This window comes from Astatotilapia calliptera, chromosome 12 (genome assembly GCF_964374335.1).
Source record: "Astatotilapia calliptera chromosome 12, fAstCal68.1, whole genome shotgun sequence".
Taxonomy (NCBI): Eukaryota; Metazoa; Chordata; class Actinopteri; order Cichliformes; family Cichlidae; genus Astatotilapia; species Astatotilapia calliptera.
Window position 1 is genome coordinate 30,103,500 of NC_137433.1, and position 288,358 is coordinate 30,391,857.

At 39.0% G+C, this 288,358-nt stretch overlaps 11 protein-coding genes and 1 long non-coding RNA gene across 18 annotated transcripts in view; 8 read left to right on the top strand and 4 right to left on the bottom strand.

Moving 5' to 3' along the window:
* Window positions 1-10,139: 10,139 nt before the first annotated feature.
* LOC113033920 (uncharacterized) lies at window positions 10,140-17,242 on the bottom strand. The gene is made up of 2 exons (XM_026188124.2): window positions 16,986-17,242; window positions 10,140-14,711 (listed from the first exon to the last, which is right to left on the bottom strand). The coding sequence occupies exons 1-2, from the start codon at window positions 17,155-17,157 to the stop codon at window positions 12,235-12,237; spliced, it is 2,649 nt and encodes an 882-aa protein (XP_026043909.2). The 5' UTR covers window positions 17,158-17,242; the 3' UTR covers window positions 10,140-12,234.
* An 876-nt stretch (window positions 17,243-18,118) lies between these two features.
* LOC113033923 (uncharacterized) lies at window positions 18,119-22,241 on the bottom strand. The gene is made up of 2 exons (XM_026188128.2): window positions 22,052-22,241; window positions 18,119-21,305 (listed from the first exon to the last, which is right to left on the bottom strand). The coding sequence occupies exons 1-2, from the start codon at window positions 22,239-22,241 to the stop codon at window positions 20,371-20,373; spliced, it is 1,125 nt and encodes a 374-aa protein (XP_026043913.1). The 3' UTR covers window positions 18,119-20,370.
* Window positions 22,242-22,662: 421 nt separating this feature from the next.
* On the top strand, window positions 22,663-28,609 carry cenatac (centrosomal AT-AC splicing factor). Its single transcript, XM_026188129.2, has 11 exons — window positions 22,663-23,120; window positions 24,379-24,545; window positions 25,191-25,289; window positions 25,383-25,449; window positions 25,767-25,829; window positions 26,130-26,197; window positions 26,307-26,421; window positions 26,534-26,564; window positions 27,063-27,164; window positions 27,395-27,527; window positions 28,245-28,609. The coding sequence occupies exons 1-11, from the start codon at window positions 23,004-23,006 to the stop codon at window positions 28,351-28,353; spliced, it is 1,071 nt and encodes a 356-aa protein (XP_026043914.2). The 5' UTR covers window positions 22,663-23,003; the 3' UTR covers window positions 28,354-28,609.
* Window positions 28,610-30,314: 1,705 nt separating this feature from the next.
* atosb (atos homolog b) lies at window positions 30,315-59,826 on the top strand. 5 transcript variants are annotated; one of them, XM_080309364.1, is made up of 11 exons: window positions 30,315-30,706; window positions 35,554-35,670; window positions 50,500-50,678; window positions 50,926-51,156; window positions 51,586-52,894; window positions 54,099-54,157; window positions 54,858-54,957; window positions 56,639-56,797; window positions 57,547-57,615; window positions 57,858-58,063; window positions 58,320-59,826. In XM_080309364.1, exons 5-11 carry the CDS (start codon window positions 51,740-51,742, stop codon window positions 58,471-58,473), a joined length of 1,902 nt encoding a protein of 633 aa, XP_080165490.1. In that variant the 5' UTR covers window positions 30,315-30,706; window positions 35,554-35,670; window positions 50,500-50,678; window positions 50,926-51,156; window positions 51,586-51,739; the 3' UTR covers window positions 58,474-59,826. The 5 variants fall into 5 exon arrangements, with proteins under 5 accessions (XP_080165490.1, XP_080165488.1, XP_080165492.1 ...); XM_080309365.1 differs by lacking the exons at window positions 30,315-30,706; window positions 35,554-35,670 and adding exons at window positions 43,195-44,236; window positions 47,973-48,115; XM_080309362.1 differs by lacking the exon at window positions 35,554-35,670.
* Window positions 59,827-61,591: 1,765 nt separating this feature from the next.
* On the bottom strand, window positions 61,592-70,692 carry naaladl1 (N-acetylated alpha-linked acidic dipeptidase like 1). Its single transcript, XM_026187562.2, has 19 exons — window positions 70,268-70,692; window positions 69,944-70,116; window positions 69,405-69,526; window positions 67,820-67,939; window positions 67,204-67,396; window positions 66,974-67,067; window positions 66,775-66,879; window positions 66,420-66,505; window positions 66,214-66,333; window positions 66,051-66,136; window positions 65,856-65,919; window positions 65,532-65,599; window positions 65,072-65,160; window positions 64,408-64,501; window positions 64,006-64,087; window positions 63,563-63,736; window positions 63,258-63,345; window positions 63,062-63,154; window positions 61,592-62,427 (listed from the first exon to the last, which is right to left on the bottom strand). The coding sequence occupies exons 1-19, from the start codon at window positions 70,675-70,677 to the stop codon at window positions 62,229-62,231; spliced, it is 2,460 nt and encodes an 819-aa protein (XP_026043347.2). The 5' UTR covers window positions 70,678-70,692; the 3' UTR covers window positions 61,592-62,228.
* Window positions 70,693-73,524: 2,832 nt separating this feature from the next.
* erap1b (endoplasmic reticulum aminopeptidase 1b) lies at window positions 73,525-83,977 on the top strand. Its single transcript, XM_026188195.2, has 19 exons — window positions 73,525-73,886; window positions 74,197-74,707; window positions 75,042-75,180; window positions 75,366-75,500; window positions 75,666-75,786; window positions 76,121-76,275; window positions 76,718-76,831; window positions 77,043-77,174; window positions 77,397-77,528; window positions 77,643-77,726; window positions 77,861-78,018; window positions 78,808-78,887; window positions 79,000-79,183; window positions 79,445-79,601; window positions 81,035-81,219; window positions 81,313-81,474; window positions 81,578-81,718; window positions 82,017-82,098; window positions 82,230-83,977. Exons 1-19 carry the CDS (start codon window positions 73,850-73,852, stop codon window positions 82,398-82,400), a joined length of 2,880 nt encoding a protein of 959 aa, XP_026043980.2. The 5' UTR covers window positions 73,525-73,849; the 3' UTR covers window positions 82,401-83,977.
* A 3,573-nt stretch (window positions 83,978-87,550) lies between these two features.
* Window positions 87,551-91,063, top strand: LOC145432444 (uncharacterized). Its single transcript, XM_080309367.1, has 4 exons — window positions 87,551-87,667; window positions 89,057-89,153; window positions 89,395-89,659; window positions 89,773-91,063. Exons 2-4 carry the CDS (start codon window positions 89,125-89,127, stop codon window positions 89,884-89,886), a joined length of 408 nt encoding a protein of 135 aa, XP_080165493.1. The 5' UTR covers window positions 87,551-87,667; window positions 89,057-89,124; the 3' UTR covers window positions 89,887-91,063.
* An 8,277-nt stretch (window positions 91,064-99,340) lies between these two features.
* Window positions 99,341-112,473, top strand: LOC113034080 (uncharacterized). Of its 2 annotated transcripts, XM_080309369.1 has the most exons (13): window positions 99,343-99,487; window positions 99,582-99,637; window positions 101,999-102,430; window positions 107,718-107,765; window positions 108,781-108,825; window positions 109,021-109,395; window positions 109,640-109,672; window positions 109,824-109,874; window positions 109,997-110,101; window positions 110,947-111,045; window positions 111,157-111,270; window positions 111,432-111,531; window positions 111,631-112,473. In XM_080309369.1, the coding sequence occupies exons 2-12, from the start codon at window positions 99,593-99,595 to the stop codon at window positions 111,492-111,494; spliced, it is 1,410 nt and encodes a 469-aa protein (XP_080165495.1). In that variant the 5' UTR covers window positions 99,343-99,487; window positions 99,582-99,592; the 3' UTR covers window positions 111,495-111,531; window positions 111,631-112,473. The 2 variants fall into 2 exon arrangements, with proteins under 2 accessions (XP_080165496.1, XP_080165495.1); XM_080309370.1 differs by lacking the exon at window positions 109,997-110,101 and having other exon boundaries at window positions 99,341-99,637.
* A 2,291-nt stretch (window positions 112,474-114,764) lies between these two features.
* gak (cyclin G associated kinase) lies at window positions 114,765-139,557 on the bottom strand. 2 transcript variants are annotated; one of them, XM_080309368.1, is made up of 29 exons: window positions 139,208-139,557; window positions 134,835-134,896; window positions 133,939-133,998; window positions 133,416-133,530; window positions 132,852-132,994; window positions 132,513-132,638; window positions 129,413-129,502; window positions 129,111-129,246; window positions 128,546-128,658; window positions 126,705-126,783; window positions 124,629-124,746; window positions 121,680-121,729; window positions 121,392-121,540; window positions 121,038-121,160; window positions 120,795-120,928; window positions 120,495-120,689; window positions 120,266-120,383; window positions 120,096-120,175; window positions 119,728-119,921; window positions 119,381-119,542; window positions 119,092-119,258; window positions 118,688-118,949; window positions 118,397-118,591; window positions 118,141-118,278; window positions 117,939-118,025; window positions 117,572-117,838; window positions 117,032-117,180; window positions 115,683-115,859; window positions 114,765-115,498 (listed from the first exon to the last, which is right to left on the bottom strand). In XM_080309368.1, the coding sequence occupies exons 1-29, from the start codon at window positions 139,347-139,349 to the stop codon at window positions 115,397-115,399; spliced, it is 3,933 nt and encodes a 1,310-aa protein (XP_080165494.1). In that variant the 5' UTR covers window positions 139,350-139,557; the 3' UTR covers window positions 114,765-115,396. The 2 variants fall into 2 exon arrangements, with proteins under 2 accessions (XP_080165494.1, XP_026043207.1); XM_026187422.2 differs by having other exon boundaries at window positions 117,927-118,025.
* A 4,268-nt stretch (window positions 139,558-143,825) lies between these two features.
* Window positions 143,826-184,910, top strand: aacs (acetoacetyl-CoA synthetase). Its single transcript, XM_026187180.2, has 18 exons — window positions 143,826-144,146; window positions 145,163-145,266; window positions 145,948-146,068; window positions 147,030-147,143; window positions 154,654-154,751; window positions 155,340-155,454; window positions 157,268-157,349; window positions 157,430-157,583; window positions 159,972-160,052; window positions 160,785-160,909; window positions 170,633-170,697; window positions 174,264-174,386; window positions 180,296-180,409; window positions 181,374-181,499; window positions 181,768-181,837; window positions 182,034-182,092; window positions 182,405-182,607; window positions 182,725-184,910. The coding sequence occupies exons 1-18, from the start codon at window positions 144,008-144,010 to the stop codon at window positions 182,860-182,862; spliced, it is 2,031 nt and encodes a 676-aa protein (XP_026042965.1). The 5' UTR covers window positions 143,826-144,007; the 3' UTR covers window positions 182,863-184,910.
* A 43,622-nt stretch (window positions 184,911-228,532) lies between these two features.
* On the top strand, window positions 228,533-228,872 carry LOC145432291 (uncharacterized). Its single transcript, XR_013912574.1, has 2 exons — window positions 228,533-228,645; window positions 228,804-228,872. It is a non-coding gene; the product is annotated as an uncharacterized LOC145432291 (long non-coding RNA).
* A 13,172-nt stretch (window positions 228,873-242,044) lies between these two features.
* LOC113033269 (transmembrane protein 132C) overlaps window positions 242,045-288,358 on the top strand; it is a 305,934-nt gene continuing 259,620 nt past the window's right edge. The window contains exon 1 of the mRNA XM_026186903.2: window positions 242,045-243,268. Coding sequence (XP_026042688.2) covers window positions 243,187-243,268 — 82 coding nt within the window. The 5' untranslated portion in view covers window positions 242,045-243,186. The remainder of the gene's footprint in view (window positions 243,269-288,358) is intronic.

The window sequence follows — 288,358 nt, forward strand, 5'->3', positions numbered from 1 at the left end:
CTCTCACAACAAAACACTTGAAACAGCTGGGCAAGCTAAACCTGTATCAGTGAAGGCAAGAAGCTCATTGGAGACAGGGGTTTTCTTTGAAGTTGTGTCGCTCGGTCTGTGTGCCAATCCTTTTGTGGCCTGAAGAAGATTTACAGCTTGTCCTGCTCACCTCTGCTTTCCTACAGCTGCTTCAACACTGTCTGCTGGTGACAGCCACACAGCTCATAAAGGCTCCCATAAACGCCAAAAATATCACCTTGCTAATTTAGTAAGTGGAATGGCTCATCCAATAATGCATACAGTAAAGGTTTGCTTGGTTAGCATAACCTATACATGTGTTATTTTTACTTAGTTTTTTACAGCTGCAACAATTAGATGTCTTTGTTTCTTTTTTTTTCAATACATTAATGTTCCAATACAAGAAGTTGAAATGATAAGAAACCAAGTTTTGTTTTCTGAAAATGTGAGCATGTTGACAAATGCTATGACCACCTTCCCCATAGTAATAGAGGGAAACCTGAGTGTTAGACTAGGGCCTAAAGCACAATTAAGAAGTGAACTGGCACCCCCTGCTGGCCACCTGATCAGAGCCGTACCAGCAAGACACCTGTTTAAAGGTGATAAACAACATTATTATTTTTTCTAATAAAATATTTGATTTACAGATATAAAAGTAACAAAAGCATGTTCCATGTCAAGTTGTTCCTACTCCTTATAAATCTGACCTGGCAGAAATGCTGGGTTCATGGCTGACTGTAAATTATTAGTTAAATGGCATAACTGATTGATTACTGCAGTTATTGTCAGCATCTGGACATTTATTAATATGTAAAGCAAGTACATTTAAATAAATAATACATTGAAACTAACCATAGAAATTTGTGTTATCCATAATTAAATTATTCGTGTAATCTGTATTTAGTTGACAAAGGAAGGAGTGCCCCATTATTTAATACACCAGTAATAAACCATTAATTAAGATATTTTATTACAAAATCTTTTATGTGATACAAATTAAATGTTGTTGAGTTCTGGACTGCTGTTTGGACAAACTATTCAATGTGCAGTTCACCTTGTGGAAAATTGCTATTAACCAGTTCTTTAGAAGTATGACCTTCAGGGCTGCGTATACTTTCTTTTTTCCCAAGGTATTTTCTAAATATAAAATTTTCTAATTTTCTAAAGTTAATATCTTCAAATATGTTGAAAAAATAATTTCACAGCAGAAAAAGAAATGAAAGAAAACTAAAATGAGCGTTCATAGAGGAAATATACCACACTGACATGATGCACATTGACATGGATGGCAACAAATCTATTGCTCATCCTAAACTGTGCTGACAGCAAAACCCCGCTGTACCACACAACCACATATAAATTATTTATTTGCATTATTTAACAGCTGGCTGAATAATTTTCCTCCCCTGCTGCTTTCCTTTCCGCCGCACCCCTGCCTACCCAGATTTTAGGGCAATTTAGAGCCCACATTTATTTCTATTTGGAAAAAAAGATCTCACTGCATCCAGTCTAAATCACTGCAACAACTGAGCAGTAGTTAAAGGCCATTATTTATGTAGATCTCGGGAAGCCCGGTTGAAACTAGAGTACCTGTCACCCACAGCTAAAAGGGAAATATCGAAAGTTTGAGGACCAAAGAATTAATGTCACTATTACACAACTCTAACTACCTTTTCTGGCTCTGCACTAGAAAAATAACTTCCATAGTTCCCTGCTGTGATCAGGCAGTCGCTTCCTTTTAAACACCAAGGAGTCATCTCGTCAAATATTTCCACACCATGTCACCTTGAAACAATCTCTTCCCACTCTGCTTTCTGCTCCAAAGTTTCCATTAAACTCTTGGCTTCCTCCTTTCATTACATTTTATTTATTTTCTGAGCTCTTAAATGATTATACTGAGGTCATGGGAATACTGTAAGAGAAATATTTCCTTGGGTTTTGGTACTGCTTAAACTGTTTTCCTGTAAAAGCACTTCCAGTATGTAACGTAGACTGTAGAATTAGAGTTCAAACTTCTGTCAGCAATTCCCTGAGAGCCGCCACCATAAATTATGCTAGCCACAATCCAGAACAATAGAGCTTCAGCCATCCTTTGATGCTTGTGTAAGATGGGAAATATAACCAACTTGGAGAAAATGCACTCACTGGCTACGTTACTAGATAAACCTTGTTATTAGAAGGTTGGACTCCTTTTTACCTTCAGAACTGCCTGAATTATTCATGACATTGACTCAACTGGGTGCTGAAAACATTCCTCAGAGCTTTTGGTTGATTTGGACATGATAACCTCACCCAGTTGCTGCAGATTTGTCAGCTGCACATCCAGCATATGAATCTGTTCCACAGCATCCCAAAGGTGCTCTATGGGATTGAGCAACAATACTCAGGTAGGTTTTGGTGATTGATGCTCAATTGGTACTAAGAGGCCCAAAGTGTACCAAGGGACTATGCCCCACATCATTACACAACCACCATCAGTCTGAATCATCGATGCAATGCAGGATGGATCCACCATCATTTTGTACATATTGCAACATAAATTGCGACTCATCAAACAAAGCAGCATTTTTACAAATCTCTAAATTCCAATTTTGGTGAGCCTGTGCAAATTTTAACCTCAGTTTCTGGTTCTTAGCTCACTTCAGATGCTGTATCTGCCACAAGGTTTGACACGTTGTGCATTCAGACTATTGTGCATGCATACCTTGCTATAAAGAGTGGTTATTTTGAGTTATTGTTGCTTTCCTATCAGCTTGAAGCAGCCTGGCTATTCTCCTCTGACCTCTGGCATACACAAGGCATTTTTACCCAGAGAACTGCTGCTCACTATTTTCTGTTATTTTGGACCATTCTATGTAAACTCAATTGTTGTGTAGGAAAATCCCAGTAGATCAGCAGTTTCTGAAATACTCTGACCAGCCTGTCTGGCACCAACAACCTATGCCACATTTAAAGTCACTTACAGTCCATAATTTGCTGAAAAAGACAATTTTTATAGTTTTGCCCCTGTACACCACCACAGTGGTATTTAAAATCAATCAATGTTGACTGGAGTACATTCATTCAGCTCAGAGTTTTGCTTTGGGTGTTTGTTTGTTTTTTGTTCTATGTAGCAATTCAAGCCATTTTTATACATAGTCCCACAATTTTATGGAGAGGTGAAATCTCTTCCGTTGTCATTTATGACTAATGAAGTTGATTCAAACTGTTTAACTTCTATATTATAGCTTTCCACTGTAATTTTAACTATAGGGCCTAAAGAGATCTCAGTGCAACGATTTTATTCTTTAAAAGCATGAATGCACAGAACAGAGCTAAAGTGCACGATGATAAAATAATTTCCTTGGTAAATATAAACAACTTTTCAGCATCAAACCACCTTAAACAATATCATCAAGGAGACCGGCTTATCATTGTTAAGGTTTACAATCACGAGATGCCTTCATGAATGAACATACAGAGTGGTTACAACAAGGTGCACAGCACTGGTTACACTCCTGAACAGGAAAACCAGTTTAGACTTCTAGACATCTAAAAGAGCCTGCACAGTCCTGGAAAAATATTATTTGGTCAGATGAAACCAAGATGTGGATAGCATGTCACAGTGCAAATGGATAATGAGCCAAAGTATAATCCAAAAACAAGTGAAGAGTTTCTCATGGCGAAGAAATTGGATATTCTTCGATAGCACTTGATCTCAGTGCAATAGCTCTTCAGTCCTTAAATACAAAACTAAATGCAAAAAAAGAAAAACACAGCAACTGAAAGCGACTGCAACAAGGTCTGGCAGACCATCTCAAGAGAGGAAACACATCATTTTTATGATGTCCATGGATTCTAAACTTCAGGGAGTCATTGACTGCAAATGATTTTTGATAAAGGTATTCAAAACAATCCTTACAATTAAATTATACACTATAAATTATATTTGCCTGTCCAAACATGAGCCACTAAATGTCATGTAAAAATGCAAAATTTTTGTAAAACCCCTTTAATAAAGATGAAACTCTGCCTTTGATTGTGTGATTTAAATCTACTGTGGTGGGTGTTCAGAGGCAAAACTACAAAGATTATGTCTGCCTAACTGTAAATGACCTTTTTCCCCCTATTCTGATGCTCTGTTTGAACTTCAGCAGGTCTTCTCAGCCATGTCTACATGCCTTAATGCAGAGTTGCTACTATGTGAGTGACTGATTATACTTTTTGTATTAACAAACAATGGAACAAGTGTACCTAATAAAGTGACCTTCCGTGTAAATGGATCTGCAACATTACATGAGTTAACATTAACATCGATTACGTGTACGTTCATGTAAACTTGATGGAAGAAAATCTTTTGCTTTGGTACTCTGAATGCAGCACTAATTCCCGCCACAGCCAGTCACTATATGAACAATTGTTTTAGGCCTATGAGTCATCTATCCTTCGTGCCAACATCCATGGCACACCTGTTGCTCCAGTTTTAAAAATCCCACATCCTGTGAAAATTAGACATAACATTTAAAAAAGCATGCATAAATCCTTACACAAAAACGCAAACAAACAAAGCCCAAACAAAACTGGGGTCTCAAAATTGCTATGTTGGTAACCATCAAATTGCAAGGTGACTTAGTTTAGTTTATACAGCTATAAAAACATAATTATGCACTGTGGATTTATGAATACTGTGGTTTTTAAAATTAGGTCCCTAAGAAAAGCTAAAAACCTTTCTGTTAATTTGTTCCCTTTCCCCAAGCCTTTGATTCACCCACTGTGGCGAGATAAACGTTTATAAATCACTGGGTTAGCAACAGAGACACTTCCTAAAAGCACACAAGTGTGTCGGGCCAAAATGAATATGGTTTTGATCTGGAGTACATGCCAACACTCCAGCCAATGCTAATCGCTTGGGAAAGCTTGTGAAAACCATGATGGATTTTGCAGACATGGTTTTTGAGCTTTGGGTTTCATCACAAATCCATTTAAGCTTTTATGTAATTTGGTTAAATATACAGAATCCTTTTTATCTTTTTATGTGTCCATTTTGGACTTTCTAACGTTGGTGGAAAATATGATATTGAGATGGACTTCTTTTATTAAACCTGAACTCTGCAGTGTGTGTGTGTGTGTGTGTGTGTGTGTGTGTGTGTGTGTGTGTGTGTGTGTGTGTGTGTGTGTGTGTGTGTGTGTGTGTGTGTGTGTAAAGCTGACAAAGAAAAAGAGTGAAGCTGAGTGACAGAAGGTAAAAGCCAAACATTGTCTGTTATGTTTTCTTTATGGTGTTCTGCTGGCACCAGTTTGAGAGAAAAGCTCAGCTTCCAGCTGCAACCACTTGTCTGATGCAATTTTCCCCACTGTCAGCAAGTGAGCATGGACAGTGACTAACACAGAGCTGTTAATGAAATCAAGAGTTGAGTTTTCTGTAAGTATGTAAAGAAGGATACCTGTATTATAGCCCAAAATAACAACCAAATGTAATTATTTGATCACGTGAAGCAAAATATCTGACTATTGTTCAAAGACGTCCTTGTGATTGAAGCATTTCCTCTAAGCTCCACATCTGGGGCTCCACATCTGGGGCTCCACATTTGGCGCACAGACCCTTATTTTGAAGTCTTGCTTTGGACTGGTGGAAGACTGAATGATTAAAAGAAAGTTCTCTATAGCCTCTTCAATTCTAAAACAATGACAAGGATCACAGGCTGCCTTTAAGACAGCTGCATCAGATAATTTATCGGCAAGCAATAAAACAGATTAAAAAGTCAATAGACGCACTGAAAAGAAGTAAAATTCTGGATGGCATTTGAAAAACAAGGCTTTGAAAATGTAAAAATAAAAATATCAGATTAGAAGGCTTGGGCTAAAATGAAAGTGGACTAGACTAAAAAAAAAAGAAAACCCAGAAATGGCATCTTTGTGGATATTGCCAAATTAACATACTTAATAAATTATGCCTCGAACTTTAAAGATGTCATTAAATGCTAAACACAATAACCCCTTTCAACTGCCCAGCAAAACAAAACAATTAATTGTCCTCTGGTGACAGCTATACTATCCATTACACCACTGAGTGTTTTTGCATTCTTAAAAATATTAAATCACCAAAATGGTAATGTAACAATTACGCTTGCATGCTTGCCAGAAATTTTCAAAAGTACAACATTAAAAGATTAAAATTACAGTTGTACTCTTTTCTTGGAAAATAGCAACCACTTCATGTTCTTTCAGCTTGGGTGGCTGTTCTTGCTTAGGTTAAAGTCTCTCATGAAGCTGTTGATAGCACCTAGACGACAAATGTGTGGTCCTGTGAAGTGCACATGTTGTGTTGCACATAGATGTCTTGTAATTGTCACAACACATAAGGTTGTTTATTGTGTTCATGTATTAGAGGAACATTAACAAGTATACTTCTTGACATCTTTGTCAGACTGCTCTTATCCTTATGACTGCACTTTGTTCCTGAATTGAATTTAACATGACTCCCTGAATTTGTGAGACTAAGCTGTGTTCTTTTGATTACAATAAGAGGACCCCTTCATCACCCTCAACTTTCATCAGAATATCCTCTTTTGCACGATTTACTTTTAATAGATGACATAGTCGGTTAAAAAAAATAATCAGAAAACAGTGGGTGACAGATACTTTGTCTGATGTAACAGTGCTGCAAACACTTGCAGACAATCTATGAGCGCTGCACCGGGAGCAAGTTACATAATAATCTCTTATCATGAATGTGCATCAGAAAAAGTCAAAAATCAAATTTAAGATCACAATAAATCATGGTTTTGTAACTGGTAATAAAACCCAGTTTGATGCTGTGCAGCACACTACGCAGCAGATTAGAACCAAAGGCAACATCAGCATGAAACAACTGTCTCTGAGCTCTGCAGTTAAGAGGCAATTATGAGATGAAGAACAAGCTAAAGCAAACCAAGAAAAAATTATCCCTGAGTTGAAATCTTTCTGTAAGTGTGATTCTTAGCTAAATATATCATGTGGAAGAAACCTTAAAAGCCACTGCTTCTCAAGCATGTAACAAACAAATGTGAGATTTCAGGATTACATTGAAATAATTAACTCATGCATGCAGAAAGCAGACATGTTGAAATAATATAGAGCCAAATCCCCCCCCCCCCCCCCACACACACACACACACACACCAAAAAAGAAAATAAAAAGCAGCTTAGGAGGAAAAATGTGTTACCAAATCTTTTCTGTTAAAACTATCATTCATACAGTATATTGGCCCAACAACAATGAAGTGGTTAAATTCATGTGGAGCACCCATGAAAACATATCAGTCCCAATGGCAGTAGCAGCAAAGAGCAGAAATTAGCAGCCAGCCAGATGTCAACAAAGAAACCACAAGCAAATTTGCACAGAACATTAAACAGTCCGCATCAGCTGCAGCCTCAGCCTCGGCTTTTAAGACGCCTGTCGCCATGCCACGAGCACAAAAACTGACCGAAGAGAGCCGATGTGACATCACAAACTCACATTTTGCATATTAACATACAATTCTTACCTTGAAGGAGCAGGAGGCCTGCAGCTGGGCGTGAATGTATTTTATGATTAAAACGTTCGGTTTGTTGATAGTTTAACCTTTCTAATGCAATGCAATACATACTGCTAAGAGCATAACATTTGCAAAGGTGCCGTGTAGTAGTATTGGAGTATAATAATCTGCAGAGGAATTTGGAGACCAAATGACACGCCGTGCAAAGGTGAAGAGGTGCGTTCAGTGTCTGGGAGTAATGAAGAGGATTTCCGTTGATGTTTTAGGCTAATGGAGTTGACAGGATCAGCTGCAATGCTACTTCTGATAAAGAGGTTTTAAGGCGTAATGTTTACAATTAAAAGTTCAAGCATGGGTTTATTTTGTCATTTAGGATAATAAAGTATGATAATGGCTTACTAATTAGAGTATGCTTTTTAAAAAAAAGTTCATTGCAAGAATTCTGAGAAAGATTAAGATGTTTGACGCAGAGAAGCATGAAAATGCAAACAGATTATACTAGCCGACACACACAACAAGAAGGCAGTAAAACAAGTATCTAACGGTGTGTGTGGCCTGCTCCTTGGTATGACAGGCAGATTGGGGGAGTGAAACTGTGGCCCCTTCTAGTGCTGCTGGTCTATATCCTGTGGTCAAACTGTTTGAAAGTGAAGATATCGTTGGGATTCTGGGAGTTTCTATTTGTTAACACAACTGTGCTCTAAATGGAGGATTAAAATTATGAGTAAGGTGATTTATCTTGGGGCAATTAAAAAATAGTGCAGTTTGATTGTTTGTTGTTTGTTGTTTTTTGTCTTTTTTCTGTTTGTGCCCTCGGCCGCGCCACAGTAGCGCTCCATCAATCACGTAATGAATTGTTACACGTAACAAGTCATGTTTGAAATTGATATTGTTGTGGTCGGTGTGTGTGTGTGTGCGTGTGTGTGTGTGTGTGTGTGTGTGTGTGTGTGTGTGTGTGTGTGTGTGTGTGTGTGTGTGTGTGTTTGGGGGTTCGGTGCAGCCAGCTGTACAAACAGAGTCTGGATGACTCATGAACCCACCTGTGAGTTACTAATAGTCCGAAATGACAGTGGACCCACTGTGATTCTGTAACTCGGAGTCACTGATAAAGCACTGCAACAAAGCCTGATAAATATACAGTACAAAGAGGCAGGTGGGTGGTCTCTTCTACAGACAGATAGGTAGTCTTGGCCTGCTCTCCATTGTAAGAATCTGTTGTCAATTTCTTATCACTCTGTATATGCAACTATATAAATGCACATCTGACAGCAACTTCGGCACTAAAATAATATTTTTGCACTGACTAAACTTTTGATTATTGTGTAACTATAACAGTGCAGAGAGAAATGTGAGGAGATAAAGCATATAAGGGAAGGAAAAGAAGCAAATCCACAGCTAGACTGTTTTGCGATAAAAAATCTGAAGATGTTTTCCGGATAGTCTGCTTAATTCTTAGCTAAATAGATAAACAATGACCAAAAAAGGGCTTTTAGTTTTACTACAAGAGTTCTAACTTCATACTGTAAAAATATTTTCCCAGGACCTTCGTGTTTTGCCTTTGTTTGTTAATATATTTATTTATTTCAGATTCTGCTCTTTAATTCTGCTGTGATCTTCTTTGAAGTCGTGCCCATACGCTCTGAGAGCTGTTCTGTCATCAGCTGCAGGTGTTTATAGCAGTTAGCTGTGTTCTAGTTGTTTCAAGATATTGTGGGGAAAAAATAGAAAATACTGTACAGGGATTGTTGATAGCAGCATGAAAGCAGCAGTTCAATTTGCAGATTTTTAAAAATCGATTATTAAATCACATTTTCTCATGATGCAGCCAAAAATATAATGGACCACATGATGGCAGAATGGGACTGAGTAAACAAGTAATCAATTTTTTTGTGTCCACTCACTGTTACGTGACCATGTGATGTATCTCAAATTACCACATTTTTGTTAGCCTCCAAATTACATTTTAACTCTTTCACCCAACAAATATGTACTTTTGTGAAGAACAATAAAAATAGTAGTTTACTTTGTAACATTTTTAAAACTTATTTTAACATTTTTTTAATTATTTGGAAACCATAAAACTAAAAATAAAAACATAATAGGTCTTTAATATCTTTAGATAGACCTGACATTATACATGTGAACACACATTTGCCAGCCACTATATTAGGTACATTATTTCAACTACTACTTAACACAAACATCTAAGCCAATCACTTAATGGATTTAGATATAACAACATACTCAAGACGACCTGCTAAATTTCAAAATGTGCATCATAATAGCAAAAAAATATTTATTGATTTGATTTAAATGATTTTGAATGAGACTTGGTTGTTGGTCTGAGTATTTCAGTTACTGCAGATCTACTGGGAATTTCAAACACAACCATCTCTAGGCTGTGCAGGGAATGGTTTGAAAAAGGGAATATTCACTGATCAACAGTTCTGTGTGAAAAAGGTCCTACCAAAGGATACCTTAGAAAAGTGTTCAACAAGCGTACGCAAATATTAAATATTAACCTACATATACACCTGACCTTTGTAACTTTACTTCAGGCTTCAAAAGCAACTTAAGCAGTCTTGTTAAAAACTACTAATATGCTCTAAATAATGAATCATCATCAGAACACATGTTTAATAAGAGCAGAATTTATTGCACTGTAACTTTTTTCTCCTTCACTTACACAAAAACGAATCTCTTAATTCTTCTTGTCTCAATACATCACAAATAATTTAACGAAAATCAACGTGGATCCTACAGATTCAGAAAGAGCACACATTACTTATTGACAATTACAAAAGGCATGGTGGTTTATTGTAAACCCATTAATAAGACATTCACTGACTGTTTTACAAGTCTATGCTCTGATGACAAAAATGGGAAAAAACACTGAAAAAAAAAATCAAATAAAATCATTACCAACAAGACAAAAAAAAAAAAAAACAAACAAACATTGTGTTCCTTTTGCTTGCTGTTCTAGTACAACACTTATTAACACATTGAGGCAATGAAGGCATTCTTGTGGCAAGAAGCACTTCTGTGTACTGTATTTAAACAACTGTAAAGCTCGTCAAAAGTCACAACCACTGGCTTTTGACTCGTCTGACTTTGTTGTCCATGATCTGTCTGATGGAATTCCCAGATTTCTTTAACAAGAATATTTACAGATGTAAAAAACAATCCAAAAACCAAAGCATTTGCTTAAGCAAGAGCAAACGGTACAGAATTATAAATATGTAAAAGTTCACTATCATACAAAACCTTTAAAAAAAATGCAACAGCTTTTTATAGGAAATACCAAGAGGCGTCAGCTTTCCCTGCAGAGTTGGATCTGATATAATATTTACATTGCATTTAGTAATTAATAGTCATGATTATCAAATAATTTAACATTTGCTATAAAAATAAAACTGACTGACTATGGCTTTTGTCCTGAAATATATCGTTTCCCGTTTTTAAATCAGTCACAGGATGTAATGTACCGAATTTCCCAGAGGAACCCACCCGAGGGATTAATAAAGTTTTATCTTATCTCTTATCTCTCTTATCTAATGTGCTTTTACTCCCAGAAGGTGGTGGTAATGCAGTTTGCAGCCACCATTGCACATAAATGGAAACTACCAACAACCCGAAAAGATGGAAAAGTCCAGCCATCAAAACTCTCTGTGAGTAATAAACGACAATGATGTCCAGCGCAAAATGGTCCAGGTAAAGCCAGCATTTGACATCTACAGGAAGTGGTGTTTGAAAAGGGCTGGGGAAATCATCAAAGACCCCAGTCACCCATCACATGGACTCTTCACCCTCCTGCCCTCTGGGAGGCACCACAGGAGCCTCCAGACTAAGACCACCAGGTACCGGAACAGCTTCTTCCCCACAGCTGTCAGACTCCTGAACTCTGCCTCCTGACAGCTGACCCACGTTAACACATGGACTGAACATACACACACCCACAACCACCTACACACACACACACACACACACACAATGGACAACTGTATATTCACATTCATAACAGCTTCTGTTCATTCATAACATACTTCATACCGTGTACATATTACATACCACAATAGACCCATTTCTGTAATATACTTACATATCTATATCATTGCTAATATATATTGTAATATATCTATATCATGGCTAAAGCACTTCTGGATGGATGCAAACTGCATTTCGTTGCCCTGTACCTGTGACATGTGCAATGACAAAGTTGAATTCTATTCTATTCTATTCATTTTAGGGGTTAACTGTTCTGATACAGAATTTTCTTTTTGAGTTGCCATAATAAGACTGGCCTTGTTAAGGCCGTATTTAGAATGACATAGTGCAAAAGTGCAACCTTCTCTGAGAAATGCAGACAAAAATAACACAGAATGGAAAGAAAAAAAAGCTCTCACGTCGACTTGTAACAGAAAAGTGTAAGCCAAGAAGGAAAGGGAAAACATACAATCTTTTTGTCACAAATAACAAACTGTCATCAGTGTGAGAGTGTAAAGCTTTCTGTAGTATTTCCAGTATTTGCTTGTAAGCCTTGAAAAGCATAGCTCTTTGCAGATCTTTTACCTTCCTGAATTGATTTTTAACTTCTCACTAGTACCAGAAAAATACACAATAAAGAACCCTGTTTGACCTCAACACCTGGAATGTCCAAAAAATTCAAAACTATGAAGTAAATCACAAGAAAACGAAAAGCAAAAACAAGTTAATTCATTTGGTACGACCAGTTATTTGGAGGGTTTTTCTGATTCGCTTGCATGTGCACGCTCTTTATGCTTATGAAGTTTTAACCAGGTGGAGAACTGTTCCCCACAACTAGTGCATTTGTAGGGCTTCTCGCCAGTGTGCATCCTCATGTGTCCTTTCAGGTCGGTTTTGTGACTGAACGCCTTATCACACACGGTGCATTTATACGGTCTTTCACCTGTATGTGTTCTGGTGTGCCTTTTCAAAGTCGTGTTGGTAGCAAATTTTTTCTTGCAGTAGGTACACTTGAAGGGCTTTTCCCCCGTGTGCACTCGCAAATGATTCTTGAAAGCAGAAGAATCCGCAAACTCTTTACCGCACTCGTTGCAAGTGTAAGGCTTCTCACCGGTGTGGATTCGCATGTGCTTCTTCATGTTCACACAGGCGCTGAAGCTTTTCCCGCAGGTGCTACATTTGTAAGGCTTTTCCCCAGTGTGAACCCTGGCGTGCAGGTCGAGATTATAACGTCGGTTGAACCCGTTTCCACAGACGTCGCACTTGAAGGGTTTCTCGGCTGAATGAATCACTAAATGTTTATTTAAATCCCAACTTTCCCGGAACATCTTGCCACAAGTCTCACATTTGAACGTCTTCTCAACTGTGTGGCTCTTCATATGAAATTTGTAGTTTTTGAAGTTGGACATCACTTTGCCACACCGGTCACACTTGTAAGGATTTTCCTCATCTTTGGCATTACCACCATCATTCTGGCTTGATGCTTTTAAGCGGTTTTCACTTTCCCTATGTCTCTTCTTTTGTGTTGGATCAGTACTTCCACTTGATTTTTTGCTCCCATTGTTGTTTCTCTTACTGTGTCTTGCCTCTGTAGTTTGGGTGGATTCCCCACTCTGATCCTTATGTCTTTTCCGTTGTGTTGGGTCGGTGCTTCCTCCTGATGTTGCGCTCCCATCATTTTGTCTTTTCAGCAGTGCTGCTTCCTTACTACTTGAAGACTTTGCGTCTCTATGTCTATGCTTCTTTTGTTTTGTTAAATCCCTGCTTCTGGTTGGTAATGTTCTCTGATGTGTAAGTTTCCTACTTGAGGTTGACGTAGTACTTGTAGTCTCATCACCAGGCATCTTATTTGGCGATGTTTCTGTACTTTCGGCCAATGTAGCTTCGTCACTGTTAGAATTCTTACTTTGTGCCATTTCAGTGTTTGAAGGAGAAGCTAGTTTTCCTTCACTCTGCTTCTTTTGTGCTAGGTCAGGACTTGAAATTGAGGATGTGTTCCCCTCAGTGGGTTCTGCCTGAACTGGACTTTCATTTGATGCTACCTGTTCATGGTCACTAGTCTTATTTTGAATTGGCTCAGTACTTTCCATTGATATGTCGTGACATGTAAAGTCTGGTGAAGGCTCAGTGACATCATTTGCGTCCCAGTCTTTATGCTTCTCATTTGGCATTAACTGAGGAGTTGTATTTGATGACATTTTTCCATCTTTGAGTTTCCTACTTGCAGCTAAATCAGTACTTCTGCTTGTTTTTTTCTTGCTGTGTTTCTTTCTAGATGCATACTCATCACTTGTAGCTGATGTTTTCTTACCACTGCTTTTTTCATATAGGCTGACAGATGAGCTTGATTCCCCATCGTGACTTGACTTATTTGCCGCTGGCTCACCATTCCCTTTTAACGGGGGGCTCGCTTGATCGTGTTTCTCATGTGGCGTTACATCGGGGCATCTAGTTTCTGTTGGGCTCTTTGTTAGTGTTTGTTCAGTGCTTTTTGTAGATGTTGTGTAGTCACCACTTTGTTTTGTGTTAGTCGTTAGGCCAGCAGTTGCAGTTGACGTTTCATTCTCATCTATATGTTTCTTGTTCGGTGTTGGCTCAGTACTCATAGCTGATGTGGTCTCACTATTACATCTTACAGTAGGTGTTAACTCAGAATTACTGGTTGATGATGTGTTTTCAATGTTACAACTTCTATCTGATGCTGGCTCATTGCTCTCATTGGTACACACCTGTCCTTCCTCTGTACCACTGTTTGCTGTGCTGCCCACATCATTGTTTTCCTTATCTAACGGCTGCGCTGCTGTAATAGCTGATGATGTGTCCGTATCGCCTCTTGTTGGTGTTTCACTTCCATAGTTACAAGTTATGTCAGCTTGACTCTCCCCTTCATCTGAGTTGTGACAGAAGAAGTGGTTGTCATCATCTGGAGGTGGTACTGGAGAACTCTCTCTGTCACGTTCCTCTTCATTAGGGACACTGGGTTTGGGATCATTACTTGCAGCAGGATTCGTTTGGTCAGGACCTGAAGGCTGAGACTGATCACTGTGGACACTTTGATCAGTTGAAGCTGGAGTCACCTTAGGAGCAGCAGGCGCCTGCTGCTGTTTGAGCTGCTGTCGTTCCTGACTGATGCACATTTCCTCATGCTCATCTTTAATCCGTGTAATATCAGGCTGAACAGTGGAGTCACTCTGCTGCTGACTCAAAGAAGTATTTGCAAGATCTAGAGGGAGGAAGGAAAGAATGGGACAGTGTTTAAAATACTATTTTTTGGCTTATAGCCATTAGCTAAAAATGACACTTTCTGTATGTACATTGTTTATTAGTGATAGAATTTAAAAGCCATGCATCACCTTGAATGTGACAGCATTCATCTCTGTGGTAACTTATAAGGATTAAACTGCTGATAAAAACCGTAACATGCTTTTAAACCGTCCCTTAGTCGTGCTGCAATAGGCTTAGACTGCTGGAGAACTTCCCGTGATGCACTGAGCATTTCTGTTTCACTCACCTATCTTCACTCTGAGTGTTTATGTATCACAATTGCATTCAGTCATTAGTAATTATTTAATTTTGGCTGGACATCTAAATGTTGAGGTTTGCATTCTAATACTGTAGGCTCTTTCCCTACAATGTAAAGCGAATTGAGGTGACTTGGTTGTGAATTGGTGCTGCATAAATAAAATCGAATTCAATTTTATATTGAATTGTATGAATGTATTGGTTTCTGAAAAAGGAGCAAAAAAAGTTTCATTCTGTAAAAAGCATTTCCAAATAGCATTTCCAGTAGTGCTATAGTCACAAAGACAGAGACCTGTAGGTGGGTGTTTAGAGCTAAAATCTATCTACGGAACTGATAACAAAACAAAACAATAATTGTAGTATTCGACTGACCTCAACCTCAATAATGAACCGACTTTCATTTTCAGGATCTAAATTTAAAATTATAGGACTGCCTCTTTAAAATCTACAAAGCACCCAAGTGGGAAACCAGACTCACCACCAAGCACACTAAAAACTATTCTCTGTGAGTTTAAAGGTATAGGCCAAAAATGTAGACGGCAACCCCGATGCAACCTCACCTAAAGGCATTATTTGGCACATCAAAAGTTATTTATCTCCTCATCTGATCCTGTGGACTTGTGCAAATCATTCATCTGTGAACTAAGAAGCAGAACAGGACAAGCCCCGTGCAGTCCAGGGAGAGACCGTGCAAATTACAGCTCTAATAATTAATGAGGATGTGTCCTCATCATCATTAACGACAACTGAGACACATACTAGTAAGACACTGGATACATTTTGTTCTAGCTGTTAAAATGAAACCTGCTGGGAAGTTTGAATGCAAAAATGTATTGATGTGATATGTCACCAACATTTTGATCAAAAATAGTATCTCGGTATTGTATCTAATAACTCCGCTTAGTTGTTCATTTCCATTGCTTGCTGAGACACAGATGTGTTAATGATTGCCTTGTCCATAACTCATTACCCGCTCGACCTTACACGTGACATGAGACGACTTCCCCAAGACATGCATCATCTATATAAAGCTGGGCATACACTGTGCGATTTTTGGCACGAGTCGTGCGACCGTTTTGGCGATCGGTCCGATTTTGACCTTCATCGTGCGTCGTGCATCGTGTAGTATACGTGGGTTAACGAGAAGCGATTAACACCTCACGACCAGCTCCCGATCATCAATCGCTTGGTCGTGAGGGTGTCACCGCAGCTTCTCACACTGCGCACGCGCAAACACAAATGTCAGCGAAGAAGACGGCGCGGCACGGCAGTGCAGCGTGAGATCCGGACACAAGCGATGGAGGCACAACTTGTAGAACTATGGCAAGCTCATCCGAGCCTTTTCGATGAGGCCTCACAAAATTATCACAACAACCGTGAAAATAGTTGGGTTTACACTGCTGCTCAATCACAGCTGCAATGCTAATGTTTTTCATTAGCAATTTAGCAAAGTTGATGGTGGTGGTGTGCGTGTCTGTGTGAGTGAAAGACAGAAAGGGAGAGCGAGCGAGCGACAGAATTTCTGTTATAACCTTCATTTTATGGACGCACAGTGTGAGCACTCAGGTCGCATCAGAGCATCGGGCCGTATAGTGTGAGACCCTGCATCGTGACCTACGAACATCTAACCCCTGCGAGTCAATCGTACAGTTTGAGCAGGAGCTGAATGGCGCGACTGAAAAAACCACACAGTGTAAGCCCAGCATTACAAGGATCTTTGGTTCAGCTGAGGATTTGAGGACTTTGTGTCAGCTTTTGTTACATTACCGAGGTACAACATCCAGCTATTAAAAATAAAATAAATTGTGTAATTCAGTGGAAACCAAATGGTACATTATACCTGTCAAACTGGTCTGATCACACAGTGATCCTGGCACAATTAAGAAATGAATATCTAAGGACTGATTCATTTTAACCAGTCATCGTTTCAAACATAACAGGACTCTTTACTGAGGAGCAAGGTAATCTGACCGACCTTTATCCTGCAACTTTATCTCCGGTGTGAACACCGTATCCAGCAGCCTGCGTTGACGTGCGATTTCTGACTCGTACTCTTCTACTCTCTTTTCAAACGCTCCCAGTATTTCTTGGGCAGCTGCTGTTAGTCGATCACAGACAAACTTACGCATGCTTTGAACGGGATACATTGTTACAACTAAAATGTAGACGCTTTGACTTCGAAGCTGCCTAAACTTGCGCACTTTTCTTTTAACTTCCGCAAGTGATACTGGGCGATACACACATCCTGTACCCGCTCACTATCACCACCTACTGTCCGGCGTGCAAAAGGCATGCATACATGCATATGTCACACTTACATGTTTCAAATAGTCAAAGAATTTTTAATATTAAGAAAAATCATTTATAAAAAATAACTCGAGTAAATACAAAATGCAGTTTTTCAATGATGATTTCATTTTGTAAGGGAAAAAAGCTCTACAAACTTGCTCTCTACAAACTCTACAAACCTGGCCCTATGTGAAAAACAAATTGCCCACACTGCTGACCACAAAAAACACACAGAGTGATCTCATATTTCCTCCCAAAAACCCCTGAACACTGTTTTATGTACTTGTGAAATTCTTTCTATGGAACTGTAAAGAGCACTATGATCAATATTTACATATATAAAGCGATACAGTGGTTGCTTTAATTAAATAGTTTGAAAGAAAGATAAGAATTAAATGCATGAGTTTCTCTTTCCAGTATTACATGATATGATATGCTATTATATTATATGATATACTACAGTATTGTTTGGACTGGCCACGTTGATGGCTGTGGAATTAAAACACGATGCTTTGATGTTTTTTAAGTGCATAAAGGGAGGCATAGGTTAAGTTGTTATAGGTGCACAGATGCTAAAAACAGGTCATTTTGTGGGCCATAAGAACCTTGAAGGACCTAAGATATATCTGCAGGTCAAGTTTGGTTGATCACATCCTGAGCTTGTAGGACAAATTGGCAGACAGAGAAAGAAATACTAATACAAAGATGTTGTATATTATAGCTCCTCAAACCAATTCATGTTGCTGTGAGGAACAATTTGATGTTATGGAAAGATAACAGTGCTGTGAGTGAAATAAAAATGCAAAACACACACAGGGATATAGTCAAACTGAGCATTTAGTGTAACATTACATAGATATACAATAATTTCAGGGCAACAAATACTGCAAAGAACAAAATAAACACAAAATGCCAAAGACTTTCAGACTGCATAGATGGCTCTTAGGATTCTTTTTGGTATCTAAATATCTGTAAATGGAGATGAATACAGTAAAACAAGTTATATAGCCTAAAATACTGACTGGGCAATGCTACCTTTATTGTCTATTGTTACTTCAATAAATCAATCCCCTTAACTAATTTTAAACAGCCACTATTAACTTCCTTCATTAGTTAAACAACACGCAAGTTTGATAAAGACATAAACATGTTTTACATTTAGATCCAGCATCATGTATCTTAACTGTTTTTCTCTACAGTACACGTTACAAGAGGTTAGCTAAAATCAGCCCTTGCTATGTGCTATATATATATGTAATAGTGTATACTGGCGTGCAAATTTACTAAGTGAAAAGAAGAGAAGAGAAAAGCTAAAAAAAATAAATAAGCAAACAATACTGTAACTTCTGTAAGTATTTCAGTTTTGTTTTTTCTACCATTTGTTAACAGGGAAACTGTAACGCTGACAAGTAAAAGGCTTTCTTCACTGTGTTACCATAAAGTAGAAACATTCACATGTAACCTAATGAATGCTAGGCTGGCCTCAGGTATGTAGAGCAGCCTCAGAATAAAAACAATAAAGGCAGATATAAATATGTTATAATTAACAAATTCATGTTGAGGGTTTCAGTGCTTTCAAAAGTTCCACAAAGCATCTCATTCACAATTACAGCAGAAATACACTGAGAGACAGCCTGCTGTGCATTTCCTTTTAAATGATATAATGGATCAATAATCAGGAGCAATAAGCTAAACAGTGACTTTTTGTAATGAGAAACACCAAACATAGTCTGGCTCTAACTGCTAAACTTGTAACTGGGAACATTTCAATCCAATCACCTTGTGTCACACTGAACTGTGCACATTTTTGCTCCTCGCTAAACAAAATAAAATATCTCCAAACATCAGCTGGAGTTGTATGAAATTGTGATGGGTATTTCGCAACACTGTTACTAGATACTTTTACTTTTGGACTTTAACAAACAACACCAACACAAAAAAGCAATGAAGTTACAAAACAAATATTCATGAGCTCTCGAAAAGAAGACGTACAGTTGCATACGAACATTCAGGCACACAGAGGAAAATGGCGTATACTGTTACAATTAGAGATATTTTATTTAATACAGACACTGTGGCGTGTGCATGTCTTCTTCTAAAGGCAGGAACTCTAGGCCTTCGAAGCCAGCCGAAGCAGCAAGTGGTATTAGTTTGCCAGCTGAAATTTGACCAGCTGACAAATACTGTGAACAGACTTGTAAAAAGAATTTATACGATGCAAGAGATGGATATAAAGACATGAAGGCACTTCAAGCATGAAAATCTACTATTCCAAACCCTTATGTGTTTGAAAAGGAGCTGCAGGAAGGTTTTGCTGACACGTGAGTGAATGAGCATCATGCATCACTGAGACCTAATATGCCAACATGGTCCTGACGTACACCCTCATAACAAAAGTCAACATCTACAGAAGTCATGGTGACTGGGTCAAGAAATCAAAACTGGGTTTTTGCAGCTACAGTCACCAAAGACGTGTTTGGAGACAAGGAGGAGCAGCTTTTCATATATCAGACCCCCACAACCAATCTGCAAGGCAGAGCGGGGGGAAAACAAATCATAAATCCCTTTTACATTCCCCTCTAAAAATCCGCTGTGGCTACGCCTTGTGTCAATGTAGTTTTCTATAAGTGGGACTTTTCCATCTGTGCTCAACGAATGAGTGTGCCATGACCCATTTGTGCCCACAGCTGATGGTTCTGCCTTATTTGTGTATCCCCTAAACAGGTTAATGCTTTTTAAAAAGTCCTAACACTTATTATCAAATGTAAGCATTGAAGTAGAAGACTGAGGTGTAATTAAATATTAGTGGTTTGTTTTAGTCTTGAAGTGAAAAACTGAAACTCTATATTGTATCTATATTTGCATATACAAACACTTACCGTAGTCGAACGAATGCAGCCTTAGATACCGTATCAAGCTTGATGCATAAAAGAATCATTTCACATAATTGCTGCACACAAAATTATAAAATTATTGCCTTTGCAGATTTTTCGTGTGCTGTTTCTGTTACATATAGTCTGGCAAACGTCTGGCTTCACACATGGACTTACAAGATAGCTGCATTTGAAATGTCACATATTTTGCAAGAATACGGTTGCTCGCCCGTGTGTTTTTTTCATGTGAACCAACAGAGTAGAACGACTCCTGAGACATTTCCCGCATGTTTTGCAAGAAAAGGGCTTCTCGCCTGTGTGGATTCTGACATGAGCATCCAGTATTGACTTCTGATTAAATCTTTTACCACAGATGTTACAAGAAAATGGCTTCTCGCCCGTGTGAGTTCTTTTATGGACGTTCAGTATTGACGTCTGGTTAAATCTCTTTCCGCAAATGTTGCAAGAATACGGCCTCTCGCCTGTGTGGATTCGTTTATGAACGTTCAGTATGGATGTCTGATTGAATCTTTTACCACAGATGTTGCAAGAATATGGCCTCACGCCCGTGTGGATTCGCAGGTGTCTGATTAATTTGGAATTAAATGGAAATGTTTTTCCACAAGTGTCACATTTGAAAGACTTTTTGCTTGCGTGTGTTTTACAGTAATTCATCAACATTGCAGGATTATGTATATGATTGCCTTTGTGACTTATCTTCTGTGGTTTTGTCTCTGCATTTCCAATTGACATACAATCCTCAGGCTCGTCTTCTTTGTCAGGGCTTTTAGATAAATAGGAACTGTGAGAAAAGAGCTGGTGGTTGGTATTTAGCTCTGCTTCCTCTGAGGTTTTAATAGATATTTTGACTAAGGAATGTTTTTCTGTTGCACTTACTAATTCACTCGGAATCAATCTCAAAGTCTGATCTTCAGCGTTGTCACCTTTCTCATAAGTAAGAGGCACAATGCAAGTATCAGTCTCCTGCTTCAGTACAAGATGCTCTCTGTCCTGACTAGCGCAGAGTTCCTCTTTAACCTCTTGATCCAACCTGGGGTTCCTCTCCTGGAAAATGGGCTGCTGGTCAGAGGCAAGAACCTCCTCCTCTTTACAGGCAAGCTGATGTGGGAGCTCTGGAGGGATAAGTGAAACAAACAAACAAACAAACAAACAAACAAACAAAAAGTTACACACTGACAGAAACTACAGATTTTGCTACCCACCTAAAAGTTCATAAATATTCCATATACTGGTGTGTGCAATCCAATGTCAGTAACAGAAAAAAAGTAAAATAAAGAAAACTACCCAATAAAACACGTTTGAGGTGGAAGGGATTTGAAACAAATAAATAGCATTGTAGTTGCCGCTCAATTTCATGTTGCCAAATCTGATATTTTAAACAATGTTGTAGAATAAATTTCAGGTTTTCTTCCGTTTTGATTGATCAAAAAACGAAAACATTTAAGAATATGCAAAATTAATTTACCCTTTTTAATTTTGCATATTTATTTCCTATCTTATTCATAGCCTTTCCTTTTTTTGTTTTCTTTAGGTCACGAGTAGTTGTCCAAGCATTTCACTACATATCGTACTGTGTATGACTGTGTACGTGACAAATAAAATTTGAATTTGAATAGAAAAAATGCTTAGCAAACACCGACTCCCAGTTTTTCTCTCACACTGACAAAGATTATAGACTGAGGTCGATTCGACACGTGCTGTGGTAATAGAGGCACGTTCATATTCCCATCCTCACAACCCTGTTGGGATAAAGAAAACAAACTAATAGGACTTTAAACGAACAGGATCTAATATAAGTCTAAAGCCTCCATTATTTAACTGCAAATTATATCAAACGTGTAATTAAGGTGTTGCGGACCTATCCTGGGTAACTTCACCGCAGGTTTGCAGACGATGTCCAGCAGCCTGCGCTGACGGCTGATCTCTTCTTCGTACTCGAGGATAGTTTTTTCAAAAGCGCTGAATATTTCTTCAGCAGCAGCAGCTAGTCGCTCGTTGAAAAACTGTCTAAAATGCTGAACTGAAGGCATTATTGCCTTGTTACACATATATTGTTCCCACGCACAAGTCGATGTTTACGCCACCAGCCCAGTTTCTGTTTACTTCCGCTCGGTGTCACACTAGAAGATCCGGCTTTGGAAGCGAGTTCACCCTTTCATTCCTCTCCCTCCTAGTAGTTGATCTATTCCAGTCGCTTTCACGGGGACTTTTAGTTATTTTTTTCTGCGCTGCTGTAATTATACTACGTATCTTTAAGACACTTGGCATGAGGTAGTTTCGTTAAAATGTAACGGTGGACATGCCTGAGCATCCACTCAAAGCAAATGTCTCATCAGTAGTTCTCTTTCTGAGCATGAATACTGCTGCCGTCTTTGATCTTCTCACTCTCCACGTTACTTCCACTGGCTCGTACAGTGTTCCGACACTGAAAGTCAGGCAGCTCTTCGTTCCGCCTTTACTTGTTGCCTTTTCATTTAGCAAGAAGGCTGTGCCTCTACTATCTATGATCTTACTCCGCTTTTGGTATATAGTCTACTTTAAATATGATCAATATTCATAGTACTAAAAGTCTTTTCAAAGACTTTTGAAAGTCTTAACACAAAGCCCGTTCCTCTGCTTCAAGGGGGAAGTATTTCTGGACGGAACTACGTCCTGCAGCAAAGGCTAACTTACACTAAGCTATGAGGGGTAGCTGCTGTGGTGAAGGGGGATACGAGATAAACAAAGACAAAACTGTTACGTTTGGTTTTAGATCGGATCTGGTTTCATCTCGGTTTCGGTATATGTTTGGTAACTTCCACAGAATCTAAATGGGTGCACACTACTGTGCCATTTGTAGACAAACAACATTCAACGGGAAGGGACACATTTTCGGAAAAACTCATCAAAGTAGACTCAGAGTGGTTCTCCTTAAATTCACAGAAAAGGTATGCAGATTGTAGATTTTTTTTTTTAACTGATATTTGATATTGAGAGTAGTCTGTGTTTTGTGCAGCATGATCTGACCCTGGTAGAAGTGATGGAGGCAAACTGTTGTTAAAATCCTAGATTGAACTCTTTTCCTTCTGAGTAACATTAAAAAGTATGATTCCCAAGTTGTGTAGCGAAATATTGTGAGTCCATTATCTTCTTTATTATATGTATATGATTTTAAGTCTACAGAACGGCCACCATGAGGTGCGTCAGTATTCATAATAATCATAACTCTGATACCACCAGCACGTCACGCGTAATGTGCCCTGCTTCTGATTAAGTAGCTTGAGATCATCCTTTCTCATATCTAATGCACGATACAACTTAAATAACTTTAAAGCATCATAATTATTATTATTAATATTACTATTATATTTTTCTGATTGTGTATTATATATTTTAACAATTTGTTTTTACTCGATATACAACATCTGTATATATCATTATGATATTACCGTTATATTTCTTTGAAATCGGACAGTAATATAGTCTGATTTACTATCATGTATATTACATATATTTTTCTTTATCAGTAAGGATTCAGACTCGTTCCCTAAAACAATTTATTTGAACAAATATTTAAACAGTTCATTTATATATGTCCTCAAATACTGTAATGTACATACTTGCATAGTATGTCTTTGCATGTCAATAAATTTGGTATATTTTTTTTGTATGTACACAGTAGTTGGAGATTTGCACATGTTAGTAGCAGTTTGGGGATTTTCTTGTTATTTATTCCTGTCCTTTTTTACCAGTGAAATAAATACATCCTCATTATAAAGTTGTTTTCAAGTCTTTGAGAGTTTTATCACATTATCTTGTATTTAGCCAATGCAGCCTTGATCTGAAACAACACAAAATCGACAATAAACACTGACATACTGCCATTAGTAAATGTCATCTTATTTAGAGATGGGAGTCAACAAGGCCAATCTGAGAACTACTGTTAGCCTTTCCTGAATCAGCTCTTTTAGTTCTTTTGTTTTGTAAGCATATATATAAATATATAACCCTATATAATTCAACAGCACCACAAACTACACTCTCCAAACTGATTATATATATTTTTTTAAATTTGTATTTTTTAATTTGAATAATAATAAAAAGTAATATTTAAATGCAACAGTAGAATTGTGTGAAACTGTTTTAGCTCCAATCAGAGTCTAACTTTGTCAGTTTTCTATGTCTGCTTCATCCACTGTCTCCCAGGTGAAGGAAGCTCGCCGAACACTTAAGAAACCCCAAGTAGAAAAGTTTGATTGCACCCAGCACAAGCAGACATTCTGGTGCTACTGCTGTGGGTGTGAAATTGAGAAAAACGTTACAGATGGCAACATGACTGTCCTTTATGGAGGCCTGTTAGAACACATGGCCACGTGAGTCTTACTTATAAGGTTTTATTCACTGTATTTTGTTTTGTCTGGAACCATTTTGATTGCCTTTGATTGCTCAGATTTCTTCAATTTCCTTTGCTGTTTTAAAGCAATCCATGTCTGGAAAAGTGTTTTAACACATTTTCAAAAAACTGTTTTGTTTTTTTTTCATATAAACTGCATTTAAATGCGTATTACTTAACTGGCTGTGTATACACATGCTGTTGTAAAGAAGAAGGATAGGGTTAATTGCTTACGTGTGATGAAACAGGAAAGATCCTTAAGTGACTGATAAGACACAATCAGGAAGAAAACGCTGACGCCTGAATTACTGTTTCCATTTCTTCCTGTTTATGTGCCAACTTGCAAGTTGAGTTTTTAAAATATTTTTAAGATGTTTTGTAGACAAAGACTACTTTGACTACGATGACCTGGATGACTGAGAACCTTCACAGACTTTAAGATGTTTCCCAAACCTACACATGCAACAAAAATATGTAATATGTCCAGAGGTCACCAAGACCCATTTGACCACAAAACATACATTTCTCAAACATTTGCTGAATGAATATAGTACACCTACTTTATTTTTTCATATGAATTTATATGAGAGTGTATTTAAAGTTTTTCAACTATATTTTATTTCAGCCCAGAACACAGGAAGAATACACACAAGTTCTGGTGGGACAATAAAGCTGACCCGAAGTTTAGAGACAAAGTCATCGTCACAGAAGAGGAAACGGAAAGGTAGACCTACTGAGCCATAAGTATTCAGACATTATTAAAGTTTGTTTGTAAAATTAAATGTATCTGCATTGACTGTTCTGTATTTTTCTTTAGGTTTAAAGTTGAGGTGGCAAAGGCATTGGAATCATTTGTGGAGAATGAGGATGAATACATTAAACAGGTATTGCAACCTTGTTTTTAAATGAACTACATATAGCATTCTGTTTTTGGAGTAGTGAAGCACAGTATTGATAAATGCTAATATAGTTACATATATAGAGGTGTTTTAAATGTTCAGTTCAATTTATTGCTGAATTATCCAGCATCTCAACATCTGAAAGTCAGCTCTGAAATGCAGATGTAGTTACTTAGAGACTGTTTTCATCCTTAGAGTCATTTTTCAGTATAATTAGTGTCTTAAGGAAGGGTACATTATCCAGGTTTGAAACCTTTTGTTGGTAATTATTTTTTGTTTTCTCTCTTTTTTTGTGACTGCAGCATGCTGAGCATATACGAGCCCAGGAAAAGCATCGCCAGGAGGTCTTACAGTCACTTTTAGAGGTTTGTTTTCCAACGATGCTGTGGCAGTATCCATTACTGTGGCATTAACTGGTGTTTGTTTGCACGTAAGATTGCAAATTCCACCATTCTTCAGCTAAATAATTGTAGGCTCCTGTTTAACTCTTGAAGAATAGTGTGGCTGGTTAACCTTTTGGTGTAAGAAGAAGGGCACGAGGTTTATATTAACATTTTGGGTAATGTTGTGTGTAAGGATTGTGATGATAAAAGCTGAAATGAAACATGATTAGATGTCAGACTTCCTCTGTGAACCACTGTTGGCTTTTCCTGAATCAATATCAGCGTGATGCAGAGCCTGAGTTGTTAAACGGACCCAACGGCACAGACTCATCTGTAGAGAACTCTGTCAGGTAAACCATTGTCACATCTGCAACACTGTAGCTATTCTACACTCTCATCAGTCTCACTTCAAATGACTTGTGTTTTTGTTTGGGGATCACCTTGTCCTTTGGGCAACAGCTCACAGTTTATGTGTCAAGGATCAGACCAGCAGGCGGGGAGCAGCTTTGTGGACTCGATGGGTGAAATGCCGTGGACTCCAGCAGGACACGGCCTGACATTCATAGGTTATCAGGTAGACTGGCAGCTTTTATTCAAAAAGTATTCACTCATCTATACATATATATATGCAATGTTATCATACAAATGCAATGACCTCACATGAACGCTTTTTTTCTCTCATACAGGATTCATCGAACAGTGGAAACGTTCATACAGGTACTGTGATGTATGACTTGAGGTGGCGGTGAAAAAAATATATATATGTGGTTGTGCAAAACAACTGCTTTTGAGAGTTACGCAGAACTTTTACTGTTCCTGCTATTTATAACATTAATACATATAAATTCAGTATATATACTCACTGGGAACATTATTAGATTCTCCTTGCTAGTACCTTAATTCCTGGTAGCATAGATTCAACAAGGTGCTGGAAAGATTACTCAGACATTTTGGTCAATATTGAGATGATATCTTGTGATCTTGTCCCCAAACTTGTACATCAGACATCTGCTTAGTCATATTGCATGATGAATTAAAAATAAGTGCTTAATGATGTTGACCTAACTGCATTGTGTATCAGTGGACAAACTTTGGTTTCTGTTAAGCTAATACATTGTTTACTGGTTTCCTGTTGTGTTTTTCAACCTTTCTGAAGCTTCTGCATGAAACTATTTTGTCTGCTTGATGAAGCATTTTAACCTGTGTGTGCTGTAGGTGCTGTCCCTCCTTGGCTCCAAGATGATCCTGTAGAAGGGACCTCCAGAACTGCTGCAGAGCCAGAGATTGGCCCATCACTCCACGAGTTCCTCAAACATAGTAAGGACGATGATTGCTATCATCAAATGACATGTAGCAGTGTCAAGCATTTGTTGCATCACTGTCATTTATAAGTAGCATTTTCGTAAACACTAGAGCTACAATCATGAAGCTGCTGTTGCTGGAGTTAGTGTGAGGAATTAAAAATAACATATCCACATAGACTTGTATAAAACCAGTTAAAAAAATCTGCCTGTAATGGGAGTATAATGACATCTCGCTTTTGCCAGAGGAGCAAGAGAAGCTGAGGAAGCTTCCTCCGAACAGAGTGGGGGCCAACTTCGATCACAGCTCACATACAGACGCCAACTGGCTACCTTCCTTTGGTAGAGTGTGGAACAGCGGTCGACGCTGGCAGTCCAGGTTAGTTGACAAAGCTCTTCATTGCACCTGGTTTCCATATATGGTGTTTTGGGACATGTTTGGGCAGAGGAATGACTACAGAGACAGGAGAAAATATCATTCAGATATTTTCAGTGTTTTATGTTTGTCTGCACTGTTAGCCAATAGGCCACATGATCCTCAATGTGTCTAAAATCTATGGTGTTTATATTTGTGTTAAATTTGCTTTCATGGGGATGAAATCATGCTATCACTTTTTAAATGTTAAAGATCTCATCAACACAAGGGAAATATAGCCCACCTGTTTAGATTCATACAGAAGATCAAAATATTGTTTAATATCCACCAGATTCTTGTCTGCAAGATGCTGATGCATTAAACGTTTTAAAGTATGACAGTCACACGTCAAAATGACCAGTGATGTAGGAAAAGCTAACCTTCAGTGGACTTCATTTTATCATTGTTGTACTGTAGAAGATGACTTGAATACTAACGCCATTTACTGCAAGTCAGACAATACTAAGTTTTGTTTCTGCATTTTTTATTTAGTGTGTAATTTTGTATTTTATCACCTGGAAACTCAGGAAAGCTGCAAAAAAAGCCTGAAACAGTTTAGCACTTTACTGCTGAGCCAAATTTGTCCATATAGGTTTTTTTTCTGTTGTTTGAGATTCAACTCAAGTAAATTAGCTTCTCTTGTCAATGCATGTGAATATGTTTTTGTTTTTCCCACAACAGGCACCAATTCAGGCAAGAGGAAGGGCAGAAGCACAGACAGAAGAGGAGGAGGGAATATGACACAGAAGGGTCAAAGAAGATAAAAACAACTGATCAGCTGAACACTTAATATTTAGCATGGCGTGTGAGAATAGAGAAGTGATAGTGATGTATATAGTGTGTGACTTGTTACTTATGGTTATAATGAGTGTTTAAGGAGCTGGACTGGAAATGTTTAGGTTGATAAGACACCTGTACATGCATGGCAGTACATGTAATTGTATTCAAACATCTTTTCAAAAACCCAAATTTCAAGTATTGCTATAAAGACATTCATTTTGTATTATAAGTATTGGCTATTCTTTATTAAAGAAAAGTAAGCTCTGTTTTTTGTTTTATTCTTTAATAAAAAAAAAATTAACTGCATGTTGCACTTATAGTATAAGTGAGGACATTCACTTATTTAATCAACTGTAAAGACTTTTATCAAGTCCTGGATTCTGATCAGCAGTTTGCTTATGCTTAGATCTGAGGGCAATACGACTGTTACAGCAAGTAAACAGAAGGGGGCGCAAGGAGCTAAACTAAAAAGCACCTTTGTGTGCCAAGATGAAGCTAACACAGGCATGGTGCAGTTTGTCATTTTTAATGATAAGGTTCTTTTCTGTCTTTATGTGACAGGAAAATGTATGTGATTGAATACTACTGTGCTTGTTGAAGCAATGCAACCGTGAAAAATAATACACATAATAATAACAGCTGTTTTTACCAAATAATAAGGTTTCATTTCCTTTTTCAGAGAATGAATTACTGGAAAATGTTTGCAGACACCGCATGCAAATTTTGTCGCTTTTGGATAAATGTCTTTAAAAAAAATCTGTCATGACCCCACCTTTGTGGTCCCACGGCCAAAACTAAAAATAATCATACACCAAAGATATTCTGTTAATGGGAAATTTCAAAAAGAAGTTGAACAAATGATTGATACAGCAGCACTTCCTCTTGCAGTGCATTATAAATACACCAATGTTAAATATCACCTTTATTAACGCAGAACAGAGAGCACTGTGACGGTATCATAACATTAGTTGTTATGTGGTTACCACCATAATACCCATCAAGTGTACGCTGGATCTGAGAGTAATATATGAACAATAACACATCTCTATTGTGTGCCTGTGCATAAAGTTCAGATAACTTTTAAAGAACATAGGAACGCTGATATGATACTCGGAAAAGGACATTTTCTCTTTGCCATGCACAAAGGGGAGTAATCCACTTTTCCTCAACACGTGTGATTATGTGGTACACGCTTTTTAAACTCGTGCATTAATTATTTTTTGACAGATTAGAATTGTGTGGTAATTAAAATAAGAATAAATGACTCATTGACTGATTTAGTAATTTTGAGTTTATTCAGTAACAGACACTGGGTTTATTACTAAGAGATAAAGTACTGAGAAGTAACAGCCAAGAGCATCAAACTCAGTATCCCATAGTCCAGGCGCAGAGCTCAAACGCAGTCTTTTTTTATCTTTTCAGGCTGCATCGTCGTCACAGAACAGTATAATCAGGCCCCAGTGTACTCTGGGTAGATGGGCGTGGAGTTCAGTGCAGCTGCAAGGGGATACATGTTGCTGAGCTATTCTTAGCTCTGTGACAACATGCTGATTTAGAGCAAATGGAAGGAAAAGAAGGGGGTTACCTACAGTACTGTGAATTTAACCAGTGCATAAATACAAAAATAACTAAATGAATTACCACGCATCCGTGACAGTAATTATTAAAGTCTTATTTTTTAACTTTAATTTCGTGTCATGTATTATTTTAAACACTAATGGATAAAACAACTGTCGGAGCTCCAGCACAAAAAGCTATCCTTGGCACTGAAGACTAGGAGGGAAGAAAATGCACGTGTACTGGGCGGCTCTTGGGGTAATCCTTAGGCCAATCAGAGAACAGTATGTTTGAATAAATCTGCATAGTTTAAAAAACTACAAGTGATGATTGGTTAAGGGAAATCCAAGCGGCGAATCGCTTAAATGACAGGCGCTCAGCTGGTGAATAAGCCCCGCCTTTGGTATTTTTACACGCAAACCCCGGAAATCCTGTTACTTAAAGGGACAGAGGAGGAATTTAAGGCAAAGGCTGAAACAACGAAAACAGCTGGGAGTGCACGAAAAAGACTGGCACAGAGAGGAAGGGAGTTAGCTTTGTTAGCTAACAAACTATTTGGACTATAGAGTGAGAGGACGAGTTCAAGACTGTCCGAATATTTTACCTATTTGATATACGGTTAATGTTGCTAACGTCTTTTAGCTTCGAAGTCGATTTTCGGCCCATAACATCAGCTACCTAGAAACCGACAACGCAGCAGTCAACACGGCAGACAGACAGTAGAAAGGCCAAACTCCCAGACTGCACGGACGTCACTTCAGACTGCCTGGCTGTGTTTGATAATCTGAGTCTATATTTTTCGTGAGGTGAGTAGACTTCGAAATCTTGAAATGTGGCTGGTTGCCTTCCCTTTAATCTTCTGCATTGTGTGTACTTTAAAGGTAGGGGTGTGTTGAAATGGGTTAAGTTATATCCTTTGCATTGTGATCATGCATAGAGATTCCTTATCATAATTGGGAGTCTAGCAGAAGAATGAGCGAAATCCAGCCTGATCCAGCTGATGACCTGACAGTAGCTTGCATGATGTAGGGGGCGTTCCCCTGCTTTGTCTGCCTTCCTCACACTTTCTTTATGTGTGCACAGTCTGCATTGGTTGGGGACAAAGTGCTAGAATTTCCCAGTGAAATCCCAATGCATAAATCAAAATTAATAGTGTGCGTGGCATTAAAATGATTATGAGATAAAACGGTTTTTATTTTTTTTTAATTATTGTAACTGCGCACTGTGCTCCTGGGATTGTGCATATATGGGCCAGGCAAGAAGGATCAACCAGCAGCGGTATATCTGTGAGATTGTGACTGTAGCTCAGCGGGTGGAGTGATGATGAACATTGTACAGCTAATAGAAGAGGGCATATAACTGATTGCAGTCGGTGTATTGTTCCCTTGGATTGCACTTGGGAGTTGCATTGCATCATGCATTGAAGAGTATTGATGATGGCACAGAACCTTTGTCACATGCATATGCAAATAAATAAATAAATATATAAATGTAACAAATCAATGAGTCCTATATTGCACTGTTAATATGCTAGCTGCAGTGCACCATCTCTCATTGTCCTGACAAGCAGAGCATGAAGGCAATGACATACACATTAGGCATGTGTGTGCAGTCTCACACTGCATCATCTATAAAGAACACGTGCATATGGGAAAACAGCAGCTGTCTTACATGTATGGAAACTACAGATTTTTGCACACACTGCAGCACCAAATACAGCTGCGGCTCATTATTCTTCTTCTCTTGCTTGTCCATGCATTGCTCTGACAGCCACCCCCCACTATTCTGTCTGGGAGAAAGCAGTGGGCTTTTGTCCTCAGCTGAGTGTGACGTCATGTAGATCTTTGCTGTATCCAGCCCCGAAGGCAAGATGCATGTTGTTCAGCAGGCCTGGGTCTGGGCTTGTCCCATGCTCAAACACCTTTTACTTAAGTTCCCTCATGCTTAGGTACACAAGGACAATTTAAAAAAAAAAAAAAAAAACACAAAATGAATTCAGTCTATTCAGGTGAGATAGAGAAACTTGGATAATCCTCTCACATTCAAAGAAAAGGAAGAGAGGGAGTGATCAAATACAAGAATGGATAAGTGTATCAACCTCCATGCATGAAAAGAAAATAGCCAGAGGAAAGCCCCCGTTGTGTTGTTGGGGTTTTTTTCTGCTTCAAAAAATTTAGCAACCAACACATTCAGCCAAATTAAATGAAATCAAATTGCATGCTTCTGTGCATACTAAGCAGGCAAGAACGTTGAGTTAAGCAAGAGTAGGATCATGAGTAACAGTCTGTTTTTCAATGGTAGTTTGGAGGGCCACCAGTATCTATTTAGGCTAAGGGAATGAATGATTCTGCCGGAAGAGAATAAAATAAAGTCCACAAAAACAACATTACATACTTTTGCATACACTCTATCTTTGAGCAAATCAAAAATAACTTTTGTATCATTTGTCTTATGGTGGTTTTCGTCTTTGATCACGATTGTTCTTTAGCATTTCTACCTGGCAGCAATTTGATTGTCTGTGTAAAAAGTGGGGGTGGCTATTAAATGCGTTGAGCAGATGAAGGCTTGTTGATGAAGGCTTGTTGTCAGCTCTCCAGTGTATCTCAGCAGGATTTGATGCCAGAGATTACAGATGATTGTGTGGGTTAGATCGAGTACTCAGCACTGCTCTGGGGCTATATTGATCTCTAGTGTGTATGTGTGACTGAGTGTGCCCAAGCACGACTGTGCTCTATCCTTATGGGAGCTAAATTATGTTTATTGAATAACAATAAACAAAAAAATACTAGGCATAAATTATTAGCTTTAAGAAAAGAGGAATGCAACAAATAAATTTAGATAATAAGTATGCACAAGAATTTGATGTGACTTTTGGTACTAAACCACAGAAAGCAGTGACCAGCTGACAGGAATAGTGTTTCTCATTTTAAAATGCAGGGAGACTACCACTGTTGGGTCTTCTGAATAGAGTTTTCTTTTCTTCAGTGTCACTTTGGGATTCTACTTGATAATTAAAAAAAATCTATATGCAATGGACAAGATCAAACACAAGGATGAAATCTCTGTGATCTCAGGTCGTCAGGTAGCACTGCACTGGTGGCGCATATGACTCTGGAAATGACTGCATAGGCTTGGGAATACTTCTGACAACCACTATCAGTATAACTAAACATGATTCATCCCCATATGGAAAAGATATATATAAATCTTATAACGTTTGTATCTGTCTTGTGTGAAACTTGTATGAAAAGCATACAACACTGAAAACAGATATAAGATCCCTTGAAAAATTATATTAATGAAACTTGTATGTTTTGGGTACTTACTAAAACAATATATGAAAGTAATGAGAAAGCGGCCACTTTCATGAGTAAATCATACAAGTTTTTACTATTTCTTTTCCATATGTGTCAGTACATCTGAAGTCAAAATTCTACAACGCAAAAGAAAACAATAATAATAATACATTTTATTTAAAAGCATCTTTTAAGACACCCAAGAACACTTAACAATAGAATAAAACACAGGACAATGTCAAGACAAAGAACAATAAAAAAAATGTGAAAAAAGAAAATAAATAAGATCGTCTCTGGGACTGACTTCATTTATAAAGAACGGACCAAAGTTTAAAACTATCCTGTGATTTTAATAACCAAAGTATTCTTTTTTTTTTTTTTTTTTTAATCTGTCATTATTTTTCCCAAGGCTAAATAGGAGAGGCCACAGTTCAAAAGCCAGATTCTGTAACAGCGTATGAATCAATTAGTGCATATAGCCTGGGTAAGTTGCACATCTATGACGGTACCATTAATGCCATCCATATATCTCTTTCAGGGAAGGCCTTCAGTATTGCATAAAGATGATGTACAACCTCACTCAGAATGAGGAAACATTTTTGTTTTTAAATGTACAGCAGCTGGGCTCCTCATTTCCCAAACACTTACAAAGTGTTGTAAAAAGAAGAATTAATGCAACAGAGTAGAGAAACATGCCTTTGCCCCAGCTTTGGAAATATCCTTACCTGACTTTGTCCAGAGAGCATGTGTAAAAAGGGCTTGGTACACACATTAATCAAACTTAGCTTCAATCTTACCATTAAAGGTCACACAGTCCTCCTAACAGTCTACCAGTAAGAGGAAGTGGTTAGTTCTCTTGCAATCATACAGTGTCCCTGTGTTTCTATTACTGTAGTTTTCAGAAGAATCAATGTGGAGGTTATTGAAGAAAATGCCAAAGAATTCTGTGATCCTTGTTGGCAATGTTACAGTGGTGGTCACGGATAGTCAGAACTGTGACAGCTTTGCAATTATGAAGACTCAGGAATTATAAACAGGTCAAGTGTATATTAAATGTTGCTCAAGTTGCTCAAACAGCCTAAAAGTGTTCACATGTTCCAGTTTGCCTTCTTGTCAATCTAAGATTTTACTTTTGATTGCTCTTGTAAAGGGAAGATACTGCGTATTATGCTGGAGTGGCTTGAATGACACATCTAAGGTTTCATCTAGCGTGGAAGCAGTTTGCAGTGACACGGTAGAGCAAAGTGAATTACATTCCACAACTTCAAGTAACTACAGGTGAAATAACTGCTGGTGATCAGTATTTTAAAAAATAAATAAATGATCTCAAATACATGTATTTTTGTTATACCAAGCTGCTTTGGTGTCTGCTCTAAGTTAAGTATGTAACATCTTTTATAAATGACAGACATGTCTCCAATTCTGTGTATACGTGTGTTATATGGGCATTCTAAATAACTATGCAAATAGACAAACCAAAAATTATTGTTGCAGTATGTACAGCTCTAGAAGAAACATAATGATGCATTTTAAAACTACCTTAAATAGTTACCAATTAACTTCACAAAAAGTGTGTTAAGCAATAATAGGAATTGAAGATACTCAGTAGGTTTTTCGACACATGTTGGAGAATTACACAGTTGCGTTTCTTGGCTTAGGGTAAACTCAAACGAACTCCATGATGTTGAGATCAGTGCTTAGGCCTTACCCATCTGTTACAGAACACTTTGTTTTTCTTGCCACCGAACATAGTTTTTATGACACTGAGTGCAGATTGAATTTGGATAAAGTCACAAGCTTCCATGATGGTATTGCATCATCTAAAGTACTTGAAGCATTTGTAAATTACTCTAAGCTGTTCGTCCCACATTGCTGCTTGCTTGCTTTACATCTTAGAGGCTCAACCAAGACAAGTTCAAACTTTTGTTCCTTCTGAGAAAATATCTCCTAACCTAGACCTTTTCAAGACCATTGACAACACAGTTGTGTTGCCAAGTTTGATAAATGACCTAGGAATGACCGTGGTATTGATAGATTGTTAAGCTCTGCAAATATTGGTGTGGCAGGCCACTCCTGTTGATGTATTTGCCTCCCTCCTTGCAATGGAGGTTGCTTAAGTGTCATCATGCTTTCATAACTAATCTAGTAAACTGTTGCCTTTTTGCTGTTAAACCTCCCAAGTTTCTCCATAGCACTTCTTTGTTCTTTACAAAGGCATTCTGTTTCTGCCTATATCTAGTTTAAAACTAATGTTAACTTAAAGGGAAGCAAGGAAAACTGCTCCTTGTTACCACAAAGCTTATGTTGTAGTAGAGAGTTTTACCCTCTTCTTCACCCTCTTCTATTCTTGGTCCAAGGTGGTGGAATGAGCTATTGGAAACAGATTAATCATCTAAAGCAGTCTGGCTGAGCTGGTCCTGTGCGGTATCGTTTTGAGCTGGTGGCTCCATCCCCAGTATCCCCTGAAACAGGAGGTGAGGCAATACAAAAGAACTGATTGAATCAGGATGGGATACTATCCTGTCATCTGCAGCCACTGCTGAGCCTCATGAGGGTCTGAAGGAGAACAATGGATTTTGTTGCTGCTGCAGCTCACCTGCTCCAAGGTTTGATCTGTTGTGCATTTAGCGATACTCTTCTGTGTATACTGATTGCTATTTGAGTTATTGTTGCCCTATTACCTTGAAGCAATCTGGCCATTCTCCTCTGACCTCTGACATGAACAACAAATTTGTACCCACTGCTAGTCACTAGATATTCTCTCTTTTTCATCATTCTTTGTAAACCGTAGATGTGACTGTGCTTGAAAATCTGAAATACCAGAACAGCCTGTCTGGCACAAGCATCCATCCATCCATCCATCTTCATCCGCTTTGTCCGGGGCCGGGTCGCGGGGGCAGCAGCCTAAGCAAAGAGGCCCAGACCTCCCTCTCCCCAGCCACCTCCTCCAGCTTATCCGGGGGAATACCAAGGCGTTCCCAGGCCAGCCGAGAGATATAATCTCTCCAGCGTGTCCTGGGTCTGCCCCGGGGCCTCCTCCCGGTGGGACATGCCTGGAACACCTCACCCAGGAGGCGCCCAGGGGGCATCCTTGTCAGATGCCCGAACCACCTCAGCTGGCTCCTTTCGATGTGGAGCAGCAGCTGCTCTACTCTGAGCCCCTCCCAGATGGCCGAACTTCTCACCCTATCTCTAAGGGAGAGGCCAGCCACCCTTCAGAGGAAGCTCATTTCTGCCGCTTGTATCCGCGATCTCGTTCTTTCGGTCACTACCCACAGCTCGTGGCCATAGGTGAGGGTAGGGACGTAGATCGACCGGTAAATTGAGAGCTTCGCTTTTACACTCAGCTCCCTCTTCACCACGACGGACCGGTGCAGCGTCCGCATTACTGCAGCTGCAGCCCCAATCCGTCTGTCGATCTCCGGCTTCCTTCTCCCATCACTCGCGAACAAGACCCCGAGATACTTGAACTCCTCCACTTGTGGCAGGAACTCATCCCCGACCCGGAGTGGGCACTCCACCCTTTTCCGGCTGAGAACCATGGCCTCAGATTTGGAGGTGCTGATCCTCATTCCCGCTGCTTCACACTCGGCTGCGAACCGTTCCAGTGCGAGCTGGAGGCCTTCACCCGATGAAGCCCAACAGAACCACATCATCTGCAAAAATCAGAGATGAGATTCTGAGGCCACCAAAGCGAAAGCCCTCCGCCACTTGGCTGCGCCTAGAAATCCTGTCCATAAAAATTATGAACAGAACCGGAGACAAAGGGCAGCCCTGGCGAAGCCCATCACCCACCGGGAACGAGTCCGACTTATTGCCGGCAATGCGAACCAAGCTCTTGCAACGGTTGTATAGGGATCGAATGGCCCGTAGCAATGGGCCAGACACCCCATATTCCCGCAACACCTCCCACAGGACACCCCGAGGGACACGGTCGAATGCCTTCTCCAAGTCCACAAAACACATGTAGACTGGTTGGGCAAACTCCCATGCACCCTCAAGTATCCTGGAGAGGATAAAGAGCTGGTCCAGTGTTCCGCGACCAGGACGAAAACCGCATTGTTCCTCCTGTATCCGAGGTTCGACTAACGGACGAACTCTCCTTTCCAGCACCCTGGCATAGACTTTCCCAGGGAGGCTGAGCACAAGCAGCATCACCATATTACGAGTCACTTAAGTCACCTTCCTTTCCCTTTCTGTTGCTCTGTTTCAACTTCAACAGGTCATCTTGACCAGGTCTTCATGCCTAACTGCCATAAAATATGGTTATAAGATCTTTACATTTACAAGTAGCTGAACAGATATATCTAAAGAAGTGGCCAAAGAGTTATCATTTAGCATTTATAAATAAGTCTCCTTGAACAAAACATATAAACGCATTGTATTAATGTAGTCTTGTGAGTTAGTCTTGGAAAGAAGACGTGTAATCCTGTGCATTACATTGGTCACTTATGAGCTTTCCATTTTGTTCTTATTGTGTTGCCATTACTCAGGGGAACAAGTGTAGCATCAAAGCCCTCCATGTGTGCATAGTACATATTCCCATCTGTCTTGTGGATTCTGGGTATGTAGGACACGCCTGACTTGCATGAAATTTTACACTAAATTAAAAAAAATGACTCCAAGGCAGCGACGCAGAGCTGATGTTTGCAGTATACCTGTATAGTGTAATTGGAAGTATGTAGGGTTTAATTTAAACAGTTTATTGTACATCACCTACCAAGTCTTAGGTCTGCCAACATTAAACAAATATCCACAACAGTGTATTTCCTACAGCCTTGAGAGCATTGTAGCACTTTGTGTTGTTTGTATTTCTAAAATAGGCCTATAAGTGATTATCTCTGACTTTGCGTACTAATGGTTTGGTTGTGTTGGTATGCCATGAAACAAATGTTCTGTCTGTATGTGTGTATTACTGGCTCACCTTGCATGTCTCACCAGAGCAAGGGAAAAAGCTTTTTTGTTTTCTCCATACTGCATTGATAGTTCTGAGCAGGATCCCTTCTGTGTATAGCCTGATTCAACATGCAGGACAAGCAGCCACCAATTAGGCTGAAGTGGACACAGGAATTATAGCAAAGGAGAGAGCAGAGGAATGACGTGCAGTAAACGTGAGCCAGGAGTCACACCGACGCAGCTTGTGACTTACTCAGCCATCAGGGTGGCTGTCCTGTATGTTTGGTCAGTTTTCTATAGACACTCCACTCCCACTGCCTGGTTGTCTTTGGCAATGGATAATGGTCCTGATACAACTCTAATATGTCCCCATATTTTTACTTTGTGGCATAATATTCACAATATTATTTCCACTCCCCTGACTGCTTTATAATTTGAGTTGGAGTTTGTTTATTGGCCTGATGGGGGAAAAAAAAATTGCTCTTAGTTCTCCTCATTTCTGCTCTACCTACACATTGTGTTTTTACAAAAAAGAAATTTGCTGCTTGCTATTTATAACACCACAGACCCGATGTACGCAAATAGTGAATGTAAAATGGATTTACAAGTGTGTCAGTGTAGAGAGATTATTTTTGATCTCTCTAGACTGACTTTATTATGCTAAAATACATTTTTGGAACCAGATCATGTTTATTTTTAATGAAAGTATCTTAAAGTGGGTGTAGCCTAAAACAGAGAGCTGCAGTTATATTGCCAAAGCTTCTCATTATTAAGTTCTGCTTAATAACCGCAAATGCGTGTGTGGATGTGTGTTAAATTGATCTCAGGATTAACCCTAGTCAGACGTCACTCTCTACTTTACACTGAAACATCACCGACATTTAAGTTGATGAGACGTCCTATGAATGTGTGTCTACCAACATGCTGTTATGCGACTGAATTCAACATTTTTCTCTAAGTCTGTGTGCTTTGCTGCTTGTGTTTTCCTTTCATTCTGCTGTTGATTGCACACTTCCTGGAAAAGGTGGGTGTCAATGACCTCTAAGTGCCATCCTAATCTTCTCAGCCATCCGCTTTGGTTAGTAACCAGTTATCTGTTGGATTAAATGGTTAAATAGTGACAGTATGATTGTTGGATGAACTACGTGGTATTTGTCCCCCCCCCCCCCCCCCCCCTTCACTGCCAAGATGGTACTACATTCAGCCTCTACCAGTCAGAATGGTGCAACACCACCATGCTATGTGAATTTCCTAAGCATGAAAGGCAAAAAAGAATTGGTTCATACTGAAAGAAGATGGACAGGAAAAAAGTACCCGAAGGCTAGGAGGAGGAGGAGACTGAAACACACAGTCACACACACATTTCCTGTCCTGTGTGAATAGGCAACATATTTCTCTGGAACATTCCATCCTCTGAGCTGGCCTAGCCTGTCACCAAGACTCAGGGTGCCACACTCCTCCCCATCATATTTTCCCCATCCACTTGATTTCTTTCCTTTCATACGTTTTACATTATCTCACAGTGATATAATCAGAGTTCTGAAATGCGGTACGATTGATACACAGGAAATTAGTTTTAAAATGCCAAACAAACCAACAAAGGGAACTAATGTTATTTCAGGAATGATGTATAAGAGTTCAGAATGGGTTAAAATGAAATAAATAAATAAATAAATAAATAAATAAATAATCTTTTTTTTTTAATTTATAGTTTATTTATTTAATTTGGGAAACTTACATTTTTTTTCTACATGCTCTGCATTTCAGTTCAGTTATTTTGAATGTAAAAAGTGCACACCTTGTAGAAGTGCCCAGTCTCATTAGTCCACTGATGTGTAGAAAGATCATTTAATAAGAATGATCAACATACAGTATAGCTGTGTTTAATGTCAATGTTTTAAAACTACTTGGGCAGATAAACGTGTGTATTTTGTGAAATATCCTAAAGCGTTAATAAGCTTCTCAAGTTTTGACCCACTGGCATTAAAAGACATGTTGCATCTTCCCTGCATTCATCAATGAGCTCTTACTCATTGTGGGTTCTCTACTCTCTACTACTCTGGCCTGACTTTTACATGACATTACGTGACTTGAGTAAACAGACTGCCCCTGTACACATCTGCGGTTTTTGTTTTGTTTTTTAATCCTGTTACTTCCGTCCTCCTTTATTGTCATGTTTACTTTTTGACCATAACAATTGTTTGACATCATATCTGTAATTCTGTTGATCCAGCTATTATAAGGTTACACTATGGAGCTGTATAATCGAACCATTGTGTTTAATTGGTCATATAGATCTAGCTTATTTGCTAGCTTATTTGCTAGATTATTATTTGCTTATTTGCTAGATTTGTTTGCTTATTTGCTTATTTGCTAGATCTATTTGCATAAAGTCAATTGATTACCCTACAAACAGAGAAAGCACCTGTACCTGAACTTTCTATCTGTGGTAAAGTCTGCTGTGGAATTATAGCACTCAATCAGGCAGGTAAAGACCTGCTTCAAAAGTGCTGGTTGAAATAAGAGCCGAAATGTTTGAAAATAAGAAACCTCTTATTGTCACTATGTATTTATAAACCTCTCTGCATTTAATCATCCTGTCTTCCTACCCTTACTCCAACTGGTGACGGCAGATGGCCGCCCCTCCCTAAACCTGGCTTTACTGGAGGTTTCTTCCTGTTAAAAGTGAAGGGTTTTTCCTTCACACTGACGCCAAAGCGCTTGCTCATAGGAGGTCATATGATTGCTAGGGTTTTCTCTGTTGTGTCATCGTAGGGTCTACTTCATAATATGAAAGCAGAACTAAATTCATCTACATACCAATTAGGTCATTAGTTTTGCTTTTAAAGAATTACATTTTACAGCTGAAGTTTTGCAGCACTAAAAAAAGGAGGTTGTATTAAAAAAAAAAAAAAGAAGTTTGAAATTGCTTTAAATGTACCTTCACATTTCACCAGAGGGCAAAAAGTGTGATAGTAATTATCAGCCACCCTACAATATATGTACCTTAGTCTACCCTTTTACTGGCAGACATTCATGTAATTGTTACAGTCAAGTCAGAGGCATTGCATCATAAAGTTTGAGTGTATTTAAAGAAGCGAGTCATCAACATGCACCGGTGTTTGTAATACCCTTGCAAATATTATTTGTAAATATTTTTTTTAGCTTTATGCTTCTTAACGGCTTTACTTCCACACGCAGACGTGGACATCAAAACAGGAAGGAGTCTGTGCGTCTTTAAACAGGCACCATGCTCTTCTCTTCACACATGCACACTTCTTGTTCCTCCACCTCCCCTCATTAATCCTTCCTTTTATTCACTCCCAGTTTGAGTGAGAGAGTTAAGGAGCTTGTTTTAGATACTTTGGTTTAGAAACACAGATTATTTATTTTTATGCGTTGTTTGTTTGTTTGTTTGTTTTTTAATGCAGCTGATATGCATTGTAAATGTTGTTCCCGAGACTATATTACAAGTCATGTAACCCATAGAAACCCATTTAATCCAGAAAATGGAATAAACACAGCTCACTTTGAGGGGCCTACAAAAACAAGACATGTGTCAAGCAGCATTTCTCTTATCAAGGCTGAAAGTCCAGCCCCCTATGCTGCCATGTAGACATCAAAACAAACACTGCCATGCGCTCAAGTCAAAATTGCATCAGTGTGAGTTTTTGTTGGAATGTGAGTGTGTGTGTTTTCAATGCATCGTTTTCTTTTGCTCCACTCAATGCCATTGAATGGGGGAAGGTGTTCAGAGGGAAGACACACCCCTTTATCGCCAAATATGGAAAGCAACGTTCACTCTTAAAGGGACAGCAGGGTGTAGTTGTCTTCGTTTGTTTGCGTTGAAACGGAGAATCTTAAACAGTAGGAACATAAAATCCCATTACTAGATTTCTTTACCAGCTTTTCTGTGAAAAGCAGCGGACGAATCACATGAATCTCATTTCAATCTTCAGTTGTCAGTTTGTCTTGATCTGTTTCTTTTGCTTCCTCCTCCCCTGTCTACCCCCCTCCGCTCCTCCGCTCTCACCCCTATCCCCACATCTCTATATTTGGAGCTATGTGGCTGAAGACGTGTCTTGTTTTTCAAGCCACCTCTCTGCTAACTTTTACTGTTCACACACTCAAAAAGCCAAAAACAAACAAACCAAAAAACAAGTGCAACCATACTATCACTCAGCCAAGGAACCACCTATGAATAAGTACATGTCAGTACATGGTCTATGAGAGTGGTAGAGATTAATTTTGTATGCAGGTTTATGCACATATTTATTCTGGTGGCAGGTAGGATCAAATTATGTGTGTGACAGATTTTTATTTTGTACAAGGATTTATTTATTTTTTTAAAGCATGAATCATTTGTTAAGGAGCCATAACCTTAGAGTAATTTGTTAAAAGAGACACCACAAAGCTTATGCCCAGTCCACCCTCTTGTAAAACAGAGACAATACAGAAACTCTGCAGTAACTTGGCAGGAATAAATATTCCATCTTGTTTTGGAAACAGATAAAGGGTGTTACAGATGGAAACTGAGTTGGAGGTAGAATTCCTGTAGATCAGGAGTCCTAGAGGGAGAGAATGACAGAAAGTGAATGAAATTTAAAGTGACGAGTAGCTGTCAGTATGTTGGTCTTGCATGTCTCAACCAGTGTACATCTGATAAAAAGTCAACCCAGTGTTCCAAAATAAAAAAAAATAAAGCATAGACAGGGAGGTGTGAGTGTGCATCTCCAGGAGCACTGGACAAAGAAGTGTTCTAAATATGTGTTGAATAAGCACTCACTCGACAGCCTCGAAGATATATGTTGTGGTCAACTTTCTGTGCAGTTTCCACCCACTGTATGCGTGCTTGTGTCAGTAGTGCACTGTGCTGTGTGGACTTCAACAACACCAAACTGAAGTAGTTCTCGGGTAATCGACATCCTGCTCCTTATTAGCTCACAGATGCTGCAATAGTCACACACACACACTCATAAGCACACAGCTGAGCGCTGCTCCTGGTCCTCTACTGATAAACTTTTTCACATGCACTTATTGCTCTATCAGTCCCACCACAGATAAGCCTTCTGCTTCATGCCTGCTTTTAATGTTCCACAGAGGAGCAAGAAATAGGGAAGCAGAGAAAGGGGGAGGGAGTGATTGCATAGTTATTAGCAGGTTTATTTTCTAAGACATTAACTTCTTTTATTAACTGTTATTCTTTAACCAATTCAAGCACACATGCACAACTTTACATGTGGTTGACTGTACAAAGAAAACTCGTCATGCTTGGAGATGAGTTGTGTGTTTTAATACACACTTTACGCAAAGTGTTCTTAAAGCCTGCACTCTACTTTTGCAGAACATTCAAAGCTTCAGCAGGTGGGAGGGCTTATGGATACTCACACCTCCTCCCCCTTTGCAATCCTTTCCTCCAGCCAATCAGGGCTTCAGCCACTACAGCTGACCCCCCTTCTGGTGAGCCAATCAGTTGGAAGCATCCCCCCCCCCCCCTCCTCTCCCCTGTATGCCTTCACTGCTGAGTGAGCAAAGCATGCCTCACTCTATCAGCTGAGAGGAAACCAACAGAAAGAAAAGCGCACACACACACAACAGAGAGGATAGGATGGCTAGAAAGCTTAAAAGGAGGGGCCTGAAAGTACATAGAGGAAGAGGAGAAGTGGGAGGTGAGAAGGGTCTGTAGCATGCCAGATCGCTTTTGTATTCAAGATACTTTGGAGGTGTGCGAATGAGAGGAAAAAAACGGGAAAAGGGAGGACTCCGAAGAGAAAAGGCAAGGGAGGGAACCAGTGAGAAAACAGGGCTGCAAGTTTGTTGATGGGTTTTTCATTTGTGTATGTGTGACTGAGAGTGGAGAGAGGTAGACGGAAAGAAAACAGGATACATAGGCAGAGGGATAATTAGTGCATGCAGAAAAACTACTTGTCTTTCTTGCGACATTACCTATTTAGACGGAAGGAAGCAAAGACCAATGAGAAGCCAGGGAGTTAAGACCAATAAGGCACCCTAATCTAGTAGAAACAGAAATACACAAGAGGACACAGAGAAGAGACAACAGAGTCACCCCTCAAGAACACCTGATGAAATAGAGGAAGGAAGGGGAAAGACCGAGTGAGACAGCAAGATAATCTTTCTGCAAGGGTGAGTGAGACAAGTTCTCTTGGTGTGAAGTCAAGTGTACTAAAGCTGTTCCTGTTGATTGCTGTCATATTGTCAGCTGGGCTCGAATGACTCAATGTCTCCTAAAATGGCCACATGAAAGGCAGGCAGACAGATAGGCAGAGGGAGGGAGAAACAGAAACAGACCCTGTGTCAAAAAGGCATTCTCAGCAACTATGTCACTGAGCCAGCTTAGTTCAGACTGCAATTACTCTCCAGTCAGAATGCTGTGTGTGTCAACTCTAACGCTTTCTCGCTCTCGTTTATCAGTTTCACTGAACTTTACCTCTCTGTTCTGTCTTTCTTTGCCACTTCCTGTCTTCTGCCTTTTGTTTAACATAAACACATTCACAGACTTAGTGAGCTGTCATTCCAGTCCCTTGTGAACTGAGACTATAGTAATCTAATCAACAGCTGGTTGTTTGTAGAAACACCCAGTAACTTTTTCTTGTGGTGCTTTTTTTTTCTCTCTCTTCTTTTTTCCCTTCTCTCTGTGTTTGTTTATCAGCCTTCAGGCAGAGTACAGGCATGGGAGTAGTTTGGGTGGGGATCTGCTAAAACTTGGTGAGACAATCAGGACATTTGGGAGGTTACTGACTTCATGCTGATGCTATCATGCCTCTAGATTGACCGAGGACATAAAGAGGTCAGAGTGCATTTGACCACCTAGAGATAGGGTTTCACAAAAGCCAAAAATATTGTGTTACTGACTGAAAACAAACTATTTTACCTCTTTAGAAGGGTGGGCAATTAACCCTATCCCATGGTCTTTTTTTTAATCTTGCAAGCTGGGAAAAAAAATCATCGATTTTACACAGTTGGCATAATGCCACTGTGAAGTCTTTGTCTGCCTCTGGAAGAAGAGAGACTAGAAATTTACCATTAGCTATCCCAGTTTGATTTTTTTGCTTCACACTTTTCTCTGATTCCAAATGAATGAATGAAATGAGGGAGAAGGACAGCAGTGCAGTGGTTAGTACTGTTGCCTCACAGCAAAAAGGTCCTGGGTTTGAATCGAAGAGTGTGGTTTCTGTGTGGAATTTGCGTCTTCTCCCTGTGCCTGTGTGGGTTCTCTCGGAGTACTCCAGCTTCTTTCCAGTCTAAACACATGCAGTTTAGGTTAACTGGTGATTCAAAATTGGACGTAGGTGTAAATTCAAGTGTGACTGGCTGTCTGTCTCTCTATGTTAACACTGAAACCTGTCCATGGTGTATGATGCTTCTCACTCTATGATAGCTGGAATAGAAAAATGTTATGGATAGCTAAAAAACTAAAACGTGTGCGTTTCCTGTGTTACCTGCAAAAATTCCCAGTTAGCAAAATGTTTGTATTCTAATAAAAGCATTTCTATACTAAAAGAAGTGAATCTTCACAGCCGTAAGAAGGTCAGCTGTTTTTATCTGAGGACTCCACCTATGAGAAATTGTAACTGTCGAAGAGCATGCAGTAAAAATATCTAAAGTATACAGTAGCTTTGTTGTTCTTCAAATCAGTTGAGGGTTGAAAACAAACCCAAGCCGTTGCAGGATTAAATTGCTAGGTTTTGAGTCTGATCTTTGACATCTCCATAGATTTTACTGGGAACTGCTTTTAGGTTGCATGATCACTTGCCTCTTAATGACATCTTTCTGCATTCATTTCTTTATGTATAGCCCAGTGGTTTGACATCCCCCTTGTTATGCCAAACACAGTTCATGCCCCTCACCACACAAAAAATCAAGCCACAAATCCCACAATTTTATCAGTTTCTAAGAATAAAAAAATATGAATATCCATATTCAGCTGCATCAGGAAACTATTATTGGTTTGTTTTCTCTAAAATAGTTTATTCACCTTAGTTTCAATTCATGTTTTTCTCTTCTATGGGTTGTCTTGACCTTACCAGGAGTGGCTCCACGTCCCAACATTAATGCCCACCCCACCTTTTGAACATGACTGTTATAGCTTAAGTGTGTTTTCAAGGATGTAGTCCATCCATGTGCAGCTTTGTTTGCTAGAAACCACAGGGTGTTAAGTGTGCTTTTGCCTGTTTTGCAGATGTTTGGTAGTTGCCACCCACATTACTGATGGGTGTCTAGTCTCATAAGCTCTGATTAGTCTTTCAAGTGGAACTAAGAGTGTATGTGTAAGCCATATGCCTTATTGTTAGCAATTACCACATCCCTAACACCACCTCCCATAATGATCGAGTCAAACTCTTCTGGGCCTCTTGATGGGCTATAAGTCATCTGACCCAACACTGTTGGCATTCAACCTCATGACCACAATCTTCTTTGCCCTGGAGGATGCTCATAGACTGACACAGTGGTTGCCTATGTGTTGAGTGTTGTGCATTCCAATGAACACATACTTGTACATATTTCAACACACATAACCGAAATGTCTCAAAGAAAAGTAACTTAATACAAACGCTAAATAACAATATATGATAATGTGACTATTGCTTAGGTTGAAAAGTTGGAAAATGGTAATTTTTCCAGGAGGTTTCACTCTGGATCCCAGTTGTTTATCAAAATGAATAGGATACTCACTGATCCTATCTCACTGTCCTTTTGTTGTATTGGAAAATTATTTCCTGATTTAATAATAGGCAGATTTCCTTTTAATGTTTTTCCATGCATGACTCAGTCTGCTGTTGCTTTGATCCAGATCTAGGGCCGAGTCAGACAAACTAAGCTTTTTGTTCAGCAATTTTAATTTATTTTTGTCATCCTCTTTAACATTTTACTACTGTGTTTCTTAAAACTATACTCCTACTATTTTAAGTTCATTTTAACATGGATTTGAAGCAAACTGAGTAAAATAATATTAACTTCAGTTAATTCATGACTCATTAGTTGTTTGGGTTTATTTATTATAAGTTTTTTTTTTTTTTTTATTACTTCATATCTTTCTTTTCTTTTCTTTTTTTTTTTTTAGCTTATTTTAAAGATATTAAATTTATTTTATTCTAGTTTTTATTTCATTTTTGCAATATTTATGTTGGAAGATTTTTCTGCATTCAACCATTTTCAAGGAGTGTGTTGTTAGAATTAAAAAATTATATTTGAATATTATTTTTTTTAACATTGTTTTTCCATTTTATATGCTCTGAACCAACTGGCCTCATAACTGCTCGTTAATATGTAGCCATGAACATGCCAGGTTGCCCCTGACACTTGGGGGTGGGGCTCTATTTATACCATCCTCAAGGTCTTTGGTTTGGGTTGGCCTCTCTCGGTTCCCCTCATCCTTTATCTCTTTGCTTTCTCTGACCGCTGGTTGCTGTCAGGTGTTTTTAAGTCTTTTATCTTTCATCTTGGCCTTTTTAATCTCTTTTGTCTGTTTCTGAATGCAGATAGATTTATAGGCAGTGCTGCAGAGGTTATGTTGTTTGCAACTGGCTCACCAGTGATAGGCAACATCTTTATTACTTTTAGCAATGCATTCTTAGTGAAATGTAAGAAATTCTTTAAAAAACAAAGTTTTAATTAAAAAAAAATCTAACAATTCTTGTGTGGTGATAAAAACTCATTTTATTTGCTTATATTTTGGATAAGAGTTAATTTGGACATTTTATAATAAATTGCATATACTTTACGTGGGCTTTTACAGTCACTATAAGTACAGATTTTTGCAATCCGAACTGTGTGAGAAGCACACAGTTCAGATTGCATAGGTCATATGAATTTGAAGCAGATCAGATTTAACCTGTAGATGTGAATATGGTTTTCATAGGTTCTCTGACCTGAACTGCCACCATATCCAGAAACCTGAGACATTTTTGGGGTGAAGCCAGACCTTTCCCTCCCGTTGGTTACTGGATTAAGCCTGAGAAGGGCTGGGCAGCATCTGCCAGACTCCTGCTCCTTCAAAATAAGGTCAAAAATCAAGTGGGATCCTGCATAGAGCCAACTGGGCTATGCAGTAGGCTATGACTATAAATACTGTTGCTGACTCTTCTCTCATCCCCCCTGATTGCTGTGTGTGTATTTGTGTGTCTGTGGGTATAGTTATGTGTGATATAATTACTCGCAGTGAACTTTTATGATGTCTCTTTATCTGACTTGGTAAAAACACCAGGTCTGGTTTGGCACTCCCTACTCAAATATCAACAAAAAATTGAATGACCTTGGCTAGCAGGATTTATATTGGAAATGTCCTGTCATGTCCTCTTGCTCATATTTTCCTGTTTATAGTAAAGAAATCTCACACCAGTATGGGTAGTTTGGCTTGTAAAGAATCAGACTGATCTACTTTGTTATGTGTACATCTGTGTTTACAAACACTTTCCGCTTATGTCGTTTCTTACTGACATGCTTATTAGCAGCATATTGGCTGTTTATTAATCATCTGTTACATTTTTTGTTTTAACATTTTTAGTGCCATTAAGAGGGAGTTATTATTCTTGTGGTGGTGTCACCTAGATTTGTGTTTTATGCTTCGTTTTTGAACTTAGGCAACATTACAGCTTTTACATAAGCGGCCAATAAAGTTACAACCATTCATACTTGTGTATAGTGTGCCAGCATTGTTCTGCACGGTCACTACCAAAACACTAGTTGGCGATATAATTTCTGTCTTTGAGCTGATCCATTTTTTTCCGATTGATTTAAATGATGTCGGCAGAAGTAAGTTATAGTGTAGGGTTTCAGTAGGGTTTGCAGTTATGATGTGCCTTTGGCATAGATTTAACACACAATAAATTCCACTTAAGATCCATAGTGGGCAAATTATATTAAGACTGTGATTTATGTGGAGCAGTTTTCGTAATAAAAGAAAATAACTAGGAAGTAACCGGGGAATACTCTTGATGGTCTTATAGTTGAGCTAATACATATACAGGCTGAAAAGCAACTACATTAGAATGTTTACTTAGTGTCACCAGATGTTTTGATGTAAAAATAAGATAAGCACTCCTCTTTATATGAAGCTTGTGCATCCTGGGGTTTATTTTTTTCAAAATAAAGTAATCCATTCTAACTACAAAGGTTTCACTCCTGACCATGTGATTTGTTGTATGAAGTCATGTATGCCATTAGATTAGATGTTTTGTATATATATATAAACATCTTGTAATGTAACACAGCATGAAGGTTTAGTGAATGTAAAATTTGTTTTTTAGAGCAATAAGAAATATAATACAGTACATGCTCATAAATGTTATTGTTCAGTAATTCAAACACCTGCTGAAGGTCAAGAAGAGTGCAGCCAGTCATATCATTAGATAGTATAGCCTTTGGGGGGATTTTATTCAGCATCCAGTTCCAGCATTGGAAACATTACACCCGTATTTCCCTGTACTGGAAAATATGCATGAATACTCCAGTTCTTTTTTGTTGCTTGATCTTTAGGATTGTGTCATCACTTCTTTTCACGTTACAGATTTCTGCCTGCGTCACCGCAGTTTCATCATAATGTTTTAAATGCAAAAAAAGCTGAAGTACCTGGTTTCTGTAATGTAGGTCTCAGTGGGAACCAACTATACTTCTCTTTTTATATGAGTGCCAGGGGAAGAAAGTCAGATTAATGTTCTTCATTTTCAAGCTTTGAATAAAATATCCAAGCATTTAATTGAACTATTTTTGATAGCTTGATACAACATAGGCCTGTGTCACAGTGGCCTGAAATTTTTAGTTGGCTGGAGAGATTTAATGGAACACTGCTATTTTGTAATGTTTCCCAATTTTTTTTAGATATATATATATATATATTTTTTTTTTTGACGAGCATCTTTAGTCCCCCCCGCCACCCCCTACACCCTTGCACCCCCTTACCCCCCCCTGCACCCCCTACCATCCACCCTGTCTCCTTCACTCTCTCTAGCTCAGTGTGTCTTTTTCCCTCTTTGTGGCCAAGCACAAAGGAGTCGTTATCCTTGGACTACTGGTTGCCACGGTGACGGCTCACTGTGCCCCCGCTCCCCCACATTCCCAAATTGTAGTCCAAGTAGGTTTGGAAAGAGCTTCCCCTGGCCTAGCATGATTTAGTGTCAAGTTAGCTCTCCGAATGACTCCTCCTCATTTCATCCTCAAATGGGATATTTTTTTTTATACAGATAAGAGAGTGATTAGACAATTTTTAATCTGTTGACTTTTTGGTAACATAAAATTAATAGTAAAATATATTAAATGGCCTGCTTTTTAATTGCTTTATGCTTAAATATCGACATTCTAACTTACCCGCTTCTCACTCTAACTCACTCGCTCTCTCTCCTTCTCGCTCCTAAATCTGTAATTTAATTTGGTGTCCTGCCTCTTCACAGATACTGGGTGGAATGACCCTGTCATGATGCCTCAGCCATGCCACATCTCACGCCTAGGTGACCAAGGAGGGTGTGTCTGGCTTTCAGCCAATCACAGAGGGAAGCCCATTAGAATTAGTAACAACTTTGAGATATTTCTCCTCAAGAGCCTGCTACATCACTGACACTCTCCACCACTGGTAAATTTCAACCTTTGCTGCTCAAATCCAAATCTTATGTCTTTTGCATACAAAGAAGCATTAAGTGGTCCATTGTATATTTACTAACATGGTTTCCCAAGCTAGGCTGTAGTACTGAAAAGGAAAAAAAGCCTTTTTATCCTCATAAATTTGAATCAGCAACTTTGACTATTAAATATATATACCTGTAATGGTGCTGATTTCTTCTGTCACTGACAAGAACACTGACCTTTGTATTTTCTCTCAGGTCTTGGCTCCTGTGCCTACCTCCTTCACTCCGGTTTGTTCTTGACTCCTTGGTGTTTCCTGTTCACATGTTCTGGGATACTGGCTTCATTTTTTTGAGAGCTGCCATGGAGTTAGATGGGTTCCTTTAGTATGCTGTTAGATACAGCTTTCCGATGTTGTGCCAGATACAGCTTGTCCACACAGGGAGAATTGGACAAGGACGGGCACAGAGATGAGCTGTTGTTCTCAGGTACTGGCTTGAATATAAGTCCCCTGGCTTGGTGGCAGGGCAGCCAACCTTAGCTGACTAAAACTAAGATAGTAATCACATTCTTTTAAAAGATTTTAAGCCATTGTGTCTGAACTATTTGAGGCATGCCTTTTCTATGTAGCCAGGATGGGATTTTTAGCATCCCTGCTTAACTGTTTTTCTTTTAAAACTTGAGTCTTTTAATAATTTCTTTTTAAAAATGAGTTTTATTGCAAGTTTTAAGTCGTGTGTGTGTGTGTGTGTGTGTGTGTGTGTGTGTGTGTGCGTGTGTGTGTGTGTATCAATCACAAAAAGTTGGTTAAACTTACTTTTTAAATGTCAAAGAGCCTAACTTACAAATATTACAAAATAATCTCTGCTTTATTAAACGTTTTCCTGAATTGTAAAATTGTCTGTTGTTTCTCTCAGGAGCTTTGTGGCCAAGTGTCCTGTGTTTGACATCACTGCAAGAAGTGTAGGACTTACCCCTCCTGTGGATCATCTTGCTCTTGCACTTGTGAGGATCTACTTGACCTTGTTGCACAAAACTTAGTTTAGACTCTTATCCTTCAGCCGTCAAAAGATGCGGCACATTCACGTTGAGTTAGCCCACAAAAAGGCTCCACTAGAACTTCCGGCACAGGAGGGGGACCTGCCTCCCTCTTCACAGGGCTTAGACCCTGGTGTCAGACCAGGGGCACCCAGGCACCTTGACCAGGAGGAGTTGAGACTCCAAAAGGTCTACCAGCTCTCTATTTTCTCTCAGTTGGGAGGATTTACCACCGCCACAGAATCCCACACTGATGCCCAGCAGAGGCCTATTCGATCAGGTGTGAAAAGGGGGTTAGAGGAGCCTCAGTTAACTCATAAGCGCCCCCACCTGGGGGACTCTCCAGACAGGGAGGGGCTTGAAGGAGGGATGCTGTGTGGGCCAGTCACAGCTCAAGGTGCAGGAATGGGGTTAGCTGGTGGGCCTAGTGGATCTGGTTCTCTGTACTCTTGCATGCAGATGGAGCACAAAGACCCAGAGGAAGGATTGTTACCCAGGTCTCCACCCCTTTCCCCTACCCACAATCCTTCCCGACGCCCAGCTCAGTACAATCAAGATAGGCCATTTCCTGACGTATTTGCTCCACTCTCACCTAAATCAGCCCCAATGTGTGACCAGGGTCATTCCCTTGGAAGCTCAACTAGGACAGAGATACCTAATGGGAGCCGCACACCGACCCACTCACTAGGTAGCCCTGGAAATGACAGCTGTAGTAATGGGTCATCTGGAGGCCAGCCCAGCCCCCACATGTATGAAATGTCCACATATGAAACTCCTAACCCAGCCAGCCCAACCAGTCCCCCAGGTCCTTTTTCCCCACCACACCATACAGAGATGCAGGAACCAGGGGAGGCAACAGAATGGGAAGTTGGACTTGAATCCTCCCCACCTGAGCGAAGTGCCACCCAGGCTGCCACCTCCTCTAACGGCCTGGCTTCCTGTGAGAAAACTCCTAGCACTAATGGCCACCGTCTCTTTTCTGGAGGCCACTGGCCTGCCAAAAAGAGGTTGCTGTCTCCAAGTGATACAGGGGAGTCGTGTTCAGAAGATGAGGGACCCTCCACATCTAAGAGAAGCAGGCTGTCATTGCTCGCTCCAGGACTGGGGCCCGCTTCATGTCGTAGCACTGATGCTAAAGCTGCCCCTTACTGGAACCACCTGCTGCCCTCTGTTTGGGACCGGCCTAAGGTTAGCACACATCATCTTTATCATATGTCTCGTGGTCATTTTAATGCAGCACACATTAATGAACAGCAGTGGCACATTTCCATGATACCGTCATCGTTTTAAACCAGAACCCTGTAGAACTTGTATGCAGAGCCATCAGAGATTTTGAATTGTGATTAATGAAATGCATTTGAATAAGTATAGGTAAGAAATCTGCTATTCCCGACAGTCCTGTATAAGGGCTTGAGGTATTAAAAACACAAAAGCTGAGAGAACAACTAAAGGTAAAAAGAATGAGGTGATGGCTGGCTCATTATCATGCCACGCTGGAACAGGGAGAGCAGCTCCAGAATAAAGCCCTTTCAGGGAGGGCCCATTGTTCCCCCACATGAGTATGCTGTGTCTCTCATGCTCATATGTATTGATACATCCTGCTTAAAAATGGTTCTGGAATTGAATTTTTTAACACTGGGAGGCCAGAAAGTGCTTTGAGTTTGTGGTATGGCGAGTATGCTAATGGTTGCAATAGGGTTCACTAGTTTCACTGGTTTCATGCAGTAGTGGGATCATTGTGACTGCAAGTGATTAGTGTGTTTGTGTAGCAGGGAGAAACAGATAGACTTAAGAAAACACAAAACAAAACAGGAAAGGGAATCAGTGACAGATGAGGCAGAGTTAAAGAAAAGCAGCTAGGATAGACTGTCACAGGCAATATTTCAGTAAACAAAGGCTGGAAATAAGATATTTTAGGTCATACGGAACGGTGGGACAAGATAATTTTCAAAATGCCGTCTTTGGATTTAACCAAATGTGAGTACGAGCTGACAAGCTGACAAAGAACTTCTAGCTCTGAAGGGAGCAACTATAACCAAGGATTAGCTAGTAACGATAAGTTAATGATGAGTGAGAGATTTTCTGTGAGAAAATGGCTAGCAGGCAGCATGGGTTTGGCCAGTGGCGAGTCACCTGAGAATAGGGTGGCCTTTATGGTCATCGGAAGCCTGGAAATGGGGAATGTATGCATGCGTGACACAACAACCACTAGTCAGTGCACAGTAAGTAGGACACCTGAAATATGTAATTACACTTAACAATTTAGCTTACAGCACCATAGAAAAACAAGCACTCCTTTATGATTATGAGTAGCTTAATGATAAGTCAGGATGTTAACAGAGGGGAAAAAACAAATCATACTCTTTCCTCTATTTGTCTTCACTTTTTTTAGACCTCCACAGACTGCACAAGATCAGGAAGACGACTAAAGAATGGACTGCGGTTAAAAAGGTGAGTAATCCACTCCATTTGTAGTCAAATATTAATATTAAAGAGACAGCATATACTAAAAATGAATTTGGGCTGTGTTCAGACTGAACGTGAAATAAAATATTTTTGTAAATCCACAAATGTTTGTGCGTAAGAGTCCTGCAGTTTGGCTCACTTTGCTCCAAGGCCTCTCCTCACCGTCCCAAAGTAGAATCATACAGCTGCAGTTGCCCAAAAACTGTAATAAGGTTTAGGCCTATTTCTGATTGCCAGGAGAATCCACAGTCTATGGCTAAAACTGAGCAGAAAGTCTTTCACAGTATTTGGAACTTGCACTGATGGATATTTCCCTCTATTCAAAATGTCTGATGCAAATTTGTGTCAGTCGGCATCTCTGAATAGACTTTGTAAATGCACAGCGCTATTCACATTTGGTCTGAAGACTCTATTAACTGTTTTCACCCACCTACACACATGCGCACACTTATCTATAAAAACTCTCAGCCAATGTCATACTGACTTCACCAAAATCAACATTGGGAAAGGAAGTGGGAGTTAGAGCAGGTCTTCTGTTGTTTTTTAAATTAAAGGGTTTGTGCCTGTACTCGAATATTCAGGCACACTCAGAGGCATGTGACATATTGGTTAAGACTAAATTAGTGTAATCTTAACCACTAACCACCGGTCTCTTTTGTGTGTGTGTGTTTATGGTCATATTCAGTCGGCAGCTGCGCAGCAGCAGTCACACAGACACCGGCCGTTCCACACGTTCCAGTGGGCCTACATCGTCCATCAGCAGATCCCTGCTCGGCAACTTTGAGGTGCGAATTCTATTTTATTACTTGCAGCAAAAGCAAAACATTAACAAGGACCAGTTATGATTGTTATAATAGGTCCCCATTATCTTATCTTCATGCATCCTGTCAGCTCATTCTCTATCTGACAGCAACAGTTTTAGCTCTTCTCACTTAGAAAGTGTCCTCCATTTAAACCATTTATTCTTACTGCTTGCCTTTCACAAACAGAAGACTTGAGCTTCTTATGGGAGGAGGCTGCTGTGCCTAAGATGACCATATTAAAGATATTTGCACTTATTGACATACTACACAGCCAAGAGTAGAAAACTTTTTTTCTGAAAATGAGCATAAAGAACACTCAGAACATTTGTCTTAAAGGAATTCCTTGAGCGTACACTTTAGCCATGTTTATTATCCACCAGTGTAGTAGTATGTATGACAAAAACCAAGCTGAAACATATTAGGTCTCCTTTAACTAGTAATGTAATGTAATGTGTCCCACATGGAGATGGGGATAATCTTGGTTCTTCTTTGGCAGCATACACTTGGAGAAACCTTTAAGGTACATTTTTGCATTGTAATGTAATTCAGTACAAATTGTAACCTGTAATTCCAACTCAAAGCCATTTGGAAAAACAAAACAAGAATTTTAGTGATTTTTTTTTTTTCTTCTCCCCATTCATCTACACAACTTGGGGGAAAGTGTTTGTACCACAGGGTTTTTTTTTTTGGTTTTGTTTTTTAAAAAACACGTGTAGTTTTAAGGAGCATTTTGGAGGACAAGTCCACATGCTGTAGCCTCTGCAGGGCATGGCCATTTTAAAAGTGTGGCTCTCTGCCAAAACAGTTTTTCCTGAATCCCCCTTAGACTGGAGCCAAGTTTCTCAGCCTTGACAGGCTAAAGCTTTCAAAAATGCAAAATCCACATAATATAAACCCGACAACCTGCAGTCACAGCCCGAAGGTCATGTTTGACAACTTTGGTGGAAGGAAAATGTGATCTTTAAAAAAAAATACATATAATAATTTGTTCTTTAATTAAATCCAACATGAGCTGGAATTAATAATAAACCAGAAGAAAGTAGTTTTACCACGACTGCAATGACAGATTTATTTTAATTATGCTCTGACAGTGGATTTTTTCGTACTGATGCACCTAATACGGTGATCATTTGCATTTTGTAATCTGTATAGGGTTCTGTTTAGACAGTTGTGATTTATTATTGACACATTTTTTTTTTTTAACTGTTTGATTGTCTGCATGTAAGAGGACTTGGCCAATTAGGCAGTTGAAACAAGGATAGAAGCTGGTTTACGATGACAGGTGTTCTCATGAGAGCACTGTCAAGATGTTACTTTTGTTTTTCACTACAGCCTCTACATTTAATTGTCAATGATGAGAAATGGATTCTCAATCTTAAGAGTTTCATTTGTTAATTAAACAGACAAATAAATAAATAAATATTGCTATTTCACAGTTTTATGCTCACAGTGTTGCTGGTAAACAGATGCATATTTTAACACTGTCCAACTGAGCTTTGGTTTCAATTAAAATAAACAAAAGAAATGTGGATCTTTATGGATTTCACAGTCATGGGTTTATCTGATTCACCACCCAGTTTGACTCGTGAGTCAAATTGACATTTACAGTTTTAATAGACTCTCTAAGTCTACAACCCATTTCACCTTCTGTTGTGCTTCCCAGGAGTCCATACTGAAGGGGCGATTCTCCCCCTCAGGCCGAATTGAAGGCTTCACAGCAGAGATCGGTGCCAGCGGCTCCTACTGCCCACAGCACGTCACCCTGCCTGTGCAGGTTACATACTATGACATCTCGGAGCACAGCGCACCCTCACCCTTCCTGGTCAGTGTGTTTGTGTGTGTGTTGTGCTATGTTTTTATGTTGTTGTGTATATCCTTAGTCAGGAAAGAAAAAAAGATAAACGAAATGTTTGCTGTGGTTTGTTGGTTGGGGAAAAAAATAAACCCAATTTAGAGATCAGAACTACCAAAACAATGCACGTGTCTGATTGATGTTGATTTGCCTCTTCACAAGCAGATGTGGAAAATGTCTTTCTGTGCATATGCTACGATGCTGTTCTTCAGTTCATCGGGAAATAATGTACATTTATTGCATATGCCAAGAAAGCATTTTAGCAGTGTTATGAGGAAGCCCTGATGTGCTTTAATCCTGCTGGAAAAATGGAAAAGCAGCTGTTTCACTTTTAGATTAATTCCTCATTTCTACTTTGATCTGCGGTGTATAGTGAAGGTCAGGCCTCCTTTGATTCACTTCTTTGAACTCTTAATTTGACTTTCCATGCAGCTGCCTTTACAACTGCACTCTGCTGCAGTAGTTTTAGAGTTCATCAACTTCATTTCTGAATTTCCTTTTTTTTGGTTTTACATGTGTTGTCAATACAGATATGCAGATTTCATCTGTGTTTTGGAACAGAAATGGAAAACTACTGCTGTCATACTGCTGCGCTGCCACCTACATTTTATTTCATGGCGCATAGTCTTCGTGTAGGTTTTAAGTATTAAAATGTTACAGATTATTTCATCATTGCAGTGACTGAGGATATGTATTCTGTGTCTCTTTTTTTCTCACAGGGGGTAATATCCCTCGAACCCCTTGGAAAGAAAGGATACAGCATACCCAAAGCAGGGACCATCCAAGTGGTAATTTTATGTCATTCTTAATAAAAAAATAAAAATAAAAATATATATATATATGTGTGTGTATATGTGTGTGTGTGTATATGTGTGTGTGTGTATATGTGTGTGTGTGTGTGTGTGTATATATATGTGTGTGTATATGTCATGTTTATACTTTTAAGGGTCACATATCTGTAATTATTATAGCTAAGCCATTGAATTTAAATCATGCTGAGCTATCTCATCTATTCCTGTTGTGTCCTCAGACCTTATTTAATCCCAACAAAACTGTGGTGAAGATGTTCCTGGTGACCTACAACTTTAATGACATGCCTGTTAATCATATGACGTTCCTGCGACACCGCATCTTCTTGGTGCCAGTAGAGGAGGGAGCTGAGGGAAAAGGCGAGGCGTCTCCAGGAAGTGGAATGCTAGATAGGAAGAAGATTCTCTGCTACCTTATACATCTCAGGTTTTATGTGTTTTGCTTTGTTTTTTTTTTTTTACTTTTTATGCCAGAAAAGGCTAAAATGCTCCATTATCACGTGACTTTAAAAGCTTAGTTGAAACGTCTATATACTAAAACATTAATAAAACTTTGTGTTATATAAATTTTTCATTGAATATTTAAAAGTTTTGCAACCTTTTTTGTGCTTTTAGTCATATTCTTGGCTCAAGTGGAATGTATTTGTTTTGCCAACCTCTGTTTTTGGTCTGATTTTTCTTAGATTCCAGAGCTCCAAATCTGGAAAGATATACTTGCACAACGATATCCGGCTGCTATTCTCCCGCAAATCCATCGAAGTGGACACGGGGATCCCATATGAGCTGAAATCTTTCACCGAGGTGCCAAGAAACCCCAAATACTCCCCCCGTGTGTGATCCCACCTTGACCTTTTGACGTTCCGTAATGCCAACGCAGTCCCTCGTGTGCTTCCTAAAGAGGAGAGGGGAAAGTGACTTCTAGAATATTGGATATAAAATTTTGAAAAGACTCATGAGAAATACCAGAAGCACAGAAGACACATGTGCACATATGTCACAGTGTTGGTATTTGGAAAAGACCTGCTTTTTATGCATTTATTCTCCACTGAGAGCCCACATGCAGATCGAAAATGTCACAGGAACAAGCATGGGTTTCTTTGCACCTTCAGTTGCTGAAAAGATGAAATCTTGGTGTCAGGGTAGTCTAGCATGGATGGTATTAAAAGCAGGACTTTTCCAGGACCTTAATCTGTTTAAAAGAAAAAAGTAAAAAAAAAAATGCACAAACACTGACGCAGACACACAAACACACACCAAAACAGACTGACAAGACTCATGCCCGGGACATGATACAAGCATAACAGCAGAAACACTTCTGGTGGTGACTCTGAGTTCAGTGTTAACATGCATGCCTTGTGACTTAAACACCTGAATTTTCCTCTAGTGCCGTATCACACTGTCCTTCACTCTGCCTGCAGCTCCAACTGCCTCATTGGACCAATAATTGTAACAGCAATTTAAAAAAAGGAAGAAAAAAAAGCCGTAAACAACAGTCCCATCCCCTGATCGTGAGGGTTATTTACCTTCTGAGGAGCAGAGAGGAGATGAACAGAGACACAAACACTAGTGAAAGCAAGGGCTGAAATTGAATCGGCCACTTTGTTTGGATGTCTCATGTACAACACGACATGACAACAACACGGCGACATGATCTGACCAAACTCAGGACATTTGTTGAAGAAAGGAATTCTCTTTTTTTTGTTTTGTTTTTGTCTATCTGTCACGGTACAGACCACTGTGTATACATGCGAGTTTAAAAAAAAACAAACAAAAAAAACCAATGAAAAAACTAAAACTTGGGAATCCACTTCATTGTATGTAGCCAGACTGAGGGACACTGTGCTGTTTTCTTTTCTTTTCTTTTTTTTTTATTTCCTCCTGTTTAGATACTGTTCTCTGCAGTCAGATGTTGGAGCAGAAATTGGGGGGGGAAGACAAGCTGTAGTTTTGTTTTTTTGTTTTTTTTAATTTATGTTTTCGCAAATGTCTTAATAAGCAATATGCTGCACAAAGTAGAGTGTGTTTTTCAGCCAGACAAGCTTTCTCTCTGGAGGCAGAACAAAGAAAGCAGAGAAATGAGGGTGAGGGAGGGGAGGAATAATGAGGGAGGACGGGTTGTGGGGTATTTAATATGAGAACGGGATAGTCTATGTATATTTAAAATAATAAACTCTGCGACTGGCAAGTAAAGCCCCAGCGTCGTCTCCTTGTTTGAATGGCATTGCGAAGACACTTCGTTTTTATAACATTATGGCTGATGTTCACACTCATACTGACTTTGCCATGTGAAATGGTTAAAGGTCGGGATGTAACTATAGTCTATATCAAAAGTATCTGTGAAGGTTCTCAGTCATCCAGGTCATCGTAGTCTGAGCTTGGAAAGAAAAGCGTCTGGACTTCTTTAGGTTGCTTGAAGACGTTTCACCTCTCATCCGAGAAGCTTCTTCAGTTCTAGGGTTCAAAGGGACTAAATAAGTCCAGACGCTTTTCTTTCCAAGCTCCTTAGACTATATCAAAAGTAGTTTTCCTCATCAGTCACAATGCAAATGGGATGTTTAAATAAGGGGTTGCACTCATAGATAATACTGTCGGATTTATCACTGCATGTCAGGTGTTCAATATTTACTCTCAACTGGCATTGCAGAAAGTATTCAACCTTCCGGCAGATCCCTCTCTAGGGTTTATGAAGAGCGGTCTGAAAAAGAGCATTTCTCTGAGCAAAAAAAATGTCCGGGAATGCCCGTATACTATATAGTATACGGGGAAACAGCTGAGTAGAGGTTGCAAAACAAAGCCTGAGCATAGTTATTTCATCCATCTGAATCCAACGCTTGCAAAGTGTTTACTATCCTGCATGAGAGAATTCTTCAAGCTGTAATGTGCTGAGTGGCTAAAAACAGACTGCCTTTGCTGTTCTGGGCAACTCTGCAAATATGAATGTCAAACTCTGTGAATGCTATTCACACAGCACTACTGAAGGAAAAAAAAAAAAATCCATGGCTTGTAAGTATTCCCCTGGTAAAAATACTGAAGAACCTCTATATATATCACACCAACAATACAAGCAATCATTCCTGAAATACACTGGTTATAGTGTGGGAAGATTTTGGAGAGGAGAAAAAAGTATGCAGTGATCCTACACCTTATTCAGGAAAACACTGAGTGTCTGCACCTAAAGAGTTTATTTGTGCTACTGCTACTGCCTATTACCTCTCCCAAGGTATGGGCTGCCAAAGGTAGATCTCCAGAGATTTTAATCCTTCCTTACGGTGTCAATAAATACATTAAAATTAATGTGGGGCATTCAAAGGCAGCTTGCCTCTTTTCCACATCGGTTTGAATGCATCTTTAAACATCACAAAGCAGACAAATTAGATTTACCTCCGTGTAACTTACAACAAAGCATATTGGATGGATTAAATGAGGGTGAATAACACTGTTTAAATTTTAACCAGATTTTATAATTTGGCTAAACTCTTTTTGATTTTCTTTCTTGTTTAATACATTTGCAGTTTCAGTTTTGCATTGTGAATGAATTCCTGGAAGAATCCATGAAGGAGAACGTGTGAAAGTACCTCTTCAGCCTGTTTCACTGGGTTTGCAACACTTGTGTCAAAGTATTTTTGACCCCTGCTGGTAGGGGTCAGTACTGCAGCTCCACCATAGGCACTGGCAGGAGGCCTATGAAGTGCTCAGGTTTTCATTGACTTGTAGCTTGTCAGTACGATTCAAACTAAACCACGTATAGATAACTTCAGAATTTCTTTTCCAGCTGTACCTTGCATACAAATGATGTAACCTCTTTAAAACTCAGATCATCATCTTTTATTTTATGCCGATTGCCATAAAATCCTTTATAATTCTTATGTTGCTGATAAGATAAGATAAGATAAGATAACCTTTATTAGTCCCACACGTGGGATAGGGACTCATCACACAAACCTTTGCACCAGTATTTCCGAGTAAAATTTTATTGCTCCATGTGCCATTACACCATCCAATAGCATCAATGGAAGTTTTTTAACCATTCCTTTATGGGCCTTAAATCCAGTTTACAATACAGCATTCTGTATGTTTGTTTTTCCTAATTATGAGACAGTTGAGAAGTTCAGGGGTACAACTTTGTGGGGCGCTTAACAAATAATAAAGTCTTGGCACATTCTCATTACATATGTTCAGCTGTTACTGTTGTGAAAATATTACTGACAAATGTGTGGGAGGAAAGTGGCACCATATGCTCAAGACTCAAAGCTTTCTTTTGAAAAATAAAGACAATATTTATATCATACATTTATAGGATACAAAACCTAGTTTTCTACCAAAGAAACCAAAACCATCTTTGCATTTGTAACCAAAAGAGAAAAATTAAAACTGTGGTCTAATCTCCTTTGATAAGATGTTCCTGCCTCATGGTGACTAGTGCCCCAAACACATTTGCCTTTCAAGTTTTCTTTCCTCCATTTTTATTCATTCATTTCTGAAAGACTGCATAAAGTAATCAAAAACAAAACCAACCTCTATTAACAACAGCTGGTATACTTAATCTTGCTTAAAGCCATTGGCATTTTGATTAAATTCCTGAGTTAGTGCAGTTACTTCCTCCAAGTTTGAGTCTGCATGTCATCAGTCAGTGTGCTGGCGGCACCCAGTATGGCTTGGCTTAATACTGACAGGTGGTAGTGAACTTTGTCCCAGTCGCTGGCCTGCCCTGATGACTCAGCATTAGCATAGGCATCAGCTAGACCTGGGAAGGTTTGTTTGCCAGCACTGCTTGAGGCCCAGATAACATGCCTGTGTAACACACAACAAAATAAAGATTAGCTCAACAGTGTTATCAAATGTGTTTCTGAGTTACAAAGAAACAAACAATTCACTACACTTGGTATCTCTTGTCAAAAGACTACTAAATGTAACAATCAACAGAGCGTAACAGCAGCCGGCCAAGATTTAACCTACTGGCACTGCCATATTCAAATCACTAGTACTGTTAAAACACATTGTCTTAATTCCATGTGTTTACCTTCTGCATATTGTTCACTAGCTTCTCCCAATGGCTCCTTGCCCCAGAAATGCCGTACTACTGCATTCCATGTTTGTGTATCACTGTTACTTCTTTCACTATAGGTATTAACAACTATGCCAGCTCCAGTGGCTCCATAGACTTTTGCTGTTTGTGGGGGTTAAAAAGTTACTTAAGGCCTGAGGCCTTATCCTGGTCCTATTTAAGATAGTAGGCATAACCATTGTAATCATGTCTTGATTAACATGTTATATTAACAGTGGGACTTCACTAACCCCCACAATCCTTCTTCTCTCATTGTGTACTGTGTCCTGCATGACACAGAAGACTCCACTAGGCACTATAATTTTATTATTTTCCAAAGCCACAGAAATCTCTGCGCAATCCACTGGGCCACATTCTTACCTAAATCCATATTTATCTGGGAAAGCCAGAGGGTCCAAGAAAGCTCGATCCAGAAGCATGAGTTGGTCATTGATCCATCTAACCTTAAGCGGCCTGAGGAAAAAGACATGGTAAAGCAAAGGGGGCTGGTATTCATTTCTGTTTGAATGGATGTGGATATGACTGTGCACATACTGTATGTAATGTGTGCACCTACGTTTCATTTGCCAGGTCTGGACTTTGAATCACCTTCTCCAAATTAGAAACTGCAGCACGAAAGCTGGTCACTGCATGTTTAAGGGGTTCTGAAACGAGATACAGATGATTGCTGTCACCCAGTGATGATTGTATTCTTTTATTCTCTCTAATTACACTTGATTATTGGGGTAGAACATAGATATACAAGACAAAACATAGATGCACAAGACACTTTCAGAGGGTATCATTAAAGTATAAGATGTGTTACCTAGCTCCAAAAAGATCCCCTCCCCCCACATCTCTCAAAAGATCTCCTGTACTTACCCATTGAAATGTTCATAGTTTTAAGTTTCTGCTCATATAGGTTCAAAGCAGTGCTGAGGTATTCCTCCAGACTTTCAGCATAGTCAGCGCAGTTTAATGGCAGGATCAAGCTATCAGCCAGTCGGATCAGGACATTTCCTGCAGTCCTGGCTACAGCTTGATGACCGACAAAGCCTACAAGAGAAGGTATGAGCTAATGTTATAAAGGAATAATTTGATTCTTTTCAGCTAATTATTTATTTTCAGTGATCAAATCTGAAAACAGAAAAACCACAACTCAGAAAATATTTTCTTGAGAAATGCAACGCTTTTTCTTTTTCTTCCATTGCTGGCAAAATATTTTCCTGTCATAGCACTATGACAGGAAAGGGGTTAGACAAGGATTCATTTATTCTACTTACTGTGCAAGAAGTAGACTACTAGGGGGAAAAAAAAATTCTCACCAGGATCAATGTACTTTGAAGCATAGTCAAAAGTGTCATATGCTGTGTGATATGCAGGATAAATCCGAGCATTTGTTTTAGTCTGTGTGAAGACAAATATATATACAATAATAGTTACAATATTATCTTAATGAGCTCAGTTAACACCTGCCTTCTCCTAATATATGTGAATGCCAAAATAAAACACTTTTTGCAGCTTATTTTGGTTTAAAATGTACAATGAACAACTGGCTTCAATGACCAGAGCATTTAACTGTATCTATCATTCTTATTTTTAATACACAATCAGTACACGCTAGTTAAAGCACATTTACTGCGACTGCACAAAAAGGCTCTAAAAGCAAAACTGTGCAGTATTATTCTGTCTATGTGTCAAATCGTGCAATCGTACATCTTTAGTACCTTGTCATATGTGTATGACATGTCCATGGAGGTGATTCCTAGATAATGGCTGAAGGGAGCATAATCACTTCCTGCTCCTGTCAGATATCCCATCCTGTTGAAAGAAGACAGACAACATCACATTCTGAGGTATTTCAGCAGGGAGACATAGGATAGAATTAAATATGAATAAAGAACACTGCAAAATTCTGTGAAAGTACATATCACAAAGAAAGTAGGACTTGGCCAACCAAACCAACTGTCTGTTAGATCATTTAAATGATTATGAAGACATAGAACCAATAAAACTAAACAAAAAATCGAATTCTGTGTCTCATACATTATTGTGAATACACAACATATGCAAATTGCATATCTTAATTGCTTCTGATTAGGCTTTTTTGTTTGAGGAGCATTTTAAGCTCAGATTGTGTTTTACAAGTCTTTTACATTCTAACAATGAACCAGCTAACACTACTGTGGCCACTGGTAATTTATTAAAAAACTAATATGTTTATATCTGAAACATGCGGAATAACATCTATGATGTCAATATAATATCTAGTTGTTGTTGGGTTTTTTTTTAAACTTTCAAATAGAGAAAAGTGATTTTGAATAGAATCCCAGACAACTGTTCTTCCAAGATTCAATGCAAGATTAACAAGATATGGCTGCAGTTTATTACCTGGGAATTAATCCATGGGTGGGGCTGGTTTTGTTTGTGTACTGTAACCAGTTGTCATACACAGATTTTTCGTGGCCAGGTGCTTTAACCTAGAAAACAAAGGTCAGTAATTCATATGATAAATAATCCATCTTGATTGACAGACTATTGCAATGTAAAGTCGGAAAGATACTCTAGAATAGTCTAGGACGGGTAGAGATTTTTGTAAAAATGGATAAGTGCCTGTAAATAGGACCAATACCTACAAGTACGAAGACCTATCAGATGCTTATTGGGTTCAAGTTTCACTAAAATCTAACCAAAACGAGGAAACTGTAACGATTCTTGTGAATAACGGTATTGGCGCCTCACTATCACATAAGCTCATTGATTCTTAATTGATCCAGATTAGCTAAAAACCACACTTCTGAGCAGTAAAAGTCTTGGTTTTGTCTAGATAGTAGTTAGTCAAAGGGCTCACCTGTTTTGAAGCTTTAAAGATGACATTCTGCATTGATGGCATGCCTGAAGCTCCGAGAGTAGCATTAGCTGAATAATGCAAGACAACAATTGTTTTGCAAGAGCATCACTATTAAACCTATAAATTCATCTTAGGTGTGTTAACACAGCGTTTCATTTCATGCTGACTATGTGCAAAAGAATCAGATTTAGATTTATATTTTTAACATTTCTTAAGAAACTCCAGGAGCATTTTTTTTTCCTGTTAGCTGTTTGTGTCGTACTGGCTGATTGGAATACATTTAAATTTACTTCTGATGTACAGGTGCAGTGTGGAGCTTCTTACCAAATACTGCAATGTCCACGTTTATGTAAGCAACACTTCGTTCACTGAGTGCTGCAAAGTATTGCTGGAGCAGAAACAAGAACGAGGTCAAGTGTAGAAGAATGTGCACTTTATATCTTTATATCTTTAACACAGATGGCCATTTTACACATTGCTTGGAGTTGTGGGTAGTCTTGTGGATAAATTGCAAATCACCTCTGTGTATTCTGCAGACCCAATAAGGCCAAACTCCTCAGCTCCCCAGCTTCCAAAAATAATGGACCTGCGAGGCCTCCAGGTGCCTACAATAGAGAGCCACAGAGGTCAGCCTTTATCGAGAACTCTATACAAACAGTCATTCATTCCAGCTCCTCCTCACCCTGTTTGACCATCTTGCCCAGCACCCTGGTAATTTCCAGCATGACTGATGTGCCGCTGCTTGGATCTATCGCACCATGAACCCAACTGTCCCTGTGGTTGCCGTATATCACATACCTGTCTGTGGATATAAACACAGCACTTACACAAAATAATCACAACATCAAAACAGCTGATCTTAAATTGCCGATCCAACCTTGGTCTCACCTGGCTCCACACTTCCTCTGATAAAACCCATTACATTAGAGGAGGGTTTCACCTCTTCATAGTTGTAGATGTCCAGTTTTACATCACTGACATGAAAGGCAACACAGAAAAGGGACAAAGAGGCTTTAACTGCTGCTCCAAAAACATGTATTTGTATAAATGGAATTGGTTATTCAAGTGTAAATCATCTGACATGAAATTGTATAGTGAATAAAAATGATCAAGTTGGCTGGCAATTAAATGTTTACTACACTGATTCTAAATTATCTAATTGAATTATTCAAAAATAGTTAAGTTGAAAAGGTCTGTAAGGTTTTTTACTTTTTTAAAACTTTTTACTTATACTGTTGGTTACCTGTTGGTGAAATTGGATGTAGGTTTGAACCCTGGACCACCAAAATTGTAGGTACAGTTGAATCCTCCTTGCCATGCATCTGGAGCTGGTTCTCCTCCCAACTCACTGAAATGACCAATGGAAAAAATATATTATTAAAGTAATCATCACCTTTGTTAGGCTGTATCAGTTACACATGCAGATCTATCTTGTCACAAACCAGATCAAGCGATAGGCGTCCTCAAATCCGATTGGTTGAGTTGGAATAGGAGGAATGCCTGTAATGTCTGTGGCATTGATTCTGTATGTTTCCTCTGTAAAATAAATGATTACATTTAAGAATTGAAATAATAAAAAAGGAATTAAACATGATTTAAATTTCCATAGTGTATGTGTTTGAAGCTATATAGCGTGTATCTTTTTGGCGTGTGGAGAAGTGCAATGGTTAACCTTTGGCAGCCAAGTGAGGTGTCAGCAAGTCTCCAAAGTCAATGTTGTAGGAACCTCTTTCCACGCCACTGGGTGGCATGTACCAGGAGTGAGGATACGTCTCATTGGCGTCTGACATGAGACCATCGTTCATGTCCAAAGGATCTGTATAGACAAGCACTCCAACGACGCCATATGGTGCTGCATTGATGGCCTGGATGAGACACATAATGCATTTTGTAAACAGTAATTTGTTGGTTTACACTTTTATTCTTTTATAATTTACATTTCAGTTGTCATCAAACCTGTCCACTCTAGAGGAATTTGAGCTGCAAAAGTGCTATATTAATAAAGTTAGAATTTACTAGAAGTGTGTGGCGGTAATCTTCTTTTTTTTTTTTTTAGCTCACGTGATGTCAGCGTATCTTAATATAAAAGTTTGTGACTACAGAATAGTGTTTATGTAGATTAGATAAAACAATTATGCCACTTGTTAAAGTAGGAGTTTGAACTAACATGTAACTAGTGGCAATAAGAATTAATCCTGTTGCTTAGTTGATGGTTTTTGCTTATAACCAAACAAAATTGGGCTTAAAATGTACAAATCGGTGATTTAATGATGCATTCTGAAACTCACTTTAGCCGATCTTCCTGCGCCACCATATTTGGTGATAGCAATAGTTCCTCTGAGGTCCACTGTCTTGTTCAGTTCGCTGTAGTCACTTGGCTTCCCCTGATTGGCATAAACCAATTTCCCCTAAAACCATGAGAAATAGAAACGCTCTGTGAGCAACAGAAACTCAAAAAAGTGAACTGATATGAAGAAAAGGTGATTTAAATCTTTCTGTAACCAAATTTTAAAACATTTAATGTTTATGTAATGGTCTGTTAATGCTCCTCTTTTATTTGCCACTTACATTTTGTATCTTTGCTAGTTTGCTTCCTGTCTTTGTCTTTTTTACCCCTTAGTCATTCTCTGCCTTTCCCTCATTGGCTCATAGTCCAGAACACTGTTATCATCAATATCAATCTGGTATCAATCTGGTTGTTAGTAATCAGTTTGTGTACTTCACAGAATCACTGTATGTCCCTGTTTGAACCTTTATGTAGCTCTTGGCATTCAAGTGTTTTACTATTATCTTAACTTTGCTTCAGTTTCCCCTGACTTTACTTTTGCTTTGCATTTTGCTGCCACCTTCAGTTGGAGTTCGTTTGCCTGCATGTATTTTGTATTGTCTCTGGGGAAAGGTTTTTATTATTATTATTATTGTGTGTTCTGCATTCATAAAGTGAGTCGGGCTAGAACAGTCTATTTTCCTAATCAGGGTATCATTTTTTTTACTGCCATGAGAAAGCTTGACAGTGATACAAATCTTTACAGACTGGCTCTTGACGTTTTGCTAACGCAGTCTACATCATAACTCGTGAAATTATCAGTACTTGGCAAGTCTATGAAAGACATTTTAGCCTTGAAGTTGATGTTGAGAAGTTTATGGCACCAATAAACAAGCGCTATTGCCTAATTTACTGAAAAGTGTGACACTAAAATAATCTGTGATTGTAGCATATTCATTCATTTATTTATTTTTCCATTCAATGTTAAATTTTCCCATAATATTTGTCAGAAGTAAATCCCATCTCTTTTACACCTGGAAATATTTGTGTCACATACTCATTCCCTGTTTGTTTTTAAGGTTTTCACATAAACACTCTATGTGAACTAAACCCAACACTGTTAGCTTTTGTTGCACGGCAACTTAATCCTTGTTCAGAGCAGAGGTTTTTAAACATCTTTCTTGAATATTCAGTCATGTAGCTGCAACAGTTAAAAGTATACTGACTGTATTTCAGTAAGCATACAACGTGCAGCCTCAAAGGTTACAACAAGTAAGCTAATTATGACTATCATGTGATTTTATTATTTTATCATTCTTTCAGTAATTTAATGGTCAGAAATGGTGTAGGAGTTCCATAGACACAGAATATTTCAGTGTTTGTGCACAAACACACAATAAAACACCGGAGGTTTCTTTGAGGACTGTTTTGCCAGATTGTCCCATTTCAGAAACAGGATGAAAGCTGTTGGTCAACTCTGTTTGGTTAATGAGAATAAAGCAGATATTTTAAATGTAATATAATTGATGTGTCTTCAGTTTTATTTTGAGTGATTTGCATTTATAAGTTAAATTTAGTGCTTGATGCGTAAGGCTGTAGCTTTTTACCTTTACATGTCCTGCAGGGGAGTATGCTGCGTACGGCTGAACCACCTCAGGATCGCTTTGGTCCGGAGTGTAAGGCTTTTCTTTTTCTCTTATTGTGTGCAGCACCGTATTGGTTGGGCTCACTGAAATTAACAAGTCATGGTGAAAGGTCTGTTTGTGAGACATCAGGGCGCTTGCAGATTGAAGAGCTTCTCAGTGTTAGAAAGAGTGTTAAATACAGAGAGTGGATAGTTTTCGCTTAATACCAGTTTTCTTGGTATGTTGGATTGAGTATGGAATGGAACTTTCTTAAAAGACAAAATACGTATGTATGGAAAAAAAATATACAATATAACCAAAACGTAACAATGTAAAAGTACTTAAAGGATTTTGTCTTCCATGGAATAATCCTATGAATGCTGATGGAGCAGCTTTCACTGTAGTTAATCATACCGCACAAGCTAACTAAACCATTCCTTCTTATACTGTAATGTTTACTTTGACCAAGATAATGTAACCATTCCCTCTGTCATCATGCTTTTCACAAGCATTTCACTCACCTACAGTGACTGTATTAGGGTTATTTTTGTCAGGGAAGGACAGGTAGACCCAGTACTCCTCTCTCCAGGCCTTGTCTAGTCCAGTTTCAGGGTCTTGCCATCTCTTAAGCATTATCTGTACAGTCTCCTCATCTCCAGCTGTGGTAGCCATATGGGGCACTTTTGTCAGGCTCCTGTGAAGGAAGATGAAAGATAAAACTTCAATGGCAATTTAGCCTTTGAAATACTTGAATGAATGGTAATGGTATTAAATTATACTCTTTGGATTTTAAATGAGGTGCTGGTGAGATTTTATAACATTGTTTAAAAAATAAGGAAACTGACCTGAGATTTTCCTGAATCTGAATGTTGTCCACCTCCGACATGAACTTCTCAATGAGGCTCTCATCCACATCCTTCGCCACATCTTTCAGCCACGATGGTGCAGAGGTGCCGCTCTTGGCAATACCAAAGTGACCAATTAGGATGCCTACGGTCAGTACGGCAGCACCACACACAACCCCAATTATCACCTGTTTTATCATACTCTTCCCTGAGATGAGATCCTCCTGTGAAAAAGTCTCTTTGGACCTGAACCCTGACAGTGAGTCTTCCCCAAAGATCTTTTTTTTGACCTGTAAGCTTTTTATGAATCCCGTCTTATGTAAGACAGCATTGTTAATTCCTGAATGTAATGACAGTGCAGCCCCTGCAGTCTCCTCCCATAAGACATGGTCATTGTAAAGTTTACTCATTAATGTTTGCAGATGCGATGGACTTTATCCCTTCATGTGTAAATGTGTGAGGGGACTGAAAATCATTTATTTTCAATGTTTGCACACCTAAATCCTTTTCTTCTTTTCTTTATAAACATGTCATTCTCAACCCAATTCTCAATTTCTTAACTTAATTTCAAGTCAATTTATGTATGTATATTTATATTTAAAGAATTCTTAAAGTAAAAAATATATAAGAGTTAGAATGTTGTTAAAATGTAATTTAAAAACTATATTAACAATATAAAGATTACAAGACAAACAAAAAATATCACCAATAAAGGAAAATCCACTGAAATCATTAAATCCACGTAGGGTTTAATGCCGAAGTTGTACCAAAATGGGAATGTCCAAATATTCCTAATACACAAGAGATGAGAGACTGTTGCCTGTGTCTATAAATAATGAATGGATGGATCTTGTGAGACTACGGTGAGTTATTTGGTATCAGTACTAAATAAACACAATCTTTGTTGGGACTAATGACTTTCATGCATGACTTCCTGTTACTTAACTGCATCATGATAGCACGCCAAAAAAGGAACCTGAAAGATTCGAATTTTATGTGGAGAACAAAAAAAAGTACACAGTAACGTGGACCGGTTAAGAAAATTGGTCACATGGAACTAGAATAAACTTGAACCTTTTGCATGCTTTGTTTCATTTTAAAATGTACTGTTTGAATTCAGAGGTAAGGAAAGAAATAAATGTGTGTCAAAGATATGCAGAAATCCTTCAGCCCTTAATGTTGTCGTACAACACATTAACTAAACATGCTTTGCATGCAGGCTGTTTTCGACACTACTTTGTAAAAGTCTTGAACAATTCCTCATTTCTTTATATTTTGCAGGGAAGATGTGAATAAGTGCAGTGATCTATTGAAACAGGTAAACATAACTGGAAAAACAGTTTATAAGGCAAAAACAGAGTTTATGCTGACAAGCTTGAAAGTCTTTTTGTACAACCACCTTTATTTTTCAATATCCCAAATATCACTGGCTGAAATGCCAAATGAAATGCCAAAATGTGCAACTTTGTAACAAGAAGCTAGTAACAAAGTGCCTAAAGATGCAGTGGGTTCTTTATTAAGCTGTCTGTTATGTGCATAAGTCAGAGTTTAGTGGCATATGTGGAGGTAGATTTCTATTCTCATGTATTAATCACATATTTAATCATATCACATTAGTTATAGTAATATCACTTTCTCACTTTACTATAGTAAGAGCACTCCTGTCACTAGTTTGCATGCATGTGGAATGTTAACACAGTGAGGCCATTGTAATGGGAGACATTATATAGATAGTGAGACTACTTCTGCTTATCAGGGATGTAAATCCTTAGGTGACGGCTAAGCAGAAAACAAGGTCATAATTCTCTCTGTGAGGGAGAAGGTATAGCCCCCCCCCCCCCCCCCCCCCCCCCCCCCCCGTGAGAGAGGCCAACATGTAAGAGTTTGTGGAATGTTCTGTTCTGTCTCTGTATATAAGATGTAAAGGCAGTGGCCACAATTCAGAGATAGTCCTAGTGTTTCACTGGGATGCTCTCTCCACATTGCAATGTGTTTATTAAACCCACTTCAAATCAAGCTCACTGGGTGTGTTGCAGGTTATTGTTTTTTGGGGTTGTTTTTTTTGCCTGTCCCATTTGGTTCTTTAGCTGTCAGAATTGTTGTCTGAAGACCAACAAGAATACCCAATGAATTTACTTTACCAAGTGGATCATCGCGGCCTTGCCGTATTGGTCCATTTGATCGACCTTTGTTGTTATTATTTATTTTATTTTATTTTCAGTTGTTACAGATGGGACAGACATGACTAGGGGATAGGAAAGGGAGAAAGAAAGATGAAGGAAAAGAAAAACAGAAGGGAAGAGGGACAGTGAGAAAGGGTGCTTAAAAAGAGAAAGAGAGAGAAAAAAAGAAAAAAAAACCTCCTGGATCACCTGTTGAGAGGAAAAGAAGAGAAAACAAGCAAATAAACAGAGCAACATAATAAACACAACACCACCGCATTAATCTAGCTAAGTGTAAACAGCAGTAAATACTAAATATTGAATGTTGTGGTGCAGCACCCAGGACCGACAGCGCACAATGTGCTTTGAGGTAGCAGCCAAGAAAGGTGTAGTTTATGTCTATGGACAGTGAACATCTGTGTGCACACCTGTGTGAATCAGCGCGCTTGTATTCAAAAGGTTTCCCCATTGCAGGTTATTGTTAAATTTTCCACAACACTTGCAAATCTATCAGTCACACACATTTATACTCAGATGAATGCATCAGAGAGCAACTTGGGGTTAGTATCTTGCCAAAGGATATTTAACATACAGCCTGGAGCAGCCAGGGAACAAACTGTCTGATCAGTAGATGACCTGCTCTACCTCCTTAGTTACAGCCACTCCATGAGCTTGAGCTCAATTAATTTTAGTATTCATGACTCATTTACTTTACTTGTCATGTTCAACCAGAAAAATGCTAACAATAATGAAAGATTTATCACTCAGTGACATACACTGACACCCAAAGGGTACATGTGGTCCATAACTGTAGACCTGTAGGTGACCATAGCGTACACTACTATTTTCTGTCTGGAACTGATCCTCACTGAGGATGGATCAGTGTTCCTCAAAATAAATAAACTTTAACACGTTATTTAATCTCGGATTCTTGCAAAATGTTCGACGAGGACCAACTGAAAACCAAAATACAAGAGAGTTGAGACAGTAAGCGCACGGAAATAACCGTTAATCGAAGCAACGTTGCCCTCTAGTGGTTAAATATATTTACTGCGGGGGCTGTAAACACGGAAGTTCCTGTTTCCGTCCATTTCCTATACAAATTGCTCGTGCGTTTTGTCCCCTTTTATTGTGATGGTGGTGTAACACAGTCAGTAGTTTAAAAATGTGCACCAGAAGTGTTTGATAAAGAAAAAAATAGGCGGTATGTTTTCATAACTCACAGCTGGAATATAAGCATGAGCTGCAGACATGACAGGATACCCTGAATTTTAAGCGTCTTTATCAGGTCTTAGACTCAGAGTTACAGCCACAGCTGTAAGTGAAATGACCTAAACTGACACCTCAGCTTAGTGAACCTTTCCTTCGTTTTCTCCCAGCATGCAATTCCCCCCTTTCTGTGTTTCACTTTCATTTTTCAATGATTTCTGCTGAAGCTGCGTGCAGGAGACGAAGCTGTAAGTTAGCAATTTTTTACATATAGCTCACATAATTTATAAAATAATGAGAATATAAGATAAGATGCTTTATGGCTTCTGAAAATCTGAGTCATTTTGACTGCATTGTAATGCATGATTATACAACGAATCCATTTGTGTGAAATCGAAAGTAATGCTTTTCCCGGTCCTTTGTCATGTGTCATAAAGTACCATGAGAAGCAGTAGTTTGTTTGACAGTCCAGCTATCCTGAGATGTTCGGTGTTTGCTGTGTGACACTACAAGTAAGCGGAGAAATATTGCATTTAGTTTTCTGTGTTTGTATTTCAGGTCCCGCCTCTGTTGTCACCATGTTAGTGGCTCCTCTCCTGCTGGTGCTGTTCGTTCCCTTTTCTCCCTCATCTGGAGCACAGTTACCAAATCAAGCCAAGGCCAAAGACCTCCCTATTGCCACCAATGGTCAGCCCTTCCCCTGGGACCGCATGAGACTTCCCACAACCGTCACTCCACTCCACTATGACCTGGCCATACACCCCAATCTGACCACCCTGGACTTCACTGGCGTTGTTCGTATTGAGCTTGATGTGCATGAAGACACCAACACTGTCATTCTCCATGCCAAGCAAATGCAGATATCCGATGTGTTCCTCTTGGCACCTGAAGGCATTAAGCGCCTTAAGGTGTTGGAGTATCCTCGCTTCCATCAGCTAGCCTTGCTGTCAGACTCGGTGCTCATCAAAGGTAGGAAGTATGAAGTTCATCTGGCATTTGCTGCCAACCTGTCTGACAGTTTCCATGGTTTCTACAAGGGAAGCTACCGCACCAGCAGCGGGGAGGTCAGGTAAGGCCACGAGGCATTTTGAATGTTCTCTGTGTTTATTTTACTAATAATACTAAATTTCTCTTTTGACAAATAACTAAAATAACTGAAGAACGTCAGAGAAAAAAATGAATGGCATCCTTGTTCACCTCCATTTTATTGGCTGAAGTAAAATCTTCCTTTTTGCAACAGAGAACAAAGAGTTTATTGTAAATGTAGTGCAACTTTGGAATTGGCTATAAAATCAGTGCAAGTAAAAGCTTAAAGTTCACCAAAAAAAGATTATTTAGTGCTGAAAGCTCCTAATCACACCAGCTTTAATCCACTTTCACTTTGTGCTTAATTACATTTTCAGAGTCCTGGCGTCCACGCAGTTTGAAGCGACTTTTGCTCGTGGAGCCTTCCCCTGTTTTGACGAACCCGCCTTCAAAGCCAACTTCACCATACGAATTATTCGAGAGCCACGCCACATAGCCATATCCAACATGCCAATGGTAAATGTAGACTGACCAGTCCCAGTTTACTTTAAGCATAAATGAGTAATTACCAGAAATATGGATTTATTAAAAAGAACAAAATAGCAACATGCTTATATACATATGACTATATATGCACATCTGCAATATTATGGACCTCTCCTTTCTTTTCTTAATTATTAAAACACACCTGTGTTTCTCAGGTTAAAACTGTGGAGTTGCCAGGTGGTTTGCTTGAGGATCACTTTGACACCACTGTGAAAATGAGCACTTACCTGGTTGCCTACATTGTGTCGGACTTCAAGTCTGTGAGCAAGACGACCCAGCATGGTGTCAAGGTGAGATGCACACCAGATGCTTCTTATTAAAAAGACTTTTTTTAGTCAGCAGTTTGACTGTATACATCTCCACGGTGTGAAGCATATCAGACGTGTCATCTAATGACTGTTGTACTAACTGAGAAAACTTGCTTGTTCTTTGTTCTTTACTGTGATTCCCTTCAGATTTCAATCTATGCTGTCCCTGAGAAGATCGACCAGACAGCCTTTGCACTGGATGCTGCTGTCAAGCTGCTGGACTTCTATGATGACTATTTTGACATTCCTTACCCACTTCCCAAACAGGGTCAGTGGAAATCACATTGTGTTTCCATGTTAAGAGACAGACACTGGTGTAGCAGTTGTTATTTTGTAACATATTACAACAGCAAGAAAAGACTTGATGAGTCATAAGTCTCTGTCTGCTTCTGATCCTTTACTCGCCTGTGTGGAAACTGTGCTTTGTGCACACATTCAGGATCACATGATACCTCATATCTCAACGCTTTGACAGGACAAATATGTAAATTTAGGTGTAGACTGCTCTGTAGATGTATCAGAGGAGAACGTAAGCCATACCTAGTCGAACCGTGAGGTGACATGACTGTACCACATTATTTGTGACTGTGTTCCCTCTGCAGACCTGGCAGCTATTCCTGACTTCCAGTCAGGTGCGATGGAGAACTGGGGACTGACCACCTACAGAGAGACCGGCCTCCTCTTTGACCCTGAAAAGTCATCAGCTTCAGACAAGCTGGGCATCACCAAGGTCATCGCCCATGAACTTGCGCACCAGGTAGCTGCACTGATTCTGTTTGTTTTAAGTTAAAAGTAAAGCATTAGGGGATGGCTAGGCTGTGCAGACAACCCATGTGCTATAAGGCTAATCCAGAGGTCTGGGTTTGAATCAGTGCCGAGGCCATTTACTGCATGTCTTCACCTGGTCTTTCTCCCAGCTTTGTCTTTTCTCTTCAATGTTCTGTCACAATAAAGGCTTAAAATCTAAAAAATAAATAAAAATAAACTCATTCGTGTCAAAGTTCATCAGTCTGTACCAAGTTTTCCAAGTCAGAGCTTTACAAAGAAAATTTGCTTAAATTTATTGTCAGTATGATTGAGCGTAGCATGTGCAGTAGATACAGGTTTGTTTGACTTTTCAGTCGTTAGTACAGTATAACAACACTAAAGGTGAAAGAGCATGTTTAATGCTGTTCTTGCATGTTTTCCTACCTGTCCAGTGGTTTGGAAACCTGGTGACGATGGAGTGGTGGAATGACTTGTGGCTCAATGAAGGTTTCGCCAAGTTCATGGAGTTTGTTTCTCTCGACATCACGTACCCAGAACTTCATGTGGTGAGACTTTGAAACTTTATTTAAAACTGACTGATCCCAGGTCCTATTGGAACATACAGATCAGTTAAAATGATTTACTAAAAACCAGAAGGACATTAAAGTCACAGTCTCATAGTTTTAGTAGTGTACATTAGCTGAACAACTCCTATGTTTTGCTGGATAAGGCTACAAAGATGTGCATAAACATGATTCCATCCTCTCATTCTTCCAGGATGATTTCTTCCTTGCAAAATGTTTTGAGGCTATGGAAGTAGACTCCCTCAGCTCTTCCCACCCAGTCTCCACCCCTGTGGAAAATCCCACACAGATCCAGGAGATGTTCGACGATGTGTCATATGACAAGGTTAACCTCGGCTGTTACATTCTGTTTCATGTTTCTGTACTTGTGTAGGATATTGAAACTAACAATCGTCTCAGTATTTCATCATCATGTAAAATCTGTTAATATTTGACATAAATTCCCAAAGCTGAACCCACACTGTGCAGTTGAATCAAAACACTGAAGGACTTATCTACGTTTCATATTGTTCCTTTTTTTAGAAGCATGTATGTATTTTGTTTTCAGGGTGCATGCATTCTGAATATGTTGCGGGACTTCCTCACTCCTGAGGCTTTTGAGATTGGCATCGTCCGATACCTGAAGCGCTACAGCTACCAAAACACTGTGAACAGCCACCTGTGGGAGAGCCTGACCAATGTGAGTGATGTGTGAGCGGTCTCTCTTTTAGAGGACTGATTTTTCATCAGTCATTTTTCTTCTTATGTAACTGTGAATGCTGAATGTGGCTCATCTCTGTTAAATGTGCTTCAGATCTGCAGCTCACATGATCTGGATGAAGGTCGCCTGAAACACACAGAATTCTGCTCTAAACGCAAAACTCAGTCCGGAGCCTCGGTAAGTTGTCGTTTGATGCTTGGTAGCAAACTTGTTCAACAAAGCTCTCTGATTGTGAGCATATTTTAGCAATTACAATAAACTCCTGTGACGTTGTTGTATTTATACAACATTATGTTTGTCTGTATATACAGAAGTGGTACTCTGGTGATGAGCTAGACGTCAGGGCCATCATGGACACCTGGACTCTGCAGGAAGGCTTCCCACTGGTCACGGTGGAGGTCAGAGGTCGGGAGGTTAGGCTCAGTCAGGAGCGTTACTTGAAGACAGACGACCCCTCCCCGAGTGAAGGGTATGCTGTCAGGAGCGTTTTCTGTTACAATGCAAGTTTACAGCATCAAGCTGTCTTCAGCCTGGAGCGTGCAGGAAGCAGGGTGCAATATTTAAACTGTAGTTTACTGAACAGTTCCTGTAACTGTGTAGCTGTCTTTGAAGCTTACAGTGAAAAATCATCACTTTCATTTCTCCAGCCAATAATAGTCTTATGTTTTTACCCCTCAGCTGTAAAAGGTTGATGGGGCGGTGTGGACAACTAAGTTTGTGAATGTGATAAATCGAGAATGAGGAGACGTTGGAGCTTTCAATTGATAACATAAGTGTATCTACTAAGAATATTGGACAACTTAATATCTCAGTGACCTCAACTTAAAGGTCAAAGGTCAGAGATCCAATTTTCCCAAAGTATTGTGAATGTGATAACTGAAGAATACAGTAGTGTAGGATTTTAAAATTGATACCATAGTTGCATCTACTAAAAATCTCGGATGAGTTCTATTCTCAGTGACCTTGATTTCAAGGTCAGTGACCTCTGACCTTGAACTCACGGTCAAGACTTGAACTTGACCTAAAAATGAAAGGTCAGAGGTCAGGTTTTCTGAAACTCTTGTGAGTGCAATAACTTGGCAATGTAGGATTTTGAAATTGATACCATAGGGGTGTCTGCTATGAGGCAGAGGGATCACCCTGGCGGTCTCCAGTATTTTTATTGTCATAATAAACAGTTTGACAGTTGCTTATCTCGATTTAATCATGATTAAACAAAGACATTACCTTTTAATTAATCATTATTTTGTGTGTCTAGATTCCTGTGGCAGATCCCGCTGACGTACAAGACCAGTGCCTCCAACACCGTCCACCGCTTTCTGCTTAAGACAAAGACTGGTGAGTACTTGATGACATTGAGCCTTGGTTTTCTTTTAAACGGCAATATTCATTTAAATTTCACAAGTCTTCATCACTTGAAAGCTTCTCTTTACTCTTCTGTCTTGTTCAGATTTCCTGTTCCTGCCAGAAGAGGTAGACTGGGTGAAGTTCAACGTGGACATGAGTGGTTACTACATGGTTCATTATGCAGGCGAGGGGTGGAACTCTATTATCAAGCTGTTGCAACACAGTCACACAGCCCTGAGCGGTAATGACCGTGCCAACCTCATCCACAATGTCTTCCAGCTTGTCAGGTCTGTTTAAACATTGCATATTAACACCAAAATTAGCTGTCTATCCTTTGGTATCTAGTTTAAGTGAAGCAGTCTGATATATTGAGCTTTGCAGGAAAACAAAGTATTATACATTCCACATACATTGCTTTTTCCCTACTCTTTGTTCTAAAGCCAAGAATTTTGAAATATATCAGCTAAAATTATGTTTAGATCCAAGCACACAGTATGCTAGAAAGGAGAAAAGGGGAGCAGGATGTTTACCTGACATCTGTCTTGCAGTATAGAGAAGGTGAGGCTCGACACGGCTTTGGAGCTGTCGCTTTACCTGTCCAGAGAGACCAAGATCATGGCTGTGACTCAGGGCTTTGGAGAGCTTGTGCCGCTTTACAAACTGATGGAAAAGAGAGACATGAAGGTGCTGGAGAACCAGATGAAGGTTAGTTTGCTGGCACATTACTTGGCACATTATACCAACATATGTGACTCAGTGACATAGTGCGACCAAGCTCAACAAAGCACAGGCCCAATTAGGGAAAAAAAGAATAACCTTTGCCTTTACAGTAGTTTAAGGTAAAACTATACATTCACCCATCTGAATTATTGACTTCAGGTGTTCCACGCATATCAACCACTGGACTGAAAAAGAATAAAAAGGCTTTGACTTTGCACATGTTTTATAAGCCGAGTGCCCCAGAGTGCAATATGATATGAAATATTATGATAAAATTTATTGTCCAGTCTGGGAAATTTGTCATGGACTCAGGTACTCAAGATAAGTTATCTTGAGTACCTGAGTCACGAAACAAAAGTACTGTCCCAAAATCAGTGTAATGAAAGATTCATTTTGTATATAATTTAGTTTATAATGTGAAATGTCTAAGAAGCAGGGTTCACACTATATATAATTTCAGTTTGTTAGAATTTTACAATGGATGTGAAAAGAGAAGGTTTACAAGATGGTAGTGATGTTGGGAGACAGTGATACTTATTAAAGAGACAGGAGGCGGAGATGAAGAATGGACCGTTTTAGAAATTTCACTTCTTAACTCAAGCAGTTTGGACACAAGGATAGAAAGGTAAGGCTGAGGTGGTTTGGACACGAGCAGAGACGGTATAGTGGATATGTTGGAGAGAAGATGCTGAAGCTGCCCTGCAGAAAGAAAGAGGAAGACCACAGAGAAGATTCATGGATATAGTTAAGCAGGACATGCAGAGGGTTGGTGTGACAGAGGAGGATGCTAGGGAACGCACGAGATGGAGGCAGATGGTGTGCTGTGCTAAACCTTAAAGAAAGCAGCTGATTTCTGTCTAGTCTTGTCTAATCTATACTCATAAATACAGAAATGTGAAAAAGTGAGCAAAAACAAAGTCATGCTTTTGATTTATTAGTGACAAAATATCATATTTAATATCTGTTAAGAGCTATTTCGCTTCTTAATTCTTTTTATTTATGTCTCCACATTATTAAGATGAATTTGTAGTGATAATTTTCTATTTCAGAAATGACTAAAATAATTAATATTCTGTTAAAAAATTGAAGGTAAGGTAAGGACCAGGAAAACCCTGATACAAAGGTATCACTTTGCTAGTATACCCCTGAAGTCATTCGCTAGTCTTACTGCATACACTAAAAGCAGTGAATCTATGGTACCTTAAATGCATTTTCCTGTTATTTTCAACCATGTCCATTGTGATTATGCAATAAAACTCCAATTTAGAAAAACTGGTTAATTTTTTTTTTTTTTTTTTGGTTCAAACATCGTTCGAGGGGTGCCTGACGTTCCTCTTTGCAGGAAAACAAACATACAGTATGTGGATTGTAACTGTATACTCTCTAAGGAGGATTTAATGTCTCTTTTTGTTTTTTAGAGCTATATTGTAGATTTGTTCCAGGATTTGATTGACCAGCAGGAATGGAATGACTCCGGCTCCGTGTCTCAGCGAGTGTTGAGAAGTTACCTGCTGCTGTTTTCCTGTGTCAGGAACTATGCTCCCTGTGTGACCAAAGCCACCCAGCTCTTTAACCAGTGGAAGGACTCTGATGGCACCATGAGGTTTGGAGTCATAGTCAACAATAGCACAAGAAAATCTGATTTTACTATGTATATACATCTGAACTGAAAGCTTCCTTGTTTTTGTTTTTTTAGCCTTCCTGTTGATATCACCATGGCTGTGTTTGTGATTGGAGCTCGAACACCAGAGGGCTGGGATTTCCTCTTTGAGAAGTACCGCCATTCGCTGCAAATGTCGGTCAAGAGCCGCATGAAGACTGCCATGGCTGTTAGCCCACTGCAGGACAAGCTCAAGTGGTGTGTAGATTATGGGAACTGGGACACATCAGTATTTCTTAGCTAAAGCTAAGGGGATATAATTACCCCTGCTCTCCCTTTACTGTTCCCTTTGTGTCTGCAGGATGATGGAGCAGAGCCTCATCGGTGAGATAATGAAGACTCAGGACCTCCCAGACGTAGTCGTCTCTGTCAGCAAGAACCCCCATGGCTACCAGCTGGCCTGGGACTTCCTCAGAGCCAACTGGCACACTATGATCAAGAAGTCAGTCAGCCCATCACACACATGTTTTATCATCCACAATACACCATCAGCCTTAAATCCTCAGTCTTGTCAGTTTTGCACATATTGATACTTTTGTTTAGCCAGGAGAGAGCACCGCCTTTGCCAAGAGTATTAAAATTGGTAGAATAGCCTATAGTATAAACTTTATTTGTATACAGAAAATGTTGTTTGTTTTTTATTTATATATTGATATGAAGTTATTCCCTAACAAAATAGGGAATTCTATCACTGGTTAAAAAAATTTGAACTTTGGTGTTTGTTTGCTTTGATGTCACAGGTTTGACCTCGGCTCCAGCACTATATCATACTTGGTAACTGGGGTAACTAACCAGTACTCTACTAGAGAGATGCTAGATGAGGTAAGTATGGCTGCATTTCGATCAGAAGGCATGTCCGTATTTCGGATAACAAGAATATTGCCTGGATCTAAATATTAAGGACGCTGCATCTAGAATGTCGATCAAAGTCTTCCTCCTTTACACCGACTCAGGTACGAAGCTTCTTCGGCTCCCTGACAGAGGAGACGGGCTCAGAGATGAGGTGCATCCAGCAGGCCTACGAGACCATTGAGGATAACATCCGCTGGATGGACAAAAATCTTCCTCTTCTGCAGGCTTGGCTGGACAAGCGCAACCGACGAGTGTCTCATGAGGATTTATAGCTTCAGGAAGGTTAAAATAATGAATAGTGAATAATTACAAACAGAAACAAATCTGTGTAAACTCAAACCACAAAATAGATGAAGTTGATCACAATGACGGTTGTTTTTCAGCTCAAGTTTGTCTATAATAGCAGTAAGTCCTGACTTAAATTGGATTTTTTTTGTGTCAAAATCACTTTAAATCTCTACCCAGTCCCACAAGTTTACAAAAAAATGAGCTTGCTTTGGGAAAGATTGTGGGTCATTATAAGTATTATTTAATACCCTGAAACTGACTGACCACACTAGTGAGTTTTTTAATTACACTTGTTTAAACTACAGCCTAAAAAAATGTTAAACAGGTGCATTTCAGATCCAAACAAAACTAATGAACCATTCTAAGAACGTCCTAAAAGTCAGCTCGCTCTCCAGTCCAGCTGCATTTAACCCTCTGTGACCAGGTTTGCTTCAGTTTGCTTCAGCATCTCTCCCTCTCTCTCTCTCTCCCTCCCTCCTTCTCCCTCAATCTGCTGATGTGTGTTTGTGTTTTCCTCTCAGTTTCCAGCACACCTGCTTTCCAAAAAGTTTCACAATGAAGTTGATTTTACAGTTTATATGGGCTAATGGGAGACTTTTTTTTGCATGGAAACCAATCATACAGGAGTCCAACTAAATCACATGTGAGATCTGTGGCCTAACTCTTAAAGTGAGCACAGACAGTATGTGTAACCATTCATTCAACAGTGTAAGTGTGCCAGGGAATGTTACACAATGATCAAACCGGTCAAACCGTGCACAGGCATGGTGCAAAACAACATGTGAGCACACTAACATAACAGTCCTCAGTAAGGGGAAAAGCAGCCTTAGCATATAACATAATTATTAAATGAACCTATTTGTTGTTTGTAATAGTCTCCTTTTTTCTGAAGAAAAGAGCTTGTTTTTTTCCACAGAGATGTTTGTGTGTGCTGAGTATGTCTTTGTGCAAGTGTGTATGTTTAACTGTGAAGTTTAAATTCTGTTTTGGCTGGATGAAGTCACAGTTGTTGCTTTTTAACAGTAAATGTTGAATTCTGCTTCAGTGCGAAGCAGCATAAAGATTATACGATGTGATATAAATAGTGCAAAAGAAATGCACTGAATGTCTGACTTAAGTTTTTTTGATGAAAAAAAAAATAAAAATGTGGGCATGTCTGCGAGTGAATGCTGCAAAACCAATGAAACAGACAATGTAGTGCGCTGCGCTTAATATATTTTTACAGTTTATTGGTTGTCGTTAAAAGATTAGATTACACTTCTGTACGTTTATATTTTTCCACAGTTTGGGTAAATTTTAATACTGAGGAGCTAAACATGGATTCCAGCGGCGCTGGTGTGTGTTTTGGTACAGTTTATTTAAATGAGTAAGCTCGGCAAGACAAAAAGCACTGTAAGAAAAAATGTTTTATGTGTGTGTGTGTGTTTTGTTTTCTTTTTGGTTTATTGAACAGAGTAGCATATTTCCATTTTTATGCTCCTGTTACTAAAACCGTTGTTGAAAATGTAAAGATGTGTGTTGGTTTGATTAAACGTTGGACAAATAAAGTTTTTCTTTTGAACTATAATGCATTTTTTCTAACAGCATAGTGTTCTAATTATATTAGTAGTTTGATAAGGGTTATATGTTCGGTCCCTGTGAGTTTTATGGATATAACCTTTGTATCTCCTCATCCCTCTGATCAGCAGGTGTTCTTCCAGTTTGGGAGTGTTTCCTGTTGAATTTTGGGCTTTCTTCTCAGACACACAACAAAAAGATTTTATAAATTAGGATCAGCGGTGTATTAATCCTGCCTATAATAACAGCTAATATTGCTGTTCTGAAAGACTCACACAACAGTGAGTCTTTATAGAAGTGTAAAATAATTGGAATAAACCTTTTAACAAGACTCGTCATGACACAACACCTGAATGCATAGTGAAGGAAAAATCTGATGTTATTAAGCTAAGTGTGTCCAGATTAATTACAAATTGTTACATATTTTAATATACCTTAAAATGACGACTAATGAATCATCAGATTTAACTTCTCTTGCCCAGAGGTGACAGGAAACACGATACTATTATAAAAATGTTTTATTCCACTACTTTCCTTACTTTCATTTTTTCTTAGGCAGTAAATTTCAGCTAAGAACTTGTAGATAAACGTGTCTCTTTCTCTTTTAAACTTCTAATGCTGCCATAAATTCTTTGGAGGGACCTTTAGAACATACTAATAAAAGACACTGATCAACTGACAAAACAGAAATTCATAGAAGTCTGCTTATAACGGGTAGGCAACCTTTCTGATGACGAGTGCCATTTAAAATTTCCTCAGAAGTCAGTGTGCCATATGATTGCATTAGCAATAAATCTAATAACGCTCTATATTAGGAGTCGGCAACCCTGGGCACGCGTGCCACAGTTGGCACGCGAAGGGTTAAGTGATGGCACGACCATAGCTGGACTGGCCATCGGGCATACCTGGCATTTGGTCGGTGGCCGATGATTTTTTTTTTTTTTGTAACGGTATATAATGAAAGTGGTGGATTGGCCAGATGCTGGTCGGTGTGTAAAAAACGAACTCAGTTGTTTGGTGGTGGCTATGGCGAAGCTTCCACAGATTCATTAACATTAATAAGTGGTGGATGCCAGCAGGTGGATGAGAGAAAGGGGAGGCAAGAGGAGAGACCCGAGGCAGCCGCCGGTCCGAGTGTCAGGTGAACTGAACTTCAGGTAAGAAGTTATGACCTGCAGTCTACCTGGGTCAGATATAAACCAACTTTAGGTGCAGTTTATTTTCGTTGTGCAGTTACAATAACTGTACTGCTAGCATGACGGAGAGTCTATACAGCTGGGTGGGTGCTATGATGTTACTGATAGTGAACTTTATTTTATTCACAAGCAGGGCCGTTGCTAGCCATTTGGGTGCCCTAAGCACAAATGCTTTATGGTGCCCCCCCCCCCCCCCCCCCCCGCCACTGAAAAAAAAAACAGTGGAATTTGTTTAATTAAATAACAACAACAACAAACATGACAGTTAAACAAATAATATTATAATAGAGTTGCCAACCATCCCGTAAAAAGACGGAATCGTCCCGGACTTCAGCTACAATGAAAAAGACATAAAGCTGGAGCTGCACAGCTGCCTCTTCTTCTCTCATTCTCTCCCCTCTCTCTCTCCTGTTTCTACTTCAATCATGAAACTGATCAATGATCAGCTGATCGGCTTTTCTCTCTTGTTTGTTTATCGCCCACTTTGTGCCAGAAAGAGGAAACCGCCGGATGTCGCGCTAAACTACAGCAGAATGTTTAAGCTTGATCAGCTGTTGTTAGAGTTTATTTAATATTTCTTTCTAGTAGCTGATGTTTGCTGGAGCCACAGCTGTAAAACCTGCTGGTCATGATGTCGGTCTGGATATGTGGTGAGAGGGAAACATGCAGATGAAACCAGGAGATGTCCTTACTGAATCATCAGAGCTGAACAGGTGATGGAGAAACAGGTTTACCTTTTAGGTGACATGAATGAGTTGAAGGGTTGGGTTGAATATTAACAAACATGCCATATTAGCCCAGTTTATTTCTCTTATCAGTGGTTCTATATATTGTGTAACTGTTCATATAGAGCGTTATTAGATTTATTGCTAATGCAATCATATGGCACACTGACCTCTGAGGAAATTTTAAATGGCACTCGTCATCAGAAAGGTTGCCTACCCCTGCTCTATATGAACAGTTACACAATATATAGAACCACTTTATAGAATTATATTTGTTCGCAGATGTTGGCAGCTATCAGCGAATAGTTATCAGCTGTTTTGAAACAAAAAACAGACACTTTTTATCCATAACAAGAACTCCACAACAGCAAATGAACTGTACAACAGAAAATACAAATCCTATTTATGGTCTCCTCACAACAATGATAAGAGAAATAAACTGGGCCAATATGGCATGTTTGTTAATATTCAACCCAGCCCTTCAACTCATTCATGTCACCTAAAACCTGTTCAGCTCTGATGATTCAGTAAGGACATCTCCTGGTTTCATCTGCATGTTTCCCTCTCACCAGATAACCAAACCGACATCATGACCAGCAGGTTTTACAGCTGTGGCTCCAGCAAACATCAGCTACTAGAAAGAAATATTAAATAAATTTTAACAACAGCTGATCAAGCTTAAACGTGCTGCTGTTGTTTAGCACGACATCCGGCGGTTTCCTCTTTCTGGCCAAAGTGGGCGATAAACAAACAAGAGAGAAAAGCCAATCAGCTGATCATTGATCAGTTTCATGATTGAAGTAGCAACAGGAGAGAGAGGGGAGAGAATGAGAGAAGAGGCAGCTGTGCAGCTCCAGCTTTATGTCTTTTTCATTGTAGCTGAAGTCCGGGACGATTCCGTCTTTTTACAGGACGGTTGGCAACTCTACTAAGTAACCTTATGAATAAAATAAAGTTCACTATCAGTAACTTCATAGCACCCACCCAGCTGTATAGACTCTCTGTCATGCTAGCTAGCACACAGTACAGTTATTGTAACTGACTGTAAAAAGTCAGCACAACGAAAATAAACTGCACCTAAAGTTGGTTTATATCTGACCCAGGTAGACTGCAGGTCATAACTTCTTACCTGAAGTTCAGTTCACCTGACACTCGGACCGGCGGCTGCCTCGGGTCTCTCCTCTTGCCTCCCCTTTCTCTCATCCGCCTGCTGGCATCCACCACTTATTAATGTTAACGAATCTGTGGAAGCTTCGCCATAGCCACCACCAAACAACTGAGTTCGTTTTTTACACACCGACCAGCATCTGGCCAATCCACCACTTTCATTATATACCATTACAAAAAGAAAAAAAAAAATCATCGGCCACCGACCAAATGCCAGGTATGCCCGATGGCCAGTCCAGCTATGGTCGTGCCATCACTTAACCCTTCGCGTGACGACTGTGGCACGCGTGCCCAGGGTTGCCGACCCCTGGCTTTTATTAACAGATATTAGTTTTTGTTGTGTGTGTGTGTGTGTGTGTGTGTGTGTGTGTGTGTGTGTGTGTGTAAGATGTGCAGAGGTGGAAAAACCCTGGTAACAATTAAGAATACTACAATTCTCAGTGTATTTCAGGTGCTATTAAACGTGCCTTCTTTGCACTCGCCCCCATGCTTGAACACACTGTACACACCGCCTCTTATCAGGACACTCATAATAAAACTGCACTCTGCTCCAGTGAGTTTTCCCTCCCAGTCTCATACGTGAGAGAACTTGTGGCTGGATCGAAGGTAAGAGCACAGAGCTGGATTTTTTTTCTTCTGATTCCTTGTTTTGACTATTCTGCTCAGTTACAGGAAGCTGATAAAACTGAATCTAATAACAAAAATCTGAAAATACTAGAAGCTGTTTGTTTTAGAAGCGCAGACTAGGCCACTTTCCCGCTGTGCTTACCGATCATGTGCTCACCTCGCCTACTTCTCATGTGATTGTTTTAGGTTCTCTTGTTCGCTTTTGTTTAATAATTTATTTAAAAAAAAAAACTTTTAATGCTAAATCACCTTAGTACGGGCAGAGTTTTTGTGGCTTTACTATCACAGTTTCATTATGTTGAAAATCTTGTAATCTGTTGCCCTCCCAGCATTTTACATTTAAGAAAATAAAAATATAATTTTGGGAAAACCCTAACTTTGGCAACTGAGCCAGCCTTAAAAGGCATGTTTAACACAGTGACCTACTTTTCTCAATTCAAGGCTGCGAATCAGTTAAACAGACCTTTCTTATTGTGGACACCTTGATTTGATTTGTGGCTTGGTGCAGCAGCTGTATTAGTATCTTGTGTTTTTAAGCCTTTGATAATATATTTGTCTTTCCATTCCATCTGATAGTGAATGCTTAATTATTTGATAAACAGGTCTAATATTATGATTTACTCACGAAAAAGGAACTGTCACAAATTGAATTCAAGGTTTATTTGTCAGACACTTCATTCTTATAATCGTGTTGTATAAAAACCATGTTTTCTGAGTAAGTCATGGTTTATTTACTTCATTTAACATGACTCCACAAGTCAGAATTTGGTAACTTGTGGAATCACTCATCCATCTCACCTCTCTGATTCACAGTTTTGAAATCCACGCTCACTAATATGTCAACAGCCTAAAATAAGCTAAGATTTGATTTGCTATTAGGCTATGAAATTGATACCTATTTGTAATCAATTTAATATTTCAAGTCGTCACCTGATTGCTTTATGGGCATCATGGAACAAGTGCAGTCATCCCGTCTTTGCGAAATATCACTGACAGCAATAGTTAAACTAAATGACTGCAAATTATATGAGGCTACTGTAGTACAAAGTGCTGCTTTGTAAGAAATCTTCTTCCAGAACCTACCTATCCTATCTTATCTATCCTAGTACAATCAAGACAGGCAATAAAAGCTCCTTGGAGATTTCATTTTTTCTATGACAAAACATTGGGTTTAAAGTTCAAAGTGTACACATTTTCCAACTGATACGAAAAGATCTAAAAATGGAACATTTTCATTGAAAGGGTGACGACATAAGCTCGTGAAAGCAAGATCTTTACATTTTAACTGCACTGTTTTTAGATCACTGATGACAAAAAAAAATAAAAAATCTATTTATTTTCTTTTTGTTTTACATGTTTGCCTTTCAGGTTCATTCAGTGGTTTGTTACTCCACTGTCATTTTGGCCCATTAAGAATTCATCCACCAGATTTAAGGATGTTTTCGGACTACAGTGTCTTTCTACAGTAAGACCCATTTCTTTTCATTGATACTTTTCTATGATAATTACTTTCCTGTGCTGTGTGTACTATGTATTATTGGCTGAAAAAGAATCCTTTTTTTCAGTTTCTTTTATTCTATTAAAACAGCAAACTAATAAACTGGTAACATCTTCCACCACCAGGGAAGGCTGAGAGTTTTCAAACTGTGCCAGAGTTGTTAGATAACCTGTTCTCTGCTTTCTCCACATCTTCGTCTTTCTCCAAGGATCTTCCTGGGCATCCTGGGTTTTGGTCTCGCCATGATGTTCTGCACCACTATATGCAGACTATGCCATCGCCAAAGGGATGACCCTATATCACGGAGGTCTATAAGACATAGTGACCAGGGCAGGCTCCCGCAGTCCATATATTTCATTCCCTTCCCCAGGAGCATACCACAGCAGGACAGCGAAGATCAAGGTGGTGATGCCATGAGACCACCACGATACAGCACAACAGTCTACTCAGGACCCCCACCTGCCTATAATGAGGTGATTATGATTTTCTCTGCATCTCTTTCTCTTGCGCTAACAAAATAATGCACCCATATATCAGTACATTTAGGCTATTGCTAAATTATAGCTCTTTTTTTCTCTATCTTCAGCTGGAATTTAAGCCTGATGAGCTCCCACCTGCTTACAATGAACAAAGCATTTCTATGTATCCCATAACACCCCCACCGCCTCGCCCAGACATGGTTCAACCACAGGCACAGTAACAACCATAAGGAAAAATCATTATTGTGTCGAGGTTACGGACACTCACGATATTGCACTGCCTTGTGGACATAAGTAACGAGAAGTTCTAATCTTTTAAGGGTTGGTTTTATTGTTAGACTTGTTTTCTTTATTGTTTTAAGGGAGTTGATGCTGGCACGAAGAGAATCAAAGTTGCGGAAATGGAAAAGGTTTAAAGTTACAACACTGTAAACGTGTTTCTGTATCAGCTTGTTCTCTCTGTGTTTATTAGCAGGATATCAAAGAAGTGTATCAGGTATCAGGTATTTATTACGTTTAGCGCAGAGCTAAACTGAAATACACGTTGTTTTGGTTTGCACTCAACATCTTGAGGACGAGATGCATTTTTTTTCACCACTTTTACAGACTTCATTTCAACAGACAGTAAAGGGATGGCACTCATGGCATTTACAATAACACTGTGAGAAACTGAAATGGTTGCATTTTGCTTGTTCACAATCTGTATATTTACTAAAATGGTTTAGATATTCGCTATTCATTCTTTCATCAAAATATTAGCTTTGGGTGACTATTTTGGAAAGCATGTATTCTCTGGTTGCTTTTTAAGTGATGTTCTAAACAAGCACATACAGTGAAGTACATGATATTGAAGTGTGCCTGACAAGCATGTATTTTCATATATGTATGCTGATTAACTTATGCGACTGTAATAGCACGGTTGCAGTGATGTTGTATTCATATTGTGCTAGAAGAGGCCTTTTTCACTCATGACAGGGACTGCATAGGTGTAACTCATTGTTCAGCCGTTGGTTATGGCCGAACAATCAGTTAGTGCTATTTATTACAGCTGTTCACGTACCATTCAATTACTGTTGTGATTTCTGAGAACTTGCTTTAAGACTTTAATGAAACAGTCACTTTACTTGAAATGAAATGTGTAAATAGACAAAATTCGCAAATTAATTGTTCAAATTGTTCTCAGGAAAAAAAAAGTGAATGATATTTATAGTAGCTGGTCTACTTAAAGTTCTCTGTACAGACTGAACGCTCCAACAAAGTCTGTAATATGAACCTGGAAACAGAGGTTAGAAAAAGATTTCAATGTTTAGGAAATTTTTCATGTAAATGTATGTTCATAATAATGATTGTATCACATGTACATATTGTGGATACGTTTAAATAAAGAAAAACACTAAATCAAGCTTGTCATAAATTTTAACAAAGTTGGAATAAAAGTTGAAATGTTTTACAAAGATTCACTTCGGTGCAACTTAAAACATTGAAGAATTTCCAGTTTCTTTGGCTTAAGAAACTCTTGAGGTGCTTTTGCAGCAGGTTTTTAGTCATTATCCTCTGAAGTGCCATTAAGGGTTATCCAATTAGTTTGGCAACATTTGGCTGAATCTGAGCAGTCATACAAGCCCACACCATAACATTGCCTCCATCATGTTTGACAGATGATCAGGCTCTAGACATCCAGATGGGGTCTCTGGATGTCTAGAGCCTGGATCTCCTCCATACCTGCTTCATGCCCTGGGGGGCGGGGCTATGGCTCCCCACACCCTCTAGCAGATCGTTACATGAAGGAACCTTTTGGATTCTCATGCTCACAGGTGTACACACGGGTGCTCACAGACACAAACTACACCTCTTTTGGCTGCTACCTCAAAGCACACTGTGTGCTGTCGATCTTACGTGCTGCACAATAATATTCAGTATTTAGTATTTACTGTTATATACACATAGATTCTCGCGATGATGTTTTTTATTATATTGCGCTCTTTTTTTTTGTTTGTTTTCTCTTTTCTTTCTTCTCAACAGGTGATCCAGGTGATTGATGTATATGTATTTTTGTCCCCCCCTTTTGGTGTGGCCTTTATCACTGTTCCTCTTCCCCTCTGTTTTTCTTTCCCTCCCTCTCTTTCTTTCTCCCTTTCCTTTCCCCCATTCATGTCTGTCCCGTATGTAACAACTGAAAATAAAAAAAATATAAACAATAAAAACAAAGGTCAATCAAATGGACCAATACGGCAAGGCTGGGATGGTCCACTTGGTATAGTAAATCCGTTGGACATCTTTCTTGGCCTTCAGACAATAATTCTGATGGCAAAAGAACCAAACGGGACAGGCGGGAAAATAAATAAATAAATAAACTGAATCTGAGCAGTCATACAAGCCCAGACCATAACATTGCCTCCATCGTGTTTGACAGATGATATGGTATGCTTTGAACAAAGAGCTGGTCCTTTACAACTTTTCTTGAGTGTAGCCATTAGTTTTTTGTTTTTTTGTCGTTGTAAACTTTTCAATTCAATCTTTTCATTTTCCCAACAACAACCGCCTCAAGTCACTTTATATAATAAGATAAAGATGCTACAATAACAAAGAGAAATCCCAACAATCAGATGACCTCCTATGAGCAAGCACTTGGCACAGTGGGAAGGAAAACCTTTTAACAGGAGAAAACCTCCGACAAGCTCAGGGAGCGGCTGTCAGGGGTCACGTGTGGACGCGAGGAAGAGATGACCCAAACGCAGGACTCACGGTGCAGGATCAAGGGTGTTTAGTGTAGTGAGTGGATGAACAGAACAGTAACGAACGCTGACTGGCTGGATGACTGAATGGCTGGCTGAACTGAAAACACACATGGGAACGACGGCAGTGACGACATCAATGACAAGACAATGAGCGAGTGGAAACTGAGGACTTAGATACACAGACTGATGAGAGACCGGTGAGTACACAGCTGAACTTAATCAAACTAACGACACACAGGAAAGGAACTGGCACAGCAAGACAGGAATTGTGAACGAGTGAGAAATAAACTGAACATGAACGAACTGAAAACACTGGGTCAACGACCCAAGAACCCTGACAGCGGCAGCCGTCTGCATGACCAGATGGGGGTAAGAGGAAGAAGACGGGGCAAAAGGCACAGCTTGTAAACCCACTGCATTTCTATTCATGAAGTCATCTCTTGAGAGTCTCACTCACCTCCTTGAGAACGTTTCTTGATTTTGCTAGATGTTGTGAATGTTTTTTTTTCTAACCAAAGAAAGAATTATTCTTTATCCCACTCCTACAGTTTTTGTTAGCTCTCTGACAGGTTTATTTATTTTCAGCCTAATGATGGCTTCCTGTCACTTGCACTGACATGTCTTTGGATCTCAGTTGCAGTCAAAAACTACCACATTTAACACATTTCCAGGTTCTTTCATCTGCCTCATTTTTCACAGAATAACAGGAATGCCTCTGAAAATGGGGTTCTATGTGTAAAAATGGTTGCAATTCCTAAACAGTTATTTTTGATGAGCCCCTTGAATTACAGTTGAAAGTCTTCACATCTTGATTGTTTGATCTAAAATCCATTTGTGTGGTGTACATAGACAATGTGCCATTGTCCATATACTTATGTATCTAACTTTGCCTGACAATTGTAGTTTTGTTCACTTTTGTCAATGAATCCTTTAATACGTTACACTTATGCTTATTTTATATATAAAACTACATATCAACCACAGTCATGGTGTCTTTATGTCAGCTTTTAAAACTTCACAGCAACAACCCACTAACCTGCTGCACGAACTATTCTCTGTCAGCTTCCTGATAGCAAAATGACTAATCACAGGTGAAGCCAAAGTCCTTCTTTTATGACAGTATAATATCACATAGGGAGTGTCTCGTCAAACGATCCAATCTAACAGTGACCAAACTTAACACCAGGGGGCACTCCAAGCGTGTAGACACTCATGCTTTTTTGTTGTTGTCATCTTGTAGTTTCCAGGTCTTTCTTTACTTTGCTAAACGTACATTTATCTGTTTTGTTATAATTATATAATTTTGTTAAAAACATGGTCACAGATCTGTTAAAGGTTTATATTACTCTAATCTGGTTATTTTTACTTCCTGCACAACCACATTACATTTTGTGAATAAGTATCATACTAGAAGTATTAAATAAGCCTCTTACTATTAAAGACTTTGAAGGAAGCAGTCTCAGATTAACACCTGGAATGTGTATTGTCAAGCTCTTACAAGGTCCCCAAAAGGCAAAACTGCTGTTGACCCTTGTGTGGACACATCTACTTGAGTCCTGCATGGGTGAGAGTGGATTTGCCCTGCTCACACAGCCCCACAGTTCACCCATGGTTAGGTCTGCTAAGGCGTGTTTGCTGGGATAATGCTAGACTATATGGACTGTTAAAATAAAACCCTGTACGTTCACTTACTGACACATCTCTTTAAAGGAGTGATAAACATGATTGCACAAGGAGAAATAAACTAAAGGAGGAGATTTTGACATTTCTTTTGACAGCCTTGATAGGAGTCAGAACAATAACCTCCACAAATGGAAAAAGTTCTGCTTCTCTTCCTGCTGTTACACCGTGTACGTAATCCCACCTTTTCTCTTTTTCTCTGTCTCTGTTATTGCCTTTATTACTTTATACTTACAATACCATGTTTTACTATTTTCTTTTTTCAAAAAGCAATAATGTGCAGATCCAATCATTGTTTAAATACATAAGAGCAAAGTTGTTTGGGATTTTTTTCCGTGTTGCAATATATTTACACGATTATCTCTCTGTCTTATTTGTGAAATATATATTAAAAGGATAAATGACTTGTCTGCTGAATACTAACTCTGCCTAAGGGGGTAAACAAAACAAAGAAACTTGAATCCAAGCACTCTCTATGCTCCTCTGATAGAAAAATTATTAAAGTTATGCAACACTCTCTGAAATTAAAGTTACAACACTCTTTTCAGTAAACTGAAGTAAGCTCTAATCTGTCCTTTTCTCAGGCCTTGCTGTGGCTCTTCTGCTAACTGTTCTCCAAAGCACACCTAGAATCATGGGCGGATCTACTGCAGTGGCATAGGGTGGCATTTGCCACCTTAAAATATTCTCTTGCCACCCCTAGTGCCACCCTAGTTTTATATCTTGTACCACCTTCTACCTGCTGAATTTGACATAGTTTTAGCCATATATAGTGCATATTACAGAATGTAACACCTGTATGTGTGTAAAGAAATGGCTTTGATTATGCCACCCCTGGTTAGAATCAGGTCTAGTACATCATGTAGCTAACTGTTTCTCTGTAAGAGTGTCACACACTTATCTGTTCCCAGTATAACACTGGAAGAAGTGTATAAATGAAACTTGCGGGAATTCACCCCTGCGGTAGACTGAAGCTTCACAAGGCTGACTTCCTATGGGGTTTGATAATATAATGTGCCCTTCAGCTTTCATTTAATTTATTTGAAAGACAATGAGAAATGCAGTATTTTTTCTTCCCTTGTTTAGTAAACAATTTTGAAATACAATTTAAGGAACTCAGCTGCTGGTTTAAGTAATTCTTAGCCTCCCTACATGCTACATGCCTACCTTGAGGTGACTTCTACTGTGATTTGGTGCTATATAAATAAAACTGAACTGAAAGAATTTGATTAAATTGACATGTGGGCAGTTCTGGAGGTTGGTCCTTCAGCCAAACTGCAAAGAAATCCGCTAAAACTGTTTCAGTCCACTTGTGTTACGTCTTCACCCTGTTTGTTCTGAAAGAGAAATGTGGGATGGATTTCGAGAAAGAAACTCCCTTGAGGCTGCACAGACAGAGAGGAGCATGCAGATAATATAAAAAGGAATGCATGGGGATAGATATGTGAATGTGACAGCGACGGAACAGAAGTTTAGAGCAAGAGAACTGCTAAGAAATGAAAGAAAATATTCTGTGATGACTGACAGTCGTGTACAGTATCCCTCTCCCCCTGCTTCATTCTCTTTGTCTGCTGCTTCTCAAACATGCACTGGAGAGTCCCTGGCATTGCTCTGTCAGGTCTTTCCTTGTGCTGCTATCTTTGTCTGGCCTCTGTCATCAGGGGACTGTAACTCTTAATGAACACTCCCTGCACTATCTGTGAACTCGTTTGCTAATCACAGTAACTGACATTCGCACTGACACATGCCACCTCCGATCCAGGATACTGAGTTGCAGGAGATCATTGTCCTTTTCAAGCTTCTTTCTTTTTTCATCTTTTTAAATTCAGCTGCCAAACTTCTGGTTGTGTTTGTATTCTTCTTCATGTGAGATTAACCCGTGTTTGTAAGGTGGACTTAGCAAATTTACCAACAAACTCTGAGTTTGTATTGCTATGCTACATCACTGAACAAATAGATGACAAAAATGACTTCACTGTCCAACTAAGTTAGAAAAAAAATCCAAAAGAATAAAACAAGCTTCACAAAGGGAAAACCAGCTAATATGGAATTCCTCCAGTAGTCTTGTGAATGTATGATTAATTCATGATTAACAAGATGATAAAACTGCCCTTGTTCACAGCAACAATACTAAAATACCAGATTCAGGCAAACACTCATTACTGGATCTGCTTCAGAACTCCAGAGTGCTACTTGTTGTACCAATCGCTGATATGTAACCAAACCTAACCTGCATTTGAAGTCAAATTAACAATCAGTTCAGTTCAGTTTAGTTCAATTTTATTTATATAGCAACAAATTACAACAACAGTTGTCTCAAGGCGCTTTATACTGTAAGGTAAAGACCCTAAAATAATAGACGTGAAATCCATGACAGTTACAAAAATAATATTTATACGTATAACAACCCAACACAGAATTTTTTATATACAACATGTCTGTCATGAACTTTCAGTTTTCAGTTTCACTTCTATAAAACTCTGAAATTCCCTTGCAGTTGCTGACAATTGAAAAGGAAACGTTATGAGTTATGTTATTGACGTGCTACTTATTTACTATCTTCATTGTTAAAATGAATCTTCTCTGTTCTACATCAAATACAACATTAAAGAATCATAATTACGAACAAATTATGGCAATCCTTGTTGGATCCCATTTAAATTGAAATGAATTTGTATGTTATATGAATGCTTCAATTAAGTATCTGTACATAACTCTGCATTATTGTATCTAACTGGTAACCAAAAATATCTCTTGGGGCGTGGGTGAAACTCCCAAACCTAAAAATAGCATTGGGCTGTTTTTCTCTGATGTGTCTGCATGTGAGTATGCGTTAGTTTCATTAATAGTACAGGACTGGTAACCATGGAGCCAAGCTTCGGAGGGGTGTTGTTGATGCACAACATTCAAGCATGTGCTGACATGATAACCCAGTTTATCCCAGGTAAACACTGTGAATCTATTTAAAGATGGTGATTCACTTCTGACCAGCTGATAGCTAAAGTGTGTCAGCCCTTGTTGAGGGGCTCCATCTGCCTTAACGGAGAGTTACCATCCCATTTTCCTGCAGTCATAGTATGCCAATGGATGACACTGCAAGGTTTTGGAACTCCAATCAGCTCACTTAAATTAAGGGCATCTTCTAAGGCTGAAGACTTCAGCCATTGGAGAAGTACCGAAAAACTGCAGACTACTTTAATAAAACTATAGACAAAGAACAGCATGTCCAAAAAGTCTGTCCTATGGCTTTAATGAGTATTTTATGTGTATGTTACTTTATAACATACACAGTTAATTTAAATAATAATTTAAATAAATTAAATAAAGGTTAAATAATAAAATTTAAATTGTATTACATAGTGGATTAAAGTCGGTGGCAAGGAGGGAGTTCACACAAGAAATTCACTTAAATATAAAATAACTTGTTAAAGATAACCTAACCAAGACACAAAGCTGATGTAAGGTGGAGTGAAAGAGAGAGACTAAGCAGGTTATCTGGGCCAGCTTGTATAGTCTGTAAGACACAGGTGACACAAATTAGCTGATCCTATCATGCCAGCCAATCAACAGCAGACCATGGTTTTAATGAGTGTGGGAGGGTCGTAACAGTAAGCCTGTCATCCAAATATGGTCATGAAATGCAGAGTCTTCAAAATGTCACCATGTCTTTGTTAATCTGTTAGAGCCTGGAAAGGTGGAGGTGTGCTAAATAGAAAAAAGGAACGAAGCAAGACAGAATGCATGCGTGCAAATGAGATGAAGGCAGGTGGAAAGGTGATGATGCAAGTATTAGAGAAAGTGAAGCTGGACGTTCAAATACCTGTGATCAACCATGCAAATACCATGCAGGTAGATCAGAACAACAGCTCAGGTCGAGAGGTTTGGAAACAAAGTTATAAAGACAAAGCTGACGTTATTTGGACATGAGAGAGGATATATTGGACAAGGGATGCTGAATTTGGAGCAGGTGGAAGAGACCACAGAGGAGGTTCATGGATGCAGTGATGGAGGAGATGTAGAAGACTGGTGTGACAGAAGTGGATGCCAGGGATAGGGTGAGCTGGAGGCAGCTGATCCACAATATCTTCATGAACTCTCTCCCTTGAGAAACATTTGGTTGTCTAAGGGGTGAGAGAGAAAATGTCTGTATGCTGTCTGGAAATACTCGGCCTACTTCATCACTTTCTTGTCGAGACTGAACAACAATTGACCAGTGGTAATGGGACCGTAACCTAAAATCTACTGATATTTGACTGCATGTCTGCCTTACAAATTAGCTAAGAAACCTAAAATAAAACATACAAGAAAAGCACAGTATATTTATTATTCCCTTGGGCTTTTTAAAAATATATATATATAATTTAGTCAATGTAATAAACTTTCACCTACACTTAATAATCTCAGATTATTGTAAGATTTGCTGTTTGGTTGGTGGTTCCTGTTCAAAGGTCGAGAAAATCCACCTTACTGACTGAGGTTTTCCAGAGCTACAGCAACTTGAATGGAAATATTAGCATAGGCATGCTTCTGGTAATAAAATAATTTTTTGCCTGTTGCACTCTTCTGCACACTCTTGAGGAGTAACTCAAGCAGCAAGGCTTCAGCAAAAACTGCCACAGTGTATGCTGTCAAATTACTTTATCAGTTTATTAGCATCGGCCAAACACTAAAATCGTTCTCAGATAAGAAAACTGAACGCAAACATCCATATCAGTGTAAAACATACGGGAAGTATAAAATATGTTTATGGAACTTATGCATTTAATTAAATTGGACAATAACTGGCACAACGCTACACAAGGAACTGGAAACAATGGGTTCTCACAACTGATGCAGGGACCAGGGGGGTGGTGGGCATAGACACATGTACAAGCTTTGTTTCTCTTTATTCTCTGCATGAAAAACGAGCACAATGAACACTATTATTTGGCTTCATGATTTTAATGTATTCAAAAAAGACTGACAGAGGCTGTTTTCACTGTTTTCTGCACAAGCCTGACTGTATTTTCCTCTTGTGGTTGTTCTGTCAACAAATATGGCTTTTAGGTTATAATGATTGTTGATGTTTTTTGTTCTTTTTATGTTTATGTTCTGTTCCAGAAGCGACACATTAAAAGTCTCACAGGACAGAAAACTATAGATCAAGTGCGTCGGTGTTCCCATTTGCGTCAAAGTATTTCTAACAAATCGAGAGGAGGGGGTGTGGCACCGCACAACCTCGCACCTCTCTCTCTCTCTGCTTTGATGGAGTGGTTACATAACAGAACTCGACATCCAGCTAGGCAGACCAACTCCAATACAAACAACTGACTGAGCTCTCGTGCGCGCGCGCTCTCTCTCTTTCCTCTCTCTTTCTCCACGCCCCTATCTTTCATCCAAGTCCTCCTATAGGTTCGGTACAGAGGTAACAGAAAGACAGTCGGCTTTATAAACATCCACTTTGTTCACTCTGCCTCTCTGCTTGTTCCATTTCTTTGGTTTATCCTCGTTCTCCTCAGCACGCACCAAGATGCCCAGCAAGAGAAAGAAGAACAAGCGTCGTATGAGAAGGGTGGTAAGTGGTGGCATGCGCACGTCAGGCGTTTATTCTTAAATTAAGTATAGAGTATTATGGGATTTCTTTGTTCAATTCACTGTAAAATAATGGTCTGCAAAAACATGGATTTAAATGTAAAATACGCCTTTTTGCCTCTGTGAAAAAATGAATGAAGCGAGTGCTTAAATTGTAAAACAAATTTCGTTTACATTTTCTTTCCTTTTTTGCACATTATTTTATTTTTGTTATACTTAAGTCAGTTTGGTGATTGTTTGGCAGATTTCCACTTTGTCGTTGCTTCTCTCAGACGCTCCGTAACCCGTGCGTAAAATCTGGCAACGACAAAAGACCGTACCAAAAAGGTACCAAAACTGGACCTAAATAAATAACATATAAATTTCACACATATTTTTAATTTTGACGAGCATGCTTCTGGTTTCTATATTAGAAGAAAGAGACAGAGAAATTGTTGATTTTGTGCTCAGCTCCTGTGCGCAATGGATGTTCTCGGTGCGCTCTGTTAAGGTTACGGATAGAGATTAAACGTTTATGCACATCTTGAATTTCTTATCATAAAATGCGATAAGTTCCATTTTCTAGTATTTTTTAAATATACTACGAAATGACCACTTGCCTGTTTTTCATGTTCTGGACCAAAAATACAGTAAGCCACACAATGCAGTGCAGTACACAGTGTACTTCAATACAGTGCTGCTCTTTGTAATTCAGTATGATGAATTCGCTTTGCCAGTTGTACGCTAATTCAGCCGAATGACTGGAGACATGTAACTCTTCAACATTCAGTGCCCAGAGGAAAAGGGGTGTGACAGAAAAGGTGTGTGTGTGTGTGTGTGTGTGTGTGTGTGTGTGTGTGTGTGTGTGTGTGTGTGTGTGTGTGTGTGTGTGTGTGTGTGTGTGTGTGTGTGTGTTGGAGGGGTGGGTGTGGAGGGAGATCAATGACGCCATACTCCATAACCCAATACTGTTCTTTAGCATATGTTTAATCATTAACAATGTATATTAATAAAAAAAAACAACAACTAAAAAATAAAAGCATGCACTGATACACTGTTGAAGCCCAGTCATCCAGCTCTGGTAAGCCTTTTCAGTGCAGACTTCTTCTGGCATCCTTCCTCATTGCCTCTGCCCCTAACCCCCACCAAACTTAAGCTTCTGGCTGGCTGACCAGTGCATGACTCTGAACACCACACATCTGTATTTGGTAATGTGTTGACTGAAGGAATGTCTTGCCCCACTTTAGCCAGAGTGGACTCTGTCTCTCTCATTCTTCCACAGTCTGGCAGTGACAGATGAAAATGACCCTTAAAGTCATTCACAATTCAATTTTATCATTGCTTTACCTCAGAGGTATCAGAGCACAGGAAGCGAACGTGTTTTTGGAACTTTCAGACATATAGCTGAATGATACTCAGGTCACATATGCCTTTGTATGTGTGCATATGTGTGTCAGTTTCACAAAGACTGAGAAATATGGTTAAAACTTTTTATCATTGGAAACAATGTATTACTTTGTCATAGGGATGTTTACAGGTGATTTATGGGCAAAAATCAGAAGTTGTTTTGATTGTGTCTAGCTAGATACTCAGAGATATATGCGCTTTCATACACATGAGCTTTTGGCTTACAGCATGGGTGCAGCACTGCGAATACCTTACTGGCCTTCAGCCTAACAAAAGCATTTTCAGGGAGTGATTGTAACCTGATTATAACCTGATTATGATGTGATTAGCCCCACTGTCTGGCCCGCGGGGCACCCATCAGTGCTGCTGACTCGCACGGTTTCCGTTCCCGCTTCACCAAACCTGTCAGGACCGGTCTGATTCAACTAATTAGCTCCCATTATCTAACTAGCTTTGCTGTGTCTACTCCCAGTTTCCCCCTCCCTCTAGTGGTCTGTACTACTAAAACCTCCATCAAAGCCTGAGGGGGTTTTGTCCAAAGCTAAAAAATATGTTGGACATGGCTGGTATGGCATGCCTGGTATTCCTGGGTGCTAAAGTGACAATAACATCAGTATCTGAACACGATAAAGCCTCAAGAACATCTATACCTCATACACTGTCATTTGCCTTTCTTTGTATTTCACTTTTATCTTTTATTATCTTGTTTTACATACTGAACATGTCTTTGAAGCCATTATAAATGAAGTGTCACGTTTGTTTTGCTTGGAAAGGCAAATGTTCGCAAACTTTGTATTTTCCAAATATCACTTTTTTGAGAGAAAATATCAGTTCATGTTATCATGAGCCAACTACATGTCAGGGTTAAGATAACTGTATGCCCAAAAACTTAAATAATGCCTCTCATACTACTATCAGAACGGTAATCAGATGTTATTGTGTCTTTCCTGCCCTGCAGCAAGCCCAGAGAAGAGCACTTGAAGAACAACATGCTGCCAATCCGCCGGTGAAAGCCAGCCGGGGGATTGCAGTGAGTGCACCCCCTGCAGGAACCACAAAAAAAGCGGCTAAAGCTCCACCTCCAGCTCCTGCTCCTGCTCCAGAAAAGATCTCACGGTCCATTCCTGCTGCTGTTCCTACTGTAGAAACTCCCAAACTAGAACCAAAAGCAGAACCTGTTGCAAAGCCCATTCCAGATGAAGTACAGGCACCAGAGTCTGAGGTTGTGTTGTTGGAGCAGACTCCAGTGACAGCTGAGATTGAAATCCCAACACCTGTCACTGTAGAAGCACGAGCTGTTGAGACTCCATCAGTGAAGCCCTCTACAGTTGAAGCTAATGTAGTGCAAGAGCCTGAACCCAAGATTCCTGAAACAGAACCAATAACTGAGGTAAGAAACAGATATCGCAGCCATAAGTCTCCCATGTGCCTCTGTATGCAGAAATCTAAACTTAAATCATGTCTACAAATATTTCCAACATTTCGCATGCCAGAGTCAACAGTTCTAATGTTTCACCCGGCATGGGGATCACTGCCTCCGCTACTGCAGCTATCCCACCTTAGGGAAAGATTGATCGTTTGTCTTTTCTGGTTTTAACGTCCGACATTATACATTAAGCTTCAGTCACAAAGCCCTCGAGACCCTCTGGCAACTTTGGGTGAAATTTGTGTTTAACGACCTGGAAAGTGATTTCTGGAGGTTGCTAATTCTAAAACTTTTACTATAAAGGTGAATGGGTTGTGTTGTACTTTTTAGTTTCACTACTGCTTGGTGAGTAGTTTACAAACAAGTGATCGTTTTCCATGCACACTGCTAGTAGCTTTGACAATCTGCTAGGGACTAAAACAATCTTGGTCGAGCACCATATACCTCTTTGCCATTGCCAGCAACCATTTGCCAACTGGTTGCAGAACACACAGATTTCCCTACAGGCCAGCAGTTGTCTGGGAGCTGCTGACCAATCTCTAGGTCTGAGTGAATGGGGCTTTAGCAATCAGCAACTGTCAACATCTTCTACAAGCCTGGTAAGTTGCAGTAAGAATCAAATTTACCAGTGTGCACGTTTCATCAGAAATATAGTTCTATGGACATATGAGTGAATGAGGTCCACTCATAGGTGAATGAATGCTTCCTTTAAATGAATGTCACTGGGATCAAAATTACATATTGTTTGTATGAGATTATATGGAACCAGGCTGTTTTTGTAGATGGTTTCTCTCTATTTCTCTGATGTTGCCAGGTCAAATAGTATTTGCTGTGTTTGGGGCCTTATGGGAAAAGGGAGCTGGAATTGTTGGAGGTAGTGAAGCGAAGGGAACAACATGTTCTATTTAGCAAAAAGGTGGAAAGTAGGAGAGAGACTGAAACACTGGGAACAACTTTTTAAATGACCATTATCACCTACACTAAAACAAAATAGTGACTCTGAGCATGCATGTTTTTTGTTGTTGTTGCTTTTTGAACAGGCTTATTTGTTATCACAGATATTGAGTTTGTTATCAGTTACTTGTTTTTGGTTACTATCGTGTTGTGAGAAAATCTTTAAAACGTTACATCGTGTGCATTCGTTTTATCTTTGCCATCACATAATGTGGTTTTGAATCAGAGAAGATTGTGGATACAATTAAAAAGCTTACAGTATATGGATGGCTGTTGTCAGTTAATTTTAAATAGTTGCAATTTTTTCTGCAGTTTTCCTCTATGCAGTAATGTTTTCTCAACATTGTTTCTAGCTCATCTATAATTTACTATTTGCAGTTTTAAATTGTAAGTTGAGCTTTGTGCCTTGTAGCCATCTTGCACATATTTTGTGAACAGGATGTTCTGTTTTAGTCAGTAAATTGCACATGCATGCAAATCTGTGCGGCTTCTCTTCCAGCAACTGAGCAAAAACCTTTTCCCCAGTATTAACTGGGCTAGATTTCAGCCCTACTCTACCCTAGTTAGATAAGCAGTTTTAAAAAAATGTCTGGATAGATAACAACCAATGGTGTACATGTATATGCTCACATGTGTGCCTAGCCTAAAATAAGAGGAGAGAGGCAGTGCTACAGTATTTATAGCATGGCCTTTTGTTAAGACTTCACTCAGAGTTACACTGTTTCCCAGTTTTCCAGTGGGTCCATCTTATTCACTTCACTTGTGCCATTCAGTTAGGAGTTCTATTTGTAAACCCTCTATGGGTTATGCCCACTGAACCTTACAGGCAGCATACAGACATCTCTACAGAATGACTGCCTGCCATTGTGTAGTTATACTGTAGTGCTGTGGTCATTTCCACTGTCTCAGGACTTTGCTTCCATTCACCATGCCAGATTCAGGTCAGATAACAAAAACTGGACATTTATGCAAAATTTTAAATGTATCATCATTGACTGTCATTCTAATAATGTAATATTTAATGTCTATATTATGAACTTTTTTACATTTTGAGACAATTTGCAAGTTATTCTGTTGAGATTTATCAACGTTTGTTCGCAGACAACCTTTTCACTTGCACTGTTAAAACTATGACTTTTATCTGTAACATCACAAGTCCACAGATGGTGACAGTTGGTCAGCTGACTGACCAAGAGGTTTAATGGGGCTTTAACTCAGGTGCCCCTTGGGCCCAAGAGGGGCCCCACCACCTCTGGATGTGGCTGCAGAAAGTATAAACTCACAGCGGATTCTACAGACTGACTGAGTGCATTTACATTTTTGTGGCCTGAAGCAACAGTCAGTGCAACTCACCCTCTGTGTAGGCTGAACATTTTGTACCTGCTTCCTCTCCTATGTTCTTCCACTCCTCTCCTGTCCAATCTGCTACCCCTCTTTTCCTCATAAATCTGCTCTGCCTCTACACTTTCTAGCCTCTCACCACTTTCTTTATGACTATTTCTCATTCTCTTCTGCCTTTTCTCTTCTCCTTCTCATTTTCTTTCCTTTCCTTTCTGCATGCTGCTTCTCCTCACTTCTGTTAGTATTCTGTGTCAGCTTGATCCCTTATGAACTCGTGTGATTTGAACCTTTACATGTTCCATGTCTAATTGATTCTTTGCTGGGTGGGCTGAGAGCTGGAGAATACTGAATATTTAATTCAATGCTGGGAGGAAATTTGTCTGTTTGAAGTGTGTCTGTATATGTGTGTAGTTTGACCTTTAAAATGAAGAAAATATTGTACATACAAATATCCCATCCCCTGTAAATGGACCTATTATGCTCAATTCTAACTTCATGTTTTCGTTCCATCACTAGTGATGTTTTGCATAGTTCACAGTTCCAAAAAATAAAAATAATCTGTTATGAATCATTTCTAATTGATTTAGAAAGACTGTTGAATTTGATCTTTGTGCAAATCCATTTAGTACTTGCTGTTTTGTTGCTGGAAGAAATTGTTCGGCATGTATAGACACTGTGCAACCACTGCTTTCTTTCCTCAGAGGCTAGGTTGATAATCTATCAGAGTTAAATAAAAAATTGTTAAAGTTACTGTGTTCAAAACCTCCCAAGATGTCAGTAAAATGGAGACTGAAGTCATCTGAATTCTGTTTTCTTACCTCTCCCAGTTCAAATGCATAATCCTAGCTATGGTAGCCACTGTAGGACAAACAACTCTGGCAGTAGATCATCTGTAGTGAGCATAGGCTGTCAGTTCCCTGTTTACCTCTGCTGGTGCCTATGTCTGTTTACTGTGGAGGAGGCAGTAAAAGGAGTCCGATATGACTTGAAGCTCACTCCTCTCTGATGATAATTATTCTGAGGTGAGTTAGCATGAACATGAACTTCTCTGTTCGTTAGCATTGCTGTATTTGCCACTGTTAGTGGAATTTTGTTTGAAGTGGATCTATGATTGTTGGACTTGTTGTTGGACATTACTTGGATAATATTGGTCTACAACCAGCTGCTGTTGTTGTTTACCTGGCTTATTGACAGACAGTAGGGTCACACATCTAATCTGCTGACAATAAGTAATTATAATATCTGCACACATAAAAATGCACATTTTTGAGCGTTTGAGTGCTGGCCAGTTCAGGAGATGAGGCTTGAGATGAGAAAGAAGTCTGACATTTTATGCAGGTCATCTTGTCGCTTCTTTGGTGGAGGGGACCCCTTCTAAAGAGGTAAAAGATAGGTACGATTCTTCATATCTTGAGTCTGAAGATAGAAATATGAATTAAAATTTGCCTTGAAGGTGCACAAACCAATACGAGTTCTTTTTCTCCTCTGTCGTTAGCGTACGACATATGTGGCCAGTCTCTAGCCACATATATAAATTAGAAGGAAACACGATGTCCATTTCGGGCGGGGCAACATGGCGACCTCCAAAAACCGGTGCCAGTTCCCTTGTATTTTCAATAGATACATTCAGAATTCATGAGCATGCATCTGTTTCTTTAAGGACATAATTATACACTTAGCAATGTATAATGTACAAAATTATTTTTTAATGAAATAAAAAAAATTTTAAAGTTAAAGAAATGACAGTACCTGGAGGATGGAGAAAAACGTGGAGGTAGTAAGATATCTTTGAATGTTATCAGGTTGTCGTGTGTCACTCAATGTCCAAATAGATCAGTTTGAGTGATTCTGGACAAAAAAAACACTCATATTGCTGATTAGCAGCCTGCAGTAGACTTTGCCCTATATTGAAGAAGAACTGGCACAAGACAGACTAAATAATTGAGTCAGACTATGAAGATTTAAAATATTTATACGCCGCTCTCTGTGATTGTCACTATAGCTCAACACACTTGGTTGCACAGTTGGTGTGCCACTGGCCATTGGCAGCATGGCTGCAAGATGGAAAAATATGGATGAATTCTATCACTATGTGAGCTGTTTGGTGAATAATTGTCTGGAAAATAACCGCGCCTATGAGTAATATAACAATATTGTGATGTGAATAATAAATGGTTGCAAATCAGTGTAAACTGCAAGACATTTATTGTATTCTGGTAAACATGTAATCATTCAAACACATTTCAGTATTAAAAATATCTGATTGTTTTTCCAGTGGCAACATGTTCACAGTATGTAGTTTATAATAAAAAGATGGAACCAAACATTTTTAATATTTAAAATTTTAGTAGTTTTGTATTGAAAGGATTTGAGGGAGAACACAGATTTCATGATGTGAATGTGTTTTCTGTTGCAGGATTATACAGAGGGAAGCAAAAAGAGGGAATAACTGTTTTTCATGGCATTGGGTTGTAATACCCCTGTAATTGCCCAGCTACAGCTATGCTCACACAAAGTGTAAGGGGAGTGCGTATGTTTGTGTTTGTGTTTGTTTAGAAAGCCAGTCCAAATTCCACTTCTAATTTTGGTAAATATTTCCATTTTTGGGTACAGAAAAGACTCGAGCTGCAGTTTATCCTCAGGCCCATCACAGCTACAGATCTGCCACATGAACCGTTTTATAGAAGATTATTTGGCTCTGGGCACATTTTTAGTACTGCTGCATATGGGTGTGTGCCCCTCCCAAAGCTCAACCTTTAAAAAGTCAATACTGGCTCCAGTGCAACAAGAGGCACATATTTTTAACTGCCTGATATACTTGTTAACGTATCCCAGAGTGCCTTTTTTCAGGTTATGTTCTTTTTTTCCATCTACACTCTGTTTTGTTGGATGAAGCATGTGTATTTTCATGTTTTGCTAACTTGTGAATAAACTCTTTAACCTCTTGTGCTCATAGGTCACACCCTCATCTGAAGCTTCAGTGGTTGCTGCCTCTGAAACTGAGGTAAATCAAATGTGTATTTTTATTCACATACACCCTCTTTTGTCTCCATTTAAACCAAACACTAGTGTGTTAATAATAATAATAATAATAATAATAATAATAATAATATATCTTTAGGCTAAGCCAGAAGCAGACTAATCATGTAACAGTTGAACAAAAGCTGAACTTGATGATTTACAAGTGAGCTAGACTTTGATTTTTGAGCTGCTTATGTAGATACTATAGAACATTTTTCTTCAGTGGGAGCTAAAAGAATTGGCACATCATGGAAATGGAATTCTTAGGTTAAAGGTCCCCCTGGAGGCATTTTTCACACAAACATGCTCTGTCAACTTTTAATAGACAAATAAAGCAACCTGGTTTTGTTAATTAGTTGCAAAAATTTATAGTTTAAAAAGTAAAATGCATAGATTAAATACAAAGTTTACATTTTACAGACACATAGATCTGTGTATGTGCTGGTTTTGCTGACTCCTAAACAGTTGCAGAAATGATGGCATGCATAAAAACAGTCTGACGCACAGTTTCCACTCATATTTTACAAGTTCATAGCAGCAGTCACTGAACAAGAAACAATTCTTTCAACAGAAAGGTGTTGAAAACTCCTGTGACTTAAGCCTCACATCGAATAAATAGCAGCTACGCTTTTTCCTTCAGGACAATTTCCTCTTATGCAAGCACTCAGATCACAATCTGGCTCAAGAACAAAAGTTTTCAGAGAAAAGAATCATATTTTTCTTTACAGTTTCATTGATCTGCAAACAGCTTAATATACGAACGATATAAATGAACTGAGAAATGAGAAAATGGGAATCAAAACAACCCAAGATTACAGTTATTCGGGCTTTTTATATATCATACACACTGCAGTTGTAACTATTCATTTGAACTGCAGGAGTAAACATTATGATAAATGTGATAGATTTAACCTTTAACCGTGTTCTGATTAATTCAGTTGTCAGTCATTCATAATGAAAGTTGGCTGTTAAGTTTCCTTTTCTTGGTTCCTTTCCAGATTCACACAGTTGATTCTGCGATCATAAAAACTGAGACGCAGGAGGTAAAACATGTCTTGACATTAAAATTGCATCATCATAACGACAAAAATGATGGTATATTTTAAGTAAATGTACTTTTGTTCTGTATGAACTGTACTCTTTAAACTGACAAAAAAAAAACAAGAGTCACTGTTTCTTCTCTCCGGTGTCGTGTTTTATGTTTTTTAATGTGCTCTGTGTTGATTTTGCACATGGAGACAGAGGATAAATGTGAGAGACCGGAAGAAGCTGAGGCCCTGGCAGAGAAAGGTGCTGTGACTGAGGTCGAAGTGGAGGCGGCTGCCACAGAAGATATTGCCGTACCAGAGCCTGTGACACGAGCCTCTGAAAAAACAGTGGGAGATGCAGTTAGCGGTGGCCAAGTTTCTGCTGAAGGAGAGCCTCCTCTGGGCAAGGTGGTTACAGAGACTGTTGCTGAATCAGTGGTGGAGGTTGTCACAGATGTACCTGAGAGCGAACGAGTGACTGAAGCGGCTGTCAGTCCTACAACCCCAGCTGCTGAAGATGGTAAAGAGGTGTTGGCGGAGGAGAATGCACCCGAAGTCCCTTCTGAGACTGCTATAAAAACAGAGGTGACACCTGATGAAAATACTTTCTTCTTCTCTTTTTGTGTTTTTAGTCTTTACAAGAATACATTGACTTTTTCACATTTTGCAGCCATCTTCTGTTTGTATAGCATGTGTCCTATATATTAATGAAAGGTTTGTCATAAGCAGAACAAACGATCACAAGGGTAAGGTTTTTTTTTTCCAAAATTTAATAGCAAAGACTAAAGATACACTCTGTCCTGTTTGTTTTTTTGTTTGTTTACATCAGCACACTCCTGTTGATTCTGTGGAGGCGGCTGCAGTGAGTATTTTTCCCTCTCTGTCGATAAAAAAGTAAAGTAGAAATTCCCTTATTACTTGTGTTTTAGATTATTTGGCAGCTTTTGCATGGAAAAAAAAGTACAATCTCCATATATGACATAGCAATGACATCAGCACCTGTGTTTCACAAGGTACCTGACACCAGCCCTGAGGCTACAGCACAAGAGGCTAAACCCAAAGAGGTAAAAAGATTTTAAATGTAATCCTCAATACAGAAATGTACTGCTCATATGCTAAAAACCATTATTTTAATTATTTTACAAGAACAGTTTTCTCTCTTATCTTGTTCTCCTTTGACATTCAGGATGCTGTGGCAATGCTGATTGATGCCACAGCAGTTGATGAGTTTGTTGTGACAGAATCCGTCTCGGCAGTAGAAGTTGCCACTGAGTCTGCTGCTGTCCAGCAGGTGACAGCTAAGCAAACAGGAATTTACCAGTGTACATATGAACCGTTCAGAAAATCACTGAAGGCTGATCAGGTCAAATAAATTAACTGAAATTAAAGGAGGCTTACAAGTGACTGACACAAGAAGGAAAGGCAAACATTTATAGACTAATCCTGGGTGTTATTTATGGTAAAGAAGGTGGGGATATGTTTCTCCATCATATGAAGCAATCTCATTGCTGGAGTGCAGTTTAAATGTATCTTGTAGTAAATATTTAAATGCTTATGTACTGTAGTAGTATTATTATAGCGTGATGCTAAATTAAGTGTAGTTCCAGGTAATGAAATTAGATTTTCAGACTGTGGACATTTAGGGTCCGATTTAAGTCTTTCTTGAAATCGTATCTACACACTTGAGACTACAGAATTAAACAAATAAGGAATAAGAACATAAAAATATATGGTTAAAATGATACATTAAATTATAATACAAGGATTTTTTTTTTTTAAAAACGTTAAAATTATTCTGGGTTTTTTTGTTAATTATTATGAGCAGTTGCTCAAAAACCTGCAGTATAATGTTCATGATAAAGACAGAAAAACTGCCGTTGTTCCTGTTGTTACATTTGAACACCATGTCACAAGGATGCTTTCTTCCTTTATTTAAAATTGTGCCCAGTTGGAGTGTATTGAACTTGAGTTTTAAATTATTTGGGTAGCTGGTTCCATCCTGATGCATTATTTTCATTGTAAGTAATTTTTCTCTTTTAGTCTGTTCAATGGAATGGGCAGGAGGATTTTACTGTGTTTCATTCAGAAGCTCAATTTGTTTAGCCATCTAACATACCCTTCTTCTGTGGCATTTAGGAAATCTTACCCGTGAATGACACTTTGAGTGCCCAAACAGACTCCGTGGATGTGACAACTTCTGAGTTTGAACCTGCTGCTGCACCTGCAGAACACACGGTAATTATACTTTCTTAACATTCACATACTGTAGCTTTGTATGGAACGCTGTCTTCTTAAGCATATATTTTGGGAACTTCCCTTAGTTTTTCTCTCTCTCTTCCTTTACAGGATGCCGCAGAGTCAAAATGTCTGGACAGGCAGTCAGAAGCGTCAAAGTCAGAAATCCGTGATGTGGAATGTCAGATGGAAATCTCTGTGGAGTCTGTGCAGCTCAGTTCAGTGGTAATACTTTTTTTTTTTAAGGAGCATTGTAAATTTACTGAGTAGAATTAAAGTTAAAAATGAGACATTTCCAGTATGGCTTTTCTAAGGTATTCAGAGATGAGCGATAGCTTAATGTTATTAGTTGTTAGTTGACATTGTCTTGTCAATACTATCAACAGGAGATGCCAGTGGAGACGGCGCTGAATGCACACATTGTTCCAGAGGTCTCTATCGAGGGCTAGAGCCACATCACAGAGATCAGAAGATCTATTTTTATTTGTAAGTCTCTCAAAGTACATCATTAACCTGGACTCTTATTATTTCTTTTTATTTTATTTTTTACTTTCTGATCTTCAAATGACTCAGTGTCTCTTTCAGAGTCCCCATTTTTTCTTTTGGAGGACTCGAAGCTTGCAGGGAGACAACCAGCTGACCTTTTCATTTTTTAAGGCTTAAGACCGGACTGCCAGGAAATCGAAGAGACATCCACACTTTGAAGTGCCTTTTCCTGCCCTGGTTTCTGTTATAACATCAAACCAGATGTCAACATGCAAAAAATGTCTGCATTCAAGGGAGCAGAAGAATAAAACATATTGTGGCTCCTTTTATACAGCATTTACCCCCAAAACCACGTACAATGATTTTGTTTTAGCAGTGGAAGCAGAAGTGCCGCAGCGGTGATAATTCTCTCAAATCATACTGGACAGGCTCTGATATTTGTCAGCACGTCTCCATCTCTGTAGAACATCTGCTTCCACACATGCATGTAAATACTGTAGCATTTAAGAATGCACCTCCAGTTTTTCCTTAGGCCCATTTTCAAAACGTGTTGTTTTTTGTTACTTGTTTCAAAATCACTGACTTACTGCTTAGTAGTATTTTTCCACCATATGTGATATATACATACAGCTTTTTCTCTGTCCTTGAACTGTCTCTGTCTCAAGTAAGGGCCAGCACTAAGGTTAGTGTGATGCTAAAACTACATCCTGAAGTTTTAGGTTTACTGGCCACTGGCAGATTTTGAGTGGATGAGGTCAGTTTCTGAGTCTTTCTTTTTTTTCTTTTCACCTTTTCCTATTTGCAATTCATCGTATTTAGACAACATGATGTGCTACAGTTTCATGTTGAAGTCTGTGTTCTGGAGGGGAAATGTAATTGGGTTGCTGTTGGGCTGCTGATGGGCATACCTAAACTTTGAAATAAAGCTGTACCTGATTGGGATGTCTGCATTTTACTTTATTATCAGAGAATCAGTCAGTGCTGGACTGACAAGAACTTCAATTTTAAAATCTTCCAAAAACGAAACGTCTGTATAGGGTTTTATTTTGTGACTGTTAAAGAACTTTATGCCTGTTTTCTCCAGAAAATTATTAGTAAAACTCTTTTTTTTTTTTTTTTTTTTCTTTATCTCTTGAGAGTGCAGCTGAAAAAGACAAATAATAGAGGGACTAAAGCTTCAGAAATTGCATTTGGGCCAGAAGATGTGAAAGAATATTTGCAATAAATAGCATGAAGTCTGCAAGCTACTTCAACCTGAGCTGCACGTCTTTGAACATGGCAACAGTAACTCAACAGTAACTCAAATAAGAACAGGAAACAGGTTACAGTCACCAAAACTGGATAGCAGAAGATTGGAAAAAACACTTCCTGGTTTGCTGAATCTCAATTTCTGCTGCAACATGTAAAATCTGGCATAAACAATGGATCCATCGTGTCTGGATCCCTTCTTCTATCTTCTGTTGTTGGCTTCTTCCAACCGGATAAAATCCTGGCTTCAGTTAAATATCTTTCACTTGTGTTTCCTGGAGCTCCATCCTGGATCCATGCCCAGGCCTAATTAAAGTTACTTATGAGCTTTTCCTAATTTAGAAGACTATTTGGTTCTGAATGTGAAGGCTCCGCTTACCCCACCAAAAAAGAAAGAAAACAACCAAATATTTGCCTCAGGTCAAAATGATTTTAATTTTTTTGTTTTTGCAATGAAATCTACATTCATATTAGTAGGATGTAATTTGGTACAGCACACTGCCGATGCGATGTGTAGTTTTGTTTTTGTTTTTTTGCCATCAACACTCTTTATACTGTTATGTCATATTGTGGATGAGAGACTCAAGTAAACTTCAAGCATCAAAATAACTTTTACCTCTTTTCCTTTTGCTGGCCCCCTTGTTTGAATGGTAACAAAATTTCAAAATGGAAAACAGAAGCAAAAATTTGAAAAGTTGTTTTAAGAGAAAAAAAAAAAAAAGGCAAATGAATGGACAACTGATAAGCACATAACAATTGAGAGGATATATATATTTGTAAAAGCACATTCGTATTGATATTTGATACTTTGGAATGACAGTAACAAAGAGGCTCACTGTGATCAAATAACCACTTTCCCCATTTCAACTCATCACATTCCACTTATATATATATTAGGTCAATTTGTGCCATTAATATGCACGAATACATGTTACCAACCCCTCCTCCCTCCCTCTCCCCCCCAAAAAATAGTAATAAATAAGAAAACAGGTGATTTGATTGGTCCATGAGGTAAAATGTGAAATACAAAGAAAGAAAAAAAAAAAAAAAAAAAAAAAAGGAAAACAAGGTAAAATGAGTTGGAAAGAGTCGTGAACCAACAATAATAACAAAGTGCGGGACAGGCTGAGAATTAAATTAAGAAGAAAAATGTGGTTGCAGACAAGAAAGCATTTTATCCAACAAGGTTTCTTTATGTTCCACACACCCACACACAACCATTCACACAAACAGCCATGAAGCTAAAAAAAAGTGATGATTAATCAGCAAACAGACACAGACACAGAATGGACCCCCCCAAAAAAACCAAGAAAACACAGAGCAACTAGGTTAAATCACCATTTTCTCTTTTTCGATCCTTTAGTTACTCCTCTTGCAAAAAACAAAACTAAATGCTGGAGGTGGGCGAAGTTTAAAGAGACAGAGAGGGCTTAATGACAGTTACGATGGAGATCCCTTCTCCATTTCTGCTACAAGAAAAAGAGCACTTCATCCAAAAAAAAAGAAAAAGAAGAAAAGCTGCTGCCCATGTGGACTACCCTGGTTTAAAAAAAAAAAAAAATCAAACATACTACCTCAAGTTGTTTAGAGGTCTGGTGTAGGAGAGCATGCAGTTAGCTACATGGTGTAGCTTGAGTGGGAGGGATTAAAAGAGCACTTCAAAAACAACAGACTGCCCACTTGAGTTTATAGCATGATTTAACATCAATCTCAGGAGTGTGTGCAGCAAAATAAATTAGAATGGTACAAGCAGCACTAGTAGTGTTCAGCAGGCAATTGTCTGGAGAACAAACTCCAAAGAAGCCTTCACCCCTGAAGGTGCAGCAGTACAGGTAATACAGGTCATTTTCAATAGATCTTATGTTTAAAAATCCTGGGGAGATTTAAATCCTACTTCTGCATTACTGCAGGATCTTTATAAAAAAAATCCAATCCCTGCTACAGCAAGTATGATTCAGCAGCAGCATTGGCTCTTTTGAGGCAACTAAACATAAAAACTTATTTTTCAGGACAACATTTTGCAAACGTTCATGTTGGCTGACATGCTAGCTATTTTACAGCCACACTCAGTTCAGGTTTGCCACTCAGCTAAGGACCGGTTGTTTGCACAAGTGTCGAGCACAAATGAATTAACTATTCAGCTACAGCTAATGTATTAGTGTTGGGGTGTTTTATCTGAATATCACTATCATGATAGTCGTCTTGATAATTTTAGTCCTTGTATTATCTGATTTTGTTCCCACTTTGTCTTCTCAGTGATTGTTGTTTAATCCTTCCTCCTGATGTTTGCAGCACCACTCAGGCAGTCATGCAGGTAGGCAGTGAGTTTAAGACCAATCACAATGTTTATTTAACTGGCTGTTTATAGACCAGCAAGGAAACTTTCATTACAGCCAGACATGAGGCAAAAGGTCTTTTTTTTTGATCGAAGAAACAGAAGAAAGTAAAGGAGGGGGGAGGGAATGGAAGAGAGGACACCTCTCAGAGGCTTTTTGCCCCTAAGGCCCAATGTGGGCTCAGTCCTGTCCAATCTGGCCCAGTCTCCTGTTTTGTTAGGCCAAATCCAGTCCGGCCTGGTCCGGTCTGGTCTGGTCTAGCTGGAATCCAGGCCAGGATTTTAGAAGAGTGCTTTGGATCCCTGGTTCTCAAACTCTGACCAGGCGTCGTTCAGTTCCATAAAGATCATCTTCGCATACTGTTCGTAAGGCTGGCCCGTTGCCTGAAGAGAATTCAAAGGTTTGGAGTTTAATACTGAATTAAAAACAGAAAAACAAGAGCATTCATACTGAAAGAAGACCGTAAACTCATACTCGAGATTCATCTCATTTCCTGTTGTTTCACAAACAGAGGAGCTGCACCTTTTTTTAAGTTTTAAAGCACTTTCACAGTATTTGATACTGTACCTTATCAGGATGGACAACCAGCACAGCCTTCCTGTAGTATTTCTTCACCTGGTCAGCTGACACCAGGTCTGCCATGCCCACAGGCTTCCAGCGCGTTTCACCCTCCCACAACACTGTGTGTAGAGTTGACAGCAGTGCTCGGATGTTTCGCTCCTTCCCTTCGATCCAGTCCAAGATCTACAGCATGATAACAAAACAAATCTTTACTACTTGGAGGCTACTGTATGAGTGAGCTGATGAAAGCAGAGTTTAACCTGCCAAAAGGCATCCTAGCTGTACCCAATCTTATTGTTGTTTAGTAAAATCACCTGCTACATGTGTGACGCAGTATGCAAAAACGTGGCCAAGCCCAAAATGTTCATTAACTCAGAGATGTCCAATTCTGACCATTCTTTGAATCACTCTTTTTTAATAACAATGCAAACAGATTTTGTAATAAAAAAAACAAAAGACAACTCTACCATGTTTCCAAGAAATCAGTTGATTGCTCACAGTACACACCGCATTATTAGCACAGGCTAAAGATGGAAAAGTCACCAGTAAGGGGACAATTTTCACTGGGTGCCCAGGCATGTTGAATGATGATTTGGAGAAAAGTAGTGCACTGCTGTTTGCAGTTCATAAACAGATATTGCATATAGATGGGATGACATTGCAAACACTGGAAAATCTGGTTGTTTTTGACATTATCATTGCTTGACTCTTTTTTTCTATGAAACCGAGATTCTTGGTCGTCATCCTTGGCTGGCTTTTTGTGTCAGTGGACAATGGTGACTCTTTTCACAAGGATTAGATTTTTCTCCAGGGCCACACACTGTGTGTTTGTAAGTGTCCAACATGCCCTTCACATATTCTGCCACAAGTCTCTTAGCTCATCCTCCCATCATCTCCTGTTAGCCCACCACTACTGCCTAAAAAGTGACTTTCATTGTTGTCTGCAGACATGAAACAGATGAAACATAATAAATCATATTTAACAGCTGAAAATTTCAAGCCATTTCTAAAGATCTGCCAATTTTTTGCTGCCTTTAGACAAGTCTCTATCATTTTTGTTGATGTTATAAAAGCTTAATTAGTTGGTTACTGTTTCCAATTTTATGCATTCATTTATTTTTTAATAATTAAATTCTATTATATTTGAATGTTTTTGTAAATGCATTTATTCACTTCTAATTTTTGCTTTCCTTTTTACTGTAACCATGTTTTTAGCACATTTACCTTTTAACTCTTATGGTTGCAGTCATGGTTATGTGAGTTTTAGATTTTATTTATATCTTAATGCACTTCTGTTTTTAAATGTGGCATATAAATAAAAGTGACTTCACATATGTGTTCAGTTTGCTACCTACCTGTAATTTGAGAGGATCCATGTCTTTTGTGATCTCCTGTCTCCTCATTTCAGCAATGGTCCTTGGTCCCTTCTTGTCAGGTTTAGAAGCAAAACCCTGAGTTGAGAGCAGATCCCCGAAATCATCCTCCTTTACCTTTGGCTTGGGCCCTGAGTGTCAGCAGCACAGATAAAACGAAATTATTTATGATATGGAAATTTTATGGGCATTTATTAGGGTTAGTCATAAAATGAGAAGCCTTTTATGAGAAGACCAGGGAAATATAAAATAATAACTGAAAATCAGCAAAGTAATGAACATAAATATTCCAAATTCCATCTTTTTAGTTTCCAACCTCTGTTTTAAGCTGCTGATGGTCTCCCCTGCTTACTGCTAATTACATACAGTGCAAGGCAAAATTCTGGACAAACTAACTGAATCAATCGGTTTTCTACTCATTTTTAATTTTCTAAATTATAAAAACTTAATTTAACTTTGTAATATCACCGCTATTGTTTTGTTCAAAATAGATAACTAGTATTGTAATCATGTCTCTCTTACCAAATCCAGGCCCACGAACTCCTCTCTCTTCTCTCCCACCGATCACACTGGAGAAGTTAAGGTTGTAGTTGGGTTTAGAGGACTGGGTTCCTGCAGGCTGAGAAGCTGAAGACCCTTTGGGGCCAGATCCAGATATCCAAGGTTTGTTCTGGGCTGAGGTGGGTCTTGCAGACTGCCATGGCTGAGCTTGAGGCTTAGCAGAGGAAGAAGAGGAAGAAGGACCCTTTGTGCTGAAGGATGGCCCAGAAAGATTACTGCTGGAGGAACCTATAGGAAAAAGATGGAGATGAGATAAATGTAAAGGCTTATAAGATTGACAGTCTTCCTCTTTTATGGAAATAACTCCTCAGCTTACCTGAGCTCCTACCTGGCAAGTTGGAGCTCAGGTTTCCTAGGTCAGCAAAAGGATCAAAGGTCTGAGACTTGGCCTTTGACATGGATGGCATACCAGAAGCTAAAATGATCAAAATATACAAGTCAACACTTTTATCTGGTTTCAATTTTGATTTTGGCTTTAAATCTCAAAATTTTTCAGTCACCAAAAGATCTGTAAGAAAGGTTTCTCCTACCTGTGTTGGTATAACTTGGTTTACTGGCAGTGGTGCTCATGCCAGCAGTGGTTCCTTTTGCCCAGCTGTCCCACCCACCCAGCAGGTCTGGTTGGCTGGCTGATGATGTCATTTTAGGGGTATCATTTACAAGCTTATCTGTAATAACACAAACATCCTAAGTGTCAACAATGGACTCTTTCCAGTGTAAATACAAAATGTTACCAGAAGAAAGAATATGAAATCCAGCTGGACGTCAAGGAACTGATGTACTTACTGAGGTTGAAGAGGCTGGTGTTGGAAGCAGGAGTGGCGTTGCTGTGAGCTGAACCAAATCCACTGGTTGCTGAACTATCAGAACCCAACAAGTCTCCAAACAGGTCTGGTCCAGAGGCTTGTCGAGATGAACCAACGCTGGAGCCAACACCAGAACCCGACCCCATCCCAAACGGATCAAAAAGATCCCCCATGGCTGCAACACAGGCAAAGTGACAGGAAATATTTATTAAGTGCAACCCCAAAAATCTCAGAATAATGCAGTAAGCATGTGTGAAGCCTCAGCTTTTACGTTTTTGGTCTGGTGTGGCTCCACTGGCTGGCCCACTGAAGAACAAGTCTTCCTGCACTGCTCCAGTCTGACCAGCAGGAGGTGCAAATAAGTCATTGAGGAGGTCGCTGTTGCTAGAAGCAGCTTTCATTCCTCCCTGATCTCCGTGTTGTGGAGCAGAGGACGAAGTTGAGGACATGGTTGGAGGTTGAGGGTCACAGTTCAACCCCAAGAGGTCAGCTGTGTCTTCAGGAGGAGCCTCCTGTGTTGCAGGAGAAGCCGTCTGAGAGGAGACAAGGAAACCAAGAAAATAAAGAAATGCATGGATGCAAGAAATAAAGAATTTTGGTAGTAATTAACAGTGTGATAAACGGGGTAATAGTTTATTGATAAAATAATACAAGCCAGCCAAAGATTTTCTGCACCTGAAAGTCAGAATCAAACAGCGGCTCGCTGTGGTCACGTGACATTGGCTCTCCACTGGTGGCAGAGTAAGAATAGGACTCTCCTTCTGACTGATCACTCAGATCCTCCTGGTCATTCATATATCCTCCTTCTTGACTGTCTGAGGCATCCTGAGCGCTACGTACATCTATAATCACAGGAAGCTAGTCAGTGAGATTTTCCAGAGAGAAAGGTTTGTAAGAAAATGCTACACGGATTAATAGAATTACACATTACAGATTAACAGAACAGAATATGACAGTACATTACCTTCCCAGTCTAGGGTCTGGAAAAAGTTGCTGGAATTAGTATCATTGCTCATCGGAGACTCTGGTTCTGTTGCACTGGAGCTGTCTGGGGTTTGAGCTGGCTGGGCCGACTCTGAGTCATAAAACGCTGAAGAACCTGGCTGACGAGGCAACTCGGGCTTACCTGCAGTGATAAAGGATCCAAGTTTATTTCATCTGTAGAAGCAAACTTAGAAGAACTTAAAAGCACCTTAAAGCCACGTAAGAAGTAAAACATCTAATATACAAATAAAATAAACAGATGACAACACTTTTTACCAATGCTTCTCCACTACTAAACTAACATTCAGGCCAAGTAAAGCCATGTACCAAATTTGCTGAGGATCTCTTGCTGCTCATCACGAGAGGAGAAAAGGATCTTGGGGTTGAGGCCTTTGGTTTGAAAGCCCTCCCATGGAGGAGTCTTGGTGCTGGGCCTGTCCCTGGGTTCAACCTCAATGTCCAAGTTGACCTGGAACAAGTCTGGGTACTTCTCCTGGATGTCACAGGCATCCAAATCATACCTGAAAAACAACAAGCAGATAAAAAAGAAATAATGAAGAAAGTATAGTTTAAATTACTTGTTACAAGCAGTGCAGCTGTAAAAGTTTAACAATGAAGACCACATTCAGCTGTTAATAAATAATAAGAAAATATAACCTGCAGCAGTATGTTATGGATCAAGACAACATACGTACTTGGCAAACTTGACAGTCGTTGCATTTCTTGGTACAAAGCCTGTGTGGAACTGGATCTGGAACATTTTCATGGACGCCATCTGAAAGACAATTATAAATGCTCTGAAAAGTGCATTTCTTCATATTCATTGCCACCTCGAGGCTTTAAGCAAGGGTGTCTGTATTTATACCTTTGCCTGCAGACGTCCTCCCAGCGTAGATCTTGCATGATAGATCACCACCAGCACGTCTCCTTGAACGGTAACATTGAGAGGAATCTCCGCTTTCCCATCTTCCATCTTAAAATCCCTGAAACATGAGATTGTGAGAGGAAAAGAGTAATATACATGTTAGATTGTTAAAATAAAGGGAAACTTGTCAGGCCATCCTTGTACAAACCAAAAAAAAAAACAAACTTACTGCATCCTGTCATACTCCTGTGATGTGGTGAGCACCCTCTCGTCCCCAACGTAGACTTCGCAGAATGGCCGGCACCCATTACGCTGCTTGTTGAACAGCGGCACTGGTGTCATGATGATGGAGCGAATAACTACAGGCTTGCTGTGAGGGATGATGGGCTCCTCTGCCATCATGTCACACATATACTCTATATACCTGCAAAATTGAGATCATGTAGTATTTGATACATGACCTACTAAGGATGACCAACACACACCAGTCCTCTTTTCTACACATTTTAACTTGAATATTTTTCAATACCTCTTGTGTGAAGGTGCTATGCCTGGTGGACAGCGTTTCATTGAGAACATGTAGACTGCTGCCTCAGCAGTGGTGAAAAGGCGGCAAAAACACAGGAAGGAGCAAACTGCCACTGCTGATGCTGCTCTGCCATCCTGCACACAGAAAGGGTACACATTAAATTTATGACAGGTGACACTCCATTCAATTTGACACCATGTACTCCTCTCTACAAGCGCAGGCTCAAAGGACTGACTTACTTACCAGACAGTGTACCACACAGATGTTCCTCTGGTCCTGTTTGAGCCATAGATGCATGTTCTTACATACGCTGTAGAGACTGCGGAGGTTAGGGGCACGACGCAGCTGCCAATTACACTCTGAAACCTGGGCGCGCACAAATAATACAAATTACTGAAATAGTGACGTAACAAGGACACATGCTTCAACAATAGCTACTGTTGTGGCAATAATAAGCTTATGCATGACAAAAGCACAGAGAAACACTACTATACCTGTGATCATTGAGAGTAAACAAAGTATAACACAAAGCTATAATTTAGCCTTGGTTTAAGTTATTTCCCACACCAACACAACCTTGTATCACAAAGTGCATACCCTGTTGTGGAATCGAGAAGGCCTGTATGATCGTTTGGAGAGGTTGTACACAGCGTAGTGGCCAGCATGACGTGAATCGAGGAACAGACGGACATCCTCAATGTTGTTCTTTATCGCAGACTCCACCCCTTCTGCTGGGAAAGACATGACTGCACGCGCACACACACGTTCATTACAGGCATGTATGAATCGGGTAACCAGTGATGCTATGCTTGTTCTGTAATATTAAATTACTTGACAATCAAATAATAGTCACTGAATGCTAAAGTGTTCGGGCACTTTACCTACCTGCAATTCTGGAGGTGATGTAAGAAATATCCAGGTCCCCTTTGGCATAGCTGTAACAGAAATGACAAGTGCCGTTATAAAAGCAGTATGTAAACAAAGTTAGAAGCATAAATGATACATTTAAGAAAATAGAGGAAATTAAACTGGTGATTAATGTCTGGGAGACTGGAAAAAAAAAATCCAACGGATGCAAGCTGGACAAAAACTTTTCAACTCTGGTTTTGAATCTCAGATGTTGAAATATTATTAACTGAAAATATTAATCTCTGCCAGAGCAGCCATTCAGTACAAAGTTTTAAACAGTTTTGATGAATATTGCCTCAATAATTATGCAAAATCGATTAAGACAGTCCCCAGTTTATCCTTCCGCTGAGTCTTTATTATAGCACAAGCATTTGGCAGATGCTTGTTGTCAGCATTCATTACGGCAACTTTCATTACTACAAATAGTGAGTATTAAGTAATACTGGCAGTAAAAACTTATGTAGTTAGGTTTCATTGGATCTTACTGCACATGCAATCATACTGGAACAATGACAACAGGTAAAAGAACACAGCCTGATTTCTACTGCACAGTTTAGGACAGACAAACAAACCATAGCTCAGTTTCTTTGCTTAGCCCATCTATGATGATTAAATTCATCTGTATTAATCAGTATTAGGATAAATAGATGATGCAAATTAAGACATATAAGTGAAAATGATATTAGGTAAGTAGTGGAACCATAATAAAACTTCCAACATTCAGTCAAACAGTCACTCATACTTGTATACCACAGCCTACATATAAAGTTGCGATTGCAATTATACATTTGCAACCCATGCCGAAGCTACTTTAATTAAAACAATATGGACATTCTGAGTTAAGGTAAACCCTAAAAGGAAAAAGACAGCCAAAAAACAAAAGCAATAGCAAAACATGCAACTGAATGACAACTTAATTAAATGTGATGATTCAGATAGCAGATAAAACGGGTTTGAAAAGAGAAATGTAATAAAAAGGTGAAACAGATGAAAACAGTCAAATGTAAATTAAATAGCCTTTTTGATTTTTGAGCTGAAGTTAAATTAAAAGTAATACTGGATATCATGGGATTCTCCATGTAGATCATAAAAGCACAGCTGAGTCAAGCTACACCAAAACTCCAGTGTCAAAACGACAGCTTCCTGCAGTCATGTGACTTTGCATTTGTTCTCCAGCAAATATGCAGTTGTATTGGATGGTTTTCTTTACCTTCCTTGTAACTGTCATTTCTTCATTACATTTCAGTAAATGGAATATTTCAAGCTGGATGCTTCTTTTGGCCTACTTTTGTATGGATTCATTATCTTCAGTTCCAGACATAGTTACTCAGCAAGTCCATAGTTAAGTGTTGTCACATGGTTTGAAGAATCAGAGACGAAGGCTCAGGCTTAACAAGTCATTTAAGCTCTATATTGTTTGTTTAATTACTGCTTAATGTTAAGTCCATGACATCAGTTTTATACAGATATGTAAAAATTTAATTATTTTTAACATGTGAATTTTTTTATGGATATGTTAGTGGAGTTATAAGATAAAAGTTATCTAAAAGTAAGAAATCAATTGAACTAAATGAGCTATCACACTTGATTTGACAAAAACAACAAGCAAAAATCAAAAGGTTGTTGTTGTTTCCCTCAGACAGAAAAGAAAAATGCATATTTTTTAAACTTTATAGCAAGAAATATGATTGCTATATTAAGGGCCATTTAATTGAAGTTAATGAGTACTTTACCCTTTTAATCGAAGGCCATCACTGCTATGCTACCAATTCTAGTTATCTTTAAACAAAGTTCTCATAAAATGAGTTTACATTTGCAGAAAATAGTTTCCTGGAAAACTCACGGACAGTGAGTCTGCCCTACTGTGTCATTCGCTGATATAATTTTCCAGTTATTTCACCAATATATATGGGAATTTGTCCATTCACATCATGCTCTGCATTCACTCAGTTGAATTACTGAATGTGTGATGTTAGGATCAGAAAGCTAGGATGGTGGGCACTGAGCAACAGAAGATGTGCAACATTTCTTTCCTACTAAATCAAGCACACACTACAGAACACAGAGTAACGCATGGACTGACGCATTCCGCTGACCCATATTTACCTTGGGTTGCTAGGAGATGGACACATAGTGGGACCATGAGGGTTTGAGACAGAGAGGAAGAAAAAACAAACAAAAACAAAACAAAAAAACAAAACAAAATCATCAAAAAAAGTCAATGGCAAAACCAAATGAGACGGCAAATCTTTAAAGATGCGGATAATGGGACTATGAAAGGAACACTTTGCTGTTTAATCTTTCTATACCTTCAGCAATCATTACCATTTTCACTGGCCAGTGCAGCCAAGTGTAGCAGCCCAGAAAATCCAGTGACTTGCTTGTATAGCAATGGTCAATAAAGGGAGGACAGATGAACTGTGTGTCATTTCCTGGGACCTTACACATGAAATCTGAGTGTAGAACCACATTTTTGACCAGCAGACAACAAAATGTTCCTTTTAAAGGTAAATCTGGGATCAGGGTATGAGTGAGAATGAGACATACGCAGACAACTGCTTTCACATTAGGCCTTTGCAACTATGATGAAACATGATAACAGATGATGACATGACTGAGAAACAGTATTGCTTAAAAATGGTTGCCATTTGCTGGATGTCTGAATTAAAAATTTGTTATAGGACCAAAAGTGCATCCTTTCATTACGGGAAATTCAAATTTGTCAGTGCCAAAGTAAATACCGTAGTGGAACTATTTTAAGTTATAATAACCAATGTCAAATGTGAAAAGTTTAACTGAAATGTATGTTAACTCCCAAAATAAAAAATACATACATAATGATGAAGATTAACTGAAAGACATATGACAAAAGTGCAAAATAAATAAATGTAGCAATAATACTCCCGATAACGAGAGGCTTCTTACCTAGCTACTGACTGGATGACCTTGGAGGAAGTATCCTTTATGTTTGTCAAAAAGCGTTCTGTTCCTCCCTTTAAGATATCAAACAGGCCACTGCCAGACTGATCGGGGTCATATACACCTATAAGAAATGGTGAGGAAAAGAAGAATATGGTAAATATAATGACTTTAGAGCGATGCCTGAGATTAAGCACTTACAATCGGTTTGGCTGGTGAAAGCACACCCAGCACCTATTAGCTGCAAGAGGAATGACACTTGTGACAAATGATCATGCACATATAAATACTTAATTACATTCTGGGCTTCATCAAAAGGGCTCAAAAGGAAGCGTTTTACCAATTAATATTTCAGATAAAATCAGTTTATTTTAGCTGCAATGCAGCTGCCTGATGCCGAGGTGCAACAACAGGCAGTTGGAGCCACTCCTCACAGGAAAGAGCAAACATATTCTGCCTTTCGACAGATGGTTGACAGGCAGTGCAGAAATCCTCTTAGTGAGTGGACAGGAGACAGCTTGCAGGTCTGTGTGTGTGTCTGTGTGCGTACAAGTCTGTGTGGATATTTATGTGAAAAATAAGCCTATTATGCTCACTGAGATAAACAGACAGACACAAATATAATTTTCCCAACGAGCACTTAGAGCTTATGCTATAAATAATCTAAATCTTCTTCCAAAAACAACAACACGTAAATTAGTTATTTTTATATCCTTCATGATTTACTTCATTTAAATGAGACGTTATTGTATGGTGGGACAGTCACACTGTTGCATACTAATGCATGGTCTCTATATGTAATGTTTAATTTTTTCCTAAGGTGCATTTGAATCAAATTATCTTTTGCAACAGATTCACATACAAAAAAAACAAAAAAACAACTTGAAATCTGAGCACACCACTATCAGCCGTGATATAAACATTGCTAATTATACTACACAAGAGGCTCTTAGCAGGTTAAGGCTAATGATACATCAAAATTAGTGTGTTACAGATTGAAAAAAATATTGTTGAGAAACATTTATAGTGACTGTCTGACTCATTATGCCAGGAACCTGAACAGATATTGTAACAAGTAAGAGGATTTGTTCTACCATTAAAAATAGCTGGTTTCCTGACAGTACATCATACTGGGCCCTCGTTCAGACAAAGAGGAACCCTTTACTGGTCTCACAGGACTTTGTATATGCAAGACCTGGCATGTGTATGAAATGTGTCAACAGCTGGATGGTGACTAACATACCAGCTTACCGTGTTTATTGCGTGACTTTCAGGGATACGGTTGAGAAATTAAATGTCATGTTCAATCACAGCTCAATGATAAACTTTATAGGAAAGATGTGGATTTAGCAGTTTCTAATGGTACCTGCCCACAGGGGCATTTTTCAACAAAAGGAGTCACGCATTTTCTCACCAATAGACATTTGACTGGTGTTCTACCAAACAGCGACTGACAGGTGCTCTCTCTTTCTCTCAGCCTTCTACAATCAGGCCTGAGACCTGAGTACATTTGTGCTAGGGCTGTTTGTGCAGGGATTTTAAACAGAAACCAATAAGCCTGTGAACGTCTATCCGAAAAACAAACCAGCCAGAGTTGTTTTTTAAACTAATTTTTTAAAAAAGGACTTATAGAAACCCCGCAGGTGCTCAATCTGTGTTTGTTTTAAAATCAGCAACAGGTAGTTTAGAGGATTGCCTAGATGTTGACGTATGTAGGTCATTACTGATTTGCATTATGTGGTACAGAACTCAACTTTAAGTAAATGAGCAGTAGGCAGTTTCTCGAAACATAATGCAACTCTACTAAAATGCACTGCACAGCTGGTTATACAGATCATGAATATGAAATGTGCAAATAAAGATGTTGTGACATTTCCATTTAGGAAAGAATGAAATATCAATAATATAAAAATATCGATAATAGTGTTTTCAAGAACTTCAGTATTAGTCTCCTATACTTTAGTGTTAACACCTGAAACAAATAAACACAATAAAAACACAAACTAACAAACACTGACCCAAAACCCTGTCATACAACAACAACAACAACAACAAGAAAAATAAATGTAAAAAACAATTTACCTGCATTGTTATGGCTGTTGTGGATCTGCATTGATGGCTGTGCTCCATTGTTGCCAAAACCTCCGTTCTGCTCCAGCAGCTGCAGACATTCATATCCATCATACACTGGACGCCAACAGTAATACGTACTTAACATTGCAACGAGCAGGTCAACAATATTTTAAAAAGTTATGATGAAAGAAAGATGTTCTGTGACCTGGACTGTCTGTGTTTAAAAAAAAAAAAAATACCCACAATGGCTAAACCACCCCGGGAAAGAAAAACATCATCGAAAATATCCAAAAAAAGAAAAAAAAAAAAATCCAAAAATATACAATTTTTAAATATATAAAATAAAAATGGAACTTGATAGAAAATGAACAGTCAGAGCGCCTTAAACAAAGGAGGAGGAAAAAAAATGTGTTAAGCACACGTCAGGTCCCTGAATGAAAAAAAAACAAAACAATAAAATACAAATCTGTAACTCCAAAAAGTCGATAAATTACAACAAATTAAAAACAGGCTGTGCCAGATGATCGCTGTCGATCTGGGGTTTGTGTTCAACAGCCAAATAGCCTCTGCGTAACTGTCTTGTTTATTTCCCTCTCAGTGTCTCACTTCCCTCACAAGTTTTCTCCTTTCCCTCCTCTCAGCCTCTCCATATGTCTGTGCTGAACTGCAGCAGGGAGAGGAGGAAGAGGAGGAGTAGAAGTCCGAGGATTATAATCTCCTTACATCCAGCAGGGAAACCCCTTCTTAACCCTAATCAGATCAGCAATCGCCAAATCTGCCTTCACTCTGCACACACTTACCAGCCTTATCAGGATTCAGTTTAGAGAGAAATTTGTAGAAATGTAAAAAAAAGTCTATCTGCCTTGATTTGCTAATTTCCTAATGATTAAACGGTACTTTAATATAAATTTAGTTCAGGATACTGACACTGACCAACTCAGCACAAAACAAGGAAAATGCAATGAAATCAGTGTAAACCTGGCAAATGTTGAAACTGAAAGCAGCTTTATGTCAATCACAACAATGACCGAGGATTTAGTGATAAGTACCTGGATTTTTAAGGATTTGCGGTAAGAATCATAATGAGTTGGGGCTGATAGGTTGAATATGGTCAGCCATCATGCAGCGTAAAACGATTTCTATTCCAAAACCCTGATTAAATCTTAAATCTGATTGTGCTCAATTAGCTACTGTGGTGCAGGTGACAAAAAGCAACACCGACCATGCCAATGAAAACACAGTGTTACCACTGAACTGTTGGTATCACTTCATGTTTGCTTTAAATTTCAGTTCTCTCAGTCTTCACCTCTGTGTGTCTCTCTCCCTCTTTTTTGGCCCATTAAGACCTTACCAGCTGGCAAGAGAGGCCGCTGGGAAAGAGAATACAGACTCCTTTGTGCTTGTGTGTTTGTGCGTCTGTGTGTGGTGTATGTGAGGCTTAGCAAATGTAACCGCATCAGCAATTTGAGAGTGTTCAAGTTGTGTGTGTACATGTGCACATTTACACAAACACACACAGAGGAAGAAGCCGTGTGGTTGGCCTGTCAATAGCCTCTTCACAGGCTGGCACACACTGAGGATGAGACTCAGTGCCCTTAACCAATCATGTTGTTTACTCTAAAATACTTGTGAAAGCTGTCAACAATTCAAAACCGATACCTGGAGCAGAAACGTTTTAACTGCTACCAACTCGTCTGATGAACTCAAGATGAAGATTCAAGAGCTACTTTACACGTATTAAAGGATTAGACATGCAAGCCTTACCATAACTACTGTAAATGTGCAGTGTTTTTTTCCGTATTATCACATCTTACATCAATGACGAGGGTACTTTTAGAACACGCATTTACCTCAGTAATGGGGGACTTGGGGTTGACGTTGCGTGCTGCTGCTATCTCCTGGAGCTGGTTGACCAACTCTGTAATAGACAGACGCTCCTCTGGGTTCACCTTCAACATGGAACCTGAAGAGGAGGAGAATGGGTAGAATGTGGGTTGAAGTTAGTATGATTATAAAAAAGATACAAATAAAAATTTATGATAGCATAACTGATGTTTGTGGACAACACAATTGTAAAAATATTAATAAAAATGGCAGAAAGCTGATTAAAATTAATTAATAACCGATTGGTCATCAATCACATACACAGAAATTAAGGTGAACAAAGAAAAAGAATCCGACTTTTACTTTAAACTGTATACTGTTTAACCAAACTAACATTGTTAAAAGTTTTTAAATCACTAATGCATTTTTGTACTGCATTGAATTGCATGACATTTCTACATGAATGCTATTGTGCTAAACATCTGGCAGTCTGGTAAAGGTATAATGTGGCTTAAGGCATCAGATTTATCTTGTAGGCATTTAGCTGGTATCGATTAATAAATGGACTGGTGCCTGACGGGCAGTACATACGTATGAGGTCATGATACACAGTGTATTTCATGTCGTTCTGAGGCATGGAGTACTTTCCGTTGACAATTTGTAGCTTGGCTCCATCCTCAAATGGATGCTGCTTAAAACACAACAGGTAGAGGATGCATCCCAGAGCCTGCATGTGAGACGACACATGATCAGTACAATAATCAAACTCCTTTGTTTACAGCAAAAACACAAAAACATGCATCAAAAGACAATCAAAACAAAGGCAGAAGAAGAGAAAGTCAGTTGTGTCTAAATTATAAATGGAGGTACACTAATGTCTGAAAATGACTGACCCAGATGTCTTGCTTCTCATTGATGGGAAAGTTGGAGTAGAGATCGATCATCTCTGGCGTTCGGTACGCAGGAGTGGTGTTCCTTGTTATCTACAGAAAAACATTTTTTAAAATGAATTGACATGAAAGCAAATATCAAGCTTAAGTCATATGTTTGTAAATCTTTGTAAAATTCTTTCTCCCGATTAGACAGAACTGAAAAAGCCATGTGCGCTGTACAAGAAGTGCACAAGATGAGTACATTACTCACATCTCCATAATTTCATTGTAGATGTACAACGACAATAAAGGGCTATTCTATTCTATTCTATTATGTGCAACATGTGCCTGGTAAACAAGAAGTCTATTAGATTTACAAGCCAAGACCTCTGGTGTTCTGCATTCGAAATTCATCTGTGGCAAAGCTCCAGTGTGTAAGTGGGCAGCTGTGTGGTTATGGTACAAATATAATTTACATGATTGTTTAGGGCTTCCTGGACCTCTGGCTATTAATCCAATTAAAGGTTTCTGGTTTATGCTCAACACCATATCAATACTGCCACTGACCCACTCTGTCTTTGTACGTGTATTTTTGTCTTCTCAATTAATCATCCTACTTTTTACAAAGCAACTAAAGGAAACAAAATGAAATCAAAGTGGCTGCGGTTTTCCTTTTATGTTTTCTTTAAAAAATTAAAACCATATAAAATGTCTACCTGTGAAGCAGATTTCAACCTTTAATCTCTAATCACATATTCAAGGGTATCAACACAATCTTGTGATCAGTGATGAAATTACTATTTACCGTTTTCATTCGCTGCTTATCTCTTGCTTTTAGTTCACTCTGAGGATCTTTAATAGCATTTTTCTTTGTCTGTCATGTTTTTTTTTTTAATTTTAAACTTTATGGATACTTTTGATTCCTTTCCTTATTTACAGTACTGTGCAAATATTTTGAGCTTCCCTCATTTCTTTGCATTGCTAAGAAAATGGGAAATGCACGTTTGAATAGCAATTTATTGAAACGTGCATTTCCCATTATGACCACCTTTATTTATGCTATCAAGTTTTCTTGCAATTTCATTAGGAAATCTTCAAGATTGGAATCTCCTTCATGAAACCTGGAAAACCAAAGTTCTTTAGATGTTTGCTGCCTTTTGTTCTGTTCTCTGTCAAAAAGATCCCACACTGCCTCAATAATGTTAAGGTTCGGGCTCTGGGGAGGCAAAGCTATGACTGATAGTGTTCCAGTTATAGTGCATGTTTTTTTAAGATGGTATTACATGGTGAATCTAAATCTGACCATACTTTTATTCCTTCATAATTCCATCAATTTATAAAAGACCCCTACAGTCTGCACTGTTTTACACACGACTGTAGACACTCATTGCTGTACCTTTCTTCTGGCCTTTTCATTCCATAACTGATTTTCAATCTAGCTCTTGTTTAATTTGCCATTTTCTCCTGGTTTTCTTAAGAATGGCTTCTTGACAGACACCCTTCCACTGAGACCGAACAGTAGAGAGATCAACTGAGGAGACAGATGCATCTCTCAGGTTCTGTGCAAGGGCTTTTCTTATTTCTCAAGGACACAACTTTGAGATACTGTTCATCTCCTGAAGATAGCTTTTTGGTTTTTTCTTACTTTTTTTTGTCAACTAAAGAAATGAGAACAAATGATGTGCTATTGAGACAGGCTGCTGGTAACAAATTGCCTAAGTTGATTCTTTGCTAAGTTGTCAGTTATGTTATATTTAAGTAATTTTTTTAAGCATGAATGACTTGTAGATCAGTGTTAAGTGGCTTAAAAATATATTTCCGATTGAAAGGAGCCAATGCCCAAAGACAGACCTTCAGAAAGCCTGGAAAACTATTGTAGAGAACTATTGCTAAAGATCACTTAAAAAAATTAAAAGAAAGTCTGGCACCATGGAAACAAAATTTCAGGAAATGAGAGGTGACTCCTCCTCCTGTTGTTTTAAATCTGCTTTATAATAAGTGACTTAAATCAAATAACTTTAGAATTCATATATTAATCCATCTATATGTTCAAAATCTTAGATAAGACTTCAATATTAATGAAACTCAGAAAATATCATCTCATATAATACCCAATACAGCTTAACAGCGCATGTACTGTATAAGCAGTATTGGGGAGTAACGGAATACATGTATCACCGTTACGTATTTAAAACACAAAATATGAGTAACTGTATTCCGTTACAGTTACAGTTTAAAAAGGTGGTATTTAGAATACAGTTACTTTGTTGAAATAAATGGATTACACTGCGGTGGTGGGTCAGGATTGTTTGGGTTTGTTTGACAGCTACGTTCTGTTGTTCCAGGCGGCAGCGTTACGGTTGCCATGGTTACAGGACGAGGCTCTCTCTCTGCGACTATGTGCCTCCTGGGTGAGAGAGCGCCTTTTTGTTGTTGTTGTTGTTGTGCTAAGCTAATAGGCAGAATGCTACGGGCATAGCTCTAAAGAACGTAGCCTCATGGGCAGTGTAGTCCGTGCTACAGGGAGAATGGACCGCCATACACATTATGTGTCTGTGAGCAAGAGGAGGGAAAAAAAAAAGGATAGTGGAAAAGTACGAGCTGTCACCGAGCAAAAACGGGAGCTGGAAGCATGTAAATATAATAATAACCACTGCACCTATTAAGACTCGACTGTACACTGTGTTTGTGTTTTCCTCCGAAAACAATAAGTTCCGCTGGAGCAGTCTTTCAACGCCTCTCTCTGTCTCTCGCAAGCAAAGTTGACCCACACAACAAAGTAAAGCTATTTTTCGGCTACAAGCCCGACATGGAACCTGCCGTATTAGTCAGAGGTCCCTTTACTGCGGTTCGGAGCCGCGGACCTTCGGTAATAGTAATAAATCACACAGCAATAGTACATTCACGTAGTTGTAAAAAGCATGATAATATATTAAGTAATCCAAAGTATTTAGAATACGTTACTGTCATTGGGTAACGTAACGGAATACGTTACAGAATACATTTTGGGGCATGTATTCTGTAATCTGTAGTGGAATACATTTTAAAAGTAACCTTCCCGACACTGTGTATAAGCAGGTCACTGTTAAGATCACCAAGAACTGTCTGCATGCTTAGGTACCTCATCCTCCACCATTGACCTCTTCTGTGCGGACCAGCTGTAGTCTGGATAATGTGACACTGTGGTCGCGCTGCCAAAGTCACACAGCTTGATGGTGCCCTGGTTACTAATCAAGAGGTTCTCAATCTGCAACACATCAACCAAGCAGTGAGTTAGCATTTCATTTAATTGCCATAAGTAAGACTTCTGAGACAGAACAAGGGCAGCAGCACATGATATGATGAAAACGTGGTCATAAGTAAAAGCACCAACTAAACAACTGCACTGTATATTGTGCATTTTTCTTTATTCTCCTCTCTGACACATCAGTCATCCTTTAAATACCAGAGGCAGACAAACCTTAAGGTCTCTGTGTATCACGGGAGGCTTCTGTTTGTGCATATGCTGAACAGCGCGGCACGCCTGATAGAAGATTTTTAGCACAGTGTCACATGATAGAGGAGCCTTCTGCTCTACCCTCTTAATAAAGTCCACCAGCTGACCTGAGGTGAAAGAGGTACAAAAACACAAAAGAATGTGAAACTGTAGATAAAAGTCTTGTACTTAGTAATAAAATTACAAAATTAAAGAAAAAGTGCTTTGCACACATCCTACAAGTGATTTATTTCTGTTAACATACTTATTGTGGTAAGCAGTAAGGTATTTGCTCAGAAAGCTGAAAAACTGCTGAATGAAAAAAACCTTGTCTGCTGTAACTACACAAAAAGGAAGCAGAGCAGGAAACGAAGGCTACAGACAGGAAACTTTCATCATGAATGCCTTTCAGTGGGAGTTACTCAGAAACAGTTCCAGCACCCCTGAATTACTGCATGTGCATTTCATGAATGAGTAAGAACTGATTCAGCACTAAAGAAACAAAACTGGGAAAAGTGCGTTTCTGTGTGTAGCAGTGTGTGTTTTTACCTTTACACAGCTCAGTGAGGATCAGAAACTCAGCCTGCCCGGTGTCTGACTCCTCTTTACTGATGGAGGCTGCAGAGCAGAACTGAACCGTATTTGGATGACCGGACAGCTTTTTCTATAGAGCCAGCAGGTGAAGGAACATACAGAATAAACACTGCTGCTGTGACAAGCCTCGCCTTAAATTTGCCATTTCATAAATCACAATCATAACCAGTTTCTAGTGGCAGAAGCTGCTGGTTTTCACCTGTCGCATGTCAGCCTACTTTGTTTAAGCTATCCGCAGTTTTAGATTACAGCAGGTGTCCAAAAAGCAAACTACTCAAAAGCTGAAAAAAATTAACCAGATGCATTTTAAGAGAGATGTGATGACGAAGGAAATCCTGAATAGAGAGATATGGCAGATGATCTATGGGTGTTTAGTGTCAGCTATATATTAACATTAGGTGTGAAGTTAAAAAAAAAAAAAAAAACAACTTTTTACAGAAACACTTTTGTGCTTTACTCATTAATAATTAAAGGATACCATGAAGCAGACTTCTTGTATGATTTCTTTGTTCTTCTCTTCTTCATTAGACAGCAGTCTCTGGAAAAAAATGCATACAGACCATTGCTTTGTTCTGTGATCAACATAATACATGCCTAACAGGACTGAACTAGCATACTGCAATAGACGGCCTATAAAGCATTAGCTTCAAACAAAATAAATATTAATAATAGTAAAATTACAATTACTTTAAAGATAATTTATGTGGTTATCTGATAAATACACTCAAAGGAAAATTTAATTGTTCAGCATTTGAGGTTTTTATACTTAAATGAGAAGCTAATAAATAAATAAATATAAATATATATATATATATATATATATATATATATATATATATATATATATGATACAGCATGAACAGAATTGAGTAAGTAGGAAACGGTGCAAACATAATTGTTTGGAGCTTCATCATTCTGTACAAAATGACTTGCAATAATTGCATATTGCATATGAACAACAAACTACCTGGTAAGCGGCCGTCCACATTGCTAAGCCTACATTTTTTTAAGTTACTGTCTCATTAGTACAGCTGTATAGATAAAAAGGGAAAATCTTTCTGTTAAGGGACGCGTCCAATGGCATGTTTTGATTCAGCAGTGTAATGCAGACAATAATGCATTACACAAGCTGACAAGTGCATGTACTAATAACCTGCAGTACTTTGTCTGTTTTGCATATTAAAAGCAGGTGCTGAAGAATGTAAAAATCAATGTAAGGAGAGCTAATGTGCCTGATTTGATGCATTGGGTAATACAGTGCACACAATGACACGCACATTAACAAATACATGCTCAGTGATGAGCAACACAGCCAAAACGTAACAGTGGAACATTTTTAACAATGAGGGTATGGGTCAGTACACCTCATCTTACCTTGAGGGCGTAGTCTTTACCACTGCTCATGTCCTGGGCTTCATATACAAAAGCAAATCCACCTTAAAAAGAAAAAAAAAAAAAAAAAAAAAGAAGAAGATGAGGATTTAATTTACAGTTTTTTATGATTTAGTGTTGGGTTGACGATTCTCAAATGTTCAGGATACTGAAAGAGTTTTGTGATACTGACCAGGATATATTCTAACACTGTCTAGTTGATGTCCTGGATTATTATCAAACGTCTATGTTTAAATTATTCTGAAATTAAAATGACAAAATCACTTAATAATTAATTAATAAACCACGTGGGAAGACATGTTTAATATTTAAATTCATTATTAGTTTTTGTATTAATGCTGTGTTCAAGTGCTTGTTTTCCTTTTTAACTTGGGAATGGAACCATTACAACATGCACCACTTGATTTCATGCAATACTGACTGACTGTAAGCCCTACTGGGTATCCTGTTCATTGAAGATGCAGCTAAAACCTGGACTGCTTATAATGTCGTCAAATCCATTTTTCTATAATAATCGCTCTCCATATATACACAGTAGAGGGCTGTTTTATAAATTACAATTAATAAAACACTAACAGCTATGAGTTTTCTGTGTTACAAAAAGTGGCACAGGTTACATTCAGAGTTTTGGTCTAAAGTTTTTACTTATTCTTTTATTTACAGCAAGTTTTAACTGTAATATAGATTTTCTCCTATGGGAATATGTGTCATTTCTGCAGCTTGTTAAGCTGCAACTTAGTAAGATCACAAATGAAGCCCAGCTGTAAAGTTAAAGCAATGCAAACTGGACACCTGCATTCTCACTGGAACATGTATTCATTTGGTGATGCAGGAAATGTTTAAACCTTGTTATCCTTGATTCTAATCTGTTGCTAACTCTCTTTTACACTGCTAGAATTGCAGCAATTATAAAACAGAGAACACACCAAGAATACGTATTCAATCAAGAAAATGTATTTTAATCTGATGTGCTGACAAATTGATTTTGTCAAATAACCTAATTTAATGTTTAAAAGTATCGAATTTAAACTATCAGAGCTCTAAAGAGCACCTTTCATGTTAGAAACAATCGGCAAAGTCACCAGATTAATGATTTTCAGTAGCAATACTTTGTCTTATTTTCAAGAGTGTTGCAATTTAAAGTTTCCCCATGTGTGGGACTTAATAAAGGTTTATCTTATTTTATCTTATCCTATCAATTTACTGTTCGCCTATTGCTGTTCTTTTTAGATTATCATTTTATCTGATAGGATCTCTGCCTGTGTGGAGGAGTTGTGACCTATGAAAACACTCCTTTTTATGTGAGCACACACAGAGCCTGAAATGGAAAGCATGCTTAAAAGAGAAAGTTGATAACCACTGTTGTGAGACCCGTTATCTCCAGCTATGGCTTAAGGTTTTGTTGAGCCAGCTAATGCTAAGAAAGCCTGACTGTGTTGAACTTCCTTCGTAGTATACCGCTCTGTAGACACTACTGTCATAGGGAACAACACCATTCTCATCATAATATATTTTACAAAAAACTTCTGTGCTGCTTAAAGCCAGTCACTTAAACTGACATAACATTATCAATCTGGGATTAATAAAAGCTAACTGTCTAAACAGCAGATGCACTTGTGGAACAATGTTTTTGGGGGGGGGCGATTTTTGCATTATTTTGATTTTCTTTTCCCCGAGTCACTGTGACTAGTAAAGGAGAAACTTCAGTCTGGGTGTGTGTGTCTCAAATACTTCTACTTACCAAGCCTCAGCCAAACAAGGAAATGCCAAGATTACCACAGACATGAGTAAATCAACTACCAGCCTTCTAATCTTTAACAGGTTGCTTTGCATAGGTCCATGCGCGTATGGTGGTCACTTCCCCAGTTCTCATAAAACCTCTTTTTCTGGGACTCTCACCAGGGACCTCGTGCCTGCCTACATTTATTTATTTATTTGCCTGTGCTTCAACTCTCAACTCACACAAAATACCGCAACAAAGCGTGTTGTTCCTTACAGGTTATGTTGTGTTATGCAACTCATTTTGATAACCTCCCTGCGGAGATTAAATGTCTTACACAATTTTGTAAAACAGAAGGTAAGAGACTGAAAGCTGAAAAGCTCCATTTTCTCTGCTCCAATTTCCAAACGAGTCTAAGAAAAAAATACAGAAAGGTATTTAAAAATACCTTAAATCCTTCTTTATCAAACACTAATTTATTCAATCTCACTCTGAAACAATATGTGCGCCTGGGTTATACAATTGTAGGACTATAACTGGTGTAGTAGACAAAAACAAAAAAACAGAACCATCTGGTTACAGCAATCCATTGTTTTTGTCTCAGCAAAAGGTCCCAACAAAGACACCTTTGAAATTGCATGACGGGAGTTTGAAACAGGCAGCGCTTTAGTGTAAAATGATCTCCACTCCATTTGCTTTCATTTGGAAGGTCTTGTGCGTTTCCTTTAACCTGTTTGAATCGAACTATTGTGGACCAGGAAGTGAAATCACAATACTAATTATACTAATAAAGAGAGAAAGTTGATAGTATATCTGAAGAACAGTAGTACAGTGGTTAGCAATGATGCCTCACAGCCAGAGGACTCCTGGTTGTGTGAATTTTGCATGTTCTCTATTAAAAAACAAGACAAACTACGACTTAACTAAAGTCTTTTATCACACTAGCTTTGCATATTCAGTCAACTTTAAATCGATGTGACAAAACACGTAGAAATCAGCCGTAGACAATAGTAAATGCCATCTTATTTGCCAACATAGTCATGTTTGCTGGTGCACACCATACAGGAGGCAAGACAAAAAAAGAAAAAGATAATTAAAGGAAAAGTGGAGCATGTTTATTTGAAGCCCACCCTTAACCCTCAGAGTGAACTGCTTTCCACAGTTTCTAAATTTATAGCAGCTTTCAGGGGGCATCATACAAAATAAAATAATATACCATGACCACTCTACTAGAGTAGGTCAAAGAGTAGGTTTTTAAAACAGATATATAGAGATGTGTTCCAAGACACTTTTAAGAATATAAAAGTGTATTCAATATAAATAAAAAGATGCCCTATGTAGATTTAAGGGTTTTTGGATGTCTGGGAAATTGCTATGGAAGAAATGATATGCTGGCTTTCCAACTGGAGGTTATAGTTATACAGTTGGGAGATTGAAGCTATAATCAGCCAAAATTTTAAGCACTTTTCTGCAAGTCACCAGGTGGAGATCACATCAGTAATCATGGATCTAAATATATTATTTGATTGTTTGTGTGAAATGTTGGAGTAGATCATGTTGTGTAACCTGACAGGGTATGCCATGTTCTCTTCTCACCTGCTCTCAAGAAGCAGAATATACCACTTCCAGACACAGCAAAAACAAATAATCAGTGATACCTCTAAAAATCAGGAACACCAGATCAGCGTTTTCCTTTTTGCCTCGGAAGACAATTTCTATTTAGTTTGTGAAATAAAAAACCAAACTAATCGACTAATCAGATCACACTAAACTGTTGACAATTACCAAATTAAGTGCTTTGTAATGCTAAACTATCAGTCCAAACTGGTACATAATTGGTCTACTCTGATATATTTATTACACGCTCAAAAAGCAGTAATCCAGGCAGCAAGACCCTTCCTTGCTGTCACAAACCTACCAGTAGGTTTCTCCTTATGGCATCTGTGATATTCACTTGTTTCTACTGCAGCCCTAACCACAAACGTGGGACGATATTTTTATACTTAACAAAAAAAAAATTCAATAAGCAGGCACCAGTGCTGGCACAGGAATGCCGCTCTTGTTGACGTCAGAAGAAACAATCCAGCAGAATTTTTCAAGTGCTCTGTTTCGACTGAAACTTGTAAAGAGTTTCCAGCCTGCCCTGTTACAGATAATCAATTGGTTTGGTAATCAACAACACCGTCATCACTCATATCTTCGGGCCCGGCAGGCCTGACTCACACTTTTATCAAGTCTTTCTCATGAAGCAAAAAGTGCCGTGTTTCCAAGAAAGACAGACGGTAAAGGTGGACACGTAAAGCGCAGCTCTGCCTGCACACACACAGCATTCAGTGAGGTGTAAAGCGGTAACACAAAGCAGACACGTCAAGTTTAACTTTGAAATGTCTATTCCGTCTCCTTGAAGTACCTAATTCTGGAAATTGATTTAGCGCTTGTTAGATACAGTCCAAACCAAATTATCACCTGGCGTTTGCTCGGTGGCTCACAGTCCTGCACTTGCTAACTATATTATCACTTACTCCACTAGAGGTATTTCACAAATGCTAACATGTTAGCAAATTCAGCTAACTAGCATTAACTAGCCGCTGAAGACGTGACCAAAATTTATTGTTGTGATGCGCACGTATCTCACCTTCCGCGATCACCCTCCTGATTCTCAGCTTCATGTCACCGAGTTCAACGACTTGTCCGACGAAATCATTTTGGTCCCGACTGGCCGCTCCGGAGGAGCCGGGCCCGGCTAAGAAATCTAGTGCCGACTGGAATAGAGACATGTTTTCGGGCCGCCTCCGGGAGAGGGAGTGAGCTGTCTAAATCTTCACCGGGTCCGCAGAAAGACTCTACAGCAGTTCACTACGTTACAAAGATGTATAAGCAGGTGATATTATTCTTTCAATGGAAGCAAACATCCTCTTCCTGCTGCTACATAAACGGGGACACCATCATCACCGCACCGACTTCCGTGAAGGGTGATGACGTCGTGACACGATTCAGTCATATGACGTAGAAGGAAAATAAAGGTAGGTTTGACTTTTAAGGGTCGTAAGAAACCTTTAAGAACTGGTAAAATTAACATTTGTTTAATTTTTAATGGAAAAAATATTTATATTATCTTGTTTTGAGATCCCCATATAAATCAGTTTTTTAAAAAAACTGTCCCTAAACGTTCTGCATGAATGGAATTACAATTTTGAGTAGGCTAAATGAAGCGGCCGTATAAAAAGACGTAGCTTTCTCCAAAATGAGGGGGGGAACTGTAAAAGTTAAACAAAAAATTATTACAAACAAAACTATTAGTAATCTTATTTACGCTCGTTGTAAGCAAACCATTTAGAATGTTTCTTCTTGTATGCACAACAGGCCTTTGTTAAGTTCATTTATTTTCGGGGGAAAATGTATAAATAAATGAATATGAAGGAATATATAAATATTATTCACACAAACAATAATAGGATTATCACTGGATACAACTTCATGATATTAGTCTGCCATCTACTGGAGCAATGTCTTTTAAGATAATAAAGTATTTTGTATTCGTTCACAGTTTATGGGAAATCAACCTTACGTGAAACAGGCTTATTAAAAGGCTTTTTTTATTTTTTATTTTTTACTGCCCATTGGTTTCTGTATGTAATTTGGACAATTGTTGTTTTGTCATCGTGTTATTTCTGGCCAATAGGTGGCACTTCTTTGCATTTATATTCCATTTTAGAATAAGGTGGGAGAATTTGATGCTTCCAGTTAGAGGGGCACTTTCTTGAACGTGCAATTTGCATTGTGCAGATATTTCTTTACCTTTGTAATAGCTAAAGAATGAAAATTTGGACATTTCTCTCTTTCATATGACTCTCACTGATATGATGCACTCCTATAGCTCTTATCTCTGACTACAAGTCTCAAACATTTGTTCTAATCCTTATAAAATGATTTCAAATTGAACTTTAAATCAATGTAACAAACCTCAAACTGCCCTTTGGCAGCATACTAAATGCTGCTCAGTTTGTCCAAGGTCTTGTAATCCAAGTGGACTTTGGAACGTGATATTCATTAAAAGGAGGCTTATAAACTCAAATTTAAGACCTAACAGTTTGAAATCCAAAAGCTAAATGCTCAAGGTGTTTTATCATAATATATTCACTTGACATGCATAATGCAACTCAAACCAGCCAAATCACATGGCTAAACCTGAAGATTACACATGAAAAAAGCAAACAATTTTTTTGTACTTCACTCTAAGAAAATTCATTGTAAAAGCTCTACATACACTATGTCATCCTATGTCAGTCTAAGCTGGTTAACTTGACAAAAAATATTTTCAAAATTAGGGTTGGTTATGCTGTAGTTAACTATAACTATATGGAATGTGTTACTTGTAAATTTTATGTTGCACAATCCAAAGACCAGTCATTGTGAAATAATTAAAAATAAAATTACAGATGTGGTCATAGCTTGTTACAAAATATGGCTGGACCACGTTAGACATACAGAGCCAAAATGTGATTACGTAGATAAAGGAAACACTGACTGTGGCGTGATGACAGGAGTCCATTTCGGGTCAAATTCAGTGACAGAAGGTTTGTCTGACTAACAATGAAGCAAGCTACCTAAAGGTCAACTCTTTCAAGTCTTTAAGGCAATCTCATATCTTGGCACAATATTTTACAACTGGACAAAATCCTTTTCAAAGCCAAAATCCACTTGATCGTGGATTTTGACCTTTAAAACAAGCAATTTAAACAAAAACAAACAAAAAAATAGAAAAGAAGAAAAGAAAAACTACATAGAAGTTGGGAGACTTTTCTTAAGTCTGAATGAAAATGTTCGTCATTGGTCATGATTTGATATCATTTATTTAAAAAAATGAATGAGGGATATTACAGATTTTATGGAACATATATGTTTCATATGGGTTTTTAGACATCAGTTTTTCAATCTATTAGGAAAATATTGAAAAAGTTACATCTAAATACAACCGTCTCCAAATGCAGTGACATTTATGCATTTAATTCTACTACAGTCAAGCTCCCAAACCAGTAATATGTTCAACTGAATAGCAACCCCTGATCACAGAATGTTTGTATAAGTTATGCTGTTGCTTTGATTCATGTACTTTCCCCATGTGAATAAAGCACTTTGTAGGTTTACGAATACATTTCTATACAACCACAATGCAAGCTGAATCTAAGTCTTATACAGTTCTGTGAAAAGTTTCCCTCCTTCCTGATTTTTAAAAGAATTTTTCTTTTGGTTTTTTGTTTTGCATATTTGTCACACTTACATGTTTCAGATCAATAAACAAATTTCAATATTAGACAAAGACAACCCAAGTAAATACAAGATGCAGTTTTAAAGCGCACATCTATCCAAACCTAACCAGGCCTGCATGGATAAAGTATGTGAAAATTTCCATTTGCTAATTGTAAACTGCCATGGAAAAAATGAATATCCATGCTTCTCAAAATGTGTAAATTCAGCAACACGTCCTTTAACCAGACTTATAAACACATATGTATTCACACACACACAAGGACACATTCGTTGTCCTTCCCTATTTGTTTTTGCCTTTTATCAAGGTATACTCAAGGCATGTTGCTAAGAGACTGAGATATAAATGCAACAAATCAAAAGACACTGGGGCTATTCAGAGCTCCTCAAGTATTTTATTGTCTTTGTTGGCTCCAGGTAGAATGGCCATGAGGCCTTTGGTATTATAATCTGGACTCCAAAGCTAGGAAACTAGAGATTTTGACTTCATGCTTACTATCATGTGTACATGGATATTTTAAGGCTATAGATTGACATCAGTGGATTACAATTCATTTTGGGCTTGGGGATTAATATCAATATACAAATTAGTATTAATATAGTAACAGAAAAAAAACTATTGGTATATTATGTAATCTAGACTAGAACAGTCAGGACATGATACAACTATATAGTAGCTTTTCCATCACTTAATGAAAACAAGGTTGGATGACACCACCACGCAATAAGGAGTGTCGTTATTTCTCGATTCTAATTGGGCACACCCCTCAAACCGGACCCCAACATTCTTGCTCTTTGACTGGTTCAAATGCTTTTGAAACCACATCGTGAACCTAAAAGACAGCCTTCCCTTGACGCCTAGAAGCCAGTCCGTTGACAGCTATGCGCCTCCCACATAGAGCGATCTGTCGGCTGATGTGGAGCCAGTGCCCTGAGGACCAATCGAAAGCCTTCGCTTTGCGTGCGGGAGATGTTCAAGATTTCTGCAACTGCAGCTTTTGTGCGCGGGTTAAAGAATGATAACTTTTAATGAAAAGAGGCATAAAGGGCCAGTGGTGGTGGTCAGCTTTACCTCTCCAACTCCAAACTGCTCAACCCGAGCTGTCCCTCTAACATACTCAATTCTCTCAGTCTTGCACACAGCCAACAAAATTTTAACATCTTCATCTCTGCCACCTCCAGCTCTACCTCCTGTCGTTTTGTTAGCGACACTTTCTCCAAACAATACACCATAGCAGGTCTCAGTACTGTCTTGTTAACTTTCCATTTCACCCTTGGTGCTATCCTTCTATCACAAATCCCCCTTGACACTCATCTTCCACCCTGCCCATTGTCTCTTCAGTATCCCTCTTCAGCGCTGTCTATTGCTTTGAATGGTGGAATTAATGGCTTTAAGATAATTTTTCTACCAATTTTAATCCTTGGATCTTTGACTGGCTGTCTAAAGGTGACTTAAATTCCTCTCCTCTCCAGTGCATACCTCCACCTCTCATGGTTTTCTTCGGCCTCCTTGATCATCACATTAAGTATCAACATTTTGTCTGCAAACATCATTAAAAAATATCAACACAATAATGTAAATGATTAAGCATGAACAACAGCAGAAGGACCGTGGCAATCTGATAAATACAGTCAGTCGATGATGTGTTACAGGTGATCACCAATATATTGCTCAGAATTTGCTTGTTACTGTTGCATATTTGCATCATATCAACATTTTATTTAACATGTATTGATGAAAAATATAATATTTTGGTCAGGTGTAAGGCCTCCTTCTTCAGAATCATCGTTATTTATTTAAGATAGGATTAAAAGTGTGCATATATGCCTATTGTGACATCTGAAAGAAACGAATTAGGAACTGTTGCTTGCATTCTTCGTAACACTATCAAACACTTGTCAACCAAAGTCGATCTTGAACCGAACTTGCCCTGCTACGTGACGACGCCGGGGCGTGGCCTCTCAGTTTTCCTAGGCAGCCCCACGCTCTCCGCTGACAGTGAGCGTAGCTACTGTCACGCACTGGAGTGTGGTGCCATTCAATCTGAGAGGTTAGCCTGTGATCTAATTTACCCAGAGCAGTCACCTCAGGAGCACTTAGCTTTTATACGACGCTCGGGACTAGTTTTAACTCGTTGTTAACAGGCGACAAAGGGACTTGACAAAGATGTCCAAAGACACGGAAGGAAAGAGTGAGAAAATTATGGATATGGAGAGCAAGGTTCTGTGGTACCCGGATTCTAAGAGGAACACACAGATGGATAAGTTTAGGATACAGGTCAACCAGGACTACGGGCTTAATCTGGGTGAGTGGGGTCAGAGGGAGGGAGCCAGACAGGCTCCAGAGTAGGTGTGCTGGAGAGAATACAAGTCGGATTATTGAGCCTACGAAGCTGCATAACTCAGCCAGATAGAAAAACAGAAACGAGCAGCATCTCTCCCTTTTGCTATGTGTCAGTTCATGTTTTAAAGGCAGTACGTTACCTCACAATCGGCACAGTGTAGTGATGGCTTGCGTGGAGCATTTCAAGCTAGCTTATTGCCATTTGAACACATGTAAAGAACATGTATAGGCGGTGAATCAGCATAAACAAATCTACGAATTTATTGTCTTAGAAGAGTTTTATTAAGGATGACCTACAACCACTCTGACACTCCCTGTTCAGTAATTATTAGCCGTTTACAAGCCTGTGGTGTTTGAATTACTTCCAGCTCGGAACTGAAAGACTGCGCCTGCAGAGCTGCCAGGATGGAAGAGAGCGGCCTGTTTCAATGGTCTTTCTAGTACCGTGACATTTTAAAGAAACAGGATTAAAGGAATGCTGAAAAACATGGTCAGCCGGCTAATGAATAAGTAGAGAGGAGACGAGGATAGGATTGATACATCAGTGTAGATAGCCGGAAGGAATGTGTAATTGAAACAATAAAAATAGTATCATCCTATTTTCAACGTGCTGATATCCAGATTTCTATTTTCCTTAATCTGGTGTTCCTAATTTCACCAGGTGTTCTGATCCTTACAGTATTCCTACAGTGATTAAGTAGATCTCATGGACAGCAAAACCTTTCCTGTAAATAAAAAGATCTAGTTTTCAGGAATAAGGACCACTTCTCTCTGCTGAAGGTTTTCCCAGATAAATTGCAATTTTATTTTGAGTAAGGATTTAGGAAAGAAGAGATACCAAAATGTTTCATATCAACATGTTTCAGTTGGTCTAAGCCTAAGGGGTGCTTACACTAACGTTTCCTCTTATCTCTACAATAATACAATAAAAATTGGAAACTTTTGTTCTCAAATAATGACGAATCTTTTGTCTTCTAGCCAACTACAGTGACCTGTACCAGTGGTCAGTGGACTCCTACCCAGAGTTCTGGGGAGAGGTTTGGCGCTTTTGTGGAGTCGTGAGCTCAAAGCCATATGAAGAGGTGAGTCCAACCTTCATGTATGTCATAACCTAAAAATGGGAATAGAAACATGTGTGTATTTCTTATCCCAGTTTTAAAGCCAAAGACTACATTTCTAAACAGTTTAGGTCACTAAAACATATAATATTTGATATTTTACTGTACATCAATATAATGGTCATGCTAAACTGAAAACCCAACTAGAATTGAAGTAAGGTTCAGTGATTTTAAATTATGATAATTATATAATTTCCTGTTTCATCGTCTTAATGCTGCTTAGTTCCAGGATATACCCTCTGACGTGGGTGTGTGAGGTAATAAATAGTGTCTCACACCGTAGTGTGTAGTTCACACGCCCCTTCTGTACACATGGTTAATGTTTCCTCTTCACTCTTTTGTCTAAGCAGACAATAAATAGAGGACAGGCAAGCAATTAGCCAGTCAATCAAACGTTTTGTTACAGTCTTGCACTGTGGGCTGCACTGTTATATCCCAGTGTTGCCTTGGAGTTTTCTAGGAAATTGTTTATCTTACTTTTTAAATTTTGTCCGCAATTCTTAAATTTTGTTGCAAATACAGTAAAAAAACAGAAAAGGAGAGCATAGCAGTTGTGAAACATTATTGTCTGGACAATTTCACGAGAAAGATAGAAAGCATCAGAGCTTCTCTGATGTGTCGCTCCCCTCCGTGTGTTTTTATCAGGTGGTGGATGTATCCAAACGCATCTCAGATGTTCCCGAGTGGTTTAAAGGAGCTCGGCTCAACTACGCTGAGAACCTGCTCAAACATGCAGACCATGACAAAGTGGCTCTCTACGCTGCAAGTATGTATATACTTAAGAGTATATTATGCTGATGAAGGTATAAGAAATTAAAAAGGACAGTTCTGATTTATGATGCTTTAATGGGGGATAACTTCCCTAATCCTGGCGCCAACTCCACACATGTTAATGGGAATTTTTAAAATGACACCACAAGGCACCGTATCACACAGATTGTAATTACTTAGTGATTTATTTGATTTTCGTGTGTGTTTGAGCTTTTTTTGTGGAGAGTTGGGAGGGTAGTTGGGCACAGGATTGATGCGTTGTTGTGCATGAAGCTTCATACGTCACTTTGTTATTAGATTAACGGTTCTCTGTCAGGTACTAATGGATAGGTCTGCTTTTATTGCTATGTGTGCATATATATATGAGGCGAAGTGGGCCCTTGCTCCTGTGTGCAAGCTCCCTCAGGAGCTGTAACACAATTATAAGAAGCCCCATTGGTCACAATGCTGTGCAGCCTCTAAATGTCAGTAAACTATTACTTAGAGAGATAAGAGGACTCTTCCTGTCTGTGGTACTGGATGATGTTGCTCTTTCTTTCTTTCTTAAAAATCTTATCTTACCCATATAACTCAATTTTCTGGAATGTGCGAGATGCCAGGTTATGACATCAGATACACTGGGCAGTCACTACCAACTTTTTTTTGAATGAGAAGGATAACAGGTGCAAAGGGGCATGTGATCTTCTTGTTCTACCCTAACCAAGCAGTTGTAAGAGGCTAAACCTAACCAAATAGTTTTAGTGCTTAAACGCAACCAGTGGTAGAAAAAGGCTTTTGAAGCTGATAAACCTGCAATATGTGCACCACTCCTCTTGCAACTTTATTGCAACAATATCAAAAATCAAGTGATTAAATTCCTGTTTACTGATTTGCATATTAACCTTTTGGATGTTACAAAAATGTATTTTTGTTTCTGTGTAGGTGTCTTAAATTTACTTTGTGTTTTTGTCTATCAGAGGAGGCAAATGAGGAAATTGTGAAGGTGACTTTTGGAGAACTGAGGCGTGATGTGGCGTTGTTTGCTGCAGCCATGAGGAAGATGGGAGTCCAGACTGGAGACAGGGTCGTAGGTGAGTCTCGTGTTTAAAGCCTGGTAGCCACACACTGGTTGATAGCTCATAAATTAGTTCACTGTGATGTATTAGTTTGTTTCCATTTAACTCCTGTCCTTTACAACCTCTTCACTTCATCCCTTACTTCTCTGTCAGTGTGTTCCATGTACTCACTGGGAAGGTTGGCTGGCTGTTTTGGCTCAGGTTGCAGCCTCTTTCTGAATGGCACCATTTATTTTTTCAAAGTTCATATTTGTATAGGGAGGTGCTTGGTTTTTTTCAGCCACCACCATTAAGTTTGTTCATATAGAGTTAAGAGTTCAACCTTCCAGTGAACAGTAATCTTAAAAGTTGTAATGCAGTTGTTTACATCTCTCAAGTCATTTTTTTAAATTAAGTATTTTATTTTTTACAATCTGGGTTTCTTTTGCAAGTTTGTCTGTATCACTGCTGCTGGCTGCGGAAACATACACTGGGCTATCTGGCGAATAGATACGTTGGAGTTTTCAAGCACAGACTGTGGACTTGGTGTGTGGCGAACTTATTATCAGCATCATTCCAGTCTGATTATAGCTGTTGTAGTACTTATGATTAATTAAAAAAATTACATTTACAAGATCCAGATGAGTATCATTAAATAATGAGACTACCTTTTGTTTTGTTTTGGGTTTTTTTTGCCACCATAAAGTTTTTGAATTGTTCGTCATTTCTTCACCTGCAGTGGGTTCATACTTTAAAGGTGAAGCATGGTTCACTACACTGAGCCTTATCAGTCACTGTCTGTGTTTCATTATGTGGTATGTAACAAAAATCCAACAATGACACGGCACTTGCCATTTTCTTAGGTACATCTGTTCAACTGCTTATTAAACCAAATATCTAATCAATCTCCCAATCACACTGGAGCAACTCCGTGCTTTTCAGCACGTAGGCATGGCCAGGGCAGCCTGCTGAAGTTCAAACTGAGCATCAGATATGGGAAGAAAGTTGTTTTAAGTGACTTTGAACATGGCGTGGTTGCTAGTGCCAAAAGGTATTCCTGAGAATGTCTGAGTATTTCAGAACCTGCTGATCTCCTGGGATTCACCCACACAACCATCTCAAAGAGAATGGTCTTCATAGAAAAGGGGGGGAAAAGGGAACATCCAGTGAGCGTCACTTCTGTGGGTGAAAATACTTTGTTCATGAGAGAGGTCAGAGGAGACTGGTCAGATTGCTTCAAGCTGATGGCAAAGCAAGTCAAATAATCACTCATTTCAACAAAGATATGCAGAAGAGCATCTGTAAAAACGTGGAACCTTGAAGCAGCTTGGCTACAGCAAGAGAAGACCACAGTAGGTCCCACTCCTGTCTAAGAAGGAAGCTAAGAATAAGAAACTGAGGCTACAGTGCGCATGGGCTCAGAAAAATTGGACAATAGAAGATTGTTTAAATGTCAGAACATATCTGAGTATTGTTGCTGACTGTGTCCATCCCTTTATGGCCACAGCGTACCCATTATATGATGGTTGCTTCCAGAAGGATAATGTACCATATTACAAAGCTCAAAAATCTAAGACTGTCTGAACATAACAGTAAATTCACTCTATTCACCATCAGATCAGATCTCAGTCCAATAGAGCACCTTTGGGATGTTTGGAATGTGGCAGACTGGTAGATGTCATGGAAATGAGTGTCTATTAACATGTCTATACTGTGGTATTATCAGGGAGTTCAGTTATGCTAGGATTTTTCAGATCTTAGTATGTGTAACAAAATATTCTGACCATCATCAGTAGGGTGCTAGAATCCAAAGTCATAAAATAAATCAAGGAGGGGTTTCTGCTTTTGTTACAAGGCAACAATGTGGTAAATCTCTAAGACTGTTTATGAGCTTATTGTTTGGTTTCTGAGCTGGTCCTGTTGAGGAACGGTCAGGGTGTATATGAAAGGTTCTGGCTATGTGTGTTCAGAAGGAAGACGAATATTGTGGTAGGGAGATCCATTAGCTAAATGACCTGTTCTCTATGGGAATCTCATTAGAAAGACGAGAAGGATGGAGAAAGGCAGAGAAACAGGGAAAAGGAGAGGGACCAGCTACATCATTCCTTTTTTCTCCTTTATCCCAATTACTTTCCTCGCATGTCTAAACAAGAGTGTGTGTGTGTGTTCAAAGTGTTTAAGACAGAAATGTCCTTGTCCCCCAAGTTGTGACTGAAATGTCTTGTCAGTGTCTGTAATCCAGGAGATATATAAGCACTTAGCTGATGAAGCCTGGCATGCTTTATAGTGGACCCTGGGCCAAACGCACACACGCACACACGCACACACACACACACACACACACACACACACACACACACACACACACACACACACACACACACACACACACACACACACACACACACACACACACACACACATGTATTCTCCCTTTCATGTGCTTTTCATTGCTCTCCTTGGTCGCTTTAACTTCAGCATAATCCTACACTCTGTTAAGAAGCCCCTGTCTTGCATGACCACCATTCAGCCGCTACTTCTTTTGATTTTTGTGTTATTTAAACACATACTAAAACTAAACTAAGTATACGGAGAATAAGTGTGTTTCAGTTCTAGCAATTGCAGTGTAGTTGCATTTATGTATTAAGCTAAAACAAACAGAAGGTTTAAAAAAAATTGCTATTGGCTACCCTGTTAGACTTCCTTGTCCAAGAATAGTTTGGTTTTAATTTGGTTGGTTTTAATACTAATATTAATATTAAAAAAACAAAAGGTTCTTATGTTACCTTACTACGACTGAGAAGTATTAGATCACATCTCTAAAATAAAATTTGTTTTATTTATTTTTATTTTATTATTGTTAATTGTAGTAACGTCTCTGGTTTTACAGATCAATTTTGACTCGTGCGTATTTACTTTAAGAAAAGGGTTTTTAAAAAAAGTGTTTCTATTTTTTTTTAAAAATGTTTTGTTTTGGACAATATTAAACACCAGTGTTGGTGTCTATAAAAACACATGTTGAAGAAAGTGGAGTGGTGTCCTTTACCTGCAAAATTTCAGGGGGCAGCTCAGATTAAAATCTATTTGCTTGGTTGTGTTTTTATTTTGCTCACCATGGTACGTTTCCTCCTGAGAAGTTCTTGTCCAACATCATAGATGGCAAACAAATTGTTACATGTGATATTGTGACCCCTGCAGTCCAGTAGTCATATCAAGGACTAGACGTTTTCCTTTCATATTCTCAAGGAATGCCACTCGCAGGTTTGCCTTTTCCAAAACTTCCAGTCCTCTTCAATTCCATGCATAGCTGGTTTTTGATTGCATCACATTATGTCATATTCTCCTGACTTGCTGAGCATTTATTGCCAGAAGGAGCATTTTCCATGGAAAGGGGCAAAATATTCATCTACTGTCACCTCTGGCCTTGGGTTGAACATCAGTGAAAGGAGCTGGATCCATCTCTTCCGTATATCCCTAATGTGAGCAAGCTTGTCAGATGTTGCTGTTGTTGTAAAATCTGAGGACGCTTGATATTATTCTAAAGGTCTGAAGTGATATTGTTGCCTGGAAAATTTGGTCTTTAAGTGATGATGTATGAACACTGCTTCTGGGTCCAAACTACTCTGTTTATTAAGGCTGTTGTGTTTTTAACATGTTTTAATGCTCTGTATCTTGTTCTATTTAATCTGAACAAGCCCCTAAAAAAAGGCAGTAATCATTGTTGGCCTCTCTCGGTTTTTATTACCACTATTCATTTTAAAGCTCAGTTTTTAAAACCTTACCATGTAACTACAGCCCAGCCCATGCAGCAGTAAATGAATGACTAACCTCGTCTTGTGGATGGATTATCTCAGTTGTTCTCCCGACTAAATTTTAGTCCGTTTACAGCATCTTTTTCCTGCCATGCAATTACATTTGTCCCTAACCATCGGGAACCCTCACGTTAACTTTTACTGAATGGAAAAAAGTTAGTGTTCATCCTCATGCTTCACTGTGTTTATATGAATGCTTACCATAGCTGTGTAGCTATCCACCATGTAGCACATCATTATAGACCAGCTACCTCAACTTTGGTAGCCCTACAGAACGTCACCGTTGTTTAGTTTTTTATCTTCATTTATGCTGGAAACAATATCAGAGCTGTACGTTTTAAATTTTTAAGAAATCCCTCAGTCAGATCATTGTATGTTATGTTTGGGTGAAAACTAGCGATCCAACTCCCTGCTAACGTCTAACTCCGTTAAATTTCATAAATTCTGTTTTCGAGGATGCCTGGATGTTAAACTTGATCGTTACACCTGGTGGAGCAGCCTCACTGATCATTTTTATTAAAGGTGAAAAACAGTTTTTAACTCTCAGTGATGCTGCAGTGTTTGTTTGACTTTGGGACCTGAAGCGGAGTTTGGATCCGGAAACAGCTCATGAACTCAAACTTAAAGACCAGATAGTTCTGCCTGTTGATGTTTCCCAGTGATTATCAGTGGTGTCGTTGCTGGATCTGTACATTCCATCAAAAGGAACACCAGTATAGGGCTTCAGGTAGGGCTGTTCGATACAACGATATATATCGGATGATGTCTATCGTTTCCTAGCACGCTATCGTTAGTTTCGTGTTGTTGCAAATAAACTGTTTACAGCAATATCTTTTCATCGTTTTGATCGTAACTGTAGTGGCTATATTCATTTCTTAAAGTTCTTTCTTTCTTATATTTAATATAACCACACTACAGACGGACAAGCACCTGTTTTTACGTGTTGTCGTTAGCAACAATGATGGTAAAACCATCGCGTGGCTCCGCCGTCCGCTTGTTTGTTTTCCACGTAAACCTTTCACTATAAAGCTCAAGATCCTGTTGAGACTTTTCAAAATAAACTGAATCCGGTGAATGAGTATGCAGAGAATTTACGGATGAGAAGCAAAAAAGAGCCGTCAAGTGCTAAAAAAATAGACTCAAACGTTAGAACAGGCCTTTCGCCACAGTACACCGTGTAATAAATACTCACAAAGAAAACGGCGGCCGTTACAACCTATGTCTAAAAATGTGTAGTTTCATCATGCATCAGTTAAAACACTCGACTCCAGCTACATGACGCCCATCTGGAAACACTTCATGCAAGTCGAGCTGCCCGAGATTCACAGAATTTACAGAAAATGTTAAATTTTTGTGATTTATATCGTTGTCAGGACGATAAATGTCTCATATCGGGATATGAGATTTTGGTCATATCGCACAGCCCTTTTATTCATCATCACTGTCATTCTAAATGTCGCCATTGACTTTTTTTCCTTCAAGGTCTGTGATAGCAGTGGTGACTTTCTTTGGTGACAATAGCATAAACCGATCAAAACATGTCTTGGTGTCACTTATTCTTGTCACAGCAAACTGGGTAATGCCAGGGGTCATTTGTACCCCTGGCATTACCCAGGGGTACATGTACCTCCTGGCTTACATGTTGCCCTGCCATGTAAGCCAGGAGGTACTGGATCCAAAAGATATAACCACTTGGATTTGTATGTTTCAGCAGAAGCAGGAGCAGCTTCAGCACCTGTTACCTCCTTATCAGATGTATCTATATTTATCTAAATCGTCGTCCTGCTCAGAAAGAGGGTCATCCATATTGCTGTTGATGCAGAAGATATGATCCAGAGCTTGATTTGTTGTAAATCTTCTTATTTTTGTATGCTACAGCCTGGAGATTTGTACTCTGCAAGTCACCAACTAAACTGAGTTGGTCCGTACATTACATATCTGTACATTTCCATCTGGAGAGTTTCAGTGAGGCAGTGGGGATAAAGGGGGCTGTTTGTTCAGGGAAGGAGACAAACAGGTAAATAGAGAAGCCCCTAACTTCTCTCTGACAGTGTTGGTGAGCTCAGAGTGTGTTCATGATTTCAGTTTTAGCACTTTGATTTTTTTTTTATAGTGTTATATTATAACTGGTTCAAAACCGACAACACAAATATCCTAATTTTCACCAGAGGATTTTATAATTTAATGAAATTGTTCTTTTCTTTTTTTGTTTTGTTTAAATAAAGTTTAATTTGAGACTCCTGACAAAGTCAAAAAGCCTTGATGCAATAAAATGAATTTAAAAAGCACTTATCTACAAAACTTAAAAACGGGAATCACTTCACTCAGCAATTCCCAGCTTATTTAAAACCTTGCAGGCTGTATTCAGTATATAGTTTTCAGTTTTACCCAGGTATTTACTTAAATAATTCTTTTGTTTTAGAAAAGAAAGCATCATCGAATCCTAGTATCCAGTGTGGTTAAACAACTGCATCACACTAAAGTGCTTATTGTCAACATGAGGAGAAATTTGTCTCTAATTCATTGCCAACATGCACGTATACTTGACAGCTTAGCATGCATGAATAAACAGGTAGGGCAGTGTGTTACACTGATGCGTAAGCAATACTCTCACAGTGTAACAAAGTAGTCTTTCATAATAACAGCCACAGAGGTCGTCAAACAGGATTTTGTAGTAAGAATATGATCCGTGACGTAATTTGCTCCCGGCTAAGGTAAGGAGATATTAGTCTAGGAGCCAACATAGCAGGGTGGTGATCTGTCAGCCCAAGATGTTATCAGGCAGTATCAGCATCCTTTTTGCAGCAAGAGTATGCATAACAACCATAAAAATCAATTTATACATGGAGATTATCAATATAGTTGCTATTTGTCTTTGACCAGTCAGCTTGTCTAGCAGGAACTACCAGTTGTTTTATGTTTTATTAGTTTAGATAAGACACATTATGAACAGCTCTATGTTTAAAGGTAGCATGGTAGCTCCAGTCATGTGTTTATTGCTACTTTGTCATGCATGTCATAATGATCTAGCTTTTTTCCTGCTCAAATGAAACATTGATCACCAAAAATCAAATGCAGTAGATTTGGTAATTTTCTGAACTTTTATGATGACTGGAGGCTGGAGGGAAGTTAATTTGAACAGTTTACAGTGGGATTGTCCCAAAAACACAAAATTAATTATTTCTTCTTTAATTATTCTCTGTGGGCTTGACTTAGTCACCATTTCACTTATTGATCTGGGAATATGTCACTGCAAGACAGTAGTTATGGTCTCAGTTCAACTTGTTCAGAATGAAATATGCCAGAGTATTTCCTCGCTCTTCTTTGTATCCAGATTGTTTTATTTCACTGTCTCTCTCTCTACACGTGTTTCTTCTTCATTTCTTTGATGTTTTCCAATATTCTGTCATTTAAGTGTGTCATTTATGTGAACTGACTGTGAAGTTTTTCAGTATGACTACAGATAAGACTACAAAAGACCAGCTGTTTTATTGTACTAATTTTGGATAGCATATGACTACAGAGCTTGACAAACAAAGCTAATTTTTGCTGCTTTGAAATCAGATTAATCTATGTGCATTCTGTCTCTGAAGTGTTCACTGTGTACTTTTACTACTTTTCTATATCTTTATATTTTTAAAAGTCATCATATTGATTCCAATCTTTTAATAAGGAAACCTTCATTTAAAATTCTGCACTGAACTGTATTATCATCCTCTCTCTTCCCGTGTTAGGCTACCTACCCAATGGTATCCACGCAGTGGAGGCAATGTTAGCAGCAGCCAGCATCGGAGCTATTTGGAGCTCAACATCTGTTGACTTTGGAGTCAATGTAAGGACTTTCCTTTATTTCTTAATTTATATATATTTGAGTCAGACTTTTATTCCCCTCTGCTGTATTAAAGCTGTAATAAACCAGCTGTATTTAATCTGACATCTTAGATGTAGTTTATATATTTGTGGATGTAAGTTAGGTAGTAGTATACCTGTAGCAGTATTAGGGTTGTTGTATTATATTTCCTCTTGGTCTTTCATCTGCTCTTATTGGAGGATCGGGAAGTAAACCTTGCCTTTGAGATTTCTTTCCCAAAAGTCTTTTTTTGCCTTTGGTCTCGGTATTTTTTGAGCGTCTACTCCCCCTACTGGCAGATCCGAGAATTACCATTGCAACCATGAAACAAACCTGTGGATTTGGATTCTGCTCTACTCTTGTTTCCTTTTTGTTTTAAAATGTTTTTATTTTATTATGTATGTTATTATTCTATTTTATTATTGTATTCCATTATTATTCTAGGGGGGTTGTTTGTTTGTTTATATGTTTGTTTTTTCTCTGGAAGGTGTGTGTTTTTCTCAGAAATAAGGGTTTTATGTATATTTGTTAAATTCCTAAATTTGAACTCTGTCCTTCTCTTTTTTTCAGGGTGTCCTTGACAGGTTTTCTCAAATTCAGCCTAAACTGATCTTCTCTGTTGCTGCTGTAGTGTACAATGGGAAAACACACGACCACATGGAAAAGCTAATTAGTGTTGTGAAAGGTTGGTTTTCATATTGGAGAAAGACATTTACCAGCAAATTATGTATATATATACACACATGTATGTACAGTGGGGCAAAAAAGTATTTAGTCAGCCACCGATTGTGCAAGTTCCCCCACCTAAAATGATGACAGAGGTCAGTAATTTGCACCAGAGGTACACTTCAACTGTGAGAGACAGAATGTGAAAAAAAAATCCATGAATCCACATGGTAGGATTTGTAAAGAATTTATTCGTAAATCAGGGTGGAAAATAAGTATTTGGTCAATAACAAAAATACAACTCAATACTTTGTAACATAACCTTTGTTGGCAATAACAGAGCTCAAACGTTTACTATAGGTCTTTACCAGGTTTGCACACACAGTAGCTGGTATTTTGGCCCATTCCTCCATGCAGATCTTCTCGAGAGCAGTGATGTTTTGGGGCTGTCGCCGAGCAACACTGACTTTCAACTCCCGCCACAGATTTTCTATGGGGTTGAGGTCTGGAGACTGGCTAGGCCACTCCAGGACTTTCAAATGCTTCTTACGGAGCCACTCCTTTGTTGCCCGGGCGGTGTGTTTGGGATCATTGTCATGTTGGAAGACCCAGCCTCGTTTCATCTTCAAAGTTCTCACTGATGGAAGGAGGTTTTGGCTCAAAATCTCACGATACATGGCCCCATTCATTCTGTCCTTAACACGGATCAGTCGTCCTGTCCCCTTGGCAGAAAAACAGCCCCATAGCATGATGTTTCCACCCCCATGCTTCACAGTAGGTATGGTGTTCTTGGGATGCAACTCAGTATTCTTCGTCCTCCAAACACGACGAGTTGAGTTTATACCAAAAAGTTCAACTTTGGTTTCATCTGACCACATGACATTCTCCCAATCCTCTGCTGTATCATCCATGTGCTCTCTGGCAAACTTCAGACGGGCCTGGACATGCACTGGCTTCAGCAGCGGAACACGTCTGGCACTGCGGGATTTGATTCCCTGCCGTTGTAGTGTGTTACTGATGGTGACCTTTGTTACTTTGGTCCCAGCTTTCTGCAGGTCATTCACCAGGTCCCCCCGTGTGGTTCTGGGATCTTTGCTCACCGTTCTCATGATCATTTTGACCCCACGGGATGAGATCTTGCGTGGAGCCCCAGATCGAGGGAGATTATCAGTGGTCTTGTATGTCTTCCATTTTCTGATGATTGCTCCCACAGTTGATTTTTTCACACCAAGCTGCTTGCCTATTGTAGATTCACTCTTCCCAGTCTGGTGCAGGTCTACAATACTTTTCCTGGTGTCCTTCGAAAGCTCTTTGGTCTTGGCCATGGCGGAGTTTGGAGTCTGACTGTTTGAGGCTGTGGACAGGTGTCTTTTATACAGATGATGAGTTCAAACAGGTGCCATTCATACAGGTAACGAGTGGGGGACAGAAAAGCTTCTTACAGAAGACGTTACAGGTCTGTGAGAGCCAGAGATTTTCCTTGTTTGAGGTGACCAAATACTTATTTTCCACCCTGATTTACGAATAAATTCTTTACAAATCCTACCATGTGGATTCATGGATTTTTTTTTCACATTCTGTCTCTCACAGTTGAAGTGTACCTCTGGTGCAAATTACTGACCTCTGTCATCATTTTAAGTGGGGGAACTTGCACAATCGGTGGCTGACTAAATACTTTTTTGCCCCACTGTATGTATGTATGTATGTATGTATGTATGTATGTTTACTGACAGTAGTTACAAATCAGAATTTCTGCGCAACTTGCTGGCTTTAACTATGTTTGAGGATTAAAGAGAATATAAAACATTAGCCTTTTTCGCTCTTTCTTCTAGGTTTGCCAGACTTGCAGAAAGTCATTGTGATTCCTTACGCTCGCACCAAACATGAAACTGACCTTTCCAAAATCCCCAACAGGTGTGTGTCTGTAAATATAATTACACTGTTTTTAAACTGAGAAACAAAAAGAGACATGCTCGACGTCTATTTTTTCACAGTGTATTTATGGATGACTTTTTGGCATCTGGGCGTGGCGAGGGTGACCAGTTCCCTCAGTTGGAATTTGAGCAGCTTCCCTTCAATCATCCTCTTTTTATCATGTATTCCTCTGGAACCACAGGAGCTCCTAAATGTATGGTCCACTCTGCTGGGGTAAGAAACACAATGGCTTGCACTTGCTCTGAATTAAAAGTCTTTAGTTTAAATACACAAATACACAGTATTTTTCACATACATAAACACAAGCACACTGCTGATAACTATATAATAAAAAAAATCACAATGCTATCACTGATTAAAGCCCATGGGTTGCTGTGTATGCTTGTTTGTCCTTGTATAACATAAAACATAATTGCTGTTTTTGTAGCTCATGCTTTGTTAATGCTCCACAAGGGGTAGAGGCAGAGGCAGCTGTCTCACTTACTTAGAAAAAACCCACTCTGGTCACATCTGTTTGCAAAGCTCTCCTGGGCTGACCCATGTGTAAAGAGTCTGATCCTCTCTAAAAGACTAGATTAATGTTTTCAAGAAGACAAATAGGGAAAATCTTAAGGAAGCATTTGTTCAGTAAAACATCACATCATCATTAGTCAAACATCAGCACATCAGTCAGCAGATTGCAGATTGATGCCCAGTTGTCATGAGATTATGGATTGCTGGATTTCCATCTTGTCAACATTGAAAGCATTTCTCATTTATGCTGTTAAACTTTAAAACAGAATAAAAAAAAATCATTTAGTTGCTGGATGATTTGTGATGTGTGCTATAGAAATAAAATGTCCGCGATTACACACATCCTGCTTAATATGAGAAAAAACTGTTTTTATGACTTGGCAAAATATGAAGGCTTATTAATGTTATGATATTCATTGTGTGAGTGCAGATTACTTCATAGTCTTATATGTATTGTTCTTTTTTGAAAGGGCATTAATCCAATTTATTATTTTTTAATGCTGTTGAACATCTTACTGAGATCACTTTTAGCATCCTAACAAAGCAGCTCCAGTAAGACATCTGCTGAAGTGGTCTGTCGTTTCATTCCGCTTCCCAACACAAGGTGGCAGCAGACCTCCATCAGCAGATCCTAAAAAAGGTTACTTGCTCTCCAGAGAGTGCATGAATGACATTTCCCTGCAACATACCACATCAGAGGTAGGGCTAGTGTGAGAAGAATATTTGATTTCAAAAAGACCACTGGACTTGGAAAGCTGGAGCACTCACCATTTCAAAAGGTTTAACCCACTCAAACAAATGCATTCATGCATTTTCACTAAACAGTTGGTCTTGCACTCTGTCTGTCTGAGGGAAGTCTCCCCCCAAAAACAGAATTTTTTTAGGACTTTTTCCGTTATCTTGTAATAAAATAATTGCGACATAAGAATACAACAGTGAGTTAGGCTCAGCATATGAACCAGAAGAAATGGAAAGCATACTCTGAGAGAATGTGAAAGGTTTCTTACCGAGGGCTCAGGTACACTACAAGCCACATTCCAACAGCACTTTATTCTTTAAAGGCTTTTACCTGTCATGCACACACTCACATCCTGATGGGTGCATCAAGAGCAATTTAGGGTTTGGTATTTTGCCCAAGGCCAACTTGACAGCCGGGGATCAAACCACTGACCTTCCGATTAGTAGATGACCCGCTCTACCACCTGAGACACAGCTGTGCGGTTCTTAAAAAAGAAAAAAATTCAATTACATTTTTAATGGGCTCATACTTTGCCTCTCTGCACCCAGTTTTTTTCCTTTCGTCCTTTTGCTGCTTCCAACTTGGCTTTTAGTCTCTCACCTTCCTTTCACATTGGTTTTATGCTCTAAACTTGCATTCCTTTTTCTTAGTTCTTCTTTTAAGATCCTCATCAGGTTAGTTTCCCTCTGCTTTCCCTTCTCTCTCCTACAGTATAGCTTCCTTTTCTTTCTTTCCCTTATTGTCTCTCGCTCTGTCCCCTTCTCTTTCCTTTGCCCCCACCCCCCCTTTCTCCCCTTGCAGCCGATAATTGGACAGTAATGCGTTGGTGAAAACATTTCGTACTGTGACGCTGGCAGTCCTCTCTGGCTCAGCCAATTAGCCTGGGTACTGTTGTGCTTTCTGCTTTGTTACGGCTCTGTTAACATGCTGTCAGTAACAAGATGGCACGCACCAAAGGATGGGTATGGCAGCTGAGTCCAGCTAAAGACTATATGCACACACAAACACACGAATACTTGGAGCACCTGTATCTATGTAAGGATGGGCTCAAAACCGAAATACACGGTCAGATACTTGCGTACCCTTCACCAGCAATAATAATGTACCCAGCTGTGATGTGCTGGAGACTGTAACACTTAACCACAAACTTCCCTTTTAGTCTAAAAATAAAGTGTCATGTGTCGAGGCCTTGTCAGAACTGTTGCATAGAATTTTTTAAATATGAGTGACACGTGTCAAATTTGTGTCAGCTCAAATGAACTAAACTTTACTCACAGATAATAATGAGATAAATCGACCATTAGATCATTAGATTACTCGTTAGTCTCTAATACTTGTTGTCTTTTTAGGGCTCTCTCATCCAGCACCTGAAAGAACACATTCTCCATGGCAATATGACCAGCTGTGATGTCATCATTTACTACACTACGGTAAGCTCACAACCTGTTCAAAGTGACACACTCATGGTTTGAATATTTTCAAATACCAGCTGGTGTGTAATGTTTAAAAGTTTAACTTTTCATGTGCAAGTCGGGTTGAAAAGTCTGAGATTACTTTCTTTTACTCATGTTTTTTTTTTAAAGTATTCATTGGATTATGTGAAAATCTGACAGTTTTTTTTTTTTTGATGTGGTGTCCAAGCGTGCACCAACTTAAATTTCAGTGAAGTTCCAGCTATTGGATTCAAGTAATCTGTTGAAATATATACATAACAATCTTTAGTCGATGTATCTAAATAGCGTATTTTATTCCTAAAAAGCAGTCAGAAGGACAAATGATAATTATTTAGAGCAAGTCAGAAGATAAACATCATGAAAAGCAACAACTCATCAAATGTTTGGCAATACCGGCGTAGAATAAATTAAACTTCTTGAGACATTTTCTTTAAGCTGATTAATTTACTGAGTTTCAGCAGTTTCAGCGGTTTTGTAAAAGTCTCTTCACTGACAGTTTTTGTGCAGCAGAACCAAAATTCACTTTATTCGCATGTGAAGACAGGTGCCAAAGCAGTATCTCAGCATGCAGTAAAATGAGAAAAATAATCAGGTGAATCACAGTCTGCTGCAGATGTCCATTTTGCTACACTCTGCTTTATCCGTGTTAAGACGAAAGGTGTTTTATACCAGATAAACTGACCACTGTGTTTGCATGTGTGGTCTTAGACTGGCTGGATGATGTGGAACTGGCTGGTATCTGCACTGGCAGTGGGAGCCTCTGTTGTTTTGTATGATGGTTCACCACTAATGCCGACTCCCAATGTACTGTGGAACCTGACAGACCAGTTGGGGTGAGTTAGCCGCGCACGCACGCACGCACGCATGCATGCATGCATGCACGCATGGGGAGGATAAAAAAGGAAATGACAGTGGCTAACTGTGCTGAAAGAGGATATGCTCTTTGTACTTATTATATAAGTTGTTTTTAACATTTTTGTTTATATTTCTTAGCGTTTTCAATGTTTTGACCTGCTGAGACTGTACTTTAGTAAGTGAAGCTTTAGGTTTTGGCACCAGGGCTGAAATGATAAACCATTGTGCCTTAATTGTCTAAAAAATGGACACTCCAAATTCTTAATAGATCGTACTGACATCTATTGTAGCTTTACTGGACCTGAAGTCTGGGAAACACAGCATTCTTAATAAGGGATAAGAACAAGTGAGTTTTCCTTTAACTGTATAGTGCTGAGAAAATAGATCTTAAGAATACAGAGAAAATCATACAGTTTTGTTTTTTGGGACCCTTGTAAATGTTCACACAATATTTAACATCAGCATTAATATTTAACAATTAATATAACTTATTACTTATGAAATTAGAAGAGATAAAGGAAAATCATCTCAAAACGAAGGATTGTTTGTAAAGGAGGAAATGGAAGAAATGAAGGGAACATATAGTGGTAATTGAGATAACTGTTATATTTTTGGAATATTTTAAACAAATTTATATGAATAAAAAAATATGTTTGAAAAACAAAAAACAAACAGGTTTTTAATATTTCCCAAAACTTGTCATGTCACAAGCCACCAGGCAGCAGCTATGTGACAGTTTTACCATGTGATGTATCGGTATTTGGACCAAACATAATTATAGTTTCACATATCTCAAAAAGAAACCAGCTCAAACTTACAAAAGACACCCCGAACTCCATTATTGATCGTCACAAATGAGCTGCCTTGCTGTCATTTTGAAAGTGCACAGTGAAGTGTTGCGCTCAGCTGAACAGACTGTTCCAAGTCAGCAGGGTCAGCAGTCCTTTAAGCTTTTTGATGTGGAGATTGATGGTGATGTTCATTTGGATGAACCTAAAAACCCATGCAAGACAAACGCAGATACCGAAACCTGGATCTGGGTATTCAATTCAGAGGACGTTCACCTCAAAGGATGCACAATGTGGATCATATTAAGACAGGAATTTCATTTCATTTTTGAATGTCATGCCCACATTGGAAACATGGTTTAGAAGCTCGTCAAGATTTATCAAATTCAGAGATTCAATGTTTTTTTTTTTTCCCACTGTAAATTTGCTTCATCGAGATAAATTGATAATGTAAAACAAGATTTAAAGGTGAGTTTGCTACTGGGATTCGAGAGTTTGACGTTGTTAAAACTGTCTAGTCTACAATGTCAATATTTCCAGCAAATCCTCTATCTTGGTAAATGTCCTAAACACACCTCCCACCACCACTATTAGAATCAAAAATACTAAATGTTAAACTGGGTATTGATCCTCTGTAGAACTGGATGATCTGCTTCGTAGTTCAGTTCTTCTGTCGTTGCCCTGTGACATCAGCGATAACCAATAGGATCGGCGTCAGAGAGGTTAACATACACTCATTAGGGTAACACCTTTAGCCTTTTTATGCACGCTCTTTACTTTTCCCTTAGATCTAATTGACTACATTGTCAACTTATTTTTTTCTGTGTAAAATATCTCATCTGTCTGTCCTCCACTCTGCATTGTACTCTGATGCTGAAGCAGAGTTTGTTTTGTTTTTTTTTATGAAAAAAAAAAATGGTGCGGGGCTAAGAAATGATAAACAAATGTATCTGCAAATCTACACACATTACACTCCAATTTAAAAATTAAACGAGCAGTCAGAAATATCCTTCTGTTTCTCTCTCATTTGATGATTATAATGATGATGGTGATGTTTATTGATCGGTGTTGTTGCTCCACTCTAAAACTTAATTTGAAGGCATGCAGAAGTCTGGGCATGAAGTTGAGAAGGTGTGTGCGAGTGTCTGTGCACACAGAGATACATCTGTGTTGCACGTGTCAGTTATTTGTAGATATGCAACATGAAACTACAGCAAGGCAGAGGAAATTTATTATGGATCTTATAATATTTGTATTAATTTAATGCATAAATTGGCAAGCAGTTGCCAATCGCTTTGACCCGTGTTACTCCCTGACATCATCATCCACCAGCACAACCTTAAACCCCTGTTATCATTTGACTGCAGAAGGGATAAAGACCAAGGATTCAAGTGTATGCATGCAGAGAAGCAATTAATTGATTCAAATATGATAGAGAAGATGGTCAGCACATATTTTTCCTCATTGTTTGCTATGTAGATCTTCTCAAAAGCTATGCAAGTGCTCTGCTCCAGTAGATATACTCATAGCATTTCCAATTAAAATGCTAGTTTTAGGACATGGCATAATGGTCTGTGAGAAAGTGGAAAATAGCAGGGGATAATTGCCTGCAAAATACAATATACAAGTTTCCAGCAGTAGTATGATATGCTATTTTGACCAGCAGTATATTTGATCATCCACTGGAAACAAAACTGATATTGAGTATTTTTGATAGATTCTGAATACAGTAATTTATTCATTAAAAATAATATATGATAATGGTCTCTCTGTAATAACCTACTGCCACAATTTTAAAGAATTGAGATTATAGTTAGAAAGTGTTCAAAAAGTGAAAGATAGAGATGATAAAGATGATAGAGTAAACTGTATTATGTAACTTGCCCCAAAGAAATGCCCAGTAACACTTAATGGTTTATTATTACACCAGAAATATTTGCTTTTCTTATACTTAGTAGCAGTCCATCTACATGGATTGTGAATTGCATTTAATTAAAAAACAATGTCGCTTATATTTACTAGCCTGTATTTAGCATTTTTGAGCAATTGCACAATTTCGAGCAACAGTCATATATTTTGTTATGTGGGGTTCCTGACTGTAACTGTGCGTTATTTTATATGCTCAGCCAGGCTGTAGTTGAAAAAGAAATGTACTGTGGTCAGCAAAAGCAAAACCCTTTAAGGTAGCAGACCCATCTTCAGAGATGGCATATTGCCTTCAGCAAGAATTGGAATAATGGGGAGAACATTTTGACACATGGGGAGTAGCTCAAGTGCCAAGAAAAAGTACTCCTGCAGAAACTATTAACAGGATCAGTATGTAGGTCCTGACACCAAATTTCATTGTTAGTAGTCATTTCAATGATTGGATATATTAGGATCTATAATCTTTAAGTTAAACATTCAAGATGTCAGATTTTCAGTTTTAATTCAGGAGCTTTAACAAATGTATTGCATTAGCTGTTTAGAAATTGCAGCCATATTTGTTCATAGTTGTAACTGGACAATTGACACACAAGCAGCTTCATTGCCAGATGAGGCCTGTGCCCTCATTATTCCATCACAAATTAAACCGATAAAAGATCTGGAGTTGACTCAAAAGTGCAGAATTTGTAGCATACTGGAAATTAGGTTTAAAGAGATTGATGCAATTAAAGAAGGCTCTTATTACTGTAGGTTAAAACCTAAAATAAATAAATCAGAGAGATAGAAAAATTTTAACGGCAAAAGGCCCGAAAGACTACAGAAACACAACTAAAGCAGATAATCGCAGAATTATTTCCTTTATTAAGAAAACCGAAATCAAGAATACTGGTACTCTGAAGCGTATCATTGTCAGAGTCTACAATCAAGAGATGTCTTAATGGCTATAAATAGAGTGCAAACCACTGGTTACAGTCAAGAACAAGAAGAGCAGATTATAATTTGCCAGAAAACATCTAAAAGTGTCCGCACAGTTCTGGGGAAAAAAGAAGCAAAATGACAAAAAAGTAGAATTGTCCAGATGCTTATGGCCCTGTATGTCATGGAACGATTCAATGAGCAAGGTAAGAGTGCGGTTAGCAAAAATACCCACGTAATTTAATGAAAGACTACCACCATGACAGAAAGATGGATAGAACCTTTTAAACTGTGTGAAGATCAGCTAAGAGCTGATGTCAGCGCTATTAGCAAGTTTCTAGTGCTATGTTTAAAACAAAAATCCTCTGGGAAAGACTGACATGAATTTTTTCACAGATTGATCTTCTCAATTCAAGGTGGACATTTTAATTGGGACTAAATCTGCTAGAGCCCCAGGAAGTGTGGAACATACACTGAAGCATCCCCATTTTGCCTTGAGTTTTATTGGTTAGTGTTTCATGATAATGATTTAACAGCTGAATTTATGCTGAATAAAATAATTTTAAATTATAGGAAAAGATTAGCAGTTGGAGCACATTTGCTGTGTTTATGATGTGGAAAGAAAAAAAAAAAAGGTGAGGGGAGGCTGAGGTTTGTGGAGCATCTCTGTAGAGATGTTTATTTTAATTGGTTGCACATATTGATTTTGAGATGATCCGTAACAAATGTTGGGCATTTTACTAGTTCTTTGTGTACAAGTAAATTGTTATGGTTATGAGGCAGAAAAAAATCTACCACCAATACTTCGAGACCACATTGTTGCAATCCAGTCCACAAAATGCCACATATAAATCACATAAAAATATCTGTCATTAATTCGCTTCAATTTTGATCTCAGTCTCCTATTTTAAATGTCATGAAATTGTTTCTGGGCCTCTAAATTTCTGTTTGTGTTGCTAGGCAACATCCAGATAAACTGGAAAGGGTTGACAAGGCTGGAAGACTAGTTCTGAATTCCACCGCACAATATTATTAAAAGAGTATTATGTTTTCATGTCTCCTCTTTTCTTCCCTGCAGCTGTCCCTCAGAAACATCCTGTAAGCTTCATTAGAGATAATAGTATTTTTAGAAGTCTTCTCTTTCTGCTTCTGAGTTAATTTCAGTGTTGGGATTCAGGCAAATATCAGAGACATTTAAATTCTTATTAAAAAGCTATTCATGTTATCTTTTAGTTGTGGCAGTGACACACACACACACACACACACACACACACACACACACACACACACACACACAAATAGCTCTAAGATCTTTTGCCAAGTATAGATCTTCATAGCCTAGTATCACATTTGCTATCTTAATCCAAAGGTAATACTCTGATTGCAATCAAACTTTCTAGGTGTGCAGTTATGCAGCTGGGTTACTAACCGATCAGAATATCAATGGTCATGAAATGAAATAAAATTCAAGAATTTTTAGAGCTTGGAAGGGAAAATTACCACTAGTAATGGGTCACAATGGGGCTTTGATGAAAAGCAGAAAGCTGTATTTACTTAGGCAGTGGTAAAAACTGCCAAAAGCCATGAAGGGATCTGAATACCTAAAAGGACCCAGTGATGGAAAATGTTCATTTGGATGTCATCTCTAAAGTAAAACATTCAGACAAGCAAGAAATACAAACATTTAATTGAATGGAAGGCATTCCAAGTCTTTCAAGGAAGAAAGTCAGTCACTAAATGTATTACAGTAAGGTGTCATACTTTAGTTGATTTACCAGCCAGAGTGAAAACTGAATTAGCATTATTTCTGAGGAGAGCCAAAAAAAAATTCTATTCAATGGGTTCTATGTATGAAGTGGCCACAAGATTTATTCAAGGGTTTTCCCTTCAATCTTTTGTTCATTATGTTTTGAACTACTATGTCCAGGAAAACTCCTCCTCCACGCTTGTGCCAGCGACTGCCGTGTGGAAGTCTTATCTTTAATTACTGCCAGATGAAATTCTCAGTTATTTATTAATTTTATTCTTTGGAAGAGATTCAGTACAGTACAGACAGTTTAACAGATTGCATCTTGCCAGCTCAGCTACAGTTTTAGACATGTGGGCTTAACAATTAAAATATCCACTTCTTCAAGCTGGATCCATCTATCTATCGTACATGGTAAATAGTTCGTACACAGAGCTTTCTACTGTATTTGAGCACTCAAAGCTTATCTGTAATGGGATTTTCTGGTATCTTCAAATCTTTAACATAATTAATTAACATAATTAACAATTCTTTTACATCCAAAATGCAATATTTACCTTATAAAGAATGTCACGACTTTAATTTTGAAATCCAGGTTACCAGGTTATGTTGATTTAGCAGCTTTAGAGTGTAAACTATAGCAATTACACTAAAGTTTCACATTTGAATAAACAAATGTACTGTCAAACAGGAGTTACTCATTGTTCTTTCTAGTCTAACGCACATGTGAAGAGGACAATGCTTCATATCTCTAACATATTCAAACAACTTACTGTGATGGAGAACAAGTGTGAGAATAATTTGTAAACTCCACTGACAAGTGGAGCTTCAATTGCTACATCACGACACGCGTAGGGACACATTACCATGATAATTGCTCAGAGGTGCTCTTGTGTCTGATTGCTCCTGAGTGTCTTTTATTGACTTAGTAGCGTCCAGTAACATGTCTTCCCTGAAACAGACACGGGTATATTTGCACATGCTGTCACACACTCTGACAAACAGAGACTCACAGCTTCTCCTCCACCCTCCATCCTAAGCACCCAATTAGCAGCTACACCTGGCCACCTGCCTCCAATCAGAATAGAGAGACTGTTTCCATGGTAGCCAGAAACCAAAAATTTCATATGCGGATCAGAGATGATAGGTAGGATGGATAATGACTGTCTGTATGTAGGTTTAGAGAACAAAAAAGGGTCTGCATGCAAAATGCAGAAAAAACGTCCATTAGTCTATCGATATGTCTAAATTGCTTGGTGTGTGATCTTCTTCTTTTTTCCTTTACACTAAAACAAGCACACTATATTTAATATTTAAAGGATTTGATACATTTGCAGTGTATTTCACTGGAAATTATTTTGTAAATTCATTTGATGAAGTACAGATTCTATGAATTTAAAAAATCGATTTTTAAAAGAACTTAATTAAATACTGACAAAATAATACATAAGTATTATAAAGTATGTTGTTTTCTAATATTTTCTTCTGTTTGAATCTTCTTAGATTTCTAATATCATGAAATATATTATTACCTTATTATGAACCACACTGTAAGTGAATGAGAAGTACAGCTTGAAAGCACACGTCTAAGGCGTAGGCACTTTAGACACTATAGTTCTACTTTTGTACTTTCTATACTTTACGTTCCTCTGTTGTCTTCCCAAAGTCTTGTAAGTTTCCATCTTAAATCAAATGCTGGTGGAGAAGGACCTTTTGAAAATTTAGCATTCATTTTGGTTTTCCATCATGTACAGTTGGTGCCCTTGAGGTATTATAGCTGTGCCAAATGGGTGGTCCACAAAACACTGAACACTGGCATGCTTTCAGGACGACAAGAGTGAAACACAGTTTTTGTATGAATGTCATAAACCATTGTTACTGGTCCCAGTTCTTCTTTCCCGGATTTGCAGAAAATGGCCATCCAAGTCTGGTTAGGTCTGATCACGTCAGATAGGTTTAACATTTAATGTTACACATAGTGTGATATAACATTAGACTCACAAGGTAAAACAAGATAAAACACTTGATTCAGTGTGAGTTGGCAGTAAGAGCACTGACAACAGTTGCGTAATCATACTTCATGTTGCATCTTGAGACCGTTATCAAATCCTCACTCTCTTCATTTACCCCTATCACCACTAATCAAAACGAGCCACCGAGAGCAAAGGAGATCTTGCACTGCAAAACAATTCCTGATTATTGTTCATCAAGCTGTTGTTTTGTTTGTTCTTATAGAGACAGCCCTTTTTATGATTGACATAAATGGTTACCATAGCGATGGATGAAATTTGATTGATTTAATGTCAACAAAAATAACTTAAAAAGACAGCAAGACATAGACTGAGACACAAATAAACCCATTTACAGACAGGCTTGAAAAGGCCCTTTGTTTTAAAATTAAAACTGCAGGGGAACACAAAAGTGACGTTTTGTCGCTTCTTACCATCCACGTTTCCCAACTGTTGTCAGCTGTCAGGGTGACATCAATTCACGCAGACAAAACTTTCTAAAATTATTTTTCCCAGAATTGTTGTGAGCAACCGTTGTGTTGTTACATTCTCATCTGAACAATTTTCTTGCGAAACATCTAAAAAAGAAGCAATTTGTCTTTTTTTTTTCAGCTCTCTTTTGTATTTACCCAGTTGAAAGTTGTCCATGCCAGTTTTTTTTCCCCCTTTCTTTCCTTTTTAAAATGTTATCTGTCTAGAAGGATGAGCACACAAGCTGTTTTAACATCACCTTCCTTTACATTTACACAGTGGCACACACTCCCCCGCTGGGAGCTTCCTTGTCCAACCAGACTACTGAGCAGCTCCACTGGAGCACATGGGATTAAGGGCAAAGGTCTGCTGAATAACTGTTGCCCTTTTTATGTTTTTGCATTCAGAGCAGATACAATGAAATTATGCCTTGTCTGCATAGATTCAGGGCAACAAGTGAAGCCATGTTACAGTTCAGTCTCAGCACCAAAGTCTTAAGCAGACTGGCAGGTCTTTCAAGTATCACAAATATTGTATTCAGAAGTTACTTGACCGTTGCCTTAAAAGTAATGTACAGTGATGTTAATACAGATATATAAGGGCTTTATTGCACTCATGCATGTGTTTCTTGGCAATGGATTTCATGGGACAACTGAAAAATGTTTTGAAACCCATAAAGAGTAGAGTACTTGCAAACAATCTGGCAAATGTTACGAAGAAGATAAGCTTAACCTTTTTTTTTTTTAAACCAAGAAATGTTGGTTTAAAACGATGTACAATGTTTTTGTATCTAAATAATCTTCATACTATTTAATATCTAAAGTGTCACATTTTTAGAATTCAGAGACCCCCAAAAATTGATTCTCTTCATCTGGATGCAGCATTTTCAGTGTGAGAAACATTTCGTCACTCATCCAAGTGACTTCTTCATTTTCATTGCAGGTTTTCCCAACCTTTTAAACATTACATTTACATAATGACTGAAACTAGCACCACTGACTAACAATGGGCCATGAGGTCCGTTTCATGATCAATAATCTGAAAATTGTCATGGCCACTGGTCAATGACCATTGATCAATTGCCATGAGTACCATTCATAGAGAGTTGGTGAATTACTGCAATAACAGCATTGTAAGGTGGTGAAAGATGTACCCTTACGCCCCCTCCTCGATTCAGAGATGGTCTTTCCCTTTTCACATAAATGTCCTCCTTGACTCCTTGCTCAAATCAGCGTTCCTCCCTGTCCAGGATGTATATATCCTCATCATTGACAGTGACTACTGGCCTGTTGGTGTAACGGGTGTCACAGATTTGTGAGGGTTTTATATACAAAACTCCTTGAGAATTTAAAAATGCTTCTCTTAATATTTGCAGTTGTTCACCGCGTCTCTTGTTTAAAGATATTAATCAAAAGCATCCAAGAACTAAAACAGGATATGTTTAATTGTGTTTGACACACTCAGGAATATCCCAGTGATGGTAAAGATTGTGATGTCACAAGGATCATTGGCAGCTTTGTGAATCTATCACTTATTCATCCATCACTTTGTCCAGCAGCATCTTTCCAAAATAGCCAGCCAGATTGCAGTGAAACTTGGCAACAATATTTATGCCACCCCCACTCATAAAGTCTGCTAGCTTGGTTCTGTTGTTTGGAGTTCCTGCTGTCACAATGCAGAATATAGTACATGTATGTAGGAGGCCTTTTGCAATGACTGTCAGTGTTGGCAACACTGACGCAAATTCTTTCTTCTTTTTTTTCCTTTTTCTTCTCAAAGTATATGAGAACACTCGCTACTTCTGGCAAACTGAATAATGTTTATCTTTTTTTTTTTCTTCATCAGCATCACTATCTTTGGTACCGGGGCCAAGTGGCTGTCTGTGCTGCAGGAGAGGAACCTGACACCCTGTAAGTTGTGTTCATGGATAGAAGAGAGTAAAATAAATATGTGAGCATGGTCACAGACATATAGACATACACACCTACTTTATGAGAATGGAATTTGTAGCAATAAGAGCAGATGGACACAGTAATGATTATAATAGTAATGTTGTTTGACTCTGAATGTCCTTTATTCCATTAACTGGATGAAATAACAGTTTGCCCTATGTTCTGGAGTATGACACTGAATTAAAAGGATAAAAAGGCTGTTATGATTTTTCATATGAGTCATGGATAGGTCCACCTAATTGCTTTTAGTGACACAACTTTCTAGAGAAAGAAAAAGATCTGGACAGATAACCAGAGCTGTGCTGGTGCTTTTTTTTTTTTTTTTTTGACTTGCTGCTAGCTTTCATGTAGTGGTTACTCTTTGGAACTTGTGCAGCAACAAATTAGATACTGTATTGTGTTAGAACAAAACACTATCACAGCACAGTTGTTAGTCTTTGCTATAGAGTAACTTCCATCAGGTTTTCCTTATTTGTAAGAATTCTAGATTTTATACCTGTTTCGCATTATTGTAGGTGTTCATTTCACTGGAAAGCAACAGGAATTCTAGTTAAATTAGTTAAGCTATATTTCAGTTTCACACAGCCATATTTTAGACAGCAAAACTATAGTTTGAGAGACAGTTATTTCCATCTGCAGTAATTTATATCTGATACCTCTATTCTGGGACTGTACACCTCCCAGCCTTTCCACATCCATAGATGTTAGCACAAAATAGAACAAGCATCAATGAAAGCAGATATTACATTGATTAAGTGAAACACAGCATAAAAGAAGGAGCTGTGGTGGAGGTGGTTTTTAAAGATACCTGCAGATATGCATTCACTCCAGGCAGTCTGACGCAGATTAACTATATTGATATAAATATATTAGATTTTCCAATTAGCCATCGATCGATGTGGGCTGGCATTAAGATCTGATCAGATTGCAGTTGAGCTTGATATTGTAGTCCACCTCCTTACTACTACAATAGATATGTCAATAGGGCGGTGCAATATGGCCAAAAATATTTAGCACAATATCTATTTGAAAATTTGCGATAACGATATAACTGACGATATAATTGGCACAAGACAAAATACTTTGTCTCCTCCACAACTTTATTAGTGCAAAAAAAACCCCATCTATGTATTTTCACTTAAACAAGCAGCCGTTTTTTATGTGCATTAAAGCTATATAAAAATTTAACAGTGCAAATGCAAATTCCTTGCTGACAGTTTAACCAAAAGGCATTTCCAGTGGAAATTGGCCGACATATCCTTAGCATAAAAATGTATAATATCCATAAAACCTAAAAAGAGGTTATACACACACAATGCAGTAATATTATGTTGAAGCACAGTACGTATTACTCATTGAGGCTCCCGACTACAGTAGCCGTAATGCTCCGACAATCCATCAAGCGGTCCGGCTTCGTAGCCTAGCAACATGCGCTATCGCGGTAGAGTGGTATGGTCAAAATCTCTACTGCTGGCCAAATTCATATCGTTTCTACCATATACTGTTTATACCGCCCACCCCTAACTTGGGATTACGTATCTTGGGCAAAGATACTTGGGTATACAGACCAGGGAACCACCAACCTTTCAGTAAGTGGATGAACTGCTCTACCGAAACTATAGTCACTTGTGTTTTTGGGAGCGATTTTTAGCTACTTCTAAAGTAACACAGTGGTTAGCACTGTTTCCTCACAGGTCCTGGGTTCGAATCCACAGGCTGTCTGTATTCCACCCATGTCTGCGTGGGTTCTCTCTCCAGCTTCCTTCCACAGCCTGAAGACATTCTTATTGGCCATAGGTGTGAATGTGAGCAGAAATAGCTGTTTGTCTCTCTGTGTTAACTCTCTTTAGATTGGCATTGTGTCCAGGGTGTACCCAACCTCTTTTCCTATGGCAGCTGGGATAGGCTGTAGCCCAACTGTTATCCTAATTTGTGGAAGAAAATTGATGGGTTTAAACATCCGCTGCCAGCTGGAAAAATTAAAACAAACATGAAGAAATCACAGTGAAGTCCAGGATTTATTAAGCCTATATGGCATATAAGAAACATTACATGATTTTCATCAAATCAAAATATAATGGTTTTAATGTGAGTTTAGTCTAAATTTACTTTGTTGTCCATCTACACTCAGGAGTACAATGTACAGGAAATAGTGGGACACTGAAATAGGATTCCAAGAAAGTAAAGTACCAAACCAGCTGTGTGTGTTAAGAGCTCTGTGTGTGTCATCCATACACATTGCAGTAATAACATTTGTAGTGTATGGCTAAATTGCAGCCACCAGGCTTAACAATTTTTCTGTCAGAAGTGCAAACAGAAAAAACTTGCATATACCAAGTGTCACCATGTAGCACAGTGCATTCTGATAATCGCCACAAATCTGCATTTGTTGCCCTTGTTTGTGCGTCTCTCTTTAACTTTAAATGAGCTGAACCCATTCCTAATTCTAATACTAAACAGAAAGGCATAAAAAAAATAAAACATTGCTGTGTCTCTGTGCTTGTCTCGCTCTCTTGTTCCCGCTCGCTGCCCCACCCCTATTAGTCAGCCAGCCACTTGATCCAGTTGGCATTGTGTGTGTGCATTTGGATGCTTATTAGAGAAAGAGAGCGTGGCAAAGGGAGATGTTGGTGTGTGTGTGTGTGTGTGTGCGTGCGTGCGTGCGTACATGCATGCCTCCACTGGCCCGAGGAGGATAGTGGGAGCTTCTTCACTGGCTGCCCCAGCGGAGAGGCCCTTTTCCCTAGGATGACATTTGGACTGGACACCTGGAGGCATGGTGGGGGGTAGCAAAAGTCCAACTGTGTGTGTGTGCGCAGAGCAAGGGGCAGTTGCTGGAACCTTATTAGTTCCCAGAGTGTTATTGGCTTGTGGTTTGGGCATATGTGTGTGACAGAGAACATGGACATGGATCTTGAGGATGGCTAAAGCGATGTGTGCGGTACGTTGCATGCTCTGTCACATCAGGGTGGCAAACTACAATAACACAACAAGTTGGGGTGCAACAAGCCACAGCTGTTCAAATGTGAATACCCATTTTATGTGTTTGGTTTACTAAATTGGTTCAAATGATTGGTGACTCCAACTTGGTTAGGTTTGGGTTGTTTTTTTGGGGGGGTAACCACTGTGATAACTGATCCCAGACCAGTAATTCTAAAATATGTGCAGCCTCACTATAAAAGTGTGACTATTGTTGTCTCAATACAAGCAGGTAAACTGCATATTGAGTCTGATCAAAAACCAATGTTTTTGCTCATTTGCTCTCTTGAAGCAAATGAGAATCCCAAATAATCTTTTCAGATTTTCCAATTTGCCCACATTATTTTTGACCAGTTAATGAATCCAAATTTATTGTACTTCCGGAACTCACTGAATTTTTAACACTCAACATTTTAGGAACATTTTAGGTTGTATTCAAAAAGTGACTTCAAACACAGTTATGTATTACTAATAACTAAACTACGGAGTTTATTGTTCATCTTCTTTCGCTATTTATTTTTACCTTTTGTGTTTTCCTTCTCTAGCGGAAACACACAATCTCCAGTCCCTCCACACTATCCTGTCTACTGGATCTCCTCTCAAACCTCAGATCTACGACTATGTCTACCGCTGCATAAAGAGCACCGTGCTGCTGGGCTCCATTTCAGGTGACTCAATAACACATAACCTGCTAGGACACATATTATTTTTCTAATACTTAAGAATTTAAGAATAACATAATGTTTATTTAGAATTATGACACAAAATCATTTAATCATTAAAAAGAACTGTAGATAAATATTTGTCTTAGACATTAATATTACAGTTTTAATTAATTTAAAAATGTCAAGCTTTTACTCAATAAGAACAATTTATAGTATACTTTTTTAATGAATGAAATATTCAACAGGTGCATATTAGTGCATTTTCTGCTAATCAGGTTGTGGTTTGACAAAAAAACTATTGTCTATAATATATTCTTTATAAAAATTTGACAGACAATCTGTGGCGCTTCAAATTAATAGCTACTTAACTAGGAACATAATGCATGAAATGCCTGCACAATAAGTAAAGATTAATCGTGCCAGCTGTTGTTGTTTTTTCTCCAGTTATTGCTAAAGACCTGTTGTCTGTTTTGTTCACTAACAAATGAAACCAAGTTCTGTTTATTTTTAATTTGATTCAGCCGTCGAGTATCCTTTATACTCCATTTCATCTTTCTCCTGTTTTTGATTAAGAATAATAGCTGCATTGTAGCTACATTGAGGACAACTTGTGATATGCTAGCTTTTATCAGTGAGTGACCATACTTGAATTTACTGATAAACTGATACCCAAGAAACTACTCAATACTTGATAAAATACTATCGGAGATTACTATTTCCAAGTTACTTAAAAAAATTGTGGTTCTGTGCATCTGGTGACTAAGCTCCACATTTTAATTACCAATCAAATACAGTTAGTCAGGTAGGCTGTTATCTTGTGTCTAGACTTTCCTCAGTTTCAGTCTGGTACTTTCAGAGAAACTTGGCATTTTTTAGACTTAAGTAATTGTTTTATTCTGTAAAATTAACACCATCCATTACAACTCTGCAGACAGGACTGATGGTGTTTGTTGCCTGGCTCTCACATTAATGTTATCATTTTAATATTAGCCATAGCTGCTAACCACTATCTTAATGATAACAGATGGCTAAGGTGGCTATTGGATAAAGGTAACTTCAGCTGCTCTGTTTTTTCTCCAGTGGTTTCCACAGCAGCTGGATCCACATATTTGATTTGGCAAAAATCTTATGCCAGATGCTCTTCCAGGCACAACCCTCCCAATTACCTGGGCTTGGGACCAACACTGGCACTAGCTTGTGACACCCTAAGGCAAGATTTTTGGTAAACGGGTAATTGCTAATAGCTAACAGCTAACATGAACGTGAACTGGCCAGTTTAACATTTATCATAACTGTACAATACTTCACTGTTGTTGAAACATGAGCTTTTCTGACCTTTTGAAATTCCCCCTAAAGTGCTTTTCACAAAACTGAAGAAGAGCACATTAGAACACACACTAGCAAAACTAGCAAGCCTGTTGATCCCAAATACAAATGCAATGTCTAGCCTTGTCCATTAGATTGTGTTTATTTTTAGATGTGTTCTGAGTGTTTTCTTTAATTTAGACTGGTTGACCACTTTGATTTTTTTTTCTCTCGTGTTTAAACAACTAATAAGTTAGTTGTAAGGAACATCCCTGACAAAAATGAAAGAAAAGAAGGATTATGTAAATGTAAGATTACTTATATTTAACCTAATGTTATTTTATATATATATTGACAAATCAAGATATTTATATCCAAGATGATTCTGGTGCATAATGTGATGTCTGAGCAACAAATTGTTTGGTTCCCGATGTCTTTATGACAGAAACCGGATACTTAAACTAAAAAAAAAATGTATTTTAAAACATTTAAAATATATACTGTATTTGTATTTTGAAATTTTAAAGCTAAAACAGAAAAGCATCTCTGACACAAGCACAAAAGGACTGATGCATAATAATAAAACAATAAATTGTATAGAAGGCTACATATTCCTCACCACCCACAACTGTCGCACATGCACACACACACGCACGGGTCTAACGCACACAGTGCTTCTCAGCCCATTGTGATGTTGTCAGGCCAGTAGAATGCTATCTGTCTCTTTCTGTGAGTCCTGAAACGTTTAACATTTAGCAGAGCTTGGGTGACTGACGTATTAAACACACACACACACAAACACACACACACACACACACACACACACGCACACTGAGAAGCAGCTTGGAATGTCACGCTTGCATACACATACACGCAGCCATTGTGAATGACAGCCCAAATGGGTACAGCATATAGCCTCAAATACACAAGCAAACATATGCAAAGTTGCACATGCTCACAATGACATGTAAGTCGAAATGCTGGACACAAGCGTCAGCTGAAATGTCAATCACAGGCAGAAATCTGGTGAGAGATGGAAAATAAACAGAAGAAATCTGCAAGCAGATTTTCTTAGGTTATTTTTGTCGTAAATATCTGTGTCTCTGCAGAGTCTGTAAGATAAGTGAAGAAAGAAATCTGTTTAGTGAGGAAGGTGGTCTGTGCAAAATTTGCTGTAGGCTTAAGAATCTACTGAAAACTTCAAAAATAGTTGGTTATGGCAATTACACATTTTCGTTTGTTTGCATTATAGGTTGTTACTCAACAACTCATACGATTTTGTGACACACATCAACAACTTTTATGAGACAAACACATAGAACGAATCAAGGAAAAACAAGTTTTTGCTTATTAGCTCAATACAAAGCTGTAGTCATCCCCTTTTTAATTGCGTTAGTAAGTCAATAAAACAAGTTCAGTATTAAATGGTATCACATAACAGAGGCACTGAGAAACCATGTTAGCTAAACAGATAAAACTGTTTTCTTCTTCCACTTTAAAGATCCTTTATAGTTACTTTGTAAAGATTTTTTAATGAGTCAAATGGCTTATGGAAACAGTAGGTATTGTAACTATTGTAGCTTTTGGCATTAGAAAAATGAGTTTAATCCCAACAGTGCCGTTGAGGTGCATCAGTTCAGCCATTGTGCCAAATTACATTATATTTTACCATAAGGTTTTGGGACTGCCATACTCCAGCAGCAGAAGTATGAGGGGAAAAAGTAGAAGATTTCAGATGCCTGTATACCTTACTGCTTGGCCATCAAACATGTTTTATTTAGAATGTGCAAACCATCTCAGCTTTGCCTCTCTGACTTTGTCTCCAAAGAGCTCAACCTGTTCCTGTGCTGTTCCTCTGACAGTATAGTGTTATAATATTTGAACAAAATGATAGCTAAAGTGGTAAATTGTGAAGAAGACCCAATTTGTTATTCATCTGGACTCGTCCTTTTGGAATTATAGCGCTGGCTCTTTGTGAATGTGTGACTCGAAACAGCAGGTCCTGCCCCAGTCACTTTCCATCTTGCTGCCAAGGGCAACAGAGGGCTGCAACCCTTTTGGCTGCCAACCGACCTAACCTTGACCCATGAGGTCAATGCTGTGTGTGTGTGTTCTGAATGCTCATATATGTGGGTCCCTTGCTGATTTTACCCCGTGTCACTGTGTGTGTATAAACATGTGCTTCAGTTAAAGTCTACTTGGGGTTGTGAAAACTTTTAACGGAGATTGTCGTGTATATCAGGAGAGTGTTTGTGTGTTTTCTGTTCAGCAGGGACCTCAGACCCCTGTTGCTCTTCAGTGGGTGATTTTAACACTTTCACTGCTGGATTTACTCAATCCTAATATACCTCCATCTGACTCTCCATATGTCAGCTCTCCACACCCATTTTGCCTCTTCTCTTCTCTTCTCTTCTCTTCTCTTCTCTTCTCTTCTCTTCTCTTCTCTTCTCTTCTCTTCTCTTCTCTTCTCTTCTCTTCTCTTCTCTTCTCTTCTCTTCTCTGTGTTAATTTTGAAGTATTTACCAAGTCATCTTTTCAATTTTCCTTTAGTTTTTGGTTTCAATTCAGTTCATTTTTGGATAAATGAATTCATGTGTAGGTTAGCTGTGTAGGTTGCTTGGTTTGTCTCAGTTGGTGGCTTTGTTTGACCTCAAACTGTGCAGGTAGTTTTTCAAAGCAGTAACACCTCCACAAATGAAAGAAGATGTGCGTGCACGCACTCACATGTGCAAAAATCTATGAAAACTAACTGGGGAGTTCAAAAAACCTTTTTCTTCACTTCAAAATAGTCACTGCTGTTAGGAGCATCAGATCAGTGTGACACGTTGCACTCTTGTGTATATACACCTTACTCACACATGCACACTACATGTCAGATGATGGAAGGCATCCCAAGAAAACCACATTGACTTTTGGCTTAAATGTGCTTCTGTTTGTGTGTGTATGTATGTATTTTTGTGTGTTTGTACTCACCTATTAAGGTAAATGTAATATTAATCTAATTGCGTATCGTCCCACTATAAGTGTGTGTGTTTAATCAGAAGACAAAGTTTCTACTTCCTCCTGGGAGCCAATTAGAGCTCAATAAAGAACCTGCCAGAAAGAGAGACGGAGAAAACGAGTGTAAAGAACAAAGAAATGCAAGAAAGGAGGAAGGAGCAGTAGAAGGGCATAGAGCAACTGAGAGAAAGCAAACGAGATGGATGGATGGTATCTGTCACGCAGAGTGGAACGAAATAGGGAGGTAGAGAACAAACAATAAGAAGGGAGATGAATAGAACGTGTCAGAAATGGTATATGATTGGAAGGTAGAAAGAGATGAATAGATGTGTGCGTCTTCATGACAGTTTTAGGAAAGTGCTGCAAAGGGAAGGAACTCCTATATAGGTCAATGAAGGTGGAGCAGCGAGCTAATGCTGCCTGTGTGTGGAGCAAAAAAATACAAGACACTGGTATTAAGTGTGATAATGTCTCTTGGTCAGTGTTTGCTGATATTTTACATAGTTACGTGATATGGGTGTGGCTCTGTACATTCCAAGTATTCCAAACTAAATGAAATAAGGTAAAAACGTACACATTGCCTCCCTCCAACCAGTTTCACCATTTGAGGTCTAAGTCATCATATGTGCTAACCCTAACCCTAGTCCTACCACACTAAATGTGATTCATTATCTTTATCACATCATAAAATATCTAAGAGACTTCTGACTATTTACAGTAAAATGTGTCTAAAACAGAAGCATACCCGATATTGTTGGCTTCAATCTATTTTTGTCTGCACTTTCAATATAATTTAAAAGGAAACTGCGTCTTGCTGCTAGGTCATCTTAAACTGGCACATCCAATGACTCTAAAGGATTAAAGAATGGTCTACGCCTTCCTGGAAAGTTTTTGAAATTAAAATTTGTAGAGAAAATTATTGGTACCCCTCAGAAATGGTGATAAATAAGTGGAATATGGAAACTAAAGATTGTCTTTATCATAGGCGTTAAAAGTATATGCCAAACATGGTCAAAGTTAAGACTTGAAGAATCACCAAAGCAACTTCCTGTTCCTGTTACCACAGCTCTTACTATTATTTATAAAGTTTAAGATCCAGAGGTCAGGGGCAATAGTAATGTTTGGCCAAGGTTCTTTGTGGCAAGAGCTGAGGAGATTCCACTTTTAAAACAGAAATAAAAAAGCCAGCATAAAGTTTGCTAAAATACATGTAGACGAGCAACAGTGCTTGTAGGAGAAATCACAATTAGAATCGCTCATCAGCTCCATGTTCACTGAGGAATAAGAAAAAAAGAAGAAGAAAAGAACACCTCTTTGAAACACAGATGGTACTCTGTTATAATGGGAAAACCTTGCTATAACTGTTATAGGGTTCACTGACTTTATTCAGGGTACAATGAAAACCACAGCAATGAATTTATTAAGACGCTACAGAGTTAACAGACTTCCCATTGCTCTGTCTTTTTTGTAGGTCAAGGTTCCTCCAACAGCGTTAATGACAAAAACTTAAGACACAAGCTGGTCAATTTTAACTTCTTAGAAAAATTATATGTCTGTTGCAGAAATATAATGGAAAACTTCCCGGTTTCTCTCAACTCTTTTCCCAGGTGGCACTGACATAGTGTCGTGTTTCATGGGCCAGAACCCAACAGTTCCAGTGTATCGAGGTGAGATTCAATCAAGAAATCTCGGCATGGCTGTGGAAGCCTGGAGCCCTGACGGTAAGACTCTGGGTGAATCTCTTCAGAATTTAATAATCCCTCCTACCACTTTCTGTTTCATTCAACCTCAATAGCAATTAAGAGATTTACTGTATGGGGACAATAGAGCAACAGAGTCAAGGGGATTGAGGTCAGCTTTTAAATAAGCTTCAGGTTCAGGCTGCATTTTAAAAAATAAAAAAATAAAAAAATGTGTATATATATATACATATATATATATATATATATATATATATATATATATATATATATATATATATATATATATATATATATATATATATATATATATATATATGGACGTGTTCATTGTGTTATGATTTTAACCACCTCTATTTGAACTTTACCTGACAAAAAAGATAACTTTATATATATATATATATATATGGTGGAGCTTATATGTATATATTTGCCAGGCCAAAAAGTAACTGAAGGAATGTGTGAACTTTCCCTGGAACAATATACTGACCAACTTTAGCGAAACACATTTTTTTAAATTATTAATTTCAAATAAAAAGGGTGTTGTTCTTTATTTATTTATTTATTTTTTATCATGGTGGAAGTCTTCAAAGCCCTCTAGGTTTCTGTCATTGATTTCAGTCCCTCTTTCCCCAGCTCCCTGCTGCAGGCTGTACTGGCATTTCTCCACCACCTCAAAGGAGAGTGGATTGAAGGATAATTTAAAGGCAGTTTTGTAGAAAGAGTTTGGGATTATTTTAGTCAGTCTTTAAGCCTATAACACCGTCCTGAGGGAGGCTGTTAGGGTTGTGTGAAACCACACACTAAAGGTATCAGGTTCTCTGAGAGCGACACACATTCTTTTTGTTTTTATCAGAGAAGGATTTATACTGTGTCTCTTATACGCTTATGTGTTTGTGCATATGGACGTGTGCCCAGGTTTATATGGGTTGCAGGGAAACACACACCGCAACTTTCTGTTCCTGTGAAATATGTGTTTTAACAGGTAAGCCTGTGTGGGGAGAGAGTGGGGAGCTTGTCTGCTTGAAGCCAATCCCCTGCCAGCCAACACACTTCTGGAATGACGAGAATCAGAGCAAATATCATAAAGCATACTTTTCTACATATCCCGGTAACCACACAAATGTTGTGTAAAAATAGAAACATATTTACAGTTTACATGTACATAAAGAGACACCTGTAATACCCCTGCTGTACAGCTACCCTTTAAGCAATATCGCCCAGTTTAAATTTATCTGTGCTTACATTATGTAACTGTTTTTATTTGCATTTATTGCTCCTTCATTTTTTAATGTTTGTTTTCAGTATGTGTTCTTCAAGTATGCACAAAAAAAAAAAATCAAAGTTTCAGACAAATTTTTCCTTTTCTCATTCTGTAGGGGTGTGGGCCCACGGAGACTACTGTAAAATCAATCCAAAGACAGGGGGCATTGTCATGCTGGGCAGAAGGTCAGCCATTAACTGCAATCAATACGTTTTATTGATTCATCAGGACAGGCTTAAATGTACTTCATACCCTTTTGTGTGATATTTTGTCACAACTCTAGGCAGTAGAGTCATTTTTTTCCTGTGGAAATTTGTGGCAAAATGGCTCGCAATTACAGGAACGCCAGCTCTGAATTTAGAAAATCTGTTTTTTCTGTAGTGACGGCACGCTGAACCCCAACGGAGTCCGATTCGGCAGCTCAGAGATCTACAACATTGGTGAGTCTTTATCTGCAGATGGAGTAGGGTGTGGGTGTAAGATGATAAAAGAAAATGGTTCTGAGTCATGGTTCTTTTTATGTTCCTGGAAAAATAAGACTTTGCCATCCCATTGTCCACTTTTTAAAGTTTACTCACTTGCCATTCTCCGTACGTACTCACGCTGCTTAGTTTGACACTTTTTGTCTTTTCTGTTCTTTTAATCTTTACTCTCATTTTCTTTTCACCTCTCACATCTTTTTCTCTCTGTGTCTCATCTTTTTTGGTTTGCCTTTTTGCCCTCTGCCCTCTCCTTTCCTCTCCTCTCTGCAGTGGAGGCGTTTGAGGAAGTGTCAGACAGTCTTTGTGTTCCACAGTACAACGCTGACGGAGAAGAGAGAGTTATTTTGTTCTTAAAGATGGCACCTGGTAAGCCCTTCAGTCCAGAGTTGGTGGCAAAGATTAAAGGAGCCATTAGAAAAGCTCTGTCTGCTCGACACGTACCCGCCCTGCTGCTGGAGACCAGAGACATTCCTGTAAGAAAAAAAAGAAATCTATCAGTTAGTTATGAAAAAACTTTATATTATTCTGTCAGGCTGCAAATAGAAAAATCCTTTTTGTTGAATGACAGCCTTTATTTCATTCCTCTACAGTATACCATCAGCGGTAAGAAGGTGGAGGTAGCTGTAAAACAAGTGATTGCTGGTCGGGAGGTGACACAAAGAGGAGCATTCTCCAATCCTGACTCACTGGACCTCTACAAAAACATTCCTGAACTGCAAAACTATTAGAGATGTGGCTTCACAGAGCTGAAGAGAGGGTCTGCAAAGACACGTAGCCTGAAAAGATTTTAGCTTTGATTTTAGACTAACTTTATGTAAATTTACAGGTACAGGGTGATATGCAAAGTTCATTGCATGGGTTCCTCAAACAGGCACCCTGCGCTGCATACAGGGCAAAAAGGTGATGATGTGTGTCAAAATAATATATAACAATACCAAACAAGATGTATTATAATAATAAATTAATTATATCAGGCAGACAGAGAGACATAGTGTTCCACAAGTCATCAAGCAGCTGCTCATAGTCTACCGTACTGCACAATTAAGTGTTGGAAGTGGAACACTGAAAGAGGCTTTGGATATAATATCGTGTGTTTAGCAGTGCTTGTGAATAAGCTCATGCTTTGAAGCCCTTGAAGAAATGAAACGCAGTATAAAGTGCTTTGCTTCGGCTTCACACTTTGATTGTTATCAGCTACTGAAGAACCATATCACCTTGAGTGGGTCCCTGAATAAAATCCATGGAGGTGTGTAGATAAATACACCCACGCATCTTGGAGTTACGCCTCAGCTTTTGCTCATATCACCATATCATGTTTATGTGGTGTGGATTGCTATCTTAATGTGGATATTTGTATATCGGTATAAATTTTGGAACTGTGAAACTGTGTTGACTTTACAGTTATGCCTTTAACGATAGCCACCCAAACGTGTTAACCAAAGTCATGGAAGTTGTATTATGTTTGTGTAACAGTTCTAGTTTACTTAATTCTTGAATAAGGAAGCCTAGAAAACTAAACTAATATCATATAATTTAATATAGCTTACTAATAACTAATATAGCTTTTTTTTTCTGCCTAAAAAGCTATATCACATTTCATACTTGATTCTGAACCTTTGTTTTCGAAATCCTCTATTCAATGTTGTCCCCCCATCCAAAACCAGAATAGGTCGTTATCTATCAATCTATCAAAGCAAGGATTCAGTCAAGATGCACATTTCTCATTTCACCACAGAAGCCTGTTGTATACATTTGTATCTATGTTCCATGATTGTTACAACGCTAAGAAAAGCATGTGTTGTACTTTGTACATAGAAAAAATGAGTTATTTATTTAAAATTTCCTAATTATAATAACAAATTCTGTAGCCTAGTTGATGCTATTAACTGTAGTGGTTTTGGTCACTAGTAAATCTGTAATAAAACACAATTCCTGTGGGTTTGATTTCCATTTTCCATGAGAAGCAAATACCTGACCAGAGTGTCAATTGTGCAAAGGAACAGACGTCAGAGAGCCATTTGATCTATGGATAAGAATGAAACTGAAAGAAAAAAAAAATAGGGACCATTTTCTCATTTGGCTTATTGTGTGTGTGGTTTCCTGTATAAGTTGGTGCGTTAAGCTTCTTTTCTTTATGATTATTTTAAATATTTGGTATAACTGTAAACCATTTAACTGGATACATGTGCGTTTAATGTTTGAGTTCACAATCATGCCTATATCAAACAAAAGCTCCAGGAACAAAGTTTTGATTGGAATACTGCTATTTTGTATGTAGACAATTAAATTAAATTAATTAATTTAATTATTTTGTCTCATAAAGATGCACAAGTCCTTTTACTCCTATAGGAGACAAGAATCATAAATAACTGGATGGTTTGCACTTGAGTGAAATCAGGTGGAACATTGGAGATCTGCATTGTTTTTAGTAAATATATGTTCTTTAGGCATCAAATATTTCTTATGATAAAGCATTTTTACTGTGTGTATTTAGTTTGAGAATGCAAGAATCAAACATGACAGATGTTTTGGACGATATTCTAGGTTGTATGTTCTTTTTGATAACGGGATAACGTTGGTCACTGTAGGTCTGGTTTCGAGCTGTGTGATTGTGAACGCTATTTGCACACCTTGTCTTTGTTGAGTTTTCCGAGGGAATATCTGTGTAAGAAACAACTTTAAAGCTGTTTAACACAGGGATTTTGTTGTATGCATTTTCTGGCTGGAAACTGTCAGCTAACCAATAAAGTGAGGCCAGTCTGAGAGCAAACAAAAAGTTTTGTGTTCCAAAATGTAAGCCTTTTATGCTTATTGTAAATTTACAGTACGCATCCACATTGCTTTCCTAAGATAAACTGGGAAGCTCTTCATCCAAGGCTTTCTAGGCACAGCACACATGTATGAAGTAAACAGGAGTGTGAATCAACATTTATGTTTAACAGCTTAACTAAAATATTTACCTCTGAGCTCTGACACAAAACTACCAGCAACTAATAAGTAGTTGCCGAAAGTTTATAGACCTAAATATTCTGAGCTGAGGTATACAGCTTATTTGAGTTTTATCTTCATCCACAGCCAATATCCATCCATCCATCCATCCATTCGCTTCCGCTTATCCTTTTCAGGGTTGCGGGGGGCGCTGGAGCCTATCCCAGCTGTCATAGGGCGAGAAGCGGGGTACACCCTGGACAGGTCGCCAGTCTGTCGCAGGGCCAACAGCCAATATGATATTATTAAGTTAGCACTGGTGCTATAGCTTTCGATGTGAGATGAACAACTCGGCATACGAACTGTGGAAAAAAACGCCATAAAACAAACTGACACACTCATTGAATAACAAAAAATGTGTGTGCACGTGTGTGTTTGAGTAACTGTGTCTCAGCTTGTGTGTTTTGATCTGTGTAAAGCCAGTCATTTTGACAGACAGCTCCTTTAGAAATAAACTTGGCAGTTTAAAAGCTCCCTATAACCTTTATAAGTGTGAATGCTCAGCCCTGCCAGTCACCCAAACTTCAAAATGTAGCAGTGAGAAAAATAGAAACAGGGAGGCTTGGTTAGAGTCCAGTTCCTCAGTGTAGAAAGGCTAACAAACATCAGTGCTGAGTACCAAACAGTTCCCCAAGGGGCTCTGAGTTGTTTGATTTATCCCAACAGTCTCATAAGAGAGCACATCACAAACCAGGAAATGACTGTTTACCACCTGATGTTGCACTTTACATAGGTTGACTGTTAATTACCATCCACGAACCTTGTGTCTGTGTATCAGCTTGTTTGTGCTTCAAATAATGTGGTTGTGGCGACGTCTCCTGTAGTGGGAACTAACACAAAGGTAGTTCTGAGTACGTTGGCTGGCGTTTACTGCTGGTTTGTGAGCAATTTTTGACAAAATTATAACATCTTGATCATGTAAGGACATATTCACAAAACGTTGCATGTTTGAGATCAAAATTAAGGTCACCCTCATACAGTGTTGGGGAGTAACGGAATACATGTACCTCCGTTACGTATTTGAAATACAAAATATGAGTAACTGTATTCCGTTACAGTTACCGTTTAAAAAGGTGGTATTCAGAATAGTTACTTTGTTGAAATAAAGGGATTACACAGCGGTCTTTTCCTGTTTTATATGTTAGGCTATGCCCTCTCTATTTTTGGTAATTCCACACCGGTGGAAACCAAACAAAATACGCATTAAGAGGCTCAAATGCCTGTGTCTCAATCTCGCGTCTCATAATGACTCTGTCGCTGGTGAAATATGGATGGTATTGTTCAGCACCACAGGCCCAGGTGTACTGCCATACATACCCGTTATGTGTCGGTGAGCACGAGGGAGGGAGAAAAAGAGTGGAAAAGTACGAGTTGTCACTGACCAGAAACGGGAGCTGTAAGCATGTAAATATTATAATAACCACTGCAGCCAAAAAGAGTGCCTGACGAGCCCAGTTGTAAGTAAGCTATTAAGACTCGACTGTACACTGTGTTCGTGTTTTCCTCCGAAACAATAAGTTCCGTTGGAGCAGCCTTTCAACGTCTCTCTCCGTCTCTCCTTAGCAAAGCTGACCCAGACAACAAAGTAAAGCTAGTTTTCAGCTACGAGCCCGACACGGAACACGACGGACGTCCCTTTACGGCTCGGAGCCGCAAACCTGTTTTATATACACGCGGAATAGTTTTCTATACAAGATCGCTGCAAAACGTGCAGTCTTACCTAATGTCCACCCTACTGTAACTCATTTTATATTAAGATTTTAAAATCTAGTTGCTATTGGTATGGTGAATAACCTTCAGTAATAGTAATAAACCACACAGCAATGGTACATTCATGCAGTTGTAAAAAGCTAAATGATATATTAAGTAATCCAAAGTATTCAGAATATGTTACTCTCGCTGAGTAACGTAACAGAATACGTTACTATATACATTTTGGGGCATGTATTCTGTAATACAACACTGCCCTCATAGATGGGCCAGGTATAGTTGTGGCAGTAAAACATGTGTTTAAAGTCACACTACATGCTTGACACTCCTATGAAGGTTGCCCGCAGTATGTTATGGTTCTGAAGTTTACACAACAGATTCTAAGCTCTTTATTTTATTTTTGTATCAAGCTTAAACGTTTCATGCAACCTCTCATAGGTTTGCCGATATCATTGGGTTTGACGAACATGAACTTTAGTGGTGATCATAAGCTGATATTGTTAACTTAGAGCAGGGGTGTCGAACTCCAGGCCTCGAGGGCCGGTGTCCTGCAGCTTTTAGATAACATCCTGGGTCAACACACCTGAATTAAATGATTAGTTCATTACCAGGCCTCTGGAGAACTGCAAGACACGTTGAGGAGGTAAGTTAGCCATTTAAATCAGCTGTGTTGGATCAAGGATACATCTAAAACCTGCAGGACACCGGCCCTCGAGGCCTGGAGTTCGACACCTGTGACTTAGAGAATAGTTTCTTGTCATTATGCTAAAGAGAGCTAACCACTGGGTCAAGTAACATATTTACTTTTTACAGTCAGGTCCATAAGTATTTGGACAATAAAGAGGAAATGATACTAATATTGACCCGGAGGAAGTCCTGGTCTGTTTTTGCAGTATGCTTTCGGTTATTATCCATTTGCACTGTGAAGTGCTATCCAACCAGCTTTCCATCATTTAGCTGGATCTGAGCAGTGTGCAATTCTCTGTATTTTTTATTATCTGTACAATTCACAATTCATCCTGCTACTTACAACAAGAGTCACACGATCAGTAAATATTAATGACTCAGTTCACTTTGGAGCCATGCATACCCATGCCACAACATTACCTCGACCATGTTTGACAGATGATGTGGTATACTTCAGATCACAAGCTATTCCCTTCCTTCTCCATACTTTTCTCTACCCAATTTTCTGCAGCAGGTTAACTGTCATCCCCCAAATTTTATTGTTATCATTATCTTCAGAAGTGTTCAGGCTCTTAACTTTTCTGACAAAACCTAATCAGGTCTTCTGGTTCTTTAGTGTAACATCATGATTTGTACCTTATAAACCTTGGCGTGATTGCCTTCCTCCTTGTCATCCACTGTCGTTATTTCAGCGGACTTTCAAGCCTTTTGATATTGCTGAGCTGGCCAGTGCATTTATTCTTTTTAAGAATGAGAGAATTTTAAGAAATCAACTGCATTGTTGATTTGGTCACTCCTAAAGCTGATAGCTGATAGCTTTATTTTGGTTTTTCAGCCTAATGACTTCATCACATCAGCATCTCTACTTTCCAGTTGAACAGTGTTTCAGTGAACAGCTAGCAAATACGACTGGAACACCTGGGATGAACTGCAGATATTTTACCCGCTAAATTTGTCATGAAATAATGAGGGAATAGGACTCGCCTGTACACAAACTGCCTGTCAGTTAATTGTCCAATTATTTTTGAGCCTCAGAAAATGGGTGAATATGTACAAAATGGCTGTAATTCCTAAACAATGAATGCAATACTTTTGTTAAACCTCTTGAATTAAAGCTTAAAGTCTGCTCTTCAGTCACACATTATTTGTTCAGTTTAGGGTTAAACTGAATGTGGTGGGTTAGGGTTAGGGTTAGGTTTTAAATGTGGTGATGTACGGAGGTAAAATTGTGTCATTGTGTAAATACTAATGGGGACTAACTGTATGACACTGAAATTAACTTTCAGCCGTAAGAAATCAACTAAGGTTGTTTTCCGGTCACAATACTGATTTATTTAAATGACAATGTTTAAATTTAATACTGATACATTATTTATGGTGTTAGAAGAAGATCCAATATTCTGTGGGGCTTAGCTGCAGTATGTGTGTAGTTGATGTTTATGTGGTTACAGATTTACAGACAACATACATTATGAAAACACAAAGATATTTTTGTTTGCAAACATTTACCTTGGTTTATTACATTTCTGAGGTCACATGACAGATATCACACAAAATGTTAGATCAATCACGCTATACGAAAGAAGAGCATACATTACAAAAGTGGAGTTACTTGGGAGCTCCACGTTTACTTTGTCATCCCATCTCACTTAATTTGTCTAGTCTATTCCATTGTCTGCGTTCCCAATTATCCTCAGGTGACTTTGTTCATCCCTTGCTTCTCCCCCCCACTGGAGACTTGTTAAATCTAAACTGCTCCAAAGGGACTTTCTCCTGAAAGGCTGATCACAACATCAATGAATATTCCACATGCTTGCACACGCGTACTTCTGAGAAGACTTTGTGGTGACAGAAATGTAGCAGAGACATGTTTGTTCTTGAAGTGAAAATGAAGCACCTCACCCAGTTTCTGTCATATTCATATATAAGGAATGGGAAGGAGCCTCCGTTTTAGGCTGATCAAAGGACACAGGATCACCACAGGGAGTTGAGGAGAAAGGGAGAGTTTTATTTATTCTAAGTGTCTACTGTAATTCAGAAGAAATCTGGTAAGCAGGGATTCTGCAGGAAATGAATATTTCTTCATGTCCTGTCATCAAAACGACTCCATAGGTTGTTTTTTCAAGCTTGATGGGGAGCAAGTGAGGTGACATAGTTACAGAGTCACAAAGTCTTCGTAGAATAATAATAATAATATGATAATAATACCTATATTTTTCTGTGCCTTAAACCAAACCATATTGTCGCCCAGGTTGAAAAGTTGCTGTAAATCTGAGGTAGTTCTAAGCAGGGGGTGGATGAGGCTTCCTGTTTTCAGTTAATAATGTCAAAATATGACTAAATCACTGCTCAGCTAAACAAATGAATGAAACAAAATAAGTGAAACACAGCTAGCCTTGAACTTGCAAACTTTTGATTTATCTTTAGACGCACGAGGAATATAGTTCTGGGAATGACAATGTGGGTCAGGTGGTGGTAAATCCACCAGTCTGGTCCAGAGTGAAATATTGCAACAGCTATTTAATAGATTGCAATAAGATGCTATAGAAGATGAAGCTTTTAAACTGCGGAGATCTGCTTTTTTCCTTTCTAACAGCAGAAATTGGATGGCTTTGATATTTATTTGTTTTGATGTTTCAGTGACATAACATTGAAGATGGGGGCCATTAGTAGAGAGTAATTTTGTAAAAGCTACTGCATATTTGGTCAACATGTTGGCAGGGTTAGGAGCTGGGGAAATCTCATTATAAGCAGGTCTTTATACAGCCTCTAATGTGTTTGATGTTTGGGTATATACATTATAAATGCATTTAGATATCTTATAAGTGGAGCACAAAACCAGCAGGAGGCAGAAAGTATAATTGACTGGAAATCAGAACATGAACATTGATGATTTACAAAAAAGGATGTGAATAAATCATGTTCAACACCTAAAACCACAACATTGATTGTGTATGCCATAGCATATCTAATTCATACACAACAAAAAACCCCAAAGTATGGTTATAACCATATAATGAAAAGGAGAATTCATAATAGCCATCCATTAGTTACACAGTAAAACTGACTTTGGCAATTAGTCTGCTTTCTTCCTGCTTCCTTTCCTGTTTGATCTTTAGATTTGTTTTCTCGCAGGAACACACTGAGCATGACTTTTATTTCATATTCACAGTCAATAATTTGTTCGAGAGGAGTCCCTCTTCCCTTCACTCTGTTATCTCCAAAAGTAATTCTTTCATGTACCCCTGCAAGCAATTGAATTTCAATTTGTTTTATATGGTCAATCAATTGAGTTTGACACAGGAAGCAGCTAAAATGTAAAGGAGTCGCGGCTGTGTAGAGTGGCTCAGATTGAGATGAGCAGTTTTGCAAATTGCTCTCATATATTTTCTGATTTCAGATTGTCACATAGAAATTTTTTTTCTTATGTTCCCTAAAATAGTAATTTCTTTTAAAATGTTTAAAGGATATTTAATTAAATGTTACAGTCTCCATGGAACCTGGGACCTGTGAATGGCAATTTCCTTGTTCTCCAACTGTTCAAAAGCCGACTAGACGCAATTTATTTTGTGCTAGAAAGGCCACAGGCATGAGTGTATATGACAGAGTGGGTAGGGGATTGTGGATGAAACAAAGTCCCAAATCAAACAACAGTAGAGGGGAAATGTACAATTTAGTTCAACCTATTTTAACCCGAAAGCTTATATTTCACTGTAACTGTCACCTTCATTTATTCTGAATAATCAATAAAAAGGTTAAAGGACAATACGGTAGAATTATGCACATGCAAAGCATGACAGACGCAAAATGCCAAATGTTGATGTATTGATACATGTTCTGTCTGCCCATCATGATGGATCGGTGCAATGTGGGGAACATCCGTGCGACATACAATGAATTCATAAATTTCACCTTTGTACATGACAAAAGGACTAAGCATAGAGGACATTTGGTGGCAACAGGTCTAAGTAATGTTCATAATTTGTCACTTTCATTCCAAATGTTCATTTGAAACAACTGCGGTGCAGAAAGGGCTTTTTTTGTAATAATTAAGCTGATCAGGTCAAGGTAACCAAGACAGGCTGATATTGTTTTTGTGACAATGAATTCTATGTTTAGGATTCTGTATAACAAAACTATTTTTAAAAATCTATACAAAGGTATATGGTGTATTGTTATTTTACTGAAAAACAGATGAAACATGTACATGTATCCTTAAACCTGATAACCTTGGCAAGATACTAACCCATGTTTGCCTACTGGTGGTGGTCAGAGGGCCCGGTGGCGCCTGTGTCCGGCAGCCTCGCCTCTGTCAGTGCGCCCCAGGGCAGCTGTGGCTACAATGTAGCTTGCTATCGCCAGTGTGTGAATGTGTGTGTGAATGGGTGAATGACTGAATGTAGTGTAAAGCGCTTTGGGGTCCTATGGACTAGAAAAGTGCTATACAAATGCAGGCCATATACAAATGCAGGCAGGCCAACCTTTAGAGTTATTGATTTTTTTCCTCCCATGTCGAATCACATCTGCAAATCCAGAGAGAGAATACTGACCTCTAAATGTGCTAAGGAGCTGAGTATGTTATTATAAAAATGTGACATAATTTTTCAAGTTGTTTACTGTTAAAACATTGAACAAAGTAAAGCTTTTTGTCGGCTAACTGAATCCTCTTGTCCAAGAACTCTGGTTTGCACTTGCCTTCAGCTTTTTTTGCCTTCACTGGCACTCAGCATTGACCTCTACCTCTACACCTGCTATCGTTTTCTTCATCAGCTCCTAAATTTGCATCGTGTTCCTTTCCATGAGTCACCTGACAAATTTTCTTTTGCACTACAGCTCTTGTAAGGATTTACAGAGCCTGGCAGTAGCCACAGAGGCACAAAGATATTTTGAGGCAACTATAGCAAGTGAAAAAAATGCTGCTGTGTGCATATGATATAATTAGTTCCCAAGTTTTAATTAACTGATGAGCATGTTTTATACAGGCACGGTTTCTAATATAATGACAATGTGCTGTAAAGATTCCTATTTTATTTACCCTTTCTCGCTTATCCATGCTTCCTTCTCTTCCTCCTCCAGCTCCTGTATGTCAATTCTTGTCCTCATTTTCTTATCACCGACTGGCTCCTGTGTTACTTTGTCAATTAATGGAAATCACCTGGCACAAATGATTAAAGGACTGCATTCCCTTCCACTCTCTTCATGTGGAGCGGTTTAGTTGAGCTTAGTAGTCCATGTAGTTAAAAGTGCCTTTATCTAAAAATAAAATGAGCGCTGGAGCAACACTGGTGACTGTAGTCTTTACATTCTGATCAGACTGCCATGGTGATAATAACAATCACTTATTCTGAACTTCCTATTTAACACTGTATTTCCCATACGGTGCACAGTCTCATCATACATCATCATACAGTGCATCATACTATTAATGAACTGACCCTCAATTCACTCCTCTCAACTCTTCATACATCCTTGATCCTCCTGAAAGATAAATGGCAGCAGTATTCATCTAAATTTATTAAACACAGCGTGAAAACAATCACTAAAAATCATAAATAATGCAAAAAGAAAACCCACCTGTTTGCAATAAGCAAACCTCTGATGTTCTTTATATCTCTCATTATTTCTTTTCTGTCCATGTCTTTATATTATCAATTTACTGTCAATAAAAATAATTTTTAAAAATTGTTAAAAATCTGGTTCACACTTATTTTGTATGCACAGTGTAGTAAAATGTCTTTCCCTTTTATTTAATGTTACTCATATGGTCCATTAAGACCTTTCTCAAGTCATGCTTTTGAAAATCATCATCAGTCAAATTGCTTTTACCTTACTATCAGCCTCTTAAGTGTTCATTCAAGTCCTCTAGTTATTTATCTGAGTTATTACATTTGATAGTTTTTGCCTTTTGTTGTCTTTTCAAAACACTGACTGAGAAATTGTGCAAATGCATTCTTAACTTTTGCCGAGCAGTGTCCTTTTAAAGAGACTGCAGCAGTTACTTTAGGTTACCTGAGGAGTAACTTTTTCTTACTGTCGCCTGACAAGTGCCTGACAGATAAAAGTATTCAATTTAAGTAGAAAACATCAAGGTATCCCCATAAGCTCTCTCAAGCGAACGCTGTCTGAGGAATCAGGCTTCCCGATGTTTCACTGCTGTTTTCAAGAGTTTCTGTTTTGCTCCCCTGCATCACTTTTAGTAATTTGAGTTGCCTGTGGAGCAGTGTTATTATTCTGGAGTCTTTGCACTTGTCTGCTGCAACTGCAAAGACTCTTGGTACCACCCACACCCTCACTTGGTGTTGTGTTAAGTACAATTTGCTAATACATAGTGCATTCATTTAAGCGCCACATTTCAGTTTGCTTACTAAAATGAAAACCTCAGAATAAAGTGAAAGGGGCAAAAAGAAAAGTAATTAAGAAAGACGTCAGTGTAACCGTATTCCAAAATTAAATCAAATTAGAGAAATATTGAAATGTCTTTCATTCACTTATTGTTAATTTTATTAGGTAATGGTCACTGAATAGCATGAAAATAATTCAGTGACTGCACTTTCTGCTCATGTATCCAAAGAGAACTTGTTTCTCTCTAAGGTGTAGCACTTGAGCTCAAATTAATTTAAATGGGATTTGAGATTCCTTTGGGCTATTTGGGTTGACTATCACAGGGTTGACACAGAGAGACACATATAGCCAATAATCAGTTAAACTAAAATGCAAATCTTTGGACTGTTGGAGGAAAGTGGAGCTAATCCATCTTGATGCAAAATGATGGTGTAAAGAAACACAAATATAAACCAAACATGGGAAGACAGTAAAGGAAAAAAGGGGAAGAAATGAAAGAGAAAAAGATGAATCATATATGAAGTCATAAATATAAGTCAGGCAGGCTGAACGCCGTGAACATTTTGATTTTTTTCCAATTCTACCCGTCAATCTTTCCGTCTTTTTGTGTGGGATTGTTCATCTGTAGGTGTCTTCCTGCTTTGTGAAAGTAACCAGTACTCACTCTCTTCCTCTCACAGCATGATTTTTTTTTATTTGAGTGCAGTTTGTGAGTGTGTATTTGTACCAAGTTTCCACTCCTGGAGACATCATTGACTTTCTAAGTGCATCAGTTTAACTGCCTGAAAAATCTTGGCTCTCCCCTATGCCACAACAAAATCTGAGAGACTGATTGTTGGAGAAGATACAGCTCTGTTCTCTTTTGTGTATTGGAATTAGTTTGGTGAAAAATGGATAATGAGTCAGATGCATTTTAAATAGTTTTACTAAACATTGGAAAACACTGTCAGTCTGTTTTTATTTGTGTGTGTTTACACTCATCGTACAATAATGCAAGATGGATGCATGCTTGAGGAATTATGATTCTCTTGTTTTGGGTAGGTTCACGGATGCTCAAAGCTAATTGAACATTCAGCTTCAAAGGAGCAAAGTGAGATTAGTTTACGTGCCCATATTTGGTAAATGAAAAAGCAACCCCACACCATAACCTCCCCTCCACCAAACTTTACACTTAGCACAATGCAGTCATACAAGTACCATTCTCCTGGAAACCATCAAATCCAGATTTGCCCATTGCGTTGCCAGATCAACAAGTGGGATTTGTCACTCCAGAGAACACCAGACTCTGCTCTAGAGTCCAGTGGCAGTGTGTTTTCCACTACTGCATCTGACAGTTTGCACTGAAATAAGGCCTGGGTGCAGTTGCTAAACCATGGAAACCTATTTTGTGAAGCTCATTAAGGACTGTTCTTGCACTAATCTGAAGGCCACATGAAGTTTGGAGGTCCATAGCAATTGATCCTGCAGAAAGTTGGTGACCTCTGGACATTATGGGCCTCAGCATCCATTGACCACGCTCTATAATTCTATGTAGCCTATCACTTTGTAGCTGAGCTGCTGTTATTCCTGATTGCCTTCACTTTGTTATTAAACCATTAACAGTTGACCGTGGACTATTTCGTAAGAAATTTTCATGACTGATTTATTGCATAGGTAGCACCCTATCATGGTACCACACTGGAAATCACTGTGCTTCTGAAAGTGACCCATTCTTTCACAGTGTCTCACTAGCTGTTTTGAGTTAATACACCTGGAATCTCAGAAAAAATGGAAATATGGCGGTTTTGAGTTTTGCCAAAAACTGAATCACTGACTTCTGAGATTTCACATTTGACTGACAGACAGATCTATTCAAGGGAGACAGCAGGAAACATGAATGAATTAAAAAATGAATGGCATTGGAGATGACAAAATGCAAATGATAGAAAGGCAGTGCTGAAGGAGCTTTCTGAGCTGCAAGTTACTTTACATTGGAAGAAATTCAGCCAGAGTGAAGAAATGGATCACTGCAGAAAAATAATATATTTTTTATTATTAATCCTTTATTTATCCAGGTAAAAAATCTCATTGAGATTAAAAATCTCATTTCCAAGAGAGACCTGGCATCATAGCAACAAAAGTATATATATACAAAATTGATGAAGAAAGTAGGCCATTATGTTTTTTTTTAAATGTACCCTTTTTATTTTGTTATGTAATACAAATTAGACTGTTACAAAAGTACCATATAAGCCTTGATATAATTGTATACATTACGGTTTGATAGTAGGTGTCAACAAAAACCCTGAAAATAACATTTTATGGTTTGTCGTTAGGCAAACTTTAATATGTCAGTAAAATTTAAGCACACCCACTCCACTTCTTGATAAGGTTTCTATTTGTGTGCAGATTAGTGTAAATTACAATCAGATTATTATCATATTATTTGCCTCTTGTAACAAACTCCCTGGTCACTCCACATTTTCAGGACCTAGGGTAGATATACGCAGCTTTCTCATAGTTAAGTTATGATCTATCCAACTAGATTTTTGTGGAAAAATACTAGTTTTTATTTTGATTTCAGATGGAGTAACCAGAAATGCCTTAATTATTAGTCCAAATTGGAAACATCAATAAATAAAATATATAACACAGGAGACACTAATCTGCTGAAGATCGAGGAACCAGGCAGGAGGAAAAGCAGATGATCTCAGAGGAGGTTCATAAGTGTAGTGAAGGAGGATATGCAGAGGGGTGTTGTGCCTAAAGATGATACCAGGGATAGGGTAAGCGGCAGATGAACCCCTGTGGCAACGCCTAAAGGGAGCAACTGAAAGAAGATGAAGACAAAAGAATACATAATGTTTATCATAGTCATGTAGACGATTTAAAAAACAGACAAACTAGAGCTACAAACAAGACAAAAGACAATTGTTGTCTTTATTTGAAGAGTTTCAGTCAGGATTCAGAATCCCTAAAGTTTAGAAACAGCACAAATGAAGGTGATGAATGGTCCTCTTATGACCTCTGACTGTGGACTCGTCTCGTCTCAGGTTGGCTAGCTGTGGTAAATGTTTCTTTAGTAAACTGTGCACTGTGTTGGACTGGTGCTCAGTGCAAACATTAATTTGCATACAAGCTGATTATTCTTCAAATTATTAACTAAACCTTTGTACCAGCTTTACACTGTCTAGTATAAAGGTAGTATATGTGTGGGGGATGGAAATCAGCCAAGTTAGCATATAGGTTGCTGAATTCACTTGTGTTAATCCACAGAGACCAGGTCAACTGATCACAGCCTTTACTGGAGCTCACATTAGAGATTATTTATTTTTTTCTCCACATTTAGCCACAACAACAGATCTTAGGGTTCCCCCAACTGCCAAATCTCATGGCAGTTGGGGGAACCATTGATTGTATTCATTTTTTGTTTTATGTGTGGAGGCAAAGTCAACCTCTACAATACAGATATAAGAAAATAGTTATTTTTAAAAAACAAACAAACTTGTCTTTTACTTGCTTGTGCCATACAGAACAGATTGGAGGTGAGATTTTGAATTTAGATAGGATTAACGTTTGCATTCCCATGTACTAACATATTATTATATTATATTATATTATATTATATTATATTATATTATATTATATTATATTATATTATATTATATTATATTATATTATATTATATATTAGGTTCAGTTACCTTTTCACAAAAATAGATGGTAGAATTGTCTAATTGTTTTTCAAGGACCTACTTTTTATTTACTCTTCTGTGGAACCTCTTTGGATTCAGGAGACAGACCCTGTCTACTTGTAAGATTTGGATTCTTTTTGATAAAGGTTATAATTAAGGTTTGATCAGATGACCTTCCACCCCCACCACACACATTCAGCCACCCCCACGCCCACCCCTTGATTATGCTGCAACAGGCCTGAGTTGCTGGGGCTTCCTATGATAAATTCAATATTTCTTCTTCACACCATTTTGAATTTAATCATTACTCATTAATAAACTGTGACTCTCTTCCACAGTGGGACTTTTGTCCTGTTTCCTATGCATAAACACCAACTAGTTACAGCACGTGACTGCCCCTCCCTGAAGCTGGTTCTTCTGGAGGTTTCTTCCCATTAAAAGTGAGATTTTTCTATAGAGAGTCCTCTGATTGTTGAGGGTTTGTCTCAATTTCTCTCTATTATTGCTTTACCTTGCAGGGTCTTTATCTTACAATATGATGTAACTGGTATTATGACTTGTTGTTATATTAGTAAAACTGATTGGAATGTAATGAATCTATAAACACATTTGTTTCAGACATGGACTATATGTTAAAACCTTTTAGGATTGGTGTACCATAGAAAAGGACAAACATGACTCATATCAAGACAATCAAGATGACCTTCAGTGCTCAGGAACCAGCAGAAGTCTCTGAATGTCATGTATTGGCTTAAAGCAGACTCAGAGAACAGACTCAAACAACAGTTGGCAGTTTTAAAAGGATTATTGAATGAAAGATAAGTGTTTGCAAAAAAACAACAACTGGTGAATGGCTGGTTGAGGTTGTATATTTTGCAGGGCAGAGACTGGAAACCCTGCCAGAGAGGAGAGAGGATGTTAGCAACTGCCAAAGTGAGTACAATAGAATATTGCTTAGAATTAAGTGTGTTTTCACTGGCTCACTTGTTTGTTTCCTCAATAGGCCTCTAGAGACGTACACAAATGGCAGGTGGGAATCCTTGAGAATGCAGGTGGAGAGTGGGCAGGCAGGTGGAGCACAGGTAAGTCCTTTCTTTGGCTGGGAATGGGAGAAACAGAATGAAGTGGGTAGATTTGGCTTGAGGTTCTTGTAAGACTCCTCAGTTTAGTGGAGAACCAGATGGACAGGTTTCAGGTTGGGTTCCAAGTGGAAAAGAAGATGGATACATGACGTTACAGACCAAAAGCTACAACCATTAGTAGTACAACCATATTCATGAAGACAGTCTGGTGGAGACTGAGTACACCATCCAGCCTTTAAATACCAGAAACTTGATTACACAATATGGAAATAGTGTGGAAGGGATGGCTCAAACAGATGCACCTGCAAGACAGAGCCAGCCCAATAACCACCTAGAAAGGGTTAGAGAAGGAGAGAGAGAGAAAGAAGCAGGAAAAAAAGAAGACCCAAACTGTACTCTCTAAGGACCATATGAATGTCTACCTGATATTAGTCTGGATAAAATGAGTCATGTTGATTTTTCCCACGGTCCATTAGTGCAAATGCTCATTAGTCTGTGTCCTTGATTATGAGATCACACTCCCAAGGAGATATAATTGAAAAAGAAAAACTGAGAAAGGATTTCATCATACAAACAAACCTATTTGAAGTATCACTTTCATGATCATCAAGTTCAGTGGATTACACAGGGATAAAACGTGCATCCTCAACACGTGTGTGTGTGTGTGTGTGTGTGTGTGTGTGTGTGTGTGTGTGTGTGTATACACACCTTCAGAAACATACACACAGAAAAAAAAGCTTTATCGGGGTAGCTGGATTACACAGGGATAAGGCTTGACTCTTGATATTGACCCAAAGACTAAACACACACTGCATTTGCTCACCTTGTGTACACACAGCAAATACACACCCAGATATAGAAATAGGTGTGTATTCTTGTATACATTACGCAGTTCATCCAGATGCAGGTTATGTTGTATTCGATTATTCCATTGTCTCATCTGTCTGTCCTTGTCTTTTACTTTTTAGAACTAAAACTTTCTGCACTTTTGCTACATCAGTTGTGTGCCACAGCATGCATCATAAAATAATGATTTTTTGAGTTATTTGCAGTATTCACATGTTATTAGCAAGAAGCGGGACCCACAAATACAAAAAAACTAAGGTGTAAGGGAAGCCAGATGGACAGCAAATATAAAACAGGCTACTCAATCAGTGAACATCTCAAGTCAACGCTTGCTCCCCTTATTTAAATACTCTGATGTTTTAACTTCATAAAATGTCCTGGATGAACCCTAATTTTTTAATCTGGCCCATAATAAACAACATGAAATGGAAACTGACATGAGCATTTGGAAAAATTCACGGCCTTTATGTCATGAATTTCAGAATTTAGGACTTGAACACAAGACTCTGATGTGGTCTGTTAGGGTTAAGCACAGGCTAGGGTTCGTTCTCTGTTTTCTGTTTTTTTTTCCATCTCTTGATCTTGCCCTAGCGCTCTCTTTCACCCTTTCTTTTTCAATCTAAGGTGGAGAGGTGGGTGGAGCATCTTTTTTCCCAAGCTTGTTTCTTTACACCTGCAGCTCATATCCCTCATCTGTATGTGCTACTTTAGGATCAGTTGTGGCAACTGTTCTCTCACAGATTGCTGGTCTCCACTTTAGTGTTACTCCAGCCAACCTCTTGTGACTAAGACTTCTGTAACATTCTCAGAGTAATTCCTGGTTCTCAAAGTAATTCTTTGCTTCCTGGTAATTCCTTGAAGTTTCTGACTCACTCTGTGAGAAAGAGTTAAATGCAACAACTGGACCAGCAATGCCACAGCATATATGTTTGAGGTGAACAGAGTCTAGTTCCAGGGGGAAATAAACCAACAGATACACAGACTAACCACAAACATACACAGTCTCACAACACTAAGGGAGGTCTGGGAATAAACCAAGGCACATGGAATGAGATATAAACAATCCAAAGAGAGAATAGATCAAACCCTAATTATTATTATAAAAAATAAAGAAAATCCTAAACTGAATGATATAAATTGAGAACTTAAAATCCTGGGTCCAAACCCAAGGATGATTATACTTTTAAAAAAATATATATGAAATTTTCTAAGTAATATATTGCAGACAACTGCCTCACCTCAGCAGGAAGAGCATGATGTGGTGCAGCAGAAAAGGCATGCTTTTACCTCCAGCTTGTGTGCTGCTGGTGTAAGACCAAACAGGGGCTGCATAGGTGTGCAATAATGATAAAACACTGTGTAAAAAAATTCATGCGACTTGTGAGTTATAATTCTGGAAATAAAGTCAAACAATTGAGATGTAACTGGACAAGCAAGACAGGCAATGCTTGTCCAATGAAATCTAAAATTAGCTGTGAGTAAAAATTAAAGCAATTTCTCTCCTTGTATTTCTTTTTTTTTTTTTTTTTTTTTTTTTCTTGCCTGTCCCGTTTGGCTCTTTTGCCATCAGAATTGTTGTCTAAAGGCAAAGAAAGATGCCCAACGGATTTACTTTACCAAACTGACCATCCCAGCCTTGCCATAATGGTCCATTTGATTCGCCTTTTATTGTTTATTTTATTTTCACTTACTGAATATGGGACAGACTTGACTGGGGGAAAGAAGGGGAGAAAGAAAGAGGGAAAGAGAAACAGCTGAGAAGAGGGACGGGGGAGAAGGGCAAAAACCAAAAACCAACAGAATGGGCAGAAAAAAAAAAGAAAAAGAAAATGCATATATCAATCACCTGGGTCACCTGCTGAGAAAGAAAAAAGAAAACAAGCAGAAGAGAACAAGAGTAATAGAATAAACAACATCACAATGATATATGGGAATATGACAGTAAATACTAAATATTAAACATTATTGTGCAGCACATAAGATCAACAGAACACAGTGTGCTTTGAGGTAGGAGCCAAAAAAGGGTGTAGTTTGTGGGTGTGATCACCCGTGTGTACACCTGTGAGCATGGACGCGCTTGTTTTTTGTTTTTTAAAAGGTTCCTTCATGTAATGATCTGCTAGAGGGTGTGGGGGGGCCACAGCCCCATCCTCCAGGGCATGAAGCAGGTATGGAGGAGATCAAAACTCCAGACATCCAGAGGCCCCCAGAACACAAGAGACCAAGGAAGACCAACAGAGGGGCAGCTGCGCCACTGTCCCAGAAAGAGCTGAGGAGAGTCCCAGATGAGGGCTCACTCAGCAGCCGCGGAGCAGAAGCCAGGGGGAGTTGCAGTGACGCGCCCGTGAGCTCCGCCGGCAGCCAGCCGTGCCTGAGTGACCGAGCCCCAGGCCGAGAGGCCGGGGGCACCCCACCTCCGAAGTGGCCCGAGCAAGCCCCAGGCTCCAGGCCCCGATAAGCGGCCGCCAAGGAGTGAGCCGGTGTGTACCTGGACGCCCATCCCCGGACACAAAGAACCACCAACGCACCGATGTCTGAGGGAGTCCGCCACTGGCAGGGGAAGTGGTGGTAGGGGGAGATAGGCCCTCCAAGGTATGGAGGCCTAAGATGTCCCCAGAGAGGTGACGCCTGACACCCAACCTGACATATAGACACAGAAATACAGGCACACACATATACAAACATCCATTCCCACCCTCATGCTCTCATATGCACTTACTCCACACTCAACCAACGTGGAGACAGACATAAAGAGACGCTGTACACACGATCACACTCCCCAAGCGTACTCTAAGCCCCGGGTCTAGGTACCCTTGCCCCTGGAGGGGGGGAACTGCACCCAGACCCAGGTGGTGTTACCCTTTTCCCTGCGGTGGGGGGAGGCAGACCGCCCCGACTCCGCAGCAGCAGGGAGGCCCCACACTCCAGACCGCAGTCGGACGGCCAACTCCTCCTCCTAGCCCCCCCGCTCCAGCAGGTCGCAGAGAATGGGGGTGAGAGAAGACTCCAAACCTCCCTCAACCCGCTCATTGTAGTGTTGATGCATGTGTGTTCTAAGGTGCATTTAAAACTAGAGATGGACCGATCCGATATTACGTATCGGTATCGGTCCGATACTGACCTAAATTACTGGATCGGATATCGGAGAAAAATAAAAAAATGTAATCCGATCCATTAAATATCACGAAAGCACCTCACAAAACTTGCAACACGCCGTAACTCACCTCAGAACGTTAGCACGTCGGAGCAGTATGCATCACGTGATAGAGTGGCTGTGGCATGCGGGACCTGTCGGTGGTCTGGATAGCATTTGGAGCTTCGCTAGCAACCCGGCATTTCATCTCCGACAAAGTTATCCCCGAGAGAAGTAAAGCAAGTGTGTAAGTCCATCTCTGAATGTTTGTAAAGCATTCCTGCGTTAAGCTTAACAAGCGACTGCCTCTCCTGCTGCTACTTCAATCATGAAACTGCTTAACGATCAGCTGATCGGCTTTTCTGTCGCGAGTGAGGAAACCAGCGGCTGAACAACAGCAGCACGTTTAAGCTTGATCAGCTGTTGTTAGAATGTATTTAATATTACTTTCTACTCGAGGATCTTTTTCTACGTAGCTGACGCTGGTAACTGTGCAGGGGCGGATCTAGCAAAGTTTAGCCAGGGGGGCCGATAGGGCATTAACAGGGAAAAGGGGGCACAAAGACATACTTTTCTTTCTTATTCTCATTTAAAATGTCTAGCTTTTAATAAATAATTATCTGACACCCAAAGTTTTAATTTGATGTAAAATGAATAGAAGTCAATTACTGTATATAGTAACTATTAAGTCTAATATATATACCCTAGTAAGCTATAGTACTTTTTCCTTTGGGAAGGTACCATCTGTGCAGTCTGCAATTTTGTTGAAGAAAGATGTTGAATCTATTTAATATTTCTTGAAAAATAATTGATTTCTGTGCATTTTTTTTCACACTGCATCAAATTAAGGTTGATTACGTCGATTAAGCATCATGAGGTGGAGCGTGAGGGGTGGTTCCCTATTTTTTATTTATTTATTTTTGTTGTTGCTGGGAGTTGGAACCCTATTAGTTAGGTTGCTTAATATTTATGCTAAGTACTCTTTAAAATACCAGAATAGGGAGGATGGTGTAGGTTTAAGTTTATTAGATTGATCAGTATTGCTGAACTATGAAATATTTTTTTTTTGCATACAGGTATAACAGAATAGCTTTAGTGTAGTTGTTGTTTTAAACTTGAGTATGAACTTATACAAAATGCAGCAAGATATTTAAAAAACAGTTTTGTTGATTAAGAAACACTATATCGGATTCATATCGGTATCGGCAGATATCCAAATTTATGATATCGGTATCGGTATCGGACATAAAAAAGTGGTATCGTGCCATCTCTATTTAAAACCCAGGAGGGCATGGAGCTACCTGCCAGAGAGCAGCAGGTAAGCGCATGGTCCCTCCTGCTAGCCCTCAATGTCTACGTGTATTTAACATTGAGAGGTGGGCAACGACGCCAGGGGTGGGGTGTACACCCTGATGGTACTTTGGATTCTGTGTATCGTGCCCACCCCCAAGATCCTATATGTATGTGTAATGAGAGTGTGAGTAATGTGAATGTCTAAGTTGTGGGATAAAATTGAGGCAGAGGCAGCCAGAAGGGCATTCTGTCGTAAAGCAGGCATCCTTTGCATCCTTTAAATTATTGCCAATTTGCGGTTAGTGTTTCTAGAAGCATGATAAACTCTTTACTGCTTTACTCCAATTTCACTGAAATCTGTAGCGCTTGTAATTTTGAGAGGCAAGTCCACGTTCCGATAGCAAAAGCAGCTCTTTTTGATTGTTTACACATGCATGTGGACCAGCTCCTTGATGGTGATGGGAATCTTCATTGCTCCGGGACCAGTTTGAGAGTCGTTACCAAGCAAACATCTCCGTCCATGTCCAGTTTAATAAAACAGGTTAATATAAAAATATATTCATGAATATGTTTATACATTTATAAATATAGAGAATATGATGCATTACTGGTGATTAAACTGAATATAAAATATTTAAAATCAGCTCAGCCATAAAAATCTACACCAGTGATATAGATTCATATAACACTAACAGTTATATAACTTCACTGTGTGGTATTGCTACGTTAGCTAATGGTAAGTATTTTACAGTTCTTCAGCCAGGAAGGAGTGGAGAAAAGTAAAGACATCCATACAAAGAACGTGGCAAGATGCATGAAGCTGTCGGTATATATAAAAATGGATAGGGAGCACATAATTATAAAGAGGTGTGTTTTTCTCTGGTCCAAATTCTTGTTAAGCAATGAAGGAAACTGTGGTCTACACATTTAAAGTTGACAAACCTGGCCTACTTTAAGCAAGAGCTTAGTAATACTGTATCACTGGATACTAGTTTTTGCTCTGCCAACAAATGAAAAAAAAGAAAAAAAAAATCAATCTTGTCATCAAACTCCTTTTAAAAAATGTATGTTTCTAAAGATGTCAAACTCCTCATCAAACCATGTTAGCTTTGGCTAAATTAGCACACTTTTACTGTCATTTTATACTTTCTCTAGTAGTAAATAGGCAGGTGGAGACAGACCCTTCATGGGTCAGAGTAATAGTGCATCTCCACTGCCATTTTTTTTTCTTTTTGCATTTTTGTCCTTTTATGTTTTCCATTTGTTTGCCTGTGAGCATATGTAAGTTTGCAGTACGGGGATTACATCCACATTTGGTCTCTGAGCTGAGCAGGATGTGCATATTTGCATGAAATTGAAGGGAAGCATCAATGAGAAACATGATTTTTCACAGGTCTGCTTCTGCTTTAACCAGCATGTAAAATGCAGATATGGCAAAAAACATGCTACTCACTGAGGCATAGAAGTCTTATTAGCTTGCAAAATTGTGTTTTTAATGAAAATTTATGTGCAGTGAATATACTTTAAACTTGCCTTTTCACCCTTTTCTGTGGTTATTACTCAGGTTTTCACATCAGTAACCCAGTTTTTATATAAATATTTATAAATAAAGAAATATTGTGCAGCAGAAAATAGGAAATGCAGTACAGAAACTTCAGCAATGAATAAAAAACAAACATTTCTTTTAATTTTAAATAATAAACAAACACTGGTTTTATTGTTTTGGCTTAAGACAGTCTGTCTTTCTTCCTTATCAACTACATACACTTTCATCAGACATGCAAACTTTATTTTATTAGTGTTCAGATGCATTCAGTGCAGCATTTACAATCTTGTAAATTAAGTTGAGGAATAATTATTGGAGGTCTAAATATGGCAGCGATATTAATCTGCTTTATATAACACATCGTGAGTTCACTGTGGGAAGATCCTCACCTCAGCACTCCGAATGGGATTGTGGATCGATTTCATCTCCATCTAAGATATTAAAGAGGGCTAAAGAACCCTCACCTGGGAGTGTTTTCTCATCCTAATCAGTGTCTCTAGGGAGCATGGATATCTTTATGAATATCTAATATCTTGGCTGATGCTAATATGTCCAATGATGACAGAAACTAATTAAAGGCCAGAAAGATAGTTGAATAGTTGAAGGGTAACAGGGCATGTTGTTGTGCAATAGCACCATTGTAACACAAAGCGACATTTTTTGGTCTTTTGATTGTCTTTGAGTTTTCCAAACAGACCTCACTGATGACGTCTCATAACAGTCTCAGTGACTCCCATCGAGTAAACTGAAATATGCTCCCCCTCACAAACCCACATTAGTAGCAAACTCAATAAAAACTACAACAACTAAATAATATAATATTAATACTAGTGGCCACAATAATTCACTTTACATGTTTTATAGTCTACAGTTCTCACATAAATCTGTGATATTTCCAGACTGGCTTTAGGTACAGTATGTTTCAGTCGTAATGTTTAGGCTATGCTGATTCTACACTTTTTAAGAATCTAAAGAGTTGAGATTTTGTGGAAAAGCTTTCTTTTCTTTTCTTTCGGTCTGTCTCTTCCTGCCTCACTCAGAGACTACCACACAGTTCTTGTGTCATTTTCCTCAGTGACCTGCCACAAATGTATCCTTCTGCCCCCTCTCTAGGATTATCCTGAAGGCCATCCACTCCATTTTACCATTCACAGACTGGGTAAAGGAACATGTTTAATTGCCTCAGAAATAACAAAGTAGACTAGGTCGGTTCTAAAGGGGCAAAGTTAGGAAGAGAAGCACCAGGAGGAGCCCAAGGAGAGGGTTTAAGGTTTTTATGGGATTTTACTGTTTAACACTCCTGTTCCCATGCCTGTTAGAGAATGTGGACTTTTTCTGTCTTTCTTTTTTCCTCTGCAAATGTGAATTATGTGTATTATTAGTATTTGGGATATAGATATACACTACATAGTGTTAAGATATGTAATAAATCATGTCAAACACAAGTGTTAGTGTTACTGCTGTCATCTGAACATTGTGTAAAGTATTAGAAACTTACTTTTAAGCACACTCATTTGAATGGAAAATTTGAAATTAAAATTAAATTATGCACTAATTCCAATTTTTTTAGTATGAGGACTAGAGCGATACTGAATGACAGCAAGAGCAGGAAGAAAGAACACGAGAAGCTTGAGAAGTACCAAGGGCTCAGAGAAGAGGTGGAGAGGATGTGGAGGGTGAAGGTAACAGTGGTCCCAGTATTAATCGGAGCACTAGGTGCAGTGAGCAAGCTAGGCAAGTGGCTCTGGCAGATCCCAGGAAGATGAGAGATCTCTGTCCAGAAGAGTGCAGTCCTAGGAACAGCTAAGATACTGCACAGGACCCTCAAGCTCACAGACATCTGGTAGAGGACCCGAGCTTGAAGGATAGACCGCCCGCAGGGGTGAGAGGGGAATTTTTTTTATTAATTTTTTTATAGTAGTTGTACAGCTTTATGAATTATCCCACAAATTCCTGATCATTTCCCCTGCAGTTTGAGAAGACTCACCTTCTGCAGTGGCTGCTAATCAACATTCATTGCAACTGCTAGATCTCAGTTACACCTCTTTAAATGTCAGCTGCCCAGGTTGATTGAAATATTCTGAAGGAAGTGCAGGACTTTTGAATACTATGTACCCCATGCTAAGATCAAGATCAGGAAACAATAGCTACATTACATCTAGTTTAACCATATATAAACACCATAAATTCAGCCAAAAATACAAAGTCAAGAAGTAATTATATCCACAGCCATAGCTTTAACCCTTTACTGTTCTGTGCTCCCAGAAGGTGGATGCATACTGTGGGCAACCTTTTGAAAATGGTAATGAGTAATGCTTCATGAATACTGTCACATCAATTATCCTTTATGTGGTATTTACAGTTTCCTTAAACTAGTGAAATATGAATTTGAATAAATAGCACCAGTTCAAGTGTTTTAATCATATAATCATACGATGATCTTAAGCATTTTATCTTCCTCACATCCACAGCCAGTTTAGAATCACTAAGTTACCCTAACATGCAGACCTTTGGAGTTTGAGAGCAAGCCAGGAAGAAACCCATCCAGGCAAACTTCGTATTGTGAAGACCAAAACACAACCATGCCACCCAAAGTAGACCAGGCCTACATGTTTGTTTGGATAAGGAGAATGAAAGTTTATGTATGCCTATGTAAAATGTAATGCAGGGTAAATTTTGCAAGGGCAAAATGATGTTCTTCTATGACAATTCAAATCATTCCATTACAAAATCCATCCATCCATCCATCCATCCCCTACTTGCTTATTTAGGGTCGCCAGTGGGCTGGAGGCTATCCCAGCTGTCACACCCTGTACAGGTTGCCAGTCTGTTGTAGGGCAAGAAAATTATATCATGAGCAGTATTTCTGTAGGAACTGCAACAGTTGAAGAGTACTTTGTGTATCTGTTTATAAACAAAAGGAGCTCAAAGGGTTAGTCATTCATGTTTCAGTAAAGAGGACAAAAAGTCAGAAGTCTGACATATGAGTAAATAAGTAAAATACTGAACTTGTGTACATTTTTCTCTTCATATCTGAAGTCAAATTTGAAAAGAAAAAATGCATAATTTCAAAATACAAAACCTAACAGCTTAAATGACTAAGCTAAGCACTAAACCATTCAAAGAAGCTAATAGCAGAGCAATAATAGTTCTTTACTTTGTATTATAAGTGCACACCAGCAGAGAACTTCCTCCTTCCTCTACCCTGAGAAGTCAAGACTTGTTGAATTGCTATGTGCTGCAAACTATATTTTAATTTCCCAACTATCTAAAAGGGTGATAGTGGTGATAGTGGAGGTAGACGGGGTGATGAGAGATAAAACCTCTTTGAGGAATAAACTAATTACAGTATGATTGGTTGGTTGATTAACCAACTGCTGTTTAACTGATTAATTAACCTGATATTGGATTCACTGACTGAATAACAGATGGAATAACTAGCTGATAAAATGATCCTGCTGTCAATTTATCCAATCACATCTCATCAGCACATTAATCATCCAATTTGTTTTCTGCACCAAACAAGCTATGAAACTAGATGCATCTAATTCGACACACAAATGCTACCTGAAGTATCTTAATAAAGACTGATGAACATCTCATCTCCTAATGCATGCATAAAGTCTGACTGAATGTCTGTTATTAACACTAGACAGAATCATAACATCAGTGTTTGCTGAGCAATAGCATAGTATAATATATATATATATATATATATATATATATATATATTTAAATATATATATATATATATATATATATATATTTAAATATATATATATATAATACATATGTACTGCTTCTACTCCAGGTATATTGTCATTAGATACGACACTTTCTTTTCAACTTAAACTTAGCCATATGTTAGCCATAATTGGAAAGACAACATGATTCACAGGTATTTTTTTTGACTATTCATATGTAAAGAGCAGTAGATTATAGAAGTAGTCCCCTACATGTGCAGATTCCTAAAACATAGTAGAATATGATCTTATATTTACATTTTCTTTTTGTTTTGTTTATGCATGTGCTTGGAGAGCCATCTAGTTCATGCTCTAGGTGTTTAATTGTTCCCAATGTAAAAGCTGGCCTGTAGCAAAGCACGCAAGCCATAATTACATATAAAATGACACACAATGCAGAATTGTACACGACAGTTTAAATAAAAAATGAGCGCAGCCGAGAGCTAAAGATGTGTTTGCATGTGTCTGTGTTCTGTTTAGCCTAACCTTTTGTATTTCGCTGTGCTGATTTCCTACTTAACTCAGAAACACAAGTACCCCCATGTCCCTAAAGCACTTCACTGTGAGAGCTAACACAGAGACGCACATAGACACACAGCACACAAAATGTCCTGTCCCAGGAGTGTAGGTTTCCTGTTGAGAGGGATTATACAAGGCGGTAACCATACTTCCATATTAATCTCTCTCTCTCTCTCTCGCACGCACACACACACATACAATATTATTCACTGAATATTCATTGCAAGCTGTTTCACTCGAGGTCTGTCCAAATGTGTGTCAGTTTGTGTGTGCATGTAGACCCTAAATGAATAAATAAACAGGTAAGCCCCTTTCGCCACATTCTCAAACCTACCCATTTAATTGTCAATTGTTTTATTATTCCCTTTTTGCTTCATATAGACAAAGAACACACAAACACACACTGGGATAATTAAGGCAGAGGGCTCCTGCATGTATGTTTTACCGTGTAAAACATAGAAAAAGGCAAAACCATGAGCTCTGTCCTGCTGTGTTTTCTTGTCTTTTTTGGTCTTTTTGGCCGTCTGTCTCTGTCTCTTTATACATGCGCACATATACACAGACAAATATCACACAGCTGACCCTGTGCGTATCCAGCGACCTAAGACGCATACAAATACAGACTGTCAGAAGAGATTAAACAAGAGGAAAAATGTGGTGCCTTTGTCTGACATTCTACTGTATATGATGTACATCACTGAGTTTGTGTGTGCGTTTGAGTCTATCCCTATGTGTGTGGCTTGAGACAGTCCAGTTGGCTTCAGGTGGCAGACTGCCTGCCGCAGCTGTAGTGGTTTAACGGCTCTTACTGGAGGATTAGTGGCTCAGTCTGAGCCAGGCTAGCGGCCTTGTCAGCAGCAAATGTTTCACGACAGCTGGCAGATGACAGAACGGTCTGTTTTACTCCAGTAAGCACTGTCTAAAAAACAAAAACAAACAAAAAAGATAAGTTCGCCTATGGATTAGTGCAAAAGTTTAGCCAACTTCTCTGAGTTATTGTCAGAAGCCAATAAAAGGGCAAAAGAGATTGAGTACAAGAATTAGAAATATTTTAGTTTATTCATTTTAAACTATCTAGTCAAACCCACCAAGAGAAAGACAAAATGGGGCAAACATCATATACAGTGGTATATAAGGACAGATGCATAAAGTGTTAAGGACTATTAGTACTCTCTGAATTTTTCTCACATTAAAATTGCAGTAACTGTGAAGAACCAAACAAAAGTTTGTTTCACAAGGACTCAAAGAATGAGGTGCTTGTTTTTACATTGCAAAGGCCTTCACCCACAAGGCTAGAGGCAATGTCCTGTTTTACTGTCACTTTTTGTGCAATTTGTGGATTACTGGTTTGACAATATTTCGTTAAAAATATTCCTGCTTGATTAGTTTTAATTAAGAGAACGATTTGTTTAGGGTCTCATAATCTGGACTAATAAATGTATAAAGGTATATCAAATCTGGTTTAAAACATTGATGGTCATAATGACTGAGTTGATCAGTTATCCTGTTATGGCCGTCTAGTTCCATTTCGCATGTTAATTTAATTTTTTAAGTAAGCTTTTTATTGGGAATAACTGAAGTGTAGATGCACAGTTTTTCTTATGGACATACAAAAAATAGGCCACTGCAAAAAAGGTCAAATCAATCACTTTTTCATGGCATAGAAAAAAAAACCTAACTTGAAAAATAATTACTTTATTAAAAAAAACAACATAAGGTCAAGTCCAATAAGTGCTGCAGGAAAGCATGGTAAAGAATCAATATCAGTAACTGCAGGGCATTGAATGCAGCCATCATTATTACCTGTGTTTTTCCTGCTTTGATGTATGAAAATGCCTGCAGTAAAAAAAACTGAAGAATTTGTTCAAAATAATTCACATTTTAACCAACTTTTTCAATTACGAAAGTATGAAAAAATCCAAATAAAGTCTAGGTGATAAAAACAGAAAAATAAGCAACACAAGACAAAAACTGAAACTAACAGAACATCTGGTGCCCGTTACCTTGTTTTGTATGGCTGCCTGATGAGGCGCAACCAGACGCCAAGGTAACGACAGACACCAACACCTCGTTAGGCCCTCGTTAAGCTCGTTAAGACCCCACTCGTTATGTTTCCCTGATAATGAGGCTGCTTGGAGGTGACTGAGCTGTGAAGGGATGTGGGAATGGGTGGCTTGCTAATGCAACAAGCTTACACATGGCCTTGAATAGAGAGGGAAAGCAATAAGGAAGGGGGACTCATGAGGCAGACAGAAGGGAGATCAAGTTAGAGTTCCAGTTCCAGTTGCCAATCTAAACTAAACTGTCTTTTACTCTTACTCTTGATCGTAATCTTTTTGGTGGTGCTTAATTTCACCAAAACTGAAATTCCCCACCAATCCAGAAGTCCTAATGAGATGCTGCTGAAACTCTTGAAGTCCCCAGCATTGCTCTGCCCCAGCTTTACCCATAGCAGAGGTTTATAGCTTATAGTTAAAAAACACCCATGTGAGTGACCATAGTCCCTGGTCCTGTTTTGCTTATATTTCGTATAGCTTCTTTATGGTTTATATTCCAATGCTGTTTTTTTGAGTCTTCTGTTTAAGTTACTTTGACTTTCTGGTTTTATTTAGGTTGTATCAAGTTAATTCCTTTCCCCTCTTTAGTTGTAATAATTAAATTTATTTTAGTAGCCTTTTGTGCCTTGCCCTTTGTATTTAATTAAACTTCCCTTGTCTCATCATCCTTGATTAGTTTAACCCGTGTTAGTTTGCCACCTGTTTGCACTTAGCGGTATGTCTCCTAAACCTGTATGTCCTGTGTGCTCTATATTTTTTTCTTTATTGAATTCTTGACTCATTGGGTTCCCTGGTTTGATCTTTTTTCTTTCTTTTTACTCAGAAACGTTAAGAAAGCTACCTTTTCTCTTGATATAAGAACTTCATCCACATATACCTGTTTTCACCTTGGTGAAGGAAAGAAAGACTGAATTTTCATAGTTCCTTGGTTGATAATTGTGTGCTTCTATCATTTCAGTTAAGTTGTTGGCTTGTGTTATGTGTCTGAAATACATATAATTGTTTCAACATGATCCATTTTACATAATTGGGCAAATGGGAATATACGTACACACAGTGGTGTCCTTTGGAATGACTTGCAGGTTTTTGGGTATAAAGTCTCCTTTATGCTTTTTAAAATTATTTCTACAGTGCTGTGGTGTATTTTTTTTGCTGCTGGAACATTTTTATGGAAAATAGCCATTTTATTGTGTTTGTGTTTTTCTTCACAGATAAAAGTGAAGTAGAGACAGTCTGTTGCCTCATAGGTTATTCTGTTTATTTTGGCTAGTGTGGAGAGGTTTAAGTGTCCCCCTGTAAGTCACAGATGCATTCAATTATAAAGGCAAAAAAAACAAACAAACACATCTTGAACAGACTACAAACAAAAGATTTTATGCCAGTGAAAAATCACTGCAGCTCGAGTAAACCTAACAGATGTCCTCTTCCAGGACTCATTGATTATACATGCTTAAGCAGGATGGTTACTTGGAATGAAAAAAAGCAAAAAACAAAAGCTTAACACTCATTGTATCTTTAATATAAATGTGGTTTTAATTTCTCAAATTTATGCTAATAGCATTTATTAGGGTGGTGCACAGTCCCATAGAAGGAGTCAGCTGACGCAGATGTCAACAAAGCCTCCTGTCAGTGCTTGGAAACAGTTCTCACATGTGATTGACATTTCTATTATTAGCCCTTATAGATAGGATTTATTTTAGGACTAGTGTTTAAATCTGGAGAACAAACATACCTTCTGTAATAAGAATGAATTCTTTAGAAAATAGTTAAAAAAAAAAAAAAACCTATTAAAATTTCTAGATCCACATGTTTATTTTGTAAATTCAGACCAGTTGGGACACAAATACACAGGAAGCAACAAATTCTAATGTTTACAATATTTATGATATATTTTACAGTGTGTCCTTTGCCCTGTGATCGCCTTGCCTGAATGGGTTCACTTCCTTCCACAGTTCAAAGACATGACAAGTCAATGTATTTTTACGCACATTTAAAAACAGGACAGGTTGACCAAAGTGATATAGATACAGATATCTATCTCTAGCTCTAGAGACATACCTATTTATAGAGAAAGAGATATCTAAAGAGAAAGATCTATCTATCTATATATATATCTATATATAGATACAGCTCAATCCATGACAACTACTATGCTCCGGCATCCCACCATAACCCTGGATTAGAAAAATGGAAGACATGGATTGATGGAGTCACATATACAAAAGAAACAGGAAAAGAAAAAACAAATACCCTGCATTCTCTCTCAAGCGAATCCCATTCTGCTCCAAAAATGTTGAGATTCTGGCTCTGGAAAGGCCAATCCACCAATGTTTTTCTATGTAAGTATACTTTACTGCATTAGCAGTCTGTTTGGGATCATTGTCTTTCTGAAAAGTAAAGCTATAGCCATTCAGATGCTTTCCAGATGGTATTGCACTCTGGATCAAAGCCTGATGATATTTGTCTGTGGTCATAATACTATCAGTTTTGACAGGATCCCCAACAGCGCTCTGTAAAATCCATCCCCAAACTGTGACAGAGCCTCCACTGTGTTTTACAAATAGCTGTTGATACTGTTGTACCTCTCCGCCTGACCTTTTATTTTTTAAGACCCGGTGGACTGATTTTCACTCCAGTTCTTGTGTAAATTGCCATACCCCAACCCTTATTTCACTTCCTTAAGAATGCCTTGTTGACCAACCTTCAAACGGAAATTTCTGATGAGGCTTTTTTGGACAGTTGATGGATCGACTTGGTCAGGTACAAGGACTGGAATGAAAATGAATGAAAAAGCATTGATATTCAAAGAAAAACTTAAGAGATGTTCAGAAAGCCTGAAGAATTATTGGTCAAGACCACTTTAAAAAATGTGAAAAAAGTTGGCTCCCTGGAAGCAAAATATAAAGAAATAAGAGGTGACTAAGTACTGCAGTTTATGTTCATAATGAGCGTTGGAGAAATATGAATCAATTAAATATTATGTTTTATGAGAGAAATTCATGAGCAAATTGTAGTAAAAAATGTCTCTCTACTTTTTTATGTTAAACATCCATCCGTCCGTCCTTTCCTCTATTCCAAACATCCACCCAATCCATCCAAAATCCAAAAAAATATTTAGCTTTTAAAACAATAAAAAGAAGCAAAAACAAAACAAAAACAGAAGATAAAAGGTTTGTGTTCAGTTGTCATCCTGCACCTTTGGACAGTGTGGCAATTCAGTTAAGTAGTGCATAGTAAATTTGTGATAAGAGTGTTTTCAGTGCAGGTCTCACTTTGGGCCTCGGTGTAAGTATTAATGTGAGTTTCTGTGTATTTGCCTGTGCCACTCTGTGGCATTACAAACTGTTTTCATTGGTGTTTAATGTGTATATAAGTGTCTTTTTTTCTGTGTGCATGCCTATGTGTGGGTGAAGCTGAACAAACAAAGCTAGTTTCCTCTTTGATTGTGTTCACAGTGTCAAGCACTCAGTCTGTAATTAGCACACAGACAGCCATCTGTCCAAACAACCAGCTCAACAATTTCTGTCCTGCTTACTTTCACTGATATCACAGCATCCATCCATCCCAAACTCTCTCTTATTTGCTCACTCTTCTCTCCATCTGCCTGTCTGTCTCAGTCACTATACCTTCATCTCGCAGTTTCCTTGTTCCTCTACCTTGTTGTTGTTTGTTCGCTTTATAATTCCATCTGTATGTCTTCTTTTTCTAATTTCCAATCTTTACCAATCTTCCATTTGGATTAAAGAGAGAGAGAACTTTATCCAAAACATTAAATCAAGCTTAATAGATTGATCCTTTCCTGACAGGTGGTCAGTGTGCTCTACAGACTCTTTTCTCAACAGACTCTTCTCTGTGTGCGGTTGCCGTCTTACAGCGAAGCTAAAATCTGAAGAAAATCTAATTTATATTCAAGCTTAGCAAACTGAAAAATCAATGATATACTTCTTTCCAACCTTCTACATCAAACAACCTGCTTTACACATTTAGAATTTCTGTGGCCTATGTAGATAGGAAATCAACAAAGAAATAAAACATCTATTTTATCTAAGAGGTATTCTCAACTTTTGCTTTCGTTTTTTCAGAATGAAATGTTACATCTGTGGAGCTTATTTTAAAGGCACTTTGGAAAATGCTGTCAGACCAATGCAAACTCTGTTCTTACTGCTGAAGGTAATCACTATATTCCCAGCTTGCCTTTATCTTTGTTTTGCATTGTTTTTGTCTATTTGTGGACACTGTTGTGGTGTAGTTAAATCAAAACTACTCTTTTAGTCTTCAACCTGGACTTCTTGTTTGTATTAGCTTTTCCTAAAGAAAACTGTTAAAAAAGGGACAGTTGAGGTTGAATGTTTATCTCACTGATCTAGGCAGTGGTTTATATAGTGGTTTATATAGTGGTTTATATAGTGCCAGTGATCTCAAGAAACCTTTTATAGTGTAAAGACCCTACAATACCCCATGATGGTGAAGTTCAGAATCACTTTTTGAATTTTTTTTATATAGATTGCTCTGAACTCTTTCCTTTGTAGAACTCTTCTCCTAGCAACCCATGAAAAAAACACTGATTATAAACTAAAGCAAATTATACCCAGTGTGTAACAAAAAAAAAAAAAAGAGGAAAAAACTTCATATATCAATGCAATCTTGAAAACTAGTTTTCAAAAAGTAACATATCATAATAAATTGCAGTACTTTGTGAAATTACTTTGGGGATGATACTATAAAATGTACTTTTAACTTTGAATCAAAGATTTAAATAACCAGATAACAACTGTAGAAACTAATTTCCCTGGAATCTGCCTCACTGTGTTACTCTAATGACTTTAAATTAGAAGAGAACCTTTGTTTAAATTTGCTCAACAAGCTTTTTCCATTTTTGTCTTAATTATGAGATATATTATCATTCTGCGATTGCTGCACCAATTTAGGACATCTGTTGTCAGCATATTCTCTACAGCAAGTCAGTGTATATCATTGTGGAGGAAACCTTTGAGAGATTTGTATAAAATGTGAAATAAATCACAGCAAACGGAAGGCAAAAAATAAATAAATAAAAAAATCTGGCAGAATAACGTTGTGCCGATGCAGTTAATAATTGCAGCTTTGGGTACCTATTGCGCACAGAGTGCAAGCTCGCATAGAAACACACACAAATACACACACTCATAGGGGAAATGATCCAATATGACAATAATGTGTTAGTCTGTGTTTCTGTGCTCCTGTGGGAGACAATCACAGCGAAATGAGTGTAATTAAGTTGCCAGTCGCTGTGTGCTTCTGTTGAGAATTAATATTTACTGGCCATGTTTGTGTGTGTGCTGTGTGTGCATGCATGTGTTGGTGCGTATGTGTGCAGGTAAAAACTCATATTAGCATCTTCCCGATGAGTCACCTCCCACTCCCTCTCAGGTGGCAAACATCGGGGGCCTCCTGGGTAATCTGCCCAGCAAATTGGATGTTTGAATCACTATCCAGTTCAGGACACTGTGTGCCTGCGTGTGTGCGTTTTTGCATGTTTGTTCAGATAACTGAAAGCTATCCAGCAGAATGTGTACATCTGTGATACATTGAAATTTGTGGTGCCTTTCACTCAGACTGATTCTCTCTGTTCAGTCCTTAACCCTGTTTTCATGTGTCTGGATCTATTTATGTGTAAGACTTTAATTGTGCGCCCGTGTTGTGTGCTTAAAAATCAATAGAGTGCTATTTACTAACACTGAGAGAAAGTAGTCATTATCAAAGTTATTTACTGCTGTTTTTACAGAGCCTCTGCCTTTCCCTCGTACAAGATAAAGTCAAACTTTATACAGAATTTTGTTGTTTAGCATCATGACACCAACCACATTATTTACTATCAATAGGATTTCCTTTAATACAAATGGTACAAAACTTTACCTAACTACTAACATCTTGGTAGCTCGATTTTCACTATAAATAACTACAATATCCAACTATCTAAAAACAAACTTTTGAGAATAAGTTATATGGTAACAGTTACTTGGCAACTTTAGATTCATTAGAAAAATACACACTACAATTCTCATTATAAATTATGGGTTAAGCACTTTCAGCAGAACATAGAGAAATTGAAATGACCTTTTCCAGTTCCAACAGCATACAGATGTATTTAATAAAGCATGAATAATCATGATCCCAGCTCTCGCAGGGCAAACGGCATGATACACCCTGGACAGGTAGCCAGTTAATTGCAGGACTAACAAAGAAACAGATCACAATTCATGTTCAGATACTTTTTGCCAGTTTAGATTCACCAAGTAACCTAACAAGCATGTCTTTGGACTGTGAGAGGAATACTTGGAAAGAACTCACGCAGGCACAGGAAGGATATGCAAACACAGAAAGAGCCCAGTCAGCCAGTGGATTGCAACTCCACCAACACCTTCTTGGTTTAAATTAGTTTGTTTGGAAGTTTTTAATGTCAGTAGAGAGTTAAATAAATGTATTTGCTTTCACTGATATCACAGCATCCATCCCAAACCGGGAATAAAATGCAGTGGTTTACACTGTGCAACAGAATTCCACTCTCCTTTCACTCAAATCAGTTAAAAAGAATCTATATTATCTATATCTTTATCTATATTTTCTTCTATTTATCCAGTTTATTCATCACTTAGACCCCCGGAGAGCAGTCATTTTGGTTTTCTACCTTAGACCCCCGCGGAGTCATCATTTTGCGTTTCTACCTTTAAAAGCCGGAGAGCAGTCAGTCAAATGCTGGAGTCATTTCATATGTATATTAGGTCGTTACCTAGGAATTCTGGAGGGAGGGGAGTGGGGGTGAGTGATTGAGGGGGTTTGGGAGTGGAGTGTTTCAGTTTGCCATCTTAGGGAGAAATCAACACATGTCCTTTGTATGTCCTTTGTTGCTGACATTTATTGATGAAAACAGTACAAAAAACCAACCATTTGTACACATATTTACAAATAATGATAAAAAGTGAGTGAGTACATTTCAACATTTTCAGCAATCACTCACAATCCTGGCACTGCCACGGTATCTGTCGTCTGCATTTACCACATGTGTACCTGTAGCAGTGAACACATCGCACAGTGGCCTGATTTTTTTTGCATCTGTGTTTGACCTGGGGTGTGACCGGCTAGGTGTGGAGGGTTGTGTCCGAAGGGTATACTTAGCCTACTCCTTCATTGAAGAATCTTCATTGAAGAATCCTCTCCAAGGAAAGAAAATTCATCGCCCTGAAGAATCCTCTGGTGTACGGACCTCCTCTCCAAGGAAAGAAAATGCAGAGAAGACTCACCACTCAGCAGGCCTTGGAAATGATCCTGACGGAAGTCGACCCTTGTGAGTCGGATGGAGAAGACCTAGCAGTTCAGCCGGATTCGGACTCAGAGCTGTCTGATCAGTCTTCCGGTTAGTTTCATTTCATGTTATTTCCTTTTTCATTTCAAACAAGTAAGTGGATGTAGTTAGTAAGTAAGATATTTCAGACATTATTCTGATACAGAGGAGGAGATACAGGAATTATAATTAGTATCTATGCATGCATTTGTGATTTTGTTTGACCTTCCCATTTTGCTCACAATTTGAATTTGTTCACACTGCAGATGAGGAGACTGCTTCTGCACCTAAAAAGAGACCTTGTTTGGGGACTGAGACAGCGAAAGATGGCACAGTGTGGCGTGAAGAACATGTGGGGACCTGTCTCCCTTTCACCCCAATAGAAGCGTACGCTGCAGATGGAGAGCCAACGGCTAAGGCCAGGAGAAGTATCTCGAGTCGCCTTCAGAGCTTCCTGTGTTTCGTCACTCTTGACATGCTTCGTAGCATTCAAGAATGGACTATTCAACATGCACAGCAAACGGAGCATGTTCATTGGTTCATGGACCTCCCTGAACTAATGGCATTTTTTGCAATTGTGATCTTGCGGGGGGTTTGCAGGCTTCCATCTGTAAATGACTGCTGGTCAGCAAACCTGGGAAACCCACAGATAATTGGAACTGTGGATGTGATGGACCAGATGGTTCGGGAGTACACTGTCTGCAAAGGAACACGGCGCTGGCCAGTCGCCGTGTTTTATAACATGATTGACATGGCAGCACTGAATGCACATGTGCTGTATCAAGCATGCACCGGGACGAAGGAAAGACGGGTGGACTTCCTGGTGGCGCTTGCAACAGAGTTGGCTCACTCTCATGTAGCTGCGAAGAAGGCAAGAAAAGATCAGTTGCTTCGGGCAGAACCCTCCACACCGAGCCCTGGAAAAAGGGCCACGTGTCAGGTCAAACACAGATGCAAAAAAAATCAGGCCACTGTGCGATGTGTTCACTGCTACAGGTACACATGTGGTAAATGCAGACGACAGATACCGTGGCAGTGCCAGGATTGTGAGTGATTGCTGAAAATGTTGAAATGTACTCACTCACTTTTTATCATTATTTGTAAATATGTGTACAAATGGTTGGTTTTTTGTACTGTTTTCATCAATAAATGTCAGCAACAAAGGACATACAAAGGACATGTGTTGATTTCTCCCTAAGATGGCAAACTGAAACACTCCACTCCCCCACCCCCTCAATCACTCACCCCCACTCCCCTCCCTGACAAATGATCCCCACACACTGGAAATTGCAGCAAACTTGTCAGTCTTTGCTCGATCACAGCGGGTGGACTTGTCATCAAAGCGTAGGTGTTGCATGATGTTTTGGAAGCGGTTTCGTGCCATAATTCCAATTATCTGTGGGTTTCCCAGGTTTGCTGACCAGCAGTCATTTAGAGATGGAACCCTGGTAACCCCCCGCAAGATGACAATTGCAATAAATGCCATTAGTTCTGGGAGGTCCATGAACCAATGAACATGCTCCATGCACCACTCAGCAGGCCATTTGTAAATATGTGTACAAATGGTTGGTTTTTTGTACTGTTTTTATCAATAAATCTCAGCAACAAAGGACATACACCCATGTGTGTTGATTTCTCCCTAAGATGGCAAACTGAAACACTCCAAGTTGGTGACTTTTGGAGATTTATTTCCCTGGATGATTGAGAATGCATCAAGATGAAACACAAAAGGAAGTTCACAGCTTTTAGCAGCTCCCCCACCCCCTCATCCACACACCCCCACTCCCCTCCCTCCAGAATTCCTAGGTAACGACCTAATATACATATGAATGACTAGCCAATTTAGCTTCCACTTCCACCATTTGACTGCTCTCGGGTTTTATAGGTAGAAAGGTAGAAGCCTGGGGATGCTAGTGTCATATTTAGTTTGATAAGAGACACAGAGCAATCCTAATAATCTTAATATGTTGCTACTTTTGGATATGGTCTTTTCATAGTATCCCAAGTATGAAGCGTTCAATTAAGGTCAGTGAAGGAAAATAAACCATTATCCATTTTTGCAGTTTCTATTTAAATTGGCATTCATCGAAGGCCAAGTGGAGTTGAAGGACACCAATTTCTAAAGTATAAAGGTCACTCAGCACAAGTTGTGCAAGAGCTTAAAAATAGAAACTAAATCCCAATATTTAGTGAATTTACTTGAGCTCATAGAATCAGATTGCTGCAAAACATAACAGTAATTTATGTATTCATAGATGAGTAAAAACAACTTAAAAACACTGATTCTTCAATGAAGAGTGTTGTTACAGATTTCTGTTATTCTTTCAGTAAACAATATCAGCATGCCTTTGTGGTTTATGAGCATATACTGCATGAAACATGCAGAGATTAGGATGGCATAAAGAGAAACATTTAGAAAACCTTCTATGATATTGCTCTAAATCTCTTGCCCACCAAATGCACATTCGTGAAGTACTTCACACACACACACACACACACACACACACACACACACACACACACACACACACACACACACACACACACACACACAAACAAACAGGCTTTTATTCAAAAAGACGGGCCTAGAGAGAGAATAGTGTAAAGACAGACAGACAGACACAGATTGAAATCAAAAACCTGCAATGGTGAATATCAACATTTGCTGACAGCAGGGGCTGGGAGCATTTTCTAAGGCTTTAAGCACAGAAATATCCTTAAAATGATATTGTGAATCTGGAGGGATTGCTCATTGAAGTGGTGAAAAGCCTCTCATAGTGGCTCCTCTCTGTGGTGCAGTCAAAATCTGGTGTCAAGATCTGGGGAAAAAAAAAAAAAGCAGGAAGAAGACTTGGTGCATGTAAAATGCACCTGTGTTCAGTCTGAGACCTGTGTTTTAAAAGACTGGTGTTCTGGTGCTTTTACACTCATGAGGCACTTCCATTAATTCTCTATATATTTTGTTACTGTGTTATTGTGGATGTATTAAGCCTGACTTGCAGCTGATTGCTTAGTTTTTGTTCTAAAAAGGATGGCATAATTTACATCTTTATAAATATTAAGGTGTGGGAGTTTGACAAATCTAAATGTTTGTGTTGAAACATAAGAAAAGATGATAGAAAAGTAATGTTAAGTATAAAAGCTTTTCATCAATTTCCTCCGAGCAAACGAACCCATCAGAGGAGCAGAACAGAGCATCTTAGTGAGTCATTTGAAGATTAACAGTCAAATAAGTCTTTTATGCAATAAATACAGTTAAAATGAATGTATCTGAAAACATATCAGTGGGACTGTCATCTTGAATCAGCAACCACTTGAGTGTATCAGGCACCGTATAATGGTTCGTAAAAATAGCACCACTCAATAAAGACTTTCAGAGCCTGTTATATACGATGGAGATTGGTTTGAGGAACACTTTGAGAATTTAAGCTTAATTCTGTACTGATAAAGAGTGTTGTAATATTAAATGTATAAAAATATAAAGCAGTCTCTTTGGAAGAACGCAGATCTCCAACACTTTATGACTTTGTGGTACAGTAGCTATCAGTGCTGGTCAGCTGGACTCTTTCGTTGTGGTGTTTGCTTGTTTTCTATGTACCTAGCTGGGACGTGAAAGTGAAATAAGAGAGCTAGACTAGGAGTTCATGAGCTTCTGGCATGCTTGCAACATATTTGTTTAAACATTTATTTTATTATCCTGAAATTTATTATCTGGCAACCTAGTTTATAGAATACCAAATCATCACAGTGGAATAGGATATAGTGTAATTGCATGCATACATGGATATAACTGAGAATAGCATACAGAAATTGTAGATTATTAATAAAATAGAAAACAGAGGTAGTCCTATAGTATGACCTTGATTCACATGACCTTGTGTCTATGTGTCTATTAAAACCTAGAAAGATAGAACGAAAAGCCGAGGTAGTATTACCCGTGTTTTTCCTTTTCTTTTTTTCCATACCTCAGTTCACAGATCTTGGTCAGAGAACTTGTCCTCAGTTTTGGCCTCTTATGTACAGGAAGTAAATCTATCTCTCACTTTGGCGATAATCTGCTGTCTCTCATCTTGTTACTCCCTTCTACTCTCTAGCTCTTTCTTCCCACCTATCACTTTCTCTTCTCCATTCCCAGCCTCCTCATCATTCCCTCCCCATCATCCTTACCTCCCTCCTTCTCCTGCACTCTAGTCTCACTTACAGTAATTGATAGTGCCTGGTGCTGTTATTTCATCCAAAGGGCCCTGTAAACAAAATCGTCACTGACAGAACCAATATGGAAATCGTGGGCAGTGAGACCACGAGTTATGGCCCGTATCATGGTGTGTGTGTGTGTGTCTCAATTTTAGCGTGTGCATGACACAGGAAGAAGAGTTGTTTTGTGCTTTTATGTTCATGAGTGTGAGTGTGTGTCTGTGTGTGCTTGCCAGTGACTTAGTTCTGCGTAATAAACTCTAGTGCAGGGAGTCATTAAGTAAGCGTGTATGTGTGTGTGTATGCTTTTGTGTGCGTGATGGGGAGGGGTCAAGGCCAAATTGACATCAAGTGGTCTAAATTAGCCCCACTTGTCTTCATTGATTTACGGTGGGTGAGTAAATTGCATCTGTAGTGGGAGAGAGAAAGTGGGGAGGAGCTCGGGGTTTCTTTGTAATTGATCTTGCCGTGTGTTTGTGGTGACATCATGGCACAACACTCACATCTAACCTTTTGCTTGCTTGGAACATATACTTGGACAGGGGTTAAGGGAGCTCTAAGGCAATTTAATTTATTACCAGTTGTAGTAAAAAGGCCGGTATTGTTTTCACCTTGTGAGTGTGTGAGTCTGAGTTTGCACAATCATAGCAAAATGTGGATTTGAAGACACCTTAAGCAATGGGAAAATTTTTCAGTTGAAATTATCTTCAACACAATAAAAAAAATCCACCCTCAACACTTTACAGGTGTGTAGCTGGAATGTAATTGTTTGAATTATGAACAAGACTGGCCCATGGGTACTAATTAAAGAGCTCAGTGGGATAGCAGAAATAAACATGGTTAAAGCCTGGTTTCCATCAGTAATTTTTCCTTTTTATGACAACTGCACAACCACAAGTTATTATTAGACCTATGGTCACTAGCTGTCCACTAAGCATCACCTCAGGTAATTCAAGCTGCTGAACCAGACTGTTTTAGGTACCATAGGGTGAGGGGCAGGCTGTCACAGAGCCAACACAGAGAGAGAGACAATCATTTACACTCACATTAACACCTATGGGCAATTTAGACCACTTAACCTAACCCCACTAACAGCAACTCTTTGGACTGTGGGAGGAAGCTGGAGCCCCCACAGAGAAACCACGCAGACACACGGGGGTAATATGCAAACTCCAGGAACCCAGGACTTTCTTGCTTTGAGGCAACAGTGCTAACCACTGTGCCACCTTGCTGCCCCAGTATATATTTATATACCATGTTTATAAAGTGTATATATAGTATTATAGATACACTACTAACATGCATGGGTGGCACCGCATCCATCTTTGAATGTGTCTTCAGTTGCAGTCAACACAGTTTTGTGAGTGTTCCTTGTATGGTTGTAACAAGTAACTGTAACAAAAACAGACATACGCCTGCCAATGTACAAAAAGCACTTGTTCCAGCTACAGTAACCATCTCACTGACAACATTTTGCTGTGATTTAACACATGCAATCACACAAAGTGAAAACAATACACGCAACATTACTGAGGCTAGTAGCAGATGTTTATGAAGTTTTTTGTTAAAATCTGGAAGGTACAATTAATGTTCCCTCTTTACAGTAAGTGATATGCTACTGAACTGCTGAAGTGTACAAAGGATCTTACTACCCAAAGAATTATGTAGCCATTTAAAATATATTTTGCAGTAGACAGATCCTTTGTGTGAACGTGTTTACCTTTACTATATTAAAGCAAATTACTTTTGACAAGTGCACACATGTTGTAAATCCACAAACATTTACAAACACAGTTTACCAATATAAATCATGTCTTTGCAATATAATTAATGTATTTTGTTTAAATAAGAAAACTATATTGTTATAGGGAAGGTGTTCTAAAGAATAATTTACAACCAATGAATATTATGTCGCTTTTCAATTTGTTGTATACCATTTCTTTTTGTAGGGTCTTCTTCATAAAGTCCATAAGAAGAAAAGCTAGTCAGAGTAGCTGTACAAAAAAATGAATAAGGAAAATAGGATACTTAGGATAGAGTAAAAAAGTAGAAAAAATTAACTTATGGTGAGACTATTCATGGCATAAAAGTATGTAGATAATGTGTTATTTACGTACATGTGTTAGATAATGTGAATAGTTATTTATTAATATACATATTTCTTCATATACATATACATAAAGTGTTATATTATGTGTATTAATAAAGAACTATTCTAATGATGGGAGATGAATCAGTGCCAAATACCACATTACTTGAGCAACTTTACAATGTGTATTCTAAGATTGGGGCTTTAAAATACATAAATTAAAACCAGATACAAATGATAAAATTGAGAAGTGAACAATACATAAATAATAAAAACGCCAAACTTGAAATACAGGACAGAACAAACAGCACAGAACAACAAATTTTCTAATAATAGTGCAATAAAATATCATTAAATATCAAACGCTAGATATATGTAGAAGAAATTCACTTTGTTATATATACTGGCTCAAAAAGCAGTGCACTCAGTTTTTAGGCACTGGATGGTGAACCCAGAAAAAGTTAGAAAAAGGTATTTTCAAATTAAAATTAAGACAAAAATTAAATAAATAACATAGGAAATGATCTCTGAAATGATCTTTCCATAGTCTCAACCTTAAACACTGTGAGTCCAGATTACCATGGAAGAAATATAGTATAGAAATAGCCATTACATGGCGATACAATCAGATATTTTCACCAAAATAAAGTAATAAAAAAAACTTGTCACTTATAGGTCAAATATCTATATATTTGTGACCTTGCAAATACATTAACTAAGACATTTTCTTCATTTTGTTGCTATGAAACTTGATCTGCAATTAACTTGCAGCATTTTTAGCTACAATTTAATTGAAAATAAAAAATAAATCCTGGGAGATAGGATCACTGTAACCTGTGCACAGTTGCTAGTAAACCTTTCAATTCATTCTTTGTGTTTTATTTTCCACATTTCAGGAGGCCATTTTTGTGCATGTTTATCGTGTATGTGTACAACTCTGTCCCATTTCAAATTGAACATGAGCGTTATGTCATGCATCACAGAGTTATTGATTTCTTACAGCACACACGTGTGAGCATGCTCAGACATATTACTGCTCCTATTTACCATGCCCGAAAGTCATCTTCCCAGGTATAAACGCAGCAATAGAAACTGGATGAGCTGAGACAGAAAAACATTCTAGGTGTCTATTAGTGCACCATGACAACACACATATTAGCAACATACACAAATACACAAACATACTCATCCCTCACCTGCTCATCTCATCTCTTCCCTGACCTTACCTGAATAAAAGAAAAAAACAAACAACAGCGAAAAAAATATACATTTCCGACACACTTCCTCACACTTTGTCTGAGCCTAAGCTATCACCACATGTAGGCCCATGAGCTTACAAACGCACACAGAGACACACACATGACTGCACAACTCTAAGCTTGAACAGTTCTCTTCACCAGCTTTAATTGGATTCTAATGTATTCAGTTTGGTCCAATGAGCAAAGTGATGGTTATGGTTTTCTGACTGGAGAGAGAGAGAGAGAGAGAGAGAGAGAGAGAGAGAGAGAGAGAGAGAGAGCGAGAGAGAGAGAGAGGGAGGGAGAGAGAGAGAGAGCGAGAGGGAGAGAGAAGGAAGTGAGGATATTAGAAGTAAATAGGAAGCTTTGTCAGTTGTGGTCATCTTCCTCCACCTGCCAAGTGGAGTTTATCGTCTGAACAACCTGTCGACAGGATTTCTACAAGGGCCATTTGACCTGAGAAAGAAGAGCACTCTCTGCATCAATCTTCTTTCTCTCATTGTCTCTGTCAGCCATTTAATAAAAGGAGGCAGGTTATGTCTACTGCAACAAACGAACCACCTTTACTAATACGCTCTAAAAAATACATTATTCTGACCCAAGATCAGCATATCAATTATAATATGAGCATCTTCTCTTATTCTTAGTGCTTGCTTATGCCTTTCTATTTGCTTTGAGGTAAATGGTCTAGAGTTTGTACAATCTGGCAATTATTATTATTACTATTAACTGCAGAAATAATTCTTCTTATAACACATCTATATAAATTGTATTTGAGCTAACAGTTAAAGATTATAAGGGCTGTGGCTGCTTTGACTAATGGGTGTATAGCAGCACAGGACAGGTGGCTATAAATGAAAGCCGTCTACCATTAGTAGTTGCCTGTTGTCTCTCCTTTGCCATCTTTGTGATGTTGGTGCCTTGTGGAGCATTTTAAATGTAATTATAATAATATGGCTTACTATGTAGTTCCACAGTTCTAAGATCATAAGTTGGAGAGGCCCAGCTATTTAACCCATGCTTGTAAGGGGTTGTCCCCCTTTGGAGATCATCCTGAGGGTCATTGACCCACCATTGATCATGCGAGTCATCACAAGAGCCAAGGTGTTGACCCGCACTCAACCTTGTCTTGACCTCAGTAGGTTACATTGCAAGGTCTCCCACTGTTTTCATCCCCACACCTCGGTGATGGTAATTACCTACAACTTTTTTCACAACTTGCATCATGTGATGATTCACATGAAAGGCTCTTGGATAGGAGAGGGAATGTATCCAAAAAACTTTAAGAAGTCTAGATGCCTTCTTTTTCTCAAACTCAGGCAGAGTTTGAGGCAATAAGGCAATGCATGCTTCTTTTGGCTACTAGGATCATCTGCCTCTATCTTACCCTATCCCTAGCATCCTGTTCTGCCACACCAACTCTCTGCATGTCCTTGTCAGGGACCAAGCAGTAAGGCATAAAGGACACAGATGTTTAATTCAAAAAAGGGGTTTATTGTACTGTTGCCCTGAGAGGGCAAACGGACTGCAACTTAAGAAAACACCAGCAATAAGATAAACGCTGCAAAAGCACACAAAACACAACGGAAATAGGAAAAAAGAAAACAGAAATAGGAAAAACAAAAATAGGGAAAACGGATTTCCAAAAGCACAAGATAAGTGTTTCTGGGGAGACAATAACCCAACGGACCAGTTGCAGGAACCAAAATATGCTAAGAATTGCGCTGGGAGACATTTAAAAGAAGTGGAGGATCTATCGGTTTTGTGAGGAAAGAAAAGATGAGAGGTAAGTGTGTTAGCCTAACTATTAGCCTAAAAATCCGTCACCAGTATTGTTCTGCCTTTTATAACTTAAATCGGATATTATAGTTGTAAGCTGCCCTAGAGCTCCCTCTAGTGGCTGCTTTGTAATATGGGTTCGGTTACTTTGGGAAAGGAAAAAATGAGAACGTGAAGAAGAAATAAAAGATGGCGGAAAGTGATACCGTAATGTTATCGTTCTAAGCTGATACGGACCTTAAAATGTTGTTGCCTTGGACAAGATATGTCTGTAAGTATGAGTGTCGATAAAATAATTATTCTTTTGTTTTGTGTAAAAATGGTACGATAATTTGTACATTTGAAAGTTTTATCTTGTTAGCTTGCAGTAAGAGTGTAACAAGCTAGTTCACAATGTTAGTTAGCTAATACAGTATTTTGTACTTTCAGTTTTACGATGGTCAAAGAGAAGGCAATGGTCAGAGGCCATTCTTCAATAAATCAGCGCAAAAAGGAAAATAAGTCTGGTTATTGGAGCATCGTTATCTCGCTGTCTAGCTGGTGAAACTAAGAGACTCAGGGCGAGGACAGCATAGTAAAAAGACATTAGCGCAGCGGGCACAACCACGAGGAGCTATTTTCAGCACATCAGTTATGAGTCTACGGTCAGGAAAGCAATATCAACTGGATCTTCCAGAAGAGGAAGAAACACCAGACCAAAGAGAAACAAAACAAGTGCACAACGCAGAGGATATGGAGAACAAGGATAATGCAAGCAACGCAGACACACAGGCGGAGTCTAGACGCTCGCGTACATCCAAGCGTTCATCCACAAGTTCTGCAGCACTTAAAGCACGAGCAAAAGCAGAGGCTGCACGTGCACAGCTGGCGTATTCAGAAAGAGAAGCAGCTATAATGAAACAAAAAACTGAACTTGAGGCAAATTTACATGTTTTGAGCTGTCAAAAGGCTGTTGCAGTTGCAGAAGCAGAGGTTGCAGTTTATGAAGAAGAGGAGGAGGGACTCTCAAAAAGTGAACTGCGCTATCCATTGGTGGGACCACCCGCCAGTCCAAAACAACGCACAGCAGAGTATGTACAAAAACACTCGGATATTTGCCTTGAAGGATTCAAATTAAAAGTAGATCCACTTGCCTGTCACAAAGCTGCACGTGAACAATGCGAAATGGCTATGAATGCAGATATAGACAATGACGGCTCACACAGTGCTCAAAAGGCTAATGTTAAAGTGGAACTCCAAACACAACAGAGAGAGAGACTGGATTCCCCCAAACCTTATCCGTACAACACTCTTCAAACATCAACAGAGACACAGGGTGTCCAGGATATTACAAGGTACCTGACACGGAGGGAAATGTTAAGTACTGGACTTTTGCAGTTTGATGACCACCCAGAAAACTACTGGGCGTGGAAGGCATCATTTCAAAGTGCTATTAAAGACTTGCACGTTACAGCTCAAGAGGAGCTAGATTTAATGGTCAAATGGCTTGGAGTGGAGTCTGGTCACCAGGCCAAAAGAATCCGATCAGTCCATGTCTTTAATCCAGCTGCAGCTCTCAACCTTGTGTGGCAAAGACTCGAGGAATGTTATGGATCTCCAGAAGTGGTAGAAAATGCACTGTTAAAAAAGATTGAACAGTTTCCCAAACTAAACAACAGAGACAACACAAAGTTAAGAGAGCTGGGTGACGTTCTGCAGGAAATAGAATGTGCAAAAGATGGAGGATATCTACCAGGCCTCTCATATTTGGACACAGCTCGCGGAGTCAACCCCATTGTGGAAAAGTTACCATATGGACTGCAGGAAAAATGGATTGCAACAGGAGCAAAGTACAAAGAAGAACATAAAGTTGTTTTCCCCCCTTTCAGTGTCTTTTCAAAGTTTGTAAGACAACAAGCCAAAATAAGAAACGACCCAAGCTTTGTCATCACACCTCCTGCCGACACAAGCTTCAAGAAGGAGAAAAGCTTCAGAGGCAGTAACAGGCAAGTGATTAGTGTACACAAAACGGACATTCCTACAGACACTAGTTCACCTCAAAATAGTTACAGCAAGCCTATAGAAAGCCCTGACAAGGTATGCCCAATACATAAGAAGCCTCACCCTCTTAAAAGGTGCAAGAGTTTTAGAGCAAAGCCCATAGATGAGCGCAAGTCATTTTTAAAAGAGAACAGAATCTGTTTTAAATGCTGTGGCTCTACTCAACATTTAGCAAGGGACTGCAGGGCTCAAATAAAATGCATGGACTGTGGTAGCGACAGGCATTTAGCAGTGCTACATCCAGGTCCACCCCCTGCTCCAGCTGAGAGCTCTGGAGCTGATAAAGATGATGGCGGGGAGACACAGGATAATGCAAATGCCTCAGTTGTTTCCAAATGCACAGAAGTCTGTGGTGATGCAGATAGCCCACATTCATGCTCAAAAATAAGTCCTGTGTTAGTCTATCCAGAAGGCGAAAAAGAACAGGCTAGAAAGATGTATGCAGTGCTTGATGAACAAAGTAACAAGTCACTAGCTAAGTCGCAGTTTTTTGAGCTCTTTAATATTAAGACACGCTCAGAGACTTACAAGCTCAGAACATGCTCAGGACTGTCAGATAATGTCGGCAGAACAGCAGTAAACTTCATGATTGAGTCAATGGATGGTAAAGTAAAGCTCCCACTCCCAAACCTGATTGAATGTGACATGATTCCAGACGACAGGAGAGAGATTCCCTCTCCACAAGTGGCCATGAAGTTCTCACACTTACAGAAGATAGCTGAAAAAGTACCTCCTGTAGAAGAACAAGTACCTATTCTGTTGCTTTTGGGAAGAGACATTATACAGGTACACAAAGTCAGAGAGAGAATCAATGGGCCACACAATACACCTTATGCACAGCGTTTGGATTTAGGCTGGGTTATAGTTGGAGAAGCCTGCATGGGGAAGACGCATAAGCCCCCTAGTGTGAGTGTTCTCAAAACACATATTCTCCAGAATGGCCGTGCTTCTTACCTCTGCCCATGTCCTAACACGTTTCAAATCAAAGACCAGTTAAACACCACACCTAACCCCAAAAAGGACAGGGGAAACACAAACACCAATCAACTGGGAGAAACTGTTTTTGACAGGACAAAAGATGATGACAAACCAGCACTGTCAGTAGAGGACAAAGACTTCATTGACATCATGGAGAAGGAGGTGTATCAAAATGAATGTAACAGCTGGGTGGCGCCTTTGCCATTCCGCTCTCCAAGACCAGAGCTTCCGAGTAACAGAGAGCAAGCATTCAAGCGCCTCCAATCTCTCAGAAAGACATTAGACCGGAACCCTGAAATGAAAAGACAATATATCGAATTCATTCAAAACATGCTGGACAATGACCATGCAGAAGTCGCTCCACCTTTGGACTCAAACAAAGAACACTGGTACTTGCCATCCTTCGGTGTGTACCACCCACAAAAACCTAATCAGCTGAGAGTAGTCTTTGACTCAAGTGCAGAATTTGAAGGACAGTCCCTTAACAAAGTCTTATTAAGTGGACCCGACCTAAATAACACACTGCTGGGTGTCCTTATGCGTTTTAGGAAAGAGCCTGTAGCATTTTCAGCTGATGTGCAACAAATGTTTTATTGTTTTGAAGTGAGAGAGGATCATAGGGATTATCTGAGATTCCTTTGGTATAAAGATAATGATCCCGACCAAGGTATTTGTGACTATAGAATGAGAGTTCATGTTTTTGGGAATAGCCCTTCCCCAGCTGTGGCTATTTATTGTATGAGGCGTGCTGCAGTCGAGGGAGAAAAAAAGCACGGACATGATGCAAAGCAGTTTGTAATGAGACATTTTTACGTTGATGATGGTCTCGCATCCACAGCAACAGTGGAAGAAGCTGTTGAGACACTCACAAGCGCTCAAAAGATGCTGGCACAGTCAAACTTAAGGCTACATAAAATAGCCTCTAATGACCACAAAGTAGTGGAAGCGTTTCCTGCTGCCGAGAGAGCCAAGGATCTAAAAGACTTGGATTTAGAGTTGGACGACATACCCCTGCAAAGGAGCTTGGGGGTACTGTGGAATCTTAAAAAGGACTGTTTTACCTTTCACGTCACCACTGAACAAAAGCCGTTCACCAGGAGAGGTGTCTTGGCCACTGTTAACAGTCTGTATGACCCGCTGGGTTTCGTGTCACCCATCACAATGCAGGGAAAAGCTCTTCTCCGTGAATTGACCTCAGAGCAAAAGGACTGGGATGAATCACTTCCTGCAGAAAAAGAAGATGAATGGAGCAGATGGAGAAGCTCATTGAAGGATCTTGAGCGGCTTCAGATACCGAGGTGCTACCTCTCGTTCTCCCAGGCCATTGCTGTGAAAAAAGAACTGTGCATATTTTCAGATGCCTCCACCATGGCCATAGGAGCAGTGGCATATCTGAGAGCTATTGATGGTGAAGGTCAGTGGCACACAGGTTTCATCATGGGCAAGTCCAAAGTAGCCCCAAGACCCGCCCACACTGTTCCTAGATTGGAGTTATGTGCAGCAGTGTTAGCTGTAGAGATGTACGAACTCATTAGAGATGAGATTGACATTAAAGCAGACACTGTCAGATTTTTCACAGACAGTAAAATTGTTCTTGGTTACATACACAACAACACAAAGAGGTTCTACACTTACGTGGCTAACCGAGTGATTAGAATCAGAAAGACTACACATCCAGCACAGTGGTTTTACATAGCCACTAGTGACAATCCAGCAGACACAGCCACTAGACCAATTGCAGCTTCTGCATTGGCTTCTACAAACTGGTTTAGTGGTCCTTCCTTTTTGACACAACACGACATAGAGAAGTCTCACTGTGATAGTTTCACACTGATCGATCCTGACACAGATGCAGAGATCAGACCTGATATAACAAGTTTTGTTACCAAAGCCTCAGTAACACAGCTAGAGCCATGCCGTTTTGAAAGATTCTCTCATTGGATGAGATTGTGTCGCACTATTGCATCACTAAAGCGTGTGGCAGTATCATTCAAGAAAACAAACACAGAAGGTAAAGGCTGGAAGTGTTTCAGTGAAACTAACACCACAGATGAAGTGTCTAAAGCAGCAAAGTTCATCATTCACACAGTACAAAGTGAAACGTTCAAAGAAGAGTACAGATGCATAAAAGAAAATCTGCCACTTCCAAAACAAAGCTGTCTTCAAAGGTTAAATCCAGTTATTGATGAAGATGGGCTCCTCAGACTAGGAGGTCGATTGGCACCTGCTAACCTAACAAAAGATGAGAAACATCCACTCATTATCCCAAATGCTCATCATATAGCCATCCTTCTTATTAGATACTATCATGAGAAGGTAGCGCATCAGGGGCGTCACCTAACAGAAGGAACGCTCAGAGGTGCTGGATTTTGGATTATTGGCAGTAAACGGCTCGTCTCTTCTGTTATTTACAAATGTGTTCTCTGTCGAAAGCTTCGAGGACGACTTCAGACCCAAAAGATGGCAGATTTACCTGTGGACAGGCTGACACCAACGCCACCGTTCACTAGTGTAGGACTGGATGTCTTTGGACCCTGGACGGTCACCACACGTCGCACCAGAGGAGGGAGTGCAGACAGTAAACGCTGGGCTGTGCTTTTCACCTGCATGTCCACGAGAGCTGTGCACATTGAGCTCATTGAAACAATGTCAACATCCAGCTTCATCAATGCGCTGAGGAGATTTTTCTGCATCCGTGGACCTGCTCAAATACTCAGATCTGATAGAGGTACAAATTTTGTTGGAGCATGCAATGAGTTGCAAATTGATCACAAGGACACAGAACTAAACTCATACCTGCAAGAGAAAGGATGCACATGGCTGTTTAATCCCCCACACTCGTCACACATGGGTGGCTCGTGGGAGAGACTTATTGGAGTAGCAAGGCGCATCCTAGATGGTATTCTGTTGAAAGCCGTACATGTCCAACTAACGCATGAAGTGTTAAGTACATTCATGGCAGAAGTAATGGCAATAATGAATGCAAGACCACTTGTACCAGTCTCAACAGATGCAGACAAACCAAACCTTCTCACTCCAGCAATGCTCCTTACACAAAAGGTCAGTGCATTATCTGCACCAACAGGAAGCTTTGGACCGCCAGACCTCTACTCAAAGCAATGGAAGCAAGTACAGTGTTTGGCAGACTCTTTTTGGAAACAGTGGAAAAGTGAATATCTTTCAACACTACAGCAAAGGAGAAAATGGACTGATGATAAAACAAACATAAAAGTTGGTGATGTTGTGTTATTGAAAGATGCTCTCGCACACAGAAATGACTGGTCCATGGGAAAAGTTGTAAGAACATTTGAGAGCAAGGACAATAAGGTTCGAAAAGCAGAAGTAAAGACTGTGAAAGATGGAAATGAAAAAGTGTTTTTGAGACCCATCGCTGATATGGTTTTGCTTTTATCAAGTGATAAATAAGTGTTTGAAATAGCCCTAAACTGTTCAAAATGTTTATTAGAAAAGTTTGTTCTAGTGGCACAATTATATTGTACCAGGCGGGGAGTGTTCTGCCTTTTATAACTTAAATCGGATATTATAGTTGTAAGCTGCCCTAGAGCTCCCTCTAGTGGCTGCTTTGTAATATGGGTTCGGTTACTTTGGGAAAGGAAAAAATGAGAACGTGAAGAAGAAATAAAAGATGGCGGAAAGTGATACCGTAATGTTATCGTTCTAAGCTGATACGGACCTTAAAATGTTGTTGCCTTGGACAAGATATGTCTGTAAGTATGAGTGTCGATAAAATAATTATTCTTTTGTTTTGTGTAAAAATGGTACGATAATTTGTACATTTGAAAGTTTTATCTTGTTAGCTTGCAGTAAGAGTGTAACAAGCTAGTTCACAATGTTAGTTAGCTAATACAGTATTTTGTACTTTCAGTTTTACGATGGTCAAAGAGAAGGCAATGGTCAGAGGCCATTCTTCAATAAATCAGCGCAAAAAGGAAAATAAGTCTGGTTATTGGAGCATCGTTATCTCGCTGTCTAGCTGGTGAAACTAAGAGACTCAGGGCGAGGACAGCATAAGTATTATATGAATCATAATAAAACACGCCTACCATGTTTTGGGTTCCTGCAACTGGTCCGTCAGTTTATTGTCTCCCCAGAAACACTTTTTGTGTTTGTTCCTATTTCTGTTTTGTGTTCCCTTATTTCCATTGTGTTTTGTGTGCTTTTGCAGCAAGATAGCAATTGACAACGCCTCAAACAAACATAAGACAAACTGACCTCCTGGAGGGAATTTAAATACTGGCTTAGCTAAACCAAATGACACTCAAGGGGGAAAACAAAATGGCTGCCATATAACCAACTAATCCAAAACGATTAAACAATCTTGAACACCCCCCCCCCCCCCCCCCCAGGCGATGAATCATGTGGTTTCATCCAATTAGGCTTTTCAGCAGTACTTCAGCTCTCCTAGCCCTGTGCCACATCTTTTGCCAGCCAGGAAGGAGAAGCCAAACGCCAGGTAACTCAAACAAAGAAAGATGTTTTAATATAACATAAATCAGAACTTTGACCTCACATTGTTAATGTGCGTGCAAGCCATATAAACATTCGAAGGTGTAATGAAAAAATAAATAAATTTAATTAAGAAACAATATTGGACAATAAGTACAATATATTTAAAGTAGTGAATGCAAAGCAAACTAAAGTGAAGTAACTAATGGTGAGGTGTGGCGGTTACCCCGTGTGGCTTGCCATCACAGTCCTTCTTAATTATGTCTTGATGAACGCTTAATAATCCAGGTAAGGAAATCCCTGAATGCTGATTCTATTCCTCTGGACATAAGTGGTTGAAGGGATCCCAGTGGTTTCTTTAGTCCCAGGCTTAAGAAGTCAGTTGGATAAGTGATGAAACACTTCCCTCACTAAAGACATTATGTCCAGATGAAGAGAATCAACTTTGTGGGTCCTCCTTCATGCCATCCATCAATCTACCCTCTCAGACTTACTAAAATACATTTTAAATTCTGCAGTTATTTGTAACCCATGTTACAATACAGGGCTGCTAATCCCCCTATTATTTATAGTTATTGCTTATTATTGTCACATGGGGTCCTGTGAGGCTGTTTTGCATGTACAACAACCTTACCTTATGCACAGGAAGTAGTATCTATCTCTTTCTGGTAAGATCTTTCCAAGTGTCTCTATCCGATCCGTACCGGAATCAGGTAGACCCGATTTGTACAGTCACGATTTTGTACATGCGCAGTAAGGACCGGGGAGTCCTGATCCGTAACTTTTTTTTTTTGTCCACATTAGAGATACTTATTATTGTTAATATCTTAACAGATACTCTGACCCGTAACAATCGTAAAATGCTTCGAGCGGAAGTAGTAGCCTTTTGCACATGTGTGGTACCGATCGGGTTTCCTGTACGGATCGGGTAGTAGTAATGGGTCAAGTGTGTTGCAGCAAGACAAAGATATCCATTCAGTGCTACAAACCAGAAAATGTTGTGCATTGTTTTTACTTATCTTGTTGTTCCTTGTAGTGTAACATAAGTGTTTAAAACGTTGTAATGCTAGAAGTGACATTTGTAATACTAGATGCGATGCTAGCTGCTACCCTTACATACTTGGTTATACATGATGGATAATATTTGATTTTATCCTTTTGGAGGAAAAGAAGTTGATCAGCTCATGTTCAGAACAGAAGATAGAATAAAAGTTAATTGTTCTGTACTGTTTGTGTAGATTCTGGATTACCACCGAGCCCAGCCTAATGAGATTCTGGATGATTGTGAAATGGTGTGGCCAGCAATTGGATTATGGGAAGTCTCTGTAAACCTGAATCAAACCATTTTTTGGATTTTGGATAAACCTGCACTGTTAGTCCTACCTGGGTAGTAGACAGGTAGAGACTGCACACTGACAATTTCTTTTCAAATACTGCTGTTTGGGTCTCAACGAACAATAAATTACAATTCAGAGTGGGATTTTCTTATTTCAAGACAAGACGTCATGGTGAAAGGCAAATGTCCTGTGTATAGCCTCAGTATTTGCATGTGGGTGGGAATGTAGGTCCACAAGTTGGCAGTGGAAGAGTTAAATATCTATTTTGAGAAAAGCTGTTAGTGTAGCATATTCATGCTATTGATTCCGATATTAGTAGCATATCTGCAATATTATAGATAACAACCATGACTAAGAAAGACACTGACCCCACCGGTGCTAAGTGGCTGATGGAGATTGACAAGAAAAACTTCCTTTTAAAAAGAAGAAACATCTGGCAGAATCGGGCTCAGGGAGGGGCAGCCATCTGCCACGAAAATTTGGGGGTGATGGGAGGAAGACAAGACAAAAGACACAGTATGAGAAAAGAGTCAGAAATTATTAATAACTAGTGATTAAATACAAAGAATAAACAGAGAGAGTGAAAAGAGGTAAGGGAAGAAGAAATAGTGCATCATGGTAAGCGCCCAGCAGCCTGTCAAGTGCTGGGGTGATATGGCACTATGAAATCTTAAGATAAGATGGGAGCTGGTTATTTAAGGTCTTGTATATGAAGCGAATATTTTAAATTTGATTCTGGATAAAACAGAGAGTCACAGATGATGACTCGGTGCTAAGACAGAAACTGATTTCACTCTTTGCCCAAAAAGTGATTTTAAATTGTAGTACTGGATTAATTCTCTAGGCTCTGAATAAATAAAATTGAATTGAATTAAATTTAATGGACTGAACTTTGATTTTGCACCTTCAGATCTAACAATAATCTTTAGTTGATATATACTGTATTGCTAGGTTTTCACTTGTCTGTTTCCACATGCAGATGAAGTTGAGTGCCATCCTATGCTTAATCCACGGTGTTTAATATGATGTAGGTAGGCTGACCCTTTGCACAGCCGAATGGCTTCAGCTTTTCTGGGAAGGCTTTCCACATGGCTTATATGTTTATTGGAATTCTTAACTGAATTCTTAACAAGTGCACCAGGAGTGCATTGTTAGGTTAGACGCCAATGTTGGACGAGAAGTCCTGGCTCCCACAATCCCAGCTCTAATTCATCCCAAAGGTGTTCTTTCAAATTGAGGTCGGGACTCTGTCCAGGCTAGTCAAGTTTTTCCAAACCAAACTCTTTCATCCATGTATTTATGGACCTTGCTTTGTGTACTGCTGAATAGTAACTTTGAAACAGGAAAGGACCATCTAAATTGTTCCCACAAAGTTTGGAACACTACATTTTACAAAATGTCTTGGTATACATTAAAAGTTCCTTTAACTGGAACTAAGAGGTCAAGCCCAGCACCTAAAAGACAACCCCACACCATAACCTCCCCTCCACCAAACTTTACACTTGGCACAATGCAGTCAAAAAAATACCCTTCTCCTGGCAACTGCCAAACCGAGACGTGTCCATCACATTGCCAGACTGAGAAGCAGGATTTGTCACTCCAGAGAACACATCTCCTTTGCTCTAGAGTCCAGTGGCAGTATGTTTTTACACACTGCATCTGACGGTATGCATTGCGTGACTGTCTTCTGCTCGTCAAATACATTTCATTGCAATGTTGACCCTGTGCCAACTTGCATATGACAAATAAAACTGAAAACTGAAAACAAAAAATGCTTGGTGCACTTTCTCAGCCATGGAAACCATAATAAGACCATATGAAATTCGGAGGTCTGTAACGTTGACTCTGCAGAAAATTGGTGACCTCTCTTATTATACAGCTCAGCATCTGCTGACCCCGCTCTATTTGGGTCAGTGTCAACTATCACTTTGTGCCTGTAATGACTGCTGTTATTACAGTCACTTTCATTTTGTTTTGATATCACTAACAGTGGACTTTGGAATATTTAGTAGTGAGGAAAGTTAATTGGATTCTGGGCACAGGTAGCATCCTATCACCGTACCAAGATGAAATTCACTGCGCTCCTGAGAGTGGCCTGTTCTTTCAAAAGTATTTGTAGAAGCAGTCTGTTTGTCTAGGTATTGATTTTATATATGTATGGCCAGGAAGTGATTGGAACACAATGCAATGTGCAATCAATTATTTGGATGGGTAAGTGAACACTTTTGGCAATATATTGTATGTATTGTAAATCCATTGAATGGAAAAAAGTGTTTAGGATTAAATGTGGGATTTCTATAATCCAGAAATTTGACTGAGAGATACCTCACTAAAAAAGTATGCTAATTTTGAATTTTGTCCAGGATTCACAAGAGTTGCGACAGTAGCATGTTTTCTACCATAGTCCATTTTACCACTGTATTGCAGATACTCTTATTTTAATGAAACTGTAATAGTGAGCAAACCAATTGCTGTACTTTTGAAAGCAAAACCTTTCCAGTGCTTGAAACAAAATTTAATCTGCTCAACAGTACATTGCCTCTTTGGCTCTCTTTTGTTTCATAATGCAACCAAATGTTTCTAATGGCTGAAGGGCCTTGGCATCTGAACTCTGTTGCTGTAATATGTGTAGAATTTGGGCTGACTTTGTCTTGTTGAAATAAGCAAACCTTGTCACAATAAAGGCAATGAACCTTGTTCACTACGGCATCCTGCCGTACTTCCATTTTTGTATATGAGATAACTCATTTACCTAACCCAACAGTATAAGAGGAGGAAGCCAGGAAAGGCATACCCTTTAAAGTGTTTCCTCAGGACACCAGTTTAGAAAAACTGTTTTAAAAATACTGGTTTAATTTGCTAAGCATTCAGTCCACGATTTCCAACAATAATTTCAAATTTGAGTTAAGTCAAAACTAGTATTGCCAAAACACGATTATTTTAATAATATGATAACTTTATTTTTGAGCTATGTCTCTTTTATGGTGGAGCACTTCTCTGTGATCTTCCATTTTATATACATGGAAAGCGGTTGGGAGATGAGCAGCGAAACCCCCAGCACAAAAAAGATCTACCATCAACAGCAAAAGAAACATGATAAAAAGGAAGAGTTAGAGATGAGGTGGGTTGCAAAGTGGCTTGCAGATGGAGAGAAACAGTAGGTAAGGCTAAAGCTGCTTAGTACAGTGCTACCTAACAACCTGAAGACAACAGTCATTAGTACTCATATACTGTACTGGCCATGATAAAATGTTTGTAATTTTACACGGAGAAATGGAGTTGCATTGTTTTACTATAGTACCACATTTTTGCAATCAGCTGTTGAATTATAGTTAGTTAGTAATTACCCTTAATAATTACAGTGCAGTCTTGGTGATGAATGCCTTCCTTTTAGTGAATATTTCCTTCCGTTCCTAGATTTTATTTGTAATAGTGACAACTGAAATGAAGGAGAAAAGAAAAGTATTTATTTGCTCTCAAATTACCCAGTGTGGCTGTGTTTTTTAATCAGAACACACTAAGATGATCTATCTTTTGTTATTTCTACAGGATGATTTTTTTAGACAGATTTTTTGTCACATCTGAATTTATTAATCAGTATCAAATTTACTTTCTACAACCAGTGGGGGCCTCACTGGTATCCAGACATTAATATTGTAAAAAATATTACTTGTTTCTACCATATGCTTACTGAACTAATTATTTGCTTTAGCTGTAGCCCCAAGATGCATAGTTTAGCTGAAAAAAAAAAAACATAACTTGACACTATAACAATAATTTAAAATGCACTGATTCAGTTCTGCACTATAATGTAGCTGGGTTGGCAGTTGCTTGAATGCTGTGGATGTTACTGCCTTGTGACTGAGAGGCCAGAAAAATGTGTTTGGTTAAAGTGAGGGAGCAAGGAAAAGGACAAGTGGAGAAACAGCATGTCGGATCAATGAAGCACACATGGGTAAGCACTGTGAAAGGAACAGACAGAAGTGACAGAGCGATATTTTACATCAGCAGCAGGGCTTCTTCAGTGATAATCACATGTAGGCCCACTGCTAATTAAAGACAGGTTAATGATGAATGGACAGCGGCGTCTGCCACTTGGACTTTCTTCTTTAAATGCGACACTAGGGGGGGCTGTCGCTCCTCCTTAGCGTATTGCCGTGTCGCTGGACAGACAAGCAGATAGACAGGCAGAGAGGCAGTAAGGCTCACGTAGGACTATCTCCGTCTCCGGAAATCCTCCCATCCTCTCCCTGACTGATTTGCAATTCAATAAGTCACAATGTCATCTCTTTAGCTTTTACACGTTTAGCTGACAAAGGGAACCAGGGATGCTGCCATATGAAATATCATCTCGGACTCAAAGAAGAGCCTAATGTTCTTTCTCTTCTCACTTGTTCATCCCTCTGTCACACACACACACACACACACACACACACACACACACACACACACACACACACACACACACACACACACACACACACACACACACACACACACACAGTGATCCTATCAATATAAAGTGAATGAGTTTTATCACAAGGTGCTTGATGGATCACATTCAGCAGTTGTGCAAGCTGCCAGTTAAAGTGGTTGGTGCGCGCGTGCGTGCGTATAGGTGGGTGCTCGTGCGAAGTTGTCTTCTATCGATTACGGAGAGAACAGGTGTAGCGTGTGTCTTTGTATGAATAATGCAGGGAGAGACTTTGTGCACGCAATTCGCTGAGACCAATACACACAAACAACGCGGAGAAATAGGCCTCTTCTTATAGGACATATTCATATTGTAAACTTTTTTTTCTTAATCTCGTTAACATCAGAAGCTCCATTATTCTTGGATATATCCTTAACCTGTTTCCTCCGCACTGATGTGTTATTGTAGATCACCTGCAGCTAATTTTCCCGTGTTTTCATTATTATTGTAAGAGCAGCAAAATCTATCCTCTTAAAGAGTTCCTGTTGTTGCAGTGTGGGTATTTGTTTCTTTACCACAATGACCCAGTATTAAGAAAGTAAGGAAAAAACATATTAATGCATCTTATAAAACAATTCGGAAAAAAAAAAGAAAAAATCTAAATAAAGTTCTATACACTCGATTGGTTACTTTACTGTCATTCAAATCTCCAAATCCCGCCCTTATCCCTCACCCTCCTCTGCCCCAGTCGCTATTAGCCCCCCTTCTCCTCCTCTTCCTCCTCCTACCTCTGCCGGCTGGTGGAAGCTTCAGACCTCCTCTTCTGTCCTCTCCTCACTCCATCCCACGGACGAGTGTACACAGATTCTTAAGTTGAACCCAGACGCGCACACACAAGACAACACTTACAGCAAGAGGACGATAGTCGGAGGAAAGGTAGAGAGGGAAAAGAAAGGAGAGTGACGGAGCTGCTGCCGAGCGAGCAAAATTTGGATTTTAATTTATTAAGCGAGCCCTAAATGACAGAGTTGTCTTTGCTTTTTACTGTTTCAAAGTCCACTGTGAAGTGCACTTTTTTTTCGGGACTTCGTGTGACCCTCTGGTAATTTTTTAAAAACTTTGCAAGAAAGAAAACTGCGACAAAGGCAAAGAGAACAGCGCTTTAACCGTCAGCTTTAACCGTCCCGTATGGATAAATAAGGCAGAGAAGCGCACTGGTGGAAAAAAGCTCACTACGGGGAATTTCATTCATTCATCGGTTCTGGCTTGAAGGAGAGAGAGTTTTTTAGGGGGAGGCGGATTAAAAAAGAAGCCAGCTTGCACCGGAATTGCCCATTGGGGGGTTCCTCTTTATTACTGACTGAAGAAGGATTTATAGTTTACTCCAAATCTCATCTGCTCGGTGTCTTAGGTCAAGCACAGCGGGACCGCAGTTTGGTGAAAATGAGATTGATGGCACCAATGCGATAGTAATCTTTCTGTGGGAACAAAAGGAGAAAGAAATATAGAAATTAAAACATTGCCCTTTGAATCCTTATTGCGAACAGTCGTGGGGTTTTTTTTATCGACTGGAGGGATGGAGACGATCGCGAGAAAGGGAGGCGCGCCGTTGGGGTGTCGCCTCTGGAAGACGCTGCTTCTTCTTCTGCTGTGGAAAGGTAAGAAATGGAAGTGCGAACAAAAACTTGTTGCCAGCTTTACTTACTGTTATTTCATTGTTCTGGACTGGAAAACGGAATTTCCCGCTCGCTATTATTTATCTAGATATTTCATTTGTGGTGTCATCTTAGAAATGCGACATTATAGGCAAAACTGATAACTTTTGTAGTACTTACAACAAAGGCATACATTATAATTGTATTTATATGAACTCTTTTTGTTAAAATGTTTCCTAGGGCGAGTAGATACCCCGAAGACTGTTAGAAATTGAACTATAACAGTGAGGTGAAGAGAAACCAAACACAAAACTTAGTTACCCAGCTTGCTATCCTGCAAGGAAACAATGTTAATAATAACTTAAGTGTCTTAGAAGTGTCACACTGGACCAAGTTAAAGTAATTCACACCATTTTTGCTTTTTTACTGAGATGGTAACCAACGACAGGGGGTTATACCAACATCACGATACTTGCCTAGAAATTCCCAGAAAAGGCAATTTCTCGTCTCCTAAATAACAACCGAATAGCCAGTATTCACCTTGACGCCTCATGTATCCCCTCATGTGTGTAGAATAATAAGTAATTGAGTCCAAGCTCAAATGACAGATGCATTCTAACTGGTGCCACCTGAGACACGCGAACCCTGGCTAGTTGCTGACTTGCTCATGTGCCAGTTTGAGTTCTCTGAGAGGAAAGACCTGAGTGTTTCCTGGACAAAACTATACTTGCTTTTCTATAGTGGGGGGCGGGATCAGCACTGACTGTTTGCAAACATTTTCTGCTGCACACTTCAAACAAGCTCTAGAGGTTGTCCCTTGTTTGAAAAAAGAAAAAAAGATCTAAAGGATTTTTAATGACACGACGTCCCTCAAACGGAAAGAAAATCAACCCTTTTTCTTCTTTTAAAATGTACTCGAGTGTCGACGAACAGAGAAAACGACTAGTAATTGCCTTACTCGCCTATGTTAATTGAAGTTAAAAGAAGCTATAATAAGATTCTGTCTTTGTCGGGAATTGGACACATTAAGAAACAAGAGAGCGGTTAATATCTCCATCATCCAGTTAAGTGAATAACTGACTTATTTGCAGAACTTAAAAGCCCCTTTTTATAAATCTGACCTGACTCGTAAAAACCACGACACTCCAGTTTAACTGGTCTTATAAGATCAACTGAATCCACATCGGGGGGTTCTTATTCACAGCGCCCGAAGTGCGCAAAGGATTTTCACTCTCGTGCTCAAGAGCACTTGTAAAATAGAGCTGAGATATTATTAATTTAGCTCAGGTAACACCACCTGACTCAGAGGAGGGAAAAAAGCAAGACGCACAATCGGAACGAGGCTTTAGAATATTTTGCATTTAAAGCGTGGGCGCGATTTTACGCCTCCGTTTTAAAGACAAATGACAAATCATCGGCATTAGTATCACGTTTCCTATGAGTGTCTTCTGTGTTTGTGCGCGCGGTCGTATCTGTGTGTTTTAATCAGCTCCGATCACTCACGGCTCACTTAGCAGTTAACAGTGACTGCGTTGTGCGCTCCCGAGCACGGTGGTCGTTGTGCTCGCGGCGCAAGGCGCACGGACTGGAGATGGCGAGAAGGGTCGACGCGCCGGAAAACAGCTGTGTCCCGCAAAACGGCTGAGTAACCAAACACTGAAATTATCTAAAATATTTCTCCCCTCTTCTCCTGTAACATTCCCACTTCTTCTCTTAGTGGAATGAAACGCAAAATAGTGTAGGGACATGGACGGTCTGTGACTTTTGTCTGTACACATTGCTCTTTGACAGCTTTTCTGGTTTGGATGGTCGTCAGTATTGCTCCCCCCTCTCTCCATTTCTCTCTCACTCTCTCTGTACAGGTTAAGGTCCGCTGCAGCTCGGCTGTGGTTAAACAGTTTTCATTGGGCACATGGGGAAATCTGGCTCTAATCGTGTAATAATAACACACCTAAGGCTGTTTAAAAAGCAAAAGATTAACCTTGCCTTCACTCTATCTCTTTCTGCCAGTGCATTCTGCCGTTTCAGTACACAGTCAAAGTGGTTCCTTGGTGCAAGTGTTCCCTGTTCATTTGTTGCTACATTGGCTGTGTCAGCCTATGCTCGCATTTACAGTAGGTGTATGTCTGTGCCCTCCATTAGTCACATAGGCCCTCAGTCATCTGCATTTGTGTGTATGCCGCTGTCTGTCATACAGTAGCTGCGATCTGTAATACTTCACAATTTTCCACCTCCTCACTTCAGTCCCAGAATTAACAACTTTGAAAGACATTTTGTTCAGATGTGAGATAGTTTTCTGTTTTGTTCTAAGTATTACATGTCACATCACCTCCTAATTAGGGATATTTATTGTACCCCGATCTTCCAATATATCACCGTTTGTGTCACCCTTATGACTGGCATTTCTATTTTCATGTCACTCAGTTTCACTGTAATTACATCATTGTGGTATTTCATCATCCAGGTCATCTCTAGGATGACATTGTAGGCTTGTTCAAACACCAAGGATCTGACAAGTGCCAGTTCAGAGGCAAACAGTTTGTTCTGGAAGATTCAGAGGCTGAAAAGTCACTGGGGGTAATGTCTCAGGTCTGTAATCTTAGCAGGAGGTCATGGGTGGGTGGTTTAGAAGCCGTACACCCTCTCATGCAGTGAGATATGGCTGATATTTTCTTTTTTGGTACTTAGTTTGAAAGTTTTTTAAAAAATTTAGCTGCAAAAGCGACTGATGCAGTTTCACTGAATTAGTTTATGGTTTGTCGTAACCGTTTGTCGTAAAACTGAAACAGCTATGACAGATGAGCTGAGAAAAAAAATCCACTTCCAGTACCACTTTCCTATGAAATAACAGAAATTACTCTTCCTATGCACCGTTCATGAGTTTGGGATGTCAAATCAAAAACTCCTTTAAAAAAAATCCTTATAATTTGGTTTTGTCGTCTATTCCTTACTGACTGATATTTGTACTAAAATAAGTTTACTGCAGATGTAATGTATCATACAAATGCACAATTATTATTACACCGAGTTTGTAACAGCCCCACACCAATAAAAATAAAAAGAATTTAATAAATATAAATATTTTAGTTGGTCTTTTTGAAACTCTTCAATATCAGTATATGCATAGGCCCTGGGTTATACTCTTGATGCGTATTGAAGGAATATGCTTGTTTCCAATTGCCAGACTGGGGCCATTTAAAAAGTGTAAATCAGGAAATCTCATCAGTCTCGCTCCACAGTTTCACAGACATTAATGACAGCGAACTGCTCCTTTCCAGCACTAGTCGCTGGAATAGCTATGTGGCAGATTGTACTTTATTTGTCAAAGATGGGAGGGGTGGGGGGGGGGGGTGCACTGTTCAGTATATATATGTGTGTGTACATGTGTGTGTTTTGCCCAGTGTGTTTCACCCCATGTGCTTGAGCGTGTTTCGCGCTACACCGTTAACCTGTAGCAGAGTGTCAGCACTACGCACCATTACTCATGGAATACGGAGCATCAATAATTACTGACATAAAATCACTGACACATACACACACCTACATGCACAAACACATTTGTTTTACTATCCCTATGGGAACTCTAATTCCCCAGCATTCCCTACTGCCTTAATTCTAACCCCAACCTAACCACAAGCTAAACTACACCTTAAACCATTGAAACAGAATGGACCAGTCTGTCACAGAAGACACCAACACTGAGGTCCCCATAGTGACTCAGAGTCTGCATGGTTTGGTGTGCAGTCAGTGTAAAGACCTCACTTGCATATAAAAAAAAACAGTCACGGGACTTCTCACCTTGGCCTTTCTATATGCCGCCTTCACTCCCTGGGTTCTTTGTGTCTCATTGTTGGTTTCATTCACCGACTGAATCATTCAGGCACGCACTCGCATCACTCTTTGCTGTGCACACAGAGCCACTGTCACGCATATACAGCACATTCAAACACACCCGCACACAGAGGCTGCTTATTCTGTGAAAAACAAGCAACAGAGAAGATTGTAAATCAGAGAAGGGGCATTTCAGAGATAGGAAATGTGAACTTCTAACATTTACTCATGAAAGCAAAAGGGGATATGTGGAAGGGAAAGAAAGCGTGAGATGTGAGTGCTACTTCTAAACGCCACATTGTTAGAAAATCATGCCACTTCAGTTTGAGCCTTTTTCACTTTGCCTCTCTGTCATACACATATGCACATGCTCATATAGCCTTTTTGTCGTGGTGAAAGTGAGAGGGTAGAGCACACACAGAGAGAGAGAGAGAGAGAGAGAGAGAGCACAGAGAAGGTCACACAGACACTGAAAAACAAAAAAAGCGGTGTATTCGATGGAGTGGACACGAGACACTCTCCACTGACTGCCTCCTTTTTCTCAGCATTCATGAGTTTAACTTTGTTTTTTTGGAGGTGTCTTGCATGCTACAGATTTACTGAATCACTACAGGGCTGCTGGTGTCGTTCACTTGCCTGTCATTCGGAAAGTACAGAATCAGTCAATATAACAACGCATAGGATTTAATATATATATATTTTTTGCACTAGCAGAAAAGATTGTAGGGCTGAACATTAATCAAATGCCAGTTTGTGAAGCTGCTGAAACTTCAGACATACCGGGTGAAGATTTTATTAATTCACTGTTTTGTTCCTTGAGTTGTCAGCAAAGACGTGTCACTAATATCTACATTTTATTTTCACCTTCTATTAGTTGTGAATATTTCTTACAATATATTGGGCCAACAATATTCAGCACCACACAAAAAATAGACAGACTTCTGCCAGCTGGCAGGTTCAAGTGTTATTCGTCTTGTCATGTTTCCAGCATGAAACAAAAGCGAAAAGCTTAAGAATATTTGAATACTTGATGCCCTTTAAGCTTATTTTTCTTTTCCTTTTTGAACCTGATTTTATCACCATTCATTAATATTTTGTTAATTATCCAAAGCCTAGAATGTTACTGAAGTGTGTAGGTTTGTTTTGTTTTCCTGTTTTCATCTTTATGCCTTTCACAAAAATCTTTCATTTGTTGGAGTTCGAGAGCATCATCTCTCTTCAGCGAAGAAAGTGACAGACAGGGAGATAGGATCTTACCTTGTGAGTGTATTCACCTTTTGTGTCACTTCATTCTGTATCAGCAAATCTCACCAAGAAGGATGCAAAGGGTATAGATATTTACACCTATCACTTACACGCACATGGCCACACACAATAAGACGCACATTGTTTTTACGTTAGGCTTCTTGGTTACAGTATCTGTCTACCTGTCCGGTTCTCTTGAACTTCAAATTTGGGAGAACTGTTTAATAGGACCAGAAGAACAGACTGATTTCTCAGAGATACAAGTGGTCAAAGGGTTTGAGAACACAATATATGAAGAATAATGTGAAAAAACATCACAAAACATTTTTATATCCAAAAAGGAGTCATTAGAGTTTCTCTCTACTGTACACAGATCCAACAGAATGTCTTATTACAAATAGAGTATCGCTGCCAAGATCAGCACTAGAAAATACCTTAAATACAATTTCTTCCTCAGTGTAACTCAAAGCACTGTCACGGCCGAGGCCGCCTCAAAAGGGAAAGGACTCAAATGCTGGGCGCCGAACAGCACGTAAGTAGTTTCAGTGACAACGTTTATTTTCTCAGTAAGTGTTCACAATCAGGAAACTGGAATGTGAGTTTAACAAGTGCTAAATGCCACAATTAAACCAAAGGGGTTTTAAGCAGCCTAAGTCTAAGTAAGCAATCTGGTCGTTGGTCAGTGGAAACAACAGTTCCGGGGATTGGGCTGGAGGGAGAGTCAAACTGGGTCCGGGGCAAGGGTCAGAGTCACTGTAAATAGAGTACAGACGTTCAGATATGGTTCGGGAGAAATACGGGCAAGCTAGTCGTTCTGAATTTTCCTTAGTACTGCGTACTTGCTGTGGGTGGTCTGTAGTGGCATGAAGGGGTAAGTGGTCCGAAATACCTGGCGTTGAGGCAGGGAGGCAGGCAGGTGAGTCGGGTGAACAGCCCGTGGGACTGTCAGGAGGTCCAGCGTCCGGATCGGAGCTCTTCGGCGGAGATTTGTGTCTGGCAACTTGGTGCGTGGCTATGAAAGAAAACACATGATGAGACAAGGTAGTTTTCAAGAAGTGTGCGAAATCACAGTGGTGGCCTGCACTAACTAGGGTTAGCTGAGAATCTGGCGAAGAGAGTGCGCTGGCCTTATGAGTCCCCAGCTGTATTACCCACAGGTGCGAGCAATCAGCAGAACACAGAGGCCCCTCCCAGGGGTGGAGATGCCGGCTCGGAGGGAGACACACTAGCACACACCCGGACCATGACAAGCATCATCTCTCTTCACATTAATATTTGTGTACTGTATGTGTCAGAGATGTCATACTTTGGTAGGTTGCAGAGAGAACGATGAAATTACTAAGACTAATTAGTGTCATAGCTTAGAAGGAAATTCTTAGAGCATGTTATTTCAGTTCTTTGAATCAATGTACATTTATAATTAAATTTACAGCCTCTTAGTTTGTAGTTTCATGCATTAATGTTAGAAAGAGTATAGTGCAATCTCGTTGCTAGTATATGTATCTTTTTTGTAGCTTGTCTATTTTAATGTGAATGATAGGTAAATTCATGTAATGCCAGAGATTTGCTGATTGTATTTCACAAAACCCTTGCTTCAAAGCTGCTTGAATTCACTCAAGATCAGTGCTTTCAGTTCAACTTTGGGAGACAGACACACACTCTGCTTTTAAGATTATGCTTGAGAATGTTGTTTTTGATAAAGTGTATAGTTAGAGAGGAATTGTGTGACTCTGGAACATCCTTTTGTTATGCCTCTGTTGGATAAGGCTGGCGGGGAACACCATGATGCACTGAACTTGTTCTTACTTTTACTTCCTTTTTTAAAATCCTCATGTAATTATATACCACCACTGCATGTTAACTTTCATTTACTCTCTTCCACAGTGTGTGTTGTGTTTTCTCCTCTTTACTCTAATCCCCCAACTAATTGTGGCACATGGCTGTCCCTCCCTGACCCTGGTTCTACTGGAGGTTTCTGCTTGTTAAAAGGGAGTTTGTCCTTTCCATTGTAGCCAAGTGTTTGCTCATAGAGGATATTCAGATCGTTGGGTTTTACATTGTTGGTTTTTTTTCTGTAATATTGCATTATCTCTGTCCGACAATAAAACATCAACTGGAGGTGGTTGTTGTTGTGAATTAGTGCTGTATAAATAAAGTTGAGGCTTACATTCATTAAGGTCCTATAATTAAAAAATGGTTGAAACAAAGTGTTATGGCCCTGGGCCTCGGAGGGAGTGAGACCGCCCTTTTCCCTCCAAGCAAGTCCAAGAGTGCCAGGACTCTCCGACGACTGGCTAGCGGGAGACTTGTGCCAGCCCCTGTCCATGCAGATGGCACTGTCTCAACCCACATAGGCGATTGGCTGCCTGGGAATCCTGTGAACGTGCTCACCTGCCACTACAAAAGACTGGAAATCCTTCACTCGGGGCGGCTGCTTTGGAGACTGTGCAGCTTGCCCTTTCTGCTTCCCTCTGTGAACCGTGCTTGCTCAGCTCTGTTCATAGTGGTGAACTTTTCTTCTTTATGCATCTATTTCTGTTTTATCAACAGCAAAACAACTAATGCAGGTGTTCCACCTGTTTTCCCTATACGTAAATGATACTGCTAGTATGTGACGGCACGTCAAGTCACTCTTGGCCTCAGTGTGGCTGTTTGAATCAGCTAAAATACATTTAGCTTCTGATGTGGCTGGGAAACACTTCATCAAAAGTAGTTCTTTTCTAGCGTAACCAGTCAGTGTGATGACTCATACAAAACAGCAGACCATTTCAAAGGAAACACTGATGGAAATAGCTGTGTGGGAAATGAAAAGAGAGTGAGAAGTTAAAATCCTTTGCACAACTTACTGATTGTCCCCTCAGAAAGTTGAAAAAAAAGGAAAGATCAGAACCAGACCTCTTAAATCTGGCTTCTGAGATGTGTCTGTGTGTGTGTGTATACATTTAGAAGGTAAACGCTGAAAGTAATACTGCTAAATTGAACTGGAGAAGGAATAAAAATTTAGGATTTGTTTAATGAAAACACATTACGTGTTTTTTTTTCTACTGATTTTTTGTACTGATAGAATACAGATCATCACCCATTCACCAAATCTTGAGGACTTATGTAATTGATTTTATTTGGCACAAATTTTAAGCATCCGCTCTGTAAATTCAGCTCTGGACTTTGTATCGTCATTGGTAAATTCTGCTCTGTTTACATTTTTGCTATTAATAGAATCCACTCCAACACTTATTGAAAGTCAGTTAATGAGCCTAAGTAGTTTTGAATAGTCCAACTTCCTCTGCAGAGGCCAGTGTGTGCTTGGTGAGCCTGCATTTCTGTGTATGCTCTGTGACCATGAGACGGCATGGGTTTCAAAGGCCTGTCGAGAGGTTTAAGGGTCTTGCTAATGAGCAAGTCATTTTCTCTCAGATTAGCATGAATAGCTGGACTAATTTTGTGTGTGCATTCCTGCGTGCATGTCTGTTTGTGTGTATGTGTGCGACAACTAGTGTAGGTCTGGAAGTCATGTCTTGGGGTTTAAGGTTGAACTAATCAGCAACACATTTCCCCCTGCATTAGCTTCACTTGGCTGATTAGCTGCACACTCTGAGTGTGAAAATGTGCACATAAGAGAAGCTGGCTGATCATTATCCCCATGACACAATGACTCAGAGCAATCTAACAATGGATTAACATTAGCTCTCATTTCTCTCATTGAATTTTGATTGAATGTAATTTATTGGTATGTGCTGTATGCGTGTTTGGGGCTTTGAAGGAAATTAAGTGCTAAAGTATGATAAATACGAGCAGCCGAACAGGTAGCCTTTCATTTCTCCGTGACGCTGACTGCAGCTCGTAGAATACAATCACGATATGAAAAATTGGGTATGTCTTGAAGTACACTGGCATTCTAGGTTCTTTTAACTGCAATGATTCAGATGTGTGGCGTACAGAGTTTGTCCTGTGTGTGTGTGCTTCTTTGTAAAAATCTACTCCACAAATGCACCTAAGAAGTGTAGCTAATGCTAGCTGATCACTGCTTAATAATTAAATGAAAACATGACTTGAATTAGTTGCTTGCTTTGACATAATCCCTATATTAGTAACATAAATAGCAGGATGTCTGATCGCTGCTAAAGATAACATAAACTTCAGTGGGCTGATACCGAGGGAGCTCCTCCAGAGAGGTTTCTCACTGAGATATCATTGCAGATCATCCATTGGTTGTTTAAGCGGGAGGGGGTTGCGGTTGCTGTGGTTGCCACATTTTGAGCCATTGCTCCGAAGTAAAGTTTTTCAACCCTTGGGAGTGCTCTAATGGCCTTCGTCTGTTGCCTGTTAAAAAGCTGGCTGTCTAACTGTTGTGAAAGTGTAACAGAAAAAAGTTTTAACCAATGCTAGAATTCCTTCGTTCCCTCGTAAAGCACCCCCAAAGTGTGACGTAGATTGGATTGCTGAGATCTCATGAAAAGAAAAGGTAGAGAAACACAAAGAGACAGATTACATTATAAATCATGTGCCATCAGAGCCTTTGCTTTACCGTTTGCAATACCGTCTCTGTGAGTTCTCTGGGAGCATTTGCAAACGGTAAATGACATTGCAAGTCAATAATCTGAATTGCTTATCAGTTTATTTTACTGCATGTTTTTGAATGAAGCATTGTTTAAGTAATTAACAGGCTGGATTTGATAGACATTTTATTGACTATGTTATAATGTTTACTAATTTCAAATTTCATACTGTGTTAAAAGCTCCTTCATGCTACTACTTTAGAAGGCAAACTGAAATGAAAAAGTGTTGAAATTAACACCTTAACTGTGTTTTTTATGTTTGCATTCCTTCTATGTTTCTGTTTTCAATCAGAAAGCTGTATGTAGTTTTTCTTTGCAGCACTTTTGCAGCACCGTGCCACTACTAAAACAACATTTACCTTAGGGAGCAATAACGTTTTTCTAGAAATAACTTTTTTCATAAGGCAGGCAAGAAGCAGTACAATAATTTTTGTTTTTCTCTTTTACTTTCCTTCCAACATCCAGTCTGTAAATCCATCATTCTTTCGTAGTCTCCTCTCAGTTTGTCAGATTTCTGCTTCGCCTCTGCAGTCCTCTGCTGTATTACTTATTCTAGTGATTGATTTCCTATCGCTTTTTCCTTCACTGAAGTGGTAGTATTTAGCTGGTGGTCTGTTACAGGCCCGAGTCTTTTGATGGTGGCTAATCGTTTATTTATGTTCTTTCATCACAGCATTAATTTTCTGACAAACATCTGAGGAGCAATAATAGGAGTTTAATGGGGCAATACTTACATGAGGGGAAGAGACAAATTTCCCTGACTTCCTTGCTCTTTTTCATCTTTGCATTCTGTTTCTTCGCAGGCTTTAAAGTGCAATTTTTGCTCATTTAAACATTTCCATAAGGTCATCAATCACTCTAACATTTTATCTTTTGGTTTCTTTCTATCTTTTGCTGCAGCCGTCTTAGATTTCTCCTGCCTTTGTCACATTCATCTTTTTTACTTACTCTCTTCCACTGCATTTTCCGTCATTACTGTTCTCTATTTCTTATCTTTCTCACTCCATCACATCATCTTTTGCTTCTGAGTTTTAGACATCATCTCCCCTTTTCTGCACCTTTTTGTCCCACCTTCTTTTTCACACTTTTGCACTTTTTTTTTCTCGCGCTGTCTCCTGTCAATATTTTCCCTAGTGTCACCCTTTTTTTCTCCTGTTCCCTTTCTCCCTCCCTCTCCAGTTCTATATCTCCCTTTTTGAGTACCTCTTAACCAGTCCTTTGAGAGTGTGTGAGCTGCTCGGCCTAAATGATTTTCTATTACCGCCGCTTGTTAACAGTGCTCTATTTGATAAAGCTAATGAAATTGAAAACTTTCATCCAAGCCAAATTGATTTTGAACCTGAAACTGCATGTGGTGGGGAAAAAAAACCCCTAGAAAGTGAGAAAGCAAGTGCATTGTGCTAGTGGAGCATGACAATCACTTTAGAGAGGGCACAGAAATCAATTAGCCTGTCTGTTGTTTTACTCTTGTCCTTGGGGAGACTAAAAGACCAAAAAGCGCCATCTTCAGCTGTGTGTTTGTGTATGAAACCAAGAACAGTGCTGCAGGTTTGACAGAGATTGAGAGAGTGTGTTGTTTTGTGCTTAAAGGGGTAATTCAATGAGCTTAAACATATGAACTGGGCTAATACGTTTGGATTCCATTTTACTCTTTAGGCTCCACATCCAGACAGTCGACCAAGAGGTGACTGGTAATCCAAAGTATTCTAAACAGCAGTGATTTGAAGTTGCAATTTTAATTAAAGGCATGAAAATTATAGTTGTGAAACCGTGATTAGATGGATCATATCCATTAGCTGGTGTTTAGCTCAATTCATCTAGGATATAGAGCACCAGTTGGCAACAACATCCTCGTAATCCTTAAATGTTTGGAGACTGTGTGAATGTTCAACACCTGAATCAGCTACATCATAGTCACTGACAGATGAACTAAATAACATTAATCATCTTGTTAAATGCATAGCAATGTTCTTCATGAAAACCTGGTGATTCACAGACATGTTATTTGACATGTATCACCAGCCCTCGTTGTTGCAAACCAAGCTCCCTCCAGTGGCAACAGCAGTCTTCGACAGTATCAGTTTCCCACATTAGGATAATGTTCCATTAAAAAATCTTTAATAATAGAACAAAGAGACGAAGACTTTCACTTCCAAACTCTCCAGATCTCACTTGAAAAAATTGCCAAAAAAAGGACAGCATAACCCCCTAAACCCCAAATTGTTTGCTGAACACATCCCAGTTCTAGAAACCACAAGAGATCCCTGGAAACCCAGTGTCCACACCCCGATGGGACAGAGTTGTTTTGACCTTTTAATGGGAATCCACTAAATAGATGTTTTTGAAAGTTATGTCTGATAGGTACATTGTCCTCCTGTGCCTATCCAGTCTCTCTTCCTGCATGACTGTGAATTGTTCCTTTACATCCTCCACATAAAATGGTAAATAGCACTTTATGCGGAATGGCAAATGCCATAAGGCTGCCTCACCAGCTCGTGGGCCTGTAGCTGGCATGTCAACGTCTCAGCTGTATCGGGTGGGGAAATGTGCTCGTTAAACTGATAGATAACAGACTTACTTGAAATGTCTCTCTATAATTAGTTGTTCACCACAGTTGAAAGTGTTCTTCTTACCAAATTTTCACACCAGGGGACTAATCAAGGAGATTCAAGGTTGTCACTAATCAAGGACAATCAAATTTGTATTCTTTTGTTATAAAGAATTTCCCCTTTTACTGTAGGTCATCATCGGAGCTAAAAAGAGCATGAGGCACAAAGTGAGTAAAATATAAAATTAGACATTCAAATGAAATGTCAATGTAAGTGATTATGTGCGTGCTTGTCTGTTTGTGCTGATAGCTTTTGGACAGCTCCTTACAGCCTGTGTGTGATTGCACAAACATTTTTTAATAAGTTTGTGTTCACAGGTGTTTATTTCTTTATTTGTTATTGTACGTAGAGTTAGAATGTGTGGCTCAGGGCGGCTACAAACACTTGATGGGATTAGCTACAGTCTGAGAAAAAGGGAGGGAGAGAGAAGTAAAGGGGGACATTAAAAGGCCGGGCCAGGCCACGATCTGGGCGCTGTGAAAAAATAGGACGCAGAGATGAAGAGAGTGAGTGAGAGAGAAATGAAAAGAGGATGAAAATCTAGCAGTGTGAAATAAGAGTTTTAGGGGGGAAGAGAGTAAGATTGGAGTTAGATGAGGTGAGAAGAACAGAAAAGCAGTAAATAAGTGGAGAAAGAAGGAGGATTGTAAGTTGAAGTTGAAATAACAAACAAATTATGGGTCACAGAAAAGGGGGAAAACAGATGGAGCAGAGGTTAAAGAAACAAGGAGATGAACATACCTGGAAAACAAAGGGATAGAAGATGTGTTTGTTGAAGAAAAAGCTGTGGTTTGAGTGCGAGGGACAGCAAGATATTTAATATTTCATTCAGTGTTTCTCTTAGCCTGTAGGCCAGCTTTACTGTGGAGATTTTCACTATTTACAAAACTCCCAGTGGCTTCAGGACTCCATCTGCATAATGTTTAACATGATCAACTCGGCTGCACTCTGCCTGTCAAAGAGAGACGTTGTAAGGACTTTGGGCATCAATCCCTAAGGCCTACTAAGAGGCTAGGGAGAGGGATTCAGAGATGGAGTAGTGGCAAGACTACACAGAGTAATTGAATAAAAAAGCTCATAAAGTAAAAGTTACCCAAATGAGACTCCAGCTTTGTATTTCGTATGTACCTGTTCTTTTTAGAACATTAGCTGAACTCTGTCTTAATTTAACAATTTCTTACTGAAGTAAAAGATTACAGTTACTTGTGCATTAGCTATGATTGACAGAGCAGCCTACATGCTAATCAAGATGCAAACAAATGGCAGTGGTTTTGCTAAAAAATTGCTGCATGAAAATTACTTAGACCAGAACACTGACATCTCAGTGAGATTTGGCATCAGGCTGCGCTTAAGAAATGAACAATTAAAGCCGCATCTGTTGAAGATCACAGTGACAGCTTAGTGATTACAGACAGTGACTCACTAAAAGAGACTATACTTAGTGAATACTACACAGTCCTAGAAAATGTCTTGTTCAGGCTTTCTGGAGAGAATTATAAACCACCAATCTGACCTTTTTTATTTTCCTATTGTTTCAACCTCACATGAATTTCAGTTTCCTCGTTGTTTTAAATTCCTTATGTTGTTAAAGTTCTGAAATTTCTTTCTACTGCTTGTTGCTTGTTAAACTTTTAACTTTAATACGGGTTTTTCTGCCAGTCTTTTAGCATTCAGCCTTTTCTATTTGTTTGGATAAATTATGCACTGGACTTCAAGAAAGTGACAGTGACTAAATTAAAGGGAGAACTTCAATGTCCACCCTTTTTCTCTTCAGGCTTGCGTTAATTAACAACGGGTTTTCATAGTACTGATAAAAATTAAGTCTGGGTAGCATTATTTTTCCTTCTAAGTGTATTTAATCTTGTAAGTTAGTGGTGTACATAACTAATTTTCAGGCATTGTGGTCGAATTTTCAGGCATAAATGAGATAATGAGATAATATGAAGGAGACGCAATAAATAATATTTTATGTAACTGTCTTGCTCAGTCATTTCTGTAGTTGGACTTGCTTTTTTGTGTGTATTCTAATATAGGGGTACAATTATAGAAAGTGTCAACAGGCACAATTTTCTTTGAATTCTTCATGAAACGATGGGTTGGAATGCCACTCTGGCCCCTCTCCCTGAAACACAGTTGAGTTTGAGCAAAATCATTTAATACGTTTCTATTGAGGGCTATCCAAAGTAATTGTTACCAGCTTTGATTTCTTTTCAATTTTTTTTTTACCTAAATGGATGCCATTCGAAATGTCTGATCATTCATTCTCTACTCTACTGGTGGGCTTTATGTCTTCTTTCTTTATTTGGAAATAACAGTGTGGCTTTTGGTTGTTTGGCTGTTAGGAGTTTCTTTAATATATTCAAAGGCCTTGTTGACCTTGTGGGAGCTTCTCTCTCTGTGTGTGTATGTGTGTGTCTATTGTTTGCTCTTTTAAAAGCATGGATTACCTTATTTGAATCCCAAGTCCCCATAGACAGTGTGTGAGTGGTTTTACCCTGAGTAAACTTCCTGTGTGTAAAGGAAATGTCTTCAATACATTGACCAGCTCTTTGGTCTCTTGACTACTGAGCAAATATATGTGTGGATGTGTGTGCAGCATGTTTGGAAGGAAGTTGTGTGTTTGTGAGTGTTTGCTTTTCAAAGCTGTGTGTATGTGTGTCGGTGTCTCTTTTAAACCAACATTGCTGTGTGCTTAGTGGGAGTCTTTTCAGGACTTTCAGACTCCACTATTTGCTCAAGAGGGAGGAAGCGATTAGCACTGCCCGTTAACAAACCTCTTAACGAACCCCACTAATGAAACCTGAGGGCAGCTCTGGGACAGCCTCGGCATACCACCGTAATTAGACTGGCAAATAAGAGCTCGTTATGCAAACGAGTTAAAGTTAATCTGCATATCTTTACCTGAGACACTTGTGTTACACTGACAAATGTTTACCCAAAGGCACTGAGGAGAAAAAGAAGAGGGAGGGAAGAGTGGTGGGAGAAAAGGTGAGAGGATACGGAGGTCACAGGGATTACATAACAAACACGTTCAATGTACAATCGAGGATATGTTGGGGGAAGCCATTTTGGAAAACAGTGGGGGAATTGTTAAGGAGTGAACGGCAGCTTGGGAGAGGGCAGAAGTTAGGAGAAAATAAATAAGTCTGTTTTCTATACTGCCAATTTATTGCTATCTCAAGTAATGAACTGTTTATACAAAGATCGCTTGTGGTTAATAGCTTACTCAAATTCCCAAAAGAGTAGTTGTGTGGTTCTAGGTGACCAAATAATAAATGGCCGAACAACTTTACATAAATTTCACACATTATGCAGCACTGTATTACATAAGCTTGGACTGAAACTTAGTTCAGACTCCATCCTGTCCTGTATTGGGTTGATCTATGTTGTGCTTTGAGGCATGCAGGACTTGTTGTGATTGGTTCTTGGCTGAAGTGCGCATTGTCCTGGCAGCGGTCTCTGGGGTTGATGGGTTTGACCTCTGCATGGCAGCAGGGTTCCTGATGGATCACTCGCTAAAGCCAATGCACACAAGACTGCTGTGGATTAGACACACTGTATAATGTTCCATGAGTGTGGCCATCTGCTTCTGTGTATGGAAGTTAACTGAGAGTGTGTTCATGTCATCTGATACAAGATATATTTGAGGCCGTTTTTGTGAAATAGTTTAGTCTGTTCCAACAGGTATAAACAGTGACGACCATGGTGCGTGAGATAGTATGGTTGGTGCGAATTTCTGCCCATTTGTGTGTATGTGTGTGTACTTGTGCATTTGCTCATTAGTGCAGTGGTTCAGAGGCGATTACTTATCGTCATGTTGCCCAGCCTGCTGAGTTGTGGCACAGTCAGCAGCCATCTTTATTCCTCTCTTTGTCTCTCTCTCTCTCTCACACACACACAAACACACACACACACACACACCAAGCTACAGGACTTGTAGAAGTTATTACATGTCCCCCTGTGCTTTGTACCCACAAAAACACAGTCACATGAACGCACCTTTGTACCTTATCTTAAACCCCTTATGCCTTAACACAAACACACTGGCATGAACACACTGCCCATTGCACACAAAGCACACACTCCCTCGAACCAGCAGACACAGATACACGCGTTCTCTGGCTCTCTCTTCCTCTCCTCTACCCCTGACTTTGTCCTTCTGACCTTGGGCGAACGTTGCCAGTGGCTGCTGCTGAGATTTCTGCATAGGGGGTTGGAGGGCGGATGGAGAAAGGCTTGGCCAGGGATCACACAACTTTCATCCCTCTATCCATCCGTTCGTGTGGCTGATGAATGGGAGAAAAGTTTTCCCCCCTCTGTTGACAGATGGCTGTGGAGTTTTTGGGGACTCATGAGGAGTTCATTTATAATGAAGCTCCTCTTTGGATTCCAGCCCCATCAACAACATCATTTATTTTCAAATTGTGCGTAAATGCAGTTTTCAAATAGTGACTGTGACTGATTGCATACAAAGCAATTGTCGGTGTTCCAATTTTTACTACAGTGCTGCTGAACTCCTACTGTGTTTAAGCACTGTCCAAAAGACGATTCAACTTTTCTCACTTTTTAGCTTTGTTGCTGCAGTGAATAATCTGGTAACTAGATAGTCATTAGTGGACAGTAATCAGAGAAGTGGAGGGTAATGGCAAATATAAAAACAATATTCGCAAAGGCTGCACATTACAAAAGGCAAAACCACTTGCCATATGTTTGTTATATGCCATATAAGTAATGCTGTTATTAGGTATATGGCACATAATACCATCGTTCCCTCGAAGCTGGACAGGAAACTGCAGGATCTAGGACTGAGCAGCTCCCTCTGCAGCTGGATCCTTAGCTTCCTGTCTGACAGACGCCAGGTGGTCAGACTGGGCAGCATCACCTCATCCCCCATCACACTGAACACTGGTGCTCCACAGGGGTGTGTACTGAGCCCTCTCCTGTACTCACTCTACACCTACGACTGCACAGCCACTAACAGCTCCAACATCATTGTGAAGTTTGCGGACGACACTACAGTGGTGGGTCTTATCACCAACGGTGATGAGACGGCTTACAGGGAGGAGGTCAGCGCCCTGACCCACTGGTGTCAAGACAACCATCTCACCCTCAACGTCGCAAAGACAAAGGAGTTGATAGTGGACTTCCGGAGGTGCAGAGAAGTACACACCCCCATCACCATCAACGGCGCTGCTGTGGAGAGAGTGAGCAGCTTCCGGTTCCTTGGCGTACACCTGGCTGAGGATCTTACGTGGTCAGTACACACAAACAAAACAGTGAAGAAGGCGCAGCAGCGCCTCTTCTTTCTCAGGAGACTGAAAAGATTCGGCATGAGCCCCCGCATCCTCAGGACCTTCTATCACTGTGCCATTGAGAGCATCCTCACTGGATGCATCACCACCTGTATGGCAACAGCACCGCCTATAACTGCAAAGCTCTCCAGCGAGTAGTGCGGTGCTCTGAACGGATAATTGGAGGTGAGCTTCCCTCCCTCCAAGACATCTACAGGAAGCGCTGCCTGAGGAAAGCGGGGAGGATCATCAAGGACTCCAGTCACCCCAGCCATAAACTGTTCAGACTGCTTCCATCAGGAAGGAGGTTCTGCAGCATCCGGTCCCGTACCAGCAGACTGAGAGACAGCTTTTTCCATCAGGCCATCAGACTGCTGAACACGTCATAGACACCTCAGCTTCACTACTGGAACTTCAACATTATGCACTCCACACTGTATATAAATGCCACTTGTTTTGCACATATTCAACTCTGTATATTTTATATATTTTATTATTATTATTATTATTTTATTTTATTTTTTTACTATTTAATTTGTAAAAATGTGTATACATATACACACACACACACACACACACACACACACACACACACACACGTAGGAAAATATTTAGTATACACATCCAGAAATGCATACACTATTATATATTGTACATATATTTATTAGTTTCAGGTTGGCCATTCTTGTATTTTGCTCGTTTGTGTTGTTGTGTTTGCACATCTCTGTTGCTTGTGGGGCTCGCACACAAGAATTTCACTCGCATGTGCTGTGCCAGTGTGCCTGCACATGTGATGTGACAATAAAAGTGATTTGATTTGATTTGATTTGTTGTTTACATGTTTACATTACTTTCAGATGAAAATGGTTTAAAATACCAGTAGGGAGAAGTTACACAGTTTACACAATATTTGAAATTTGTGGTTTGGGGAAAAACCTTTTAAATACCTGCTCAGTGAAACATTAGGCCATATTTAGCCAAGTAAAGCTAAGTCGTTCTCATTCTGATGGTATCTCAAGTACTACAGTCTGTCTCATTTAAATTCACTGCCTACTTTATAGCACAAATATGCACAGATAGGATATGTAAATCTTCACAAAATAACGTGTTTTTAAACTTAAGTTAGTATTTTGGTGCTTAAAAGCAAACAGCAAATGGAAAAAATGAATAAAAAATTTACACAAAAGAAGTGAAAAAAGCAGAACACAGTGAAATGTCCAGAGCTCTCAAAAATGGACAAGAGCTGCTGTCTCCTAAAATAAAATCAAATAAAAATAAGAAATAATTTATGCCAGAGTTACCCTCCTCTCATCTTATGCAGAGTTTACCTCTCTTTCAAGCACAAATATTAACTGTTGACATCTAATATTGCCATGGCCAACGTGCCAAGCCACAGAGGACACCGTGTGCTTGTGTCCAATGCCAGCAGAGTGCAAGAGAACGGCAGGGATGAAAACACGTTGGATAAGAAAGAACATGTATCACTTTTTATTATTTTATCATTTATTCTTTGTTTGAAACCCTTACTGACCTGTTGAATCTGTTACAATATGAAGAAGGGCCAGCTGCTGACAGTCTCTGTGAGACATTGTTTTCCACTAATAAGGAAATATTAGTAGAAACCAACAACCCCCAGCTGACAGCCAACATTTTTGAATGACTCTTAGATGGCACGAACTGCAGAATCTGTGTCAAGATAGTTTGTTTTATTTTATTCTGGGAAAGTTTAAGCCAGTGTACTCCTATTGCCGGTCACAAGCCTGGATAAATAGAGAGTGTTGTTTCAGGAAGGGCATGTGTAAAATCTTGGCCGAATATAAACACGCTGATTATAAAGAAAGTAATTTCCATACTGGATCGGTCAGGTCCCGGGTTAACAATGGCCGCTTCCAGTGCTGTTGGCTAACAGTGTGCTGTTGGAAACTGTGATAGTGTTGGCCGAAGATAAAGGAAAAGGGGAAGGCATGTTAGAAGGTCAGGAGAGGGAGCGAAAGGCAGGAGTTTGGGGGGTGAGAGTAGGAACTTAAATCTAGGGATCCTGACTGGTAAAGGGAGAAAACTAGCTGATATGGGCAGGATGCACAAGAGTAGAAATGAGTACATCAGAGGGACAGCTCATGTTGAGCGTTTTAAAGACAACGTTACAAAGGAAAAGCTGAGATGGTTTGGATATGAGCACAGGTGGGATAGTGGATAAATTGGACAAAGGATGCTAAATATGGAGCTGCGAATCAGGATGAAAAAAGAAGTCCACAGAGAAGATTTGTGCATGCAGTGAAGGTGGACATGCAGAGGGTTGGTGTGACAGAGATGGGCTGAGATGGAGGCAGATGATCTACTGTGGTGACCCCTTAAGGGTGCTGTCAAAAGAGGAACTCATCAAAACTGGTGGTAATAGATGGGAAAAAGTGCACTGTAAAGAGACAGATGATGAAGATTTTGTGTACAATAAAGGAACACCTAACCATCCCCATTGCAAGCAAGAAATTTTGATCATGTTATTGCAATTAAGAGAAGACGTGATTGTTGTCTTTTAATACAGCAAAATTTGATTGGGAAGTCAGACTAACCTTTACCATTGAGGTTATGTTTTTGGTGCCGTGTGTGTGTGTGTGTGTGTGTGTGTGTGTGTGTGTGTGTGTGTGTGTGTGTGTGTGTGTGTGTGAGTCTTTGTATAAAAATGACAGCTCGAAAAGTTTTTAATAGATTTTGATAAAACTTTGTGGGCTGATGTTAACGGTCCATTAAAAATTTGGCTTACATCCACCAAGGTCTTCAAAGGCAGCTCAATAATTTATTGGTTGAAAACTGACAAAAAATATTATGACTTCAAAACTATGATTCTTACAGGTGTGGTGTGCATGGTCAACACAAAGCAAGTACCACATAAATGTTTAAAATATCATGTCACATTTAACCTCTGAGCTCTCTAAGGTTATAGAGTGATCTGTAGGTCAGCACGATAATAATGCTATATAGAGCTATTTGTTAATATTTAAGAAATAATATATGTCCATCCTAAATATCGTGTACCTTTGGACCTCTGGCCTCTTCTTCAAGGTCAAATACTTTCATAAAAATGTCTTTAGACAGCTGCTCAGCATAACCAAACTAGATAGTAGTATCATTTATAAAATATAAACAGCATGTTTATGTCTTTGCTGTGTATACATATATGAATATGTAAAGTCTGCCTCGTGTGTTGCATGGTGAATTTACTTACTTGCTATGCCATCTCTATGTCCCCTGATTTCTGCATTACTGAACTGTTGAGTGGGCTGTTACTGCGCTGATCAGTTAGTTATGAAGTCAGGGCCTCAAGAGCATGAAGCAGGGTGGTATACTAACTTTTCATATTTCTTCCTCTTCTCACAAGTGTCATTATTCTGTTTCACTTTGTTCTAACAAAGAGGATAATATATGCCATCATTAACCACTTGTGTCATGCAAGCTTTTGCTCATGTGAAATAATTTGCCTAATATTTCAATACGCAAGATTTTTATGCCACAAGCCTCATAATATTTGGTTCCCTCTGTGCTCAGTTTAACATGGAGGCAATTCATTGAAGTAGATATGCGACGCTACACATACACCAACTCAAACTGATATGCTGCCCGTATGTCTGGCAGCATCAGTCCACAGCCACAGCCTTATAGCCCACACAGCTGCTGGCTGCCATTTTGAGGAACAGCTGACATTTGCCTTTTCTCTCCATCAGATACATTACTGGGCATGGGCCTCTGACATTTCTGACTGTGTGTCTGTGTGTATGCACATGTATGTGTGTGTGATGAGTTACTTGGGCATGGCCCACTGACATTTTATTGGATGCTAATGGCATTCATCGTCGTGGCAGCTGGAGGGGAGGCGGGCACGGCTGTCCGTGTGTAAATGGCGCCTGTCGCTCACCTGTAAGAGTTGTGTGTTTGTTGTTAAATGTGTGTGTTTTTGTTCAGTCGTGGGGGAGGTTGCTGTGAGAAACGGATAGTACTGGATCGAGTCAGCATTTAGCTTATGTTTATGTGAATAGAGTTGTCTGTTGACAGGGCAATGCCTGTTTGCTTGTGTTTGTACCTTTGGGTGTGTAGTTATGTGTCCATGTGTGCTTGTGTGGGCAGTCAGTGGTATGTTTCTCTCTCTCTCTGTGTGTGTGTGTGTGTGTGTGTGTGTGTGTGTGTGTGTGTGTGTGTGTGTCTGGAGGGCGGGGAGATAAAGGCGTCTGCTTTTTTCTGATAAGGACTCCCACCTCCACCTCTTTATCACTCCACTGTTCTACCTTTCTCCTCTCCATCCTTTCACAATTCTTCTCTATCTGCAGCTGTGGAGACATCACCACCTCTCTCTCACTTTGTGCACCTCTTCTATCTGTCGGCATACGTCTCTTCCATTACTCTAAACATGCATGAATGAAAAGAAGAAACATCCATCCAGGAAAAAAACGTAGGTGATTGGCATAAGTCAGAATGAATTTTATTGGTGCACCCACGTTTGCCACAAACCTCCAAATATAATAATTTATCCAAGCTATACGTGGCTTAAAATTCCAACTTTTTAAAAGCTTCTACTTGGTAATATTAGTTTTATAATAACACAAAGTTATGCTAGTGAATACCGAGAGGCAGGATTTATAAAGCTGAGCTAACGGTCTTAAAAATGTACCATCTGGTTTTCTGTTTCTCTTTTCTCTCAGAGGTCAGGATCAGATGTAGTAATAGCTGATAAGGATTCAGCTGGAGATCTAAGTCTAGCAGGAGGGGTTGAACTCTGGCCCTCCTCTTTAAAAAAACAAAAAAACCCAAACCGTTCCTGTTCGCCCTTCCTTCGAATTAATGACTCTAAATCTGACATATACATATCGATAGACCACTGAAGGATTATGTTGTAAGTATTGCTCTGCGGGGCACCAGACTGAGCCTGTGGTTCTACCGTCTGATCTCATGCTTTCTGCTTACTTTCACCTTAGACTATCTCATTGCCCTTCTGCTTAGTTTAAAATGTTACGTTAAAGCCCAGAAAGAAACACATACGCCGGCTGTAATGTCTTTTCTGAGAACATGATTCATCAGTATTTTTTCACAGGTTGGTGTAATTGAAATAAGCGCATTAAAAATATCTCTGTTTTTCTTGCTCGTCCTGAGTAACACACTTAACAGCTCACTGCCTCTCTCTTTGCGTCGTTATACATTTTCTCCCCTCTCCTCTGCCGGGCAGCTGTTCATTCCCTGCTCATTGCTGGAGGAGAGGAGGATCCCTCCATATGCACCTCCTTTCTTCCCTCCTCACTCTCCTGCCCTACATACAGCTTTTTTCTTCTCCCTCAGTTTGTCCACTGTTGCAACTTTTATATTCCTTTTCATTTATGTACTCATCCTCACTCAAGCCACAGGCTTTCCCTCATTTTGACTTGTCCCTCGTTCTTTGATCATCTTATTGGCTAGATTTGTACCCATTTCATTTCTCTTTCTCTAGGTTCTTTCTTTCCTTCTTTCTTTCTTGCTATTGTTTATATTCCCATATCCCTTTCTCAGTCTTTCTTTCTGTCTCCCAGCTGGCTGTTTAAGAACTGTTTGCCATCTGATGTTCCTGTGAGAGGTAATTAAAGCCTGAATCACAGACTGTATGTGTGTATGTACGGCTGTGTTTGTGGGTAGATATGAATTAATTTAATAAGTTTTCTCCAGGCTGGCTGCAAAACTTTTGGGACAGCCCACACCCCCAAAGCCCCACTACATCAGACATCCATACCATCAAGGGCTTTTCAGGTGTCACATCATACCTGAATTAATCATTATCCTTTTAAATTAAGCTGTACTTCATCTCCTTATTTAATTGTTCTTCTAAATTGTGTTAGCATGTTTATCAAATATATATCTTGAGATAAAAAAATACCCTAATATTACTATTTCTTCTTACTAATCTTCTGTTTTTAAGTTGTTTTTTACTTGACAGAAGTTGCCCTTAAATAATCACTTTTTTAACCAGTTGACTTTCCATACAGGGCTTTTTGAGCGGCATCATCTCTTACAGTACATGTTTGTAGAATAATTAAATGTGTTGACAGTGGAAATGAAACAGTGTGAATCTAAATTTGAATTTTATTACGGCACTGCATGCAAAATGTTAACAAAGCTCCAGAGACGTCTTTTAGACATGAATTTATTTAGATATAACTTTTACATTTCTAAAATTGAGAAATTAATTTTCATGCTGCTCTGCTAAACCAGAACTTACATTACATTAAATTCACATGACTGTATTGGCAATATTTGTGAGTTTGAGTTACACTGCCTAAATAATAAAAATGTAGCAACCACAGCAGAATAGCTGAATGTATTGCTGTGAAGTGAGCTGTATTGATGTGTATATACTGGTATACTGGAGGTATACCAGTATATAGAGGTCTAAGTGAATGAGAATAGAGATACGCTTTTTTTATTTTAGTTGCAGATGTTGGTAGAACTTGCTGCCTTCCTGACTGGCATTATGCATAGTTTTGTTAGGTGAGTAATGACTACACTGAAGTGCATTTGCACGCCCATGACACAAGCATTTACTTTGAGTTTTGGACTCTTTTTATTATTTGCTTTTGTGCTTGTGTTTTCTAAATGGATGGCTTATGAAGTACAGGCAGTGTGTGGGGGCCAAGACTTAATTCAGGACTTAGCACTTCATTTAAAATTGTTAACCATGAACATGAATAGGATTATTTTTATCTATTTGAAATGAACTGGCTGAACTTGGTGACACTGGCTGTCATTAATTTCTTTCTGTCTGTCTGACTGTTTCTATTCATCTCTGCCTCTCCTCATCTTTATTTCTTTGTATCTCCTAATCTCTGTTGCTGTCTCATCTCCCACATGTTTTCTTGTTTTCTCAGTTGCTTGTCTTTCTGTCATTAGTTCCATTTCAGCCACACCCACATAACCGCTTTCCTCATCCATCACTCCTTGGCATTGGTTTTCTCCGTGTGTGTGTGTGTGTGTGTGTGTGTGTGTGTGTGTGTGTGTGTGTGTGTGTGTGTGTGAGTGAGAGAGAGAGAGAGAGAGAGAGAGAGAGAGAGAGAGAGAGAGAGAGCAATGAGTCAGAGGAGGATAGGCTGAGACAGAATGTGTCTGTGTTTTGTGATTCATCTGTTTGATGGCTGCTTTAGGTTTACTTTGAGATGAGAGTGAGTGAGGAAGAGAAACAGAGACAGTCATTTGAAGTGCGGGTTCCCCCATAGGATTATCTGATGGACTTCATATGTGAAACTAATTTCACTTGTACAGCACTGTATTTGCTAAACATGAATTAACAAGCTAATTAATGGCTGTTTTTCACCACCACTTTTAATCTTGTCCTTCATTTATCGCCCTTATTGTTGACTTAGCATTTTGAGCAATGCCGTGCTTCACATTTATCCAATTACACATGTTCACACCTGGGAGTTGCCCACAAGAACCATCGTTCTGACTGTTCAACACAGAGCAGCTCCACTGGAACAACTGGTGTTAATTGCTCTAGTCAAGGATTTATCACTGGTAATTGTGCAGAGAGTTAAAGAGTCAGTCTCTTTCTCCCTTCAGTTATTTTTCAGCTGCTCTAGGATTCAAACCAGCCAGCTTCAAGTCATGAGCTTGCTCTTAATGACTGATCTGTTTTATCCAAATTAAAACAAAACAAACAAAACAAGTATTGTCATTTTGTCAGAAGGCATAGACATCACAGAGTGACCACTAGCTATGTCAATTATGGGTGTCAAGATCTAACAGGCATTTTCTAAAAGAGTGACAAAGTTAACATAAAGAAGCACAAGATGTGGTGGTGGGGCAAATCACATGTTTGGCCACCAGAAAACCGACATCTCTCTATAACCAGTGGCTTTGCCAGAACAGGGATTGACCAATCCAACAGAACATCTACGCAATTAACGTACCATGAACCAAGAATGCAGATCACTGATTAACTATAATTTTGCTTCAAATAAATATGTTAAATCACTGGTGTCAAGTTATTTTTTCACTGCATGAAAAACTCCAAACTCCAAACTGCAGCCAAGTGTCTGCTGTTGTTTTGCCAAGCCATTAATGTGCTATTCAGTCTTAGCCACAATACATGTCCTAGTGCCCAATGTTTCCTTTCTACACCCAAGCAAACAAAACAAAACAAAACAAAACAAAACAAAACAGACATAACTCAGATAAAAGACACTGCATATACCAAAAAGCCAGGATGTGTAGACGTACCTGTGCAGTATAGAAGGGACACATAGAGAGTGGGTGACACTTCCGTTGCATACTGTGATTGGGTTTTAAGTATGCGTGGTGATGAAAAGATGTTGCTGGAGGCTTTTCTCCACTGCAGTATCAATCTATGTTGAAATATTATATCCCTCTAAAATATTAGTATGAAAAATATTTAGAGAGTTACAAAACTGTTGCAATTCCCAACTGCCGTTTGTTGAACCCCAGATGGAATCATTTTAGGGTCATTGACGATTGGAAAAGTGAGCAAAGAAGAGAGGAGTCATGTAGAGAGAGACATTAAAAAGGAGAAAGGAAAGAGGGATGACTATTGAGATTTTAAATGAAAAAAGAAGCTTCAGTATCAAGTGTCAAGGACAGGGTAAAGTAGGGGACAGGAGACAAGTAGAGGTAAATGGTAATAATCATAGTTCCTGCATTTGTTGGTAATATGTGAAGACCAAACAGCTTTTTGTATCCACAAGGTTAGATGGATATGAAGCTGCCAACTTTTCAACATCATGATATGAGAGTGGAAACATTAAACAGAGCATAAATGGGTGATGGGAAGAAAAAAATACAGGGGCTTGATTGACGGGACTAGATGACAATAGATTATACACTACATACTGACTGAAGCCTGACTTTCTTTCTTTTTTTACAAAAACTACATAAGTACATCTATTCAAACACAAAACGTCCATCAGAGAGTCGATTACCGCAAACAAGTATCAGCACCATGGACAGCTCCAGGATCCTGGACCCTGATAGCGTATAATGCTTTAACAGTGATACACGCCAATGTTGTTCTGAAAGCATTTGACCTATATTGTGTAAATGCATTTCCTTTGTTCTATGCTTGAATTAAACAAAGAAACAAAAAAAACAGGACAAATAAACAAAAAACATTCATCTGAAAACGGTCAGGTTCAAGGACTGGACTAAAAATAAATGAAAAATCAGCAAGTGTCCAAAGAAAACTTTGAAAGACCTTCAGAAAGAACTATTGCTCAGCTTAAAAAATACTAGAAACTCTGGCTCAGTGGAAGCAAAATGTAAATAATTTAAAGTTGCCTCAAGACTTTTGCACATTAATATATATATTTTTGAATGTATGTGGGCTAAATTTTGTAGAAAAGAAACAGTTTGGGTGCTCCTGTACAACTTGGTTGTTTAATATAATTGTGGAGAGGGTCTAAAACTGCAGGAGACTCATGCAGGGGGGGATGAAGAAAGGAGAAAGCAAAGGGAAGAAGCAATACAAAGAACAGAAGGTAGGGAGAATGAGATTAAGTGAGAGAGAAAAAAAAATCTAGAGATACACTCAAGAACTGAGCGGGTGATATTAGCCATGGGTGAAAGTGAGGACAAGTACTTTTTCTCTCTACCCTTCTGTCGTTTACTTGGCAGAGCAGCTCCTCTGATTGTTCCAGTTTGGCAGTATCACTTTGTACTCAACCTCTCTTTTTCACTCTATCTCCAAGTTAATGTGGAAAAATAAAAGAGCACTTAGTGTTTGAAATTTATGACCAGACGAGAAAACACTTTATTTTTTTGGTTGCATTGGGCTCATGTGCACAGTAAGAGACTTGTGCCAGCAGGGATAGTGTTACATAATCAATGTGATAAATGTCAAACAACCAATGTCGGTTATTATGTTGATTATCTTTAATCTGTCTTTGGCACATTTTATGTGTGTACTTTTGAAAACATTTAATTTCTTTAATTACTTATTTTTTCAGGACAGTAAAAAAACAGCTGTTCCTTCACGGGCACACATAATTTGATGTATAGCATTCAGTGATGGGAATAACGGTGTTACAAGTAACGGCGTTACTAACGGAGTTACTTTTTTCAGTAACGAATAATCTAACTAATTACCATTCCTATCGTTACAACGCCGTTGCCGTTACTAACAAGAAAATGCGGTGCGGTCGCGTTACTATTTTTCAACAAACAGACGGTTGAAGCTGTGTTCAGCTTACCGCATCTTATATCAGTTGCACAGGAGTAGCTGTAAGTAATCTAAGCGCTACAGCTTTAAGCAAGTAGTTTGTGGCACAAAGTAGTCGCGGTAAGTCAATCACATGACCACTTCAAGATGACAAAGCAACAAGGTGATATATACCAGTTTTTAAATTGTGTTAACAGGCCACATAAAACCAGAGTCATGATAAACAATATATACACGCAGCGTTTTTTCTTCAATAGTTTCGCCACGTTTACTGTCTAAGGACAGCGCTAGCAAGCACTCTCCGCTTATGACCAAAAAATAATAAAACTAAACAAAAAACTGCCCTTTCGTGCTGGTGGAAAAATGCACATTGTCGACCAATCAAAAATTATATATCAACATGACATTTGGATGTTTAGGGAAGAGGGGGACGTTTTAGGAGTGACAGCGCGCGCGCGCGAGAGAGAGAGAGAGAGAGAGTTTTGAGATGTGAGAGATTTGTGACATTTAGCATGTTTGGATTGTGTCATTAATGTGTTTTCTTGTGTAGTTGGTGTGTAGTGTAGAGGATAATTTGGTGTTGTGTGTCAGAACAATGAGGTGACTGCTGTCTCCAGGTAGAGAACAGGAGTGATACACCTGCTGCTGTCAGACCTGCAGGTATCAGGGTGTGATGTTCTCCTTTATAGTGGACAGAACTTTTTGGAGTGGCACAAATAATTTGTGTGGCATCTTATTGAATGCAGAACAGCTGATTGTTATGTAAATAGTTTTATAATAAAGGGGTAAAAGGTAAATGGCTGCAAATAACTTTGTTTGTAATACTTGTGCATATGATTTTAAAATTGACCATTTATATTTGCATTTAAAGTTATGAAATATGGTTCAATGGTTCAATAAACATGTTTGTGGTTGTTGCAGTAAAAAATATGTTATATATGTTGTGTTTTTTGTCTGATTTCCAATCAATTGTGTTAATACAGTATGTCAAAATGAAAACATAACTGTAAATTCAGACATTTGAGGTTGTGCTGAAAAGGATGATACCAAACAAGGCAAAGTAAATCGTTTTTAAAGGTAAAATGTGGAGGGAAAATCAAGTGGTTAAAAATGGCCAATTATACCCTGGACCCCAGGGGGTTAAACATTTTTGTTTAAAGTAATGCAATAGTTACTTTTCAAGTAATTAATTACTTTTAGAATCTTGTAACTCAGTTACGAACTTAGTTGCTTTTTTGAAGAAGTAACTAGTAACTATAATTAATTACTTTTTCAAAGTAATTTGCCCAACACTGATAGCATTATTGTAAACATGCTGAATTTTTAAAACATACATAGTTTTATTTCAGCTCATTTAAATTAAGGTCCTGCAAATAACACATTTTCTGACTTCATTCTCTCATTGTAAGTGAACTCATCTCCTATTCAGTCTCGTATGTGTTTTCATAAAATTCAGTTGACTGTTACAACGTTTTCAAAGACCCGCATGTCAAAGTCAACTGATCAAACCCAGAGAAGTAACACAAGGTCAAACGTTGCTTTAGTATCACATACGAGAAAATGACTGCAGGCTATGACTTTTTGTAGATTTTTTTTTTAATGGAGAGTATTTACTGTACATGTTTATGACAATATGTGTTTGTACTTTTGACCTCTCCAGCGATTAACATGTTGGGCCTGTACTCTCAGCGGGGTGGTGAGACTGTGTGCGGATATGTGTGTAGTAAAGTACAACTGCAGGGAGCTGTGTTGAGGGAGCAGCTGTCAAGGAAGGATTGTGGGTAATGATGGCCATGCATCACTGTGTGTGTTCTATGTATGCATGTATGTGTGTGCACATGAACGAATCAGTGTGATGGCTTGGAAACGTTGTCTGCTCATACGTCATTCTTCCATGTATGCGTGTAAGCTGCCGGGTGCCTCCGGTTATGTGTGGGCTTTGTGTCTGTGTGTATGTGTGCCTTTGTTTGTGTGTTTGTGAAACTTGAGTCTGACAGTCTGTCAGAAAAGCTTTCTAATTGTGGTTAAAAGATGGCAGGCCAGAGTCAGCCTAATTTATCATTCACCTAGCACACACACAGATGCACACACACCAAAGTAGGTTATATGATTTGGCAGGTTTTTAAGCTGTTATCAGACAGCACACTGGTGTCTGAGGTGACTGACTTAGAGAAACACGCAATATGCATGTAAATTACCATTTATGGATACAAATTTTTAGTAAGTTTAGATTTTTTCTGCAAGACAAGAGAGTGTAAAGAGAGACAGAAAATAGAAATGGAAGAAATGGAAAAGGAGAGAAGAAAGCAATAAGAAATAGGGAATTGAAAAGAGGGTAAAGTTGATAGACTGGACAAAGTGAACTGAGAAATTAAAGCCTATAACTGGGAGAGAGAAAAAGAGAAAGTGGAAAACAAGACTATTAAGTAAAGAGAGTGAGAAAGAAAGTAAAGGAACAAATCATGGAAGAAGAGGTAGGACCGAAATTACATTTATAAATGATAAAGAGTTAGAAAGGGGGAAACATCATGTCAAGATGGAGGAAAGATAAGAAAGCAAGAAAAGAAAAAAAAGGGTGAAGAAGGGAAGAACAGGAATGAGAAGGAGTGTTAATTTGTGATGACAGTCTGGAAGCCCAAAGGGGGAAAAAAAAGTCTGTTTCTGACTCTTTCTTTTACTCTTTTGTCCTGCTACCCTTCTTCCATTTTAATGATTTGTTCCCTCATTTCTCCTCCAGTTTTCAGGCCTGTTGCTTTCTTTTTGTATATTTATACATTAATTTCTTCCGAGATCTGTCCGTGCATTTAGTTCCTGTATGTTTTCCTGTCTGGGTTTTTGTGCTTTTTCATGTTTGTCCCTGCATTTTCATTATTTTTTATGCATGTGCGTGTTTCCACTGGTGAAAGCTCTATGCAAGACAATTGAATTTCAGCACCTTACATTCACACTCTGTCTGCATCCAGATCACTCAGTTCCCTGCATAAAATGGGTCACATCAACTGAACGCATGCATAAGTTCAAAGTTAGAGATAGCCAGTTTGTGTCTCTAGGTCACCACTACTGCATGGGTCAAGATTAAAGACTTCAAGCTGGTAAGAGTTGTTCATCCCTGTGGCAGGGAAGAGAAGAGAGCAACAAAGTTGTATGGCAGAGTTACTTTAAAGTCCTGACAATGAAGATATCCACAGGTCTGACTGGATACCTGCTGGGGACAACAAACTAATGGCACTATCTGTCTTTCTTTATCAGAGAGCAATAGAAAGTTACATCGGATACAGAACAACGCGTTTGCTGTCTGCATCTTATAATTACAGGTTGCCTCTCCCTGGATAGTTTTGGCTTTATTTGTCTAGGTTGTCAGATATTTATGTCCTAGACTTCTGCCTTGCCTCCAATAAAGTGGAGCTAAATGGAGTTTGCTTGCGGTGCTCAGGGCACTGAAAAATGACATTTGTAAAACGAAAAGCACAGTCTCTTTCTAGCAGTGTGCTTGTAACTCTGGATAATTTACTAATAACAATTTTCATTGCAAATGTAGGCATTGATGGATTATGTAGTAACACTGGGACGTTGTTATATGGCGGTGTTTAATTATTTCTATTGCATGCTTTCATTTCTGCCAAAGAAACAGTTCATTTAAAGTGACATTAAATAAGTTTTTTTGCATTAACTTATAATTGTGAGGTATAAAAGTTGATTGCACCATGTAATTGCTGTAGAATAATGATGTCGTTGTCCTTATGATTGGTTCGCTATAAGTCTAACTTTCACTCTGCAGTTCTATCTGCCCGCAGGTAAGAGGCCTTCTGGGATAAAGGCACAAATAAATGAGTGTCCTCTGTTGGCACTGGAGATGTTTATAGCATATGTTCAGTCAGCTGATATGAACATGCATCTGCCATCATTTAAAACTCTGAAGAATGCAGAAAACATGACGTGATGTAAGTTTTCTGAAAACACACAAAGCATCTCTCCCATTGAGACAAATACGGGATGTGAATTTGCAGAATCTGTAAGCAAGAGACAAGATTTTTGGTGTTGGAATCATTCCAGTTTCGATTTGTAGTCCAGGTGTGGTGCATTTAATATTGACCAGTCACAACTGAGCCGACTCTTCATACATACAGGTGCACAGTCCCTGTGGAGTGCAACAGAGGGAAACTGTTGTTGCTCCTGCTATTTTTAAGCTCTTACATATTTTTCTTCATTGACTATCCAGATATTCTAACTACACTGCAACCCCCAAAACATTGATTGTGTTCCCCAGAGCTAACTTATCAGATGGTATTGTATGGATTTTTTAACTCTCACCTACCCCTGCTGCAATCACATATTTTCATTTTACAGCTATTGTAAAACCATTTTATGTGTAAAGGAGTGTTTCCTATTTTTATCATTTTGGACTTCAACCCTCATTGGAGCAGGTGCAGCTATCATTTTGACAAAGAAACAGAGCCACCAGATACAGAATTGAAGAGAATTACAGCTTTATTCTTGCCTTATTCAGATTCTCACAGTTGGACTGTTGTGTGTTGCCACTAGAGGAGGTCAGCTAATCCCGTGAGTGTGTGTGTGCGTGCTCCTTGTTTGTGTGTGTGTAACATTTACCTGCCAAATTCTTGTCGTTATCCTTCTGTAGGAAAAAGGAAAATGACTAAGTATATGGACAAAAAGAGGATGTTCACTGAAAAAGTGTGTGAGAGGCAAAATGCCCACAGAGAGACAGCAGAGATCTGGAAAAACAACAAGAGGAGTGAAGTGAATAGAGATGGATGGTAATAGAAGAGGAAAATTTGTTGATGTCAGTTATAAAGGGAATGCCCTGAGGTTGAAAAGGGGGGTAGGTAGATAGGGAGAGAGCTTTAAGTGTCTGTGCTGACCACATGGGCTCAAAATGCCTGTCAAACTGTTTTTTTTTTTCTCAAAATGTGTGGTTGTGTGTGTCAGGGGTTAGTGGTGCTAGCGCAATCAGACTCTGATGCTATAGTGTGTTTCCACGTGTGTACTTGTGTGCAGATTGCTGCAATCCAGGAGAGCTGCTGGACATGCCAGTGGACTGTTGTACATTGCTGCTAGATGAGGTTAACTAAACCCACGCACGGGTATGTAGGCTTGTGTGTGTAAGACAGGCAGCACTGTAGGGCATCACCTTGGCAGAGGTATTAAATCTTTTTCATCCTTGCCACAGGCTGTGGGGAGAACTTGGAGACGGATTTGCTCACACATAAACACACACATGCGCATAATTGCTTTGTAGAACACATGCTGCAACAGACTGAAACGTTTTGCGTACTATGAGACATACAAGCTTACTCACATGCCCAGTGACATTATTACAGTCACACAGAGACACTGTCTAACAGTCTCATGCTTTCAAACATAACATGCTTCCTAAGTTGTCACTATGTCAATGAGTCATCCACTCTGACTCACACAGCCAGTTGCTAGAATCCAGCCTTCCCTGTGTAGCATTTGCAATATGAGGTGGGACATGGGGATCTGGTTAAAAGAAAACAAAAGTCTAAGTCTTATGTGGTTCTCCCTCAGATTTTATTAGCCTGCCCCTGGTTATTTGTGCTCATCAGTGTTGTAAACAAATCCACAGATGTTGTCATCATTGGAAGTGAAGATACTGAATGCTGCTTTACTACAAGAATAACTGTGTTGTTGTTTTCAGTTTATTCAGTTGTAAAAGTTTACAAGAGCCGGTCTGGTATTCTGTTTAAAAATAGTAGTTTTGATTGTCTTCATTAGCGCACATTGCTTACAGGTACAACTATGGTGCATTCTGGACCTGATGAAGGCAACATATTTCAATTATGCTCAGTCGTGCATTTTATGTTGTGTAATAATAGATAACTAGAAAATGCTGCACATCCATTAAAAAAATGTATGTGGAATGATCCCGCTGGGTTGGGGGAAAGAAGCTGCCTCAGAGGAATCCAGTTCAAGTATTTGGGGATCAAATTCAGGTGTGATGGTCAGCAGCAATGCAGGCGTTGTACCAGATTGCCGTGGTGAAGAGAGAGCTGAGCCGAAAGGCAAAGCTTTTAATTTGCCAAACCCATGTACGTTCCAAACCTCACCTGTGGTCATGAAATGTGGGTAATGACTGAGAAAGTAAGGTTATGAATACAAGTGGTCATAATGAGTGGGCTCAATCTCAGACTTCTGGAGGAATTGCAGAGTTTGACCGCTGCTTCTGCATGTCAAAAGGAGCCAGTTGAGGTGGTTCAGGCATCTGGTTAGGAAGCCTCTCTGGTAGGGCTGCTCAATTAATCGAATTTTAATCACGATTACGATCTGGGCTTTCAACGATCATTAAAAATGACTGAGCCGATTATTAGCCCCTCCCTAATTTATCCGCGACACCTTAAAGGCCGGTCCGTGAAAATATTGTCGGGCATAAACTGGTCCGTGGCGCAAAAAAGGTTGGAGACCGCTGATTAAGAGGACCCGAGGGAAGCTCGGAAAGCTAAGCAGAAGTTATTTGGAGAGTGACTGCCGTTGGTTGAAAAGAGAGTTAAAAAAAAAAAAACTTCAGTGGTGTTGCACACTATTTTATATTATTTTTTTAAAGTCATTGTTAACCCTTTAAAGCCGGTCAGAGCAGCACGCTCCGTTTTGTGTAACTATTTTTAAATCCCTGTAGAACCTGAACCGTGTAAGCTAGCGCAATAATTTGTTTTGCATATGAAACCGGAGGAGTTGTACTTACATCTGATGCCATCAGCTTGTCCTCGGTCACGGTTTCGTTCCACATATAGCTTTGCAAAAAATTGCATAAAAAGCGCTTGCAGGAACAAAAACATAATATTCCAGAAACACGCTTTGCCGTTCCTATCAGCTGTTCGTAACACTTCCCACAGTAAAATGATGCACATGCTGTTTTCTTTGCAAATTTGCATCATAGGATTGTTTTTTGTTTTTCCTGCAGTATATAAAAATTGCTGTATCTCCAAAATAAAACTATGAAGACACTCAAAATAAATTTCCTGTGGTGGGAAACTATTTTTTGCAACTTTATTGTATTTAAAGTTTTGAGGGATAAGCCTCTTAAATTTCTCCAAGTAGAAATATATGTAAACAAAACAAAAGCGATTTTCAATTTTTTTTGTAGTTTATTGCACTTTTTTGCAATTTATGTAATTACTATGCACTTAATGCATACATATTATTAAAATATGGGCTATAACAGTTGTATTGATGTATAGCAACTTGAAATGCTCCCACAAATGGCACTACAGCATGTTAAAAAAAATAATATAAGCTCTGGTGGACTTGGTTCTATAGTAGGTCTTAAAGGGTTAAATAAACATCGTCAATTAATCGTGATCTCAATTTCAGTGAAAATAATCGTGATTATCATTTTTGCCATAATCGAGCAGCCCTACTCTCTGGTGCCTCCCTTTGGAGGTGTTCCTGGCGTGCCTAAACAGGAAGAGACCCAATGCTAGAGCTAGAACATGCTCAAAAGAGTATAGTTCTTCTCTGGCTTGGGAATGCCTCCTTCCTAAAGGAGTAACTGGAAAGTGTGGTTGGGGAGAAGGATGTCTGGAAAACCTTTCTTAGCCTGAATTTAGCCAATTGGAAGTTGATGCATTGATGGATGGATTGATGAATGTTTAAAAATACATTTATATAACAATATGCACACTTACGTGTTACATCCTATCAGGTCAGCATAGATTACTTCATATAAATAAATGAGAGCTGCATAGAAATGAACTAATTTGTGTTTTTGACATTCTTAGGATCACCTTAGTTACTCACAATAGATGTTTTATGGTTTTTCATGCTGTGGTCGTTGGGAAGAAAGTACTACTAACAAAGAAATGATGGCCAAGAAATGATGGTAAAATATCAGCATTTGTAACAAGACGGTAGAAAAACTGTTGCTCAAAGGACTCACCAACATTCTCGCCAAAACCCCATTGCTCCAGTATTGTGTCATTTCTTGGATTACTGCTGAAGCTATGTGCGTGAAAGACAGCAAGATGACATGACATTGCAAAGAAGCTTAGGCAGAGATTACGTCTCATATCCCCACACATCAAGATTATTCCCAGATATACAAAGTCATATTATCTCCAGGTGCTGGCAGATCCCCCCCCCCCCCCCCCCCAAAAAAAAAAAACATTCAAAAACTAAATCCAAAACTTTAAAACAAGTTTGAATCCTCTCTCCTAATCTGTTTTCTTTAACTGTTTGTGCACATAAACCAGAACTGAATTATTGGCTTCTAGCCTGAAGCGGTAAGTCTAACACTGAGGAAATACACAGCCTACTGCTGGATCCATTGGAATCATTTAACTGTTTAAATTCTTCCATTCAAACCCACTGCAAGGACGAGCATCAATAGCTTGGCTTGGGTGTAATGCTATTTTTATTTCTTTAGCATGTAATATATTAATAAGATAAATGTTTCAAAGTAAGCTGAGGGTAAAGTTGTATTGTGTGTCATACAAAATGAAGTTTAAACCCAAATGTGATCCAGCAGTCATGACAAACAATCGAAACTTTCACTTTGCTTTAATCCTTTTCTCTGTTTTCACTATGCATATTAAAGACTGTTTAATGAGACAAACATTATGAGTGTCAAGTGTACACAGCTGTGCTAATAAATGCTGGATAAAGGCTTAGGATTTGGACGTTTACTGAGGATCCGCTAGGTCTTTAGCCAAATTTCTGTTAATTTGAGATAAAAATGCACATTTGTATTGGGGGGAAAAAAAGAATTCATTTATTTCTGGGTATTTTCATATTAGTTTATTTATTAGTGTCCTGGTTACCTGTCATGAAGCAATGGAATATATTAATATATTTTAGATTTTATTTGGAAAGAATGAGCTTGTTAGGATTTCTCAAATATGCATGCACACTCACGTCCTGAATCCCTAGATATAGGATGTGGGTGCTGAGCTCACCAAACTGAAACGGAACGTCTCTCACCCTCTCTCACACACACACACACACACACACACACACACACACACACACACACACACACACACACACACACACACACACACACACACAATCACACACAAACACACAGTCTCAAGAGCCAAAACACTGATGGATTTTAAGGATTTTCCATCAACTGAGCTTCCTGAGCTTCCTCCTACGCCTAGATGCTACTGTGTTTGTGTACGCTTGTGTGAAGCTTGACAGTTTGTTGGTATTATTTGGAGCAGTAGTGGAACTGAGTCGCATTGTTGCAGGGTCCCTTAGGAATGCATGTCCTTACCAGCACGCACATGCACATGCACATGCTCACACACATTCACACACCGTCCTTGCTAACTGTCCCTGCTAACTGAAATGGCATTAAGAAAATTAAGAGACTGTTGAAATAATGAGAGACATTAATACGGTGACTTACAGTAATCATTCTTTGGGGTCGTTTAGGCACTGTACACCACCGCAGTAGATTTTAAATCAAACCTTAATCATGTCAAACTGTGATGTGATAGAAGTATTTTAAAAAGTATTAGATTATCTATTTACGAATTTCAACAATTTTATACATATTTCCACATTTTCAGCGGCTCAAAGTAATTGGATAATTGAATGAAAATCAGTGTACCCACATATAAAAATATGGAGTTGATTCCAAGTTTAAATGTGCATTAGGTAGCTGTGCAGTCCTTAGTCTGAAGCCCAAAGACATGTTGATGCAAGTGAAGAAAGCTGAAAAACAAAAAACCAAATAATAATAATGGATTGGATTTATATAGCGCTTTTCAAGGCACCCAAAGCGCTTAACAATGCCATTATTCATTCACTCTCACATTCACACACTGGTGGAGGCAAGCTACGGTTGTAGCTACAGCTGCCCTGGGGCAGGATGACATATCGCGCCATCGGCCCCTCTGGCCAACACCAGTAGGCAGTAAGGTAAAGTGTCTTGCCCAAAAACACAACAACCAGGACAGAGAGCCCGGGGATCGAACCGGCGACCTTCCGGTTACAGATACGCTTCCCAACCCCCTGAGCCACGGTTGCCCGAACCAAATAAACCTATCAGAGAGATAACACAAACATTTGGGTTCCTTACTTTTGGCCAAATCAAGAATCTAGTCCATTCTAACAAGGAGAAATGTGCAGTGCAATGAAAGTGGATGTTTGCAAACTCTTTCCTTCGTTAAGTAGTCCAGATTTGACTTTGTAAGAAAAGATGTAAAAGAGCCCGCACAGTTCTGAAAACAACCAACCAACCAGACAAACAACCAACCAGACAAACAGAAATTCATTGACTGAATTTCTGTTTTTAGTTTGTCCAGTTACTAATGAGCCTCTAAAACTGGGGGACTACATCTAAAGCCTTTGTTGAAGCCTTGAAAATTCAGTCTTTACTTCAATCTCATTGTGATTGTTTGATTCATAATCCACTGTGGTGGTGTCTTCCTGTATTGGGTGCTCCCATTATTAGTCACCATGGTGGATCATCAAGCCTCTGTCTCACCCTGTCCATATCTATCTTCCTCTGTCACATCTACCCTCTACACATCCTTCTTCACTACATCCATGAATCTTCTCTGTGGGATTTTATTTTCTCACCTCGTGTTGCTGAAAATCTTTTTTCTCTTTTTCTTAATGCTCTTTGCCTCAGTCCAGGTTTCAGCATGCTAACAAGTGGGGGGGTTGACAAAGATTAAAAGGTGATTAAGACAACATTGCAGATAGTTTCTACCTGCTGGGTCTCCTCCTGTGTTATCAGAACTCACCGTCTTGTCTCCGCCTTTCTTCTCTGTTGCTATTTTCTCTCTTAGCACCTTTTTTTTTCTTGCTAATGTTTTCTTCCTCTACTTTTTTCTCATTTTCATTCATCTCCACTTCCCTTTAGTCCCTCTTTTCATTTATTCTCATTTCCTCTTTTCTTGTCACCTCCTGTCATATGCTTTACTTAACTTCTTTCTCTCCTTTTTCTATTCTACATCCCTATCATAATTTCCTCTCATGCAAAGGCAGTGGTTAAAAAGGGAGGAGACACCGCCTTTGTATATTTTAGTATGATGAGCTGCTGTTGATGCTACTGAGATTTTCTCTGATGCTTGTGGATGCTGGAAATAAGAAGAAGCCAGGAGATCCTGTTACGTACAAAAATAAAAAATGGCAATGGTTGGTTTCAAACCACCACCGAGCCTTTGACACTGCAATGGCACTGGCGCTAAACACTGTTAGAAACACTGATAAATGTTAAAAAGTCAGGTCACAAATTATAAAGTGTCCTAGTAAAGCACTCATTTAAATGAACTGCACACACGTTGAACAAGGTAACCATTTTATTAATGAGTTTCCATCTTTAGTAGTTGGCCTTTTACTCCTTGTTGTATTGCTAGCTTTTGCTAGGAGGTCTGAAAGAAATGTGGGAATGAGAGAAAATCAGGCATGAGAGCCAACAGGAAGATAAACCCAGCAACAGGCACTGGTGAATGAAATTATTACTACCTGTGCTACCTTTGTGTAAAAGTTAAAAAAGGCAAATTAATGCAACTTACAAAAAATAATTTTACCAAGGTTAGTAGGATGTGGCTGACCGAAGCTCATGGATATACAGTGCAATATTTACAAGCCAGCCTCTGAGAAAACTGACTGACAAACTCCATGAGATGCTGAGAAGAGATTATGAGTGAAAGGGGAACTTAGTCCTGAGAGAGGCAGATATGTGGATGCAAACACCAAACAACTTATCTCCGAACAGAAGGAGATAGGGACAGGAAGACAGACAGTGGGTGAGAGACACAATCAGATTGCTGGAAAGAAAAAGGGGAGACAAATCCTGATGAGGGCAGTCAGAGCAATATAAAACAGATTTGGAAAGACAGAACTATAAGAGGCTGTCATGAATGAAAAGGAGCGGAGCTAACCAGTGAGGCATGTTGCTAATGTGTCCTGTGTTTTAGTGGTGTGCAGCAGTGTTCATGTGTGTATATTTGCTCCCACATGCATGTGTGCTCATGTATATTTTTAGCACTGATGATGAAGCTCAGTGCATCTGGTACCCCTAGCCCTAGGGAGGCCAGAGGAGCTCCACACACTCTCTCACACATACTGTTTGACTTTATTTCTCTCACTTTGAGTCTTACAATTGCAATTATGACAAGCACACACATGCATACATCCACCAGTGTCTAGCCTACATGTACACTATATACACATAGATGGTTATAAACACATTTGCAAATAATACAATCATGTAGGCAAGCCATCCTTGCTCACACATGCAGTAGTATTCACAAAGTGCACAAAAATACAAAATACAAACACACACAGAGACAGTATGCCAGCTTCACCAAGACAAAACATTGTAAAGGTGGAACAATATCACTTTGTTCTCACCACTTTTGGTGGCCTTGGTGTCCTTTCTGGCCACCATAAGTTCTTTTTCTCTCTTTCTGAGAAACACTTTGACCACAAGAAGACAACTTTTACAGGTTGGCTTCAAGGTCATCCTCAGTATCAGTCAAAAGCAGTGACTTTGGGCTTTAATGCTATATTAAAATATTTCTGTTGACTAAAATTATAATTAATATGACTTTCAGTATAACCCCTACCTGACTGGCTCTTTTGGATGAGTAAGCCAACCACCCGGAGTTGGTTTGTAGCCTAGCATCTCTCTCCTGCACTTATATTTCCTTGCACAACACTTGCAACATCTAGCTGATCATTATGCAGGTTCGTTGTCGGAGGGAATTTATGGCTTAGTAAGTGTCTGCTGCTTTGTAGACACATACGTCGCCTCCTCTGATCTGTAAGACAAGCTGGCTAAAAAACAAGAATGGAAACAATTAGCATCTGTAGCAGTCGCCACATGCTGTTACAAAACAAGAGCTTCTAGAATAAGGTGTTCTACACGCTGAACCTTAAGCCACTCACAAAGTGACATTCAGAAATAGTTACAGCTCATGATATTTCATTTTGAAACAGGAAAGCTAAACATCACACAGAGATTTTGTTCTAGAGTTTCTGAAGAACTTGCCATTCAAAAAGAATCTGTGACACACGAATATCTAGGCCTTTTTCCACAGGAGTCATTCCTTATTCCTCTTTTTCTGTTTCATTTTACTTTGCTCTTCAGATTCAAAAAATAAAACTCTGTACAGTATTGGACTCTCTGCTACAGAATATTGCAAAAATAGCTACATTACATACCGTACATTCATCATTGCAAGGATGCCAACATATATAGGAAAGAAATTAATATTACTCCTCATTGTTTTACAGTTTATTCTGAAACTGCAATATGTGACAGCGAGGGGGATCGGCTCTCACAGTACAGAAAATGTACTTGTCTCGTCAGCAAATTAGAAGCGCCGCACGCTTTCTCTTAGTTTCTCTAAAAGTGTCTCCTTTGCTTCTACTTTTCCTCTGCTCTTCTGTCCCGAGTTGTTCCACCTTCACCCCGGCTTCTCTCAGTTTTAGCTGTTAGCATCATCCCAAAGGAGGCAGTGAGAGAGAAACGCGAAGAAGTGGCGGTTGTAGGGAGTGTTGGTGTAAAAAGCAAACTGTCCCCGAGTGACTGACACACACACACACACACACACACACACACACACACACAAACATGCGTGCACTCGATATTGTATGTGTGCTTATTGCACTCTTTTCCCATTCTGCTCTCGGTTCACTTGGGCTTTGAACATAGCAATGCTGTGACCTTCACACTGCAGCCTTTTAACTAAAAATTACAATGGGCCCTGGACCTTTTGTACGGAACCCAAAATAGTGTTTTTTGAATGGTCTTAGAAAAACGGTTATGTCGGTGAGTCTTAAGAATACACAGTTGATCTATAGGCTATCAGACATTTATGCTAGCCAGTGCCCACAATCAGGCAAATTAACGGCCAAAGCCCTAACTGCTGATTTATATGACTGAAGTTTTAGAACTATTTCGACATTTTGGATAAAACACCAATTACCTGAGCTTATCACTTCAGTATCCATCCATGCATCTACCAAGCAGTGTTGGCTCATTAAAAACGCTGCTCTATGGGGCTTCAGTGATCCACTTTTATGTTCACTGAAGTACAATTTGTTGCTAAGCCAGCAAACCACCTACAGACTGTGGTTTGGCAATTCTGGCTCATTAAACTCTTTCAGTTCTATGCCACAAAATTAACTCTGCAGGACAGTTCTGCTTCATGTAATCAACACAGACTACCACTCTTCTTTTCACATATAAATTTCTACGTTCAATTCGCTGTTTGTTTTTGTGAGTTTGTCTTTGTGTGCGTGCCTTACCAGCATTTGTTCACTTGTCTGTAATGGTTTTGTGCTGAAGAGTGCTTACTGAATGAACAAACCCTTTAGGTTCATTTCATTCAGGTGTGTAATATCTCTAGATTGCTGTTTGTTTGTTCCAGTTTCTAAAGTGAGCATATAATCTTTTTCAAGAACATCCTAAAAACCCTATACTCACATTTTCATACCTTGTGTTACTGCATTTGTTTGAGCAGATTTTAGTTAACTTAAAGTCTTGGCAGGCCCACTGTTGGAGTAACTATAGCACATTAGGGTTAAATACTGCCCTTGGGTCAGATTCCACATGTGTTACAGCCACACTCAAAAGGAGTCATTTGGGTAGAACAGCAGAAGCACTAGATTCCAAGGAATACCAAAACTCTTTAAAGAGTGATAAAGTGGCTGGAGGACTGACAGGTTTGTCTGCCAGGGGACTATGATCCATGTCAGGTTTAGGCACCAAAAATATTTGATAAGGTTTAGGAAAAGATTTGGTTTGGGTTGTAATATGCCCCTTTTCGGCAATAATCCCGCACACTGCAACATTAGTGTGTTTAAATGGGATGCTAGAGGGTCCTTTTAAGCCTCCTGTGTGTGTGTCTCAGCAGACAGACCAAAGGACACCTTGTGTGTATTTCTTAGGCGCCAGCAGCTTTGGCAAAACAGTAGTATTTGATGTCCTGGGAATGAAGACGGGCTCGTAACTGACAAAGAAAAAAATGTAATCTTAATATGTGGCAGAATTCAATGATTCAATGTAGATTATCCATGTGCATGTACTTGATACTTGTGCGTGCAAGAACGTGTTTATCCAGACATTTACTTCCAGTTTCTCTCAGTCTGTATCGGTATTGCTCCATGTCTCAGTGTGCCTGTGTGTTCACGTTTGTCAGTCTGTCTGTTTAGATGGATGTCTCAGCTGGCATAGCAGCGCAACATCACAGATGAGTCAGACAGGGCTGAGCGTCATTTTGACAGAGGGAGACGGATGAGGGTGGGGAGGGAGAAAAATTGTTGAACAGGACGCTGCCCTAAAAATGAAATCATTAGTACTACTGTGTGATTTTAAAAGATAATGAGAACTCTGAGGTGTCATTAACAAACAGTATGTTATTGAATGATGCAATATATATATATATATATATATTTTTTAAATATTAATGACAGTACTGCAAGCTACACATTGTCACACATTTTAGCAGCCTTAGAAATATGACTTTATGCTGCATCTTTGCTCAGCTCTTGCTGCACTTTAGTCTGATCCCTCAGAGGATGTACTTGGAAAAGTAATTTTTGCTTTTTCTCTGCTGTCACAAGTTATAAAATAATATCCAGTAACTACCTTGTGCTTACAAGGATTTCTTTTTAAAATATACCATCCTGCTTTGCAGCCTAATGTTTAAAACAGTCTTGTCTGCACTAGTAGAAGGCAGATGATAGATGCACATGATAAATGCAAGTGACCTCTACAGTGACTACCACTTAAAGAGAAGGACTTAAATTTCTCCTCAGGGGTTAAATGAATGTACATTTAAGTAACAAAGTATGTAAATAAAAATTGCCAAGAGTATTTGCTCGCTGAGGTCAAAACTGTGCATCAGTACTATATTTAGCAGTTTCTCATTTAAGTGCTGATTTCTATGCAACAAAAGAAAGAAAAAATGTTTCTAAAAGCAAGGAAAATGCTTCAGAGTGAAGGGCAAAAAAGCTGGGTAGTGTTCACTGAGCTCACTGGGGAATCCATTTACAAAACCTAACATATACACTGACAACACGTACTGAGTTCAAATTTCCCAAACACACATGCGGTTTTCCCTCTGAGCTCTACCCTCCTTATCCCAGTGTTCTTCCTCCCCACCCATACATTACATCAGCTCTGGGAGGAGTGCCTGGTCCAATCTGGACCTCATATGGTGTGTGCGTGCGTGTGTGTGTGTGTGTGTGAGTGTGTGTGAGTATGACTGTGAAAATAGAAGAGGTGAGAGGAAGAAAGGAGAGGCTAAGAGCCAAAATTTAACACAACAGAGTGGATCTTTTGGAAGGTATTCTTTTACTTTGCAACATTACTGCAAGACTAGCTGGAGCTTCAAATCACACAAAAATATTACTATGGCATTACAAATATGCACATCCAGAAGTAATAGTTTTTCTTTCTGACACACTGCTGCTCTTGGGCTTAATGCCCGAGAGGTTCAAAGAATTCCCTAGTTGTTAAAAAAACAAAACAAAAATATGTTTGCATATAAATGAACAGGACAAATGCATGAACGAGGACTACATCGAACGCCCACAGAGTAAGTGCTGAAAGAGCAGTGGGGCCCTGCTTGTAATGATATAGTAGATTCTGATATATTTTTCCAGCACGAGTGTCTTGTAAGCCTGTTTCAGCGATGCATTCTTAAAGCTAATATTTCCAGAGGGGGCTCTTTGGAAGTTTAAATGGAATAAATGCGTCTCATGGATCACTGAGGAATTGTTAGAGCCCAGGCTTATTTAAAAATGGGGACCAAGGGACTGCTCTGGAGTTCATAGTAAAAATCTGATAACAGCTTCTCACAGTTAACTGTGCCAAGCTGGTTTCTATTGTAAATTACTGGTACCAGTGGTATTACTGTTTACTTAAAAATTTGCTCTGTAAAAATATGATCTTTGTTTACAGTGTACTGTACAGCAGTGGATGCAGTGATTCCAGGGTGATTGTAATGACTGAATTTGCAGTTTTTCTCAACCCAACAGCACTGCATTTGTGCTTATTTTTCTTAAAACTGTTTAGGAATATTAAAAGTAGGGCCAGTGTGCTGTTATAGCTTGTAACAGTCTGGTGAGGAAGAAGCGGCTAGCAGGTCCAGCGGGCATGTGGTGTGGAGGTTAGCCGGATAACTCGGAGGCCAGTCGGTTAAATTGAACAACAGACCTTTATTTGTCTTTAGCTGTACAAGACCATACCAGCCAGGTCTCCACAGCTCTACTCTGTCGGTACATACATGTGCGGGGTTAGGCAGTCGCAGGTGCTAGCCCGTTACAATGGTACAGTTTCTCTCGGAACAGATACACGAGCAGCATGTAACGGCTGCCACCACACTCACGTACTAGGAGTCTCTTCAACTACTACAATAGTGGGACAACACCTCCTAGCG

Excerpts from the sequence above, each read along its gene's own strand:
- naaladl1 (XM_026187562.2), bottom strand. The coding sequence starts at position 70,677 with ATGAGTAAACTTTACAATGACCATGTCTTATGGGAGGAGACTGCAGGG. Across the intron at positions 65,600-65,855 it reads CGTGGACATTGCAGTATTTG|CTAATGCTACTCTCGGAGCT; the intron begins GTAAGAAGCTCC and ends TGCATTATTCAG. Across the intron at positions 65,161-65,531 it reads TCTTTAAAGCTTCAAAACAG|GTTAAAGCACCTGGCCACGA; the intron begins GTGAGCCCTTTG and ends TTTGTTTTCTAG.
- LOC145432444 (XM_080309367.1), top strand. The coding sequence starts at position 89,125 with ATGTTTTCGGACTACAGTGTCTTTCTACA. Across the intron at positions 89,154-89,394 it reads GACTACAGTGTCTTTCTACA|GATCTTCCTGGGCATCCTGG; the intron begins GTAAGACCCATT and ends TCTTTCTCCAAG. Across the intron at positions 89,660-89,772 it reads CCCCACCTGCCTATAATGAG|CTGGAATTTAAGCCTGATGA; the intron begins GTGATTATGATT and ends CTCTATCTTCAG.
- aacs (XM_026187180.2), top strand. The coding sequence starts at position 144,008 with ATGTCCAAAGACACGGAAGGAAAGAGTGAGAAAATTATGGATATGGAG. Across the intron at positions 174,387-180,295 it reads GCTGCTGGGCTCCATTTCAG|GTGGCACTGACATAGTGTCG; the intron begins GTGACTCAATAA and ends CTCTTTTCCCAG. Across the intron at positions 180,410-181,373 it reads GGAAGCCTGGAGCCCTGACG|GTAAGCCTGTGTGGGGAGAG; the intron begins GTAAGACTCTGG and ends GTGTTTTAACAG.
- LOC113034080 (XM_080309369.1), top strand. The coding sequence starts at position 99,593 with ATGCCCAGCAAGAGAAAGAAGAACAAGCGTCGTATGAGAAGGGTG. Across the intron at positions 109,875-109,996 it reads AAGAGGCTAAACCCAAAGAG|GATGCTGTGGCAATGCTGAT; the intron begins GTAAAAAGATTT and ends TTTGACATTCAG. Across the intron at positions 111,046-111,156 it reads CTGCACCTGCAGAACACACG|GATGCCGCAGAGTCAAAATG; the intron begins GTAATTATACTT and ends CTTCCTTTACAG.
- erap1b (XM_026188195.2), top strand. The coding sequence starts at position 73,850 with ATGATTTCTGCTGAAGCTGCGTGCAGGAGACGAAGCT. Across the intron at positions 74,708-75,041 it reads ACCAGCAGCGGGGAGGTCAG|AGTCCTGGCGTCCACGCAGT; the intron begins GTAAGGCCACGA and ends TTACATTTTCAG. Across the intron at positions 79,602-81,034 it reads TGCTGGAGAACCAGATGAAG|AGCTATATTGTAGATTTGTT; the intron begins GTTAGTTTGCTG and ends TTTGTTTTTTAG.
- LOC113033923 (XM_026188128.2), bottom strand. The coding sequence starts at position 22,241 with ATGTGTAACAAGGCAATAATGCCTTCAGTTCAGCATTTTAGACAGTTT. Across the intron at positions 21,306-22,051 it reads GGTGAAGTTACCCAGGATAG|AGCTCCCACATCAGCTTGCC; the intron begins GTCCGCAACACC and ends TTATCCCTCCAG.
- cenatac (XM_026188129.2), top strand. The coding sequence starts at position 23,004 with ATGGGTGCACACTACTGTGCCATTTGTAGACAAACAACATTCAACGGG. Across the intron at positions 26,422-26,533 it reads TGACATTCATAGGTTATCAG|GATTCATCGAACAGTGGAAA; the intron begins GTAGACTGGCAG and ends TCTCTCATACAG. Across the intron at positions 27,528-28,244 it reads GGTCGACGCTGGCAGTCCAG|GCACCAATTCAGGCAAGAGG; the intron begins GTTAGTTGACAA and ends TTCCCACAACAG.
- LOC113033920 (XM_026188124.2), bottom strand. The coding sequence starts at position 17,157 with ATGTATCCCGTTCAAAGCATGCGTAAGTTTGTCTGTGATCGACTAACA. Across the intron at positions 14,712-16,985 it reads GATAAAGTTGCAGGATAAAG|ATCTTGCAAATACTTCTTTG; the intron begins GTCGGTCAGATT and ends TCCTCCCTCTAG.
- gak (XM_026187422.2), bottom strand. The coding sequence starts at position 139,349 with ATGTCTCTATTCCAGTCGGCACTAGATTTCTTAGCCGGGCCCGGCTCC. Across the intron at positions 134,897-139,207 it reads CAGGAGGGTGATCGCGGAAG|GTGGATTTGCTTTTGTATAT; the intron begins GTGAGATACGTG and ends TTTCTTTTTAAG. Across the intron at positions 120,384-120,494 it reads CAGGAGTATGACAGGATGCA|GGATTTTAAGATGGAAGATG; the intron begins GTAAGTTTGTTT and ends CTCATGTTTCAG.
- atosb (XM_080309364.1), top strand. The coding sequence starts at position 51,740 with ATGCGGCACATTCACGTTGAGTTAGCCCACAAAAAGGCTCCACTAGAA. Across the intron at positions 54,958-56,638 it reads CCCTGCTCGGCAACTTTGAG|GAGTCCATACTGAAGGGGCG; the intron begins GTGCGAATTCTA and ends TGTGCTTCCCAG. Across the intron at positions 57,616-57,857 it reads AAGCAGGGACCATCCAAGTG|ACCTTATTTAATCCCAACAA; the intron begins GTAATTTTATGT and ends TTGTGTCCTCAG.